The sequence below is a fragment of the Enhydra lutris genome, unplaced genomic scaffold (genome assembly GCF_002288905.1).
Source record: "Enhydra lutris kenyoni isolate GAN:26980312 unplaced genomic scaffold, ASM228890v2 scaffoldscaffold1, whole genome shotgun sequence".
Classification (NCBI taxonomy): Eukaryota; Metazoa; Chordata; class Mammalia; order Carnivora; family Mustelidae; genus Enhydra; species Enhydra lutris.
Genome location: NW_019154085.1, coordinates 46,897,914 through 47,124,380, shown reverse-complemented (window position 1 = coordinate 47,124,380; position 226,467 = coordinate 46,897,914). Strand labels below are relative to the sequence as shown.

Below are 226,467 nucleotides of genomic sequence, written 5' to 3'. Positions count from 1 at the left end.
TTTTGCGCTGTTAAAGGGCTTTTATTTGTCAACTTAAGAGTCTTTAATCTTTCTGATTTTGTATATATGCATGTGTGTTTGTTTCCCCTGACTCGACATGTGCTCATCTCATGTGTGGAGTTTGTAGAACTGATTAGCCAGATGACCAGACTATTTCATTAACTTATTTTTTTGAACATTTCCAAATTAAAGTAATTTTGTAGTGAACCATGACTATGACTGAACTGTTCCACGATGCTGGTGTGGGAGCATTTCATTTATGTTTACCTTTGTGTACCCGCACCTGCCCTCACTGGAGAGGGTTCAGCCTCCATCAGCTTGGGGGTCCCTCCCCTGGGTGGGCCCCGAGCCCTGCAGCTTGTTCAAGAAGGCTGGGTGGGGACCAGCTGTCCTTAGGCACGTCCCTTCTCCTCTGCTCACTGCTCCAGCCCACCCTCCGTCTGGGTCCTGCTGCCCACCCTGATGCCCTCCCCACAACCTGGATATCCAGCCCGTAAGTGCTGGGCGTCCACCCCTTTCTCCTTCCCATCTGGTTTAGGTGCCTGGGGGTCTCTAGCACACTTAGATGTCTCCTCCCTTCCAGGCTCCAACCCACACTGTCTGAAACAGGATCAAGAATCTCAAGGAGCAGGTGCAAAGCAGCCTTTATTTGATCTGTGTTGGAGGGGAGGGAGTGGTTAGAAGTAAAAGGGACACCTTTCATTCTTTTCCTTGCTAAGAACAGAAGAAGAGAAGAAAAAACTTAAGACGCCCCCACCCCCTCTCCACCACATCATCACTCTCCGCAGGGTGAAGGCTCTGGCAGAGTCCTCAGGAAAATGCTCATGGGCCACGCAGCTTTGGTCAAGTTCTGTGCTCGTTTTCTGCTGTTCGTTTGGGGAGCACTCAGCTGTCTCTCAATATCTCAGGACGCTCAGACAGCAGTTAACTCCCGACCTTGAGGCGAGGGGCTACCACCCTGCCCTTCCTTTGGAACGCACTGCGTGAGTCCCTGCCCTCCGCGAGACTGGCTGATATAGCAGGGGGAGAGGCTGCAGAGGCGTGGATTTCAGGAGCACATTTTGTGAAGTGCGTAGTAAGAAGTGACGTTTACTCTTCAGAATTAAAATTAATTTCATGATATCCTAAGAACTCTTCTCCAGAGTGAAAAAACTCAAGGGTTTTCCTTGTAGTATTTACGATGCTTGTAACACCTTTAACAAGTTACAGGTGTGCAACGGCCTACCCAGGCCAAGTACTGGCTCTCCGAGGACGGGCTTACAAGAAACAGTTCTCCAAACCCATCCCACGGGGTGACAGTAGATCCGGCGCCCTGAGGGTGTTCTCCGCGGAAAGCCTCAGGTGGCAGGTCTCTGTACGCGCCCGCTGTGAGCACAGACCGCGGCAGTTTCCGCGCTGGAGGCGCTGGCTTCCCAGCCGTGCCTCACTCCCGGCGCCGGTTTCCGGTTTAGCCTCACGGACGGGCTCCATCCCGGGATCGAATGGCTCACGAGGGGATCCTTAAAGTTTCGAGTGTAAAGCACGAGTTTCTTCCGAGGTGTCGACAGCTGGACATTTGAAGAAAGCTGGAGTGACAATCGGCGAACAAACCAGCCTCCCTGGCGGCCGCGGGGCGGGGACTCTCCAGTTTCCGACTCCGAGTCTCGGGGCGGGGCCGGCGCAGTGCCGGGAGCGCCCGCCAGGGGGAGGCAGCCAGCGAGTGGGGAGGGATCCCCGCGCCCCCGCGCCCCCGCGCCCCCGCGCCCCCGCGCCCCGACAAGCCAGGCCGCGGGCAGTGGTGCGGAGCGGGTGCGAGGGAGGGCGCAGTGCATTTGCCGCGCAGGCGGAGAGCCCTGGAGGGCGGGAAAGCCGGACGGCGGCGGCCGGAGGAGCAGGGGCGGGGCCGCGGCGGAACGCGCCTTCCGCGCGCACGCGCTTGCCAGGGGGAGGGCGGAATGCGGACCGCCGAGGGCGGAAGCGCTGGCCAGGGGAAGAGCGGAAGTGCGGACCTGCGAGTTTCGGCTTGCAAGCCATGGCAGCGCTCGGCCGGCAGGTGAGGTGGCACTCTGTGCTTGGGCTCCGCGCGGTTGCGGAGGAGCCGCCTCCGGGTGTTTCTTCTCGCAAGCGGAGCCTTCCCGGCGGCTGGGTGGAGGGAGCGGCGGGCGAGCCTATAGGACGGGAGCGCGAGAGCGTGGAGCGCTCAGGCGATTGGCGTGGGCGTCCGACGGGTCCTGTGGCGCGGGGTCTGTGGGGCGGGATCCTGTGACGCGGGGTGTGTGGAGCTGGGTCCTGTGACGCGGGGTGTGTGGAGCTGGGTCCTGTGGGGCGGGGTCTGTGGAGCCAGGTCCTGTGACGCGGGGTCTGTGGAGCGCGGTCCTGTGGGGCGGGGTCCTGTGACGCGGGGGGTCTGTGGAGCGCGGTCCTGTGGGGCGGGGTCCTGTGACGCGGGGTCCTGTGGTGCGGGTTACTGTAACGCGGGGTCTGTGGAGCTGGGTCCTGTGGGGCGGGATTCTGTGACGCGGGGTGTGTGGAGTCTGGTCCTCTGGCGCGGGGTCTGTGGCGCCGGGTCCTGTGACGCGGGGTCCTGTGGCGCCGGGTTCTGTGACGCCGGGTCCTGTGGCGCAGGGTCCTGCGGCGAGGAAGTTAGGCTCGGGAGTGTGCGGACGCGCGTGAGGTCCCGGGCTTCAGGGTGGGAACCAGCTCGCACCCTCGCTGTTGGCCTGGGAGTGATTGCCCGCTGTCGTACGTGGGACACAGCGACAGAGAACGAGGGCTTGAGGGCTTCTCGGAGATTCGCAATCTGCAGAAAAGCAGGCTTCCGGGAGTGCGGCTCCAGGGTGGTCTCTCCTGCGTGGTTTTACCGCCACGAACAGACAGAGCACTTGCATCTGTGTGAAGCAACATCATCTCCTACGTTCCTCCCGCAGAAGCCTCTCTGCTCCCTGAGTGTTGAGCAGGGACTTAGGTTTAGGGTGCGACCCCTTTTGTGAGCGGTCACATGCATACCAATACACTTTGGTTTCTGTCTTCCTGCTCCTCTGTTTTTCAATCTGCTGCACCAGGCACTGCCCCTTAGAGGGTAGAGGAAAAGGACCTGCACATACCCAAACGCCCTTTACCGCTGGCCTTGGGATAGTTCTGTCCTGCTCCTCCCTGCTATGTCCCCTCTGTTAGGGCAGCAGGAGCTGGTAGAGACTTGCTTGGCTGTCATGATGCTCTGCTCTCTGTAGGAACGCTGCCTTCTCTGCAGGCTTTTCATGCTCAGATTGGAGTTTGCAGGTTGTTGTAAAGTTTGCTATTGTTCTGTGGGACCAAGGTACTAAATAACGTGGCTCCAGAGTCCCGTGGTCTCCTCTACATTGGAGTGGTGAGGAGCTGATCCCCGTTTGGTGCTGTGTCTCATAGGTCTTCGACTGGCACCGCCTCGTCCCCCTCACCTGGGCCCATGTTGCTAGGCAGACCCATCGAGGAGAACAGAAAAGGATGTGTCCATCTTTATTGTGTAAACTGACCACAGCCTCCAATGGAGGGGGCCTCGAGAAGTTATCCCATGTGGAATCCGGAACTTATGTGCAGGAACCAGCGTGCAGGATGCGTCTCACTCGGTACTCCCTTGAGAAGCAGAGGACTCCCGTGGCTCGAGGGTTTGTGGAGCGAGAGAAGGTCATCAGTTCGCTCCTGGACATGGGTTTCAGTGACATCCACATTAACGGATTGCTCCATCTGTGGCCAAGTACACACACTCAACAGTTGCTGGACATCATTTCAGAATTAATACTCTTGGGTGTGAACCCAGAGCCTGTGTACATGGCCTTGAAGCAAAGTCCTCAGTTGTTGAAACTGCCTGTAGTGCACATGAAGAAGCGCTCCGGCTATCTGCGAAAGCTTGGTCTTGGAGAAGGTAAAAGAAGGCCCTGATTTTATGTCCAGTGCTGAGGAGTTGGGGTTGGGGGGCAAGTAGCCCAGATGGGGTGGGCTAGGGGAGGGTTCTGGGGGAAGTTCTTGAGACTAATGTGTGGTTTGGCTTGGAGGTGTGAAGCAGTGACCTCTGCAGATGGCACTGCCAGAGGGAATGGGGGCACTTGTCTGGTTTGCTCAGTGTGGGGGCTCTAGCTTCTGGAGCACTGAATGGGTGGTAAGCCTGTGGTATGTGCTCGTGCTCAGCAGGTAGAGGTCAGTGTGTGGCAGTAACATACACATACCTATGCAGTCATTGATATTTACCTTAGCTTGAAGTGTTGTCTGTACAACGTAAAGCCAAAGGCTTTCTATAAGGTCCCTTGTAAAGATTTGGGTTCCAGTGGAACCTGAGATTGTCCCAGAATCCTAGGAAACAGAGAAGTGACTATTCCCCCAATAAGATTCACATCTCAAGGATTCTAGGATTTCATTGGATCCCCGGGTAGGCCTTGAGGAGAAGGGGGCTAGGAGCCCATGAGGGTCCCAGGGATCCTTATGCACGTTGACCCCAGGAGGGCCACTGTATTATTTCATTTTTTGATCCCTACTGATAAGATATTGTTTGGGGGGGGGAAGATACTGTTGTTTGGCGATCTATTTCAGAGGCTTTCAGAAGATAGGGGAGAACATAGCCTTATGCGGTTCTCTTGACAGATTGCTTATTGCAGTATAATCTAAAAGGCTAAATTTAATAGTTATATGCTGTGATTATATGTTACGAAGTTTAGCAAAGCCTTCTGCTGCAGAGGGAAAAATCCAAACTCCTGAAAGTCATCTAGAGACATTTTAGCAAGACAATGAGTAGCTCATCTGTTAGAAAGATTGTTAATACCAGTTTAAATAAGTGATTTTAAGTTTCCAGGTGCTGAATTTTGCCCAGCTATCCATGGGAAGACCATAGGCCCCAATTTCCCTTCAGTAGTCTCAGTTACCCTAATGTGTTAAGAGGATCTCTTTTGCTCAGTATTGCCCTAATGTGGATAAAAGATATGGTCACCCCACTAATTAGGGCATCATTGTTTGTGGCTGTGCCTCATGAGTATTCTCGTCATTATTGTATTAATAATTATTATCATGTTAGGGTCCGTAATCAAAGGAGCAAGTCTGATACAAAGCGAAGGTCAAGCGAAGAATCAAACTGACTGGTCGGTTTGATTCTCGATGCTTGGCGTGAAATAAAGCTTTGCTTGACCTTCACTTTGTATCAGTCTCGCTCCTTTGATTACGGACCCTAACAATCGTGGAACACCTTTTCATTGAGTTCGGGCTCCCAGATCTTAGGAACATTGGTTGTCGCTTCAGTGACTGTTTCATTGTGGAACGAAGTGTCAACCTGCAGCCCTCATGTGGGGGAATCTACTGTCTCCTTCTACTGTCTGCTCCTTCCATTAGATCCCCTGGGAAATTCTTTAGATGACGAGGGTAAGGGGAGGAAGCCAAGAATAAGAGGTTTATGCCATTCAGCTGGGAGGCCAGTAAGAGGCCTCCTTTTTATACCAGGGAGGGGGTCAGTGAGGAGATGTGTTCTTCTGGCCCCTCCCACTGCCATGTGCTCCTGGGCAGGCATTGGAAACCGCCACTCACGGGGAGGAGTGCATCCTCCTTCCCTTTTCAAATGCTGGCTTAGATGTGACAAGCCCCTTGTTTTTCTGGAATATCCTAAAATTATATACTTATCCTTTTTTATGTTCTGCAGGGAAACTAAAGACGGTTCTTCTCTGTTGCCCTGAAATCTTCACCATGCATCAGAGGGACATTGACAGCATTGTTGGTGTTCTCAAGGAGAAATGTCTTTTCACGGTACAACAGGTGACCAAGATTTTACACAGATGCCCCTATGTTCTTCGGGAGGACCCCGGTGAACTGGAATACAAATTCCAGGTGAGGATGACCGGTAGGGGATTTGGGAAGTAACAACACGTTTGTTGTAGTGAGGGTCATTTCCATGGAAGAGAAGCCACAGGCACCCCGAGGGCGAGTGGGTGAGCTGAAAAGCTTAGATCCTCTTTGCACATACCAGCCAGAGAGAACCTGGCTCTGGTCTTTCACTTCTTTACAGAAAATCTACCCTGCAACTTTTCTGCTGTTAATAATGAATGACCCAGTCCCATTCCTGGGGTCCAAATGGGGCCTCTGTTTGAAGTAGCTAATTTAAAAAGAGCTAAAAATCTTCCTTTCTTTAGAACATATTCTGCATATTGATTTTGGAAGCATAATTGTGACAGTTGTCCTACTTTTGGGGTAATAATTATGACAACTTACGTCAAATTGCTAGATGTTTGCTGAATTTTTTGCCTGTTCTTTCAATACTGATATTTTTTTTTTCTGAGAAACAACTGAATTTATCCCTCTTGCCCCTTTATTTTCTGCTAAGTTTTTCTCAATATGAATTTGAAAATGCTTTGAAAACTGTTAGCCATCACACAAACGCAGGGCATCATAGAGAGTCCTGGCATCGCTGGTTGGGCAGCTTTTTTGTGAGTACTTTGAATAGCTTGCATTGATTACAGACAGTGGCAGGATAGGTTCTAGGTTACTGTGCCCGGGACTCCTCTAATTGTGTCTGTCTTCCCAGTATGCCTATTTTAGGATGGGGGTTAAACACTCAGACATGGTGCGGACTGACTTCCTGCAATACTCCATAACCAAGATCAAGCAGAGACACGTGTTCCTCGAGCGCCTAGGACGGTACCAAACCCCTGATAAGAAGGGTCAGACACAGATTCCCAATCCTCTCCTTAAGGACATTCTCAGAGTCTCAGAAGCTGAGTTTCTGGCCAGGACAGCCTGTTCTTCCGCTGAGGAGTTTGAAGTTTTTAAGAAGCTCTTTGCTCGGGAGGAGGAAGAGGGGTCTGAGAGCCACATGCCTTACAGCAAAAGCTTAAGTCTGGATGAGGATGAGGATGAGGACAAGGAGGAGGTCGAAGAGTGACGGGAGGATGGAGGTTGGGAATGAAGAGCCCAGCGATACCAAAGAGTATTATGATTTTCTCAAAGTTTTCAAGAGTTTCACTTGGACCTTGTCATGTTATTTTTCCTTCTAAAACTGGTCTTCTGATGAAACATAAATCACGTGAGAAGTGGGTCAGACTAAACAGGAGCTGCCTTGGTTTGATCTGTTGTTAGGTTTCTGGGTGGGGGGCCCTCTTCCTTCCTGTGTGGAAGACAGACTCTGAGCTGTTAAAATCAGGGGACTCAATACCTCAACATTTGGTTTTGTTTTTTTCCTCTGTTGATATGTGATAACTTCATGACAGTGTGGGGAATGGGGTTCTTGCCTCTGGTTCAGGTGTCATTTTACATTTCCTTATAGTGATAAGATAAAATTATGAGTAGGCACTGAGGTTTTAATACATCACAGCACTTTATTTTATGCAAACAAGTAGCAGGTTTTCCCCCAAAACACTTGTGTTTTTAATCCACAAATACTGCTTCATAATTGTGTTCAGTGTACAGCATTGTCAAGGAAGGTGGTTAGTGATGGTTTCATTTTGCATAGCTGCTTAATGCCAGCTGAGTGTTCGGGTACTTTTCTCTCTCTCTGGGAAGAATGGGCCCTGGCTCTGACCTTTCAGGGAAGTTGGCTTTGCTCCTGGCTTGTGGGCTGTCTGCAGGCCCCAGTTTCTGGTTGCTAGTGAGTGCTGCCCTGGAGTGTGCCAGAACAGGAGGGGGTTGGGGGAGGGCGGTGTCATCCGGTCACCTCCCCATCGCCCATCTCACAGAGGCAGCTTCTGAGACCGGAGGAGAAGAGCACTTGCACAGGGTCTTTGAGTGGGGTGGGGCCTGGTGTCCTTCAGGGAGCTCCCAGGACACTGTGGTGGTGGGAGTCCCCTTGGGAAACCTGGGGTGCTGAGGGGTGATTTAAAGAGTTGGGTTGGGGGTAGATTTTGATGTTAGTTGTCTCTGAGGTAGAGGCCCAGCCCTCATGGCATGGGCTCTATGAGGGAGGACTGGTGCACCCCAGAATGTCCTGGGCGTCCCTTCCTTGAGGGGGGCTGGCACATGGTTGTTGATACAGAAAGCATTTTTGGTGATGTGACCAAAATCCAGGACTTGACAGCATTTTAACAACTAGGTAAAACCGCTTGGCCTTATTTTCCCTGCAGAGACTGAGTAAGAGTCTTGTCAGGCAGCAGTTTCCACCTGGAGTGACCTTGACCCCAGGGAGCATCCAGCAACATCTGAGGACGTTTTTGGTTGTTAGGACTGAGGGAGGGTGCCATTGGGGTCCAGCGGCTTGGGGCTGGGTTGCCGTGAACCGTCCTGTGGTGCACAGGGCAGCCGCAGACAGGGCCGTGCAGCCTGAAACATCAGCAGTGCTGAGGCCTAGGAGCTGCCTGATGGCCTGGTGCAGCAGAATACAGTTGTATGGGTTTGTGGGAATGCCCAATTGGAAGCAGGCTGACACTGTTTTTGTTTTGTTTAAAAGAAAGTAAATAACTGAGTTTTTAAGTTCCTTTCTTGTGTTTACCAGAATGCTGCTGGGAGATGTGAGCTGTGTTTACTGTGGGGACTCAGCACTGAGGTGTGGATGCTTTTGTTTTTTTCTGGGCTTATGTTCCAGCATGATGGCAAAAAGAAAGACATTTTCTGCAAAAGAAAAGTAGCTCAGTGAATCCCCGTGTGTGGGAGTGAGGTGTGGTGGCCGGAGGCAGCCACGGGAAGAGCCCCGGCTGAGGGAGGTGCCTGTTGGGCTTGCTGGTGGGAGAGCTGTGGCGTTGGCACAGGTCTCCTCACCCACCTCTGTGACAGCCCACATGCAATGGGAAGGAAGGCTTTGTCTTTACTGGTTTTCTTGGCCATGGGCAAAATTACTAAAAATGAAGACATTTCAATCTGCCACTGTTTTCACTTACTCTTCCATCTTGTGGTGTTCCCAACTGACCGACACTTTCCGTGGAACCTCAGATGGGTTCTTATGTCCAGTTGGGGGACTAAGAATTATAAATTTGCATGATTAGCGTGGCAACTTAGCAACTCATGATTGCTCCTTTCATTTTGATAAAGAAATGAATTTTTATGCACCTGAGAATTTTGATTGCATTAATATTAATTTCCTTGGGTAGAGTTTGACTGTATGTTTGAGGAAGACGCTGGAGTTTTTGAAGGGATTTTGTGAAAAAAGCAGTGTCTCATTTAGAATGTTTCCAGGATGAATTGTAATTCCTTTGCATCACGAAGTCTTTTTACTAGATATCTAATTTGTAAAACATCAAGAGGAGTTAATCATAAGACAACACAGCACCAAGCTCAGGATTCAGTAGACTATTTCTTGTAGAAACAAATGTTTCTATTAAAAACTGGAACACATTAGTGTTCTCATGGCTGATGGGTTGAGGTCATTAACATCATAGTAGAGTTTCATCTATTTTTCCAGTGATAACACTTGATCTTGCCACTTGCTAGCGATGCTGTAGCTTACATAGACACACAGTGACTGGTCCTGGCGACACAGCAAAAGTCAGCAGTACACATGCATGGCCGTGGTGTTCTCTCGACTCGCCCAGTGCCGGTGCCCCGGACTGAGCACGGCCGTCTTCTCCGGGTGAGCCTGGGACGCCGGGGGCGCTATGGGTACAGTAGAGACTTCTTGAAATGACGGTTCCTCCTCTCTGAAAACAAATTGTGTAAAACACAGACATGTGCACACAAAATTTTAATAAAAAGCCTAAAATATACTCTTAACTCTTCCAACAATGTTTTTATAAAAGATGAGAAGGCGCGCCCTCTGTGGCTGTAGGGCTCACTTGGGACAGAGTCCATGGCAGATGTGTGGGGGCTTGAGTCAGCTGCTACGATGCTCTGCGGACTCGAGGTGGGGTTGGCTTGCATGGCTTGTGCCTCCTCTGCAGGGAATAGCCAGAGCGGTCAGAAGCGTGTGGGGAAGCCCCTGCGGCAAGCCAGGGCCACATTCTGCTGAAGAGGGAAATGTGTGAAAGACCACGCTAGCCGGCAGCCTGGACTAGTGCCACTCGAGTCAAGGACTGAAGCAGTCTTGAGCTGGGACAGGTCTGGCCTGCCCTGATCGTCCATTTCCATGGTGTTCAGGCTCTGCATGTGTTGGGGTGTCGTGTTGTGCTTCTGTGAGGCTCAGGGCTCTTGGTGCCGTGCCGTGACTTATCATCGGTGTGGGGGTGGGTATCTTTTCTCTGCATAAGTCTGAGGACTGGGTGACTTGATAGACCAGGGCTTGGCCAAGTGTGGCCAGGAAATTTGCCCCCTCGTTTAGTAAATGTGGTTTCACTGGAACAGCCACACCCTTAGGGTCACTTGTCTGTGACTGTGGTTGTGTCACCAGTGCCGAACTGAGTAGTTGCCACAGAGACGGGTTGGTCCACAAAACCTAAAATAGTCACTGAGAAAAAGTTGAAGACTAAAAGTGTCTAAACTCCATCTTAGTATGAATGAACACTTTGTCTTTTGTAATCTACTGGTCCATGTGATGGGGCTGTAGTCCACCACATATCAGCACAAAGAATTTGCTGGAGGAGAGTTGGGTGGGGCGCCTAGAACTTGGCTTCCCTTTCTGTCTGGCCTCACCACCAACCCTTCCTGGCACCACTGTCTCCACTGTGGAAGCCGGAAGGCAGTTCCTCTCAGTTTGATTGTTAGGTCTCAGGCGGAAAATTGCCCTCTGACTTTGGAATCTGAGAACTGGTTCCTGGATGCTGCAGGAGCCTTGCTGGCTGGCAGCCCTGCTCATCCAGGGCCCAGGTGCACATGGCAGTTGCTCCCTGGCCACGGTGCAGACTGTCCCTGTAGGAGACGGCAGCCAGGGCTACAGCACAGGCTGTTCCATGCATTGCAGGACTGGGAGGTGATTTGGCCCAGAGGGTCTCCCTGGTGTGGCCTTGAAGGGAGGTGGGCTGGACCCAGCCTGGCCTGGCCGTCCATCTTCTAGAGAGAAGCGGCAGAGGGGACAGATGCGAGCCAGGACCTGGTCTTTCATGGTGTCCTTTCAGTCCAATTTTAGACCCCGCCTTCCTGGGCTTTAGGAGCTCATGAGGTTGATGGAGTGTAACAAGAACGTCCCGAATCCCTTGAAGAGAAAAGAGACTGGGGCATGAGGAGAATGACACCCATTCCTCTTTAAAATGCAGCTTCAGTTTCTTTGAGCAGCCCTCGGTCCCTGCCCCCAAAGGACCCAGTGTTCCTGCCTCTAGTGTGGCTGTGGACAGGAGGGAGGTGTGCTGAGAGCATGGACTATGTGGCCCAGGGCCGGGGACATTGGGGGAGCATTGCTGCTGTTAATGCTGAAAGCTTCAGGCTGCTCCCCTTCCAGCTGGCCATGCCCTTGGATCCTTCCCCGGGGCTGCTCCCTGTTGCTCTGGGTTGAAACGAATTCCAGTTTATTTGCATTTGCTCCATTGTTTCAAGAATGGGTATTCTAAAAGCTAGTATTTGATAATTTGGTAGTTGAGGTTTTCTGATTTGTTTTTATAGAAATGGATTTGCTAAGTTGGAAAAATAAAGGTATTGCTGTTTCAGGTGACTTACTGTGATAGAAATATTTGAAGCCCAAATTATGTTTGTGGGTTCTTAATCCTAGTAGTGAATTGTTTATGAGCTGTGGAGCATATTTTGGATTTGTGTGTCTTGGGAGCATAAGGTGGGAGGGGAAGTAATGTCTTTGAGGATGCAGGAGCTGAACACAGACTTTTTTTTTTTTTTTTTTTTTTAAAGTTTTTTTTTTTTTTTTTTTTAGGGAGAGAGAAGGAGAGAGAGCAAGCACAGGCAGACAGAATGGCAGGCAGAGGCAGAGGGAGAAGCAGGCTCCCTGATGAGCAAGGAGCCCGATGTGGGACTCGATCCCAGGACGCTGGGATCATGACCTGAGCCGAAGGCAGCTGCTTAACCAACTGAGCCACCCAGGCGTCCCTGAACACAGACTTTTGGAAAAATCTTTCAGGGGCTATTTGCCAAGGCCACACCCCGCAGATCCCAGCCTCAGTCTTCCCTGCTTGGCTGGTGCAGATGTTCTTCATGTGGGTCAGCCTATATCTGTGAAGCTCTTTTGCTTCAGCTTCTTTGTATAGGTTCTGAGTAACATTTCTTCCTCATCTCCTCAGCCCCATAAGACAGTGTAGTCTGTTCCTGAAGCTGCTTGTTCCCCAGGGTGTCTCACTGCCCTCTCAGCACCAGGAACATGGACTACTTTGAGGCTCATTTATGGAGTGGAAGGTGGAAGCTGCCTTAGGCCAACTCAGTTCCCCCCTTGTTCCCTGTGACATCATGCTAACAAGAAACTGTGCTCAAGCGGGCACCTTGAAATTATGAAACACTTGCTTAAAAAATCCGCAGAGAGGGGCGCCTGGGTGGCTCAGTGGGTTAAGCCTCTGCCTTCAGCTCAGGTCATGGTCTCAGGGTCCTGGGATCGAGCCCCACATGGGGCTCTCTGCTCAGTAGGGAGCCTGCTTCCTCCTCTCTCTCTGCCTGCCTCTCTGCCTACTTGTGATCTCTCTGTCAAATAAATAAATAAAATCTTAAAAAAAAAAAAAAGAAAGGAAACTGCGCTCAATGTGAGACTGAGTACAGGTGGTGGGTGGGTCGCCATGATTCAACCCAGTATATCCCTGACTGTAATGAAGACTTTGACAGAGTTTATTGAGGGGGGGGTTAGGGTTGGAGGGTGTTGAGTTGCCGGAAGACTTTGGGAAATGCCAGATTAAGCAGGAATAGAGTTAGAAAGTTTCTTTCATTTCAGGATTCCAGTGTTTAGGATTCCTGTGTCTGTTGGGAATTCTCTAGTGGGAGAGTATTCAGGATTTCTCCAAAGTTATGTGATCAAGGCCCCACACCCCAATTTTTCTTTTGATAGATTGCCATTCTCAGGGTCTGGGAGGCCCTCCCTTGAACCCCTGCACTCCTATATCTGGGCATCCTGGGCCCCTCCCACCGTCCTCTCCCCACTCCTCCCCTGCTGCCACCCCTTCTAGATGCCCTTCTCAGTCCCACCTCCATGAGTACTCAGCCCCTGTGCCCACCGCCAGCTGTTGCTGCTGATGGGAAAGGGTTTCTCTGTTTGCTTGGAGTCAGTGGGATTCATCCTTACCCCCAGATGGCCTCATTTCCACTTGGAAATGCATCCGTGCCTGGTTTATGTCTATTGGGAGGCCTTAGGTATTTTTTTTTCTCTCCCATTTTAACCCCCTCAGGGAATTCTGAAACTCCTGGTCTGGGAGTTTGTAATAAAGAGGGCACAGCTGAGTTCCCCAAGTAGACAGCAGCCCTCCTGGAGGCCACATGCTGGGACAGCCGCTCTAGCTTTCCCGCAGCTCTGCCAGCTGTGGTGGGGAACGTACCTGTACCCTAAGATTTCTTCAGTGTTGGACTGTTACTGTGTTTCCTGAAATAGAGAAAGGTGGCTTATGAAAAAGAGATATACCTGGAACCCAGGCTGCCTGCTGGTGTCCTGTCTTTGCCTCACATATATTCCATTTTGGGGAGCACCGTCAGTGAGACACTGATGCAGAGATTAGCATTTTAGTCTATGTGTGTCCCCTTGGCTGGCTGTAAGTCATGGGAATGAAAGCAGGGTGTAGAAGAAGGAAAGTGGAAGAGACAGGTACCGCGCTAGGTCAAGCAGGTGTTGAATTGCATCCCTAGGCACTCAGGAATGCGAGCCCTAGGGGGTGTGGCTCCCAGTGGGTCTGTGCAGAGTGACTGGGGTGAGTAGTCTGCTGTTGGGAAGGCCCCCAACACATTCATGCAGCACATTATGTAATAATTCCTGTGACTCCCTTGAGCCCTCTGGGGAAAGAACCTGGCTGTGAGCGAGTAAAAAATAGAGATATACTATATATACAGTTATATACTTGCATCTGTCAATAATGTTCCATGCTTCCCAATTCTAGCACCAGAGTGACCCCGAGCACCCACCATGTGAGCCCCTCCCAGCGCGCACCTTGTGATCCCCTCCTAGCACCCAGCGTGTGACCTCCCCCCAGCATCCACTGTGTGATTACCTTCCAGCGCCCACCGTGTGATCCCCTCCCGGCACCCACCATGTGACCTCCCCCTGGCGCCCACCATGTGATCCCCTCCCGGCACCCACCATGTGACCTCCCTCTGGCACCCACCATGTGATCCCCTCCCAGCACCCATCGTGTGACCTTCCCCCAGCACCCACTGTGCGATCCCCTCCCAGCACCTACCGTGTGACCCACCCATCATGATCCACCGTGTGACTCCCCCAGCACCCACCATGCCCAGCTATACTGATCTGTATGTGTTCAGATGTACAGGTATGTGCTATGCAGGGCTACAAATTTGCACAGACAAGACAGCCTGGCTTGGCCCACAGGACTGTGGCTCCCCCCAGTGTTCAGTCCCGAGCCCCCCTTGCCCTGCTACCCTATGCACTACAGGCTGGACACATTGTGGGCCTCCGCCCCGAGATGGCACCTGTTTGGGGTTTTCTTGACGCTTGTGCTTTCACAGCTCTCTTTGAAGCAGATGTCCTGGTGTACTTTGTAGACTCTTTTGTACCTGTGTCACAAGAAAGTTGTGTAAAGCTGGAAACTAGAGCAGAGTGTTGCCCAGCTGCTTCAGCTAGGCTACTTGCACCCACCAGTCACTGTGCAGGTGTTTGACGGAAAGGCTATTAGTTTCCTACTAAAACTTTACCTCATAGGGATGTGTTAAAATGTCCAACATGAAAGTCATGTAATTAAAAAAAAATTAACTTCACTAAGGTATGATTTACATAAGATATATCCATTTTGAGTTTACATTTTGAGGAGTGTGGACAAAATATGATATTAAGAGATAAAATAAGAGATTTCGAGGACATGTCCCACTTGAGACAGTTCACTCAGCGGTGAAGACTTGAGACAGCTCAAGGTCACTTCTGGGTCCTAAGGGTAGTTCTTGGAGAAGTTGGAGAGCCCTGGAGATGCAGGTGTTTGATGTGTACAGTGCAGACTTCTAGCCCCTCCTCCCATTTATTAATTAGTCCCCTTTGAGTGTGTCTCTGGAACTTAGACCTCAGTTTTGTGTGGAATGGTAATTACTCATACTACTTCTCTCATAAATTTGTAGATGGTAATGAACAGGAAAGTGTTTCTGTTCTTGTTAAAGCCCTCAAATGTCAGAGCTGTTGAAAAGAGAGATCCAGGGAGTTTGATGGGCAAAGCTCCAACTCATGCTCAGTCTGGGACAGCCCATGGGATTTAAGGCCTTTGGTGAGACTTCTGCTTTTGGTCTTCAGGGAGTAACAGGATTTGGAATTAACCCCCCAGTTTGAACAACCAGAGAATTGGGCAAAATATTAAAAGCAGTTCTTTTCAGTTGTTAGAAAGTGTGAGATTATGTTTCTTGAGAGAAGGGAAACAAATGAAATGAGCTCTGTGATCTCCCTAGAGTTTGGTCCAGAAGCACTTTCTGGATTACATTGCAGGGTGGTTGAGGGGGCGAGAGGGTGGGGTGGAAGGCAAGCAAGGGTCACAGTGAGCTGAGGAGGCAGAGGCAGCTAGAGTGTGTGGGGCACTGGGGAGGAGGGAGCTATGCAGAGGAAGAGCTCCTGAGGCCAGTACAGGGATCCCTTTGAAGATGAAACTGTGCACACATAGGGGAGAAACCTGTGAGGCTGGGCAAGGAGAACTACGGAGAAGCTAAACAGCTGAGTTACTGCAGGCCATTCATGAACTAGAAACTCCAGAAAGGCCATGGCTTAGAAGTGGAGCAAAATTAACCCAGAATTAAGGTTAAACCACCCTAAAAGGCCTCCAAAGGACCAGACTAAAATTAACCATCTTGGAGAACAAAATGAAACATTTTGGGAAATAAACATAAAACTTAGCATTCAGGACCAAAAGGTTAAAAAGTCCAGCATCCAACAAAAAAAATGACAAGATATTCAAAGGCTCATACAAAGCCTCAAGAAAGTGTGACCCATAGGCAGCAAACAGTAATTAGACACCCAGAGGTAAGAGCAATGGCAGGAACAGCAGACAAGGCCCTTAAAACATGTGTTAAAGATTTGGTACCACCTGTTCAGTGATCTGAAGGAAAAAAGAAACAATGAGAAGAGAAATGGAGGATCCAAGAAAGGACTAAATGGAATTTCTAGAGATGATAACACCCAGAGTGAGATGAAGGTCTCGCAGAATGGAGTTAGTGGCAGGTTATAAAGGCAGGGCAGAGGACAGACCACAGGATGCGAAGGCCCCGCTGTGGAATCAAGGCACAACTAAGTAGAGAGAAGGGTGGCCTCAGTCTAACACCTGCGTGACTGGAGTTGCAGGAGAGGAGAGAAATGAATGGATGGGAAAAATGCCTGAAGAACTAATGGCCCAAATTTTCCAGAGTTGATGAAAACCAAGGCCGCAGAGACAGAAGCTTAACAAAGTCTTGTGAGCAAAAACACATACACATCCATGGCAGAGCGCATCATGGTTAGTTTCCCAGCAATGGTAGTAAAGAGACATCAGAGCAGCCATGGGCCGGGGCATACACGATCGCAGGTGAGAATGAGCACAGCTATGCCAAGGCAGAAAACGGGCACTCCCGAGTGCCAAGAAAAAACAGTTCTCAGCCAGGAATTCTATACTCGGCAAATAAATCCTTCAAAAATGAAGGTGAAACAGAACCCTTTACAGACAGACCAGAGCAGAGAGGGTTCATCACCGGCAGACCTGCACTATACGAAAAGTCACAGTGAGTTTTGGAGGCAAAGGCCAGTAGTACCCAGGGGCATCTCAGGTCTGTAAAAGAGTGCCAGGTGCTGGGAATGGTAAACACGGACTAACAAAAGACATTCTACTTGGCAGTGTTTACAAAGATAACTGTCTTTGGGGAGCAAACATACCATATCATGTGGGTCATAGACTATGAGTGAGTAGCGCATCTGGCTTCAAGAGCTGGGTGCACGAGGGGGAAGTGGAGCCCGCTACTACAGGATCCCTTCCAGGACACTGAGGTCAGAGAACAACAGCAAATGGATATTGTGGGGGGTTGAAAGTATACTGCAAATCCCACAGCAGCCACTAGAAAGTTAAACCAGACAAGTATAACCAGTGAACCAACAATGCTGGCAAATTAGAAGGCTAAGGAAGAATTAATCCCAAAGTAGGCAGGGAAAGAGAAATAAAGGAAAAATGGTCAGATAGGACACATAGAAAGCACCCAGCAATGTGGTGGATTTAAACCCAATCACATCATCATTATAGTAACAGGTAATGGTACAGACACTCCAGTAAAAATCAGAGATGTCAGATATAAAGCAAGACCCAACTATGTGCCAAATACAAGAGTGATGTTCAGACCCATATGCATTAAAGTGAAAGTATGAAAAGCTGTTGACGGGGCCTGGACTCTTGTCATCAGGCTTGGTGGTCCTAGTGGGTCACTTAGCAAGCACTGGGGTCACTGGCACAGTTGGAATATAGGGGGCACTGTGGATTAGGGCTGCCATTCCACAGAACCCAAATTCAGATGGTCTGTGCACATGGATCCTCAGAGCCCAGTGCAGATCAGGATGTATTTTTCTGTGCTAAGTCTGGCTTCATGTCCAAGTTTAAATCAAGCCTTCTACCTGGCTTTCCTACATCCCATTCAGAGTGACCTTCAGACAAAATTGAACAGCTCACTCCTCTGCTCGGCATCCTTAGTAGCTCCCATTTCAAAAGAACATATGCTAGAATCCTTCCAAGGGCCTCCAAAGCCCTGCTGGGCTCTCCCTGCCCTACCCAACCACTGCTCCCCCTTGGTCTCCTCCAGCCCCACTGGCCTCCTTGCTGCTCCTCAGACAAGCAGACATGCTCCTGATCTTGGGCCTTGGCAGCTGACAATTTGACTTTCTGGAAGGTTCTTCCTTCAGATATCCCCTCCATGTCTGTTCAATGTTTCTATGAGAGTTCCCGACACCCTTTTGAATGCTGCAGCTGGCCTTCCCTGTCCCCAACCCTGGCTCTTCTCTGCCCACCTATTCATCTCTTCCTTTTCCCCAGCCCTGACCACTTTCTAGAACACTGTGTAACGTCCTTCTGCTCCCTGTGTTCTGCCTCCCATGTCCAGGGTGTACAGATTGCAAGGGCAGGGCTTTGGCCAGTTCTGCTCACTGCCATGTGCTGAAGTGTCTAGAGCTGTGCCTGGCACACAGTAGGGGCTGATAAGAATATGCTGACTGAATATATTATAAGTGTGAACCACAGAGTCACAGAGTGTTAATAAGGAAGGTCCTACATGGTGAACTAGGCAAGCTTTCCCTGTACAGCCCATTTTACAGATGGGGAAACTGAGGCATGAATGTCATGACTTAATGGCAGGGTGAAGACTCAAGTTCTCCTGTGCTGTTGTTGATCTTTCCAGGGGGCTCTGAGGCAGAGAGGAGAGGAATGTCATTTGCTGGCATTGATGTACTCGTGGCCCTGCCATCCACTGGAGAGGGACTGATGCCATTTGAGGGTGTGGGAAAGGAAGGTCCCAGGGCTCAGCCAGGAGACTGGCGTTCCCTGCATAGGTTCAGGGCCTCAGTTTCCTGATTCATCAGCTGGAGGGAAGGGGTACGAGCCCTTATATCACCACGACCCCTAGAGCTCCTCAGTTCTTGTGCGTGTGGGTGAATTGGACTTCATGAAGGCACTTCTCTGGAAGTCAAGAATTTCCCACGAATGTGGTGAAATCAGGAAAGAAACTTACATGTGGTGACAGGCGCCTCCTTCCCAGACCGGCATGGCCTTTGTCTCTGAGAAGAGCCGAGTGCAGGGCTGGGGCACCTTTTTACAGGCTGCCGGCACAAAGGAAAAGGGGCTTACAGGAGCGCCATGCTGAGCAAGTGCTCTTCTGCACCCCAGGAGGGTGCCCTTCCTGCAACTGTGGGGTGCTTGAGTCCCGGAAGTCCCCAGGCTGTTTTCCCTTAGGGCTGGGAGGAGTCTGACAGGCCGCAGGATGGTGCAGCTGGTATGGGGGCTTTTGTCCACCCACCTCCCATCCTCAGTCCCACGTTCTTAGGGAGGGAGGCCTGTGGCTCTTTCCGTCTTACCACCATGTCTGGCCCCCAAAGCAAAGAGCCCCCTGCACCCACCTCCGGCTATGGGGCGCTCCATGTCCCTTGCTTTCTGGCTGCCCCCAGACCCCCTGCTTGTCTGGGCAGCTTCGGGGCGGTGAGAGGCTGAGTGGCTCACTGCCTCTGAATATCCCTACCTGGGCATTCGGAAGTCTGGGGCACTGAGGCTGGGCCCCTGTCCTGGCATCTTGAAGTTTGAGGTCCTTGTGGCAAACCCACTCTAGTAGGCCTAGCACAGCCTGTTGTGACAGGTGTCTTGAGGCATAGGCCCCTGTGGTCCCCACAGGAGGGAGTGGTCCCCGACTTACCAAGCTCACAGCGTCTGCCTTTGAACCCTGGGTTGCAGTCACAGCTGTGGGTGTCCATACCTGGCACGCAGGTGCCTCCATTCTGACAGGGATTTTCTGAACAGTTCCCAGGGGTGTCTGTGAACAGGCCATGAGCAGTTAGTTGTCAGGACTCCAGAAGGCAGCCTATTAGCATTCCCATTTCTCTGTGCCCCTCTCTTTCTCTTGTTAAAGAATTTCAAAGCAGTTCACAGAAACCATTTCACCTATAAATACAGCAAGTATCTAATACATACAGACTTGACAAACTTTTATATAAGCACAACTCTGTTATTGTGAAATCAGCAGTAGCTCCTTAGTACCATAAGAAATTGCAATCCTTGTTCAGCTTTCCCTGATCATCTTAAAAATGTCATTTCCAGGGGCACCTGGGTGGCTCAGTGGGTTAAAGCCTCTGCCTTCGGCTCAGGTCATGATCCCAGGGTCCTGGGATCGAGCCCCGCATCGGACTCTCTGCTCAGCGGGGAGACTGCTTCCTCCTCTCTCTCTGCCTACCTCTCTGCCTACTTGTGATTTCTGTCTGTCAAATAAATTTAAGAAAAAAAAATGTCATTTCCAGTGGTCTGATCTCATTAGGATTCTTAAGTACCCACTGCCATAGTTTGATGTGTCTCTCTTTTAATCTGTAACTTTTCATTTTCCTTCCCTCTGCATTTATTCCCCCCCCCCTTAAAGAAACCAGGTCATTTGTCCTATAGAATCCCCCTCCTGGATTTTACCTAATGCTTTCTTGTAGCATTAACTCATCCCCCATCTCCACATTTTCTGTAAATTGATGATCAGAGAGAGGGGCTTGATAGGATTCAGGTTCAAGCAGTCTTTGCAAGACCGCTTCACCCTTTAGCCACTCCAGGAGGCGCGACAGGTCTCCAGTTCCAGTTTTAGCGATGTGAGAACTGATTGTGAGTTTAGCATTGGCAGCCTGATTAATCCAGGAGGAAATTCTGATAGGCTCTGCACCTGATGGCTTGAGCAGCCACAGAGATCTTGAGTCTAGGTCACACATCCATCATCTAACCCAGCCTGTCACTCTTCTGTCTCTCTAGCCAGAAAGTCTTCTATGAAGACCTTTTTTCCCTTGCCCACCACCTGGTCACCCTGAATTATAATCCATCCAGGCAAGGCCAGACAAATGCTTCATTCCTGTCCTTTATTTGTACACTTAGAAAGTAAGCATTGGTCCCCAGCCAGCTCTAGGGACCAGCACATTGTGCTTGCTTTTTTTTTTTTTTTTTTTTTAAAGATTTTATTTATTTATTTGACAGACAGAGATCACAAGTAGACAGAGAGGCAGGCAGAGAGAGAAGGGGGAAAGCAGGCTCCCTGTGAGCAGAGAGGCTGACGCGGGACTCGATCCCAGGACCCTGGGATCATGACCTGAGCCGAAAGCAGAGGCTTAACCCACTGAGCCACCCAGGCGCCCCCACATTGTGCTTTCTTTGAGCGTTATCATGAACTCAGATTCTTACATATTTGATGGGGGTCAGTTGGCTGCTGCCATTAGTCTTTTTGATGCCCCAGGTACCCATCCTAAGCCTGTGGGAGTCTTCCAGGTTGACTCCTGTGCCCTTTAGACAAGATCCCTATTGTTTTTGAAAAGCTTGATTGTTTTACAAGTATGTCCTGGGCACATTTTGTCCATATTCTGCTTCAGGCTTTGAATCAGCCACTTCTCAAAGACCTCTGGTTCCTTTTATTGGGCATCTAGAGCCCATAGTCTGGGTGCCTGAGGTGCTTACTGCTCCTGGGGGGGTCAGTGCCTGGGGACTTTTTAGTAGAACTAGGAACTTAGATTTTAGAATAAATACAATCAAATTGTGAATTTATATCAATGGTTAAGGGAAACACAGGCCTTTGCTTCCTTGATTTAAAAAAAAAAAATTTAAAAATTTTTAAAAAGATTTTATTTGAGAGAGAATGAGCATGCGGGGGACAGAAAAGGAAGCAGACTCCCCGCTCAGCAAGGAGCCCCACGTGGGGCCCGATCCCTGGACCCTAAGATTATTGAGCGTCTGAAGGCAGATGCTCAACCGACTGGGCCACCCAGGCACCCTTTAACTTCCTTGATTTTATATTGTGTCTCTTTACAATGAAAATCTTGGTAACATTGATGCAATTATTTTCATTACCCACAACGTACTTGTAACAGTTCTAAAAAAATTACCAGCATTACTACGAGCATTAAGAGCTTTGAGTGCCACTTTAAATTTCTTGCAATCCTTGTAATAAGTTATTAGAATATATCCCTCTAGGAATGAATGACTAGAAGGCTATTTTTAAAATCACTTGAGATACCTTTTTCCTGTGTGGTTATGCCATCAACAGGAGAACTGAGTTTATTGCAGTTTCTTTTCAATTTTTAGGTGTTGCTTTTTATGTGTGTCATGAAAAAATTTCTCCTTGGTTCTAAAATCTAAAATACAGAGATACATTCAGAGAAGTCTAGCATCCATCTCCATACTTTTACTTCCTTGTTCTTTCCTTCCTCATATAACCATTTTTTATTAGTTTTACTTCTTTTAAATACAAGAAAATAGGTATATTTATATTTCCCTTCACCACTTTCATATACAAAGGGGATACCTTTGACACATGACATTTTAAAAACCATTTTGTTGAGATAGAACTTAAATACCATATAATTCACCCATTTTAAGTTCTTAACATATTCAAAGATATGTGCATCCATCACAGTAGTCAATTTTGGAATGTTTTTATCATTTTGGAAAGAAACTGCCTACCCTTTAGCTGTCACTCTCCGTACCCTCACTCCCACCCTCAGTGCCAAGCAACCACTGATCTACTTCCTGTCACTGTAGATTTCCCTATTCTGGACTTCCATAAGAATGGAATCATATGGAGTCCTTTGCGACTAGCTTCTTTTACTTATGATGTTTTCAAGGTTCATCTTATCTTATAGCCTGTGTCAGTACTTCATATGGTGGGATAATGGTCCATTGTGTGGATAGACTTGTTTTGTTTATCCATTCATTAGTTGGAGGACATTTTGGTTGTTTCCATCTTTTGGCAATGGTGCATGATGCTATTACGAAAATTCATGTACAAGTCCCTGTGTGGGCATCTGTTTTCATGTCTCTTGGGTATATACATACCTAAGAGTATATACCTAGGGATTTTCTGGGTCATATGATAACTCTGTGTTTAATTCTTTGAGGAATGACCAGACTCTCGTTTACCCCAAAGCAGTTGTACCACTCTGCATTCCCACCAGCAGTGTTTGTAGTTCTAGCTTCTACACATCCTCACTGTGCTCGCTGCATCTCTTCATTCGAGCCATCCTAGCTGCTGTGAAGTGGCATCTCACTGTGGTCTTGATTAGCATTTCCCTGATGACTGATGATGTCAGTCATCTTTTTCATGGGCTTCTTGGCCATTTGTGTATCCTCCTTGGAGAAACAAGTGTTCAGATACTTTGCCTATTTCTTAATTGGGTTATTTTCCTTTTATTCAGTCACATGAGTTACTTATATATTTTACATACAAATGTCTTTCAGGTATATGATTTGCAGATATTTTCTCTCATTCTCTGGGTTGCCTTCTCACTCCCTGATGGCATCCTTTGAAGCACAAAAAACTTTAAACAGTGTTTTTTTTTTCTCTTTTGTTGCTCATGCTTTTGGTATCATATCTAAAATCTTTTGCCACACTCAAGGTCATGAAGATTTACACATGTCTTTTCCTAAGAGTTTTATAGTTTCAGTTGTTAGATTTAGGTATTTGATCTGTTTTGAGTTTATTTTGTATATGGTGTGAGGTAGGGGTCTGACTTCATTTCTTTTGCATGTAGATATCCAGTGTTCCCTTCCTCCATTGAATGGTCTTGGACCCTTGTTGAGATCAGTTGACCACAGATGTATGGGTTTATTTCTTGACTCAATTCTATTCATCGTAAGTCCGTCCTTCTGCCAGTTTCTCACTGACCTGATTACCATTGCTTTGTAGTAAGTTTTGACAATAGGGGGTCAAATAGGACATGGAATTTAGACACTATAAACAATTGTCCAGAGATATTTTATGACAACCTTACAGAACATGGCAGTGTGCAGGGGTATTTAGAACCTGTGAGCCTGTGCCAGCAGTCCTCACCCTTTGTAACTGGGACACCAGGCTGCAGAGTCTGACTGATAATTTGTTCCACTCGTGGGCAGCTGAGGCCTGAAGCCTGCAGTTCCTGCAGCAGTGGGGTTTCTCCCAGGGCACTGCCCACTATAGCCTCACCCTGTGAAGTCAGCCCCCCTAAGTCTGAGTTTGTTGTAACATGCATGCCCGTTAAAGTAAAAACAAAAACAAACAAAACAGAGATGGCTGTTTTGAATAGGGTAGGAGACAGGGATATGGCTGCAGTCTGGAGTGGTGGCAGTGGGTGGCTCCTATGTGACAATAAGTTACAGAGTAAAGAGGTTTAAGTTCTGTCCTTGCCTGCTGTTGGCCAAGGATGGAAACTACCTGCCTCTGGTGTCCAGGGGATAAAACCAGGAGAGTTCCAAAGCCCTTTTGGGGTGAGGATTGGGGAAAACAGGAAGAATTTGACTAGTCTTAGTGTCCACTCCAGATCTCCATGGTTGGCAGGTTATATATAATCTTGGGAACCCTCCTCCTCTCCATGAGCTACCATGAGCTGTGGCATACCAAAGGTCCGGCCTTAACCTGGGAGTTGCTTGATGAGAAAACGCCAGTCAAGAGTGTTAATTGTGCTCTTTGGGTGTCTAGGGCTCTCTGGAGATCCTCGTTTCCATGAGAAAGAAAAGTCTAATAGCTCCCAGAGAAAATAGGTAGATACCCTACAAGGAAACAAGAGCAAGACTGACACACATGGAGAGCAACACCGGACAGAAGATGACAAGGGAAGTATTTGAAGAACTGAAGGTAGAGGACCTCTGAACCTCGAATTTTATACCCACTCCAACTGCCCTTCAAACGTGAGAGCTACTAAATATTTTTAGGCATATAGGGCCTCAAACATTTGGCCATGTAAAGTACCAGTAAGTACTTTGATGGGACTTGATAAGATGATTGTAAACTTTTATAGAAGACCAAGAGCAGGTGACACTGCGGGATGGCAAACCTCCCTAAACATAGTGCCATTGAAACCCCTGGTGTTGGCTCTAGGAAGTCCAAACAGTGGATCAGAGCAGTGGACCCAGAGCCTTTGGTCAATACGAATGAAAGATGCTTGATTGTATCAGCATCCAAGAGACACAAATCCAGATCCCAAAGGGCGCCCTTCACACCCATGCTGCTGGCAGGATCTGGAAACCCAGCAAGATCAGGTCTGGAGAGACTGGATTAACCACATCTCTTGATCATGGCTGGACAACTGTCAACTGATGTCCCCACTTAGAAAACAATTTAGTGTCTTCTTGTGACTGGGGCTTTCATACATCCTATGCCCTAGTATCTGTATTGCACACGTGCCCGAAGACATATGTAAGAAGAACAGAGTGGCCCAGGAACCATCTGAGCTGAGCAGACGAGGCCATGGTGAGGTTACTGACAGACCAGATGCTCAGTTGGGAATAAGCGAGCTGTGTCTACACACAGCAGCACTGATCAGCTTCACTGCAGACATGCAGCGAGAACACAGGTCAGGGAGGCTGTAAACAGCCAGGCTCTCACCTTGTAACAAGAAACCTACAGTTGTTCAGGCACACGTGGATATGTAGCGAGAGCCCTCTTCCTCACTGCCCACCCTACAGCAGAGCAAAGGGACCGTAAACACGAAATCCAGGCTCGAGGTAAACAGGGGGACAACAGCAAGATACGAGTTCCTACTCATGTTCTAGTTCATGGGTTCCAGATCTAAAGGCCATTATCTTATCAAAAGCTAACTTACTAAAAAAAAAAAAAATGCTAACTTACTAAACTAAATAAAAGGTGCTGTCATGGACCCATATCAGATGTAACAGGAACAAAAAACCATGATTCACTGGGTGCACCTGGGGGCCGTTAATGATTTTTTTCCCCCTGTGTATCACCTAAAATCACTTTTGCCCATCCCTTGGTCAGCCAGCATACCTTACGTTAGCAAACACTGCAGACTACAGGGACATCTGGGGCCAGTCTGGTACCACCTTGAACCTCTCCTCCAGAAGGCACCCAGGAGAGGTCATTCACATCCCACTAGTTCCTGAGTTTTAGGAAATGAAATGTCTAATATTGGGGAGGGCTAACAACACAAACTGTCCAATGAAACATGTGCTTTTCTCACTTATGAGGCAATGGCAACATTTACTCTGAACCCCACCTTAACTAACAGAATCATTCCCTGGCTGCATCCGACTCTTGCTGCTCGCCAGGTCCAGCCCCCGCTCCAGGCCTTGCACCACGAGGGGAGCCTGCTGGCTGTGGCTTTGCTGGGGCCACTGTCTGCCACCACACTCTCCAGCGCAGGTTCTCCTGATGCCTCTGTCCTTGGGTAGCCTGGGGCAGGTCTGCAGGTGGCATGTATCTTCAGATGGGACATCCTGGGCACTTGCCTCACCCTTAGCAAGTATCCTGCCTTCCCTGTGGTCTGGTTGTTACGCGAGCAGAGTCTGAACCACTGGGTCCTAGAAGAACTGTCCCTGGAGGGCCAGAGCCCGAAGGGTTAGAGCAAGGAGGGAAGGTAGAGCCAGAGTCTGAGTTGGTGTAAGGAACACATGCCCAAAGGGGAAATGCCCTGTAAGAATGTCCTGCAGGGGTGTTGCTGCACCCTGCAGGGGTGGGTCTTTCCAGACAGGCCCGTGCCCCGTGTGCCCAGCAAGGCCCTGCTGGCCCTGTACGCTGAGCATGGGTCTGCCCGGCTACCCTCTGTGTGGAACACACTCAGTGGTTGCCCCTCCATGTCCACCTGCACATCTGCTGCACATCTCCTCTGTGGAGATGTACGGGGTGAGCTCAGCTTTACGTGGAGGGAAGGAGGGGCCATCTCTGCAATGGAGGGCCAGTCCCTCCAAGGCAGACCTGGGTAGTCTGGCGGCTCTGCTTTCCAGGCTTGTTCCTTGTCTGTAAAAGCGTCATCTGGTTCACCCCACCCTTTCCAGAATGACCAGCTTTGTTGCTCCTTGGGCAGCTCTCAGTCTGCCATTTCTTCATTATGGGTGCCCCCCCACCCCCACCTATGGCCCTTAAGGCCCCCCTAGGATGGTCAGCTCTGAAAGTCCACGCCTGCTGACTTACTTTCCCCATCCTTGTCACTGCGGTGTTCAGGAAGCTGGAGGGCCAGGCTGACCTGCTCAGGCACCTGCTTCGGGTCCTCCTCCATGTTTTCAAGCTGCACCGGAGCCGTGGGTTCTAGGAGAAATCAGAATGTTCCAGTGTGCTGACCCCACAGCTTGCTGCCTCATGCCCAGGATTGTTCTTGGGCTGCCTTCTAGAGCTGCTTCTCTCCCTTGGGGTATAGAGATTGCTGTGTTAAGGGCTTGGTGTGGCCCATTCATCTGCTGACCATCCCCACCATTGGGGCAGAGTCCCCTGGGCCCCAGAGCTGCCTTTAGCAGGATAACTTTTCTCCAGGTGGGGGCCAGCCCTAACCCTCCTGCTGAAACTCAGAGCTGCTTTGGTGAAGGTCACCGGTGGCCTGAGCCTGGGCGAAATGTCCTATCTGACCCAATGGCCCCATCCTTCCAGGTGGCTGATGCTGTGCTATCCTTCTTATGGTCAAATTCCACTCTCTGCTCCCTCCACCCCTGCTTCTTGGGGCTGTGGTGCCTCTTCCCTCTACATCTACCCTCAGGCAGACCTTGCACTTGGCCAACCCTAAATGCAAGTCAGCTTCTCTGTGGGGTCCCTGCCTGCACGCTTGGGCTTTTTATGATTGCTTCTGTGGCTTTAGGAGGGTGTCTGGGTCACAGCCCAGCCTGCCCAGCTTCCTAGACACCTCTTCCTGGTCATCATGTCTGGTGAGCCCTTCTGCTCCTTCTCTGCTGGTCACGGGGGCTGTGATGCCCACACCTACTCATCACTGTCCCTTTTCTTCTCTGGCCTGGGAATGTTTGTGCTAGTTGAGAATTCTCACTAAACTGGTAATTAGGTTCTGTGCCAGGGAATTCTGTGAGAACAGGACCTGGTTTACAGGTGAGGATGAGGCCTGGGCTGCCCTGCCTAGGGTCCCAAGGGCCTTGAGGGCAGGGGCAGCCCCTGGGCATGCAGCCCCTGGCCTGCTGTGCTACAGTCTTGGGGAACACCTTCTAGCCCAACCCCTCCTGCTAAACCATGTGGGAAGGGGCCAGGCCATCTCAACCCAGCGCTCATGCCCTGTGGTGCTAGGGCCAGGCAGAGTGGCCTGCTGGTCTGCCACAGGTGGTCCATTAGTTCAGGTTGAGCAGGATCTGAACCTGGGACACAGTCTCTTATGTGACAGAGGTGCAGTCTGTAGACTGTAACATGCGTGCCAATCACTTGGCTTCTTATTAAACACAGATTCCAACTGCACAGCTCTGGGTGGGATCCTGCCCATCTAGAAGCCCCCTGGGCGAGGCTGGTGCTGCTGGTCTGAGGACCTCACTTTGAGTAGCAAGGAGTTAGATGGTACTTCGTTCTCTTGCTTCCTGCTCGCTAAGCTACACTGGGACTCCCAGCTTGGCAAGCCCAGCTTCTGCGCCTCAAACCTCCTCCTGACCCTGAGCCCTGCCAACAGCCTGCACTTCAAACCATTCTGCCATATCGGGATGGCCCCTGTGAGCCTGTGCAGTTGCAAGGGCCTGCGTTTTGCTGCGTTCCTGTTGGAGGTGGTATCCGGTGCTTGGGGTAGTCTTTAAGCCCAGGTGTTAGGGGCCTCATCCCTTATCATGCTGGGGACATGGGCCTGAGGAGGTGGCAGTGAGGCCCCTGAGGCTGGCCGAGGCACTCACGCGATCTCACGGTGACCGATTTGCCAGGCGAGCCCCCAAACTTGGCACTCACTCGCCCTCTGCCGTCCACCAGTTCTGAGAACCTGCCAAGGGAGTCACCATGGGTCACCGCCATAGAGTGCATGCCTGGGGCCACGCGCTCTGGGGGGATGGCCGAGGCTGCACCTGGGGGCCGGGGTCTGGGTTTCAGGCGCGTCGCGGTCACTGAGCAGGCGCAGCTCTGGCAGGCGTGCAGGCGGGGGTCTGTTTCTGAGCACTCGGGGATGCAGTCCCTCCCTGTGCCAGCGTCTGTCAGCGCCGTCCCTCGAGGCTGCAGGTGGGTGGGAGGAGTGGGTGGCTGCATGAGGCTGGTCCCGCCAGGCCTCTTAGAGGGGAGCACTGGAGACAGTGTGTGTGGCCCCGAGGCCTCTTGGTGGCTTTGTGGGACCTCGTGGGTTTGTGGCTTTCTAGCAAGCCCAAGCCCTGCTCCCTGCCCACCCCCTGCATCCCATCCCAGGAGTCAGAGAGCCAGCTCGTCCAGCCCACCCTAGGCCCAGGATCTCCACCTGCAGGGCATGGCCAGCCACTCGGACCTGACAGGACACCCCCACATGCCCAGAGAGTGAGGATTAGGCTTCTCTGTGGGTCCTTGTCTCCTAACTGTGCCCCTAGCCCTCCCTTGGGCAGGTATGGCTGTAGCTGCATAGGGTCTGACCCTCTTGCATGGTGCCCATGTATCTTCTCTCGGGAATTCTGTTCTGCCCCAGCCACTATCTGCCTCCCTGCACACTCGTTTCACCCCATTGCCCTCTCCGCAGCGTCTGTCTAGATGCACCCTCTCCCTACAGCACCTTCTCCGGGCTCCAGCATGGCAACAGGGTCATGCAGGACCTGCTAGGACTCCATGGGCCTCCAGTGCGCTGGGGAGCAGACCACATCCTTAGTGTGGCCTGAGGCTCTGTGCTCCTCAGCTGTTTCCTCCCTCTGTGTGTCCACGTGGGTCTCTCTTCCTACCTCTCCCAGGCCACCCCTCCCCATGCCCATCCTGACCCTCTCTCCCATCTTTCTGTCCAGAGGCTCCTCGTGGGTCAGGCCTGGCTGCGAGGCCACTCCCTGGGGACAGGGTGAGGAGGGATATGCTTATGTTTACAAATTCCTAGTGCATGGACCTTGCACTGACTGTCCATGAATTCTTCCTTCCCCACTGATTTTCATACCCCCAAATTCTCCCGTGTGAACACAGTCCTGCTTTGTGGTTATCTGATGTTCCTAGGATGGTGTCGACCATGCAGGTCCTGGGGCTGAGCTATCTCCTGGGCAAGGATGCCATACCCCAAGGAGGGCAGCCCAGCCTGCTGTTCTGGGGGCCCACAGTGAGCACGAGGGGCTGGGCCACCTTCATGGCCCCATCAGTCCTGAAGAGACCGCAAGGCCTGGCCTGCGTGCCATCCCTGCCCCACCATCGCTGGCAGGGCCATACTTACAGGTGATGATGTAGAGGTGAGCAGGCTCACTGTGCAGTTGGTCACCCTCAGCGCTCTGCACGGCGGTCACTGATAGCTGGTAGCGCCGTCCTGGCAGCAGGTCCCGCACCGTGTAGGACGTCAGCCTCCCGTTGGGGACGTAGCGGCTCTTGGTGCTCTGGCTGGTGGTCACGTTGATGACATACGCCTCCAGCAAGGTACTGGGAGTGGGGATGTCCCAGACCACATGGGCAGAGGTGGCTGTGACTCTGGTGGCCGTCAGGTTGGCTGGCGGCAGGGGCCCTGATAGGCACGGAGCAGGGAAGGGAGGTGAAAGGGGCCACCACCAAGTTTAAAGATCTGACACGACTGCTGAAGTCTCCCGGAAGCCCCGTGTGGTCATGATGGACAACCTTACAGTCCTAAAGGGTGGTGTAGAGGGGTGTTTGCAGCAGCACCTCCTTCTGCCCGAGAGACTCCCCAGCATGCTGCCGGGAAGAAGCCATGGAGGTCCCAGGCCTGCGCAGCCTATCAGCGTGTTCTCCTTTTGATTGCCTAAGCCCGGCCATGTGCACCCTCCTCTGGGGTGTGGGAGGGGGCCAGGCAGGCAGGCAGTGGGCCAGGGTCCCAGCACTCAGGGTCAGTGCCAGGACTTGAACCGGCCCTCACCACACTCCCCCACCCCGCCATGGGCTGTCCATGTGCCTACCCCAGCTGGGCTGTCCTGGAACCTGGAACTTAGACTCTGCCAGATCTTTCCTCCTTACCACACACCCCCCTTGTTCACGGGTCCCTCTGGTGTGGACAACAAGACACACTGGCCCCTTCCATGTTGGGGTGGGAGGGGTGGTGAGGGCCAGGCCTCCTCCCCACCAGATACCCTGAAGACCAGAGAGTGGACACTGTGGACATCACCTGCATGCCCTCTGGCCTTTCGCTCAGGAGCCTTTGGGTGTTGGGCTTCCTGGGATGCCTGCCCTTCCTGGCACCTGTGGAAGGGACCTATGGGGTGCCAGGGCCACTTTGGTAGGACTTGGCTGGAGGGAGGTGAGAGCTTGCAAAGGTCCCACAAGACCAGAGGTTGTGTACTCACGAGTCCACACATGCAGTGGGGTCGAGGCCAGGCTCTCAGTGGGAGGCTCCTGTCCCCCAAGCCCGCTGAGGGCAGTCACCTGGATGGTGTATCTCCTTCCTGGCAGCAGGGACCTGTGGGTGGGAGGGCAGGGAGAGGCTCTGCTGCCAGACTGTAACTGCTTCCACACAGGCGGGCCTAGCTGTGGGTGATCCTGCAGGCGGGCTCCTGAATGACCAGATTTGTGGACTGAGACCTGTGGGTTCCTCACGTGGGAACTACTCCCTGATCTGTCTCTGTCTAGTACAGGGCAAGGGTCAAGAATGGCTCACACCTGCCCGGGATGGCTGTGGTGCAGAGGCCGGTGTTCAGGCAGGAGAGGCCAGAAAAGGGCACTTGGAGATCACTATGCAGAAGAGGGTCAAGGAGCAGGCCTCACTGCCCTCCTGCAGGGCCCTCGGCAGGAGTTCCTGGCAGAGTTCCCAGCACCCTCGTGCATGAGAGGACCTCGCTGCCCCCACAGCTCTGTGCAGTGTGGTTCATGCTAAGCACCCATTTCCTCCTGGGTACCCCGAATTGACAACAGGTGGGGGTGCCCCATGCCCAGCCCCCGATAAAAACCCTGGGTGCTGCGTCTCTCACAGGCTCCCCTGAAAACAGCACCTCACACATCGTCATGCCTGCTGGTGGCCTGTGTGACTCCATTGGGAAGGGCCCTGGAAGCTCACCCCTGGCCCACCGACTTCTCCCTTCCTGTGCGTTGCACTATTTCTCTCTTGTGAATCCCAGCTGGTAGCACAGCCTCTGCTGAGTTTGGGGGGGCCCTAGTGAGTCATGGGTGGTCCTGGGGACCCTGACTCAGTCACCAGGGCCTCATGTGCGTTTTTGTCACACCAGTCCTTGGAAGTGGGCAGTCCCCACAGAGCAGACCTGGGCGTCTGAGGTCAGAGGCACAGCTGACTAGGTGGAGGTTTCCTCAACTGGCAGGCACAGATTCCCCAGCCAGTCTCCCTCCCCCACTCTCCTGTCTTCCAGCACCCCCCTCCAGCAGGAGTCAGAAGCCTCACTGGCTGGCGAACCCGAGTGGGCCGAGGCTGTGAAGTCTGAGCCTTCACCGTGGGGCCATTCCAGCATTTACTTCAATCCTCAGCCAGTCTCAATGACTGATGTTCATGTGAGTTGTATTGACTTTGTAGTTTCGTTGTATTTGTAATAAGTAAACATAAGATGTTTACATGCCTACTTTAAGGTTCTAACATACAATTTGAACAATATAAAAATTTAAGACAAGTGTAGGGGTGCCCTATGTCTCCCTTTCAGAGGGGCCTGCGTGACTCCGGCTAGGATAGCCCTGTACCACTTTCTGGGTGGCTTGGTTTCATTATCTGTGCGGGAGACATGAACCCCAAGTTTTAGAGTGTCCCTGCTTTGTTGGGCACTTTCAAACACCTGTCTGGCAGCACCTGTGACGGGGAGAGGCAGGACTAAGGGCCGGAACAAAGGGGAGCTCTGCTTGTCAGGGCTGAGCAGGTGCTTGTGAAACACAGGAGGCGCACACACACCCCTGCTTCTCAAGGTGGGCGGGGAAGGTGGGGAACGGCAGGGGAGGGGCACAGAGGGAGAAGGAAGGAAGTCCTAGAGCCCCGAGGGAAGGGAAGGCCGGTCCCCTGCTCTTACCCAAATGTGAACCTGTCCACACTCTTGTCCATATCAGTGGATTGGTCCTCCTGGGCCTCAGGATGCTGGATGGACACACGGACGCCACTGACAGTGGCATGACGGATCCTGTGCAGAGCCCACCGCACTGAGATGGTGCTGGCTGTCACATTGGTGACCTCGAGGCCCTCAACTGGGCGGGGTCCTGGGGGGCAACAGGCCCCTTAGCTGGTGATGGCACCTCCTCACTCTGGGGGAGGGCAGGTGCTTGAGACCATGAGACAGGACTCAGGAAGTGTGCTGGGTGGGGGGTCACCGAGAGGGGTCCAAGCGAGGCGCTGACCCATCTGTGCTTGCTGGCTGCGGCCTTCAGCCACAGAGGGACTAGGGTCAACCGGATAGGCTCCAGCCTGGAGTAGGGGTGCAGGCAGCTTCACCAGAGGACTGCGGTCTTGAGGCTGTGGGGTGGGGCCCTTGGGACACATGGACCATGGGACCTCCTTTTTCTTTCCCCTGGCTGTTCTGGTTGCACTGACAGTGAATATTTGGGCGATGCTGCAGCCTACCGAGGATAGAAGCTGGGGAAATCTTGGGCTACTATGGGGAAGGGTCTGAGTAGACCACAGGAGCCAGGACGGGAGCCCTTGTTTCCTGGCGGCGCAGTACTCAGTCCGGTGGGCAGCATCCCTCCTGCCCACCCTGGTCTCCTGGGGAGACCCCACTCTCACTCTGATGGTGGAGGGATAGGGATGCCATTTCTTCCTAAAGCCAAGCTCAGGCTGAGCCCACTCTGCCCCACAAGCTCACTCTGGTCCTCCTGCTGGCCTAGGTGCATTCTCAGTGCCTCTTAGCTGGCCTTCCCATCACACACCTCTCCTGAGTCTCTCATCTCATCCCTTGCTTGGCCCTCAATGTCCTCAGGGTCAGTGTCTGGCTCGGGCTGGCAGGTGATACCCGGGCACCTTCCTCCTTCCATGAGGTTTCTGTCCATGCCTCTGAGCAACCTGGCCTCCCTCCTTTGCTGGCATGAGTCCCCACTGGTGGGTCCTGGCTGTCTGGCTTCACAGTGCTCTTGGGGATGGCCCTGCCTGCCTGCTTTGACCTGTGCTAGTACCTGGTGTGGTGGGAGCAGAGCCTCTGTGTGCTGGCTATGCTCTGAACCCCTACCAGCTGCCCTCATGGACCCTCCATGCTGCCCAGGGGACCACTGCCCCATTCATGGTCTTTCCTCCAGCCTCCAGCACCCCCTTCCACAGTCTCCCACGCCTATCTGGCCTCCACCTACCATGGGTTGCTCCCTGTGGAGGACCAGGCCCTCCCCGTAGATCCCAGAAGCAGATGAGCCAGGTAAGGCCCCCAAGGCCTCCCTAGACTATGCTTCCCCCTCCTGTGCAGCTGTACCCAGAGAGGCATCCGCCCTGGCAGCCCCCTTCTCTAGAACTGCCACCAATATGCTCTGTCCCCACCCCCTCAGAGTTGCTGTCTCCCCCCTCAGCATGTTGGGGTGACCTCCTGGGCGCCTTGCTTGTCCCTTTGGCACCCCCCAGCATGGGCTGGCCCCTGGCAGGTGCCTTCTTGGGGAGCCCCCCAACTTCTCCCATGGCCTCACTCCTAAGCCACGGTGCTCTGGAGCCTTGGCCAGTGTGCCTCTCCTGGTGGCCCCAGGCACATCCATGTGGGCACTCACGTGTGCGGGTCAGCAGCAGCACTGGCCTGCTGATGTCATTCTTGTTGTTGGCATTGCGCTTGACCGAGAACACAGAGATGTTGTAGGCTCTGCCGGCTGCAAGGGCGCGCAGCTGGTGCGAGGAGCGGCTCCGGTCCACAAAGTCTGTGCGGCGGTAGGCACCGTCTGAGGATGTGTAGGTAACTGCGTAGCCATCGAGCATCTGCCTGGCGGCCTGACCTTCAGGTGGACGCCAGGAGATGGAGACCCCACTCTCTTCCACTTGCTCCACCTTGAGGGCCGTTGGTGGGAAGAGCTCTTCAGGGTTTCCGTCAAGAACAAGGGAGGGGTGGTCAGCTGTCAGCCACAGAAACCCTGGCTGCCAGCCAGGCGTCTCACCTGGTGGCTCTCGGGCCTGTCCCCCCCGGGGTGGAGGTGGGCAACTGCTGGTGGGGAGCCCGCTCCTGTTGCCACAATGGGCCATTTCACCTGGTCTCTGGCCAGTGCCTCCTGGAGGGCCTCATGAATGTGTGCGCAGGTGACTGCCTTTGCCCTCCATGGCAGGGTGTGTGTGTGTGTGTGTGTGTGTGTGTCTCAGATGTGTGTGTACCTGTGACTGTATTTATGGCTCCTGGGCAGTTCTATACCCCTTCCTGCTGCTTGGGCAGAGCCCACTAAGCGACTGCCTAGACACTTTGCCCTGGGGGTGCTCAGAACTTTGACCTGTCCCCTGAGGGGTCTGTGCCCTCTGAGGGAGGAGGGAGGTCCACCCACTGCGCTGGCACATTTGCCACCTCACCTTTGGCACAATCCTTGCCCGTGTAGCCCACTTTGCAGGTGCAGCTGTGGGACCCATTGCTGGCCAAGCAGTAGCCGCGGCCCCCACAAGGGCTGGAGAAGCAGGGGTCACTCACTGGGGAAGAGGAAAGGAGCAGTGAACACTGGGGCCTTACCTGCTCCCCCAGCGGGACCCTTGCTGTTAGGGGCAACAGGTCCTTCCTGTGTGGGTGTGTTTGTGGGGTAGATGTGGCTGGAACCATCATAGGAAGCGATCTGAAGAGGTGAGGGAGGGGCTGCTCTCTGAGGGGAAATGCAGGGCTTGCCAGAGGTCTCACCGGGAGGCTGGGCACATCATCCCACCACTACTCCCAAGCCAAGGTAGCCTGGTAGGTGGTGACTCAGGGTGGGATGAGCAGAGGGCTGGCCTCTTCTGGGGAGCAGCTGGCAGCCAGGGCAGTCTCCCTCTGCACTGGGGCTGTGGGCATCGAGGGGACCTGAGCTCCCCAGGCCAGGGCCAGGACCCGCAGGTTCCCAGTGAAGCCGCGGGAGCCCCCTTATCACTGTCATGGCCACTAACCGTGTTCCAGGTGCGCATTTACCCACCCCAAGCTTGTACAGTGAGACTCCTTGGCCACAAATGGCCCCCATTGTGCTTATGCTGGGGCTACCAGCACCACAGTCCCTGGGCCTAAGACCTCACCCCCAGCAGAAACTTCACCAGCCCAGCAGCCTCGCACAGCCCACACAGCCACACAGCGCAGTGCTGCCAGCCAAGCCCAGCGTCAGGGCTAGAACAGGACCTGCCCCTGGGACACTACACACCCGTCCTAGGAGGAGAGCTGAGACCAGCAAATTGAAGAGACAGTTGCAGAGAGTTGCAAGTCCTATAAAGAAGGAAAATGGGCAGAGAATTCCCAGGTGTAAGGAGAGGTGGGCACTGGGACGCTGGGGCTGCAGCGAGTTCCGCCCACCCAGGCTGGCCATGGAGCCAGCCTTGTCTCTTGGGGTGAAGTGGGGCCATTGGAGGGGCAAGTGCAAGAGGTGGGTAGCTAGCATCAGGGGACCCAGCAGAGGCCTGAGTAAGGGGCCTCTGGAGGAGCTGGGGCTTGGCCTCTGCCTCCCTACCTGTCTCACAGTGGTAGCCGAAGAAGCCCTCTGGGCAGACGCACAGGTAGGCCCCGCCACCGTTCTCACACCGGCCTCCATGCTGGCAGGGGCTGGAGTGGCAGCCATCCACCTCTGGAGAACACCCAGAGAGTTGGCCAGAGCCGCCAGGGGGTGTCTGGGGGAGGGAGGAGAGGATAGCGGGAAGAAGGGAAGGGGGATCGAGGAGAGATGCCAAGGAGAGATGCCGGGTGTGGGGGGGGTGGTTTGCTGGGGAAATCCCCCTTAGCCTTGGAGCTCCCTTCCTGGGGTCCCTCCCCCTGGGGGGCCTGTCTAGCTGGGCCAGGGGCCCAGCCATTTCCCTCTGCTCACTGATTGGCCCAGGGTCTACGCTTGTTGAAAACAGGTTTGTCCAGGGCATCCAGGGCATCACGAATGTGGGTGAGGGCCCAGCCACTCAGGGGACCCACCCAAGCACAGTGCCTACCTGTCTCGCAGTGGACTCCAGTGAAGCCTGCAGGGCACTGGCAGACAAAGGCCCCTGGGAGGTCCCTGCAGGAGCCTCCATTTCTGCAGGGCTGTGCTTGGCACTCATCTGTCTCTGCAGAGACAGGGGCACTTGTTTGTCTCTGCAGAGACAGGATAGGAGGCTGCAAAGTCCTACACAGACTCCAGAGAGGTGGGACATAGGCCTCACACGGCTGTACACAGGGCTGCATGGCCCTGCGTGGGCTTTATGTGGACCTCCAGGGGCCTCCACAGCCACCAGGATTTCATGTGTGCTCTGAGGCCTTAGCCTGATGCCCACCCTCTCCACTGTCCACCTGACAAAGGCCCTACCCCCAGGTCACTCCCGCATTTCACTGTCCAGGCTTCTCAGGGGCCTGGGCACATTCTAGGCCTGGCTCTCCCTGGAGCAGGGTCTCTGTCTCAGGGCTTAGAGCCCTACACAGGTGTGCAGGGTACAGGCTCATCCACCAGTGTACCCCACAGGCCTCCTCTCCCTCTGCTGGATTGGAGCACAGGGCCAGGAGTCAGGGTGTGACTCTCTCCAGCCCACCTCCTCTAGCCTTGGGGCAGAGGCTGCAAAAGGCAAGAGGAGGTCAAGGTCAGCTTCCTCAGCTGGGCTGTCAGTCTCCCTGGGGAGGTGGAGGCTGAGATGTTTGTAAAGAGAAGTAGGAGTCAGAGAGCAGGCTGTGCTGGGCCAGGCAGTCCGGGGGAGGGCGGGTGGAGTAGCGCCCTGCCGTCTTACCGGACCACAAAGGGCCTCCTTCCTGTCCTGTGAAGCAGGAGCCCCTATGCAGGCATGGGATCCACACTCATCAGCTTCTGAGAGGGGATCCCCGGTGTACAGGCACCAGGAGAGACACCAAGAATAAAGCGGTGTTTTGACTGGAGGCAGTGGTTTGAAGCCAAATATGATGGATGTAAGTTAGCTTTGTTCTGAGGAGCCGGACACAATTGTCCAGCACCCCTCAGCGCCTGGAGAGGCCCAAAAGACCCTGGAGAGGAAGGGTTGGGCAGTGGGCCCCCAGGGGGATGCTCATCATGACCTCGAGGGCTCTCATAGAGCGTGCAGGACTTTACTCTGTGGCTGGCAGGTGGCCAGGCCCAATCTTGCCAGTTCACATGTCGCTACCACATATGAGCCCAGTACCTCTGGGGACAAGGCCTTCACTTTAGGATATTTGCCACAGGCTTGTTTTGCATTTTAAACTGGGAATTAGGCTCTGGAATTCCAAGTGTTCAATTTAGAAAAGTTGAATTTTAATGCTTAAAATGTAACGAAATAAATGGTAGTAAGTAAAACACCCAGGAGCTAGAGTGCTTACTATCTCATCAGGTCACATGCACTTCCACGTCCCTTGTGATGCGGATTTTGGGGCTTATGATATCTTTGCCTCTTTAGTATTTTAAATTTCATGAATTACCTAAACAATGTATGTTTTGTTTTTGCTATTTATGAATTTTGTTAAAAGGACATAGTGATAAATGTATTCTCCTCTCACTGAAAATGGTATTAATGAGCTATCTCCATGCTGTCGGTGGGGTGGGGGGTTCTCTGTGTGAACACAACAATAATAGCATCCACAGTGGGAGTCTCTTGTACTCTGTCCATTCTCGATTGCTGGCATTTGGGTTTGTTTTAGACTTTCTGTTATTATTTAAAAAAAATGCTTTTATTTCCTTTCATAGCTCCTGGTATAGATGTGCCCATTTTCTTAGATTTAAACCTAGAAGTGGAATCTCTGGGACACAGTTTCTATGCATGGTCAAATTGATAGGCAGATTACCAAGCCCTTTTCAAAGTGTTTCTGACAATTTACGCTTCCTCCAGCAATTTATAAGCAATCCTGTTGATCCACATTACCACCAGTAGATGGCTTTCTAGACTTCTGCAGTTTTGTCAACTGAATGCACCTCCCTGTGCTTTTGATTTGCATTTCACTGATTACTAATACTTCTCTTGGCTATTTTTTGTTGGCTTTATTATCTCCTCTTCCATGAAAGGCCTCCTCAGTGTTTTGCTGATTTTCCTACTGGGTTTTCTTTTCTTATTGATTCATAGAGTTCTTTATATATTTTTCAAACCAGTCTCATATGTATGTATGTGTGGGTGTGTGTGTGTGTGTGTGTGTGTGTGTGTGTATACATATATATGTATATATATATAACTTCTTATATAGTCAAGTTTGTGTATTTTTTTCTTTTATAGTTAGTGCATTTTTTGTGGCTTAAGAAATCTTTCCTTATCCCAAGGCCAAAAAGATACCACGTAAAATTTTGTAGTTTTAGAAAAACATGTAAGTCCTTAATTAATCTGGAATGAATTCTTGTGTGTGGTGAAGAGTAGGGAACAATGTGATATTTTTCTAAATGCATAACCATTTTATTCCAGCTGTTGTGAAGATTTTCTCATATGCTTTTATAGAAGTTTATAGTTTTAGCTTTTATACTATGTCTGTAATTCATGTCACATACATAAACATCATATTTGGTGCTATTATATATAACATTGTTCATTTTATCTTATTTTTCAAGTGTTCACTGCTAGAAAATATTAAGGTTTTGTATATTGCCCCTCTCCTGTGACTCACTTGAATTTGCTTATTTATTCCATAGCTTTTTTGGTAGAATTTCTTTGGATTTCCCATGTGCACGACCATGTCATCTTTCTTCCAGTAGATGTGACTTTTATTTCCTTTTCTTGTCTGTGGCCCTGTCGGGGACCTCCAGGACAATGCTGGAAGGAATCAGTGAAATGGACACACTGCCTTGTTACTTATCACAGCAGTATCCCTCTCACAGTGAAGTACTTTGTTACCTACTGCTGTTTCATTGATACCCTTCATCAGGTTACAGACAGTCCCTTCTATCTACTCTTAGTTTATTAATAGTTTTAAGAAGTAGTTGAATATTTTCAAATGATTTTTCTGCATCTATTGAAACGATTATATGGTTTTCTCCTTCATATCCTAATATAGTGAATTACACTTACTGATTTTCAAGTGTTAAACCAACCTGTACTCTTAAGATAAACCCCACTGGGTCATGATATATTATCCTTTTTATGTAACAATGTGTTTGATTTAGTAATATTTTGTTAGGATTTTTATGTCCATGTTCATGAGGAATATTAGTTTGTAATTTCATTTTTCTTTCTTTTTGTGGAGTGCAGTGCAGAGCTTGAACTCACGACCCTGAGATCAAGACCTGAGCTGAGATCAGGAGTTGGATGCTTAACACACTGAGCCACCCAGGCACTCCTAATTTTATTTTATTTTATAACATCTCTGTCTTGTTTTAGTATCAAGACAATACTGATCTCACACAATGAATCAAGAGCTCTTCTTCCTTTATTCTCTGAAGAAGCTTGTGTGGGGTTAGTATTTTTTTCTTCAGTGTTTGATAGAATTCATCAGTGAGGCAATCCAGTCCTGCCATTTTCTTTGCAGAAAGGTTTTTAATTACATATTAAAATTCTTTAATGATATAGGGCTATTCATATGTTCTATTTATTGTTCTGTCATTTCTGGTAATTTGTGACTTTTAAGGTATTTATTCCTTTTCTTTAAGTTGTCAGATATATTGGCCTCAACTTGTTCACAGTATCTCTTCCTTGTCCTTTAAATGATTGCAGGATCCTTAGTGACATCTTCTCTTTCATTCTGATATTGCTAATTTTTCTTTTTTATTTCTTGATCAGTATAACTGGAGGTTTATCAATTTTATTGAACTTTTCAAGGAACCAGCTTTTGGTTTCATTGATTTTCTCTGAATATGTCTTTTATAATTACATTTTCTAATTGTAGTTGATATATTAAAATGCAATTTTATTATAATAACCTATATCCACTAAACATACTACATTTTCTATCATTTTCAGTAAGTTGCTTATAGATTAAGGCAACCATACTGCTTATAGATTAAGGCTTGCTTATAGATTAAAGACAACAGATACTGACATTCTTACTCCCTACCTTCATATTTTCATGATTTTAATATCTTTTTCTTACTTTATTGCATTGGCTACACTTCCAATATAATACTGATGAGGCTTAGTGACAGTAGGCATCCTTGTCTCCATTTTTTTTTTTTTTTTAAGAGATGGAGAGAGAGAGGTGGGGGTGTAGGGGGAGAGTGAGAGAGAGTGAATCTTGAGCAATCTCCATGCTCCAGTATGGAGCCTGACACAGGGTTTCATCTCACAACCCTGAGATCATGACCTGATCTGAAATCAAGAGCCGGACACTTACCTAACTGAGCCACCCAGGTTCCTCTCGTTGTCCCCAGTATTAAGAGGAATGTCTTTCTATTTAGGATAATGTTCATTTGAGGTTTGAGTAGAGGCACAGTAAAAGTACCTCAGAAGCTAATTTCCATTTTCCTGTTGGTAGCTCAGCATGACTGAGTCAGATCAACAGAAGCACAGGTTTTGAATTCCAGATCCTACCTCTATCAAGGATCAGGAGACTCATTGTTCCACAGCTCTCTTGATGTAACCTGTATTCTATCTCTATACATGTGTAAAGTTAGTGCTTGGCCACACATAGTGTGACGAGTCTGGTTATGCCCAGCCTAAGCACACCGCTCTGTGGGATGATACACACTTCGGGGGTTATGCAGGCTCTGCTACGTCTCTCTTTTAAGTTTTTCCTCCAATAAGTCCTATATATTTTATACGACATGTTATTAGAGGTGTGTATGTGTGATGTGATTTTTATCTGGTAAGTACTTTTTTATTCCTTATTTGGTAAGAGTTTATTTCATGAATGGGTATAAATTTTGTCAAATGCTTGTTATGCATGTATTGAGATATTTATATGCTTTTTCTCCTCCAGTTGGTTAATATAGCAGGTTTTCCTGATATCAAACTAATCTTGCAACAATCCAGCTTGATAATGGAATATATAGTCTTTATAGACTGTTGAATTTCTGCATCAATGTTCATATGTTTAACAGATCCATCATTTTACTTTCTCCAGCTGTCCATATCTGGTATTGGTATCAAGTTTGTACTGGCCTCGCAGAATAGATTGGCACATATTCTTTATTTTCTACTACATTTCTATTATATTCTATCTACATTTCTATTATTTTTATTATTCTTTCTCTGGAAGGTCCTGCATAATGCTGCAATGATCTGTTTCTCTGCAATTTGGTAGAAGTTACCTATAACATTGGTCTTGGAATTTCTTTGTGGGAAAATGCTTCTGCTTCAAATCCTTTAGACATTTATAGGATTATGTAGGCTTTCTAAATATCCTTGAGTCATTTTTGGTAAGTTATATTTTTCTGTGAATATTATGTCCATTTCTCCTAAGGTTTCAAATCTACTTGTATAGACTAGTTGATAGTATTCTCATCTTCTTAATCTCTGCTATATCTGTGGCTATGTCATCTTTTTCATTTATAAGGATTTTTATTTGTGCTATCTGTTTTTGCTGATCAGTTGATATAAGTTTGTCCATTTTCATAAGCTTTTCAAAGAACTAATTTTGGTGATCTCTTCTTTATACTTTGGATTTGACATTTCATTAATTATGCCTCTTACTTGTATTGCCTTTTTCTTCCTACTTTTTTGGTATAATTTGTTGTTCTTTTCTTAACTTCTAAACCCCAACATTTAGCTCACTAATTTCTGAACTTTTCTAACTATGTACTTAAAGTTCCCACAAAGCACAGGTTTTGCTGCATCAGACAAGTTTTTACATAGAAAATGGTCATTAATACTCATTTTAAATTTTCTTACTGTCCGTATTTCTTCTTTGATTTATAAGCCATTTCAAAGTATCTTTAAAAATATCTAAACATAGAGATTTAAAATTTATCTTCTTGTCATTAGTAACTCAATTTTTTCTGTGTGTTCAGAGAATGAATTAGTTCAAATTGTTAGTTGTATTATTTGAATCTTCTTTTTGCTGATTTTTTTTGGGGAGGGGGCTTCTTAACCTGAATTGAGAGAGGTGGTTCAAAATCTCATAGTATTATGGTAAATTGTCAGTTTCTTCCTGCAGTCTATTAATTTTTGTTTTATATATATTGACACTATTGTATGAGATGCTTGAATGTTTGCAATGATCTTCTTGGTGATTTGGAACCAATTATCATTGAAAGAGACCTTCTCATCCTTAATGATGCTTTACATTTTAAGAGAGTATATTTTGGCTGATATTAGTATAGCTAAACCTGCTTTATTTTGATCTGTATTCACCTGATATTTTTTTTCCATATTTTACTTTGTCTTTTTAAGTTTTTAAGTTTATGATTTAAGAGTATGATTTATGATCTAAGAGTGTATAGCTTTTTTTTTTTCTTTTATACTTATTTATTTATTTTAGAGAGAGAGGAGAGGGGGCAGAGGAAGAGCTAAAGAGAAAATCTTATGCAGACTCTATGCTGAACACTGAGCCTGATGTGGGGCTCAGTCTTACGACCCTGAGATCACAAACTGAGCCAAAACCAAGAGTCGGATGCTTAACCAAATGAGCCACCCAGGTGTCCCTAGCTTGTTTTGTTTTGTAATAAATCTGGCAATGGTCTTTTATCTGGAGAATTTAGCTCATTCATGTTTGTCTGCATTTTTTTCTATCATAATCTTAATTCTGCCCTTTTTCTGCTTTTTTCCTCTCTCCTGTTAGAGAGTGAAAAACTTTCCTATAATATTTGATAATCTTCCCTTCTCTTACTCCTTACAGAATGTTCTAGGTTTATCTTACTATTTGAATACTATCTCAAAAAAAAAAAAAAGACCTTTTTTGGGTAAGTCTTGAAGCTGTGTTTGCAAGAGGGTATTATTTTTGAGTAATAGTTTGAATAAAAATTTTTAGGTCTTAAGTTTATTTACTTCCACATTTACCTTGCTTGGTATTTGCTGAGCTTCTTGAATTTGTGGGTTGATTTATTTCCTCATTTTTAGAAAATACTCAGTCACTATCTCTTCAAATATTTCTTTTGCCTATTCTGCCCTCTCTCTGGGACTCCAGTTATGTGCTTGTTTGTTTGATATTTACCACAGATTTTGTGTGCTCCCTTTTTAAAAAAAATTATTTATAAGTAATTCCTAATTCATTTCTTCTTTCCAGTCTTTGGTTTGGATAATTTGTTGACCTGCCCTTGAGTTCTGTGACTTTTTCTTCTGTAGTATCCATTCTATTGGTAAGCCTATCCAATTTACACTTCATTTTAGATGTATTTTTTTATTGTGTTTTTGAAAGTTTTCTTTCCTCTGCTCAAATTTTCTATTCTCTCATTCATTTTGCTTCTCTTTAACATATTGATAATGGTTATTTTAAAGTCCTTGTCTGCTAATTCAAACATGTGGTTCATCTGCAGGTCTGTTTCTATTGACTGTTTCTTCTTGAGGTTATATGTCATAATTTCTTGCTTCTTAGACATACTATACACAAGAACAGAGAGACCAAAGTAGAAAATACCTATCCCTAGGATCTCCATGCTCTGCTCTGAGTCGGAAAATTAGCCTGAGTAGCTGATCTCTGATGTTATCCCAGAGGTGAGCTGGCCTGGACCTGGTGCACAGGGCTCGTTAATGCCAATTCATGATTGATTTTAGATGCCTGAAGGTTGGAACAGACCTCTCCCTCCGGGGTGGACCTGGGAATCTCAGCCTTATGAGGGTATGAAATTTCTCTGCTTTCCAGACCAGCCACTGTCTTCCCATGCACTTAATAAAAATCCTGTGGAGGAGAATTGGTGGGTGCTGAGCACTTGCTCTGTATCTATGTGACTCCTGATTCCAACCCATCATGCTTGCTCACATAATCATTGAAGGATTAGTTGGATTTCCCCAGCTCCTCAAAGTGCTCTGTCCACACTGGATTTGCTCCTAGGCTGATAGCAGTCCCCAGTCTTTCTCACCTAGGAAGGGCTCATCTGTACTTCTTTGCATACTGATATGCATATCTGATAGGTTAAATGATATCATTTTACAGGTTCTCTGGTTCCTTGAAATTACAGTGAGAGTGATGGTGTTTTGTGACTGTCTCTATGCTCACTGAATGGATCTCCTCAGTATTTAAAGTCTACCATTTCATTATCTTATATCTGATGGCACTGTTGAGAAGTCTGGTGCCAATTGGATTATCGTTCTTTTGAAGACTCTTGTTCTTTTTTTCTCTAGATAGTTTAAGAATTTTTTCTGATTGTCTCTGATATTCTTAAATTTTGCTATAATGTGCTAATGTTCCTCTTTTCTCCTGTTTGATGTTCTGGGGCCCTTTCAGCCTGTGGTGGTTCATTTGTTATTCTGGGAACTGAGCTCCATAGTGGCTCCAACATTTCATTGTGTTTTTATTTTTCTTTTTCTTGGACTCCTGTTATCTCAGTGTTGACACTTCTGTCCTCCACAGTGCCTACATCTCATTCTCACAGACCTCCCTGCTTCTCTGTGGGAAGAGTCCTCAAACTGGTCTTTTAGCTCATTAACTTAGCCTTCATCTGTATCCATTTATAAATTGTGTCTGTTATTTCAACTATTATAGTTTCTCAGTCCTCTTTTCCACTCTCTTTTGTTAAAAATGATTTATCGACCCTGCTTCTTACGACTAGTGCCATGTTTCCTTCCGTGTATCTATCATGCTTATATATATGCTTGTCCACCTTCTAAACTTCCACTCCCAGTAGTATATGTTGTTTGGATTTTATTGTTACTGTCTTTGGAGAGGGCTGGGCTTGGATAGATAGGAGGACAGGAAAGACCCTCGGGACTAGGCAGCCCCATTTGTCTTCCAGAATTCCTCACCTGTGTAGGGCTGCACAGCTTGGGCTCTGCAGGGCATTGGGACAGAGCAGTCTTAGGTAGTCCCTGAGCTACTTTGTTTAAAAATCCTTGTTTGGTGAAAGATGTGTTAACATCACACAGGTTTTCTGATGAACAGAGTTAGGGATGCTTAGGCTTAATGCAGCACACCTGCAGTTGTGTTAGTGACCCTGTGTCTGCAGGGGCATGGGGGTGCCCTGCCTCCAGGCCATGTACCCCGGCACACTGTGGGAGCCCGAGGTGAAGCTCTCTAATGCAGCACTCCTCAAATAGCTCTGGGGGTCCTGGGGGGCTTTGTTCAAATGCAACATTTGCTTCCATGGGTCTGGGTGGTGCCGGGGTAAGAGGCCCTGAATCCTAATCTGCCTCTTGAGGACTCTGCCTTTGGGCTACCTCAGCCTCAGCTGCTTCATCTGCAGGGTGGGCATATGGGTTGGATGCCCTGCTCTAAGAACAGGGAAGACCTAAGTGAACAGTCCAGAGTGGAGCTGGCACTAGTCCTCACCACCCTCCCCATAGGGTCATGGCCTCACTTTGCAGGAAGGTGGGGGAGGGCCAGGGTCAGAACTGTGGTTCCTGTGCTCCTGAGTGGCCCCATTAGGAGGGTATGGACCCCACTGGCTCTGCCCGCGTGCCCGCCCACCCTGCCCCAGAAGGCCTGCAGATCACCGTGGCACTGTGGAGGTTCGCTCCAGACTCCCTGTGGCTGGCAGACTCGGACGTAGTTGGGGGAGCTCAGGCTGTAGCCTTGGTCACACTTGTACAGGGCCACGGATCCCAGCCGAGTGCCATTGAAGCGCAGTGTGGCATGTTTCACCTCTGCTGGGGTGCCGCAGTCGACCTCTGCAGGGACACAGAAGCCTTGTCCTGCACTGTGGGGCACCTGCCTGAGGCCCCTCCCTTTGCTTTGCCCTCTGCTCTACCAGGCCACTGGGCCTAGAACCCCTGTTCCCTGCACAGCCCTCCCAGGTGAAAGTGCCTTGACTTCCAGGAGTGGCTGCCCATGGTTTTCTCCTTTCCCCTCCCTCCTCTCAGCTCCGTCTGGCCCTGCTCTGCTCTTCTGGGATTAGGAAGAAATCCCATGCCTTCTGCCCCAACCCCCAGCCCTCTCACCCGCCTGGCATCGGCGTCCCATGTACCCTGCTCGACAGCGGCAGGAGAAATCTGTGCCCAGGTCCTCACAGGTACCCCCATTCATGCAGGGGCTCCGGAAGCAGGGGGAGGGGGCTGCAAGGACAGAGGGTGTCATCATCGCTGTGTCCTCCCCAAAGACCTCTAGGCTTCATGGGAGCTCTGCCTCCCACTCCTCCAAAGCAGGGCCACCCCTGCCCACTGGGAGCAGCTGCAGCCCCCAGGTGCCCTGTCTGTGCTGCCCCCATCTGGTCTAGCCTGCTGGCTTCTGCCCACCTTACCTATCTCACAGTGCCGCCCAGAGAAGCCTGGGGGACAGTCACACTTGTATTTGCCAATGTAGTGGAAGCAGGTGCCGCCATTGTGACAGGGGCCTGAGGCACAGGAGTCCGGCTTCCCTGGAAAAAAAAAGGCCCCCATGGGAGTCAGGTGTCATGCATCCATACCCAGAGCCCCTCCCCCAATCTCCAACATTCCAGGGGGTGCTCCTGACAAGCAGACGCATGGTGGCTGGGGCAGGACTTGGCTTCCCCCATCCAGGCTGACTCCAGCTGGCATGGAGCCGCACCGATCTCGCAGTGCCTCCCGGTGAAGCGGTAGGGGCAGCTGCAGTGGTACTCGCTGCCTGCCTCCCTGCACGTGCCCCCGTTCCGGCAGGGCCCAGAGCTGCACAGGCGTGGTCGGGCTGTGTGGACAAGGATGGGGAGAGACAGAAGAGGGTGAACAGGGCCAGCTCCCGGCCATGCAGCACCCATGACACCCTACTCATGTCTTCTCAACCTGTAGGCCCCATGGGCCCACCCATCTTCTCTTCTCTGTCCCGGGCCCTGGTGACCCGTGGCCCCTTCCTGGTGGAGAACTGGCCTGCATGGCAGGGAACACAGCTGCAGCTCATAGGACTAGGATCCACCGCAGTCTAATTTTTGTTTTCGGCACCTCTAGTGGCACCAGTGTATTTTCTCTGGGTCCTAACACACTCCCACGGCCCTGAGGGGCTCACATGTAGTGCCTGTGCTGTAGACATCTGCGTATTTAAAGGTCTGCCCTCCACCCCGAGGAATGGTGCCTTCAGAGGCCCACAGAGGAATTTAGCCCCTCAGCTTCTTCGACATTCTTGGGAGCGACTTGCAGCAGGAAGGGGGCCTGCCTGCCGTCCTCAGCCCTTCTCTCCCCACCATCCCACACCCTGCAGGGCCTCACAGGCTGCATGCCCAAGTTCCAGCCACTCCCCCAAAAGCTGCCACCACCCCATGTCCTGCTTTGGATGCCTTTGTTGAAGATGAAGGTCCTCGGCCACATGTGCAGAGAACCAAGACAAGGAAGTCTTCTCTTTGGAAACACCCTCCTCCTCCTGCAGGCGTGGCTGAAGCTGAGGGGTGACAGGGACCTGCCCTCAGGGCCACCATGAGAGCAGAAGATACTTCCAGGTAAAGCCACTGAGGCCTCTGTTCTTGGGACAAGCGAGGGCAGCAAGAGGCCCAGAGAGGTGTGTGTGGTCCAGGTGCTGAGCTCCATGAGGCAGGCATGAGCCTGGGCTCTGAGGAAAACCAAGTAGTGACCAGGGGGCCACAGAGCAGAACCACTAACTGAACAAGCAGCACCTGGGGCAGGGGCAGCTGTGCAGGACCAACACACAGAAGCTGGGCAACACATGACCCACTTGAACAGCAACTGAGAGTGGGTGGAGCCCTCTCTGCCCTGCCCTGCCCTCCTAACCCTGCCACCCCAGCCCCCCCCCTGCCCCCCCTTGCCCTCCCCCACCGCCCACCTTTCTCACAGTGCCTGCCGTGGAACCCTCGGGGGCACTCGCAAGTGTAGGAGTCCTCGTGGGCATCACAGGAACCTCCGTTGAAGCAGGGGTCTGAGTCGCAGGGTGATGGCAGTGCTGCAGGGGCAGAGGGTGGTCACCCTGCCATCCCAGCTGGAACCAAGGGCACTTAAAATATACTCTTTTCGGGGAAGGGTCTTAATTCTTTACACCAGGCTCTAAGGCCCTTCCCTGGAAATTCTTTTATTCTCAATTTTTCCAGAATTCTCCCTACCTCTCCTATGAGCTAGGATTGAGCTATGGCACACAGATGTTTTCGTGCCAGCACCTCCATCGTCTTCATTATCCAGTATGCAAACCATTAGTTATTTGTACACTCAAACACAGTGGTATTTAGTTACATACTGAATCAGATAGGCGTGAAGTAGTTTAATAGCTAAGCTAGGGACTTAGGGAGAGCTTGTAGGTGTCCAGAGGTGCTTTTCCAGCTGTGAGCTTCCCACAGCTGAGGGGTTAGACAGCCAGGCCCGTTTTAGAGAGGGCGACACCAGGAAAGGCGCACCCATCCATGGGGCTACTTGTGGGCCAGTAGAGAAGCCCTGGCCTCTGCCTGCTCTGCCCCCACTTTTTCCTGCTACCACCCCCTCCCTGGTTTCTAGGCAGGCCTGTGCCTGTACCTCCCACTCACAGTGGCTGACGTTGTGGTCCGTGTGGCAGACGCAGAGGTAGCTCCCACCATACTCCATGCAGTAGCCCCCGTCGGGACACTGCGTGTTCATGTTGCAGGGAGTGGCTGTGACTTCTGCAGGGAAAGAAGAGGCCCATTCATTTTCCCAGGGACTTCTCTTTGAGAAGGATCAGGTGGCCCCACCAGGATGGCCTAGTTCAGGCACTGGTGGGTGGGCCCCCTCCTGGGTTGGGAGTGGGGGATCATGGGACCACTAGTTAAGGGTCTGGATCGATAGTTTGGGCCCAGACCCAAGACACCAGCTATACTCTGGTTTGGGGGATTTTCAGGGGCAGGGCAGGAAGTGTGCCCCGCTGCAGCCCTGGGCACTTACCAAATTCACAGAGGAGCCCAAAGAAGCCTGGGGGGCACTGGCAGAAGGTGGTGTTGGCCCCTAGGCATCTGCCACCATTACGGCACTCACAGTGGTCAGGGGTTCCTGTTGTAGACCGAGGGGGAGCCTCCAATGTGGGGGTGCTGGAGGCCTGGGGCCCTCTCTTGCTCCTGACCCTGCCCGGCTCCTGTAGCTACTTTCCCATGAACACTGCTGTGCAGACACACATGCACACACACTCTTTCTTTCCCCCACCCACTTGTGGGTGTTTGAACACACCCCTGTCTGCCTTCCTGTGTGTACTACCCACAGGAGGACCCTGTCCTGGACTGTAGCCCTGGCAGCCCCAGCCCACTCACTCTCCCTGCAGTTGGGGCCGGTGTAGCCCTGGGGGCATTCGCACACATGGCCCTCATCTGCATCCACACAGGTGCCCCCATTCTGGCAAGGGGCCGAAAAGCAGGGATCCGGCACTGGGTGGTTTCCTGCAAGAAAGACAGAGGTCACCAGAGGCTGCACAGAGAGCATGGGGGTAATGGGGCCAAGGGCCCCCTCGTCCAGGCCCACAGCACTCAGTTCTCAGTGCAAGTGGGATTTAAGCCCAAGGCCCACTTTCTGGAAACTGGTTTCTAGTTGCCTCTTACCATCTGAGCCCCCTCTGTGGAGCAGAAGGCGAAGCAAGAGTATGGAGAGCCCACGGTGTGCACCAAAGGGCGCAGCTGAGACCAGGGGGCTCCAAATGCTTCTAATCAAGCATAACATGGTTGGAATTTGCCAGATACAGTTTTTGTTGATTTCTAGTTTAACTACTGTAATCAGAGAACACAGTCCTTTTCAACTGATTGAGCTTTATTTTATGTCCTACAGGATGGTCTGTCATGGTGAGCACGCCATGAGCACTGGGAAAGGATGTGAGTGTCGTAAATGTCACTTAGGTCAGGTGGCCTGATGGTGCTGTTTGCATCTTCGAGGTCCCTGCTGATTCCTGTGAATCACTGAGAGCGGCAGGTTGGAGCCACTGCCTGTAGTTACAGATTGGTCAATTTTTCCTTGTTTTCCCTTCCCCTATGATTTTGATGTATGTTCATAGGTGCAAGTACATTAGAATTGCTCTGCCTTTTTGATGACTTGACACCTTTGTCTTAAAAGACCCCTCTTCCTGGCAGTATTCCTTTTCCTAGAGTTTTCCTAGAGTTTAATTTGTTTGCTATGAATATAACCACTCCCAACTTGTCTTGATCAGTGTTTGTCACTGATTGTTTGGGTGCTCGATTTCTTCATGTGGTTCAGAATTTATCTTTTTAAATAGTTTATGGCAAAATTGACTTTTGGTCGATGTACACTTCTATGAATTTTAACACATGTATAGATTTGTGTTGCCCCTACCACAATCGGGACACAGAACATTCCATTACCCCAAATACATCCTTGTTCTATCTTCAGGGTTATAGACTTCCTCCCCTCCTGAAGCCTGAGCAACTACTGATCTGTTCATCACCACAGCTTTGTTGCTTTAAGAATACCAGAAGTGGAAGATTACTCATGAACAGTATGTAATCTTTTGAGGCTGGCTTCTTTCACTCAGCATAAGGCCTCCAAGATCTGTCTCAGTTGCGTGATCAGCAATCATGTATCCCACGAACAGCAAAGGACATTTGGGTTCACAGGTTTTGGTGGTTGTAAATAGACATGCTATAAACATTTGTGTATTTTGTGTGAATGTAAGTTGTCATTTCTTTAGGGTTAATAGCTAGGAATGAGATTGCTGGATCATATTATAAGTGTATGTTTAACTTTATGAAAAGCTGCCAAGTTGTTTTCACGGTGGCTAAACATTTGGCATCACCACCAAAAATACGTGAGAGTTCCCACAGTTCTGTGTCCTCACCAGTCAGCACTTTTTATTTTAGCTATTCTGATAGGTTTGTGGTGGTATCTCATTGTGGCTTTAATTTGCAACTCACCAATGACTAATGATAATGACAAATGACTGCATTTATTCATCTGCTCCTTTGCCTTCCAGATACCCTTTTTGGTTAGATGTCTTGTTTAGATCTTTTGTCCATGTTTTGGTTGGTTTCTCACAGTTGAGCGTGGAGAGTTCTTTCAGAACTCTCTGTTCTGTCTCAGAACTCATCTGTTCCAGATGCCAGCCCTTTGTCAGACTGAGTGCTTTGAGCACCTCTCGAAGCACGCAGCCTGTCTTCTTGTTCTCTTGACTGTGACTTTCATAGAGCAGCCTGTGTCACTCTGATGAGGCCCACTTCTGTTTTTCTTTGCTGGAGTGTACTCTCCATGCCTTATCTAGGCATTGTTCATGTAACTGCAGGTCACACAGATTTTTCTCCAGTGTTTTCTTCTAAGAATGTTATGGTTTTATGTTTTTCATTCAGGTCATGATTCATTCTGACCTAATCTTGTACAAGGTGTGAGGTTGAAGTTGAAGTTCAGTTTCTAGAAGAGTGTCTAATTGTTCCAATACCATTTGTTGAAAAGATCATCCTTTCCCCACTGAATTGCTTCCATGCCTTTAAAAACACCTTGGCTATACTTGTACGGGTCTACTTCTGAATCCTCTCTTCTGTTCCATGGATGTATGTGTTAGTCCCTTTGCCAATACCACAGGATCTTGATCACTGTTGCTTTATAGTAAGTCTTAACACTAAGTAGTATGATGCCTCAAAATGTATTCTTTTTCAAAATTGTGTTGGTTATCCTAATTCCTTTGCCTTTCCATATAAATTTTAGAACCAGCGTATTCAAAGCTACAGAAAACTCTGCTGAGACTTTGATTGGAATTCTGTTAAGTCTATCTATCAGTTTGGGGAGACCTGACATATTTACTATGTTGAGTCTTCCAATCCATGAACATGGATGTCCTTTCATTTATTCAGATCAGCATACAAGTCCCATACATGTTTTATTAGATTTATACCAAAGTCTTTCAGTTTGGGGGAAGCTATTGTAAATGTAAAATGTTTTTAATATTTTGGATCAGATTACAATGCCCAATGTAGGGAATTCAAGAGTTCATAGATGACTGTAGGGTTGCAGCCTGAGATCCCCCCTCTCTGCAACCTCCCCATAGTTTCCAGTGCTCTAGAGCTGCCCTTTTTGTCCTTTGGCAAGAGAGCTAGGGCTTTTATTGCCCCACACTACTACTTTCTTCCTGTGAGTGCACTCATGTCTTAGCCAAGTGGTGGGTGGATAGAGAAAAAGAAAATGATGGAAGTTGCCCAGTCTTGCGGAGCTGTAGGACTTCCAGTTGGAGAGAAAGTTTCCTCCTGTCAGTTTGGGCCCCCGAGGGAATCCCCCCCCTTTGCTGCTATTGTTGGTCCTGCTTCTCATGCCCAATGAGTGGCTGCTCTTGGAGCTCTTTCCATCCATCTGATGCTCACTTTTCTGGTCTGGGAGCTGCTTTGAGTCCAGGCGGGGGTGGACACCAGAGGGAAAAAATCGTGAACTCACCACTGGTTCTGTGGTGCTTCGAAGCTTGGTCCTCTTCCCCAATCCACCTGCTACTATTTATTTTTCAGAGTCCTCAGATAGCTACTCCATGCATTCTGTCCAGGGTTTCTGGCTGCATTCAGTGGGAGACACAAGGTAGAATGTGCTTACTCCATCTTATCCCAAACCAGAAACCCATTCCAATTTTCAAATTATTTTCAAATTATCTGTGTCTTTTTATATTTATAGCCGGTTTCTTGTAGATAGTATATAGTTGCATTTTGCTTTTCAGTTCAATTTTACAATGTCTGCCTTTTCATTGGTGTGTTTAACCAATTAACGTAACTATCAATATGATTAAACCTACCATCTTGCTCTTGGCTCTCATTTGTCCCAATTATTCTTTATTCCTTTTGAGTCTTGAAGTTGAAGTTCAGTTTTTAATGGAATTAAATGGAATTGGATTAAATGGAATTGGATTAAATGGAATGGAATTTAATGGAATTAAATGGAATAATAATAATATTATTATTGGATAAAGTGTTTTTAGGATTCCATTTTATTTCCAATACTGGTTTGTTGGCTGTAACTATTATTATTATTTTTTCTTTTTCCTCTGAGTTTATAATGTATATCTTTAACTTATTGTAGTCTACCTTCAAACAGTATTACACCACTTCATATATAATGCAAGGCTATTACTAAATTATTTCCATCTTTCCCTTTCTATCCTTTATGCCAGACATTGATAAACTATGGCTTGCAGACCAAATCTGGCCTGCCATCCATTAAAAAAAAAAAAAAAAGCTTCATTGGGAAACAGCCATGTCCATTCATTTATGTATGTCTATGGCTGGCTGCTTTTCCATTGCACTGGTAGAGTTGAGTATCTGTGACCACATGGCACATAAAGCCAAAAATACTAATATCTGGTTCTTCACAGAAAAAGCTCATGTACTCTGCTTATTTAAGCTATTGAGGTCATACATTTTATTTCTATAAATGTTATAAACCCATAACATATTGTTATTTTTTGTGTTAAAATTGTCTTTAAAGAGATTAAAAAGTAAGAAGAAAAGTATTTTACAGGCATACCTTGGAGATGTGGTGAGTTCAGTTCCAGACCACTATAATAAAGCGGATATGGCAATAAAGCAAGTCAAATAAATTTTCTGGTTTTCCAGTGCCTATAAAAGTTATGTTAACACTACACTGCAGTCTATTAAGTGTGTAATAGCATCATGTCTAAGAAAATGTACACACCTTAATTAAAAAATACTTTGTTAAAAAATGATAACCAACACCTGAGTCTTAGTGAGTCATAATCACTGACCACAGATCACCATAACAAATATCACCATAATTTAAAATTTTGAAATATTGCAGATAAGACACAGAGACACAGTGAATGAATGCTATTGGAAGAATGAACCTGTTGGGCTCGCTTGGTGCAGGGTTGCCACAAAGCTTTAATTTGTACAGAACACAGTGTCAGTGAAGGGCAATAAAATGAGGTGCGCCTGTGCGTTTACCCAGGCATTTACTGTTTCTAGAGCTCTTCATTTATTTGTGTAGATCTGGATTTTCTTGTGCCATTTTTCTTCAGTCTAAGTAATTTCCTTTAATGTTTCTTATAAATAAGATATGCTGGTGATGAATAATTATCTGTTTCTGCTATCTGAAAAATATCTTAATTTCACCTTAATTTTTGAAAGATGATTTTTCCTGTGTATAGACTACTAGGTTGACAGCACACTGTCTCTGGGCTTGTGTTGTTTCTGATGAGAAATCTGTTAGATTCTTACTTCTCTGTATGTACTGTGTCTTGTCTTTTTCCTCTGGCTGCTTTTCAGGTGTTCTCTTTGTTCTTGGTTTTCAGCAATTTGACTATGAGGTGCTTCATGTGATTTTCTTCATGCTTTTCTTGGATGTGTGGGTTTTAATTTTCATCAAATTTAGAACAAATTTGGCTCTTACTTCTTCATTCATTTTCTGTGCTCCTCTGGTCTCCTCCCTCCTTCTGGGACTCTACCCATACATACACCAGACTGCCAAGCAACCCCACAGGTTGCTGAGAATATGGTCCTGGGTATAGTCTCTCCTTCCTGTGCTGCTTGTTGGGCTGTTTCTTTCTTCACATTCACTGATCTTCCCTTCTGCAATATCTAACCTGTTGTTAATATAGCCAGTATATTTTTTAAGTTGATATTTTATGTTTGTTTGTTTGTTTGATCTCCTAGAAGCTTGTTTTCTTCTATCTTCTACTTCTCACTGTGTCTTTTTTCCTCAATGGTCTTGAGCACATGGAGCATGTTCACAGTGGACGATTAAACACGCATATCTGGGCAGATAATTTCATCATCATCTCTGCCATCTGTTTCTATTGATCTGCTTTTCTCCTGGCTGTGGTTCATATATTCTTGATTCTTAGTATGCTTGATAATTTTTGGTTGGGTATTTGGAGGTCCTGGATTCTGTTATATTCCTTTAAAGAGTATAGGATTTGATTCTGGCATATGGTTCAATTACTTGGGATTGTTTTGAACCTTTCAAATTTTCCTTTAATATTTGCTAGGACAGGTCAGATTAGTCTTTATTCTAGTGTTTATTTTTCCATACCAGCAAGATAATACCCCAGTAAAGACTCTCTCCACCTTGGCCATGGGTGTGAGGAGCTCTGTATGCACTCTGGCTGTAGAGAAGTGAGTCATACCCCCCCACCCCCATGCTGAGTGAAGAGGCAAGGGGTCCCTCTGCAAATTCTTCTTGTACTCTCCCCAGTCCCTCTGAGTAACTCCATCCTTTCTGGAATTCTCCCCACCAATTGCAGCTACCAAACTAGAATCTCTGTCTCCATGACCCAGAGACTCAGAGAAACTGCTAGAGCCTGGATCTGCTTGCTGCACAGTGGCCTGGAAATTCCCACGGGCAGAATATAGGGTGCCCTTCCTTTCAGTCCCTCCTCACAGGGGTAGCAACCCTGTGATGCCTGTGGTCCTATGGCAGAAAACAGTCATTTCATATATATTTTAACTGCTTTTCTAGTTTTGATGGTGAGGGAAATTCTCAGAGCAGTCAATCTTTCTTGGCCAGAAGCAGAAGAATGGGTACTCTTTTTTTTTTTTTTTTCAATTATCTCTAATTTTTGTCCACCTTCCTGTTGAATCTGGGTAGAATGACCAGACTGCCACCTTGTAATGGGACTAATAAGCTTTTACTAAGGGTGAAAGTGTCAGTTCTGTTGTTTCGTATTGGTTGCTTTTCTTTGTATCATTGTTTCTCTGCAACAGGTGGTTTTTTTGCAAATCTTTTGAAATCACTGATCTGTTTTCTAACACGATCTTAGTTAAATACACAGATATTAGATATTTAGATAACAATCTGGGCAAGGTGAACTGTGACCCATCACAGTGATTTTAAGCAACCAAACAGGTAAAGTTGCTGCGCTCCCCTCCTCCCCCTCTGCATGGCAGAGCCTCACCCTCTCCTCAGGACACGGGCTGTCCTGTGTGTGGCCCTCTGACCAAAGGCTGATGGAGGGCATAGCATCCATCTATATCTTACTTATGGGTAAAATTTAATTTCCTTCTTAAGTTTTTAGGCTCAAACTAAATCTGACAAGCTTCTCATGAGCTTCTCCCAGGGGGAGCAGCTGCCCATGCTGTGACCTTTGCTTTGCTGGCACAGTGGCCGAGTAAGGCCTTTGGTGGTCAGGGCGATGTCAGATGCTAACCTGAATTTATTCTGTGGGTTGTAAAATCGAGTTGGCCTCTTAACTGATCTACCAAGTCATAACCAGCATTTAAAACAACATGAAGTAGCAACTAGCAGATTTCATCACATGTAATAAAGGCCAGTTTTCTTGCCAACTACTATGGCTTATTCCCTTGCATGGTGAGGGGTCTGGAGTAGGAAAAAAGGATGTTAATAAGCTAAGACTCTCCTGAGCAGGAAGAAAGGCCATGAGAGGGTGGCCATCTTGCCCTGCATCTCATAGATGGCTACCAGGACTGGAGGGGACTAGAGGGGACAGGAGGCACACCCAGCCCTGCACCACCCATGGTGGCAGAGTTGGGATCAGCATGGAAGCTCAGGGGACAGACTGGTACAGGCAGGGCTGGGGAAAGTACCCCCCAGGACAGAGGTGAGGCTGAGCTGGACAGTGAGGGAAAGGGGCCAGGTGGCTGCAAGGGACTACTGTTCTGGGGGCTGCAGGCACGGGCTGTTACCTGTCTCACAGCGAGGTCCCTCGAAGGGCTCTGTGCACAGGCAGGTGAAGTTCCCCACGAGGTTGACACACGAGCCCCCGTTGAGGCACGGGCTGGAGGCACACTCATCCACATCTGGGGGCAGCGGAGGCGGGATCTTGGCTCAAGCCAGCCTTTGACTCCTGGGCATTAGCCTCTCCCGCCCCCCCAGGGCTGGCCCCTCACCCGTCTCACAGGTCACACCCGTGTAGCCAGGCAGGCATAGGCACACCGCTGAGCCCTCCTCCGCCTGGCACCGGCCACCGTTCTTACATTCTCTGGTGTCACATGGAGACAGTGCTGCAAGGACAGAGCGGTGGAAGGCATCGGACCTCCGGCTGGGCCCCTGAGGATTCCTGCTGAACCCCATTCTGGAGGGCATCAGGCTGTTGGGGGGGCCTGGCTGGATAGTCCCCACTCAGCAGCCCAGCAACTGGCCACACGGGGTCTGTTTCAGCCCATCCCCCGTGGTAGGAGGCTGTGTGCATGCTGGTTGGGGACACAGGGCTGAGTGTTCTCAGCTGCCAGCACAGAGCGGGGTTCCTCTGGGTGGGGCAGAGTGACACAGCCTGTGACAGGGTCTTGAAGGTGGTGCACGTGCAGATGTGCAGGAGGGGCCTAAATGGCTCTGAGGTGATGGGTTATGGGCAGGCAGGTGATGTGTTGCATGGTCTGGTACAAAGGCACTCAGCCCCCATCAGGTGGGAACCCACCGAGGTGGAGCTCGCCTCTGGCCACCTTCACCCAGCATGCCGGCCCCTCAGGCTCCCTGGTGGCTCCTGGCAGCTGAGCCGGGGGGGAGGGGAGTGGGAGGGACACTGCCTTCCCTCAGCTATGTCACATGTCCTGATGACAGTGCATGCCCCAAACAACTCAGTATAGGAGCCAAGGCAATCGTTAGAGCATGAGGCCCTCCTAGACTTGTGGGGGCCAGTGGGAGGGAGGATAGGGGACGTGTGGAGGTGCTTTGGTGGCCACAGCGCTAGGTGACTCCTGTCTCCTGGGTCCTGACCCCACCAAAGAGCAGTGCTGGACGCCTGTGGGGAGGAGGGGCTCCAGGTGAACAGCACACATGTCCCTGCTATTGTGTGCTCTGGGGGCGCAGGTGGGTCCTGAGACCAGTGAGCCTCCATGGGGACCTGGGACCTGTTGCTGTCATCACAGTGGCCGCGAGGAGGCCAAGGCACAGGGCTACTGGCTATAGCCCCGGGCCCTCCTAGGGGCCTTGCTGGGCCCAGACATGTATATATACACTGGGGTCCCAGACTTTAAAACATTTCTTGTGGCTCTAAGTCACTCTTAGAAACAGTTCTTCTAGATTGAGACATTCTTGTACAATTGTTATTTGTACACACTTGATTTAACCATGTGTTATACGTGTTCCTAAATAATGGTTACACATCAGTAAGTATATTTAGGGGAATGGCTGTGGGTCCAGCTCAGTGGGGATTAGAGGACATGGTGCTTTGATTTTAAGGGACTCTCTTTTTTGGGCTCCCCTAGCAGCTTCCCACAGTGAGACTAGGGGCAGCAGTGGGGGTTCCATCTTCCTTTACCAGGTGGGCAAAGAGCCAGGATGTGGGGGCCCCAGAGAGGGCTGGGTGAAGGGCAGGAAGTGGAGGCTGGATCTGCCGGCATTGCTTCAAAAGAGCCCCACTCAGAAGGGGGTGGCAGAGTGGGGTGCAGCTGCAGTCTGGAAGCAAGGGAGGTCTCAAGAAGGACCCCAACCCATGTCAAGGCTGTGAGACCCCAGGGGCTGGAGAGAAACAGCCAGCAAGCCAGTCCAGAGCTGAGGGGCAGTGATGACTCCAATTGTACCTGGGTGGCTGTTGGGCAGGCCCCGTGGCCAAGCTGGAACTGGACACTGGCCTGTTCCAAGGTGCCATCCCTGGTCTGAACACCAGGGCCCAGGAGGCATGAGTGCCATGGTCAGTGTTCCTGCCGTACCCATGAGATGGGGCTTTCCTCTAGAGTCTGGGCTCTGTCCCCAGTGGGCCCACTGCCATGCCCTCTGTTGATGCTGACTCAGGGCTCCCATGAGGCTGACCAACCCCCACCCCAGGTCAGGCAGGACCATTCTGGTCATTCTTCCACCAGTGGGGCCAGAGGACCTGGGCATGCTCCTCTTACGTGTCTCACAGGTGGGTCCCCCGAAGCTGGCCGGGCACTGGCAGCTGAAGCTGTTCACACCATGTGTGCAGGTCCCGCCATTTTGACACGGATGGGAAGCACATTCGTTCACATCTGAAAAACGGGGCAGCTGGGGCCTCAGTGGAGGAAGCCAGGTTGGGGAGGATCTGCCCAGACCCATTCTGGGCCTCACTTCCGGGGGGGGGGGTTGGCTTCAAAGGGGCAGATGCACCCCCAGCCCACATGCTCACCATCAGGGAGCCACAGCGTTTATGTACTCCCACCACCCCCTCGCTACCCCATCCTCCCACCCCACAGCACCCACACCATGGAGACAGAGACCCTGGACCTTTGGCCCTGAGGCCACTGGTGTGCTGGCAGTTTAAACTCACCCAGGTGACACCGCCTCCCCGTGAAGCCTGAGAGGCAAGAGCAGGTATAGGAGGGGTTGCCCGTGACACAGTCGTCGATGCACTTGCCACCGTTAAGGCACGGGCGCAGGGCCAGGCACACGGAGGCTGTGGAAACAGGAAGGAACAAGCCGTCCCTTCCCTCCCCGGACCCAAAGGGCCCATCTCGGAGGAATGGCTGTGTGGTCTGCTGGCAGCCCAGCATCCGCAGTTAACTTCCCAGTTCTTCCCAGGATGCCCAGTGCGCCTGCTGTCTACTGCCTGCCCACATGTCCCGCTGACACCTGGAAGCCCAAGCTGGGACGTTGGCTTCCCCTGCACCCATCATGGCCACAGCACCATCTTCTTCTTCTTTTTTCTTTTCTTTCTTTTTTTTTAAAGTTTTTATTTGTTTATTTGTCAGAGAGAGCGAGAGCAGCACAAGCAGGAGGAGCTGCAGACAGAGGGAGAAACAGGCTCCCCATGGGGCAGGGAGCCTGATGTGGATCTCAGTCCCTGGACCCTGAGATCATGACCTGAGCTGAAGGCAGACGCTGGACCAACTGAGCCCCCCAGTCTCCCCTCCATAGCACCTTCTTATGACTTTAATCCATCAACTTCTAGATTTTTCTGAGGAACTAAGAAGACAAAGACCCAAGGGTGCCCAGCAACACAGGAAGATGGGAGTGTGCCTCATGGGAAGAACATCCATAGACGTGGAAGAGGAGGGACCCCCGTGGGAGCCAGAGGTGGGTCAGGGGCCCTCAGACCCTCCAAGGGGGGGATGCAATCTGATCTCAGCACTGCCGCCAACTGTTGCCTAAACGTAGGCCCAGCTGCCCCTCCAGATCTTCCCATGGAAACAAGAGGGCCGCCCTCAGAGCTCTGGAAGGCAGGGTTTCTCGTTTCACAGCCTCCTGGTCAGGGAGGGCCTCCAGCAGTTCCTGGGGCCCACCTAACCCCGTGCCTGGGCCCTTCAGGACCAGCCACCCTCAGAGCCCAGCTCAGGGGGCCCTCCCCCTCTGGAGAAGTAAGGCTATTGACATTGGCAGGGAGGGAGCACAAATTGGCAGGTAACTAGAGCACCCCAAGGTCTCGGATCTCCTGTTGCTAGGGGGCGCCCGGGAGATCTGGCCTAATCAAGGGGAGCAATAGGGGACACTCCTGAAAGTAGCCTGGGGCCCAGAGCACCATCAGGGCAAAGGGCGTCTTTTGGATTGTTTCTGCTCCTCGTGCATGCACTTCTACTCACGTAGCCACACTGTCACTTAACCAGTTGTGGTTTGGCGACCCTGTAGAGTGTGCTCTCTGCATGGTCCCAGTTTTGGGACCTGCCTTTCTCAAGAGCTAGACTTCCAGATGTGGATGCACTCAGGGCCTCTCAGGTGGGACTCGGCCCTCCCTTGCCAGCAAAGCCAGCGTGTGGGCTCTATCTCCTGGGCTTGCAGTGTGGCCGTGGGGAAGCAAGGGGGCTCCAGCGGGCTTCTGTGTGCACTAGTTGGGAAGGCCCAGCAATGCCTCCTCATCTACTCCCCCTAGAAGTCTTAGATAGCAGAGGAAGCACATCCACGTGGGAAAGGGATCCCGGGGGGACTGGCCAGACCCTCCTCTGAAGATCCCGTTTCTCAGGGTCTCACAGCCTACAACCTTTCTAGAAAGGGGGCATGGGCCTGCCCACACCTAGACCCACACCTGTACCTACACGTGCACCCACATGTATAGCCACAGCTGTTCACACCAGTCCCCACGTGTACCCACACCTGTCACCCACCGCTCAGGCTTGCGTCCACACTACACTGATGCCAGCTCACGGCAGCCCACATCCGCACCCATGCCTTGATCCTCAGCAACCCAAGCCCCTGGCTCTTGGGCTCCTTGGTTGGGAGTTCCCCCATCCCCTAAGCTCAGACTCGGGCTGAGGCGTACTTGGTGCTCCAGTGAGTGGGTGGGCTCAGGTTCCCCAGGCATCTCTTGCTGGAGCATCTTTCCTGGTCCTTGGTGAGCTTTTCTGCCCACCAGCGTGTGCCTGCCCCCCAGGCCCTGGGCCCTCAGAAGTGTGCGTCTGCCCCCCTGGCCAGTCCCGATCGGCTGCACCTGCCCTGGGTTAGCTCTCAGAGACTGGTGTTCTGAGAAGCCCTCCGCCTCCTTGTGGGTGGGAGGTGAGTCTGCTAGGATACCAGCCTCACTGTGGCCTTTGTGGGGCCTGTGGTTAGCTCTCCACGGAGTGGCTAAATCAGTCCCCTCATCTCTGTTTATAAGCATCATGTTTCAGGAGCTTCTGTGCCTCCTCCAGGGCGCCCCCAGGGGAAGGGGCCAGGATGCATCTTTCTGCCCTGCGGGGGGACCCTCCCCCTATCTACTGCACCTTCTGAGCTTTCAACTCCCTCCACTCAGTAGATGGCTGGGGTGTGTAACAAGTGTCAAATCCCAGGAAACAGCAAGCCCACGGCAAATGTGGGGAAATGGGTGAAAAGAGTATCTGACTTCTAGGTGGTCCTGGGGACACAGGAGACCTGGGTGGTGCTCCTCCCCCACCAAGGACACAGGCTGCGAGAGAATGAGGGGAAAGCGTTGACTCCTGGCCCCAAGAAGGGGCGGCCCCGACTCCTCCACTTTGCACCACAAACCTTGGTCTCCAGCAGATTCCCTGGCCCTGGAGCCGGAGCCGAGGTAGGGAAGCCTCCCCAGGAGGAGACAGGGCTCAAGGGGCAAGCTGCTACCTGCCCATGTTCATGGCTGGGGGAGAGGGGTGTGGGAGGCCAAGCCCTCCTGGCCAGCAGCCTGCCCCATCCCCAGCCTCCCTCTCCCTCCTCCCTCCTAGAGTCCCACCCTCTCCTGTCATCCCCGCACTCCCTGAGCCCCCCCCAACCCACAGCCCTGAGCCGCTGGCTCCATCCTCTTACTTGTATGGCTGCAGCCCCCCACGCGCACCTGGGCATCATCGATTCTGAACGCCCAGCGCCCGGGCACGCCCACGTTGGTGGTGGTCTCCACCTCCGCCATGTCCGCTGTGCGGGAGCCGGGGATGCTGAAGTAGCGCTGCCCATCACCTGCATTGAAGCCGGCCTGGGGGTGGGGTGGGGGATGGAGAGTTGGGGGGGCAGGCATGGGTTGGTCTGCAGGTCTCCCTAAAATTCCTGAGACCTACCTCCCTGCGGTGGCCATAGTCAAAGAGATCACGTGGAAGATGGCCTTGTAGTCCTGGAGTTTTTGGGTTTGGGGGTACCCTACCACCCTCCATGTTGTTACTGTTCTGAGCAGCAGCCTCCCAGCTGGGCCAGAGATCCTGGCCACCAACACAGTTGGGCCCTAGCATGCTGCCCTCACACACCTGCAGGGACTCCCTCCCTGGCCTCTTGGCTCCCGTGGAGACCAGGGGCAGGTGTGACTTCAGAAGAAAGTAGATGGCTAGGAAGGAGATGAGGGTATTCCCATCCTGAGGGAGCACTCGATGGCCTTGGGGACTTGCACTTGACCACTCCCTTGACACCTGTGATTTCCTGCTGGCCACAGTTCTATGGGCCACAGGGCAGGGCAGACCCCAGGACAGGTAGCGTGCACAGAACCAGGGTCCCATGTGCCTTGGCTGCTGCTGGCCCTGGGAGGCCAGGGCAACACGGGGCAGGACAGAAGTGCCTTTGACCTGAGGATGTTTCTGAATCTGGCCTGGGGTTAGCATCAGAAGGCCTCACATTGGCGTCTGCACAGTACTGGGTGTGTGTAGGGGGGTCTGTCTGGACAGACAGGACAGTCGTGGCAGTGGGGAGCCGGGCCCCTACCTGGGCTGCGATGCCCCCCAGGCCCGTGGTGTCGCCCCCGCTGCTGGCGTGTGTGCCCGTGGTCCACGTGATGGACTCATAGTTGAAGATGGTGAAGGAGAACTTGCCGTCAGTGATAAGCACAGTCTGGAACGTGTTGACCTGCCAAGGAGGGAGGCCTGAACCAGGTTCTGGGCTCCCCCATCCACGCTGCAAGGCCCTGCCCCCTTCAGCATGCCTTCACACAATGTCCTCATCCACTGACCCTTCCTCTGTCTTCCTAACTAGCTGGTCAGCCATCTGCCGTCGAGCTGATGGCCTCGTCCTCATCCTCCACTGTGTCCCTAGATCCTGAGGCCCTGGCATAGGCCAGGACCCCTAAGAATGGTTAGCTGGTGAGTGAGACACACTGAGGTGTCACCAGGGCCCACAGACGCCAGGTGCAGACACTGCTCCCTGAGGTGGCTGGGGCAAGAGTTAGTATTAACCGGGTAAAATCCCCAAAATTGCTTCTTGTGAAACAAAAAATGTAAAGAGGGAAAGATAAAAAGAGGAAACAAGGAAAAGCAGGGTTTTTTTTTTTGTTTTGTTTTTCATGGATTTCTCTTCCACGAAGATATTGAGTGGTATATACATGAGATGTTATTTCAGACTGGGGAAGGGGTGGGATTAAGAAGTGATCTTGGAAAAAAAAAAAAAAAAGAAGTGGTCTTGGGACAAATAGGAAACTGTCTTAAAAAGAAGAAATTTAGAACTTTATATCATTCATGAAATAAATACCACATCAAGTAAGGCTGTGAACAGAACCATCAATACCCTAGAGGAAAATATAGGCGAGTGCTTGGAGCCACGTTGAGGAAAGACTTTAAGTGTAACATTTGTTAACTGCAAAAACCAAAAAGGAGATTTATATATTTGACTACAAAAACCTCTGCATATAAAAAAGTGCCATAAGATCAAACAGAGTGGCAACACAGCAAAGTGAAAAATGTGTAACAGAGGGGGCAGGTGAAATTATTGATATCCTAAATTGAAGCAGAACTTCCATGGGCCAGGAAGAAAAAGACAACAGAAAATTGGCAAAGTTTATGTGAACAGAGGCATTACCACGGAAGACACCTCGTTGATAATGCAGGACAAATTCAGCAGCACTAGAAGCTGAGAGGTGAAGCGTAATAGAGAAAGAGCTTCCGTGTCTGCTGGAGCGGCTGGCAAGGGCGCAGCATGCTGGGCCCCCTGGCTGGGCATGGGGAGACCCGAGCTTACACATCTGGCTTGTTCGCGCCTGGGAGGGGGGCACAGGCTTGAGGGGCAATCAGGCCTCTGTGGGCAGCAACCTTCCCGCTGGAGACTCGTGCCAGACAACGGCCCCCAATCTAGCAGGGCCTGGCAGTGCCCACCGCGGGACACCTTGCCATCGGTGCCACCCAGCACTGGGATGGTCTGCAGGTGTGCACAGTGGGACAGCACTGGTCTGTCCTTTCCCTTACATAACCATGAACAGCAGGAAGACTGAGTGCTCCCCTTCGGGATCACAGACCTGCTGCTAGCACTCTGAAGACAACCAGGATCAGTGGCCGTGAAAGCAGAGTGGTGGTGAGCTGAGGAAGGGCAAGCCAGCGGCCGGTGTGGCTAGAGGTAGGGTCCAGTGTGTGAGGAGACCCAGACCCCGCATGGAGTTTCACGCTCCCTCCCTGCCGAGCAGCTGGCTCTGGGAGGCTCCCAGGTTACAGACCAGCACCCAAACCCAGAGCTCTGACCCCTTCCAGGGATGCATGTGTTGCCTGATAATCTATAACCCCCATATCCGGGCCTGCCAGCCTGCAAACTGGAGAAGTTAGGGTTTCCTCTGTTGGCGTAGGAGGGGCTCTGCTCCTTCTCCTCCCAGGGGGCTGCAGAAGTGCCACGGATTTCCATGTGGGAGAAGGAGGAAAATGCCCTACTACTGCTGAGTAAAAAAACAAAACACAAAACAGCGCGTTCTAGCCGGCTCTATTTGTTCAAGTGTGTCAGGATGCAATAGGTGTTTGATGGGATTGATCTCTTGCTAGCAGACTTACTGATTCTTTTTTCTCTTTGTTACAAAGATGTTTTTCTTACAAATTGATAAGAAAAACAAGTGAAGCTGACAAAATATTAGTGGACTGTGCATGAATAAATTTCATGAAAAGTGTAAATATTTATTTGTAGTAATGTTTATAGAAAAAGCCCGTCTTCCCCTATTCACTGTCATACTGCTTTTAAGATATTCAACAGTGAACATCTCGGGCCCTCAGTGTCCCTGGTTGATGTGCTTGCTGGCATTCTCTTTGTCATCTTGGCCGCTGGAGAGCTCAGTGTTTGTGCGGGACTCGCGTGTCCCTGCCTGCAGGCCCTGTCTCCCACTCACACTGTTTACCTGAGTCACCATTGCTAGGGACCCCGGCTGCACCTCCAGGTTCCCACCGGGCATCCCTACACCCTGAGTGAAAGCCTCACCTGCCCCCACCCTCTGCCCAGGCATGTGTATGATGGGAAGCTCGGCCCTGGTGTTGACTGCTCTGCCTCTCCCCTGCAGCCCAGGGTCCTGACACAGCTGTCCCTTGGGCTGCTCTGAACCATCCCATTCTCCCCGCTCTGGAGCCCCATATGGCTTGCAGAGCAGTCTCCGTGAGAGTTCCTGCCCCAGGTTGTGCTGTGCTGAGCACTTCTCAGCGCTTGGCATCGAGAGTGTGCCCCACAGGAAAGACGTGCCCCTGCTGCCTTTGTTGTTTGGCGTTATCCCAGAATAAAGGATAAAACAGAATAAACTTCCCACTTAGCCTATTGAGCATTGAACCATTCCAGATGGAAATCCTTCTGACACATGCAATCTGCATCTCTCTGGTGTGTGAACTACTGTGTCAGGGCATTTGGCATTTTCCTATGGAGGCAAGTGTTTTCTGGGAAGGCTGGGAAGGTCAAGGCTCTGTCCTCATCCAGCCTTGCTCTGTGACCCTGGGAGAGTGACTTCCATCCCTGAGCTGGGTGTTCCTGTCTCAGGCATGGACCAGTGATTATGTCTGGCCCACCTCAGCGAGGTGTAGCCCCTAGGGGGAGACCCTAGACCCCAGACGGACGTCCTCCCTACCCCAGGACAGAAAACTCACAGGGGAAGAGGAGCTGCCTCCGAAGAAGGTCACACGGTACCAGGTGGCTATGAAAACCCAGGTGGCGGAGAAGTCCAGGAGCTCAGGGAAGTATCGCCTGACATCCTCTGTGGCTCTGCGCAGCGTGGCTGGGTCAGTGGCCTCCCGGTAGTACACATCACCTGCACGTCGATTGTCCACATCTGCCCAGAAGGCTGCCACTACGCAGCGGTCCTTGGCGATGGGAAAGGCCACTGGGGTGAACTGAGAGACCTCCTTCAGGAAGGAGATGATCCCATTATTGTTCACCTGTCAGAAAGTCAGAGAGGGGACCAATGGGCACCTAGGGGTGGCAGGTGGGCCTGACGGCCTCCCCTGCCTCACCCACCAGGCACCCTCCAAGGGTGACCTGGCCTTGGGCAAGGCATCCCCAGGATGGCTTGATAGTTCCTGGTCCCTGATATGGGACCCCTTGGCCTGCTTCAGCCCCTTGCAGACAGGCTATGTGCTTGGGGACAGGCTCTGGTCTGTTTGCTGGACCTGATGCCCAGCAGAGTGCCCAGACCTGGGTTGCTGCTGTGGGGTTGGGGAGCTCCCACTGTGGGCCTTGACTTTGGACAAATGAGGTGCTCAGGGCCTGGGTTCCACTTGAATCAGGGACTTTGAGAGGGCACAGTAGAGTTTCAGCCTCCGAGTCAGGTCTGGACAGGTGCATAGGAATCATGTAAGGTAGGGGGAGGAAATAGCACCCACAGAGCAGAGCTGGGGATGGGCAGGAGTCAGTGTGGCCAGGGGAGGCTGGAAGGGCCTTGATTGCTGGGTTGGGGGTGGGGTGGTCTGTTCTCAGGACTCCAGATGGTGGGGAGCCCCAGAATGCTCCTAAGAAGAAGAAGGGGAGCAGCATCTCTGCAGTAATACACAATGGGTCACCATGCTGATCCTGCCACTCAGTTAGCTGTGCAACCTTGAGGCAAGTTAGCCTGGCCTCTCTGTGCTCCACATGTTTACCTGTGAGATGGGGATAACACTAGTACTTGCCTCCAGGATGCAGGGCAGCCTTGAATGAATTAATGATCACAAAGCTGGGCTCTAGACTATCATGATTTGCTCCTGGCAAGACTGTGGTCAAAGCTGTGCTTTTAGAAGAGACCTTCTGGACTTCTCCTTTAGGTGAGATCCTGCTCTATAATCCAGACCAAAACAAAAGACTGATAAGCATACCTCTCTTCTGAAAGGCACAAAAGAGCAAACAAGCAAGTGAGGGAGTTTCAGTGTTTGTGCTCCAAATTGAGGACAGGGAAGGACTGGGGCGAGCCTGGCACTCAAAACTCCTTTTGTCCTGAGGGCATCTGCAGACTCACAAGCAACAGCTGCAAAGAAGACCTGCAGTTTCAGCAGCCTCATGGAGGGAAAGGGAGAGAAACTTCAAAGCTCAGAACTCACTTAGGGTTGGGGATAAACCCCCACATTAGGCAGGGTGAGCTTGAAGTACACAGCCCCTGTGCAGTCTCATACTCTGCTGTCCCCTCACCTAAGCAATCCAGGGCCCCTCAAACCTGGACTTGGTTTATGGTGACTCCCAAAGGGTAGCATTCCAAGGTTCCAGGCAGAAGCAAATAAAACCCTCTCTGGCAGAAGATAGCAGCATCTTAGACCTCAAGCTATTCATATAAGTAATTTTTCAAATACAAAACCCAGGACACAGTCAAAGATAATCCAGCACACAAGGAAGCAAGATGCCACTAACAGGAGTAAGTCGAAATGAGAGAAACATTGGATATCAGAATCATCAAAGGCTATAAAATAGCTAAGTTTACCATGTTCCAAGAAAACACAAACTTTAAATTTTGTCAAGAGAATAGCCAAAACAATCTTGGAAAAGAAGAACAAAGTTGGAGGATTTATACTTTCTGCTTTCAAAACTTACCACAAAACTATAGTAGTCAAAACAGTGTGACACTGGCATAAAGATAGAAAGACAGACAGAATAGAATGGGATGCCCAGAAATAAACCATCACATATACAGTCAAAGGATTTTCATCAAGGCTGTCAAGAGCAATAGAGATAGGACTGGCTTTTCAACACATGGTGCTGGGAAAAATGGATATCCACATGCAAAAGAATGAAGTTGGACTCAACATAGAATAAAAGCTTCATGACATTGGTTTTGGCAATGATTTCTTAGACACGACACCAAAGGCACAGATGACAAAAGAAATAACACAAACTGGAGTTCATCAAAATTAAAAATATTTTTTTAAAAAAAGATTTTATTTATTTATTTGACAGAGAGAGAGATCACAAGCAGGCAGGGAGGCAGGCAGAGAGAGGAGGAAGCAGGCTCTCCGTAGAGAAGAGAGCCCGATGCGGGGCTCGATCCCAGGACGCTGGGATCATGACCTGAGCCAAAGGCAGAGGCTTTAACCCACTGAGCCACCCAGGCTCCCCTAAAAATATTTTTTGCATCAAAAGACACTATTAGCAGAGTAAAAAGGCAACCCACAGAATGGGAGCAGATATTTGCAAATCATATATTTAATAAGGGATTCTTATCCTAAATATATAGAGAACTCCTACAACTAAACAACAACAAAAAGCATCCTGATTAAAAAATGGGCAAAAGACATCAATAAATATTTCTCTGAAGAATACATACAAATGGCCAATAAGCCCAGGAAAAGATGCTCAACATAACTAATCATTAGGGAGAAGCAAACACAAGCCACAATGAGCTACCACCTCACACCCATCAGGATGGCTACTATCAAAAAAATAGGAAAGAACAAGTGTTCTTTTCCAAAGATATAGAAAAACTGGAATGCTTGTGCATGGCTAGTGGAAATGTAAAATGACAGAGTCACTGTGGGGAACAGATGGCTATTTCTTAAAAAATTGCAAATAGAATTACCATACGTTCCAGAAATTCTACTCTTGGGTAAATATCTGTATTAGTCTGCTAGGGCTGCCATAACAGAATATCAGACTGACTGGCTTAAACAACAGAATTTGTTTTCTTGTAGTTCTAGAGCTAGACATGCAAGGTAAAGGGGCCATCAGAGTTGTTTTCTAGTGAGGTCTCTCTTCCTGGCTTTAGATGGCTTCGTCCATGCTGTGTCACCACATGGCCTTTCCTCTGTGTGCACATGAGGAGGGAAAGAGCTCTCTGGTGTTTCTACCTCTATATCAGATTAGGGTCCCACCCATACAACCTCATATAACTTTAATTACCCCTGTAAAGCCTCTATCTCCAAATACAATCATATTGTGGGGTTAGGAATTCAACAGCTGAATTTTGGGTGGCACACCATTCATCCACAACAATACCCAAAATAATTGAAGGTAAGGCCTTCAAAAGATATTTGTACACCCATATTCATAGCAGCATTATGCATGACAGCCCAAAGAAATCCAAGTTCCAACACTGCATGAATGAGGAAACAAATGTGGTCTATCTACACAATGGAGTATGATTCAGCCTTAAAAAGAAGGAAATTCTGACATGTGCTACAAGATGAATGAAACTTGAGGGCATTACGCCCAGTGAAATAAGCCAGTCACAAAGAGACAAATGCTATGATTTCACGTATATGAGGGACCTAGAGTAGTCAAATTAATAGAAAGTAGAATGGGGGTGGCCAGGGGCTGGGGGGAGGGGAAAAGTGGGAGTGTCTGATGGGGACAGAATTCACATTCACAAGACAAAAAGAGTCTGAAGGTGAAAGATGGTGATGACTGCACAACATGAATATCCTTAATACCACTGAACTGTACACTTAAAAGTGGTTAAGGGCACCTGGGTGGCTCAGTGGGTTAAGCCTCTGCCTTCGGCTCAGGTCATGATCTCAGGGTCCTGGGATGGAGTCCTGCATTGGGCTCTCTGCTTGGCAAGGAGCCTGCTTCCTCCTCTCTCTCTACCTGCCTCTCTGCCTACTTGTGATCTCTGTCTGTCAGATAAATAAATAAAATCTTAAAAAAAAAAAAGTGGTTAAGATGGTCAGTTTTATATAATGTGTCTTGCCCATAATACAAAAAATATGATTTGAAAAAGGGCTGGGGGGCCACCTGGCTGGCTGGCAGTAGAGCATGTGACTCTTGATCTCAGGGTCATGAATTTGAACCCCACGTTGGATGTGGAGATTACTTTAAATGAAATAAATATTGTTTTAAAAAGGGGTGGGATAAAAAAATCATCAGGGATAGAAGTTATCTTTTATTATTTTTTTAATTTTTAAAGAAGATTTTATCTATTTGGCAGAGTGAGAGAGGGAACACAAGCAGGGGAAGTGGGAGAGGGAGAAGCAGGCTTCCTGCTGAGCAGGAAGCCCAATGTGAGGCTGATCCCAGGACCCTGGGATCATGACCTGAGCTGAAAGCAGACATTTAATTAATGAATGAGCCACCCAGGTGCCCCAGAATTATCTTTTAAAAAGGCCATTTTAAAGAACTAAATAGAAATTCTAGCACTTAAACTAAGTAAAAAACAAATTAAGAACTAAGTAGATGGATTTAAGAACAGATTTGAAGCAATTGAAGAAAGAATAAATGAACTGGAACTAGAAGATAGGTCAGAAGAAACTATCCAGAATTTAGAACAGAGACAGAAAGACGGAGAGTAGAGAAGAAAAAGTAAGACTTATGTGAAGTAATAACATGATCAGATAAATGTATGGTTTGTAGTACCAAAGGGTAAGGAGCTACAAAGGCAATGACTGAGAATTTCTAGAACCAATGAAAGACATCAGGCCACATATTCAACAGTCCCAGTGATTCCCTAGCTGGAAAAATTAAAAATAAAGCAACAACTAATGACTGCTAGAGATGCAGAAAATGAATGACAAGGAGACAATTGTAAAAGGAGAAAACATATAAATTACCATCAAGGATCTTATAGGTAGAGTGACAGTTGATTTCTCACAAGCAATGATGGGAACTAGAAATCAGTGGGATCATATCTTTAATATGGTGAAAGAAAATAACTGCTAACATAAACTTATACCCAGATAAAATATCCTTTATTACTGAAGGCAAAATAAAGATAATTCAGATAAATAGTAAGTAAGTAAATAGTATCTAAACAGCAGACCCACATGAAAAAAAAAATTCAAGTTAAAGGGAAATGTAAAGTCAGAGAAGCAGGAAGGAAAAAGGGCAAAGAAGATGCTATGGACTGAATGTCTGTGTCTCCCCAAAATTATGTTGAAACCTGACCCCCACTGTGATGACATTGGGGGAGACCTGTGGGAGGAGATTAGGCCATGAGGGTGGAACCCTCATGGAGGAGACTATAAAAGAGAGCCCTTATAAAAGAGAGCCCAGAGATCTCCTCTCTCCTTCTGATGTATGAGGACACAGCAGGAAGATGGCTTTTAACCAGGAAGTGGTTGTTCACCAGACACTAAATCTGCCAGCCCCTTGATCTTGGACTTCCCCATCTTCAGAACTGTGAAAAATAAATGTTTGTTATTTAAACCACCCAGTCTATGGCACTTTTGTTATAGTAGCCAGAACAGATTAGAACAGAAAGTATGAGAATAAATCTAAATGAATACTGACCATATAAAGACATAATATAAATAAAACTTTGTGGAATTGTGTAAAAAATCTGTATAATTAAAATTAATGATAATATCCTATAAATTGGAAGAGTATTAAAGTGTTCCAAGCTCACTGTATTTTCCAGGAATAGGATAAAAGCATTAGTTAATTTATTAGTGAATATTGATAAATAAAAATGAATATTGTACTACCTAGGATAATCACCAAAAGAATAAAAACAGTGTATATAGTCCTAACTGATAAAGGGATATGACTGAATGATTAAAATTTTTGGCATATAGGATGGCAAGAAGGAGAGAGAAGGAAAGATAAAGTAAGCAGAACAAGTAGCACAGAAGATAGTAGACCCAAATACACCTCCGTCAGTAACACATTAAATGAAAATGAATTAGATGTTCAGGTTAAAATATATACCCTCCAAATGCTAACCAAAGGAAACCTATGGTTTATAGTTATATTATTATCAGACAAAACAGATCATAAAGCAAAAAGTAAGCTAGAGACAAAGAGGGCCACTTCATAATAATAAAGGAAGATATAACAATTTTGTATTTTTATATATCTAATAACAAGGTCTCAACATACATAAGTGAAAAACTGACAAAAGGAAATAGGTCAATTCATAATCATAGTAGAACATTTTAACATACCTTCTCTAGTAAAGTAGGCTAGGCAGACACAATAATCTGTGAGAATACAGAAAATTTGAGCAATGCAGATGGTAAGTGACCTAATATATAACACAAATAGAATATTATTTTAGGGGCACCTGGGTGGCTCAGTGGGTTAAGCCTCTGCCTTCGGCTCAGGTCATGATCTCAGGGTACTTAGATCAAGCCCCGCATCAGGCTTTCTGCTCAACAGGAAGCCTGCTTCCCCCTCTCTCTTTGCCTGCCTCTTTGCCTACTTGTGATCTCTCTCTCTGTCAAATAAATAAATAAAATCTTAAAAAATTTCTTTTAAAAATATTTACCATATACTTATCATATAACAAGTGTCAACAAATTTCAAGTGATTACAAAAAATATGGAGTTTGTCCTCTGGCTACAGTGCAATTATACTAAAAATATTAACCCCCAAAAGGTAGGAAATTTCTGTGTGCATGGAAATTAAGAAATATAAATAACTTTGGACTGAAAGACCAAAAAAAAGGGCTATTTAGCAAAAACTTGTGAGAGTGTGGTGCAAGCAGAAATTAAAGGGGAATTTGTAGCCTTACATGGTTATCTCAGTATGTATACTTTGTGAATAAACCAAAAAGTTAGTAAATACCCCACATACTGTAAACAAACCAAAACCAAAACAAAACAAAACAAAAATGGGAAGAGAAAAATAAAAAATTAAGAGCACAAGTTAATGAACTAGAAAACAAACACTGAAAAGAAAATCAGCAAAACCAAAACTTGTTTTTTTTTTTAAAACTACTAGTAAAACAGATACATTTCTGGTGGAATTGGTGAAGTAAATAAGAGAAGGTATCAGTTGCCATTATCAGGACTGAAAAAGAATATATGACTTTATACTCTGACATTGTTAAAAAAGATAAGGGGATATTATAAATACTTTATAATAAGAATAAATTCAAGATTTTAGATAAAATGGAAATATTTCTAGACAAATGCAGCTTACCATAACTGGGTTAAGAAGAAATAAAGGAGGAAGGGATGTTAACATAACAGAGTAATGACTTTCTGGAAGAGAAAGGACAAGGGCTTCCATGGACTGGGTCAGGAGAAACTGAGAAGACTCACCAGGATCTGGGGAGATAATGTTCTCCATAAGTGGGGGTGTTGGGTGAGTAAGACGTGGGGAGTGAGGATGCCCACTGTTTTACCTGTTAATAAAGCTGAGCAGTGAGTGGTAGGCTTGAAACAAACCATCTGATCAGAGCTTTGATTGTTGTTATAATGACAATGTGGCAGTGACCCTTCAAGGCCCCACTAAAAAAGCAGAAGGGCCCTGATGACTAAGTCAAAAGATTCTGAAAGCTGAAAGAAATGGTTCCAGCAATGAGGATGTAAAGGGTTTTGTTTGCTTTCTTGTTTGTTTTTTTTTAGGATTTAGAGTTTTGAGGGTACCAGAAACATTGAAAGTCCATTTGGTTGAGCTGTGTAAGTGGCAAATGCAAGGCCTTCCTTATTAGTGCAGTTACTGTTTGTGTCCCTAGATCTTTGCTCTCTCCTCCATCCTGACTTCAGCTGCTTTACAAAAAAAGCCAAGTATGGTAGGGGACTTGAGAGAGGTAAAGGACTCAAACTTTTACAGCTCTGTTGGTTACAGGCACCCAAGTTGCTATCCTACCTGGTTCATTAGGGGAAGGTGGTGCCAGGTGCAGAGGTGGCTGAAGGCTCAGAGGACTGTGGAGGAAAGTTATGGTGACATGTAGGCAACAAAAAGTAAGGGGCTCCCAGGAAAATTAAATAAATGGCATTCACCCTAGAAAGAAAGTGAACCTGCCTCTGTTTGCAGAGGATATGACCTATTATATCGAAAATCTCAAAGAATCCACTAAAACAACAACAACAACAACAACTATTTGAAGCAATCAGTGAGTTCAGCAGGTTGCCAAATATAAGATAAATATATAACTATTAATTGTATGTCTACACGTATACAATGAATGACCCAAAAATGAAGTCAAGAAAACAATTCCATTTATAATGGCATCAAAGAGAATAAAATGTGTATAAATTTAACCAAGGAGGTACAAAACTTGTGCCCTAAAAACTAAAAAATATCGTTGAAAGAAATTAAGATCTAAATAAATGGAAAAACATCTCATACTCATGAATCAGATGCCATAACCCTGTTAATGTTGTTAAGATGGTGATATTCTCAATTGTGTCTTAAAAATCAATTTCTTATACACCAGCAATGAACAAGGGAGGGGCATTTGAAATAAAAAACAATTCCATTTATGTTAACACTACCCCAAATGAAATACTTAGCTATACACTTAATGGAATCTGTACAAAATCTGTGTGAGGAAAACTACAAAACTCTAATGAAAAAGACCTTAGAAAAACTAAATAAATGGAGAGAAAATTTCATGTTTGTGGATAAGAAGACTCAATTTTTCAAGATGTCAGTTCTGTTTGATCTATATATTCAATGCAATCCCACTCAAAATACCAGCAAATTAGCTTGTGGAAATCAATCAAATGATTCTAAAGTTTATATGGAGAGGCAAAAAGACCCAGAATAGCCAAAACAGTACTGAAAGAGGAGAACAAAGATGGAGGACTGACACTACCTGACTCAGCTACAGTAATCAAGAAAGTGCGGCACTGGTGGTAGAATAGACAAAGGACCAATGGAACAGAATAGAGAGCCCAGAATTAGACTCCTGGGTCAATATAGTCACCTGGTTTTTGACAGAGGAACTAAGGCAATACAGTGGACAAATATCATCGTCTCAACAAATGATGCTGGCACAAGTGGGCATCTCCACACACACACATGCACAAAATGAATCTAGATGCAGACCTTACATGGCTCACAAAATTTAACTCAAAATGGATGATAGCCCTAAATACAAAGCACAAAGCCGTAAAACTCTCAGAAGTTTAGGTAGGAGAAATCTAAATGACCCTTTGTTTGGTGATGACTTTTTAGATATAACACCACAGGCATGATCCATGAAAGAAATACCTAATTAGCTTGACTTCACTGAAATTAAAAACTTCTGCTCCATGGAAGATAGTATCAAGACAGTGAGAAGACAAGTCACAAAATGGACTTATGAGAGAAAATATTTGCGAACGATATATCTGATAGAGACTGTTAGCCCAAAATACACAAAGAACTCTTAAAATTCAACAATAAAAAAACCCACAAAACAACCTGATCAAAATATGGGCCAAAGACCTTAATAGACACCTCATCAAAGAAAATAAACTGATGGCAAATAAGCACATGAAAAGATACTCTGCATCATATGTCACCAGGGAAATTCAAATTAAAAAAATAATGAGACACCACTATTCACCTATTAGAATGGCCAAAATCCAGAACACTGACACCATCAAATGTGGCTGAGGATGTGGAGCAACAGGAACTCTCATTCACTGCTGGTGGGAATGCAAAATGGTACAGCCCCTTTGGAAGACAATTTGACAGTTTCTCACAAAATAAAACATACGCTTACTTTAGCATCCAGCAGTTGCACTTCTTGGTTTTTAACCAAGGGAGTGGAAAACTTAGGCCTGTACAACAACATGCAAACAGATGCTTATAGCAACTTCATTCACAATCGCCCAAACTTGGAGACAACCAAGATGTCCTTCAGTAGGTGAATGGGTAAATTGTGGTCCATCCAGACAATGAAATATTACTTGGTGTTAAAAAGAAATGAACTTTCGGGGCGCCTGGGTGGCTCAGTGGGTTAAAGCCTCTGCCTTCTGCTCAGGTCATGATCCCAGGGCCCTGGCATTGAGCCCTGCATCGGGCTCTCTGCTCAGCGGGGAGCCTACTTCCCCCCCCACCACCACCGGTCTGCCTCTCTGCCTACTTGTGATCGCTCTTCTCTGTCAAAGAAATAAAATCTTAAAAAAAAAAAGAAAGAAGCTCTCAAATCATGAAGACATGGAAGAACCTTAAATGCATATTACTAAATGAACGAAGCCAATCAGAAAAGTACAGAATAGGCAAATTAATAGAAACAGAAAGTAGATTAGGGATTGCCTAGGTCAGAGCAGAATTGGGGGGCTGGAAAATAACAACTGAGGGGTACAGGGTTTCTTCCAGAGGTAAGGAGAATGTCCTAAAATTGTGGTGATGAATTACCATTCTAAATACACAAAAAGCCACTGAGTTTTAAGAGAGTAAATTGTATGGCATGTGAATTATATCTCAGTAAAGGGGAAGGAGGGAGAGAGGAGGGAGCAAGTGAGGCTGGGGTGCGGGCATCAGCCTGGAGCTAAAGTCTACATAAGAGGGTGACCTCCCCTGTGCACATCACCCCACTCCCTGGGGTCCCCGAGGCAGAGAGCATGGTCTCCTGACTCACGTGCAGTGCTCTTGTAGGAAAAGACAAGGTTGCAGTGGGGGACAGGAAGTTTAAGAGACCTCATGGGTGGGGTCCAAGTGTGTCATTGTTGCTTGTCGTTCTGCCAAGAAGTATTGGGGTTTCTCCTTTTGGGGGAGTCCAGGAGTTGCCAGGCCCACAAGGCCTCTCTAGGGCAACAGCACCCCCTGCCCGAGACAGGACCCAATGGAGAGCTTGCAGAAGCCAGGGTATGCATGGGGCCCTCATGAATCTGGCCCAATATCTCCATTTGGGGTGGGTCAACTTGAACTTGACCAGTAACCAGAGAAGGTCCCAGCAGGGTGGGTGGCCAAATGGAAATGGCACACAAGCTAAGTTGTCTCAGTTTTACATGAAAAAATGGCAATTACCCATTTGGGGGACCTCATCTTTCACTCCAGGGCCCCAGGTAAAGCCGCTGGCTCAGGGTGTCTTCCAGTCACAGAGCGTCCCCTGAGCATCCCGTGAAAGCCTGTCTGGTTTGCTGACGGCCTAGCCAAGCTGGAGCCTAATGCCGTTCCCAGGAGCCATGGCCTCATCTCCAACGGGGAATCCTGTGGAAAGTTCAGGCGGTGCTTTGGGTGGAATGAGAAGCAATCACCCTGGCCCAGGAGGGATCCTTGACTAGACACGCCAGGGTTTCACTGACCTCCAGGTTGCAGCAAATGGTCTAGTGGAAGGTCAGCAGACTGTTCTGTGAAGGGCCAGATAGTAACTATGTTTGGCTTTGGGGACCACATACGGTCTCCATCACATACTCTTCTTTGCTCTTTTGTTTTTGTTTTTATAGCCCTTTAAAAATACCAACAACATTCTTAGCTCCAGGGCCATACACAAACAGACCTTGGGCCAGCTCCTGGGCTGTCCTGTGCAGACCCCCGGTCAGGTTTTGTAAGGAAAGCTCTGCAGGGACAAGGGGGCACCGCTCACACCCTGCCCGTGGCTGCTCAGAGCTCAGTGTAGAGACAACCCTACCACCAGACAGCCTGCTGGCTCCCCTCTGCCATCGGCCTGCAGCCTAGAAGGCACAGCCAGGCCGACCTGATTGACGATGCTGTGTTTGGGGCCTGTGAGCCTGGGCGCACCCTGCGCGCACCCTGCGGCCAGCAGGGGCAGTCTGGGTTGCTCCCGAGGGGCCCACAGGGAGGGGCATTCTCCGATGGGACTGATGGAGAGCAGGCCACTGATGGAGACCTCTCCCTGGCAGAGGCTGGCCGGGGGAATCCCTCCTTACACCAGAGATGGCACCATGGTCCCTGCTGGTGCCTTGTGGAAGGAAAGGCCTCAGTGCTGCCGGTGCAGAAACTACACCGCCCACCACCCTTGTCTGCGTGGAAGCTGGCCCACTTGCCATCTTGCCCAGAGGGACTACCGACCACTCCCAGGCCCGGCGTGGGGATCTCACTTTTCTCGGTGCCGATGCTGACCACCCGCTCCACTGTATCACTACAGTGACTCTTCCGGGTCATTTGTGCCTGACAGAGATGCTCCCTCTATGTTGTGGGCCGTCATGCCCTGGTACAAGGGTCTGGTGACATTTGTACACTCTGCACCATCCACTGGCATCTGGCATTGCCGAGCCCCGGTTCAGCCTCCCCAGACTCACCCAAGAAACCTCTGCCTTTGCTGCCTGTGGGCCTGGTCTGCCACCTGCCCTGTGCTGGGTCCACACCCCTGTCTGTGCACAAGAAAAATGGAGAAGCCCCTGGCACTTAGCCAGTCACAAATGATTCTGTTGTGCCTGACACAAAAATGTGTTAATGCCCAGAGGGCACGACCTAGTTTCGGTCTTTCCAACACAAGGTCATTCTTGGCCTTGGGTTCCACTTGGGGTGCTGAACAAGCCTGTGAGTGCTCCAGGCCATGGTCCATAGACCTTAGCCAGCCCACACAGCAGTGATCCAAACCAAGTTAGCATCAGGCCGGAGTGGGGATCTGTGCCCCTTAGGTCGGGTGTTTGTGTGTGGGGGCGGGTGAGCCATGGAATGTCTGTCAGTGGAGCTGGGGATCAGGGGGTCAACCATCCCTCTCTGCCTAAGACCAAGGGGGGCTCCTGAGCCTTTCAGGGATGAGACCCCAAAGCTTCCCAGTAAAGCAGGGTGAGAGGGTCGCCCTAACGGGGTCACTGCTTTGGGCCACTTACGGCCTCTGTAGTTATCAGTGGTGGCATCTCTGAACTACTCCTGTGCATCACAGTGGAAAAGAGCCTGGCCTTGGGTAACGTCCTGGCTGAAATAAGACCCAGTGGCCTCTCTGGGACTAATGTCCAGAGGGCTGCACCTGCAGCTGGGGGCAAGGCGGAGGCCCTGCTGTGTCAACTGCCATTGCTGCTCTGAGCCCGGTGGATAGCAGCCTCAGTTACATGCACTATGAGACCAATCACATCAGTGTGGTCCTGGCCGCTGTGCTTCAACCAACTGGAGGGACTGACGGAGTGGCAGACCCATATGAAAATGTGAGTTTGGCCAAGAACAAGTGGGGCCAAGGAGGTGGGTTGTGGGGAGAGGCAGTCTGCCCTGGGTCCTGAGCGCCTTGAGTGTTTTTGCTGGGTGTGCCAAGAATGCAAGGCTCTGCTTTCCCTGGGCCTACCTCAGGGTTGTGTTTGCAGAGATCAGCCCTGAGGGATGAAGTATTGTGTCCTTGTGGACAGAAGCAGGTTTCCCCAAGCTCAGTTTCTTGGCTGTGACACGAACTCACAGTGGGGGCTCCTCTGTTCCCCGTGGGATGTGGGGAGCAAGAGGCCCCGATGCAGACAATGGGGTTTTGCTGCCTGTTGCACCATAAGGAGCAGCATCTATGTGTCCATAGAGACCAGAAGTCTGGGGTCTCCGGCCAGCACCCCCAAGTCCATAACAGGCTGACATGAGCCAGGGAGGAGAGCCAGCAAATCCCAGACCTCCACAGTTTCATGTTATAATAACCTTGAAATTGTATATAAAACGGAAATTTTCCTAGAGAAATACAACTTATCAAATGTGAGGAGAAATAGAAAACCTATTTTTAAAAAATATAATTATTGAAGACATTGAATCAGCACAAACTCCCCCAGGGAAACTCAAGTTCCAGATGGCACTACCAGTGAGTTCCAGCAAACACGTAAGGGGTAACTCCAGAAATACATCAGCCCTTCTAACTAGAAGAATTCATTTCACAAGACTGGCACAATCGTGATACTCAGACCAAAGCCAGGGCATGGATGAACAGCAGGGCAATCTCACTGATGCCAAAAGTTGCCACAATCTTCAATAAACTAGCAAATTAATCCAGCAATATATAAATAGGAGAAACAATTCATCACTACCAAGTTGGATTAAAAAAAATGATTTATTTTAGAGAGACAGAGAGAATGAGAGAGAGAGAATGCAAACAGGGGGAGGGGCAGAGGGAGAGGGAGAGAGAGTCTTAAGCAGACGCCAGGCTGAGCATGGACCCCGCTACAGGACTGGGTCTCCTGATACTGAGATCATGACCTGAACCAAAACCAAGCATCAGGTGTTCAACCAACTGAGCTACCCAAGTGCCCCCTGAAGTTGGATTTAAAAAAAAATATTTTATTTATGTATTTTTCAGAAAAAGAGAGAGAGCATAAGCAGAGGGAGCAGCAGCAGAGGCAGAGGGAGAAACAGATTCCCGGTTGAGCAAGGAGCCGGATCTGGGACTCGATCTGAGCACCCTGGGATCATGACCTGAGCTGAAGACAGACGCTTCACCAACTGAGTCACCCAGGCATCCTGCCAGTTTGTATTTTTTGAGGAATACAAGATAAGCTTTACATTAGAAAACCAATTGATTCGGGGTGCCTGGACGGCTCAGTGGGTTAAGCCTTTGCCTTCGGCTCAGGTCATGATCTCAGGGTCCTGGGATCGAGCCCCACATCAGACTCTCTGCTCAGCAGGGAGCCTGCTTCCCCCTCTCTCTCTGCTTGCCTCTCTGCCTACCTGTGATCTCTCTCTCTCTCTCAAAAAAAAAAAAAAAAAGAAAGAAAAGAAAACCCATTGATTTAATCAATTTAAATGATTAATTTATTTTTTTTTAAAGATTTTATTTATTTATTTGACAGACAGAGATCACAAGCAGGCAGAGAGAAAGGAGGAAGCAGGCTCCTTGCTGAGCAGAGAGCCTGATGCGGGGCTCGATCCCAGGACCCTGAGATCATGACCTGAGCCGAAGGCAGCGGCTTAACCCACTGAGCCACCCAGGCGCCCCTAAATGATTAATTTAACAGATTAAGGGAGAAAACCACATGATCATCTTACTAGGTGTAGAGATGAAGTTTGATAAAAGTCAACATCCACTTGTGATAAAAACTCTCAGAATACTAGGAATATAAGGGAACATCTTTAATCTGATCAAGGGTGTCTTTAAAATAAACAAGAACAAACAAGGTGTTTCAAGGTAAAATACGGAAGTTTCTTTTTGAGATTGGGAGCAAGATAAGGATCGTGTTAACACCATTTCCACTGGATAATTCAATGGAGACCTGAGTCCACACAGCAAGGCAAGAAAAATGAAACAAAAAATAAAAATATGTTACAGAGAGGAACACTGCTGCCTTGAATTCCGTGCAACATGAATGCGGTTGTAGAAAATCCAAAAGAATCCCCACATAATTTAGTAAAACTAATAAGAGGCTTGGTTGCTAAATGTAAAATTAGGAAACGTAAAAAAATCAACCATGAATCTACATACCAGCAGTAAATAGAAATTCAAGACACCATTAACAACAGTATAAAAATAGTAAGTACTTCAGAATCAATCTAACAGAAGATGCTCAAAGCTTCTCTGCAGTCAATTCTAAAGCTTGACTGAGAGCATTAAAGACAACGTAAATCAATCTAGAGGCACGCCATGTTTCCAGATTGCATGACCCAGTGTTGTAAAGATACCCGTTGACCTACACGCCCCTATATATTCAAAGCAGTCTCAAAAATATCCCGACAAGTATGTGTATGCATGTAACCTGATAAGCCAGTTCCAAATTTTATATGAAAACGCAATGCCAAGAATGACCCAGACCCTCTCCAGAAGAACAGGACAGATGGACAAACACTAAGATCGCCCACAGTGCCGCCAGACTTGGAGAGCCCGGAGACAACCTCCCCGCCCTGCAGGACACTCGTTCCCACAGCAGGGGCGCTGTGGAGCAGCACGTGTCTCCTTTCCCTGCCTCTTTGATCTCCCCCAAATACAGAGCCCAGCTCCAGGGCTGTGTGGCACCTCATTGTGAATGACAAAGCAATTCAGCAATGACACTGTTGGAGAAAACATTCCTGACTTTTGGGGTGATTTTTACAATAAGGCACAAAACCCTCTAATCATAAACACAAAGAAGGACACATATTATATTAAAATTAAGAACACCTATTCACCCAAAGATGCCATTAAAGAGGGTGAAATAAGGCATAGAATGGAAAGAGAAATTTAAAGTGTTTGTGACCTGGGTTTGTCAAGAACTCGCACAGATCAACAGGAAAAAGGTAACATAGACAAGAGGGGAAAGACTTCACAAACGAGAAAATCCAATGGTCTGCGAATATATACAAGATATGTTCAGCCTCACTGATAAAAAGGAAATTAAAACCATGTTAACACATCAGTACACAACGACTAGACGGTAAACATGTTGGTGGGGTATCGTGCGGCGGGAACACCCGCGGGCCGACATGTCTAATCAGCTGAAGACAGGTGCACCCCCATGGCCCAGTGGTCTCACTATGTACAAATGTGTGTGAAGGGTGCCCAAATACATGGTCCAGAATTTTCATACGTAGCTTTGTTAAGAAGAGCCTAAAACTAGAAACTCCAGATGTCCACCACAGTCAAACAATTGTGGTCTCTCCAGATAATTAAACGGCAAAGGTGGACTAAGACAATACCCCAAGTGGGTGACCCTAAACATGCCTGGAGCAAAGGCAGCAGGTGCAAAAGAATGGCCTCCCTGCGCTTCTATCAGACGGAGTGTCCAAACAGTCTTCTTGGGGATGCATGCCGGGAGGGCACGGAAGCGGGGCTAGGGCAGCACCACAAGGAGCACGGAGGGGCTGGGGGCTGCTACAACGGGGTGGGCCCACTGAGGCTTGCACCGCATTTGTCCCTTTGCGGTACATGTCATGGGTCCCCTCTTCTGCATGTGTTCAGGAAGAGAGTTAAGAGTGAGAAGACACAGGCTTTCGGAAAAGGTGCCCGTGGATGGGAGGGGCAGAGTCCACGGCAGCAGGCAGTGAGGGCCCATGGGCTTCAGCTGGAGCTGCAGGCGGCCATGGGTCACCTGCCTGGGTGGACACAGCCTATACTGCCCTCCCTGCGTCCCTCAGCTGGCCTGTTCCCCGCTGTGGCTCTTGCAGACCACTGAGTTCTCCTCCCTCTTGGAAGTCAAGCCCGTCACCCAGGTGTGTGTGGTGCGTGCAGAGGCCTCCAGCTTGCCCTCACCCCAGACTGCTGCTGCCCCCCCCCCCCCCCCCCGGGCTGTGGGCCTGGAGCCCAGGGGTCCAGGCAGGAGGCAGAACAAGCCCGCCCTGTTTCCTTGCCAGGGCAGGGCTGGGCCAGGACCACAGCCGAGAAGGCTGAGCAAGCAGGCTGCTGGCAGGCACTCTCACCTGGGCAGGAACCACACTGGACTTTCTTTCTCCAGATGGGAACATCTGCACGGTGGGGGTTGGGGGTGGGCACAAGCTGGACCAGACGGTTGGGTCAGCAGACCCAGAGCAGGGAGCTGGGGGGTGAGGGGCTCCATGCAGCAGCCCCTCTCTACCCCTCAGCAGGGTTCCTCTCCTGCTTCAGGGCAGGACAAATGTCACTTGGCAAAACACTGATTTTATTATTTTTCTATGTGCAGTAGTACTTTATAAAACATGTGATGAAGATACAGAGACTGAGGAGGGAGGATTGGACCTGGAATCCCCCTCAGATACCCCCCTGTTACCGGCGAGTGTCTTAGCTGAACGAGGTAGATTTCATCCCCATGTGGGACTTAGAGAAGTGGGGGTCCACCTGCATGCCATTTAGCCACTGGCTTCCTAGAAACTTGACCATGGGCCTGGCCTGGGTGTTTGCTGGGCCCTCAGGCCTGGTACAGCCACCCTGCCTAGGCTGGCCATGAGGACCTGAGGCCCGTGTGGGGGACTCCCCCAGCCCTTTGGGACTGTCGAAATACAGGGAGACCCCAGGGGCAGAGAGGAAGGAGGACCCTCTGATTTGCCCTCCCAGCCCCTTCCTATAGACTCCACTGGCCGGGGGCTCGCTCTGGTCACCATGTGGTCTCCCCAAGCCAGGCCTCTCCCACATGGGCTGCCTCGTTAATGTGCAGGCACCTGCTGCTGGAACGAGGCCGTCCCTGGGGTGTCCCAGCTCGGGGTGGGACTTGCACACTGGCTGTCTCGTGAGGCCTGTGTGGCAGCAGGAACTTAGTGCAGGAGTGGGCTGCCGGCAGCTGCGGCCCTCCACCCGCTGCCTGTCACCTTCTCTCCCAGAAGCCTGCAGTCAGTCCACAAGGGGGCGTCCCATCCCCTCGGAGCAGGCTGATGGTCCCAGGAAGGGAGCTGCTGCTCAGGTCCCCAGGGTGGCCCAGAAGCCATCACATGCAACAGGAAGTTGCAGTGACTCTGTGACCTGTGGGGTGGCCCTGGGGGGAGGGGCATGTGCCCGCATGCATGTGTGGCCGTGTATGGAACATGTGTATGAGTGGGAGTGTGTGATGAGTGTGTATGAGTGTATGTGGATAAGTGTGTATGTCTATGAGAGTGTGGGTATGTGTGTGATTGTGTGATGAGTGTATATGTGTACAGTATGTGTATATGTATGTATATGATTGTGTTTCTGTGTATGAGTATGTGTATAAGTGTGTATGAGTGTGTGCTTGTATGAGTGTGCATGTGTAGGAATATGTTTGTGTATGTGTATACAAGTGTTTATATATGTGTATGTGCTGAGTGTGTGCGTGCGTGTGGCGGTGTGTGTGAGTATATGAGTGTATTAGTGTGTACGTGCGTATGTATATATAAATGTGTGTGTAAGGGTATGTGTGTATGCATTTCAGGTGTACATGTATGTGTGTAAGTGTATCAGGGTGTTACGTGTATGAGTGTGTGTGGGTGTGCAAGTGTATGAGTGTGTGAGTGTGTATATATGTATATGAGTGTATGTGTGAGCGTGTGAGTGTGTGTGTGTGTGCCTGAACGTGTGCGGTGTGGTGTGGGGCAGGCCAGAGGGAACCCCCCCCTTCCTGCAGGCCCAGGCCGGCCCCCCACTGGTTCAGGAGAGGCACAGAGGGACGGCACTGGCAGTATTTCCGACTTGGATAAAACCAGGAAAGAGCGGAAATGTCCTGGAGAGTCTCTCCGAGGCAACTTCCAGCCCAAAGTATGTGACGTGTGTCTGGCTGGTCCCTGAGCCAGGAGCTCAGGGGCTTGCGGTGCCACCCTTGCTGGATGGAGCAGCTGTTCTGTGCGGGGCTGGGCGGGCCTGGAGGGGGGCCAGGGACCCCGAGGCCACAGCACCCCAGCTCTGCAAACATCACATCCAAAAGGGTGGGGCCTTGGTTCCTGCTTTGACTTCTCTGCCAAGAATAAAACAATAAAGCCCCTGAGGCCTTTTATAAGCTTGTTTTGAAAAATGTAGGCATGTTTTTTATTTCCTGGCAGCTTTCTGTGTAATTAGGATTCCTCCCACGGCACAGCTGGGGGCTGGAGTCCGGCCTGCAGGGCAGCGAGTGGGCAGGGCCCCCGGGGCTCACAGGCCAGGTCGGGTCTGAGCCCTGGAGAGCCCGAGCTTGCTGCGCACCCGGCTGGGGAAGGAGGGGAGGCTGGCCCTTGGCTGAGCTGGGGCAGAGCTAGAGCAGGCCTCAGGAAATAGCACCCAGGGCTACTGGGGGCGGGGTGGGGAAGGAGGGGGACCCAGGCAGGCAGATGGGGAGGGGAGGGAGTTGCCTCAGGGCCCACTTCCTGGGCCCGGGCACCTGGGTGGAGGGCTTCCCAGGGAGGGTGGGAAAGCAGAGCTCAGGGCTAGAGCAGCCGCTCCCTTCCTCCCTCCCAGGCCAAGCCCTCCTGGGCTGAGAGCCCCAGGCTGTACTTCCTGCGGTTCCCCCTGCTTCACCCCCCCCTCTACAGTCGTCCTCCGGAGGCTGCCTGCGGCCACCCTCTCCTCTGCCCTCAGATAGCTGCCTGTGGCCCCCACCCACAGGCGCTGCCTCTCTGGTGTCCCAGCACCTGTGCCCCACGTCCTGTCCCTGCTGCTGTCATCTCTCTTCTTCCTGGTATAGATGACAGCTCCCGCCCCATGCCACCGCCCTGACAAAGCCTCTTCCTTGCCTCTCCTTGGGTACCCCACGACCAGGTGTCCCTTCGGGCCCAGAGCCCAGCTCCCCAATGGGCCCTGGACATGCCTCCCTATGGAATACAGGCCCACGGCATCTGGGCACCAGTTTCCTTCCTCTGCGCCCATCACCTGCCTGAGCTGCGGCCTCCCTGTCTCTTCTGAGACCTTGCTGCCCCTGAGCCTGGTCCACTCCTCAGACAGAGGCCCTTCCTTTCAGCCACCCTGCATCCCTGCAACCACGCGGGGTCCACTGCCCTCCTATAGCCCCCACAGTGGAGATGGACCCCACATGCAAATCCGGCGTGTCCCCTGCTCTCCACATACACCCAGACTCTCACCCTGCTAGTTCCCATTCTGGGGACAGCAGTCACACGTTTGGGCCCCAGCCTCATCCCAAACCCCAACTGAACAAGCGTCTGAAGCTGGCTGTGCCCATGATCCTGCTGACCAGAGGATCCTGCAGGGGTCCGAGGGGCTGTGCCCGCTCTGGTCTACCCCCGGGCCAGCTCAGAGGACGGTGCGGTCCCAGGCTGCCCCGCTGCGTGGAGGGTTTGGGCTGAGGGACCCAAGCCTGGATCCTGTCCTCGCCCCACTCCTCCTGCCAGCACTCAGCCTGTGCAGTCAGACTTCTGTCTCTGCTGAGTCCTGGGGCTGGGGAGCAGGGCAGTGGCTCTGCACACAGTAGGTGTTTAATGAATGACTTGTCCCACTTTGTAAAGGACCAGTTTATGGACAATGAGACTCTAAGGCTGCACCCCCCAGCCCCAGAGACAAAGGATGGGGAGAAACCAGCTGGTGCCTTCCCCCAGTTGCCTGCTCACCGACCCATAGGAGCGGCCTCCCTGGGGGCCAGGAGAGGACGGTGCCCACGAGGATGCCTTTCTGGGTGTCAGGGGGCAGTAGGGAGACGCATTCCTTCAGACCCAGTCAGCCGACTTGGAGCAATGTATTGCAAGGAAAGGACAGGACAGGAGACACGTGTAAAGGAGCGGAGAGGCGGCACCTGTGCCCTTGTCATTAATTCACGGGGGCCACTGAGACCACCCACTCAGTCAACAGTCAATAGAGCAACTGATTCAAAAAATTCTGATCTAGCCACAGGATGGAATATTAGACTGTCACCAGAAAGCATGTTTCTACAAATTTAAGGCATGGGAAGTGCTCATGGCATAAAATAGTGAAAGAAATATGGGAAACAGGAATTGTGTGAAGCAGCAGCCCCAAGATCTGTCTTGTGGACCCTAAGTATGCTCGAAAACGGGTCAAGAATTTCAGCAAAATGTTAAAAGTACTATTTTTGGGTGGTGGGATTGTGGATGTCTCATCGCACTGACCAGAATGCTAACAGACATTGGCTGAGCAGCTTCCCATTGTGGCCGCCTTCTGGAAGCTGGAACAGCACAGTGAACAAAATAGACAGAAATGATTTTGTTTTAGAGAGGAGGAGGGACGGAGGGAGGGGAGAAGCTCAAGCAGACTCCACGATGAGCACGTGGGGGTGCGACCTCACGCCCCTGAGATCGTGACCTGAGCTGAGACCAAGAGTCGGATGCCTAACTTGTGGAGCCCCTCCTCAGACACCACCAGGAATGATTTTAATACGAAAACCAAAACACGGCTGCTAGCTCTTGCCTCAGTGCAGGGGCTTGGCTGAGGGTTTGGAATGAGAGCATGAACAAGTTGATGCGGAAGGAATGCACCAGGTTCTGACCGTGAGCTGTGGAGGGACAGGCTTTGGCGGGCTGGTCCCTTCCAGCTCCCCAGTTCTGGCCTCATGCCATCCCTGAGAGCTAAGCGGTGGGGAGCCCCGAGCCGTTCTCAGCGGGCTGGGCTGGCCTCCTGGGGGCCGGGTGTGTGTCCAGGTGCTCGGGGCAGCACACACAGAAGGCTGTTCTAGCAGAACATTCAGGCGTTCACTCTGGTTTGATAGACGGAAAAACTGTAAAAACACCACAAGGAGCGTCCTCCTACTCTATTCCCACCTACCCGCCGCTCAGATGTGACTGGGTGCGGGCTCTCCCCTTGTCTGTCTGTCTGTCTGCACACAATGTTTCCTGAGCTGCTTGAAAGCGAGGGGCAGACACGATTCCCTCTGCCCACAACCAAAGACTCCCTCTGCTGGAAGCGCACACCCCAGGTCAGGAAAGTGAAGTCTGACACGCTGCCGCTGCTGTCTACACTCCTTCCCCTCATTCCCATATGACATCCCTTGTAGACTTCTACCAGTGCAAGCTCCCTGCTTCCCTCTTTATCTAATGGATGAAAACCTGTTCCTACCAGTCTTTTCAGCTGATTGTCCCCATATGGCCAGAGAGCCCTCTGAAGCCCTTTGTGTCCTCCTGCCACATCCTGACCATTCTTGGAGCACGTCTTACTTCTCAGGAGCTTGATTCCCAGGCCCCTTCTGCACTTTCCCTGCCCGGGGCGTATTGTCTCCATAGAGCCCTAGTTCCTTCCAGGGAGACTGACGTTTGGCAAGCAGGAGCCGAGCACCAGGAGAGTCTGGTGCTCTGGGGTAGTGTAGCTTCCATTTCCCTGAGTGGAGAGAGCCAGGAAATGCGTCCGCTGTACGTGCACGTGCATGTGCACACGCGCACACACACACATGTGCCATGTCCACTGCCTCCTTTCAGAAGACATAAATACATGTTGTGAGTTTGTCCTGACGCAGCTTGCAGGACACAGGTCCACAGGTGGAAGGCAGACACCAAGCAAGGAAACAACCATGGTGGGGTCAGGGGCAAGCACAGGGGACACAGTGGGGGAGGGGAGTGGGGGCCCTCTTCAAGATCTGCAAGTTTGGGGAAGAGCCCGGGCTGCAGGAATGGTGAACGCCACCCCTGAGTGGGGCCTGCTCTGTGTGGCTGGAGCAGAGGGTGCTGGAAGGTGTTCTGGGAGCCAAACCACCCAGCCTCGAGGCTGGGGGCTGAAAGGAGAGGCAGGATCTCATTCATGTTTGGCAGTGCTCCTATGGACAGGCTCCTGGGGCAGGACCAGGAGACAAAGGCCAGCGAGGAGGCACCTACATGCACCGTGCACCCTGGCGAGTGGGGACGGTGGCCAGACCCAGGGCTGTGACCGTTCCAACACTGGGAAGTGGGATGTGTTTCCAAGGCTCTGACAATGAGGGGATGAGGGAAAGGAGGGAGGCATCGGAAGGTGATGGTGGGTCCAGGGAGGAAGCAGGACCTCTGTTTGGGTCCCACTGAGTTTGAGATGGAAGGGTGAGGAGGCAGCTGGGCAGGGTGATCAAAAAGGCCCTGGGATCTGCCTTCCGAGCCTCAGTTTCCCCATTTGCCCTTTGATCGTCCAGGCGCAGGCACAGGAGGCACCAGCCAGGATCACATGCCATGGGGCAAACACCTTCCCCTCTCTCACGTAGCTTTGATCATAACCTGCCTCCCTCCGGCTGCCCTGCCCTCCATGACCACAGTGCCCCTGTGGTCCTGCTGGCAGGTGTCTGGACACTGCTCCCTCAGGAATCCCACTGTCTTTCTCCCTGAAGAAAGAAAGGACACAGCGTGCCCACTGCGTCCGTGCTGACAAGTGTTATTCCAATATTCTCTTTGTTTCAGGAAAAGGCTTTTATGGAGATATATGTTTGGTTAGCCGCTGTAATGTTCGTTTCTGATGAAATGATTTATTTTCCTAGTGATCTTTCCACGTTAAAGCCATTTCTCCTGGCTATTTTGGCAAGGGTAGATGTTTTTGGTAGGCTATTAAGAGGGTCGACCATTTTAATAATATTTTCACCTGCGACTTTGATCGGAAGGCTGAGCTTGGCCCAGATGTTTATGGTACATTTTGATAGTGTTCTGTGAGAATAGTATCCCCAGCTGTCCCACGGCTAAGAGGCAAGGGCCTCATCTGGCCCCTGCAGACGCTGAGCACGGCTCTGCCCTGTCCACCATGTACCGCTGGAAGTTCGTCCTGTCCCAGGGGGACCCTCAGCAGAGTGACTTCTACACAGAGAATGTGTGCCCCTCCCACCACTGCCATCACCAAATGCTGCTGCCCAGGTGCGGAAGCCTTCCTGCACAGGTGCAGGGAGAGGCTGCTGCCAGGCTGTGCTGTGGCTGCTGGTGGAGGGAGAGCATGACATTGGCAGAGGCCACTGGGACAGTGCTGGGTGAGGATGTCCATAGTGCAAAAGATGTGAGTGGGGCTGGGGGTGGCCTTGAAGGTGGTGGGGAGGAGAGAGCTGATGGAACAGGTGGCTGCGCAGAGCGGGGTATGCAGAGGGTGGTGCTCGTGTGGGTGGATGGCAGGGCAGACGGTGGCAGTGGTATCGAAAGTGGCCGAGGCCACGGCTGGTGTGACAGTGTTGAAGGTAATGGGAAATACCATCAGGCTGGCCCAACACTTTTCTAGCCTTGATTCAGGGGACGGTGGGTGCCAGTGCCCAGGGGTCCTCACAGTAAAGGCACCAAGCGGGGATGAGATGTAGCGTTTCGTGCCCTCTGTGGCCCAGGGTCCCTCCCTGGGAGCAGCACACAGAACCAGCCCTCCGGCCTCGTCCTTCAGCCGGAGCAGCTCCTGCTGTCCTGAGTCCCTGGCCCCAGAGCTCCCTCTCCAAGTCCTGTTTGGGACCTATGGGCCTGAGTGACCAGCTCCTAGACTCAGGACCAAGGGAGAAAGGGAGACAACGGCCAGAGGATACACTACCCCCAGCTGCTGCCAGACGCAGGAGGTGGTCTGCAGAGAAGCAGGCCCTGCCCTGACTGCTGGGCATGGGTCCCAGCCTCCTGGCAGTGGGCCTCAGGTGTCAACTCAGGGCGGGGCCTGACCGGGAGGGAGGGTGAGACCGTGGCAGGCCCAGTGAGGAACTGAAAGTGTCAGGTGCCTCACTCGGGAAACTGAGGCCCCAGGAAGCACGTGGCTGCTGCCACACTGATGTTTCTGAAAGAAGCAGGACAGGGCCGGACTCCCACCACCGTGCTGGGGACCAGTCGCTGGGCAGACGCGATCTGCGCGCGGTGCCCAAGCTCCTGGCGGCTGAGGCTGGGCCGGGGCTCGCCACGCTCCCTTCGCCCAGGTGGCCCGACTGCAGTTCGAACCCCACCCCCGCCCGCCTCTCCCGCGGGCCGCTGTCCGGCCTTGGCCGCCGGAGGGAGGAAGCGCTGTCCTCATTCCACCTCTGGCCGCCGCGGTGCCAAGTTGCTGGCGGCGGCGGCGGGAGTCGGGGCGGCGGGCAGCGGCGGGGCGCAGCGCCCTCCCCGGCGCCCTCGCGGCTCGAGGTTACTCACGTAGAGTCCGGAGTGTTCGGCGCCGAAGAACGGGAAGGGCACGGAGAGCGGCCGCAGACCCGAGCCGCCATCGTCCTGCTTGGGGGTGACAGAGTCGCCGCGCTCCGCGCCGAAAGGGTAGAAGTCGGCGAGGGCCACCGCGCCGCGAACCCCGCGCGCCCCTAGCCCCAGGACCGAGGCCAAGAGCAGCGCCCAGGCGGCGCCGCGCTGCATCGCCGAGGATCGGCGGCCGGGACGCAGCGGAGCACAGCGGGGCCGGAGCGGGGGCGCAGCGAGGACAGCGCGGGGACAGCGCGGGGACGCAGCAGGGACGCAGCGGGGCCGGAGCGGGGACGCAGCGGGGACAGCACGGGGGCGCAGCGGGGACCGCGCGGCGACAGAGCGGGGACTCAGCGGGGACAGCGCGGGGGCGCAGCGGGGACGCAGCGGGGACGCAGCGGGGACCGACGGCTTGGCAGCTCGTGCGGGGCCGGAGCCAGCGGGGCCGGGCGGGGTGCGAGGAGCGCGGCGCGCAGTCGGTGGGGTTCCGCGCGCTCGGCGGATCTGCGCTCGGGTCGGGGCTCTGCGAAGGAAGGAGCGGTGCTGGACCGCTCTCAGGGCCGGCCCCGCCCCAGGGGCCGCGATTTAAATATCCAGCCGGGCGGTCACCGGACCTGGGCGGGGACTGGGCGGGGTCATGCAAATAACACCGCTCTTAAAGCGCCAGGCCTCTGGGAGGGCGGGGCGCTCGCGACGCGCCCGGCTGAGCCAGCGCTGGCTTTGAGGCGCAGCTCTCTGGTCCTCGGGCTTTGCCGAGGTGAGAGATTCGCGGACCAGCGTCCTTGGCGGGGATCATCCTCCTCCTCCGTAGGTCCCCAGTCGCCAGGCTAGGGCGGACCCAATGGAAGCACCTTGCCCACACAGCAATTCTGAGACACACCCTAAGTCCTACCTGAGATGTTGGGTCTGGGTCTCTGTCCTGCTAGGGGACCCTGTCACCCCCTGAAGACAGTGGTCAGTTGGGGCCACTCCGGCTTAACAGTGCCTGGATACCCTTGTGGAAGTGGCCAGAGGTCAGCCCCCTGCAGCCCCCAAACTCTGGGCCTGTGGACACTTACTTGCTCCTGGCCCTGGAGGTGAGGTTTCCCTCTGTTTTTGTGAGGGCGCCTGGCCTGGGGGACTTCAGGGCATTAGACAAGGTGTTTGTGCCCTGCACAGCCACATCAGGAGAAATTCCTGGGGAGGTTTCCCAACTGGTTCAGGATCCTAAGGGAACCTCACAGCAAGAGACTCTTCAGCAGACTCCTGGGTTTAGTGGCTGTCAGTGGGGAAGACAGGTCCATGTGGGCCTGGGGGCAAGTGGATAGATGCTCCTGGGCTTGGTGGATGGAGCCCACAACCCAGATTCCGTGTCCCAAGTTCGTGGCCATACCAGCTCTTCTGCCCCTGGAACCACTGACCTCACACCTTGTTCTGAATGTTTGTCCCTCCTCAGGCTCAGTGCAGGGCCCTCTCCCATCCTCCCTGCCCTCAGAATCTGGCGTTGGGGGATGTATGACTGTGATCCAAGCCCGGAGCCCCTGAAGACAACGGGGCGCCCACCAAGGATAAGTGGAAAGAGCCAGCACTACCACTGAGTTTCTGGGAGCTTTTATGTCTGGCTCTGTATTTTTCTGTGTGTCCTAGAATGTCTTCAGTGAGCTACTGTTGTTTTGCAGTTAGCCAGGAACATTAGTGTGACTTTGAAGAAATAGTGGACAGGTCCTCAGAGTGCGATGGTTTGACTCTGCGGGTTACAGATGTAGGATAGAATCAGGGAAGAATTTAAGGAGGCACCACCCAGAGAACAAGGTCCCCCAAAACTTCTCTCTAGTTCCACTGAGCTCGGTTGCGAGAGGGCCAGCCCTGAGGCCAGGCTCCTGCCTTGGGGATGCCCCAGGACAGCAGGACAACTGCATGCTTCCAATGAAGGATAAGAAAGATCAAGCCCTCCCATCTCTGGAGGACAAAATTCAGAAATGACATCTGATGGCCGGGGCTGTGCGGGGAACAGAATCCCAAGTTCACATGGCTCTCTGCAGTAACCCAGGGAGGAAGGGCACGTTCCTACTTGCTCATGTTCGTTTACACACACACATGCATGCACACTCTCACACACACGGACACAACACTCAAACACCCACACACCCACACTGCATCACAACTGCTCACACACACCTGCTCACACACCCAGCAGCTGCCCACCTGCCCACCGGCGCCTCTCCTGCTCCCCCTCCTGAGCACACGCGTCCAGGGAACCTAGTCAAGGCCCATTTCTGGGCTAGATTTGGGGGGAGCAGGACTGTCCCAGAGTCCAGCATACCCATGGGCATATAGTTCCCACTAGATGCGTCCAGAAAAGGACTGTTTCTCCAGACATGGTGGGAGTGGTTGCCCTAGACAGGGGGTCCCAACCAGGCCATACAAGCATGTCCCCTGGGTGGTTTGGTGAGGCCATGCTTAGGCCTGGGCCCCACCCCAGAGAGCAGGTGCCTGTGGGTCCAGGTCGGAGCCAGCCACAGGCAGACCCTTGGCTTGTGGTCCCCAATGAGGTCTTATCTACTGGGGCCCGTGCCTGGCTGTCTGGGCCAATTTGTACCTGGTCTGGGAGATGGGGGGTTAACATGAGGCCCCACCACTGCTGGGCAGTACATTAAAAAAAAAAACAAACCCAAAACAACCAAAACCCAAAACAAAACGAATTCCCCCCCACCGCCCCAACAACTCCACAGGCAAAAAAAAGGGAAAAAAAATTTTTTTTCAGGTGCTAAAAATATTATCAGGAAATACTTTTCAGCAATGTGCTGTTTTAGGTTCCCCTCTGGACTCAAGGGCGCCTTTGTCTCTGCCACAGAAAGTCCACATTTATCAAAACCAAAGTCGTTTTTATCAAGCAGGCTCATGTTCCTGCGGCCAGGAAATCTGAGCCTCCCCAACAGGCCTGTGACAGCTTAGTTCAGGGCCTGGGTATGTGTGCAATTTCGATGGGGGAGCCCCCAAGCCGACCCCGGGATACCCCAGGACTTGGGGCTCCATACAGGGCAAGGTAGGGAGTGTCCTTCCCCACAATGCACCTGGTGGGTTCCCTGCAGGGCTGGGGTCAGGGACCCTGGGCGGGGCTGCATGTGGGGCGGGGCTGCGCGTCCCACAGCTCCCTCTTAGGGGTCCCCAGACCTATGTGAAACAAGAAACACCTAACCCTAACCCCAGGTAACCCCCGTCCCCACCAGCTCCGGGAACAATGCTAGGAAGTTCTAGGGCCATTGGGTCCAGCTCTCGTGGAAGCCCACCCAGCCTGGTTATTACACGGTGAGGCTGGATGGGGTCTTGGCACAGCTGGTCCACTGAGGCAGAGACGGGCACTTCTGGCTCAGGGTGACAGCATTCCTCACACGAAGGGACTGTCCTTGAGTCCTGGGCCCACTCGGCTTCTGCCCTAACGTGCGGCAAGGAAGCACGGCCTCCAGGGAGCCCCCACGCAGCTGGACACCCACAATGGGATGGCTGCTATTGGTCTTAGGGAAATGACCAGAACAGGCTTCCACATTTACTCTCTGGGATGTTCACTGCTGCTTCATTTGGTCAAACAACAGAGAGGAATTAGAAACACTTTGAGCCAGAGAATCAGCAGGGACATGCAAAAAATGGTTACAGGTGGGCTCAGGTTGGGGCTCTGTCTTCCTTTCGGGTGATGAGAGACCGCTGGGTGCGGGTAAGTGCCAGGCAGCCTCACCCTCCTGCCCCTGGCGCAGGGGCGAAGCCTCCACTTCCGGACTGTGCTGTAGCCTCCAGTGACAGCCGCCACAGGAGGGCTCTTGTGGGGCCCAGGGACTGGCTTTTTGGTGGGAGGTTCAGCAGCTGGTGAAATCATGCTTCGGTGGCATTTTTAATGGTGTGGGACAAAGCTCAGAGTAAAACGTTGACTACGAGTTTTTAGAAAGAGTATCCGTTGCAGCGCTACCGTGTCTTTGGCCCCCCCAGCCACCGGCCTGTACATGTGCCAGGAGAAAGAACTGCTCAGATTTTAGGATCTGCACTGATGGCTTATGGGTGGTGGTTTTCTTATTATATGTTTTTTGTAAAATTTTTATTTGCGGGGCGCCCGGGTGGCTCACTTGGTTGGGCCTTCTCCTCAGGTCATGATTTCAGGGTCCTGGGATCAGCCCCATATTGAGCTCCCTGCTCAGTAGGGGGGGGGCCTGCTTCTCCCTCTGCCACGTCCTGTGCGTGTGTTTTCTCACACTCTCTCTGACAAATAAATAAAATCTTCAAAAAAAATTTTTATTTGCAGTTATTTAAAAAATATGAATGTTTTAGAAGCCCGAATATCAGTGACCCTGATTCCAGCTGGCCTCCTTGGTCCTGTGGCCCATTTCCTGCTCCAGCTGTGGCGGGAGGCTCTGTCTCCCTGAAAGGCCAGGGCGCTTCTGGGGGCCGGGGTTTGTCTCCTCAGAGTGCCCCTTCACCCTCTCCTGCCTGGTCTGCACCATGGGAATCACGGCCTTCCTTGGGCCCCCAGAGTGGCGCTTTCTCTGTGGCTCTCCGGCTCCCCCCACTCCTTTTGCCCTCACCATGCTGTGGGCACTGGGCCTGTTCGCTGACTCCTGGGAAGGCTGTTGCCCCAGATGCCTGGCGGTGGCCCCTGTGAGAGCTACGGCGTGCTAGTGCCGCCCCCTACTGCCGAGAGCTCTTGATGGTGCCATCTGGGCCATACTTCACAGAGGATTCCCCATGCCGCTGTGGGGTGGAGTTGCCCCATTTGATGGGACTGAGGCCAGAGAGCCCATCCAGGATCACATAGCTGCAGGGGGTGGAGCTAGGGTTGGTCCAGGGCTGATGACCCCCAGACGGATACTGGGGCTGCCGGGCTCTTCCAGGCTGGAGGCCTCCACACACCTCGGCCAAGGAAGAAGCTGGGAGCCTTTCCCCTCAGCATCCAGGGAGGGCATGGGCAGCCATCCAGCCCTGGCCCCCGTGCGCTCAGCCTGACCCTGCCCCCTGCCCCAGGACCTCACCTCCAGGAGGGTGGGGTGGGTGGTACGTGTGAGGACAGGAGGAGGCCCAGCCAGGCTCCAGCACCCCAGGCACTGGGCCTCACCTTGCTTGGTGTCCCCAGCCCATCTCTGTCCTCCAGCAACAGGACGCTGGGCCTGCAGCCTCACTGGCCACATGGGTGTGGGGCCTCTGGGCATCACCTGACCTCTTGCTGACTGTCCTGTGGCCTTGGTCCAGAAGCAAGGCCTTGTGGAGTCCCCGTCTCCTCATGTGTCAACAGGTGCCCCAGGGAGATGCTGGGGGAACAGAGCCTGGTTCCTGGTTCCATGGGAATTGTCAGTGTCCTACTACTGGGAGGCTTAAGAAAACACCAATTTACTTCCATTAGGAAAATCTTTTTTTCCCCAAGTATATGACTTTATGTTGAATAAATAGAAACAGCATCTCTTACATGGATCGAACTATTCATTAAAATATGCAGGTCTCGGAGGTCTCACAGGTGCTTTAAACATCCCTCCTGTGCATGTGGGGAGAGCATGGACTTCGCCAGAGAATGCCGGTCGGGTTATGGGGAGCTTTCATTTTATTTATTTTTAATTTTTTAAAAAACATTTTATTTATTTATTTGACAGAGACACAGTGAGAGAGGGAATACAAGCAGGGGGAGTGGGAGAGGGAGAAGCAGGCTCCGTGCCGAGCAGGGAGCCCGATGTGGCTCATCCCATGACCCCGGGATCACAACCTAAGCAGAAGGCAGATGCCCAACGACTGAGCCCCCAGGTGCCCCAAGGGAGGCCTCCGTTTTAATACCGGGGAGCCACCCTGACCCGTCTAGTGTCTGCAATGCACCTCCCTCTCACCCAGGAGCATCTTTGTAGCTCTTCTGGGCTGGGAGCTACGGTCCAGAGGGACGACCCATGTGACAGCTGTGGGTGCCACAGGCAGGCTGAGAGGAAAGTGCCTCCACACACCCCCATCTCCAGCCTCTTGTCCCTTCCTCACACCCCCATCCCTTGGGTCCTTCTGCTGGGGGTGGGGGTTTGGGGGTCCATCTGCTACCTGAGGGCCACCTCTTCCCTCTCATGGCCCCACTCTTGCCCATTCTGCAGAACACTCTCCAGCAGTCAGTGTGCGGCCACCTGCTCCCCTCCCCTGCCTGTGATCCACCCTGATGGGCGAGTATCACGCACAGATACCTGCGCTAAAACCTTCTTTGCCCACAGTGGCCATTGTTAATTGTCACCTAGCTCCTCCCCTCTGAGCCTGAGCTGAACTTTAGAATCCTTTTCAACCCAATCCCCAAAAATCGGGCAGAGCAGAGGGCAGACTGAAGCCCGTTGCCGATCTCCCTCCAGCCACTGCTTTTGTACACTTCATGCCCCGTGGTAACTCCATCCCTGTGTTCACGCAGAAAGCAAAGCCTGACCGGCAGCCTGCTTTAAGCCTGGGGTCAACCCGGCAACAGATAGCTGGCGATGGCCCATCTGGGCCACGGCTACAAGGCCCGAACTCCCTTGGCTGTGCCCATGCCCCGGAGGGCAGCCAGCACCTGTGGCTGCAGACCCTGCTGCCCAGCCGTGGCCCCACACCCTCTATGCAAGAGGCCACTGGGACCAGTGTGAATGGGGGCAATGAGTGAAAATGCCAACAGGCCACTCCGCAGAGGCTCAAGATGGCTGCCTCGTTATGTTCTCCCAGCAAGTCGGGCTGGGTTCCTGCAGGAATTTTCCCAGAGTTTATAGGCTGAAAAAGTGGGAGGCTCTGTAACAGCCTGAACTCTCACAGGCTGGGGCTTCTTGTGGCCCGTGAGTCACGGGGACCGGTTTCTGAGTCATTTCCAGCCACCTGCCGCTGGGACGGGCCTGCAGTTCCTGGATACAGAAGGTCCCGTGGCCTCTGGACGTGGGGAAGTGGTGGCTGGGCCTCGCAGGACATTATGTTTTTGGCTCCAGTTGGTGGAAATACTTTCCATGTGTTTCCCCGTGTTTATAGAGCCAAGGGCACGGAATGCAGCCTACGGCCACGGAAGCCGGCCTGCCGGGGCCTGGCTCCCAGGGTTGGCCCAGACCAATGTGTCCGAGTGGAAGCAGGGCCAGTCAGGTGTGGGCTATGGTGGCTCCCTGCGGCGGAGGACTGTCCTGGAGCACAGTGTCCTGCGGGCCGGGAGGAGCGCTATGCTGGGGGAGCGGCAGAGCGCTGGTGACACAGGCCCCCTGGGGCCGGAGTGGTGGGCTCGGGCTGGGGCTGCCCGCACCACACTCTGTGAACAGCGCGAGGCCCCGGTTTTCCTGCCGGGGGCCTCGCGGGCCCTGACTGCTCACGGCTGTGATGGGCAGGCTGCCTGGGGCCATTCTGCAGCCGGGCTCACTTTCTGGCCCTGGTGGCCTGGCTGAGGCGGGCTTGTTGACGACGAGGCACCTCCTGGTCCAGCTGCTTCTTTGGACTGGCCACCTGGGGGCGGGGCAGGAACTCAGGTTGGGGGGCAGGTCCCGCTGGCAGGGCCCCCAAGCACGGGGTTGTGCGGAGCTCTGTGGCTCCTGAGGAGAGGAGCCGTATGTGGGAGAGAAACATTGGATGGTGGACAGGCTCACCAGCTGCTAGACAGGGACAACGCCCACGTGTGTGGGTCCTCAGGACAGAGGCATTTGTGTGCAGTGGACAAAACCCCTTCCCTTCAGGCCATGAAAGCACTCAGGATGATAAGGAAATTCATGCTCCTTGGCTTCTTGGTTTGGGGCATGGGCTTGTGGGTTCGGGACACTAATTTGGGGGCGACACTGGGTATCACTTTACTTTTCTGGGTCTCAGTTCCCTCAGGTGTCAAATGAGGGTTTTGACCCCATGGCTCTGAGGTCTCTGACGGCTCAGAGCCCAAGGGTCAGCTCCAGCAGGTGCGTGTGGGGGGTTGGGGGGACAGAGCAGGTCCATGCCCAAGGCCACATACACCACTGTTCTTGCCTCCTGACTCTGACCTCTGATCCAGGAACTGTCACCACTACTCGCCTTAAGGGCACAGAGAGGGTGGTGACCTGTCCCGGGATCCTCGCTCTGGCCCTCACTTGGTGAGCCGTGGGAGTGACAGGATGGAAGGGTGAGAGTCCCAGGGTTGGTTGGATCCCCCAGCGGTGGTTTGGGATCCTGCTGCTGGAGGGCCTTCGGCCAGGGATGCTGGTCCGTCTGCACCCCTCTCTCCACCTGGACACGGAGGTCTGGGCCCATGTGCTCCTCCAGGCCTGTCACTGGCCGTGGGTGGGTGGGGTCCCGGCACCACAGGGCCTATGTAGGCTGCAGCCAGACCCCGGGACGTGGCTCGGCCTCCGGGGCCAGGTCTTGCTGCTGCTGGGCTGCCAGCTCCCAGAGCCGTGGGGCTCAGACTGGTTCCCTCTCTGCTCTCTGGATCTGCTGCCCTCCTACCTGCGTGTTGCTCGGAGTCTTCCTGGGCAGGTGTCCTGCCTTCCCCTTGGGGCTGCTAGTCCTTCCTCCAGCCCCCAGCTGGCTGCACGACCGTCTGCAGGGCACAGGCCCCAACCTGGCACTGGCAAGCAGGTCTAGAGGTGAGCACATGTTCACACTGCGGTGTTTTAATGGCATCCTAGTTTCTGCCTGGCTGGACCGGGGGTTCCTGCTGGTGTCACAGGCTGACTCTCGCCCCTTGCTCCTCTTGCCAAGTCATTGTGCAGAGGGAGGGGTCTGCCCAGCAGGGGCAGATGCCCCCAGCATGCAGAGGGGCAGCCCTGGGACTTGCCCACAGGCCTGCCTGACCCTGTGTTTCACGTGCTCTTCTGGTCCATGCCTGGCTCACGAGGTCCCCCGACCATGCCACCAATCCCATAGGGCCTTGGAGAGAAGACCAGGAGGGGTCACTTGAGCCCCTGCTGCTGGTTCCACCTCTGCCTGACTCGAGCTGTGACCCTGGTAGACCCCACTGTCATCTGGGGCTATGTCTTCTCATCTGTGTGGTGTAGGAACGGTCCAGCCTGTCCTTCCCATCTGCATAGGCAAGTTTGTGGGGTGGTGGTGGTGGTGGTGTACAGCACCCTTCTGAGACCCAGACACTCCTGGACTCCCCATCCTCTCCCCCATCCCCAGGCTGGAGCGCAGGAAGCTCCTCTGGCCTGCTAACCTGCAGCTGCTGATTTGGCCTCAGGGCCCCGTCCCTGTCCTTCCTTGGTTGTTCCTTCTTGGCTCCTGGCCAGGCCGTGTCCCCTTCCTTCCTCAGCGTCTCCTGCTCCATCTGCAAGAGCCCAGACAGCAGAGCTTGCGGTGGCCTCCTGGCAGGTGGGTGGGGTCAGGCCAGCCTTCACTGTGGGGAGAACATACAGGGCTCTGAAAAGGGCTCTGTGTCCCCTGAGAGCAGGCTGGGGAGGGGGAAGGTCCTGCACCGGGAAGAGGGCTGAAGAAGGAGAACAGGGTGGCCTCCTGAGCCTGGCAAGGTGCAGGGCCCCTCCCAGCATCCCCTGCCCCATGGAGCCTCAGTCCCCTGCACTCAGGTGCCCCCAGCCAGCTCCCAGGCCCTGGACACTCACTGATCCCGTCCCAGCAAGCCTGTGTGCCCACCATCTGTCTTCCCTGGAGGTGCAGTTTGCCCACGCAGAACCCCCTCTTGGTGAACCTCCCCCCACGCCAGGCCCAGGGCCCCGGGGTTAAATAACATGTGATGGAGGAGGCAGACACTTCCAACGGGAAGGCTGGTAGGGGTCCTTTCGTCTGTTGCAGGTGATCCTCATGGAGGAAGGAACTGCCGCCCCAGGTCATGCCTTGTGGGTGCCTGACATGGACGGTCTCGTCCCCAGAAGTCCCTGGGTGGGCAAAAGGCCAGTCCGCAGCTGGGGTAGGATCAGAGCCCAGGGCCTGCTCTCTGAACCAGACCCCCTTCACTACCCTGCTATATCCGCCCTGTGGGTCCCTGTGCCGGGTGGGGGTGGGGTGTCTCCAAGGGCCTCCAGGCTGGCCCTCCCTTCTGTGTCCTCCTGGCCCACGCCTCTGCCCTCGGGGCTGGTCCCGAAGAGCCCGGGAGACCTGGTGGCCTGGCCCACCAGGAAAGTTTGCGGTCAGTGATAGGAGGGTAGCGTCACAAAAATAAGGACTCCTTTCTTCTTCAGCGGTCAGAAAAACAAAGAGTCCACTTCCACTGAAAGAGGAAGTCCTGTTTCTTTAAAAATCCAGCTACGCTCCTGGAATCGTATGTTAAAAAGAGAAAAGTGAAATCCAAAATAAATAAACGGCCACATCCGGGTTTCCCCTCCTGAGACACCAATAAAGGGTTTATGGGTTTGGGGGCCCCTCACAGCTGACCTCCTGGAACTCATTAGCTGTTCCTCCCCTCCCCGACCTGGGCTGCGGGGGCCCCCCAGCTGGCTCTGGTGCCCTGGGCAATACCACTGTGGCCAGGCCACTGCTCCCAGCAAAGGCCACGGAGGCTCCTTCAGCCCAGCGGCTCAGCGGCTGGCCCGCCCTCCAGGACAAGCAGGATTCCTGGGACCGCAGGGGCTGGCCAACCTTCATTCCTGGGAGGGCAGGTGGCTCTGCAGGGACAGGCTGGCCAGCGGCTTCCAGTGACTGTCCTGACCTGTAGGCCTCCGGGCCCGCATCCTGCCCCTGATCCCGTTCCCAGGGCATTTGGCCCCACTGCCACCCCACTGAGCTGAGCACATGTCCCGCTTGTCCCCAAGTCCATGTCAGCTGGACAGCGTGTGTCCGGTGGCCAGGGCCTGCCCCAGGAGAGATGTTCATGCGTGCCTGGGAACACACGGAGGGGCCGACACTCTCCTGGCCGTTCTGGGCCCACAGTGCCCTCGCCTGGTGGGGCGTGCTCTCCTGTGGGGCGTGTTGCTCAGTGCTTGCTGGAGAGCTGCCAGAGACCAGGGCTGGAGACTGCATTGGGCCTGGGCTGGCCTTTGAAGGCAGCTGTCATTCTCACAGGGACTTGGCTGCTCCTCACTCGAGAAGCAGCCCTGTCTCCTGACCCTGCTGTGGCTGATGGCCTGTCTTTCACTCCTCAGTGGTGTCCACGCCTTTTGCTGTATCCTCTGTCCTCCAAAGTCTGCGAGCTTGGGACCCCCAGCACCTGTCATTCATTCCATGGGCTACCACTCGGTGTGGTGAGGCCACGCCATCCCCCGGCCCAGATGAGAGTGCCTCGCATAAAGCTGGTCTATGCAGGCCTTGGTGAGCAGAGGAAGCAGTGGCCAGCTCGGGGACCTCCCGGTTCCCAGGGGGCCTCTGAGAGACGGTGGCCAGACGCTGCTGCCCGGAGCAGCCATGAGCGAGGAACGCCCTCCCTTCTGGGTCTGGTTCTCTCTACGCAGGTGAGCCCACATTGGCACAGCTCCCCCACACCTTTGCCGGGGCCAGCGCCACGGAACACTGCAGACACTGCCTGTGTGCAGCCAGCAGTGCCGCTCCCTGTGCCCCTCCTTTGTGCCCGCTCGTAGGGACAGGCGATGAGGGTCTCTGCCCAGATGCAGCCCAGACATGGTCCCTGAGGCCCCTGGTCATGGTCTGGGTGGTGTCCAGGGCAGCAGGACACGTGTGTATCCTCATCTCAGCGAAGCCTTGGGAAGGCCACCCTACTCTGGGGACCGCTGCCGAGGCCCTCAGCCACTCCTGATACTGGGACTACTGCTTTCCCACCTTGTGGATGGGGTCACTGAGAGCCTCAGGCCCCAGGTCATCAGTCCAGCAAAGGCTGTCCCCAATAGGCAACCCCAATAGGCCCTCCCCTATTTCCTCCATATTCCCCGCTCTAGTCCTCGTCCTGCCTGTCTCTGGAGTGGGCTTTGAGGACGTCAGAATCCCAGGGCCCACAACATGGCTGGCGCCCTCCGTGGCAGGCAGCAGAGCTGGCTGATCTCACACTCACATCCCTGTTACTGTTTCTGGGGGGCTGAGGCAGCCCTTCCAGGACAAGGGAGCTGCCCCTTGGACAACAGGAACGCCATTTCCTTTCTCTCGGCACCAGGAAAGTGCTCTGGCAAACTCCACCTCCAATTTCAACCCGAATGGCTTCGCTTTGGCCTGTTTCGTACATGGAGACCAGATCCATTCACAGCTGGGGACAGTGTGGCTGTCAGAATCCCTGGCCAGTGGGCCCCTGGGATGGGCCCAGCCCCTCAGCCTCGCTGCTGTTCCCTTTCTTGCTGCAGGACTGGGGGCCTCTGGTCGCCCTGCCCTACCTTGCCCCGTGTGGAGACTGCTGGGATGGCAAGACCGGCGTCCCCCCTTCACCACGGGTGCGTACCTCACCAGTTGCCCTGGTGCAGTCGGTGGGGCCCTGACCGGGGGCCATTTCCAACATGGACAGCAGAACCCTGGGCTCCAGGGGTCTGCAGTGAGCCGGGCCACAAGGCTCCCCGCAGGGCTCTGGCTCAGATACTGGCATAAACCCGGGGCCATTTGCTATGACCTGTGGTGCCTCCCCAAAGAGAGCAGAAGTAGCCGGGGTGTCACCAACAGGGAGGGGAGTGTTGTGGGTCACCCTCCAGCGCCAAGGCGGCCCTGAGCTTGGAGAAGGGTGGCCGGGTGTAGAGCGGGCGCTTTTCTCAGCACCAGGTGCCGGTGCAGCGCCTCCCGCAGCCTGCGGCGGCCGGGAACCCCCTACCGGACGCCCCTTTCCCCGCCCCCTGGAGCCGCAGGCCCGCCCACCAGCCCCTTGCCCGCGCGCAGCCCCGCGAGCTCCCCCTGCAGGCGGGCCGGCTCTTGCGCGGCGTCTGCTCCCGCGGGGCGCGCCTCCCTGTGCGCTGCGCCGCGCAACCCGCTCTCTCGCCTCTGGCTGCGGCTGCTGAGAGCCTGGGCCCGGCCTCCAGGCTCCACTGATGTCTCCCCCTGAGCTGCACGTCCACAATCATCCCTCTGTCGTAGGGGCGCTTACTGTGAGCAGGTCTCGGGCCTCTGACCCCTCCCACCTCAGTTTCCGCGTGGTCTGGAGGTTGATGGTTGTCTGGGCGGCTCTGGGTGTGAACACCTGCCTCAGGCATCTCCCAGAGCCTCCCTTCAGGCCCCCTAGGCGGATGATTGCCTAAAGGGAATGCCCTGCCCTCTGGGGTCACTCACCTGTGGCAAGGGCTCCCTCGTGCCCCCTGCCTCCGGGCATCTGCGCTCCAGGCAGGTGACCTGCTCTTCCAGCAGCTTCCCTCTCTGGGCCAGGCCCTGGCCGTGACTTTTGCTCTCATCCAGGGCCCTGTGCAGGACGTCCAGTTGCTCCTAGGGAGAGGAAGGCATAGGGTCTCCTGGAAACATGGCTCCCTAGGAAGGAGAAGCCCAGGGCGTCTGCTTGGGCCGCAGGTCACTGGGAAGAGGCAAGAACAGGTCAAGTACAACGTGCACCCATCAGGTAGTTTAGGACAGAACTGCGGTGGGGAGGGGGCCGGGGTGCAGGACTTGCTGCGAGGCTCCACTTGGCAGGTCCTCTGCTGCCGTCAGAGTGGCCTCAGAGGACACACCTGGCATCCCCCACCCCCTGCTTCCAGCCCTTGGAATGAACGTGATAGTCCCCCTGAGCTCATGGAGACTGTGGTGCTCAGCCCCCCTACCCCACTTTCCCCACCTTCTGCCTCTACCAGCACCTGTTCCCCTCCCTCCGCCCTTCCAACCCTCCTCAGGAGTGCCGGCCCAGGACACCTACCCCTGCCCCACAGACACCAATAGCCAGGCCCCTGGGATGGCCACAGCTCCTTCTCCTCTATCCACAGCACTTGTCCCAAATGCTGGCATGACTGTGGCCCTGCTCCTGGAGGAGGCGGTTTCAGAGGAAGGAGGGGGCGACCCCCTGGCGGACCTCATGGGTGACCCCTCGGGCGACCCCATGGGCAGAGCTGGATGTACTTCCTTTGGTCTCATGCTGTAGTACTTTAGAAAATGGACAGTGGGGAGGCCAGTGCTTACGCCTAAAATGGCAGGGTTTCACCCTTCCCTGCGAGTTTGGAAACTACCATTTTCTGTCTGTGCACATTTCTAGGAGAAAAGCAGAGGTTTCCTTCAAATATGGCTTAAATATTTCATGGTATTTTAAAGAGGTCCAAACCACTTATGTGAAGCATTGTGCTCCTCTTGTAATGACTCAGCTGTTACGGAATCCAAATTAGCCATTATAATTGAACGGGGAAACCCTTCATGCACATTGCCCGCTGCGCCACGAGTTCTCCTTCCTCCCGTGGCTTGGGTTCCGAGTCCTGGTGCTGCTTGAGATGTGGGTTAGGCCAGTGCGCCTGCACACCCAGGTGCAGTCTGAGGGTTCAAGTAGCCACAGGAAAGCGGGAACTGCAGCCCCACACAGGTCCTGCCCTCTGGGGGCCCTCGGGCCAGTCCCAGGAGAGCCTGGTGCCAGGCAGCGCTCAGATGTAAGGGGGACTTGGTTCCTCGGACTCTGGGCTCCTCCCCGTCTGCCTGCTGGTTTGTCCATCCTGGTGTAAACCCCTCCTGCTTTGACAATTCCAGCCTTATCACCAGCTTTACTGTTGTTTTTCAAAATTTCCATTAAAAATATCAAATGCCTATTCTTCTCCGTACACTTTGTAATCATCGTGCCCTGTTTCCCTCCAAACATACCATTAAAAGAAAAAAAAAGACAAAACCAAACCAACAGAGCAAAGAACCAACAAACAACCTACAAATCAGGAACATACATACAGATCCAGCCAGAAGCTGATTGAAAGACCTTAACTGCCTCAGAGCCTCACACTCTCCCCAGTAAGATCTGTTGCAGCAGCAGGAAGAGGCACACACGTCATCATTCTTTTAAATAACCCTTGCACTAAGAAGTAAAAATGAAAACTCCTAGAAAACTGGTAAAAAGAAAAAGCATTCACACCAGAAATCCGTGGCATGCCCACCACGCCACAGGTGGGGAAAATGGGATAACACGGAATGCTCTGCCGAGAGACAAAGCCCACACATAAACCCATCACCTACTCGTTTTAAGAAAGGAGAGAGATCACAACACTATTAATAGAAGCCACAATGAATCACTGTAAGTAAAAATGAGAGGAGAGATAAAGCTGATTCTTTGAAAAGACCAATAAAACAGACAAACGGCTGGTGGGTAGAATTAAGAGAAACAAACCGGAATCTCCAACAGCACGAAACAGATGTGGCCACAGATACAAGTACAGCAGAACCTCGGGTGTCCAACAGTTCCAGCTCCAGGTAGGACTCGATATGAACAAAATGTGGAATAGACAACACACGCGGGGCCTCGGCGGTGCAGTTGAAAATAGGAGCTGGAGGCCCTCAGATGGTAAATTTCGGAGCATGCGGGGGCGGAGTGACTTCGGGCAAGGGGACTGGAGGAGCAGGCCCATCCCACGCACACTTTCAGGGAAGCTGAGTTGGGCTGGGCAGTGACATAGGTGACAGAAAAAGGTGGAAAGCCCACCAGTTCATTGTATGAAGAGAAAATCATCGGAACACCCAAACTTGGAGAAATTGGGCACCCTGCAGGGCTCAGGGCATCACATCTGGCCAGGGGGACCCTGCCCACCTGTGTGGCCCGCCCTGCCCCATCTGTCAGCCCAGGAGCTGCTGGAACTGGATGGATGCTCGGTTGGGCCCCGGGACCAGGATTCTGGAGAAAAGGGGAGACGTGAGCAGATCGCAGGGTGGCTCTGGACAGTTTCAGTGGCACTAGTGCCACGAGGACCCCGAGAGCCCCTCTTTCCTGGGAAGCTGTGACCCGCCTCTGACGGGGGTGGGACCCCACTGGTCGCCTCTCCCAGGGGTGTCCGTGTCCCCCACCACACTTGCTTGGAGGCCGCCAGCTGCCTGCAGGACCCTCGCGTGGGGGTGTGGGGCGTGTGTCCTGATGCTCTGGGCCCGGCTCTGCATGGTTGATCTGTTGAATTCCCAGGGTAGCCCTGGAAACAGGGAGGGATTTGCTCTCAAACAAGAATCTTACTGTTTGCATAGCACAGCCTACCATTTAATTAGAAAAATATGTTTTTAATTAACTTTCTCTTAACAAACACATTGGCTCATGTGAAACAGGGGAGAACCCAGTCCATGAAAGTGAAAGCAGTCATATTTGATGCAGAAAGTGAAAGCAGTCATGTTGGATGCTCTAACCCACGCTGGCAGCCCGGCCACCTGAGTGGCAGAGGGTGGCGGGGGTAGGGAGTATGGCCACGGGCCGGAGCCCTGCTTGGATCTGCTGTTTGTCAAAAGGGCCTGGGGCCTCTGGGCCTCCGGTGGGTCTGAATTCCCCTCCCACGTGCCCACCTCAACTACCCGCAGGTTACAAAAGTTGGAAAAAGCTTCCTTAGGGTTGGAGAGCAGAGACTTTGGAGGCAGATGGAATGAAGTGGCCTAAAAATAGGAGAATTACCAGAATTCTAGGAACAACTTGACACGATGCTGGTAGATTTTAGCACCTACACGTCACTGAAAAATGGAGTAAATCCTTAAGGAGAAAAATCCACACGGATAGAGAAGATCTGAACAACATCCAAGCCATCTGCATCCATGTGAGGAAGCCTCACAGGGAAACCTGCCAGAACCCCAGGGACGCTGACACAGAGAGAGCCCAGGCTGCAGGGGAGACCTCAAGGCCTCCAGTCCCCTTGGCAGGCAAGTGCTGGGGGGAGGAACCCAGGACACCCCCCAGCACAGCCAGCTGTGCCCCTGAGAACGGGGCCTTCACCTCCCAGTCCCTGGAGTGGGAAAGTTCTGTAATCTCTCTGTGCTGCCTCCTCCTCGGTCCTGCCAGCTCCCCATGGACCCCACAGCCCCCGGGGCTCCCCTTTCTGTCTTTTACTGTCAGCCTGAAATATCTGGACAGGGACATGTGAAGTCCCGGGTGGGTCCTCCCCACTCCTGACTTGGAACAAGACCAGATACCCTTCTTTGAAGCCACGCAGAAGAAAAACATCTCGACAGTAGCAACCAACTGTGGCTCAAGAGACAAGTCAATCTGAGGGAGCGAATCTGAGGGTCTTGAATGAAAAGAGAATGGAGTTAATGCAAGAAATGGGAACAGGTGTCTGAAGATGTGTACCGACTGCCTCAAGAAGGGGATGCCACGGTGGGAGCCGGAGTGGGAACAATCGAGATGAAAAACACAACGACCGACCCAGGGCGATGAGGACAGAGATTGGATAAGACACGGCAGTCAGATCGGCTAACCTGGGTGAAGACCGTGAGTTCTCAGGGACATGGGTGGGGGGTCAGGGACAAGAAGGTGACAGCAGCAAAAGGGCAAGGCCCAGAGAGCAGGGTTGGGCTGCAGGGAATTTTGGGACAAAAGAATGGTGAGGGGGAGAAGAGATGTTTTTTAAGTGGAAATCACATGCCTCAGCTGAAGACAGATTTTGATTTTGCAGAGAGCTCCACAGGCCCAGGCTCAAACAACAGAGGGAGCAAGTCAATGTTTTGGCACATTTTTGAATTTCAGAGATAAACGGGCCTTCTGGTTCCCACTCTGGAGGGAACAGTTCAAACAGCCCCCAACACACTTACCTTCCTTGAACCCATCTGAGAATGAGGTCATAGTGCAAACACTGGATGAAATCCAAGTAGACTCAGGCCCTCCCAGAGAGCTGGGCTGCGAGCTCACTCACCCACGTCCCCTGCACAGGCGACAAGCCCACGGACTTGGGGCACTGACTGCCGATGCCTGGTGTCATGGGCAGAGCTCCCGCACCGCCTGGATCTGCGGCCCCCAGATCACCTGTGAGCACGTTACGTCACGTCGCAGATGTGATCATCCAGGTGGGCCTGACTGACCCCAGGAGCCCCGCAGGCTGGTGGCAGGGGGCAGCAGTGGGGTTCGGGTGTGAGGGTCTTGCGGCCATTGCCGTGTTTTGAGAGCCCCTAAGAAGGCCCAGGCCCGGGGCCAGAGATGCCTCCAGAAGCCACTCTGTCCTCAGATTGGGGGAAGGCTGCCAGGAGCCTGTGGGGGCTTCTGCCAAGAGCCTCAGGTGAGGGCGCAGCCTGGCCCATCCCGGGATGTGGAGTCCTGCCGGCAGGGCCTTCTGGCCTGCAGGACTGGGAGCCATAGATGGGTGCGCCCTCCGTCTGTGGTAATGGCTGTGGAGCGGGCAAAAGGCATACATGGTTGGGCTGCTGTGAGTAGAAAGCCTTTGGGGTCTGCGGAGGGCAGGGGGTTCAGGTTCAGGGCAGGCCCTTCATGGACCCCCACTGGGCACCTAGAAGGAAGGTGGAGGCGGGCAGTCTGGAGCAGGACAGGGCCCCTGCAGAGAGATAGTCTCCGTAATCCTCCAGGCACAGGTGCAGAAGCCTAGCAGCTGGGGGGAGGGCTGCCAGAAGGGGTCCCCCTGCCCAGCACAGGGCAGCATCTGTTGTCATGCGTACTGTTGTAACACTCCCCCACCACCACGAAAGGCCAAGGGGAGCAAATAACCCTAAGATAAAGGGATGGAATGGAAGTCATGAGGAAGCATTAAATCAGCAAGCAGTCAGAGAGAACCAGAGTGTGGAAATTACTGCAAAACTTGTAAGTGGGGTAAATTCCCTTGGAAAAGGCAGAGACTCCATCCAGAGGGGCTCAGAGCCAAGGCCAGGCTGAGGAAATGACTGAAAACCTACAGGGGTGGGGAGGGCAGAGCCAGGACTCAGGGCAGGGCAGAGGAGCCCTGTGGGAGGAGGCGGGCGCAGTGGAACTCCAGGCAAACAGCATTTAGTGGCACTCGGTCCTCCAGGTGCTAAGTCCGAGTGGCCAAGAAACTTCAAATTCTGAAGAACATGCCATAGAAATCTATAAACCCAAGACTCTTAGAAATGAAAGATGTCCCCCGCCCCAACTGTAGTGGCAAAATTCAACACATCACTCCTAGCTTTGATGAACTCTGGAGACGGATCCGATGTGGAGTATCATATTTAAGATGTATTTCGAAGTGTGTAACGTGCAAACAGAAAACGTTATTTTCAAGTGTGCACAGAAGACACACATGTGAACGCAGCCTCAGCCCACCTGCTCCAGTTGCTCGGGCCCTGGCATCTCTCGGGTATCTTACCAGTCTGGCCACAAGCCCAGCCAGACCCCCGGGCCTCACCACTGCCCCTCCAAGCCCTCCCCAGCAGAGGGCCTTTGAACCTCGGGACTCCAGGTATCCTCACAGATTCCAGGCTGGGTCTCAGTCCCAGCCTCCCGAGCTCCCTGGTGCTTTCTCTGCAGGTCCACCTCTGCCCCCGTCCCTCGCCCCACAGGAGGCCCCTCCTCATGGGCTCTGGGTCCCACAGTGGACCCAGGACTCTGAGGACCACCAGGCTCTGCACCTGCTCTCTGAGCCCTCTGAGGGGCGGGCTGCCTTCAGGGCCCCAAGGGCCTTGGCCAGCCCACCACTCCCGCATACCAGCCGAGCCACCTCGCCTTCTAAGATCTGGCAGTGCCAGGTCTCTGGGTCTGTGGGGCTAAGACTGCCCGTCCTGCCCCCCAGGTCCTGTTCGGCCCCTCTCCTCTGCTGCTCCCATCAGCGTAATCTTTCCAGGGCAGGGCCAGGGACCCTGATTCCCTGAGATACATCTGGGGAGCCTGTGTTCCCTCCCCTCATGTGCTGGTCCCTGTGCCCCCGAGGGCCTCAAAGAGCTTTCTGGAAATGGCAGGCTGGAGCTTCAACCGCCCAGACCCCCTGCTCCCCAGCCTAGTCCTGTAGGGTGGGCGGGGGTCTGGTGCTCTGGCCCACTCCCAGCATTGTTTTGACTTGTGACCTTGTGTGGGGTGCAGGACTCCCCTGTCCAGCCAGACCTTCCCCACCTCCAGCCCAGCATCCTTCCTTGAAAGCAGGGGACCCAAGGCCACCTTCACAGCACAAAGCCTGTATGGGGGGACATTTACCCCAATTCATCTTATGTGACATCTTACATCTGAGTGACACAGTAAGCCTGTCCTGCAGTGTGGCATAAGTGTGACCCCACAGAAGGCTCCAAGGCTGGGCCGGTGTCACCGTAGGTCTGCCGGTGTGGCCACAGAGAGAAGGATGGGCTGGGGAAGCTGAGGGTCCGCCACGGGGGCCAAGTCTCTCCCTACCCAGGTCTACTTCCTCAGTCTGTAAAATAAGGGTAGGGACCACCTCCACAACTCTACCAGGGTAGGGACCACCTCCACAAGCTCTACCAGGGACCCTAATGAGCTCTGTGGGGCCCCCATGTCCCTCGAGGCCACCTGCTCTGTCCCAGTTGTGCCTCTGCCCATAGGGACCCCCGTCCCCCAGAAGCCCTCCCAGTCTCCTCTCGCTCTCTGATCTCCCTGGCCAAGGGCCCCACCTGCAGCCTCCGCTTCTCCCAGCTGGCCGCCCGCATGCTCGCCAGGTGCTCCAGCTCCAGCCTTCCGAGCGCCTCCTCTCGCAGGGCCCGCGCCACCTGCGCACTGCTCCTCTCACGGTCCGCCTGGCGCCGAGCTGTGTGGCAGAGGCTTGCCTGGCTCCCAGGCTCTGTGGGGTGGCCACATGCGGGACTGCCCCTGCCCGTTTCACAGGCCAGGAGACTGAGGCTGGGTGAGTTTGAGTGTCTGGCACCTGGAAGGGGTTGCTGGAGAGGCCCCCCTCTGACGACTCCCGGCTCCTCCCATCTGAAGCTCAAGGATCCCTGGGGGCGGGTCTGGGGTCCTGGCTCCCTCTGCCTACTTCTCTTTCTCTCCCCCTTCTTTCCTTCCACAGACGTTCCTCCTTTGAGACTGTACTAGGCCCTGGGCCCACCTTCCAGGCAGACCTGCTAATGGGGGGGGGGGCAGAGGACAGTAATGCAGTTGGGGTGCTAGCAGGGCAGGGCACTCTCTGAGGGGACAGGGACAGGGGTCAGAGACCTGATGCGGAGATGGGCCTCATGACTGTCAGTGAAAGAGGGTCCCTCCACAGTCTGTGCAAAGGCCCTGAGGTAGGGTCTGTAAGAGGCCAGTGTGGCAGGAGGACATAGAGGCCCCGTGGGGTCTCTGGACTTTATTCCCCTGTGATGGGGAGGCTGCTGTTGAGAAAACAGCCAGCCAGCTGGCCCGTGCCAGCCACATCCCAGGGAGGCACACAGGTCTGGTGTGGCCCCCATGGCCCAAGCCTGAGCAGCTCCCAGGACTGCACACACCCAGCAGCAGGGGTGAGGCGCCCAGGAACCCCTGAGGTGGTGGTGGGCCCTGCACAGCGCTCCCTGAGGGCAGGTTGAGGGAAGGGAGCTCACCTCCCTCAGCCTCTGCCAGCGCCGTCTTCAGCTGCCCCACACGGCTCTGGGCTCGGGCGCTCTCACTCTCTGCCTTGCTCAGCTGGCCAGTCAGGCTTACCGCTTGGAAGTGCCAGTCATCCTAGGTGGAAGGACCCAGATCGGGGGGTGGCCTGGGAGGGAAGGGAGGGCTGAGGGGTCGGGTGGGAGGCTTGGGGGGTTCGGCGCGCTGATCTGGACCCCTGTGGGCATCAGAGTGACTCCCATTTGGAGGAAGAGAGGAGCTGGGCCATTTGGGGCAGTTGGTCTGTGGGACACCATGGTATTTACTGCTATTTCTCAGGCCAAAGAAAGGACAGTGTGAACACTGAGGGGCCCAGGGACCCACAAGGCTCCTCCAGGGTCTCAGCATGCCTGGGATGGATGGACAGATGGACAGCAGAGCGATGAGCAGCTTCCTCCCATTTCAGGGGCCCCGGGGCATGTGCTCTCCACCCCCTTACTCGTTCCTTCTGGGTGTCCCGCAGCTGCTGTGCCAGGTCCCACAGGGCGTCCCGCACGGAGGCTATGTCCACCTCTGGGCTGGGGTCCCCGGGTGCAGGGGAGGACCATCGCGGCGGTGAGCAGGACCGGCCGGGGAGGCTGGCCCTCTGCTGTGCGGAGCGAGCCTGGATGCCATCTGAGCCTGCAGGACGGGGTCAGCTGAGGGAACGGGGTGGGGATGCAGTGACAGCCCCCATCCCCAGGGAGTTGGGGGGAACATGGGGGTCTAGGCCCCTCACGGTGTGGGTCGTGAGGCCTGTGGGGGGCTGTGTCCTAAGTGGGTGCCAAGCCAGGACAGGAGCCCACCCGAAGCCACTGAGGACACTGACCTTTACTGGGGGAGCCCGAGGGCCTCTGTCCCTGGAGCCCAAGGCCACGGCAAAGCGTGGACCACAGCCGGCCCAGCTGGCTCTCCGCATCCCGCCTGGCACCCTCAGCCTGAGCGAGCTCCTGCTCCAGCCTGTGAATCTGGCCACAGGCCTTGTCCAGGTGAGCCCGCAGCCCCTCCACTGCCCCATGGGCCTGCTGCAGCCTCCTGGTTGTGGTGCGAAGCTCGGCCCGGAGAGTGTGCTCGGCGCCCTGGCTCTGGCAGAGACGTGCCTCCAGCCGCTGCTTCTGGGCCTCCGCTCCAGCCTCTACCTCCGCCAGCCTCTGCTGCAGCCTCAGGACCTGCGGGAAGGATGTGAGGCCGTCCCAGAGTCCCCTGCCCTCGAAGCCCTGCCCCCAGGCCTCTTGTCCTGACCTCTCCTGAGGGAGTCCCTCAGACCCTCCCCATCAGCATATCACAGCGAGGGGCCCTTGGACCCACCTCCCGGTCCATGTTTGGCAGTGGGGACCCTGAGCCCAGGTGGGGAAGGACACCCATGACCATGGAGAACATCCTGGCAGAAACGGGAAAACCCCAGGCCTGCCCCAGTTCCACTTGTAGCCAGCTCCGTGCTTGTGGCCTTTGGGGGCACAGGCTGGGTCAGCGTCCTCCTGAGCCCAGGGCAGGGGAGCCTCAGGGTGCCTGACACAATGACACGGGTTTCTAAGTGCCAACACAGTGGGTCCGTCGAGGGCTTCCCAGCCCCTACAGCCTTGCCTAGCCCGTGGAGCACGGGGGTCAAGAGGGGGAGGCTCTGGGCTTGGGTGGCCTGCTCCCTGCCTCTCTTGGCCTGGGCCACTCTTCCTCCCTTCTCGAGTTACTCCAGCCCCCTGGGCATGCCCTCCCCATGGGTACTCTGCTGGGCCTGCTCCCCTCTCTTCTCTGGTGGCCTGGGCTAGGCGCAGAGGGACCCTCCTTGACCCACTGCCCATCTGTAGCAGCCCATCCCATCATTCCCGGTTAGACTGCCTGTCTGCTACTGCAGACCGTGCTCACGGCCTGACCTGTGCTCCATGCCCCTGGGATGTGTACCTTCAGCCACACGACATGCCCTGTAAACACTTTTGAGTGATGGCAGGACCGATAGCAGCACTGTCACCCCAGGGAAGTGACAGACTTGGAGGCCACAGAGCCTGCACCAGACTGTAAGTCCTAGGGTGGAGGCCTGGGCCGGGGGCAGGGCTGGGCCTTGTCTAGTTTCCTATCTGGGTGGCCACAGTGCCAATGACTCTATTCCCAGGTGGAGGTGAGGGGCTGCAGGTCACACAGTGGCCACACAGGTCGTGGGAGGGGAGTCCGTGTTTTCTGGTCAATGAAGCCACTGTCTGCATGACTTTGGGTCTGAACTGGGGGATCCTGGGCAGGCCAGGCTGTGAGCAGGGGTAGGTACGAGGCCACCTGGCCACCGGCAGCACACAGAGCCAGGCCTGGACAGAGGGCCTTTCCAGCTGCTGTAGGGGCAGGAGGACACGGGCCTGCAGGGAGAGAGCTGGTGGTAGAGTGTGTGCATGTGAGCACATGGTCAGGGCCGGGGGGACACACGTGGGCAGGTGTGGGTGTGGGTGTATGCTCTGAATCCTGAGGCTCTTTAAGAAATGGGCATTTTAGGGGTCCCTGACTGTCTTCCAGCTCAGAACGCTCCTGTCACCTGGGTGAGGCTGTCCCTTTCTAAAACACAAGAACGCTAGGAGATGCAGGGGTCACCACTTCCATGGTGTTGGGTCAGTCAGAGCCCCTGTCCCTCCACCCTGGCTGCATCCAGCCTCGCTGGGAAGTGGGACAGATGAGCACGTGGACCCACGAAGTGCACGTGGGCAAGAGCCGGGCCGGGTGGCCCTGGACCCCAGCCCCTCAGGCAGCACTGGTGCCTCCTCTGCCGGCTGCTCAGCTCTCCTACCTCCCTCCGGGCACCATCGTGGGCTGCCTCGGCCTCCGCGGCCAGCCTCTGCATCTGCAGCACCTCCTGCTGACTCTGTTGCTGCTGCTGCTGCTGGTGCTGGGTGCCCTGTGCGCCCTGGACCTGCAGTTGGATCACCTCTTGGCTCTTTCTCCAGTTCTCAGCCTCCAGCATGCTCACCTGTGAGTGAGCATGGGGTTGCCAGGGTCCTTCTGGACCCCTGCCTCTGCTCACATGTTCTGGGGCGTCACCCTCCTTTGATGCAGCACCCACACTCTAGGTGTTGGAGGTGGGGGTGCCCTTGGAGCCAGGACACCATGTGGGCAGGAGTGGGCTGGGGTCGGTGTCAGGGGTGCTGCTCTGGTCTCCTCACCGGCTCTCACTCACAGAGTGCCTCGTTCCACTACCTCTCCGAGCCTCCGTGGGCTCACATGAAAAGGAAGGTACTAGAACCTTCCTTACAGGAGGACTGTGGGGGTGGAAGGAGGGAGGTGAAGGAGATGCCTGGTCTGGAGGGAGCACAGGGCATCTCACGACCCGCTCCAAGTCTGAGGAAGTCTGACAGGGCCACAGAGGCTTGAAAAGGGTTCCAGCCTCAAGGGGCATCTTGGGCTCTTGTCTGAGCCATTGTGGGCCACCCCCCTGCCCCACCCCGCCGTGAACTCAGCACAAGTGGCTCTTGACTTTGGAAGCCGAGGTGCTTTCTGAGCCCGAGGTGGCCATGCAGGGAGGAAGCCATGAGGGAGCCTGGGGGACGCCCTAGCTGACAGCCAGCCTGGCCGTGGGGCCCATGAGCCTGTCGCTGCAGGCCGGCTGGGCCCTGCCCACAAGGCCCCACTGTGGAGTGTTCTTGGCACATGCCCTCTGCGCCCTGGCTGAATTCCTGATCCACAGGGTCCATGAGCGTCCAAGTGCTTGTTCTCAGCCATTAGGTCCGTACCCCCCTGGGGCACATGGAACCAGGAGCCCCATGGGTCTGGGTAGGGCCCTCTGGCAGGCAGCTTCCAGCATGGGGGCAGAATATTCCAGAGCCACAGGAAGCAAAGCCCTGTCCTGGAGCTCCTGCTCCAGCCAGTGTGTGCCCTGGGGCCTGGGGGTGGGGGTGGGGACACCTCTGTGGGCGCAGGGCTGCAGGATGGCGGCCCTCACCTGTCTGCCCAGCTCCTGGAGTTCCCGGCGTGCATCTGCCTGGGCCTGCTCCACCTCCCTCAGACTGGCCCGCAGCTCACAGGCCTCCTTCTGGGCCACGGCCCGGGCCTCCTCCAGGACCAGCACCTTCTGCTCCCCTTCCTCCTTGGACCTCTGGAAACTGAGCCATGGGTCACAGGCAGGGGATCCCGCATCGCATCCCACACAGAGACTTCTTGCCACCCACCCCACTCTGGCCTGATGCCTCTCCTGTGGCTTGTTTCTCCAGGGTCCCAGGGCCCAGCCTTCTTGGGGCTGCCTCCCTATCACCTTTGGGGTAGATGAGGGCTGAACGCCCAACTGGCTCTGTCCCTTTCCGTGTCCCCCTGCCATGCTCCTCTCTCCAGCCACACTCCCAGAGACCCAATGTCCAGCAGCAGCCCCACTGCCACCCTACTGCGAGGGCTGCGGTGCCAGCCTCGCTGTCCCCAGAGCCCCGGACCAGGCCCCTCAGCCTCAGTCTGCTCTCCAGCCCTTGGCCGTCTCCTGCTGGCCATGTGGGACCAGTCTGGCATCGAGGGCGGGACCGCTGTGTTGGTATCTCGGCCTTCCCCTCCCGAGGGGTCAGCCCTTCAGACAGGCAGCCGGCACCCTGTTCGGCTCCCTGAGTTCACCCCACCACCATCTGGCCCACGGGAGATCGGGAGATGGTCCCACATCCCACATCCTTTGTCCCCGGGATGAGTCTCGGGGCCGTGCAGGCTCCAAGGGGAGGTACCTGGCCTTCTCCTTCTCAGCCCTGCATATGGCGGCCCGCAGCTCAGCATTGGAGCGCTGCAGCACGTCCTTCTCGCGGGCCTCATCTTCCAGGGCCCGCTGGGCCTCCAGGACCTCCCAGCGAAGTCCCTCCCGGCTCTCCTCGCTGTCCCGAAGCTCCTGGTGCAGCACAGCCAGCCCCTCCTGGGCCTCGTCCAGCTGGGCCCGCAGCCTCTCAGCCTAGGGGAGGAGCATGGGCTATACGGCCCCGCTGGGGGCAGGCAGCAGGGGCTAGGGGCCAGGCTCTGGCCTTGTGTTTCCAAGGGCTTAAAGGAGAAGCAGATGACCTGGATTTGCCCACCCGGGGAGTCACCTCACCTAATGCTGTGAGGCCACGGGGTGGTTCACGGGGTCTGATCCCTGAGCCCCAGGAGGTGACTCTCTGACCCTCCTGGCCTTGGTGTTGCCCCACCCCATCCTTGGGCTCCAGGGATGCTGGTCACTGGTCAGCCCACACATCCTCCCACACCCAGGTCCGGTGGCCTCTGCTTGATGGCCTGCCCCACCTGCTGTCCCCTTCAGTGATGGTGTGGCATAGGGCCACTGTGCACCCCGATGTGGGCAGCAGGGCCAGGGGCCTGAGCTCCCGATCCCTGCATGGCTGTGGGCACACCCTCCCCCTTGGCCGTCATTTCCCTATCTTACGGGAGGCCGGGGGAGGCTGGGTCTCTGGGTAGTGTCCCTTAGAAGGTCCTCTGGGGCCAGGCTGTCCAACGACTTGGGCAGCAGGCACTGTCCGTTGCATGAGTGCTCTATGCATAGTGCCCCACAGAAACACGGACACCCTAAATGCAAGGGGTGGGGGGCGGCAGGGCTCCAGGTGGGCGGGCTCTGGGGCCAGCGGGAGCCATGTGCCACACAGCCACCTCAGTCTCAGGGCTCAGCAGCCTAGACTCTAGCTTCTACAAGCAGACCCAAGGATTGGGAGACGCTGTGGGTGTGAGTCCTTGTCCCCTGTCCCTGTCAGACCCGTTCCAGGCCCAGAAGGGAACCCCCATCGCACTGTCCTCCCCACACCAGGACCCTCCACGCCCTCCTGGGGCTTCTAGGCAGGGCCTGCCGATTCTGGGGTTCTATGTGAGGCCAGAGCTTGGTAGGGCTGGGAGCTGCTTTCATGCTGCCCTGGGACACGGGGTGCCTCATGTCAGCACCACGCCCTCCCCTAAGCCCTGGAGGGGGCCCTGGAGGAGAGTGCAGACCCGGGGAAGGGCCAGCCCATCCTTCAGCACGTGGGCCATGGGGTCAGAGATTGCCAGGTTGGGCCAGGACCTCTTGTCTCCTGCCTCTCTGGCCTGCGCTCCGGCCCTGGGCAGGACCCTCTAGAGAGTGCTCCGTGCAGGCCGGGCTGGCCCTGAGGAGGAGGTGGACGAGGCCGGCAGCGGGCCGAGAGAAGGGAAGCCACAAGAATTCTGAGCAATGTCAAGGCGCTGGTTTGCCAAATGCAAACCCCGCTTTGCTGGCTGTTCCAGCGGGACATTGCCCAGGCCTCTGTCCAGCCTGGCTCCTGTGTCCACCCGCGGTTATTGTTGTTCTGTTTTGGGGAAGGGCCTGAGCCCCTCCTCTGCTCCCCCTCCACCCCCACATATGGGAGCCACAACCGTGTGGAGCAGTTTCCGCAGAGCTCAGCAAAAATCCACCAGGAAGGTCAAGGACCAGCGAAAGGCCCTATCCATCTTACAAGAAACTGTTTTCATTTCCCAGGGCAAGGAGATGAAAACAAGCACAACAAAGCAGGAGAAGGGCCCCTCCCCCTGTGCGACCGCCTGCCCCCCTCATGAGAACAGCGGCCTCGGACGGGAGTTTTACAGTCAAATCACTTAATGTGATTATAATAATTATTTCTTTACTAGAAATCGTATAAACAGCGTCTTTTGAAACCTCCTGCAGGGAAGGGGCTCCAGGACTCTGCACGGCCAGAGGGAAAGCAGGGGAGGGGCTGTGACAGGATCTGACCTGTGTATGTGTGTGAGCACACGCATGTGCGCTCTGTGCACACGCGTGTATGGATGTAGCACGGGTGAGGATGAGGCCTGTGCCTCTGCACACGTGCGTGCCCACGTCCACGTGCGTAACGGGTGCGTGTAGGCGTGCGTGGTAGCGTGTGTGGCTCGTTGCACATTTGTGTGAGCTCTGCGGTGTCCATATGTGTTTCCCTGGGAGGGTTGTGTCCGCACATGAGTGCACGTGTATATGCACGTGCGTACTGTCATGTGTGTGCCCGTGTGTGCATGGGGGTGTGCGTGAGTACGAACCATGCTGTGTATTCACGTGTGTGTGTGTGCACACGCGTGTGGCGCTCTAGGCAGGGCCGTGAGAAGCCTGGACCGTCCTTCAGTTTAAAGGCTGTGGAAAGTTATGGTTTCCATGGCAACTGGGCCAGCCTGGCGCCTGGGAGGCTCTTCGGGGCTGCTGCTCCCTGGCTTGTTGCTCCTGTCCTCTCGCCTCAGCCTCCTGCTCCTCCACTCCCTTCCAGGGGGCTCTTTTCCTTTCTGGCGTTCCCTTTCCTTTCTGGGGGCTCTTTCTCTTTCTGGGGCTTCTCTCTTTTTTCTGGGGGACCCTCCCCTTTCTGAGGTTTCCTCTCCTTTCTGGGGTTCCCTCTCCTTTCTGGGGGCCCCCCTCTCTGGGAACCCAAACTTCTCAGGAGGCCTGTGCTTTCTTCTTTCACTTCTCCAGAACAAATGTGCCCCCAGTCTCCCGGCCCCTCCCCTGCAGCCCCTAGTTTTAAAATCTCATTTTGCTTCTCCGTGTGGTCGCTGACCGGGCCTGACTTTGAAATCTGTTGAAAGGAGACCTTTCTCTTTGGGGGCCAAAGTAAACAGCCTGTCATGTTAAATCATGCTCTCTCCCTCCCCCTCCCTCTACTGCTGGGGCCTGCCCCTGGGGGGCTGGGGGAGGGCTGAGGAGCCCCTTTCCTTTCTGCTGCTTGGTCCGAGCTTGTGCTCCCCTGAGCTCCCGGTCAGCATGCTTGCTGCCTGCGGCCTTGGCTCCTTGCCCAGGGAGAGCACAAATCCTACCCTCCCACGGCCCCACCTGGGCTATAACTTACCCTCCCCCTGCCCAAATCCCTGTGCCCTCCTGCCCTCCCCTCTTCCAGGCTCCCCAGGTCCTGTCACAGCTCCCTCAGAAACACCTCCCCGATTTGCTTGCCTGCTGTGTTGAAGCTTGGCCTGCCTTGCGCAGGACTCTCCCCACCACAGGACACTGTCACGTGGCTCCTGGGGGCCTTGTGTTGACCTCGACTCCTTGGCCAGGTCCATGCATGGCCGCCCCTGGAAACCCCACAAAACCCCCACACTTCTGCCCCTCTACCCCAGTCACCCCCAGGCAGCATCGCCTCACCTGATACCCGGTCCCCTGGGGTCTATACCCCATGCTGCCTGTAGGCGGGGCCTGGCCAGCACCACCTCACCAAGGCTCTTCCCAGGGCTGGTAGGATGGAGGGGTCTCTGGGCCAAGGGTCCAGCTTTCCCCTCCCAGCTCCCTGAGTCACACCTGCCTGTCGGGAAGGCCTTCTCTCCCCACTCCCGGCATCCCGGCTCTCCTGGAACTGCCTCTGCCCCTCCCCCCTGACACCCCCTCACTTCTCTCCTGGCGTTGCTTCGCTCTGCTGCCATCTCCCGAAGACTCTCGCCCAAAGCCGTGGCCTCTCTCTGATGGGCAGAGATGGCATCCTCAAACTGGGCCTGCAGGGCCTTCAGCTCCGCTGTCGTGGCGCTGACGGTGGCCTGGAGGGAGCAGCAAGCCGGCCACGGCATCCACGGGCAGCCCGAGGCTTGGGCAGCTGGTGGTCAGCTGAAGCCCATGCGGGCAGCCAGACGCTGTCCTCACATGGGCCGTCTCAGGTGGCCGGGGACAGAGCCCGCTCTGGGACTCCAGGTCAATGTCCTCACGCCAACAGTTGCCATTGCTCCCGATGCCAGGTACCCAGGAGACAGGGTGAGGAAGCCCCAGAGGGGTCTCCCCACAGGGAGGGGCTGACCCTGCCACCCACGCCTTTCCTCTGGGGTCTCCAGCCCAAGGCCAGGGCAGGGTCGGCTGCAGTGGCCCAGTCAGGGACTCAAGCACTGACCTCTCTCATCCCTAAAATGTTGTTGTTGGGCCCACCTGGCTGAGGGGTCAAGAATAGCCATTTGGCAGCAAGAGGGCCCTGCCCTCAAATATCACCGACTTCGGGACTCCTGGGGCTGGCAGTAGGCTCAGCGTTCATGCCCAGGAGCTCAGGACCTCCACCCTCGCTGGCTGGCTGGAAATGGGAGAAGCCCCCCCGGGTCCCACGGCCCCGTGGTTGGGGCATCCTCTGCGGTCAGTGCAAGGGGCTCACCCTTCCCAGACAAAGGGCCTCTAGTCCTACTCTGTGGGACCCTGCCCCTCAGCGTAGGGCCAGAAAGGCAGACCCCAGTTCAGAAGACATGGCAGTGGTGGGGAAGGGGGAGGCCCTGTCCCTGAGTCCGGGTGAACACAGGGGCCCTTCAGCCTTGGTTCCCCGAACTTTCACATAGGTGGGGGCCTTAGGGGACACCCACGTCACTGTCAGCCTAAACATGTAGTCACCACAGATGCATCTGGAAAGTGGCTGCTGGACCACCCCCGTAGAGACCATGCAGGCCACTCAGGCAGCCCAAACATTCCTCTGGGACATTGCTCACCCCGAATCTGCCCTCCTGGGGCCTCAGGTCTCAGGAGGTTCCTGTCCAGCGCTCACTGGTGGGCACGTGGAGGCAGTGAGGGGCCTCTGGGCCCCAGGCTCGGCAGCCGTGCTCGAAGCTTTCCTTGTCCTTGAGTAAGGACAGCACCGGCTTGCCTACTTACCATGAGGCCTACCTGCTTCCCTGCCAGGATGACTTCCTCCCTCCTGCCTGTTCCCAGGGTGGTCTGGGCCTCCAGGGTAGGGGATGGAGCTGACTTCCTGTTCCAGGAGGTGCAGGTGCCCACGCTACTGGCCCTATGCTGCGTCTCTAAGAGGCCTCCCCACTACCCCTGCCAGGACTCGGTGGCTGCCGCAGAGCAAGGGTGCTGGTGGGCTGGGGCTCCATCAGGCTTCACTGGGGCCCCCTCCACCCTGGGCCCCTGCTGTCCCTCCCCCGTGACAGGTATCACCTTGGGTGGCCGGGTCTGGCTGTGCCTCCAGGACAGGTCTCCCCTGGAAGCCCTGGGAGGGTTGTGAGCGACCGCATACCTCCAGCCAGCCCCTCCACCCACCAGTGGTGCTTTCTGATCCCACAGCCGGCTTCCTTTAGCTGGCATCCCTCCTCTCTCAGTCCTCAGTGGGTTTTAATTTTCCAGGCCAAGGTGCCAAAAGGACCCCTAACGAGGTCCCTGCTGGCTGGCGGGCCATCCCCAGTCCAGCCAGAGACTTGGAGCCAGCATGAGGGAATCCTCCTGAGCCAGCCCTCTCTGAGTTGGGGTGTCAGCTCCCGGGGTCTGGGGCGGGGGCATTCCTGGTTCCCTGACCATGGATGGGACTGGGGGCAGCTCAGTGGGGATGGGAGGAAGGAGGGCCTCCACTCCTCCCAGCTGTGCCCATGGAAGGGCCACCCAGGCTAAGGGTGGGACGGAGTGTGGCAGGGGCTCCAGGGAGGGAGGCTCCTGGATGAGACTTTCCTGGGTGCCAGGAGCCCCTCCAGGCAGCTCTTCTCCTAGTGACCGTGTCAGGCAACCATGGGGTGGGGGGAGGAGAGTGAAGAGACACTCTGGCGGAGGCCCCCCCATGGCACACAGCTGTGGGTGTCCCACCCATCGGTGGAGGCACAGGGCCCCCAGGGTCATGGCCCCCACTCCAAGTCCTAGTTGCTGCTGCCTGCCCTGACCCCTGACATGGGCTCCTGGTGGAGTCCAGGGTCCCAGGTGACCCAGTCGGTTGCCCAAGGAAGCCTCAATGCAGTGGTGGGCCAGTCCCTACAGGGTCTCTCCCACTCCTCATCCCTCAGGGATGCCTCTCTTCCGGCTCAGCTTGGGACTCTCTGTGGGCATCCTTCCCAGTGAAGGTCTGCCTCGGGCACAGTGCTGGACTTCCCAGGTTGGGTTTCTCCTTCAGAGGCATCTAACAAGCTGGCCCTAGAGGCCTCACACTTGTTTACTGCAGTTCCATTCCAAGGGCAGCTCAGGTGCACAGATGGGCAGAGCTGGATGTCTGTGGGGCTGGCTGGGGCCCAGGTCTGGGTTCCGCCCTTCTCTGTTACTGGCTTGCCTGTGGCCCCAGGCCCTCCTCTCTCTGGATTTTTCCTGGCCAAGCCCACTGCTGGGGAGCAGGGACCGATTCTCACAGCCCCCACCCACCCCCAGCTTTGGTTCTTTGGGTCTTTCATTCCCATTAAGACAGTGTTTCCTTCCAGAAGGAGACCTGGATATTTCCCGAGGGACATTCAGGCTCAGGGGGCCAGGATGGAAGGGGCTGTGTCCCTGGGACCAGGCAGGAAGGGGGTGCATCTGGGGATCCGCCTGCGCCTGCCAGGCTGGGTGCTCAGGGTCTTGCTTGGGCCCCCAGGGCTCACCTCGGCTTGTTCATGCCGGCTCTGGGCCTCCTGCCGCACCTGCTCCAGCTCCTGCGTGGACCTGAAGAGCTCTTCCCTCAGTAGCTTCCCCTCTTCTTCTTTCAGGGTCAGGGCCTGGAGGGATTTGGGGGACATGGTGCTTGTGAGGCTCAGAGGCCTCTTTAAGGAGAGGCTGCAGCAGAAGAGTGGGTAGTAAAGCCTCTGCGAGGATGTGGTGTGCTCCTGATTGCACACCCCTGCTTGGGGAGGAACATCACCCCAGAGGCAGCCCTTGTCCTGAGTGGGGTCGATGGGGCCTTTTCGCTCTGTGTAACATGGCCCAACCTCTGTGCCTCTGCTCAGTCAGCTCTCTATACACTGGTTGACTGATCAGGTGGATGGATGATCAGACACAGAGATGGATGGTGGATATGGATGGACAGATGAGTATGTGGATAGAAGGAAGGATGTGATAGATAGATAGATGGTCAAGTGAGTGGTTAGATAGATGGATAGTCACATGAATGTATGGGTGGATAGTTGGGTGCATGGATAGTTGGATGGATATTTAAGCAAATTGATGGATAGATGTGTGGTTAGGTGTGTGAATGGAAAATTAGGCATGTGGATAGATGGCCATGTACATGGGACATCAGCTGGGTGTATAGATAGAAGGATGGCAAGTCAGGTGAATGGATGGATGATGGACAGATAAATGGAGGGACAGTAAAGTACATGGATGGATAGATGGGTGGATGGATTGGTAGATGGATGGGTGGATGGATATGGATGCATGGATTGGTGGGTGGATGGATGGATTGATGGGTGGATGGATAGATGAATTGGTGGATGAATGGATGGGTGGGTGGGTGGATGGATGCATGGATGCATGGATGGATTGATGGGTAGAGAGGTGGATGGGTGGATGGGTGGATGGATGGATTGATGGGTGGATAGATTGGTGGGTGGATGGGTGGATGGATTAGTGGATGGATGGATGGATGGATGGATGGATGGATGGATAGGTGAATGGATGGATGATGGGTGGGTGGATGGGTGGATGGATTGATGGGTGGATGGATGGGTGGATGGATTGATGGGTGGATGAGTGAACAGATTAGTGGGTGGATGAATTAGTGGATGGATGGATGGATTAGATGATGGATGTGTGGAAGGATTGATGCGCAGAAGGGTGGATGAGTGAATGGATGGGTGTACTGATGACGGATGGGTGGATGGGTGGATGGATTGATGGGCTGGATGGATTGATGGGTGGATGGATGGATGGATGACGGGTGGGTGGATGGAAGGATGGATTGATGGGTGGATGGGTGGATGGATGGATGGATTGATGGGTGGATGAATGGATGGGTTGCTGGATGGATGAGCAGGGGGTTGGATGTCTGTCCACCAGAACTTCTGTGGAAGACCATAGTTGCAATAGCAGTGACCTAGAAAGGTTGCCCTCATAGCCCTCTTGCTGGGTGAGAGAAGGCATGGTGATGTTGATGTGCATGTTTCCTGCTGCCTCATAGTCCCCTGTCACCTGTTGCATCTCATGTTCCAGCTGGAGGAGACTCTCATCCCTCTCATGCTTCAGGCTCTGAATCTCATCCTTCAGAGCCTCACTCTTGGCTGCATTCTTTGCCACCAGCTTCTTCTCCTGTTCCAACCGGCGAGCTGCCACTTCCTTCTCCTCTGTCAGAGACAGACTCAGGTTCTCCTGGGCCAACACAAAGGGACAGGCTGTGATGGCTGCATAGGTCAGGACATGTGAGACCAGCAGGTCCTAAGTGAGACCTGGTTCATGGGACAGACGGCAGGTCAGGACAGGTCCCCAGAGGTTGGCCACTCCAGCTATATCACACTTGTCTCACATGATGACACCAAAGCAGGACCCGAGTCTCTCCATCTGCCCTCCCACGTTTATGTAGTGGCTCATAACCCCCTCCAGAGCCTCCACATTCATGAGATGTATAATATGTCAAGCACGACCTGCAGGGAAACCTCCCTCCAGCTACTGGCCCTCAGACTGCAGCCAGGTCAGCTTGCACGAGGTCTGGGCTCTTTGGCACACAGGCCCCAGGCTCTGGGTGGCTCAGGCTCACTCGAACTTGGAAGAGTCCTCTTCTGGCCCTAGCCACGGCATGGCTGGGGCACCTCTGTCTCCTGGCTGGTCTCCTAGGCTCCCGCCCCCAGCTGTCTGCTGCATTTTAGGACATGGTAGACCCCAGGGAAGTGACCAGGCAGCTGGGTGGCCCAACAGAAGCAGACCTTCTCCCTCTGGAGCCGAGCCAGGTCCTCATGGTGGGCCAGCACCTGACTCTCCAGGGCCAGCTGCCCCTCCCGCTCCTGCTGCGCCACTTGCCGCTGAAGCTTCTCCATGTCCCACTGTAGCTTTGTCTCCTGGACCTCCCAGGAACTTTTCAGCTGCTGCATTTCCACTGTGAAGTGACAGGTGCATCAGGGGCTGGCTACGAGGCCCCCACAGCATGGAACCCCTGTGGCCCTTACGAACCCCCTGTGGAGTGCCAGCCCCATGGAGGGACAGCCACCTGCTCTGAGGAGGCTGCCAGAGCCCGGAGACAAAGCACTCCCTGCCTCACTGTGTGCGTCCTAAGTTCTCACCTTATACTTGCTATGACCAGGCCACCCCAGGCCGGGCGGGCTGACCAGGGAGCATAGGGGAGGGGCAGGGAGCCAGCTTGCTGATCTTGTGGCCACAGCCCAGTTTGGTGTCTGGGCCCATCCCTGGAAGCAGGTGGGGTGGGTGCCCATCCCTCCCAGACAAAGTGGCAGGAGTTGTCCAGCCCTGTGAGCTCCAGGCCTGTGTCTGCCTCCCTTCAAGGCACTGGGGAGTGGAAGCAGCACATCTGGGGACTGAGATCCTCTGACGGGGGAGAAGATCAGAGAGAGCCCCCACGAGGAGCACCTTGCAGGGCCTGCTGAGCGAGCCGCATGCTCTGGGCCTCTCCTTCCAGCTGTTCCCTCTGTGCCTGTAGCTGCCTGGACAGCTGCTGGGTCTCAAAGAGGCTGTTCTCCAGAGAGTCCCTCTCAGCCCTGCAGAAAGTCGTCAGACAACGGAGCCTGTCACCCAGGCAGTCCTGCCGATGAGTGATGGTGGAGAGCTCATTTCCGAGACAGTGGGACAGTGCCCGCCAGGCCAGTTTCACAAATCACAAGAAAAACAGAATAAACATCTCATTCATTTTAAATCTCTAGAACCAAAGTAGGCCCTGCACAAAATAATCTTTCGGATGGATTAAAAAGCTAAGTGAAACAAAACAAAACAAGCAGCAAATAAACAACTCAGAACAATAAAAATAGTAGAGGGGCACTGGTGGCTCAGTCGGTTAACCATCCAACTCCTGATTTCAGCTCAGGCCCTGAGCTCAGGATGGTGAGATCAAGCCCCAAGGGTCTCAGCCTCCTGGAGTAGAGGCCCGGCAAGACCAGCCAGGCTGCAGGCAAGGGCCAGGCAGAGACCCCACCAATCTCTCTGGCCAGCGAGTGGCCCAGCACCCTGTGAACTGAGAATGTGTCTGTGGGGCTGCCGCCTCATCAGGGCCCTGCTGTGGGGGCTGTAGGACCTGGAACCCTGGGGTCTTCCGTCACTGTCACGCAGCCCACTGCAGGAGAATCGAGCTACAGCAGGACTCCGCACCCCTGCTGGTTGTCGGCATCACCTGGAGCTGGTTAAGGCTGCCATGGTCACACCCTCCAGCCCACAGAGCCTGCCCGATAAACACACCCTGTGCCTGCTGGGGGTCATGTGTGCCAGGCACAGGTGGCTTGATGAGTCCTCAGCAGCCTTGTCAGCAGAAGCTCAGACTACTCACTGTGAAGTGCTGTTTAATGAGCGGCGAGCTCTGTCTGGGGGCCACTGGGTTGGCAGGTGCAGGGACCTTGGGCCCAGTGGTCAGGGCTGGGCTTGGAGAGGGGATCCTGGGCTCCTGAGGCCTCTGCCCAGCCTCTGCCAGCGATCCGGGCAGTAGATGTTGGCAGGTGATGGGCCTCTAATCCCTGTTCTTCTGAGTACCCGTGGGGCCTGGGAGGGGGCAGCAGGGAGGGATCTCCACTCCTGCTGACCCAGAGTAGCCTTTGTTAAGTTTTCTGTTCTAATTTCTCTATCGCTTTCATTTGCAAAAGAGGTTTGTCTGTGAAGATGTTTAAGGACCTGGGACTCGAAGGGTTCTTGTGATTCCCCAGATTCTGGAATTCCAAGAATTCCACAAAAAAAAGAATTTCTACAAAAATACTTAGATGTTCTCAAGAGAGCCTGCAAGTTTGGGGCCAGAAAGCCACCAGCTTTTGGATTTCCAGAGACCTTGGAACTAGCTCCGCCCATGGGGCAATAGCCAACAGGCACCCTGTTCTCACCTCCAAGTGCCTATTTCAATCCTTCTGCAAGTGACTCCTGATGGTCTTTGAAGCTCATCTTGGCCTCAACTTCATGGTTCCCTGGGGCTGACACTGCCCCTGGCTTCAGGGGTGGGCACGTGACTCCATCCTGCCAACCTGAGCCTTGCAACTCCCGGGATTGGTTCAAAACATCTAATGGTTCATGATGGTCAATGGCACAGATTTTGGACTTGTGGGGAGAAGGGCACTATGTCTGCTGGAGGAGGGAGTCTGGAGTGGCCATTGACAATTTACCACCTTTTACCCTGAGCCTGCCTGAGAGCAAAATTCCCTGAGTTAAGTAGCACCAATCAGGGAGAGACAGGATCCTGATAGCACTGTGGAAGCACTTGGATCCAGCCTTGCCTGAAGCCATGTGTACCCTGAACTTCTTAGACCCATGAGCAAGACATCCCATGCTTCCCTTCTGCTGGTCTGAACTGGGTTTCTGGTTACTTGGAATCTGGCCAGTAGAGCCACTTTGCTCAGGAGGGCTATCCCAGGGTTCTCACTAGATTCACTTCTAGATGCTCCTCCTATCCAGGCACTGTGCTTGCCTCTCGCTCACAACCTCTCTCCCACATAGACAGACTTGCTCTGATCTACAGTCTTGGAGTAGGTGCCTGTCCGCTGCCACACTGGAGGCCCTTCAAGGATGAGGCTGTGTGGACACCAGTTGTTGGAAGCACCCCGGGTACCTGAGGTCAGCTGCCTCCTCAGCTGTGAGCTGGACCTGCCTCTCCAAGGCCTCCTGTTTGGCCAGCAGCTGGGTCCGCTCATCAGACAAAGCCTCCTTTTCTTGCAGAGCCCTCTGCAGAGAGTCCATCTGGGCCTCCTGGTCCTGCAGGCTCTGGGCCAGCTGCTCTTCCAGGGCCTGTTTCTTGCACGTGACCTAGGGGAGAGGGCAGGGACAGTCTGGCAGAAAGTGGGAGGGTGAGGGAAAGGTGAGAAAAGAAGCAATTTTGTGCAGAATGGTGCAGAGGAAGAGAGGGGGAGGAGAAGGGGAGGAGAGTGGACAGGAGAGTGGACAGAAGACAGGCTGGACCTCAGAAGGGAACGTGTGTGTTTTCACAGCAGAGGGGCCTCCTCTCCTGAAGCAAAGGCAGAGAAGTCCCTGACCTGAGCATTCCCAGGGAAGAGCCTGCTCCTGATCTAAATGGTAGCCTTGGTTGGCCCACAAGTGTCCAGGAAGCAGAAAAAATGACACAACAATGACTGGAGAAGGTGGCAGAGGACCAGGTTGCTGTAGACAAACACTTCCATCAAGAACATCACAAGACTCTAGACAGGATTGGACACAAGGATCTGCGCAAGGCTTCAGAGAGCTACCAGGGCAGTGGGGACTGAAGGAACTGAGACCTAGAGGGAGGGACACAGAGGACTGAAGCCACTACTTGGCATCTCTTCTCTCCTCAGAATTTGTTCATCTAGAAGTTTTGGCCTCCATTTCTCAGTTTCTAAAACAGAGTTTCTGATGGGACTATGGCCTCAGGGGAACAAAAACTCAAGTTCAGAACCATCATAGCAGAGGGGCCGTAACAAACAGCCCAACTTTCAGTTGCACTCACAGAGGGCCTCACCCTGGTAGTGGAATGGAATCAGAACTAGATCATCCCTCATACAAGCTGAAGCCCAGGTCTGAGTCACTAACACCAGGCACTGTGGTGATCATTTACCTTACTGCCCACCAGAACCAGAAGTAAGTCTTCCTGGAAGAATAGAGTCATCAAGATCGTCAAGTTGTTTCTACAATTTTTGACCCATGATATTTGGCATTTAATCAACATTACCAGGCATATCAGGAGATAGAATCATATAGCAAAAAACAAAGCAAAACAAAACAAAAAAACACATGTAAGAACATAAAATAAATACCAATGTCTTCCTGGCCTCTTGGGTACTCAGATATTGGAGTTGTCAGATACAGAGTTTAAAGTAGCTGTGATTCAAAGTTTGAGAAGATGGATGGCAAGATGTGGAATTTCACAACAGAACTAGAAACTCTAAACAATCTAATTTTAAAATACAGTGACTGAAATTAATAAATATATGGATTCAATGCCAGCTTAGACAGAAAAGAGGACTACTCTTCTGGAAGATAGACAAAAGAATGTATTCAGACTGAATCATGAAGAGAGAAATGGATGAAAAACACAGGAAAGAGTGACAGACACATGGGACAAGGTAAGAAGGTCCAACATGTGTACAATTGAAGTTGCAGTAGGAGAGGAGAGGGAGAATTTGAACAGGTACTACTCAAGAATATCCCAAATCCAGTAAAATCCATCAAGCCACAGATTTAAAATGAACCATAATCCTCCAATAGGATAAATACAAAGAAATTATCACAGACACAGAGCATAGTAAAGTTTCTGAATACCAGAGATAAGAAAGACACCTTTTAAAACCAGAGGGGAAGGGGTGCCTGGGTGGCTTAGTGGGTTAAAGCCTCTGCCTTTGGCTCGGGTCATGATCCCAGAGTCCTGGGATCAAGCCCTGCATTGGGCTCTCTGCTCAGGAGGGAACCTGCCACCCACCCCTCCGCCTGCCTCTCTGCCTACTTGTGATCTCTGTCTGTCAAATAAATAAATAAAATCTTAAAAAAACAAAAAACAAAAACAAAACCAGAGGGGAAAACACACATTACCTTAAAATGAGCAACAAGAAGACTGACATCTGATTTCCAAGCAGCAACAAGAAAAGTCAGAAGACAGTGGGATGAATTCATCAAAATGCTAATGGCAATAATGGCTATCCTGGTATTATTCTATAACCTATTAAAAAATCCTTCAAACATTGAGACCAGAACTTTCTGCTTCTGATAATGGTGAAGGAGGTGGTTGAAGACCAGCCCTCCCATCTGGGGCAGCTGGAAAATTTTGCAGTGCACCTGCAACATAAGAAACTGTATGAGGGCCCGAGAGCTGCCAAAGCAGTCAAGATCCAAGCAGGTGTGCGTCCAGCTGAGCCCAACACTGTACCACAGATCTCCCTCGTGGTACTGGCCAGCTCCTAAGTAGCTCAAGGCTCCTTTGCAGCCTTGAATAAGGCCTTACCTAAAGGCTGGGGACTTGACTTATGGTTTCAGCAGGCTTACGAGACTAGGGAGACATAACCTTGAGTTCAAAGCTACCGAAACAGTTGGGGAGGTAAAGATATCAGAGAGGAGGGGAGACTCAGATTCTCTATTGTTTTTAAAAATGGTATTCTTTTTCTCTAAAAATAAAATAACTCCAAACAAGTATGGGGCCAACGGACTACGAATTTGAATGAGAAGTGGGAGCCAAGGATCTGAGAAGTCACACAGAACTTCGGGCAGTCTTAACAGAATTGGGAAAACAAAACCTGGAGGTAGGGCTCACCAGAAGGTAGAAGCTTTGGTCAGTACCCAGCATGTCCACTGAGGGGCCTGTGAGAATTGTGTTGTACCCACGTGCACACCAGAAACAGGAAACTGTTGCTCTTCACAGAGGCCATGATTATGAACACGGAAACCTTAGAGCTCACCAGTGAACTTGGTAAGGTCACGTGACTCAAATTTCATAGGTGAGACTGTACTTCTCTACACTAGTAATGAATAGTAGGAAAATAAAATTAAAACAGCAAAGCAATTCACAATATCAACTTTAAGAATCAATTTAATCAAATGTGGGCAAGACATTTACACCAAGCACAAAACACAGCTGAGAGAATTAAGAGAGATACCACACCTTTACGGAGGGACACCATGATGTCGTGAAGGTGTCCAGGCTTCTGAAACTAACCTGTAAAGTCAGCACAATATTAATCGAGGTTCTAGCAAGCTTTACGGGGGTGGGGAGAGCAGGGAATGACAGAAATTTGCAAGCTGATTCTGAAATGTACATGGATATGTAAAAAATTTAGAACAGTCAAAAACCATTTTGAAAAAGAAGAGTAAAGGTGCGCCTGGGGGGCTCAGTTGGTTAAGCATCTGCTTTTAGCTCAGGTCATGATCCCAGGTTCCTGGGATCAGGTCCTGCTTCAGGCTCCCTGCTCAGCAGGGGGTCTGCTTCTTCCTCTCCCTCTCCCTCTGCCTGTCGCCCCAACTGTGCTTTCTCTTGCTATCTTTCTCTCTCTCTCAAGTAAGTAAGTAAAATCTTAAAAAGAAAAAGAAGAATAAGATTGGAGGACCCATGCTACTCAATTTCAAGCTTTATTGAGAAGTACAGTAACCAAGACCGTGTGGTCTGGGGGAAGGAATGAGGAGATTGCACATGTCAACAATCTGATCTGTGCCCCTACGTGCAGACATATGTTCAATTTACTTTCAACAAGTCACTAAGGTAATTCAGGGGAGAAAGGACAGTCTTTAAAAATTGGTGCCGGGACAGCTGGATATTTGTATGAAAAATAACGGACTGTAGGTCTTACTTTACATGACACTCCAGGGATTCACACATTTTGGGGGCATCAGAATCACCTGGAAGTCTCCTTACAACCCAGATTTCTGCCGCCCACCCTGCAGTTTCTGGCTCAGTCAGTTTTGAGCAGGGCATTTTGAGAATCTGCATTTCTACCTCGTTCCCAGGTGCTGCTGCTGCTGCCCTAGGGAGAACACTTTGAGAACCACTGCCATACTCACAGACCCCTATGTTAGAGTTGGGTGAAGACACAGGCGAGCATTTGGTTGTCCTTGGGCTACATAAAAGTGTCTGAGACAGTACCTAGGAAATCCTAACCACACATTTTTTAAAAACTTGGCAAATTGGATTTTACCAAAGTTAAAAACAACAGTAAGAAAATGTCTAAGCAAGTCACAAAGGTGAGTGAACTATTCCAGGTACATCTGTCTGACAAGGCACTCGCGTTCAAGATACATCAAAAGTTCTTATATGTCCATAACCAAACACCCAGTAAGAACGGGCACAAAAGTTGAACAGACACTTGACAAAATACGGTATGCAACTTTCCAGCGAGCATAAGAACAAGTGCTCAGATCATCTGTTATCTAGGACATATCAGTTCAAACCACCATGGTATATAACTTCACACACACACACACACACACACACACACACACACACACACACAGAAGAGCTGAAAAGCAGAAATGGGTGATGCCAAGTGTGGACGAGGCCTCGAAGCCACTGAAAGCCCGCCCCGCCCCCCACCAGTCCGTTGCTGGCATTAGAGAAAGCAATGCAAACAGTTCAGAAAATCACTGGCCCGTTTCTTATTCGGTTTGACACCCACCTGCCCAACGGCCACATTCCCCTCCCTATACATGTTTGCAACTCATACACCTATGTCCGTGGCCACCTTGTGCATCAAAACCCAGACTGCGAAGAACCCAAATGCCCAGCAGCAAGGAAATGGGAAAGCGAATGTGGTTTATTTCTATGTGAAGTGTTACTAGGCAGTCAAAACCCCGAGCTCTCACTATGACTAAGTGCGATGGTGCCCCCTGACATCGTGCTGAGACAGGGCCCCAGCTCTGCGGCTCCCTTTACCAGAAGCTCTCGGACAGGCAAAACCGTGCATGGGTGGGGTGCGTGGCACAGAGACTGCCTGGGGCGGGGTGGACCTGAGGCCCTAGGGAGCCTTGTCGTCCTTGTCTCCTTTGTGCTGGCCATGCCGTGCACGCAGTGGTCACAACTCGTGGACCTGCGCGGTGGCTCTTGAGTGCAAATCACACTCCAGTGACAGGAGGAGGGAAGAGACGGGCTGGAAAGGATGGGACAGAGCCTGAGGGACAGAAGGACTCAGAGCTGAGTCCCAGAGCACCCAAGACAGCTGGTGGTCCCGGGCCCGAGACTATGGGTGCAGCGTTCCACATGGGGCAACAGGCTGGGATTGGAGGAAAGCAAAGTGCTCCAGGGTCACTCCCCACAGAGCCTGCCTTCCTCCAAAGGCCGAGGTCCGGGAGAGTGGGGGAATGAATGCATGAGCAAAGACGCAGACAGAACAGTGAGCACAGAGAGGTCCAGGGAGGAGAGAAACAGGATAGAGGAGGAAGCAGTGACATTCCTGACCCCCAAGTGTGTGGAAGTCATGAGACAGAGCCTTTCGGTCCTCTGAGGGGGTCCTAGGACAGGCCCTGGACATGGGGGACAGGCTCCACGTACTGATTCTCTGCATATCCCACCCCCATCTCCTCCCCACCAACCCTCGACACCCACACCGGGAAGCCGGTGTCAGAGTGGGCTTTGAATCTGGCCACAGCGGTTAGCGGTTAGTTTTGGTGGCAGAAGGCACTGCAGCAGCCATCCTGAGCCAGCGTGACTTCAAAAGGTGACCTGTGGCCTTCCATGCCCCAGAGAGCCGGGTGGGGCAGCACTGCTAGGTGGGAGCAGGGCCCAGGAGCCCGGAGGACGCCTCACCTGGTCCACCTGCTCCTGCAGCTGGGCCTTCTGCAGCTGGAAGCGGGCAGCCTGCCCCAACTGCTGCTCTAGCTGCTGCTCCAGCTGCTGCTCCAGGCGCCCGCAGGCCCGCTGCAGGCCCCCACGCTCTGTCTGCACCAGCTCCAGCTGCTGCTCTGCCCGTACCAGCCGCTCCCGCACTCCGGCCTGCTCCCGCTCCAGTGCCTTCTGCTGCTCCCGCAGCTGGTCCCGTTCCTGCTCCAGCTGCCATGGTGGCGGGGGGCGGGGGTGGTGGGGGTTGCAGGCAGGGAGGCAGATGTGTTCCATATGCCGGCACCCTCAGTCCCGTGGGCTGAGCACCCCGCCTGGCCTATGCGGGACCTGGCAGTCTCCTGTACCCCAGTATGCCTCCTCTCTGGACCCCTGCTCTCTTGGCAGGAATGGAGAAGGGGAGGAGGATGGTGGCGGGGGGTGGGGGGCTTGCTTCTCACCTGCAGGACCAGGTGGTTCAGGTTGCCTTTGTCGTGAGCCAGCGCCTCCGTCAGGGCCGCCATCCTGGCCAGAGAGTCCCTTTGCTCTGCTCCCTCTGACTTCAGCCGGGTCACAAGCAGTTCCAGGTCAGTGCTGCTGGACTCGGCCTATAGGGGGACAGCGCTGTCACTCTGATGAGACTTCAGATCTGCAAGCAGACCTACCCAGGTGGAGCTGTGGTGCCAGGAAGGGAGGGAGCTCTGTGCAGGACAGGGTGGCGAGGCCTCTGAGGGGGCACTGGCCCCCTGGGTCCTCAGGCTGCAGCCAGATGTGGTGGGGTAGCCCCACGAGATGCACGGAGAAGCAGGTGTGGCCAGTGGCCAGGCAGGACAGGCCTGCGCCCACCAGCTGGGGACCCAGAAGGCTGTTGGTGGCTTTGGGAATTTTGGTGATGGACTGAGGGCCCTGGAGGGTGAGGAGACAAGTGTGTGGGAGGGGGCAGGCCAGCGTAGACAGTGGGGGAGAGCAGGCAGGGTGGGTACCCGGGCCAGGGCTTTGCGCAGGCCCTCCCTCTCGCTCTCCAGAACATCCCTCTGTAGTCGGGCTGAGTTCAGTGCCTCCTGGGCTGACACCAGCTCCTTCCTGAGCCCCGAGACCTTCTCCTCCAGCTGCTCCAGGCGCCCTTGACTGCAGTCCAGAAACCAGAGGACAGAGACTGTGAGGTCACCTCAGAAGGTGGGGGCCACAATGGGCAGGATGATGGCCTGCAGATCCCTCCGAGCCCAGGGAGCCCCAGAGGAGTATGCACAGCCTTGTAGGGCCCAGAAACTCATTAGTCCTGTTTCAGGCCTGGGTGGGTGGTCTTGGTCCATACCTTGACAGCCCTGGGTGAGGAGAGTGTGTGTGTGTGTTTGTGTGTGTGCGCTCACAGCGCACTCTGGCCCTGGGGGTGGGGAGTAGACCTTGCTGGGAGGTTGGAGCAGGGGTGAGGGGGTGTGGGTGATGCCCAGCCTGGGGGAATCTGGAGAACCCTTTGCCGCTGCTGTCCAATCAGGTGCCCCCACTCCCATCCTGGTGAGGACATGGCCCTCTTTGTGGCTGGGGACACAGAGGCTGAGAGGCGTGGCAGCCACTCTGCCTGGCACACCTGGTCTCTAGCTCCCTGCGGCCCCGCTCGGCCTGCTGCGTCAGCTCTTCCTTCCGCTCTGCCCACAGCAGGAGGCCCCTCTGCAGCTCCTCGGTCTGGGCCTCCAGCCTCTGCTTCTCTGCATCTGAAATGGCCGCCTTCCCCCTCATCTCGTCCACCGCAGTCTCCAGAGCCCTTTTCTCTCTGGTGGCAGGGGAGGCGGAGGGTTGGGGCAGCCCCAGGACTGGATCTGGGGAAGGGGAGCTGAGGGACATCCCCTAGGTAGAGTCAAACATAAGGGGAGTCCCAGGAGCATGGCAGGGCCAGGTGGACGCCAGGCCAGGGGGTCACAGAGGGCAGCACGCTGGGGAAGCATGGTGGGGGACAGAAGAGACCCAACCAGCTCGGGCTCTGGCAGGCCGGTCCCCTCCTGGAGGTCTTCTCTGAGCCCTGAAAGCACTCAAGGGTCCTGCTCCCTGGTGTGTGCCGTGCTCAGCTCTCTGCCACACAAAGGCCAATTTCAGCTAGTCCTTGCAGAGCTCAGCGGGAAGGAAGGGACCCCTCGTCTGCTGGCACCCTGTTCACCTTGTCCCATAGGAGCCCTGGGCTCCTGGAGGTGTAGCAGCCTTGTGCAAAGCTGTGCTCACAGGCTGACCCACCCCGGGTCCTCTCAGCATGCCACCCCTCAGCCAGGAATCTGGACTTCAGCTGCTCCCCCTCGGGCTCTGGCCCCTGAAGCACCCAGTCCCGAAGCCTCCCTTTCCCCAGTGCCCGTGGGATCTGGCCCCTCTGCCCCACACGCTCAGATGCCCACCCACGCAGGACCCCTGTCCGGCTGCTGCAGCTTGCCCCCCAGCAGCCAGACCAGCGCTTCCAAGCCATGGGTGTAGGAGGCAGTGCCCCCTGCTAATAGCCGCCCGGCCCCTACTGCCCTCTGCTCCATGGGGAGAGGGTCCCCCAGCCTCACCCTGCTCATCATCGCAAGGCTCTGTGCTCCCCCACCTCGGCTCCTGTCTGCCCCCGGGAAGGCCTCCCCCCGTCAGAGGAAGGCTTCGGCCCTCCAGGTACCCTCCTCCTCCACCACTCCGTGCCACACCCCATGTCAGGCTCAGCTCCTCTGCCCTTGTCTTTCCCTGGGCAAGCGCCCTGATCCTCCAGCCCAAGCCTGCTGGCCTCCCACGTCCCAGCTCAGGCAGCCTGTGGCTTTGGGAAGTCCCACCTATCCCCTCACTCAGGACTAGGTGTCCGAGGAGATTCTTGTCCTGTGCTTCCCAAATCCCACCAACCCCAGGGCAGTAAGATGCCCACAGAAGCCTCCAGAAAGCCTCATGGCGAACTGTACCACAGGTCGCTAGATCCACAGGGCAACCCAGGAGGGTTCTCAAGCGACCCCAATGCATGTGGAGGGAAGGGAGTTTGGGGGGATTTATGGACCATTTCTGAAGGATGGACAGACCCTTGGGAGGAGTCCTGGGAGTCAGACAGGAGGCGGGAGGCTAGAGAGAGAAGTGGGGCACAGAGGCAGTCTGAGGGAGGCAGGGCATCCGCTGAGCCCCGGCTCTGGGAAGGTGTGTCCTGGGCAGAGGCAGCCCAGGTGGGCCCAGCTGAGGGCAAGGAGACTCAGAGCAGGTGGGTGGCCGTGGGCCTGAGGGGACAAGGGAGGGGGCCTCGCCAGGAGCAGTTTTGGTCCTGGAGGTGGGGCCCCCTCTCTCCCTGCTGGCAGCACCCCTGGGCTGGCACTGCCTGGCCTGACCCACTCAGCCCTCCCGTCACCTTCGCAGGAGCTCGATGGTTGCCCGGCAGTGCTGTGCCTCCCGGCTCTGCATCTCCAGCTGGCGCAGGAGGTCCTCGCGCTCCCGCCCCTGCTCCTGCGCCCGCTCCTGGAGGAGCCTCCTGGAGGCCTGCAGCTCCTGCTGGCTCTCAGACAGCTGCTCCCGGAGTCTGGCGGCCACCGCCTGCGACAACTCCAGTTGCAGGCGCAGCTCCTGCCCGGGATGGGGGTGCAGCATGAGCCCCCGCTGACCCTTGACCAGACTCTCCCCAGAAGGATGCCCTCAGGACCAGAGCCAAAACTCCCTGGCCTCGAAGATGCACCGGCTGTGTCTAGACCCTTCCCCGGAGCACACACACTTCCTTCTCAAAGGCCCCCGGCTCCCTGTGCTGGCACCCAGGCCGCCCTCCCTGTGGCCCCCAGGGATCCAGCTCTGGGAGAGCCACAGCAGGCCTAGAATGGCACTTTGGCCCTGGTGGGGATCCGGGCACAGCTTTGCCCCTGTGGGCCGTGGGTGCCCACCTGTTCCAGACGCTGCCGCCTCTCGATGGCTGTCTGCACAGCCTGCAGTGCAGGCTCCGGGGTGTCCAGGGGGTGGGCCCGCAGTGGGGACATGCCCCGGTAGGGGGACACAGAGCGTGCGGGCCACCCCTGCTGGCCCCGTGCCTCCTTGGCGCCCGTCCCACCGCTCTGTGCCGGCTCCGGGCCCCCGGCATCCGCCTGGGCCACCTTCAGGGTACGGAGAGGAGGAGACAGAGGGAAGGAGCTCAGGGCTATGGCCATGTGGGGACCCTCCAGATCCCGTGAGTGGTCAGCCCTCAGGACCCCAGCGCCTCAGCTGCTCTCCCGTGGGAAGGACCGAGGGCCTGCACCTCTGTGATGCTCTTCAGAATGCGCTGCAGGGACTGAACTTCCTCCTCCAAGGCGTCCAGCTGGGCTCCAGGGCTCCGGGCCTGCCATGGCCGGAGCAGCTGCCTCAGCAGGGCTGGCCCCGCACCCCCACCCTGGGCTGGCCCCCCACGGAGAGCCGCTTTCCCAGCCCTGCGCACCAGCTTCTGAATCTGTGTTCTGAGGGAAGAGAGGGTGGTCTCCTTCTTTGAGTTTTCCTCTGTGAGCTTCTCCACCAGCAGGGTCTGCTCGGAGAGTCTGGAGAAAAGGTGGGGCTGGGGAAAGGGTTGTCGGAGCAGAGAACAAAGCCCAGCACGTGGACACGGGGGCGCCCACAGAAGTGCAGGCTGTGTCCAGACTCCCCTGTGGTGCAGCCTACACCCCGGCTTTGGGCGAGTTGGCCTTGGTTCCTTGTCTGGGCAGGAACTTCTCATCTGCTCCAGAACCATCAGTGGCCCCTGCCGTCTCTGCAGAATCAGAGTTCAGCATTCCAGGCCCCCACCACTACCATGACTGGCTCTCCAGCATCATAGCCAGTGGCCCCCTGAGGCCATGCCCCTGTCCTTCCACCGAAAGTCTAACAAGTTATGTCACTATCCCTTCCTTCCCAGGAGCCACCTCCTTCTCAGAGTCCTCTGGGTCCCCCTTCCCGTGGCCCTGCATCTTTGGTGCAGTTCCTGGGGTGCAGTCGCTGCAGGCTACCATGCTCCTTTGGGGCTGGTCTGGGGTTCTTGGACTCAGCTGGCTCCCTGAGGGCAGGCCTGCAGGTATCTGTGGCCAGGCGGTCCTCGGTTCTGAGGAATTGTGCTTGGATTCAGCAGGTTAGGCCTCCCCTGGGGCATTGCCTCCCCACTGTCTGCTGGAGCTGCTCTCCTGAAATTTCTGAGCTGCCAATGTAGCTCTGTCCAAAACCTCGTGGGCTTGTTCTGAGCCTCGCAGACCCCAGGAGAGGCCCTGGTCTCTTCTGCACCAGGAGTATACCTGGGCCCCTCCATCTCCCTCAGCTTCTTAAATGCTCTACCTCCAAGCGGGTGCCCACCTCTGCAGGGATGTGTTCTCTGCCGGAGAAGTCCCTTCTGGGAGCCAGCCAGGAGGACACCGTCCAGATGTGCCCCTGCCACATTCCCCGAAACCCTCAAAGTTCGGGCGTTCTAGCTTGGCCTCTGGGGCATGGTTCGGGATGCAGGAGCTCACCTTGGGGACCATCCCTTTGGTGCCAGCAGCGTGTGAGGTGCCCTGATGTGGGAGTACTGGATGCGGGTCAGGAGGCAAAGCAGCACGGGCGTGTGCGTGAGCCTTGGACCCGCTGCTGCTCAAGGTGGGGAGGGGTAGGTGTCCCACCTCCAAGCTTGCTGTCCCTAGCACCCACCTGGCCTGGAGCGCCACCTTCTCTGCGTCCCAGTGGCCCTGCAGCTGGAGCATCTCCCGCACCTTGTCCCGTAGCTGCCGCTCCAGCCATGCAGCCCGCTGGGCCCCCGGCTCCAGGCTGCCTGGCCCGCTGCCAGCAGACAGCCGCAGGTGGGAGTCAAGGTTCAGGCAGGCTGTTTGCAGGCGCCAGGCCATCCTGGCTGCCTCCGCTCGCATGTCCGTGAGACCCCTGCGAGGCAAGGGCGGCACCCCCAGCTGAGCCTCAGGACCCAAGGTCATGAGCCGCCCAGATGGGCAGGATCCGGTCATGTGGGCCCTTCTTTCTGCCCACAAGACCTCTCCCCTGCCATCCTCAGAAGCCCCCAGCACAAGGCCTGGATTGTGGCCACATCCCAGCCAGGGAAGGGGAGCGGGGGCTGGGCCAGGCCAGATAGGACCGCCTCTCTGACCTGCTGAGCCTGTCTCCTGCTGACATGCACTTCAAGGATCCCAGAGCAGAGGGATCCGAGGGGCCCCAACACTCTGCCTAGGGATACCCTCTCTGCAGCATCTCCCAGCTGGCCTGCCCCCTTGCCTTCTCTCCCCTTGCACCCCTGCCTACCTCACTCTGTCTGTGCTTCTCCCCCATCGCCCACCTCTCCTGTCCATTCCTCTGCACCCACAAGGTCAACCTGATGCCCCATGTCCCCCACCCTGGTAGGCCCAGTGCCCGCACCTCTCTGTGGTCGCACGCAGGTCAGCCAGCTGTATGCGGAGTGCGGTGACCTGTCTCCACAGGGGAAGGAGTTCCTGGGGCCCCCCTGAGCGTGGGCGTATGCTCTGAAAACAAGAGGCTGGGGTCTGCTTCAGGCGTGGGTGGTGTGAGGAGCCCTGCAGCCCCTCCCCACAAGTCCCTCTTCCAGATGCCAAGCTGGGTTGGCAGCCACGGCAGGGAGCAGACCCACAGGGAGCAGCCCGTGGTCCTGCAGCTCCCTTTCCCATGGGCTTACCTTCTCAAATAATGCAAATCCCCTGCTTTCTGGGGTGTGGTGCTCACTCCCCCACCCTGAGGACCTGGACCTGGGCAGGTGACCATAGCTGGGTCCTGCCTGGGACCAGGACTCACCCAGCCTGGTCTCCCTGCAGCCCTCCGCAATTGGGTCACCTCCCTCCCCCAGTGCAGGGAGGGGAGCTCCCCTTCCTCCCCCAGCACCAAGAGAGCAGCTCTGGGGGAGCCCATAACATGTCCAGCTGTGGGGCTTGGTCCTCGAAGGTGCCAGGGACCCAGAAGCCTCTACCACTTGGAGCTCACAGAGGGGAGGTTGCAGAAGCTGCCCGCTGAGACAGGGCTAAGTGAATTCGGGTAGTAATGGGGAAGCAGGAAGCCACTGCAGGACTGTAGGGGTGGGAGAGGGGACAGAGCTGGGGGCAGTAACAGGATGGAGCCATGTACGTCCAGCGGTGTCTGCCTTCCAGGGAAAGGAGCTGAAGCCCAGGGGTCCTGAGTCTCCACACCACCTTCCCTGGCCCCGAACTTGGCTGTGCCCTGAGTGCTGACCTCCTGCACTTCCAGAGGGCGCAGCACGTGCCCAGCGCTGCCCCGCACTCCCTCTGCCCTCCCTGCTTGTTATAGGTGCCCCTGGAATGCTGCTTTCCGACAAAGCGCCCTCACTTCCTCCGGCTTTCAGGACACATACACCCTCTCTCCTTCATGAAGCCTTTGCCATCCCCTGTCCTGATCCCACATCCGAGGCCCCCCCACTGAGCCCAGGAACACTTGGCTGTGTGCCCCCAAGTCCTCCGTGTGCTTGCCCAGCCCACCGACCCCCCATCGTGATCATCAAAGAGCAGGGATTAGACCTGCCCCCTGGAGGAGCGGATGCCTGGCCTGGCTGCCCAGGAACTTCAATTAACTATGTTAGATTCCAGACTTCACAGCTTCCGGAATGCAAGGCCGGGCTGGCTGATGTGGGGAGGAACAGTCACGCCAGGAACCGGCGAGGTCAGGAACACGAGAGCAACACAGGCAACCTCCTGCCAAACTCAGTAACTCGAACACATTTCCTTGACCACAGTGGCTCCAGGGACCGAGAGAGAAGCCTGGGGCCCATCCAAAGGGGGAGTCTGCCCACACTCAGGAGTGAGAACTCAAAGCTGCTTTCCAAGTTGGGGTGCCAGCGAGGACTGACCAGAACCCTTGTGCCCACATACACACGCGAGCACACGCACAGCCCTGCCTGCAGGGTGCCGTAAGGAGGTACCGTGGATGGAATGTCTGCGTGCCCTAAAATCTGAACGTTGAAACCTAATCCCCAGTGGGATGGGGTTGGGGGTGAGGCCTTCAGCTTCCACCCTCATGATGGAGTTAGTGCCCTTGTGAAAGGGGCCCTGGGGAGCTCCCTTGCCCCCTCCACTGTGCGTGGGTTTGTGTGTGTTCATAGTGAGAAGGAGCTGTCCCCTAGCTGCACGCTGAATGGCCTCACACCTTGACCTCGGACTTCCTGTCTCTAGAACTGTAGAATTAATGTTAGCATGACATAAGTTTCAGTCTGTGGTTCTGTGACAGCAGCCTGATGGTAAGATGCGAAGGAAAAATATCTTCCCTATGGATATGGGGTCCCAAGTCAGCCTATATGCAGTTTTCAGTCTGAATTCATACAACCTGGGGTTTAAAAAGGACTCAGGCTGAAAATTTACTTCACTGGGCCCCAAAGACTGTCAGATCCCCTATGCACCTGTCAGAAGCAAACAAAAATCCCTTCTGGAAGATGCCACCTCCTTTCCAGGTTGCAAAGAACTTTCACAAAGTTCTAAGAAAAATAAACAGCTCTTGGTTTAAAATTAAAAAAAAAAAAATCTCTAAAGACACAAGGAAACAGAGCACTATGGTTAAGAGCCAGAAGGAACAATAGAATCAGACCTTAAGGAACTTGAGATGTCGGAACATCAAACACAATGGAGAACATACCTATTTTCAGGATGCCTCAGCAAGTAAACAAGAAGCTTGAACATGTGAGTTAAGAGTAAGATATTTGGGAAAGAATCAACCAGAATTCTTAAAGATGAAAACCAGGATATTTGGAATTTAAGCAAAGCAGACAGGGATTAACAGTGCTTGGACACCAGAGACAGACATGCTGACCAGGTAGGTGTATTTGAAGACATTGACTCGACTACAAACCAGGGTGACACAAAGAAGACATGCCAGGTTCAGAAGGCTGAGGGAGTCAGGGGTCCTGAGAGCAGTGGGCCTGCTCGGAGTCGGGAGGAGCGAGGATGAGCACAGGCAACACTCAGAGATGTGAGGGCTACTTTCCGAAAGTAACAAAGACACAGCAGATGAGTCCGAAGCAGAATAAATAGAAAGAAATCTGCACAGAGACACACCCTAGTAAAACCTCAGGACCTCAAAGTCAAAGCCAGGATCTTAAAGCTGTCAGGTGGGAGGACAGATACCATCAAAGGCCCTGGGGGCCAACCTCCTGCCGGAGGACAAAGAAAGGGTCTTTAAAGTACTGAGAGAGAACACCTGCTGACCAGCGAGACTTCCTCTCACGGCCCAGGGGGAGATGAAGACCCTTGACCAGCCAGTCCAAGCTGAACTAGAGACCTGTCTTCCAGGACATTCATCTCCGCTCGGTGGGCCCAAGTCCAGCCACAGGAAGAGGTGGAAGCAGGGACGTGGGGCTGCCTCTCACAGGCCCTCTGCCGCATGCAGGGGCCGGCCCTGCTGTCAGCCACCACCCTGTGGTGACCGACACGGCCCTCTCAGTGACATGTGTAAAGGCGCACTCTTCCTCTGTTGCTCCTCCCCGTCCACTCAGCAGGAGGTCCACCCAGCCTTCCATGGAACAACAGCCACAGATGGCTGGGCACGGGGGATAAGCCCTCCTGTGTGGCAGCTGTGGCCCGGGCCTGCGGGGGCCCAGCCAGCTGTCCTTTCCGCCTGATGCTGGTCGGACAGTGCAGGATGGCCCCATGAGGTGGGTTCTTTTGAGGGACATCTGTGTGGGGTCAGCCTGGGGCCCAGGGACACTGGACCCCCTTGGCTTTGGCTTTCACCTGGAAGCATTTTCCAGGTGGTGTCTGAGAGGAATCCTGCCAGTGGTGTCTAGGAAGGCCATGGGGACACCTGACCCTCCCTTTGGGATGACCACAGCTACAGAGGCCCACCTTGCCCCAGGCTGGGCCCCTTTCAGGGGACTGTGTCCAAGGACAGACCAGAGCAGAGGTGTGAATGCCTCTTTTCACTCAGGGGCCACAGCCTAGCCATGGGAAGACCTGGATCAGACAGGGGAGTGGGGCGTCATCTTTCCCAAGCATCTCTCCCAGCTCACATCAGGGGTCTTGCCGTTAGAGAACAGCCCTGAGGCTGTGGCCTGGGGCACTGTGCCCTGAACCCCTGCAGGGCTTAGGGTTTCAGAAGACTGTGATCAGGCAAGGCCTGGGAGGGCCCTGCTGGCACTGGCCGTGGGCTGGGAGCAATGGCGTGGCTCCTGGCTCCTCCGAGTGTCCCCGACCCTGCAGTCCGAGCAGGAGTCAGGCCTACGAGCTCGCCTTCTCTTTCAAGAATGGGGCAGGCTGTGCAAGAGCAGGACCCTGTGCCCTCATTCTACTTTCTGAGTCTGATCTTGAGGTCCCGCCTATTCTCAAGTCCCTCCCTCCTCCGGTGCCCCCACTCTGTAGACTGCTGTGGCCAAGCTGGGTGGGGAACGTGGGATAGCAGGAGGTCAGTGGCCTTGCCTTCCAGGAGCAACCACAGCGAGAACCAATTCACCCTCTCCCAGCCCCCCTCTGCATCCTCCCTGCCACCAGCCACAAACACTGGAGCCCGTGTCCCCCGCCCACGGGCGCAGTGGGAGAGCACCTGTCTACCAGTCCAGCGCTGGGCCTCCCTCAGCTCCAGCTCGCCCCGAAGATGGAGCATGCCATCCGCCGTCCTGGCCAGCTCCTCGGCCAGCCTGTCGTTGGCCTTCTTCACCTGTTCCAGCTGTTCCCGCAGAAGGGCGTTCACCTGGGAGAGCCCCGTGCTCCTGGATGGGCCGAAACCACAGCAGCGTGACAGTGGGCAAGTGGCTTCTCCTTTGAAAGGCTCTCTGAGAGCCCAGCCCTATGCTTCCTGGGCCTGGCTGACCCAGCTCGGTGTGAAGGTCCCCAGGCCACACCTAAGAGACACGGACCACCTGCCACGGGTCCCCCACAGCTCCCCAAAGGGTGCCAGTATCTGAGTGCCCCCAGCACCCTCCTCCGTCTCTGAGATGCCTGCTCTCCCTCTCCTCCCATGCTGAGCGCTCCTGGCTGTGCTCCATGAGTGTGGCTGGCTCCGTCGCAGGGGCCGTGAGCCCTGAGACACACGAGAAGGTTGGCACTGGGAGCTGAGGGCACCAGGCCTGGGAGGAGGGCACGGGGCAGTGGAGAAAGGGAGTCTACACGCCCTGGGAAGGGGGCAGACCCCCTGTGACCATGGGGTCCTTTCTCCACTGAAGCCGGCTGTGTGGGGTGGAGTGTCTCTCTGAGATCCAGCCCTTCCAGGCAGGCTGCAAGGCCACAAAAGGGACCTTCTGAGCTCCTCTTTGCAACCTGGGCGTCCTCTCCTCCTGGGCTGTGACCCCTCCCCCCTCCCCCGCTGTTTTTGAAAACTGGTTTTCAAAATGCTTCTCAGCACTTTCCTTCCATTTCCAGAGTCCCTGAGGATGAAGCAAGTAATGGGAAGTATTCCATAAATGTTCTAACCTCCCCCAGGTCTGGATTTGCCGCTGGGCTCAGGGGTGTAACCCCTCCTGTCTGTCTTCCCTGCGGTGTGGAGATATGCCCTTCCCTTCTGGGGACGGGGTCCTGGAGCTTGGGGATCAGGGCCACTTCTGGAGAGCTGGGGTTACCACCGGGAGGCTAGGGCACGACACGCACTGGCTGCTGGTGAGCAGAGGAGTCCCTGACCATGCAGCCGAGGGGACCTGGGAGGCAGGGCCAGAACATGAAGAAGGGGTTCTTGAGGGCAGCCCCCATGGGCACCCCGGGACTGGCTGCACTAACAGGGGCCACAGTCAGCTCAGGGGCCTGCCTGCAGAGCTGGCCAGGGCACCAGCCTTGGCGTCATCGGGGGCCTGGAGGGGGCACACTCAGCAGCACAGGGCCTGTGAGACCCTCAGACCTGTGGGACCTGCACCCCACACCTGAGGCCACAGCCGGTGGGACCCCTCCCCACCCTGCTCTGCCCGCTCCTTCCACTGCCTCTGAGGCCTGCAGCCAACGTGTCCAGGCAAATTTGACTTGGAGTCACTTTAGGAAGAGACTGGCCAAAGGCCCCAAGGCACAGTGGGGTCTGCCACCTCTGGGGTGACGGCCCAGCTCCCAATAGCCTTGACTGCCTCATACATCCCGACTCACCTCTGCTCAGCAGCCTCCAGACGGCCCAAGGCCTCCTTCAGGTCCACGCTGTGCTCCAGCTCGGACCTCCGCAGCCGAGCCTCCGTGCTCTCCAGGCGGGCCTGTAGCTGGAGAGGAACAGAAGCCCCCACCTGGCCAGTGGCTCCCCAGCCCCCAGGCGGGGCGGCTGTGGATAAAGCCCTCCCCAAGGTGGGAGAAGGGGTGTCCCTCCGGCTGCCAGCAGGGGCCTGCTGAGGCTCAGGCCCCTCCCCACAAGGGGGCCGTGGCACAGGCATTCGCCCCTGACCCTATGCCCAGTGCCTGTGGCTGGCTGAGGAGGGGTCTCCAGGGCCTGCTTCGTAAGGGGCAGGATGGCTGAACTGGGGTCACTCTCCATTGAGAGAGCTGAAGATAGGGGTCCCGCCACTCCAGCTGCACCCCTCCCCCACCCCAGTGCTGGAATCTGCGTTCCGAGTGTCTCCTCTCACAGGTGGGCAGGAGCATGGCCACCACCACGAGTGGGCTTCGTACCCCCACAGGCCTGGTGGAGAGAGGGGTCGTCTGAGCTGGACCAGGCCTGCCTCAGAGCCTGTGTCCTTCCTGGCTCCCTGCTGGGACCTGAGCAGATGGGGAGCCTGGAGCTCCAAGGGGAACAGGAGGTGCCAGGGGTTGCCCTCAGCTTGCTGACCCAGAGCACACTTTGGGGTGTCTGGGGAGGAGAACTCAGGTCCAGTGGGCAGGCTGGAGGCCTGGGCAGGGGCTGGGGGTGTCCACAGAGCAGGTACACTGGCCACCCTGACCCCCGCCCCACCCTGTCCATCTGCTCGGGGGTGATGCTGGGGAGGCCTGGCCCCTTCAGGCGCCTGCACAAGGGGGAGGCTGGACGCCCGCGGGAGCCGGCCATGTGCGCTGAGCTGCGGGGTCTGGGAGTTCAGTTCTGACTCATGAGGCTTACTAATCTGTCCGCAGGATTTCTGGCTTCTCTTCCCACCCCTGGTTCCCAACATCTCCCCACCCTGTGCTAGGAAGGTCCCCCACCCCCACAACTGGGCCCAGGCCACAGACAGCCCTGGAGGGCTGGAGCTTGCTGATGTCCTCCTGGCCCTGACGGGGATGAGGACACCGACCCTCGTGGTCCTGCCCTGAGGGGTGCAGTAGGGGTGGGGCAGCGGGGAGAGCGGGTGTTTAGTGTGGGGGCTGGTGATGCCCTTGGGTAGCTGGCATGGGTCACTGGTCATGCTCAGAAGGGCCAGCCCTGGTTCAGTCTCGGCTCCAACACGGGCAGCACAGCCCTCGGCAAGTCTGGCTGCTCTGAGGAAAGTGGGGTCATCTATCCTGCCACGTAGTGCAAGGAGGACTCTGAAGACAGCAAGGGTAGGGTGGGCCAGATGCATCGGAGGCCCTGAGCACCCCACACTGGGACCGGGCATCCTGGCTCAATCCCACTCAGGAGCCATGGGGCTCGGAGGGGCAGACCCTGGAAAAAGGCTCAGGCCTGGCAGACTTCCTCAGCTTTCTGGCATGGGTTCCCACCTGAACAACAGGAGCTCTCCCAACTCCACACTTTATAACCACATGGCCTCTTGCTGCGGCGGAAGGCACTGTAAGTGCTCTGGGGACCGAGGACTGAGGACCCACTGGTCACAGCTGTCCTCTGAGGTCTGTGGTGGCCTTGATTGTCAGGAAAAGGTCAGGGGGGGCAAAGCCAATTCTCTACAGGCTCTGTCTGAGGGTTGGGGCCCATTCCTAGCAGACCCCAAAAGTGAGGTGCTGGGGCCAAAGGCTCAGGATGACCAGGTTCTCCCCACAAAGCCCCCAGGCAGCCAGGACACAAGTCCACACTTCAGAGACCAGGGGAGAGGAGCACTAGGAGGAAGAGGGGCCTGGACACCCATCCTGTTCTCACCCTCCCCTCTCCAGCCCGTTTTCCGGTCTGTGGCTTGGGGTTTGGTTTAGTGCTGTGGCTGAGGTCTCCTGTCACTCTGTGTCCTAAGACTCAACAATGGTCCAGGCCCTCTGACCACCAGTCCCAGCAGGTGACCGCCCTGCCGCAGGCCAGGCTGCCGCCTTCTGCTTGTGCCCACATACCCGGGGCACATGCTTACCCGCTCACTGAGTGCATGGTACCTGCCGGCCAGCTCATCCTGCTCAGAGCCTGCCTGGGTCAGCAGGTTCTCCAGCCTGGACAGCTCCTCCTGCAGGAGCTCGTTCTCCTCCTGCACACGGGCCGCGACGGCCAGCGGCTCCTGTGTTCCTGGACAGGTAGCACCAGTGTCAGCCCGGGTGGCTGAACCAGGGTCCCCCTATCTCCTCAGCCACCGCACCCTGTCCGGTGGGCCTCTGGGCCCCACACTGGGCTCCCATGGCTGGTCTGCCCTGCTCTTCCAGGAGGGTCCCAGGTCTGACCTGGGGACCCTGGTTGGGAGATGTGGGCTTCATGCTCCAGGCCTTCTTCCCTCTCCTGCTGGAGGACTGGCCACTGACGGCTGCCCTACCTCTTACCCACATCTCTAACCCCAACACAGTCCCAAACCAATTAGAGTGGAGGGTGTGGGAGTGGCCTGGACTCTGGGGACCCCCGCCCCCTGTGAAGCAGTGAGAACTACTGATTTGGGGTAACCGGATCACATCTGAATAGTGAGCAGCTTTTCTAAGCACACAGTGGGCTTTCTTCTTCCTTGGCACACACCTTTTGTGAGTGACTGGTTCCCTCAGGAGGCTGGACAGACCCTGACTACAGAAAGGGGTCTCAGGACACATACATGAGGGAGTCACCTGCACTAGCAAGGGCCAAGTGGCCTGATCAGCTGGGTGGCCTGCTGTGGGGACCCAGCTGGGGGCCAGTCCCTCAGCTGCAAAGCCTCTACTTGTGGCAGGGGATGGGGGGAGGTCTGGGTGAGCAGAGGTCTGGAGGGGACCTGCGGGCTGGGTGAGCAGAGGGCTGGGCAGGCTGGGGGGACTAGCTCAGTGTCTGTGCTTCCTGGGTTTTGACCTTCAGGATTTTCACTCATCTAATGAAACAAATACGATGAAATCCAGATGGCTGGTCACAAATGTGTCACAAACAGAAATGCAGCGCTGGAGAGTCCTTGTGGCCTTGTGGTCAATATGCTGTGGGTCTTGACATAGGACCCCTGTGGTGACCCCTGTGGGAGGGTGTGGTTCTGTGCCCCATCACACCGCAAGATGACTGGCCTGGAGGGGCCCCTCGGACACTATGGGGCCGGTGAGGAAGCTGATAGCCCTGTGGCTCCCCTGGTGCTCACCCCCACCTCCATCATCACCCCCACCACCGTCCATCACCTTGGTGTGGTTCGTCCCCCAGGCTGCCAGCCACGATCTCACGGATTCGGGCGGGCACAGGCGTGGGCAAAGCCCGCCGGCCTGCCCCACGAACGGTCAGTGTCCGGGCTTCTCTAGTGGCCATGGGACTCAAGACAGTGTCCTCCAGCCTCTGAAAAACAGCCATGAAGACACACTGGAGGCTGGCAGCCTCCTGGACAGCTGCCAAATACCTCCCCACAAGCCCACTGGGGTTAGTGGGGCCACCGCAGGGCTCCCCCGTCCCCAGCAGCAGTGCCCTGGAAAGGACTGCCTGAGGCTATCTCCCAAAGTACATGCCTTGGTTTCTCTACCTGCAGGGTGGAACAGCACCCTGCCTGCCTGGGATGTGTCCTGAGCCTTGGGGGCCAGGAGGACACATAGCCTAGCTGCTCACGAGTGCCCTGCCCTCTGGCCCTGCTCCATCTCTGTGGGGGCCGGGCTGAGTGTTCATACTGGGCCCCTCCAGAGAAACTTGGAGGCAGTTGCCCTTGCTTCGGTTATGGGACCCGATCTGGCACCCCCCTGCAGCACACAGTCTCACCACTTTGGCTATGGGGGTTTCTGAGAGGGACTGGCAACTTGTAAGAACCTAGACCCACCCACCTACCTCCCTGCCCACCAGGAAGGGCATGAGGAGGCCCTGGGAGAGGGCAGGACAGGAACCAATGGAGGGGCTGTGGGAGGAGAGTGATGACAGCCTTCCTTCCTAGCCTGTCCGGAGTAGCTGACCTGCTGTGGGAGATGTCTCAGGAGGCCTGGAAGCAGGCAGGAAATCCCAGGGTCCTGGATACCCAGAGGCTGGGGCTGAGGGGTCCTGGGCTCTGCTGGCACATTGCTTTGGCCCTGGGGATTCTCTGCATCATTAGGTGAGCAGAGCTGGGGGAGGGCCGGGCATCACCCTCCAAACCCCGGGCTGGACAGGGCCCTTCTTGCCGGGTCTAACTGCGGCACTGGCCCTGGGAAGGACATTCAGGGGCCTGCGCCCTTTCTGGACATGTGAGGCTTCCCAGGGGATCCTGGAGACAGATGTCTGCTCCCAGTGACTCTCCAGGGCTGCAAACCGGGCTCCTCCTGTCACCCCCTACCCAGTCCCAGATGTGCTCAAACTCACCCCTCCTCTAGCTTTCAGGATCCCTTTCCTTGTGGTCCCTCAGAGCCTGCTCGCCCACCCTGTGACTCTCCAGATCTCCCTCCCAGCCTGGGGTCCCAAGGAGTGACCTCCTACTGCCGGTCCCCTCCCTCCTCTGATTTCCTCCTAGCTCTCTCTGAAGACCTTCTCCAGGTTCAGACCGCTTCACCTGGCTCTGTCCCTCAGCCCCTGGCTGGTTGGGGTGGAGGGCTTCCTGGGCCTACCCTGCCCACTCCACTGCCCTGGTATTTCTGCCCACATGCCTCCAATTCTCCCTGGACACAAGGCATGTTCCACTTGGACCAGACTGCAAGAGTCACCCCCAGACCTGGGCTCCTGCACGACACTTGGTAGGGCCCCGTTCTGATCCCCAACAGCAGCCCAGTTCCTGGACCATCATTGAGCAAATACCACTGACTGACTTCCACTGCCCTCCCCCTGGAGCGAGAACCCTAGTTTTGGCCCACCTGGGACCCAGCCCTTCTTCAGGCTGGAGCCTTGCTTTGCAGGATGTTTGAGTTTGACTCAGCAGGGGGCCTTGGGAAAGCGCCATCCCCCCACATCTCCCCCAGATGACCCCCTTCAATATTACCCCGGGTGGGAGGTGAGCAGCCTGCCTTGGGGGCTGGGAGGACGTGCTTGCTACCCTTTCTGGGCCAAGCAAGGCACGGGTGCCAAGACCATCAACCGCCTCTAATGTCTTCCTGGGAGGCAAGGCGGCTGAAGGGGCTCAGCCTTTGTCTGCCCTGAACCCTGTATTTGCACTCGGGGGAAACTGAGGCTCAGCGGGGTAGCGAGACCCACCCCGGGCCCCGCTGTAAGAACAATGAACTCCAGGAAGTTCTCCCTCCGAGGCCCGGAACGGCTCTGCCCCTTCGCCCTCCCCCACCCTCCCCGCTCCCTTGGGCATCCGAGGCGCCACCCGCTAACGGGAAGGCAGCAGCGCCGCATAAACTTGACTCATTCCTAACATTTACAGAGGGTCACTTATTAGCCGAGACGTCCCAAGAGGCGCTGGGGGCGTAATGGGTTCCAGCTGTGGCCGGGTGCCTGCGATGGACCGTGGCCCAGCTGGAGCCGAGGGGGCGCGGCTGGGGGCGCGCGGAGGGGAGGGACCGTGGGGTGTTGAGGGCGGGGAAGGGGCAGGCCCGGAAGGGGGAGGGGAGGGGCAGGAGGGGAGGGCGGGCCGGCAGGGGGAGGACCGGGAGGGGGCGGGTCCGGGAGGGGAAAGGGAAGAGCCAGGAGGGGGCGGGGCCAGGAGAGAGGCCTGGTCTCCATCCGGGGCGGATCGCCGGGCCTCGCGGACCTGGGGGCAGGACCTCGCTGCTCTCTGCCTGTTCCGGGCAGCCTTGAGTCTGGCCCAGAGAGGCTGCTCACTCCGCCCCGGGACCCTCCTCCCCAGCTGGCTATTTGTGGCTTGACTCCGGTGACTGGGCGTCAGCGTGTCCCGGCAGTGCACAGGGAGACTTCGGGCTATCCCACTCCCCGCCCGGTCCCGTACTCTCAGACCGTCGGAAGGCTGGACATCGGTTTCCCCAAAGACCTCAGACTCATAGTTGAACCCAGCCATTACCCTTCCTCCTGCCCCCAGCGCCCTCCTCAGCTCAACTTGCACTAAAGGCGAGCTCCCAGCCCCTGTGTGGCCCTGTCCATGGAAGCAGATACCCGCCTACGGGGCCAGGCACCCCTTGGTCACGGTCACTGCTCCGCTCCCCACCGCAGCTATGTGGAGGGGATAGCCTGCACGCGTAGGAACCTGGGCTCCCCTATCTATCCCCCACCCCGGATCAGAGTAGGATTCCCCATGAGAATCGGGCTGGGGTCCCTGTCCTGCCACGGCCAGCGCAAGCTGTGACCCTGGGTGTGTCTTCTGCCTCAGCTCCTCCTTTGTGAAGTGGGAGGGGGCATCCTAGAGCCCTGGGGGTGCTGCAGCTCTGTGGAGGGTGCGGTGTGGAGTCTGCGGGACAGGAGGCCTCTCCGGAGGGCAGGTGACCTTGTAGGTCAGGAATGGAAATCACGAAGAGCAATGTCACTACTTCCTCTTGCTGGGGCAGCATCAGTAAGTCCCTGAGTGGCCCCTCTGGACGTCCAGGCTGCTAGGGACACGGGGACACAGACAGCCTATGACCCAGGCGGAGAGAAGGATGGGTTCACAAGAGGAGCCTGGCATCTTCAAGATGGAGAAGGTGAGGCACCCTGCACCCGACTGAGGGGGATCTTTGGGTGCCCCAGAGTGAGCCCAGGGGCGGTTAGGGAGGGGCACCAGAACCTCTGATTAAAATCACCCTGGGAGAGAGCGTCCTGAGGACGATCCCAGCTCAGCCAGGTCACAGGCTGCAGCGTCCTGAGGCAGCAGCAGACCTAGGGAGGGAGTGAGAGTCCAGGGGCTGTCCTGGGTCGCTCTGCGCGTGGACCGCCCGCCGCTGCCAGGGCCTGGCGGCCGAGCTCCCACAGTGCCGCCGTGTGGCCGCTAGCGGCACTGCAAGAGGTTGCGCCTGTCCCAGCCCTTGAGCTAGGAGGCTGCGGCAGGGGGTGGGAGACGTGCAAGGGTGCAGGGCTCACTGGCCCCTCCGAGAAGCCGAGAAGTGAAGGTCAGGTCGGGAGCCCGTATGAGTGGAGTGAGGCAGGGCACTCACCACTGAGGATTTCTTAGCGAACATTGTCACACCCACTCTTGTCTACTTTATGGGTGAGGGGGCTCCCCCAAGGTCATGCACTCACAAAAGGCAGTGTTAGGACTGAGCCACCTGTTGGTCCTGGCACCTTCCTGGTGGCTGGAGACTGGGTCTCAGCAGGCATGCTGGCCTCAGGTGTCCTCCCCAGTGTGGCACGTCCCTGAGCCCAGGCAGATGGGCTCTCGAGGCCCCCGCCCCTGTTCTCCTCCCTGTGTGCCCACTCCAGCCCTCCCACACCTGTGGGCACCACAGGCCTTCCCACATCCCTTGGCAGCAGGCTTTGGCCTCGCCAGGAGCGGACACAGCTGGGAGAACATATCCGAGGACAGGGCCTGCAGCCAAGGCCAGCGACCGGACGTCTGCTTGCCATCTTTCCGTGGCTTGGCCTGCGGCAGAGAGGGCCCTAGCCAGGGTGAATGCCTGCCAGGTTCCGTTTCCTGAGGAAAAAGAGCTTCTCTGTGTCTGGGGTAGCACCTGGCCACTGACTGCTGTGTCTCAGCACTGGCCAGTGTAGATTTCTACGCATTTGTGGAGCCCTCTGGGGCACTGGGTATCACCCCAGGAGCAGGCCGTGCTTCTTATGGGGGGCTGTTTGGTCCTCAACTCATAATAAATGGGAGATGCGGGCCAGGCACTGAACAGGCATCTGGGGGAGAGGGGGACAACTTGTCATTTATCTCTGTGTCCCCAGCATGATCAACGCTTGGCACAGGTCACCATGTGAATGGCGGAAAACCCAGCCTAAGGAGCAAATCACCAATTACGAAACAATTTATATTAAGGAACTCTTGGAAGGGCAAGGCCCCTGTTGGTCTTGTTTGCTCCTGTGTTTGCAGTGCCCACACAGACCTCCTAGAGGAAGTGGCAAGTGAGCTGTCCAACAGCTAGTGGGGACACAGATCAGGTGTCCAGGTAGAGGGAAGAGTGGAAGCAAAGGCAGTGGGGAGGGTTCTCAAAGTCTGCGTGGGGCCTGGGGGAGGAGGGCGCAGAGGACACTATGGAAGGCTTGAATGCCTGGCTCCTTGGTGGCTCTGCCACCACAGTCCCCTTGGACCCCAGGGTGGCGGCAGGAAGAGCAGTGTGTCTGAACAAGGAGGGGGATGTGGCCCATCTGATCAGCATAGCTGGTTGATCTAACCAGGTCTGCTGTGACCTTGGCTGCATTAGGGCAAATGGACAGAAGATTCAAGATGGGCCAGCGCCTCTGTCCCTGGCTGGCTTGGAAGGAAGACAGGCCATGGCCCTTGGCAAATGACTAATGGGGGCTTGCCACACTGTGATGCTCTCAAGCCATCCCAGCTCCTGTCCCATGGGTGGGCCCCCTCAGCTTCCATCCCACCCCATTCTGTCCCATCCCACCTCATCTTCTGTCATGCTCCTAACACATGGCTCCAGCAAACCTGCCTTCTCCTTACGCATCAGTGATTTTTCTCTCTCTTTCAGACCTTTCTTATAGACACAAACTGTTTTAATTTATACCACTCTTAAAAAAAAAAAGTGTTGCTCCTACATACCCCATGAGGGGACCTTGCAGTCAAGGTCACCCGTGATCTACATGCTGCTAATCCCAGTGGTCCGTGGTCTCCACTTCCTTGATCTGTTAGCAGCAGGTGGGTCCCACCTCCTCCCTGAAACACTGTCTTCCTGACACCACCCCTCCCAGCTGTTCACACATCATTGGTCTTGGTCTCCTTGGCTGGTTCCTTCTTGCCTCCCCCATCTTTGAGTGGGGAGTGCTCCAGCTCCTCTTTCTATGTACATACACACTTGGCTACTCACTTGCCAACAACCCCAATTGTCTATTTCCAGCATGGAGCTCCTCCCTGAGATCAGCTCCGTGCATCCACTCACCTCCCCCCCTCTCCCCACCTGGATGCCAGTAGGCTTGTCCTCACCAAGATGTTCCAAACAAAACCTCTGAACACAGTGTAGTCAAACGAAGTTTTAAAAAAACAATATGAAAATCCCCACATGTTTGGAAATCAGGGTGTTTATACCTCTAGAGAACCCATGGATAAAATCAAATGGAAATTAGGAAATAGTTTGAACTGGATAATGACAAAAATTATTATGACAAAATGTATGGAAGGTAGCAAATGCATTGTTTAGAAAGAAAAGTAGACCTTAAAAAAAGAACCAAAAGCTAGTGGGAAATGATACAGTTCCTGTGGTAAACAGTGCGGGGGGGGGGGGGCTCCTCACATTAAACCAGGAGTTACTGGGGGACCCAGCAACCCCATTTCTGGGTGTATCCCCAAAAGGAGTGAAGGCGGGACTGGAAGGGAGATTTGCACATCAGCGATCCAGCAGCGTATTCACACAACCCAGCCATCTGTAAACAAGTGAGCGGAGACATACAACATGGTCCAGCCGCACAATGGAGCACAATCCAGGCTTGCAAAGGAAGGACACTGTGACCACGGCGAGCACATGGATTCCCCCCCGGGGGACACTGCATGGAGTGAAATGGATCAGGCACAGAAGGAGAGTTAGTGTCCGACCCCACCTCCGAGGTCCTGAGAGGAGCCAAATTCATGGAGGCAGGGAGCAGAAGGCGGGTGCCAGAGGCTGGGGTGGGGGTGGGGAGTCTGTGTTTCATGGGGACAGAGTTTCTGTTTAAGAAGGGGAGAAAGTTCTGGAGATGCTGGCGGTGATGGCTGCACATGTGTGAATGGGCTCAATGCCGCTGAACCGCACACTTAAAAAACGGTGAAAACGGTAAATTTTATGCCTAGATACATCTATATTTACCATAATTTTTTAAGAAGTTAAAAAAACCTTTTTTTAAGATTTTATTTATTTACCTGAGAGAGAGAGAAAGAGAGAGAGCATGTGCGAGCACGTGTGCGGAGGGAGAGATGGAGGGAGTGAGACTGGAAGAGGGAGAGAGATTCTTAAGCAGAGTCTACACTGAGCACAGAGCCCAATGCCAGCCCCGATCCCACGACTGCAGGATCATGACCCAAGCTGAAACCAACAGTCAGACATTTAACCGACTGAGCCACCCAGGTGCACCGGTAAACAAATCTTTTTTTTAAAAAGACACCTGCAAATTAATGAGATAAGCACGCATCTCAAAAAGTCAGATGAACAACAATCCCAAAGAACTGAAAAGCAAAGGATAATAAGTCTATACATTAATGGACGAGAAGGCAAAAATACTGGAAAGAGGATCAACCAATGACTGAAATCAGAAAAGGAAATGTGGTATCACTCAGGGTGACCAACCCCTCTTGGCCTGTCCCGGGTCCCCAGAATGTCACGCGGGAAGCCCCGGCTCTCCAGCCCCTCAGTTCCAGGGGCCGGTGGCCATCTGCTTCAGGTCCTCAGACATCAGAACAACAACAAGAACATACTGGAAATAACTTCTGTCAGTAAGTCTGGAAATTCAGATATTGTGGACAAATTCCCAGGAAATATCATTAATCAGAACCTATACCCAAAAGAAAGAGCATCTGTTTCGGTAGCTCTTAACCCAGAATCCAGGGCCCTCTGGTGTTGGCCCCCTGCCCGGGCTCTCCCGTCTCTCTGCTCTGGGCCCGGACACCCCGAGAACCCAGCTCTGAGGAGGAGGCGCGGGGCCAGGCGCTCTGGGGTGCCATGCCCAGGCTGCAATGGGCGCTTCTCTAGGCACCGGGGTACTTTCAGGCCCATTCCCCCGCGAGGCCCCCATCCACAAACCGCCCCTTCCCAGGCCCCGCAGTTTCCCCACTTGCAGCTGGCGGGGCTGGGGGAGCCCTGTGGGCCCGCCTCCCCGTCTGGACAGGCCTATCTGAGCATCTCTTGGCGCCAGCCTGCCTGCTCACCCCCGGGTGCCGGCACCCGGATCTCCATCACCACGATGCAAATAACAGGTTTGGCTGGGTGGGCGGCGCGGACCTCGGGTGCGACTCCTTGTGACTTCCAGGTGACAGTTTCCCACAGGTAGTGGGGACTTGCGGGACAGTCTTGTCCGCCAGGCACCTGCGCGCACTGCCAGACAATGGCTCCAGCCCGAGTTTCTCCCTCAGACGCCGGTAACCATAGCAACGTGCTTCAACCCTCAAGCCTACGTTTTCCTGGAATCCAGAGGGGATGAGAGATTCCTCCCCAGCTGACGGCTGATGGGAGGGTGCGATGCCTGGCTGAAAGAGTCTGGAAACTGTGATGTGCAAGCCTGACCTCCCTCTGCCTGTCCTTCTCTCCGGCCAGAGAGCTGAGACTCTTGGGAGCCGGACAAGGTCACCAGGCCCGGCCCTTGTTTTGTGTTGCTGCGTCGCCCAACTCAAGGATCCTATCCCATCACGTCGTACCCTATGTGGGCACCATGTGTGTGTGCACGGGGGTGCGCATGTGCGTGTGCATGTGGAGGGTGGTTCCACCATGTTATGTAATCACTTGGCACCAACCATGGGCTATCACTCTTCTCTGACCACGTCAACCCCATGTCAACCCCCTACAGCACACGCTGAGATTCTAAGAACCGGGTTAATTAACAACTGAGTCAGCCAGGGCACCGAGGGTTCACCGGCATCCCCAAGGGGTCAGTCAGGGTGGGGACGGCCTGGTCCAGGTGGCCAGAGCCAGGTGATGGCAGTGGGGGGCAGCTGAGGAGTGGGGATGGCGGTTCTGGGCACGGGATTGACTCTGGGAAGTAGGGGAACAAAGGAGAAAGGGGCAGGGGGAGAGTTCGCGGTCCCCACTGTTGTTGCTGTTATTTACACGGGAAAGTTCTGGAAGTCACAGAATAGATCCTGGGATGAACCCTATCTGCCCAGCAATGGCGGCTCCCACACTCTGCCAGGAAGAAAGCAGGGAATGAGATTCCAGCATATGGGACCCCGGTGTGGAAGGGTAGTCCATCACTCCCTACCCACAGTGCGCAGGCTGTGACCCTGAGGCTCGAGAAGGGGGCTGGTGGCCTGAGCTCACCCAGGCATGAACAGGGAGGCCGGGTACTCGGCTCAGGTCTCCCCACGCCCAGGCCACTCTCTCCCCAGGCCCCTCTCCTGAGCTGAGGCTGCCCCGGTGTATGTGTGCGTGCACACGCGCGTGTGCGTGCTCGTGCTGACCACGCGAGTGCTCGAGGGCCCCTTGGAGCTGGGGAGGTGTGGCTTCTCTGTGCACCCTCCCAAGGTGCCCTCGGAGCCTACTCCCAGGAGGGTGCTAGAGGGCGGGCACCCCACTGACCTGGATCACGGTGTCCAGTCCCAGTGGAGACCGCTCTGCAGTGGCATCCCCGTGGCCAGGCTCGCTGGAGGCAGAGCTCATCTCCGATGGGAGCACAGGACTCGGGAGAGAGCCAGGGCTTGGCTGCCCGGTGAGTGTCCTCCTGGTGCCCTGGCCGGGCTGGGACCTGCCCCAGTGCACCCAGCCCCACACCTGTGTAGCACCTGGCTCCTCCGGTTGGTCGGTCGGTTGGGGCGTCCAGCTGCCCCCTCTAGGCTGGCGACCAAGCAGCCAACTAAGCCAGAGGCGTTGCTGGGGCAACCGCAACGCTGAGGATTGAGTTTCCCTGGAAACAGGAGTGCAGGCCCTGTTGCCATGGGGACTAAGGAACGCTGTTGTCTGCAAGCGGTCTCCTGGACACTGGAGACGCCCTGGGTGAAGTTGTTCACCTGAAAGACCATAGCCAGAAGGGGCTGGCTCTTCCCCAGGCCTCCCCCTCCCCTGCCCTTGTGGGGAAGGGCTCCCGGTCTTCCAGGGGCATTCTTCCTGGGAGAAATTGTGTGCTTGGGGCCACGCATCAGCTTCCTCCTAAGGGAAAATCAGAAGCTATGTCTTCCTTCTCTCTTTCTTTTCTCTTCTTTCTTTCTTTCTTTCTCCCTTCCTCCCTTCCTTTCTTTCTAAGATTTTATTTATTTATTTATTTGACACACATACAGAGAGAGAGAGTGAACATAAACAGGGGGAGCCAGAGAGGGAGAAGCAGCTTCCCACTAGGCAGGGAGCCCAATGTGGGGCTTGATCCCAGGACCCTCAGATCATGACCTGAGCCAAAGGCAAACGCTTAATGACTGAGCCACCCAGGAGCCCCTATGGCTTTCTTTTCTAACATCTAGAAAAGAACTTTCAGGTCAGTAGTGGGAATGTGTCCAGCAGATGGGTAGACTGAGGCCTGGAGAGGAGAAACCACCTGCCCGAGGACCAAAGGAGACCCCCATCATCCTAACCTTGCACTTGGACGCTTCCCTCTGGAGCTCAGTCTCAGGGTAATCTACTCCACGGGTGATTTGTGCCACACTCGTTGTACCCCTGTCACTGAAAAATTTTCCAGAGCCACATAAAGGACCAGCAGGGACACCCAGAGCTCACCCACTGGGGTGATGGGACCCAGGCCCAGGAGCAAGTGAGGGACAGGCACAGACCTGTATCCCTCCCAGCCTGGGCCTCCTGGGGCCTCTGGACTGAGTCTGGCACTGGGCATCGAGGCAGACCACTGTCCCCTCCCCACGCCTCATTCCACGCTGGGTCTCTCCCAGCAGAGTCCTTCTTGAATAGGGACAGCAGCTGGAGATGGGCCCAGCAGCCGGGAATGACTGCCCCTCGAATGAGAGGAGACCTATGTGGGACTCTGGGGATGTGCCGGGGACCCCCAGAGCCTGGGCTCCTCTGAGGCCACTCGAGAAGATAGGAGTCAGCCTGCCTGGGCAAGGCCAGAAGGGACCTGGTGGTGAGGGGGGGTGCTCGGTGGGAGGGCTGCTGAGGGACTGCGAGGGACCAGGCTGTCTCCTCAAGATGGAAATTCAAGACCAGGTCACCTGTGCTTAAAGGAAGCTGTCTTTGAGAAGCACGGGATCTTTGTTCCGGAATCCTCAGGGCCTCTGCTGGCCGCCCCCCGGGAGGACAGCCACCGGAGTGCCTCACGCAGGCACAGGCCAGGCTCCCCGGCTGGACGTAGTCCCACTGGGCCTGCAGGGCTGGCATGGGGCTCATTGGACAGGCAAGTGGACGGGCCCTAGCCAGTCCTTTCACCCCAGGCCCCTCTGGACAAGCATAACTTCCAGCTTCTGAAGGTAAAAACTGAGATCCAGATTCAGAGCCCAGGGGACCCATGCTGTAGCTTGGGTACCTTCCAGCACCCTAGGCTGCCTATAGCACCCTCCCCCCAGAATCTGAGCCCAGGGGGTTTGGAGAGGTGTGAGGCAGGTGTCCTCAGGGAGGCAAAGGGAGTGGCAACATTGCTCAGGGGCTGGGCCTCCTCTGACCCCGACGAGGTGGGCTCTGGGGGCATAGAGGGTAAGGCCTGCCTCCAGTAAGTCTTCCCACCCGGGGAGCTCAGTGTGGGACATCTGTGTGGTGGTGGCACGAGGGGGCTGTGGAGGCCAGCGTGATTATCCGCCATCTCTCTCAGGAAACCAGGAGAGTCATGGCTCCGTGGTGGGAGGGACAGCCTGTTGTGCCTTTTGCCCCTACTCCCCAACCCAGCATTCACCTTGGCTTATTCTCCCCCTTAAGCCCTCGGGCCACACAGAGAAGCCCGGCACAGGTCCGCCTTCGCCCACACCCCTGTACCCTTTTCTCTAGGGAGATGCCCAGCCCCTCGGGGCTTCCACAGGCCCCATGGCCTGACTGCTTGGTGTCCATGCTTGTGGCTCCTGGTCCTGGGCTGTCAATGGATGAGAAGGAGAACCTTCAGGACCAGGCAGCCCTGGGCCCGGGCATGGCTCCTGGGGAATGTTCTGGAGTGGATGGAGGGTGTGATAGAGGTCCTTAGCATGCAGGTAGCACCTCTGTGGGATGGGCAGGGGCAGGGCTCAGGAAAGACCACAGCTGGTCCTGACCCAGAGCAAGAGAATGGCCTCAAGTTTTTCTGTCTGCTGCCGGCCCTGGGGGCACCAGAATTTGCCACATCTGATTCAGACCCTCCCTGAGAGGGGAAGGGACCTCAAAACTCGCACCAAAGTGCTGGCCTCCTGGTGTGAAGGCCAACCCTTGGTCACATCTCTTATATTCGCTCTGACAGGCGTGACAGGGATGGGTGTGGCCGGGCCTGCCGTGGATGGGACACGTTGCCCTGATGTGTCCTCTGAAGATGGGTCACACGCAGGGCAACCCCGGAAGAGAGGAATGGCCTGCCTCTGTCCTAGCCCCGCAGGGCCTCCTAGCAGCCAGGCCACCCTAACTGGCTCTAGGATCTGTCCAGGTGTTAGTCTGCTCTCCAGTGACTCTGTCCCCTGAGGACCTGCCCGCCCCCACCCCCGGGGGCAGCTGTCCTCGGTGACAGTCCATCGGGAGGGTGGGTGATCACTCAGGAGAGGAATGGCTCCTGCCAGCAGCTGTGGTTCAACTGACCCAGGGTCACGGCCTCCATCAGGTGTGTCCCTTGCAGGTGCTGGACAGGAAGCAGGCTGCACACTCTGCACTTACATTAAATATAGCCTCCCTCTGGACACTCGGGCTCGGGCACCGCCCAGAGCTGCGGACTTCTGCCCGTGGGGGGAGCACCCCAGGCTACTGGTCACTGTCAGTGTGTCTGTACCCCTGAACTAGGGGACAGAGGTAGCGGCTATGTAACTGAGTGGCTGGATCTGAGACCCTTGGAACCCCTCTCCCCACGGCCTCTGCCAGCCCCCTTCTTGGGCTGTGGCCGCCCCAGCCTCCTTCCTGCCTTGCAAAGCTTCATGGCTTAGCTGTCTGCTCACTGTTGCCTCAACTGGCTGAGGATGGCCACCTCCTGGGTGACAGTGCTGGCCCACACCTGCTTCTCCTTGGGGGACCCCGAGGGTCCACAAAGAGCCGGACAGCAGCCTACAGCAGACAGATGAACCCTCACACCCCAGCCACCAGCACACATGCACCTTCCACAGGAAGGTCTGCCTACTTTCTCCCCAGTGCCTCTTCAGTGCCCTCTGTCCCCCCAGGCCAGCACCCCTGTCAGCTGCCCTGTGGACTGTCACCTCCTGTGTGCAGTCCCACGTGTCCCTTGCTTGATGGTGTGGTGCAGGTAGAAGGGTGTGATGGGCTTTATGCCAGAGCTGGGCACCCCTGTGCTGGTCTCTGCGAGAGGAGGCAGTTGGCCGGGTAGCCAGCCCCCGGCCCCAGGCTCTGGGGCAGGTGGTACAGCCCCCGTGTCCTCCCCAGACTAGGGGAGGGAAGGCCGCTCTGGGGCTGCCGGGAGAGGCCACCTGCGAAGAAGCAGACCCGCAGGGCTCCTGGGAAGTGATGGGCGGGGGGTCAGGAGGGATGATGGCCCATGGGACCTAGGGGACGAGGGGAGGTGATGGGCAGTGATGGGCAGGGGGTCAGAGGACGGCCCCTGGGACCGGGGGGATGAGGAGCGCTGATTTAAGTCCTGTGCTCTGTGCCTTCCATGTCTGGTGACTCTGCAGAAGATCCCTTCAAGAAATCACCAGAAACTGAAGGTCAGCATAAGCCCACAGGCTGTTGGTGCTCAGACGGCTGAGCTGTGGCACCCAGTGACAGGGATGTAGCCACGTGGGAGCCCTGCGGAAGCCAAGGGCCAGAGCCGTCTCCTTGCTCTGACCCCACCACGTGAGAAATCTCTGAAGGAAGCCCGGGCGGGGGTGCGGGCTGTGATCCAATTGGGGGCTGGGGACCCCTTCTCCTAGGGCCTGGCTCCCTTCCCAGCAAGCCCCCCCACCACTTTGGGATCGTCCCTCCTGCCTGGACTGTTCCCCTGCCAAGTGAGGGTCCCGTGCGGAAGCGTGGGGCCCGGCCTTTTCTGAGCCCTCCTTCCTACTCTGTGGGTTTGCTCCTTGCCCCTCAGGCCAGACACTCCAGCACACAAAAGCTCCAGCAGCTCGGGCTGGCCGGCTGGCCGGTTGGTCAGACCGTGGCCCGGGGATGGCTGTGAGGAGCTTGTTTCTCTCTCCTGCTGTGGTTTCTAGTTTGCCGGCTCCTGCCTTGTCTCCCTGGGCCCAGCTTCCTGAGTGACCGTGGACCCTGGTGCCCGACGGCTCTGGGGTCCGTGCCCTGAGGCCCCTTCACCGCAGCCCCGCCCCGGGAGTGCAGGCCCCCCTCCTGGGGCCAGGCCTTGACCCCGTTGGCGCTATGGCTCTTCCCATCCCTAGCCACTGGGGTCCACACGGGCTACACCCTGTCCCTCTAACCCACCCCAGCTGCTTCCGGGTCTCTGTGCTTCCCATAGGGCTTTGTCCTCAACCCCCAGCCCGTGCCACAAGCCCGCAGCCTGGACTGGAGGCTGGAGGCAGCTGGGAAAGGAAGCAGGGCCTTCTCAGCAGAGCTCCAGGGAAAACTGGGGGGTTGGGGCCGTGGGTGACACGGCCTCACTCTCCCTGAGGAGGGGGGTCCTGGGACCGGGGGTGGGGTACACAACATTGGGGCCGCCCCTGAGCCGGGGAGGTCCCTGCAGCGCCGTGCCGAGGGGGGCCACCTGCTCTCCTGGGGGAATTCAGGATTGCCCTGAGGTCCAAGGAAGCTGGAGAAACGTGATATCACGGGTTGCAGATGGTGGAGCCAAGGCACAGGCAGGGCCAGAGTCAGGAGCGCGGGACCCAGGTCCTCCACAGCAATGCCCCTCCCTATAGATCAGAGTCCCGTGAAAATGGAAGGGCCATGCAGAGTGTGTGGTGGGGAGCAGAATATGGTATGGATGGGGTAGGAGGCTGGCCAAGGGCATCAGCATCCTTGACACTGAGCGGCTGCCCTGGGAGAGGGACTGACGTGCTCTGGACAACCCCAGAGGACAGGACCAGGTCAGGTCTGAGGAAGGAAACTCATCTTTTGTTTGATGGTACTATGGGCTGCACTGTGAGGTGGTGAGATCTTTGTCCTGGGAGGTATGAAAGAGAGAGCCAGGCCCTGGGGGTTCCAAGGACCAGGAAGTGAGCACCTTGGATCTGGGTTCTTTTTTTTCTTTTTTAAATATTTTATTTATTTATTTGACAGAGATCACAAGTAGGCAGAGAGGCAGGCAGAGAGAGAGGAGGAAGCAGGCTCCCTGCGGAGCAGAGACCCTGATGTGGGGCTTGATCCCAGGACCCTGGGATCATGACCTGAGCCGAAGGCAGAGGCTTTAACCCACTGAGCCACCCAGGTGCCCCTTGGATCTGGGTTCTGCTTGCAGCTCTGGGTATCTGAGGCCCAAGTGTGGGTGGAGGAGAGGGCTCACCCTGAGGGCTGCAGGGCTGCGGTCTCCGGGAAACCTCATTAGGGGCTATCTCCAAGTTTACTGTTTGCAGACACTGGGCGTGGGGGGTGGGGGTGGGGTGGGGTGTGTGTGCATATAGGGCTGGCCCAGCAGGGCCAAGGGTCAGTGGGGGTGGCTCCCTGGTGACTGGTTGGGACTTGCCCACCTGAGCAGGGAGACAGGCTGGGCCAGGCAGGGCTCCCAGTGCTGTGCTGAAGCGGCCCGCAGGGCGAGACTTTCCACCCGGTAAGGAGCCCAGGAGATGTCCCCTAGAGCTGCAGACCCAGGTGGGTACAGGCTCTCTTAAGTTTGAGCTAGGGCCCGGGTTGGGGTTTGGAAGTGTGGCGCTGCAGGGAGAGGAGGCAGGATTCTCACCCGGGTGGTGGGTGGGCAGGTGACCCCCCCATTAGAGGCTCCCCACTTCTGGCCGGGCTTAGGTGCCTCAGTGGAATGTGGAGGTTGTTGAGGGGGTGCAGACCCCCTAGCCTGCCATCCAGGCTCCTCAGAGGCAGCTGCAGCGGGCTCTTCCTCCGGGGGCCTGGGGAGGCTACCTCCCACTCTCACCTTTGTCATCTGAGCAAGGAGGCTGCCCTGTGTCCCTCCCCCAGGCTGGTGGGAGACCTGCGTGTCACAGAGTTTCTGTGGCCGCTGCACAGGGATGGGGGGCACCAGGAATGGCCTGCAGGAGGTGGCCAGGCCCTGGAAGGGGCACGGCCTGACTGTGGTATTTCTCTAGGGCTCTCTGGAACAGCTAAGAGGCAGTCAGTGTGACAGGAGGGAGGAGCCAGAGCTGAGTTGTGACCCAGCCCCTCCCCCTGCCCTAGGCTCCCAGTGACATTCCTAATGGTTGGGGACTGACTCACCCCCTCTTCAAAGGCCCGGCCTGGCTCAGCTATTTAACCCGGTGGCAGCTCCAGAATTCTGCTCTGCGGGGAGCTGGGGCCCCGCCCGCAGACCTGCTCCTCTCCGGGGCCTGCGCACGTCCTTGGGTCCTCAGTCCCTGGCTGCCCCTGTGCCCTGGCCCCAGCCATGGCCGTGCAGGTGTCCCTGTGGCATCACTACCTGCAGGCCATCCGCTCGAGGGGGGCGCCCCGGGCACAGGACTACCAGCGAGCGGAGAACGTGCTGCTAGTGGTGATGGAGCGGGTGCACGAGCTGGACCCCCGCTTCCTCGTGGACTACTCCCGGGACCTGGAGGCCTTCCAGTTTGCCCTGCGCTCCTCCGAGGACCCAGTGCGCATGGAGGTGCCCCTGTGGGTGGACGCCGAGGTCCTCCTGGTTGAAGAGGCGGGGGCCGCCGAGGAAGGGGATGGACCCACGTCCTGCCGCCTGGGTATCCCCAGGGAAGGGGCCAACCTGGAGCGGTGGACAGCCGAAGACGTCTCCAGCATCTCCTCGGAGGGGAGTGGCACCTGCTGCAGCCACATTGTGCCCAGCAAGGTCCTGCGTGTCCTCAAGGACCTTCTGGTGGCGGCCATCGTGCACTGCAAACACCAGAGCCTCATCGCACCAGGTAGCCACCAAGCGACTGTGGGAACACGCATGATGGCAGTGTGTGTGTGTGTGTGTGTGTGTGTGTGTGTACATGCGTGTGTGCCCGTGCATGCACAGATGGGGTCTCTCAGCGTGTGTGTTGGGGCACATGTGTGATGACAGTGTGTGCATGCATGCGTGTGCGTGCACAGACGGGGTCTCTTGGTGTGTGTCGGGGCACACGTGTGATGGCAGTGTGTATGTGTGCACGTGTGCGCATGCGTGCACAGACAGGGTCTCTCAGTGTGTGTGTCAGGGCACACGAGTCGGGGGACATTGCTCTGAGGTCCTTTCTAGCTCCAGACACGTCTGAGAAGACAGATCATGTTGTTTCCATGTCACCTGATGACTTTGGTGGCCACAGGGGACAGGTTGTTACTAGTGAAACAGCTGGAAACGACGCCTGCCAGGGCACCATCTTCCCACCGACCTGCTAGATGAGGGTCTAGCCACAGGTCTGGGCAAGTGGTCCTGTTACCAGCTCTGGTTCAGCCTGCTGTCCTTACAGATGTCCCTGAGTGCAGTCCCTGGTCACATTGCACTGGGAAGACTATGTGTGTGCATGTGTGTGTGTCTGGGTTATGGATGCATGTCTGAGTGTGTGCACATGTGTAGGTGGAAGTGTGTGCACATGAGTGAGTGAGTGTGTGTGCAGGATTGTGGACACATGTGTGAGTGTGTGCACATGTGCATGCAGAAGTGGGCGCACATGAGAGAGTGTGTGGACGTGTGTGTATACCTGCACAGTTTTGTTTCAGTGCATGGTCCTGTTGCTACTTGGTGTCCTGGGCCCTGAGCAGGCTCCGTGCTGGAGTCTGGCCTTAGTGTCTTGTCTGGGTGCCCACATGGTGTGACTCGGGGTGGGGAGCCCCCGGGGGGTGCAGGGCTCCTGGCTGGACCACAAATGGCAGGCTTCCCTCCAGCGGGGGCCGCCTGGACTGTGAGAGTCCCGGGAAGAGGCAGGTGCAGAGATCCGGACAGCAGGGCCTCCTCCTGGGGACCAGAGCAAATATACTGGGTTGTCCTGGCAGGGACTGGGGACCAAAACAGAATGTCCAGCCTCCCTTGGGAAGGACAGGCCACGGTGGCGGCTGGTCCTCATGTCTGCCGTGATGGCAGAGTGAGATGGTCAGCCCATCTTGGGGAGAGTGACCCGCCCTGGGCTGCTCAGAGTGGCTCCTGGATGGACTTCCAGCCCCAAGAGGGGACAACTTCCAGATCTGGCCCCTCCCAGGCCTGCCTGGTGACCTGGGGCCGGTGGCCACCTTCTTGGGGCAGCCGGAGCCTGTCATTAGGTGTGGCCAGCTTCCAGCCCCTTCCACATCTTCTCTGCTCATCTTCTGAACCTCTCAATTACCTCAAGGCCTTGTCTGTCTGCCTCTGTGACCTAACATAGCCACTCCCACCTGGCCTTAGCCCCTGCCAGCCCTGTGCCCGTCTGGGAGCAGACCCACCTGCTGGGGTGTGCCCAGTCTGGGCCATTTGGGCGCACTCTGAGCTGCCTCTCTTCACTATCCCTGGGTCTCCACCATCCTCAGTTCCTGGCTGAGAGAGCAGAGGAGCCTGGGACCACACCCACCTGAGTTGAGCACACAGGGAAATTCCAGGCATTGCTTCCTGACACTTACCTTAAAAGGGAAACACAGCAGCTCCCTCTAGGTGACAAGGTCCAGGATGCTCCCACCCAGGGCAGAAACCGGTGAGACCAGCCTAGGGGCTAAGGCAGGGTGTGGCGTGACCGGGCTGGGGCTGCAGGTGTGGCTGCCTTCCAAGCCGCCTGCCTCCACCGCCAGAAGGTGTGACCAGCAGTAGATAAGGAAATAAAGCCACCACCCGCAGCTCAAACCCTGAATTGGGAGGGGCCAGGGATCACCTAACTCCTTCTTCCTTTAACTGACAGGGAAACTGAGGCTCATGGGGGGGATAGAGTGGCCCAGGTGGCAGGACCAGGACCTGCTCTGGGCTAGGTCCCCAGAAGTGGCCCAAGAACTACTGTATAGGAGACTTGGGGGAAGGGTCTGCCTAATGGGGGACCAGGCTCCTTCATACAGGACCCCCAGTGCTGCGAAGGGCTGTGGTGGGCTGTGTGCGGTGGGACAGTGTGGGAATGCAGCTCCCACGCTCAGTCCCATAGAGACCTTTCTCCTAGGCACATACTGGGGACTTCCTTTGGCACATGTCTCCCAGAAGGTTGGTCCCTGACCTCTAACCAGCGCCCTCGCTGGGCAGCGCCAGGGGAGGGAAGGGGTGACCGCTCTGAATCCAGTGTTGGCTGGTGTTGGTCAGGGCTGGTGATGCGAGGGTTCCCCACACTGTTCAGATCCCCTTTCCTTCTCTGTGGTATCAGTATGTTTCGGCGGGGTGGGGGGAGGGACAACTGACATGGAAGTCCAGAGGGCCCTGGGTTACACCAGAGTGCCCCCACTGTCCTTGGAATGTCCCCTCCTGGCTGGTCTGGGGGATTTGGGTCAGGGGAGTGGGCGCTGGGCTGCGTCAGCCATGAGGGATGTGGGAGCATCTTTACTCCGATGTGCTGTCTGGGATGCTGTTCTGGGGACCCAGGGTGTGGAGTAGAACGAGGGAGGGCAGGCTCATTCATTGTCAGCCCTCGGATCCAGACCCTCCTGGGAGCTGGGCACCAAGCATGTCCTACATCAGGCCTTCGGGGACACGTGTGCTACTCCTGGGCCATCCCAGGCCATCCTGCACCTCTTCAGCCCCTTCCAAGAGGTGTGAGGGGCAGCCTGAGATGGGGACTCCGGGGCATGGGGGTTGTTGCAGGGTCTCTGAACGCAGACAGCCTGAGGGAGGAGGAGCTCCATCTGTCCCTGCTGGTGTCCAGTGGCTGGAGAACAGTGTGCTTCCACGTCGTGCCTGTGGTACGAAGAAGGCAGAGGGTGCCCTCCCTGGAGGGGGCCCAGCTGACGCATGGGTTCCCTGAAGGCAGCTTGAAGAGGATCGTCAGCCAAGAGGTGGCGCTGGTACCAGCTGGTGCCCAACACTGGAGGTAGGACACGCCTCCTGGGGTCTGGGGGTCCTGGGGAGCTGGCAGGAAGGGGGCTGCCCCACCACTGTTCCCCTCACTCTGAGCTGGAAGGTCTGCGGTGATGTCCTCCCTGCCCTAGTCATCCATACCAATGTCACTGGGATCTCTGAGGGGTGGGGGATGTGGGATCTGGCCGGGATGCTCACTCCTTACTGCCAGCTTCAGCTCCTTACAGCTGCAGGGAGTGGTGAGGGGGGAGCTGTGCCCCCACCCCACATGAGGAGTGGGCAGGGCAGGCTGTGAGGAGAGGCAGGGAGAAACTGGGAAACACAGGAGGCCGCCTGGAAGGGGACCCTCATGACCAAGACTGACACCTTTGTTTCAGGTGGGAAAGTGGGAAAGAGGACAGAGACTTATCTGGGTCACACAGGGTCCTGGGGTGGCCGGGAGGGGTCCCCGCACAGTGAGGGTGACCAGAGGAATTTGCTAGCATCCTCCCAGATGGGATATGGTATGTCCCCCACCCGTGGGGCTAGCTGCTTGTCCCCTCCCCCACCAGCCTCCTGTGGACCTCCAGTCTCCATCCCTCGGTGAGGTGCTTAGGGCCATTCCTCAGATGCACCTGAAGGAAAGAGAGGCCCTGAGTTGGTGTCTGTGAGATGGAAAGAGAGAGTCGGGGGTGGGGGGCACGTGGCAGAGGCTGAGCTGCCCTTGAGACCCCCAAGCCAAGGGCAGGGACTGAGCCCCCTCCAGCTCCAAAATGGCTTCCACAGCACCTTGCAGGCAGGGGTGCTGTGATTTGAGGGGGGTGACCCACCCACCAGCTCCTACGGCAGGTGCTGCTTCTGGGAACCGGGCACCGGGTTGAAGTAAGGCGGGGGGGTGGGTGTTGCTCTTACAGGTAATTCTTGGAAGTCGATGATGTTCATGGCACTGGCTATGCCCTCCTGTGGCCTTCTGCCCCCAAAGAAAGGCTCCTCTGAGCGCCTCTGAGCCCCTCACCCTGAGCAGGGCTTTGTCCGGGCTTGCGGGAAGGAAGGGAGGGTGGGCTGGGCAGTCATGTGTGCAGGCCAGCAGGGAACGGTCCTTCCCCTGTCCCTCCATCCAGACTCTGGGTGTGCAGGCAGTCGGCCGTCCAGTACTGAGACTCCACAGAAGGGGGCCCTTGGGGGGACCTCAGATTCCACCCCTTTGGCGGCTCAGCAAGTCCACAGTGAGTGCCACGGGGGTGCAGTGCCCCAAGCTCTTGCGTGGCCGCCCGGGGAAGGCTGGACTTCCCAATGGGGCATGGAGTGGACGTGCGAGCCCAAGGACCAGAACTGCCCATCCACCCTGGGCAGGTCAGAGTGGCACCTTCCTGTCCACACAAAACGGCCAAGATGGCCTGGAGGCTCCCTCCACCTCTCCATGTTGTGGGGCCTACACGTCTCTCCAAGAACACTGGCCTTTCCCATTTGACTGCCCAACACGTGCAGGCCTGGGAACCATGGGGAGGGTGTGCTAGGTGCAGCCACTGGCCTTGTCGTGGCCTGGACTGTGCGCGGGTCCTCTCTCGGGGAGGCCACAGAAGCTGGGGGCTTTTCTTCCTGGGGTGAAGTGGTGGAGGCAGGCTGCCCCAGATTCCTGGCTGGGGCCACAATGCTAACCGTCTGTGGTGTGCCTGTCCCGGCTCCCAGGGTCTCCACTGACTACTTGCTCACCAGACTGCTGGGTGCACTGGGCTCCTTCCCGGGCCACCGCCTGGACAGCCTCTCCATCCTGGACCGGGTCAACCACGAGAGCTGGCGTGATGGTGGCCAGAGCCCTGGCCTGACCTTCGGCCATCTGAAGGTGCATGGGCCAGGGGTGGGGGGCTCTCGGCCACAAGGGCCCCTGGCGGCTGTGAAGGTCACCGGCCGGGTATTCCCCCTCTGAGAGGAAGCAGCCCTGTTTGCAGCTCTCGGCTGCTCACTGGGCTGTTGGGACTTGGCTGGAGCCATGTCCTCCTTGGCCTGTGTGGGGTCTGCCCATAGTGAGCTGTGTTGGGGTTGGGGGGGTGGTGTAAGGCTGGTCTTCAGAGGGGCTGGGAGTGTGGGCTGGCCTGTCAGGGAGCTCCCTCTGACCCATTCTCCATCCCTTGAAGGCCTCCATCCCACCTCTGAGGGGTTGCCATCTTCTGGGGGGGGGGGGCTTGGGGTCTGGGACACAGTGGCTCCTGAGCCCCACAGTGAGCGAAGGATGATGGGGGTTGGTGGGAGGAGGGGTAGTGAGGGCACAGAGAGGTAGCTGCAGTGGTGTGGCAGGGGAGGGGCCTCTGGCTGAGGGCCTCAGGGAGAGGGAGAGTAGAGGGTGCCTGGTGCAGTCAGGAAGCTCCATTCTTAGGGCTTTTTCACACACACACACACACACACACACACGCACACATACACACACACACGCACACACACACACACGCGCGCGCACGCAAAGACAATGCCCAAGGGTAGGGTTCTTCCGCTCAGGCTGCCTTGCACAGTAGGAGGTCATGATCATCCAAGGGGAGTGGGGCAGGAGCAAAGGGCCAGAGGAGCTGAGGGGTCCTGGGATGGGAGCTGGGTGGGGGCGGGGTATCTCGCCCTCGGGGAGTTGGGGAGGGGCCAGAATGGAGACTGTAGGTGGGAAGGAGCTGAGCCCACCCTGGGACCTCCAGGGGAGGCAGGGAGTGTGGGGGAGAGGTGCTGGTGGGACAGAGGGCTGCAGAGGCATGGAGTGTGGGGGAGGGGTGCTGATGGGACAGGGGGCTGCTGGGGGGGGTAGGCTTAGACGAGGGGGGTGGGTTGCAGGGGCCAGGTGTGAGGCTGGTGGGGAAGCCGGGAGGGGTGGGCTGCCCTGGGCTGGAGCAGGCCACATGCTCTGGTGGGCTCTGACCCCCAGTCCTGCCTCAGATTGTGTTGCTGTGGGCCGCAGTGCTCTTCCCGGAGCCGGAAGACTGGGCGGAGCTGCAGGGCGCCGTGTACCGGCTGCTGGTGGTGCTGCTCTGCTGTCTGGCCACCAGGAACCTGCCGGACTTCCTCCACCCCGAGCGGAACCTGCTTGCGGATGCCGGGCTGGACCTCAACGCCCTGTACCAACGCGTGGAGCACTTCGCCAGCCAGCCAGAGCCGTCCCTGCGCATCCACGTGACCCACCTGGGCCGCAGCCCCCCGCCGCGCCTCGGCAGTGGGGTCAAGGCGCTCCTGCAGCTGCCTGCCAGCAACCCGGCCTACTGGGCCACCGCCTACTTTGACGTCCTGCTGGACAAGGTGGGCGTGGCGTGCTGAGGGGGTCTCGGGCAGGCCCAGGGGGACATGCAGGTGGGCACAGAGCTGGAAGGCAGGGCAGGTCGGTCCTCTGGACAGCAAGAGTGGGACATCTGAAGGCCAGACAGGCCATGAGGGCCCCTGCCCACTAGTGCCCCTGGAGGCCAGGTCTGAGCCAGCCTCCGTTACCCACCAGAACTGCCCCTAAAGCCACACATGGCAAGAGCTCGAGCCCCACCTGCCTACCCTGGGACTCTGTTCCTCGTGAATGGGAATGGCTGTCCCTAGGCCTCACAGGGACAGTTTCCTGCTGCCTCCCTGCACTCAGGAGTCCCACGCTGTGTCCCTAGGAGTTTACCCCCTATGGCCTGTTCAGGGCTTACTTGGCCGCTCTCCCAGCCACCCCCCAAGGTGCCGTCAGCTCTGCTAAGCCCTCCCTTCCCCTGCTCCCACCGAGCTCATTCCTGTTCCTTTCCCCCAGGGCCGACCCCCACCCTCACCTAAAGAGCCAACACAATCTCCTTCCAGGACCCATGGGGGCTGGAGGGATGAAAGCAAGAGGGGAGTTGCCTCCTCGGCCCTCAACCAAGCACCTGGTGGGGCCTCCACCAGGTATCCTCCCCAGGTGTCAGGCCCACCTGGGGAGGATACCTGTGTGTGAAGAAGGGCACCTGGAGGAGAGGGCCCTGGGTGGGGGAGGACCGTGCAGGTTGGGGAGGACCATACAGGTAGAGACCCAGAGGCAGGAAGTGCTGGTGGTCAAGGAGCATGTGTTGTCCCACACTTTGTCCAGGCCCCTGTGATGGGGCCCCCAGACAGCTCCATGACCCCACTATGCCCCGTCCCATCTGCAGTTCCAGGTCTTCAATATACAGGATAAGGACCGGATCTTGGCCATGCAGAGCATCTTCTGGAAGACCAGGACTCTGGACAACGAGGAGTGCTGAGCAATCCCCTGATCGGTCTTTACTGCCCACGGCCTGGCCCCACGGCCCCACGGAGGATCCCAGGCCATTTGCAGAGGAGAATGGGCTTCACCTGGAGGCAGGTGGTGGGTAATAGAGATGTCCATAGGGACCACCTGTCCAGGGATGGCCTGGAAGGAGTCTGAGCATGCTGGGCAGCAGGCCCCCGGGAGCAGCAGCCTGACCCCCCAGAGCCCAGGATGAAGGTGCCTTGTGCTTCACCAGATGGATATTGATCCATTCTGTGTGATGTTATTAGACTCTCAGAACCTGGCGTCTGCATGAGACCTGGAGCTCAATGGCTTGTGCCCACCTATGTTGCATGCTGCTTTGTGGCTACAAAATACTATATATCTGACCTTGAATAAAGGAACGCACTGGATACAGTGGGGATGGCACCTACCACTTTCTGTACATCTGCATGGAGAATATTTCCCCGGGAGACATAGAAGTAAAAGAAGCTAGTGGGTAGACAGTTTCCAACTTTGTCCATTTCCTATAAATGATCACCCTCTTCCCCAAATGTCCCCACCTTCTAATTCATCGAGGGAACTGAAGCCGACAGGGGATACCTGCAGGTCCCGCTGCCCACCTGTGCTAGTCCCATCATGGGGGTGGTCCCCCTCTCCTGTGTAAGGTGGCATCTCCGGGCATCTGACACCACCCCCTCCATCTGTCCTCAGTGCTCCATTTCCCCATGCCACATTCTCTCATCAGCCCATAACAGCCAGGCTGCAGCTCCTTCCCCACTGAGCTCTCACGTGAGAGCCTATGTTTTCTACTTTCCACCCTCTTTGCCTCTCAGTGACATTCATTCCTCAGCTGCTGAGTTGTCTCCCGGAGACAGGCTGCTGAGCTTGCTCCCATGGCAAGTGCATGGAGCAGCATCTTCCCCAGCTTCCTCCAAAGCTTCCAATGGCCATGGGCCAGAAGAGCCACACATGGAGGACAGGAAATGCCAGGTCCTTTGAAGGCCATGGGACTCAGGGCCTGAGCTGACATTCATACAGGGGGACACAAAATGCCATTAGAGAGGAGGCTTGCAGAGCACAGAACCTCGGTCCAATCTGATTCACAGTGGTACAAAGGCCCACCCTATGATCATTTCTTCAGTATCCGAGTGTGTATCAGGATGTCTCTTAGTGGTAGGAAAGGCCAAAGGAAAGACTTCAAAAAGCACTTCTATTCTCATGGCTAAAATAGTCTAGCAAAACGTCCTGTATCCCAGGGGCAAGAATGACTTAGCATCATCCTGAAAGACCCTATTTCACCAGTACAACCTTAGCAAAAATCAGATGAATAAAAAATGAGATACTTAGATATAATCCAGCAAAATATGTAAAATATCTATGTGAGGAAAACTACAAAACTCTGATGAACAAAATCAAAGAAGAGGTAAACAAATGGATATTCCATGTTCATGGATAGGAAGACTCAACATTGTCAAGATGTCAGTTCTCCCCAACTTGCCCTATACATTCCATGCAATCCCAATCCCGGCTAGCTATTTAGTGGCTGTTGACAAACTGATTCTAAAGGTATAGAGAGAGACCAAAGACTCTCTCAGAATAGCCAACACGATACTGAAGGAGGAAAACAGAGTTGGAGGACTGATGGTGCCATTTTCAAGACTTCCTGAAAGACTTCAAGGCTACAGGCATCACAACAGTGTCATATTGGCAGAAACAACAGACAGATGGGTCAGTGGAATGGAATATAGAGCCCATACATAGACCCTACAAATATAACGAACCGATCTTTGACCCTTAAGGGAGTGATGGCAATATAGTGCAGCAAAAATACTCCCTGTGACCACCGGACATGCACATGCAAAATGATGAACCTAGACACAGATCTTATGCCCTTTTCAAAGATTAACTGAAATTGTATCAGAGACACAAATGTAAAGCAAAAACCTATAAAACTCCTGGAAGATAACATAGGAGAACCTTTAGACGACCTTGGGTGTGGTGATGATGTTTTAGCTACAACACCAAAGGCACAATCCATGAGAGAAATAATTGGTTAGCTGAACTTCATTGAAATGAAAATCTCCTGCTCTGCAAAAGATGATGTCAAGAGAGTAAGACAAACCACAGAGTGGGAGAAAATGTTTGCAAAAGACATGTCTGACAAATGATTACTATCCAGAATATGTATTTTTTTTTAAATCTTGAAACACAGCAAGAAAGCAAACAACCTGATTGAAAAATGGGCCAAAGACCTGACCACACACCTTGCCCAGGAAGACACACAGATGGTGATGAAGTACATGAAACGAGTGCCCACGTCACATGTCATCAGGGACGTGCAAACAAAAACGACAACGGGAAACCTCTCCATGCCGATGAGAATGGTTGAAGTCTGGAACACTGCTGACGCCAAATGCCGGCAAGGATGCAGAACAGTAGGAACTCGTGTCTGTTGCTCAGAGGAACGCAAAATGTCAGCCACTTGGAAGAGAGTTTAATGGTTCCTCACAAAACTAAACACACTATTACCACGCGATCCAGCAATTGCATTCCTTGGTATTTACCCAAAAGAGCTGAAAACTCATGTTTGCTCAAAACCTGCAATGAATGTTTACAGCAGCTACATTAACAAGTAATCACCCAAACTTGGAAGCAGCTAAGATGTCCTTCAGTGGGTGAATGGATAAACGGACTGGCCCACCAGACACCGGGATATCACTCAGTGCTAAAGAAAAATGTGCAGTTGACCCACGGAAAGACGTAGAGGAACTTAAACGCTTATGACCAAGTAAAGAAGCCAATCTGAGAAGGCGACATTCTGTATTCTGGGAAAGACAACATTACAGAGACAGTAAGAAGATCAGTGGTTCCAGGGGTGAGGAGAGAGGAAGGGAGGGACGAACAGGTGAAGAATGGAGGATTTTTAGGGCAGGGAAAATACTCAGTATGAAACCATGCAGATGGATACGTGTCGTTACACATGTGTCCAAACCTGCAGAGAGCACGACACGGAGAGTGAGCCGTAAAGTGAATGATGGATTTGGGTGATGGTGACGTGTCCACGCGGTTTCCTCAGTTACAACACACCTACTGTCTGCTGAGGGACGTTGGTGATGGGAGGGGGGCATTTATGGGATATCTCGATGCCTTCCTCTCAATATTGCTATATATCCAAAACTCCTCTAAAAATAGTCTTTAAAAAATAAAATACATTCGAAATGTGGTGAACGACACGTGGCCTGTAGCCAAGGTGCTCTGGTGGGTGGTCTGGACTGCGCGGAAGGGGTCGGCACAGGCTCCTGGTGGCCGAGCTGTGGAACATGTGCCCTCCAAGTCCTGTGCAGGAGGGACTGGAAGAGGCAACAGTGTGAAATCCTGGTCTTGCCCCAGGCTGAGGTAGGCCCACCTGCTCTGTGTCACGATGCAGGCCTCGTGGGCCTTCATCACCCAGACAGGTCCTGTACAGTATCCTGCTGGCTTTCAACATTGATGACATCATACTGATAAGGCCTGGGGAGCACTGACTGGCAAGAGCTTCTGATGCCTTGTAGGACACTTTTACTCCAAAGGCTGGGAGACAAATGTGACCGTCTCAGGGTTGTGTCAGAGCTGAAGGCTGGAGAGGCTCAGTGGTCTGGGCATGCCAAGACATTGCTTCGGAGGAATAGCAGGGATTTTTAGACCAAGCTCCCCTCCTGTGATGAGCGAGGGCAGGGCCAGGCCGCCCCCACTGGCCTTTATAGGTCACACGCCCCTCACTGGGAATGTCTGCGCAGCGGGTGACTTGAGGCTGTCAGTTCTGAGTAGGGCTGGAGTGGGGATGGGCTCATGCTGCAGCACAAGCGTGGCTCTGAGGGTGTCCCTGGGGGAAGGGGACAGCACGTAGTGTCTCTGAAACCCCGACGTGCAAACCTGCAGCAGGGAACAGCTCATCAGAATGCAGTGGCTGTAGTGGGCCATGGTGGGGAAGGAGCCTCCGGCCACGGGAACTTTGGAGGCTACGGGACCTGAGCTGCCCCTCATGAGCCAAGGGTTACAGAGAGGCTTGCCTGTGCAGTGAGATAGGATTATAATAATAATAAAAGGCATGAAGATTGGAAAAGGAATGAGACTCATATTCACAGACAAATTGCTTGTCTACATAGAAAGCCCCAAGGAATCCACAAAGAAACTGCTAGACTTTGTGAATTTGGCCGGGTTAGAAGACAGGTGAACAGAGAGAAAAATTAATTGTCCTTGTATACATTAAGAATAAACAACTGGAAAGAAAATTTTTAAAATACCATTTACGATAGGGGCAGAACTGTCCAACACCCAGAAATACATGTAACGCGGGGTATGTAAGTCCTGTGCACGAAAACATCGCTGAGTATAATTTAAAAGACCCAAATTAACGTTCATGAATAGGAATTTATATTTTGATGATGTCCGTTGTCCTTAACTTGATTCATAGATTTATTTCAATTCTTATCAAAATTCCGACAAGCTGTTCTGAAGAGAGAGACAAGATGATTCTTAAATTTATGTGGAAATTCAAGGCATCTAGGATAAGAAAAGCAATCTTTGAAAGGGAGAGCAGAATCGGAAGGCTGGCACGACTTGCTTTCAAGACTCTGTGAAGCTGCGGTGTGGGCGGCCGTCTGGGCCTGGATGGAGGCAGCGCCCCGGGGAAGAGAGGCCAGAGCGCGTCTGCAAGGATGATCAAAGGACGAGGGGCCGCGTCCATCAGGTGGGCTCAGGAAAGCCTGTTTAAGAAACGTTGCCAGAACACAGGCTGTCGGGGTGGATAAAAGCGAACCTGCCCCCTTTCCACCCCATGCACAAAATTAATATAAAGTGTGTCCTGAACCTCAACACTAAAGCTGACACCATAAAGTTTCCAGAAGAAAACAAGAGAGATCTTTGGAAACTCTACATCATCAAAAGCGTCCTGACAGTTTATCAACGGCACAGACCATGAGAGAAGACACATAACTGGGAACTCACGGAGGGAAAAGACCTGCTCTTTGGACGACATGATTAAGAAAATGACTAGGTAAGCCGGGGAGTGGGGGAAAATACGCATCACCCGCAGTGCCAGGACTTATAAAATCATGGCCATACATTTACAATGAAAAGATGAAAATCAAATAAAAGGAGGAAAATACTTAGGCCGACAAGTCAGAAAAGACCCACAGATGGCCAGTCCCCACCCGGAAAGACGGTCCATCATGAGGCATCAGAGGAATGCAAGTTAAAATCAGATCAGACACGATCTCACCCCCGCTAGAAAAGAAGACACCCCAGGTGTTGGCGGGGATGGAGCAGCTGGGGCTCGAGGGCACGGCCGGTGGGGATGGCAAGGGTCACAAGCCCCAGGGAGCGTCGTGGCATCTTCTAGCGCTAGAGCCGGACCTCCTGTGTGACCCCAGGACGCTCCAGAGTGGCGCAAAAACAGATGCCAGGACCATGGAACAGCCCCGGAAGGGAGACAAAGCGCGTCCCTGCATCCCGCAGCAGCATGTGTGATTGTCAGTGCCACACAGAAGTAGCAGACACACGACAGAATGTGCTGTGTGACTCCGTGGATATGACATGCAAACACCTGCAGGACTGGCCTAATCAGATGGGGGTAGGGGACGCTGCCTGGTGGGGGCACGGGGGACCTGCGCTGGGTTCTCCTCCCCGTGTCTGCTCAGAAAGAGCCAACCCAGACAGGGCTGCTGTCAGCACGAAGGTGGCCCACAGGGCCCCGTCCGATTCTCTCTGGAAGAGCCGCCCTCCACCCAGTCTTCGACTTGGGGGTTTCAGACCCTCGGGCCCTCTCTGCTCCTGCACATGTCTCTCTTGGTGGCTGTGAGCACCTGGGGTGGGCCGCGTCCGTCGGCTCAAGGCTCTCCCCAGTGCCCGGTGGGCACCTGTGTGAGTGATGGGGGCCGAGGGAGGCCATCCCAGGCCCTGCACAAAGACACGGGGCCCACTAGGCTCTGGGTGTCTGCCTCAACCTGGGAGAGGCCCTGCCCGGCCCCCCACCTGGGGATCTTAGGATGGGTGAGGACTTGGAGTATGGCTGTGGCTGTGACTGAGCCAAGGTGTATTCTGAGACTCCTATAAAGGGGGAGGAAGGGAGCCAGGCACAGGCAGAAACCCCAAGTGAGGGGGCAGTTAAGGGACAGAGGACCAGAGAGGGCCAAGCTGAGGGGGTGAGGGCCTGGGCCGGGGGCCACCTTGGCTGTCCAGCTGAGGCCCCTAGACTTCTGGCACCTGCCAACCTACACGCATGTGTGGTGACCTTTAGCCCTCCCGGCTTCTGTCCTGGCCCTGCACCTGGGGTGTGTTGGTGCCATAACATGTGTGACTCAAGTCACGAGTCAGCTCGGGAGGCGTGTGTGCAGTTGTCCTTTGCAGGTGTGAGATCTGGGGCCACAGTGTACAGTGACAGGTCCCCCATCTGTCTCCCAGCCCCGGGGGGGGGGGCCCAGGCAAGGCTCTGTCCCCCAGCAGTCCCTGAGCCAAGGAGCCTTTGGTGGCCATGGTGACTCCCTGCCAGATATCTCTGCCACCCACCCTCCATGCAGTGAGGACGGTGCCCAGTGATTCTTTATTGAGTATTCTGGGTGGGCTAGGGACCTGGGGGCTGTGTCTCTCATGGGAGGTTCTGTGGGACCTGAGCCCACATAGCCCCCTTCTGGGAGGTGCCCCTTAGAGAAGAGAAGGACGTCTGGGACTCCCGTGTGCCTCGCCTCTGCGGCCCGGCCATGTGGCGATGTCTGTGTGCTCCAGGTCCCTCATCCCCACCCCTCTGAGAGGATGGGCCACAGGCCTCCAGGTCACATCTTGCTCCGGGGGCAGTGCTTCAGGGCCTCCTGCAGGGCGTGGATTACACGGTCCACGTTCTCCCGGGTGGCGTTGCAGCCCAGCAGGCCGATGCGAAGCACCTGTCGGAGGGGCGGAACATGCAGATGTCAGGCAGGCCCTGAACCAGGTCCTCCAGCGGGGACGCCCCTGTCCCGGTCACACAAGGAGCCCCTGGCCCTCTGGCCATGCAGAGCTCAGGAGGAGAGGCCAGGATGGTGGTCGGTTAATGAGCACTCAGGATCGCCTGCTTGGAGGGCACAGCCGGACCCAGGCCTGGGGCCTCCAGCCTGGTCGGTCCACCCGCAGCAGAGGAAAGCCATTTCTGGGTGGGATTGGGGGTGCTGCACCCCACGACATCACTGAGCTGGGGTGAAAGGGGGCAGGAGCTGTCCCTCTGCCCGGATCCCCCCCAGGGACCCCATGACTGCCAGCCTCAGCTGGGGCCTGGTGTGCACTGTGCTCCATGTGGGGGGTGGGGAAGGCCGCTTCTGTGGCAGGTGGCAAGTAGCCACTGTCCCCTTACCTTCCCCAGGGAGGGCCCAAGGCCGCCGGTGATCTCGATGTGAAAATGGTCCATGACGTAGTTGACGATGTCTCTCCAGTTGTAGCCAGCGGGTGCAGCCACCGTGGTGACAGTGGGCAGCCGGATGGCCTGCAGGATATGCCTGACTCAGCCACCTTCCCCACGGCGTGTGGCCAGCACCAGTGGATCTGGCCCAGCCAGCCCTGGTCTCAGGGTCCAGGGGGGCCGGGCAGAGATGGGGATGTGCAGGGAGTGGGGGAGCAGGGGCCCGAGGACAGTGAGGTCACCACCTCCCCAGCAGCCCGAGCACGCTGGGTGTGTCCGTGTGTCTGTTCCCTCCGACAGGTCACGACCTCCCTGGGGCTAAGGAGCTTCAGTTTCCTAAGAAGCCTGGGCTGACTGGCTGGTGACCCTACCCCCCCCACCCCCCGCCTGGGGGACTGCCAGGGCTCTGGAGGCCGATGGGCATGTTCTGGCTCAGAGATCACCCATAACTACTTCAAGTGGGGAGGCTCTCAGGGAGAGTGGGGGCGTCAAAGTGTCCTAAGATCCAGAGGTCGGGGAGCTGTGGCTGTGACAATGACCGCCCAGGTGACCACAGGACATTGTGTCCATTCATCAGGGACTGGGCAGAAGCTCTCCCTACCCCCCCACGCCCCCCTGCCCTCCTCCCTCTGCCGTCCGCCCTCCTTACTGGATCCTTCACGAAGAGCTGCAGACCCAGTCCCTGCAGGCGCTCGTGTAGGTATGCAGTGACCTCCCGGTGCTGCCGCCAGCTGCTCTCCAGGCCCTGGGAGGGCAGAGGGTACCCAGTAGGCAGGGCCGGGGAGGGTGGGGGGGACACCTTCCTCGGTGGTGAGAGTGGAAGAAACTGGCTCTCATCCATGACTGGGGGGTGTGGGGGCAGCTTCAGACCATAGGGGGCTCCATAGGGGGCTTGGCCTGGACTCCCATCCCCATTGAGACCCCCTGAGTCCCCAGTCTGGTGGCCTGGTTCTGCCCCAGTGACCAGAGCTGGAGCCACCTCAGGATAGTGGACATAGTCTGGGTCTGGGGGACTTGGGAGGGGCCTGGCCAGTGGACGGACCTTGCAGCTCCTGGACAATGTGAGGTGGGAGCCCCTTGCTCTGGGTGCGGAAGTGGCCATGGGGCAGGAAGGGGCTTCCGAGCTCCCCACTGTATCCTGTCTTCCCAGCACATGGACCCCCACAATCCCTAGTCCATGGGCCTCGCCCCCTCTCAGCCATACCCCCCGAACCCTTGGCTAGCCTGGGTGTAGGGACGACCCAGCTTCCAGCTTCCAGAACACCTCAGCTTCTCCTCGCCCAGCCCCGGGGTGCAGCTCTGTGAGCAGACCCAGAAGGGCAGTGCTCATTCCTGCCCCTGGGCTGGTGGCAGGCCGTGGCCCATGGGAGATATTGGATGAGAAAGCCCTTTGTGATGGGGGCAGTGTCTTCTGTCCTGTGTCCTGCAGAGCCAATACGCCCGGGGCCATGAGAGTGTGGTCGTGGCACTGGACAAAGTCACCACCCACCCCCAACCCCCACCCCCAGTCACACACGCCTGTCCCTGCTCGGCCCCTGCCCCACCCTGGGAGCTGGCAGTGGCTCTAGGACAGTGCTGAGCCTGCTGGAGTCAGTCCCTCTGACATTCAGGACCACCAGCCAACTCCAGTCCCTCAAAGCCCCTCACGCTCAGCTGGGCCTTCATGGAGCACCTCACTAAGCAGCCCAGGGGGCAAACAATGGTCCACACCTGCCCTGTCACTGTGTCTGACCACAGGGCTCTGTCCTCCTCAGCCCCCTCTGCTCGCAGCCAGCCCTCCCGCCCCTCTCCCAGTGCTCCTTCGTGGAGCCCGACCTGTCCAGCTCAGAGCCACTGTCCTGCAATGCTCTTCTCCATACACTCAAGCCTTGCTTCTCTGCAGGAAGCCCTCCCATCTGTTGCCTCAGAAGGGCTTGGGGGTCCAGAGAAGGGGCCTTCCTGGGGCAGCCGGCCTCATCACAGGGGCTCCTGGAAGCTGCTGCCCCAAGATCCGCCCCTGCCCCTGCTCCACACTGCTCTCTGCCCCGTGCCCCCCTCACCTGTTCCGCGATGAGGGCCAGGCTCTCTCTCAGGCTGAACAGGCTGATGACTGGGGTGGTGTGATGGTATCTGGAAGACAGGACGGGGCTTGGTCCAGCGTCACTGGGCGGGGGGCAAGTCAGGCTCTCTGACAATGGGTCCAGCCTGCTTCCCAGGGGGCTGCTGCCCAGTTTTGGGCATGACAGACTCTGAGCTAGAGAAACAGCTGGGTCTGGAAAGAGCAAAGCTCAGAGCAAGGACACTGGCCAGATCGCCTAGGGCGCGCTCCCCCTCCACCTGGCCTTTCTTAGCCCCAGTGGCCCCAGAGTAGGGCACAGTTCCTGGAGCCCCTCAGCCCCACGTGTGTCATAAGGGATCTTAGGTTGTAGCCAAAGCTGCTTCACAAGGAACCCCCAGCTCAGCTCCTCTTTTAGAGAGGTGGGTAAACTGAGACCCAGGAATGGGAAGATGTGGCTGGGCCAGGTCCAAAGGGCCCAGAGGTGCATGGGGACTCTGAGAGGAGAGGGCCCAATGGAAGGGTGATGGCGGTCGTGCTGCTAGACATGAGCCCCCAGGCCCGGGGGCATCGCTGGCCTGACCCTGGTGAATTCTGGGGCTCCAGCTGGGGTCTGGGCTTAGAGGCAGGTGTGAACAACTGGTGAGAGGCTGGGTGGTGAGAGGCCAACAGACGTGCGCCCCGCCGCGGTCCTCACATCCTGGGTTGGTCGTCACAGCCCCAGATGTTGGCAAGCCACTTCATGTCCAGGTAGAAGGAGACGGGCTTCGTCTTCCGACTGTAGATCTTATTTCTGGGAAGGAAGGACCAGCCTGAGTGCGTGCCTGTCCGGATGGAGCGCCGGGAGCAGTCCCGTCAGGCTCTCCTATTTTGCAGAAGTGAGCCAGAGGTGCAGGGTCCCCCAGGACCCCTGTGGTTGTGCTCTGGCCCAGGGGGGCTCTGTGCCTCCCCAGACCCCGTGCCTTCCTGGGCTAGGCACAGCTGGGGACTTCGGCTCTCAGGCCCCCTGGTAATGCAGCGGGCCTCAAAGCCTTAAATACATCAATTGTCCAGATCGATGTGAACAGATGGGCCTCTAGCTGAGCTCTGAGCCCTGCACTCGGACCCAGCCACCTCCATGGCCCTCCCACAGGCAGCTCAGTGTTCCCACACCCATGTGCAAACCCTGACCACATCCAAGATAGTCTCTGAGCTGGTAAATGGCCGAGGGCTGCCTACGGTAATCATCTTCTGGGGCCAATCCCCCGTCCCTGCCCGCCCTGGCTCAGGGTCTGGACACTGGGGACGTGGGAGACACTGGGGCTGTTGGACAAAGCGGGTCCATGCCCACCCCATGAAGCATCAGCTCCTGGATGCTGAGCTGGGGGTAAGGGCACAGGGCATGGCCACGGAGCCCCCAGTCCTTGGCTTGAAACTGGGGAGCTTCTAGAAAGCCAGCCCTGCATCCTCACACATCATGATGAGAATCTTCTGAGGCTACTAGGCTCATACCCGTGACCCTCTCTGTGCCCCAGCTACCCCCTGCCCTGTGAGCTCAGAGCTTCAGTGCACCTGTCCAGGGTGTGCACTTGTCCCAGCTGGGTGGTGAGCAGCGGTGTGTCTGAGCATGGCCCAAGGAACCCCTCCCTCCCTTGTTCTGACCTTCCCTCCTCAGGGGCCAATGGCCTCACTGCCCATCCAGCCCCAGGTGGGAGGTCCCGGGTCACTCACTTGGCCTTGTCACTGAAGGAGAGGAGCGAAGTCCCTGGAGGCGAGTTCAGGACTTTCTGGGAGCCTGAGTACAGGACGTCAATGCCTGTGGAGAGGAGGGGCGCGTGCTCCTGGGGGGCCGAGCTCCACCCAGGGCGGGCTCATTGCAGGTGCCGTCTGAAGCAAGGTGGACAGTCTTGTCGGACTCAGCCCTTGACCTCTGCGACCCGACGCTGTGTCCAGGGAGATGGAGTTAAATTTTAGGCCACCTGTTTGCGGTGGACTGGGTAGAGGAGAAGCCCACGCAGGTGGCATCAGGGGTGGTGGGCATGTGGGGGTGGCCGAGGGGATGGGGAAACAGGTTTTCTTGCTCCATCTCAAAGTAAGAGCCTTCTGACTTCTGCGAAAACCGAATTTTATGTGAGAGGCTGTGAGTCTGAGCATCGTGCAGCCTGGCAGGGACAACTGTGGGCTGAGGTGGGCTACTGGCTCACGTGGACAGCAGCACTGTCCACGGTTTACTCCTGAAAGTGCACAGCTGGAAAGAACCCAAAGGTCTGCCACCTGGAGAGGGGGAGCTGTGGTACGTTCAGGGAGTCAGAGGACACTGACGGACAAACATGCCAAACGACATGACTAAAGCTCGCCGGCCCAAAACTGAGGTCCGCAGCCTCTGCTGAGGACGGGCTGGAGGGTTAGGGCAGAAGTGCGGAGTGTGTCCTGGGTTCACCCCAGCTTCTCCGGGGACCTGGGCTGGAGCCTCCTCTCTACCACGGTGGGCTGGCCGGCCTGGGGGGCACAGTGTGGGCATCCCGGACAGCCCTGCCACCTGCACTGCGTCCCCAGGGCCCCCTCCCTGAGCCCCTCCTTGTGCCCCTCCTTGCAGAGCAGCGATCTGAGGGTCAGCCCAGAAATCTCTCCCTCACCTGCCCGGAGCTCCCTGATGGAGATGGTTTTGGGGGAAGTGTGGCCAACCAAGCTGGGTGGGTGGCCGAAGACAGGCACCACCCATGTGGATCAGGACTTTCCTCTGGGGGGAAATGCTGGGCCTGGAAGGTTTCTCTGCAAACAGTGCTGGCTACACATGACAGGCTGGTGGGTTGCTGGCCAATGGGGAAACTAAGGCCCAGCCTGGCTGACAGGGGCCCTGGCACTTCTCCCACGCACACCTGAGGGGCTCTGAGCACCTCTCCAGATGCTGGAGGGGCTTCTCCCTCCCACTTGCTCCCCACATCGGGACCTGACAGCCCAGCGGAAACACTGGGGTGTTGATTAGCTGGTGGAGGGGGAGGAGATGAAGTTTCCCTGGGGCCCTAACCCACGGTGTGGGCTGACGGCAAGCTTGCGGGCACAGAGGGGCCTGCAGGCTCCGGGCCCCCCAGCAGCAGCAGTACAGGTGCGTGGCTTACCTTGCTGGTCCATGTAGATGGGGGCCCCGCCCAGGGATGCCACTGAATCGACCAGGAGCAGGCAGTTGTACCTGGGCGTGCAAGGCAGCAGAGTGAAGCCCGGGACATTTCGGACTCTCTGGGGTTTTGGGAGGGGCCTCGAGAACCCCCAGAAGGCCAGCAGGAAAGCTCAGGAGCCTTTGGCCTCCTCCAGGGTGCACCCTCCTGGATGGCCAGACCCCCAGGACCAGCTCTGTGTGGGAACCAGGGTGAGCAGAGGGGCGGAGCAGGTGTCCGTGAGGGGACCCCGGGGAGTGTGGCAGGCCTGGTTGGCCTGCACATAGGGCCCCCCACACAGGTGTGTTTGAGGGCCGCCGCACTGAACTGTGGTCCTGCCGGACCGCTGGGGCTCTGAGCGGGGCCCGGGGACCAGAGCACACGAGGCTGGGCTTTCCTTCTGCCAGGGAAGGACACCCAGGGAGGACAGGGTTCAGAAACAGCTGAAAGCTTTGACTCTCCTCCATTTCCATGTTTTCTCAGGAATTTAAAAAAAAAAAAAAAATGGCATGAGGCCGCCTGGCCAGCTCAGTCGGTGGAGCGTGCAACTCTTGACCTTGGGGTCATGAGTTTGAGTCCCACGTTGGGCATAGGGATTACTTAAATAAAAGTTTTAAAGGCATAGAACATAGCCCACGCTGGGCGCAGAAGGGACAGGTGGATGTCCTGGGGGGGGTCATAGCCCAAGCTTGATTTACTAGACAAGACCCCAGGGTACAGGCTGTCCTGGCTTGGGGTGGTGCCAGGTATCCTCCTCTCCCCCAGGGTGCATAGCCGCCCTGCCAGGGCAATCCTGTCTGGCTGGGTAGAGCTTCTCTTCTTGCACCCTGTGGTCAACTCTCTAGGACGGGCCTGCCGGTCCCACTTGACGACACCCTAGGTCCTGCCCATCCCGAGCAGGGGTGGGGAGGCTGCAGGAGGGTAGTGGACATAGGAGGCCGCTCTGGGGCCCTCGGATCTCAGGACAAGGTCGGGGCAGGCCCAGCAGCTCCTGGGACCCGGGGAGCAGAGGCCGCCTCAAGCCCTTCCCACTGGGACTGGCTGGCAGAGGGCACACCTGGCCTGGAGCACCTGGGTCCTCCTCTCTGGTGGGCAGAGGACCCCTGAGGGGCCTTATGCCCTGTGACAGAGGCTGGAGAGGGCATAGAAGATCAGAATGGGATCTGGGTCTTGCCTGCTGCCTCCCAGACTGGAGGGACCTGCCAGCGGTCCCAGCCCCCAGCAGACTCCCATGCGCTTGGCTCTGCCCCCAGCGCCTTGGACGGGCTCACCTGTGGCAGAGCTCCCCATAACCGTCGAGGGGCTGTAGCACGCCGCTGGATGACTCCCCCTGGGTCAGAAACAGCAGCACTGGCTTGTGCCGGGCCAGGCCCTGCGAGGGACAGAGGTGACTGTTGTGGGCAGAGCCAGCAGGCTCAGACTCCCTCTGGGCCCAGAAAGATTTTTGCTGGGGACGGCAGGTCAGAATCCACCCCCCACACTCTCCTTTCCTCCCCATGGACGGTAGAGATCTGGGCATCAGCAGCAAGCCTCGTCTCCTATCTGCGTCCCTCCCTGCGCTGAGCCAGAGTCTGGGCTCTGGGAGGTGGGCTTGTCCAGGAAGACAAGGACTTTCTTCCAGAGACCAAGAAAGAATGGCGCCAGCTTCCCACCTCGTCCTGTTGGGGCTGCTGGGAGGTCCGCTGAGTCCCCAGGGTCTTGGCTGGTTGGGATGGACCTTTCCTGAAGGGGCGTCCTGAGCATCAGGGCATGTCCTGCCCCCCATATCCTGCCTTCAGCCCACAGGACCAGGATCCTGACTCAGCTTCCCTGCCAGGCAGAACCATCCCTATCCCTTTCCACCAGCTCCCAGGTACTAGAGTGCTCCTCCTATCCTGGTCCCCCGGTGCTGGGAAGAGCTGAGGTTCTGCCACCAGCCCTGGTGTCCTAGCCCTGAGCCCCCTCTGTGGGCTGGCCCCTCTCCGCCCTGGGGCCCTACCTCTTCCAGCTCCTGCAGCGTGTAGTGGCCTCCAGGGTCCTTGATCATTGGGTGCACTCGGGCTCCTGGGGGAGGGCAAGGGCAGAGTGAGTGGCGAGTGCCTGGCCCCCCAGTATTGGAGACAGGGTCTGTGCTGAGCCAGCAGGACCTGTGAGTGCAGGAACCCACCCATCCCAGCCCAAAGAAGAAGCCAGAGGGAAGTGGAAGGTGGGTATGAGCGTGTGGGGTCAGCTGCACTGCCCCTTCCTGGGGTGAGCCTCCCCGAGCCCAGCCAGGCTTCTCACCCAGGAAGCAAGCAGGCATTTGCACAGGCCCGGGGCCCCCATGCCTTCCCAGCAACATTTGGGGACCGAATGGAGGAGGAATGGGTGAGTGGGGGCTCTGGGAAGGCAGGCCCCTGCTCCCTCTCTCGGACCGCTGCAACCCCCACAGTGTCCCCCCCCCACATAGCCAACCCCCAGAGAGCCATAGGTGGGCAGGAGGAGGTCCCAGGACCCCATGGGGGATCCCAAGGCCAAGGTGCGGGCTGTGAGCAGAGCCTCTGGAGCGCGGGGCTGAGCCCACCAGGGCCCGGCCTCTGCCCCTTGAAGCCTCCCTCTGAAAGCCAGTGTGTGCACTTAGGGGACCAGGTGAGAGGTGGGAAACCCTTGGGCCACTGGGGGTTGTCCATTAATGAGGACCGAGTGCGGCCATGTGTGGAGCTGACCATGCAGGAGCTGCGAGATGGTTCCAAACACCGAGGTCAATCATTAAACCCACGGCACACTCCTGCTTTTGACTCTTGTCTCTCCAGAACATTGTACTCGGGAAATGAAAGCCTTGTCCGTGCTGCTCCAGAAAGAGGGTTGTTTCTGAGATATCGGTACTGGGAGGGGGTTTCAGCCTCTGGCACCTTGTCCTGTCATAGGGTGGAGGTGATGCCTGGGAGCCCGGGAGAGCTGCAGGGGCTCTCAGATTTGTGCTGAAATCCGTAGCTTCCCCCAGCGCCGTCTCCCCACGGGCTCCGGAAACTGCTGTCCTCAAGATCTGGGATCCTGGGAGGTGGGAGTCTCTTAAGCACTCTGATGCCCACTAGGAGAAGGCAGCTGCTGGCCCAGCAGGGAGGTGGAGGCACAAGGGGGATGGGCATGCCTGGGGAAGGGCCATGATGGCTCAGTGGGGTGGGTGGGCTGGGTCTGCCAGCTTCACCTGGGAGGCAGGCTGGAGGTCGTGGGGAAGGGGGAGGCAAGGGCCCACACCGCACCCTGTGCCCCACATATTACCGATGCGCTCCCCGATGTCCGCAGCCCGCTGCCCCCAGATGCCATTGGCCCCGACCAGGAAGGAGTCCCCCGGCTCCAGGAGGTTGAAGAGGGCGGCCTCCAGGGCACAGTGCCCTGAGCCGCTGACGGCCAGCGTGAGGGGGTTCTTGGTCTGGAACACGTACTGGATGCCCTGCTTGATCTCATCCATTATCTGGGGACAGAGGGCACATGGGTCAGGCCCTGCTCCCCTCCCTTGCCCAGCTGAGGAGGAGGCTTGGGGACTGGCCGCCGCCCCCTGCTCGGCCTACCTGGAACATCTCCTTGTGCATGTGTCCGATCATCTGCAGCCCCCCAGCCGCCAGCACGCGCGGGGCCAAGTTCGAAGGGCCAGGCCCCAGTAGAAGCCTGTTGGGGATGGACAAGGGCTTGAGCAGGGCCTTCGGGGGGTGCACCAGCAGCTGGTGGGAGGCCATGGTGCGCACCCGGCCCGCTGCTTGGGGCCCCAGTGCCGCAGTGGCCCTGGCCAGTGCTCGGAACATGTCCCAGGGCACCTCGAGCTGGTGTCTGGAGGTGAGGCCAGTCGATGGGCTCCCACTAGAGCCTTGGACTTTTGTTGTTTGCCGTGGTGACCTGACCCCCTATCGACGTGTTTCCCGCATGTCAGGGCCTGACAGCCGGGGTGTTGAACCCTTGCTAGGGAGGAGGAGCCTCCGGAGTCCAGTCAATGAGAAACAGAGCTTGGCGCATTGCCCTCTGCCCTCCCCGCACCCTCCCCCAGCTCCTCTCAGCTGTCAGGTGCCCAGCCCCAGCCAAATGCATCCTGCCGGGCTCAGGGGACCCCAAAGGTTTTCTTAAAGGACCAGTGAGCAGCTATTTCTGGCTTGGCAGAGCTCCTCGGTCCTGCTGTGATAGTGCAAAAGTGACAACAATGTGGTTGCTGAGTGCCAATAAAACTTTACTTATAAGACCAAATGGTGGGCCCAATTTGGCCCAAGGGCCATAGTTTGCTAAGCTAAGGGAAAGGCTCAGTTTAGAAAATACGTATGCCCTGTGTGTATAGACGCGTGCGTGCGTGCGCGTGTGCGCACGCGCACACACACACACACACACACACACACACACTGAGGACATGTTCCTTCCTCATCCTTCTAGAAATAAGTATTCCCTGTGCCTCTTCTTTCCCAAGGGCCCTGAGGTTTGGTGTTCAGTCCCGTAACCAAGGGCACGCTTGCTTACGGAGCCATCTCCGATTTGCTAAGCTGACAGGTGGGTAGAATAAATGCAGGTCACGAAGCAGGAAAAGGGGCCAGACCCAGACAAGCCAGGGACATGGGCACAGAGAAGCTGCTCATGTCCCGGAAAGGAGGAGAAGCCCGTGTCGCCAGCAGCCAGGAGAAGGAGGTGCCCAACCGGCTGTTCCCTGCGCAGCACCTGCTTACATTCTTGGGGGGCCTGGCTGGAGCAGGGACGGGACTTCCTGCGTTTAGGGCCCCGACCCCGTGGCCTTAGTAACCAGGGGAGCATCAGGGCTTGCTGTAGCATTCTTCACGGTCACCAAGGAGGCAGCACCCTCCCCCTGGGCCTGGCATGGTATCTTCCCACATGACAGCTCGGTCCCCAGCTCAGCAAAATCCCTTCATTCAGCTCTTGTTGCTGGGTCTGGGTTTGTCTGGCAGCTTAGGGGTGCAGGGACCCGAAGAGCCTTAGCCGGGCTGGACAGGCATGGTCTGGGCCCCTGGGGACCTCCACAGCCGTGCGGAAGTGGTGGTGCTCTGTCCATCTGATAGCTGAAGAAACAGGCAGAGGGAATAAGCCCCACAGGCTACGCAGAGGGCAGCCCAGCTTAGCCCCAGGGCCCAGCCCCGGCCGCAGGGAAGATGCGGTTCTAGCTGGCCAAGGGCATGCACACCATGACCGTTAGCCTCAACTGCCCCAGCATAACAAGGCCTAGTGGGAGCTTCCTCCTTCCTCCTCCCCTCCTCTTCCTCTTCTCCCCCTTCCTTCCTTCTTTTCTTCCTTCCTTCCTTCCTTCCTTCCCTCCTCCCTCTTCCTTCCCTCCTTCCTCCTTCCCTCCCTCCCTCCTCCTTCCCTTTCTCTTTCCCTCCCTTCCTTCCTTCTCTCCATCCTCCCTTCCTTGCTTCCCTCCTTTTTTCCCTTCCTTTTCTTTCCCTTCCCCTCCCTCCCTTCCTTCCTTCCTTCCTTCCTCCTGTCCTTCCTTCCTTCCTCCAACCTCCCTCTTTTTCTCCCTCCCTCCCTCCCTTCCCTCCCGCCCTCCCCTCCTTCCCTCCTTCCAGAGCCCTTGCTTTGGACCAGGAACAGGACCCTGCCGGCTGCTCCCACTGATGCAGTGTCATCAAGAAGAAAACCAGAAGCCTAACAGGTGAGGGAGGAGGGTGGGCCAGAGGAGTCCCAGGTTTGCATGGCCTCCAGGGAGCTGAGAGCCTGGAAGGGAGGAGAAGCTCAGGGGGCTGCCAGGGGGAGGTCAAGGGGGAGTGGGAGGCACGGGAGCTGGACCTGGAGAATGGAGAAGTGGGCCCATGCCAGGGCCCGGAATGCAGGAAGCACCCAGAGGAATCTGCAGGGGCCAGGGAACAAAGGGGGGCAATCTCCCCAGCTAGAGACCCATGTGCGGGGTGCCTGGGCAGAGCCCCCCTAAAAGAGCTGACAGTCTTGGGTCCTGCCCTACCATGGCCTATGGGTCCTGGTGCTGATCTGGGGACATCTGTGGGACCCCAGGCCTCTGGAGTCACAGTGTGGAGTCAGCCAGGCCCAGCCCTGGCGAACCCTTCCTCCAACCCGAGCTGATCACCATGGGCACTTCCTGCCTGCAAGAAACCAGGGCCCCACTCTCCCCCAGGACCAGCCCCCTCACTCAGCTGCCGACCTGGTTCCTTGTTTAGAGCCCCATGGGTCCTGGGCTCCTTCCTTCAGTGACAACCCTCCCAGCTGGGGGGCTGCACCCCCCACTCCCGGCACACAGACCCTTCATTCCAGGCTAACAAGTGCATCTGTGCCTTTGCATGTGTTGTTCCCTTTGCCTGGAATGCTTGTCCCTTTCTTCAGCTTGGCTTGCTCTCCTCTCAGGGCTATGGCCAAGCCTCCTGTCTAGGAAGTCCTCTCAACTGTGCGGAGCTCCTTGGATGCCCTTCCATCATGTCACATGCCACATGGGTCATGCTGTTTATGGTCTGCCCTCCACCCCTCAGGGCAGGACCCACTCCAGGCAGCACCACATGTGTGGCACGGCACGTGGGAGGGCGGGAGAAGCCGGGGCCCAGGGTTGGATGTCCAGTCCTGGTAGGTGGGTGGGCGTGTGCCGCCCAGGGAAGCCAGGGAGGGGTGTGGGCCTTGTTCCCAAACAGGAAGATGCCCTGTGTTCGCATACCCGGGAGGACGCTGTTGCAATCCCGAGAGGCGTTTCCTCAGGCCAAGAGCCGATTGGGAGCCGAGGAAGCCTGCGAGGACAGCCAGCGGAGGGGCAGGTACCCGACCTCTGTCTCTGGAGTCCCAGAGATAAAGGCCACCTGGGCAGGTGGGCCAGGCAGGTTTAAGCCTGGATGCCAAGACCAGTGGCAGTCCCTGCTCCCCGGGGGTGGGTGTCCCATGCTTCCTGTGCATCCGCCAGGGCTCTGGGTGGGGCATGAAGTCCTCCGCCTTTCTCCTGGGCCAGCTCCCCGCAGACTCAAGGGGGTCTTCCTTCTCCATTCAGTTGTGGGCCCCTCGACCACCACCTGCCATGATACAGTTGGTTTTTTAAATTTAACTCCTGGTTTTCCATAACTGATGTGAAAAGGACAAATGACTGCTTTGCCCATGGGCCTGACACCTGCCGAGCCCCAGTGCAGTGTCAGGAAGGCAGGGTACGGGCTGTCTGTCCCCTTGGTGCTCCAGCAAACGATGAGCTCGTCTATGGGTGGCACAGGCCCGTTGCCCCTCTGCCAGTGGCCCGCTCCTGCTGGGTATCCAGGGGTGCTCTGTTTTAAATCTACAACTAGAGCCAGGCTGTTGTGGAAAGGCCAAGAGAGGGCCTCATACTCCCCTTTCCACCGACAGCCTGCCGGGTCCCAGATCAGTGGGGGAGGGAGGGATTGGCCAGGAACCTGCCATCTCAGTCTGCTTGGCCTGCCTGGTGTGCCATGCAGCTCCGGCTCAGGGTGTCCACAAGCAAGTAGCAGGGTGGGGTCTCTGCCCCGTGGGTGTTGTGCAGAACCTATCCCACTGACGGGTCCCTGAAGAGCATGGTGTCCCTGGATAAGTGCTTAGTGGCCATGGGCAAACGTTCCTGACATCATCTGTCATCGTCAGTGCCCCTGCTGTCTGCTGAGCTGCCCCTGGGGGCTCAGGGAGTCCTGGGGTGCAGGATACAAGGGTCTGCATGTGAAATGCCTGGCCCCAGGCAAGCAGCAGCTCAGAGCGCATCCCAGGGCAGCTGTCACACCGCTCGGGTGCTGACCGTGGCCTTTGGTTGCAGCTGCTTCTGTCCTGCGCAGCCCCGTGGGCCGGGCACCGAGCAGGCAGCAGGGCGGCTGGCCCCTGGCCACACCGTAGGACCCATGGCTGCTCGGTCACGATGGCATGTGTGCTGGATGAGACTGAGCAGCTCCACCGACAGTGACTCTGTGTCCCTGGGCCACCCAAGGTGCCTGCTCGGTGCATCTCGGGCCTCGTGGGGGCTCTGCCCCTTCCCATCTGGGACTCTCCGGGAAGCTATTTTTTCATCATGTGACAGTTGTGGCAAAGCAGGGAGGATGCGGGCTGACATCTGTCCCAGTCCGGAACCTGGGTCTGCCTGTGATGTGGGGGCTGTGGCCAGACTGCGTCCAAGGGCCCCCTCACACCCCCACAAACTCCCGCGGCCCAGGCCCTCCCTGTGGGGCAGCTGCAAGACCAGCTTGGCTGGATTTACCAACAACAGAAACATTTAAGGAGTTTCATATTTCACGCCTGAGAGATGTTTTTCGCTGACATTTGGATTTAAATACTGCTTTTAACAGAGGAGCAACCTGGGCCAGGTTGCCCCAAGTGCCCCACCCTCTCACACCCCAAAACCTGGGAGAGCGGCGTTTTGCATCCCCACAGAGAAATGGTGAGAGCTGGCTCAGGCCGGCTTTCACGTACGTGGAGCAAGAGGCCAGGCGTCCTGGAGCCCGAACTGGATGGGGCCCTCACAAGTCTTAATTCCAAAATTCAACTGGAGCATTGTAGATACCCTGGACACGAGATTTTCTGGAAAAGTCTGATGGAACTCTGGCACCTAGATGCGCATGTCTGCCCCGCCCCCCAGCTCCACAGTGCGGACACCAGCCCCCTCTGGCCATTCTCCTGCAAGCAGCAGGTGGCATCCTAAATGTGTGGTGAAGTGAGGGTGCCACCCTCGGGCATCCCCAGGTCTCAAGACTCCTCCTGAGGGATGGGGGCCTGGCTCCTTATCCCCTCCGCCGAGGGGTCGTCCAGCTGGTCCTCACGGAGGTGGTGAACTCAGGCCCCAGGGAGGGGACGCTGGCCCAGGCCCCATAGTGGGACCGGCCGGACCAGCTGAACACACACACACACGCATTACATAAGGGAGTTCCTAAGGCCTGGGAGTTCCTCGGGGGTCTTATGGGCACCTGCTGAACCGCAGGCCGGTCTGCTGAGCACACATACAGCCCTCGCCCGCCTCCTCTTCCTTCAGGACCTGCTGCCTGGCCCCTGGCCCCGAGGCAGGCATCTCTTCCACAGCTTCTCCCGGTTCCTGCCCTTCCCACACCCTAAGGGTTTGACACTTCAGGTCAGCAAACACACAGAAGGGGAAGCGATCCTTGGCTATGTCTCTTGTGTCCGGGCCCGGCTGGCGGAGGCTGGGGCACCCCCGACCCAGGCTGCCTCGTAGAAACACAGCCAGGCGCTTATGGGAAGAGGCTCCGACGGAACCCTCACAGCTGTGAGGACTGGCTCCCCTGGCCCTGAACTTTCGTCCTGTTCCCACAGCCCTTCCACATCTGACACTCAATGAGAGCTTCATGAATGTCCATTCCCCTGAACTCGGTCATTTTCTAGAGGGAGACTGCGTGTGGACGATGTTGGAGGAGCTGAATGGACAGATTCTTCTTGGGTCTGGGCCCTGGTCCTGATCCAGGCTCGGACGCCCTCAGAGCTCTGTCTCCCTCAGAGCCTCAGGGCTCTGTCTGTGGTGGTGTGGGCCCTCGCCCTCCCCTGCAGCTCTGCAGATGATCGCCCTGAGCCCCTTATCCGGATGCTCTCCAAACCCAGTGGGCCCTGCTATTCTGGGGAAATGAATCCCATGCGTTCCTGAGATATGCTTTTACAGATGAGTTTAAGATAAAGGTCTTTATGCACTCACTGTAAATAATTTTGAAAAGGAACAAAATAAACTTAAAACAAATTAAATGCCTAGAAACCCTCTATTTACATGAGGCCACTTTCATAACAGGAGGAGGTCACTTTCTTGTGCCCATTTTGCCAGATGTTTGCCCAGGTCACGGCAATCACTCGGTGTAGACTGGTGTTTGAGCAGAGTCAGTGCCATTCTTGGGTCCCTGACAGAAGGACACAACAGGCCAGAGCCACAGGCTATCACGTGCTCTTCTAAGTGCTCCCGGACACTCGGAGTTTGGCCCCCATTCCAATTTCTTTTTTAAAAGATTTAATTTTTTTAAAGTCCCTCTACATCCAACATGGGTTCAAACTCATAACATCGAGATCAAGAGTCGAATGCTCTACCGACGGAGCCAGCCAGGCGCCCCTCAAAGCATTTGAGCTTTGACATACAGCAAGCTATGGCCTCCTTCATCAGCTTGGCCTGGGAGCAGGTGTGTTTGGTTTAGCTGCAGCTTCAATTGAGTATTTTCCACAGTGTTTCTACAGCAGATTTCTTTTCATCGGCTTTGCCTGACATTGGGAGCTGTTTGTCACCTGCTGTGCAGAAAAGGGTCAACAAGCAGGCCCCACTGCCCTCCTGGGGGGCCTCGGCAGGAGTTCCCAGCAGAGTTCCCTGCACCCTTGTTCATGAGAGGACCTTGCTGCCCCCACACCTCTGTGCAACCTGGTTCATGCTAAGCACCCATTTCCTCCTGGGTACCCCAAATCGTCAGCAGGTGGGGTTGCCCCGTGCCTAGTCCCCAATAAAAACCCTGGGTGCTGCGTCTCTCACAGGCTCCCCTGAAGACAGCACCTCACACATCGTCATGCCTGCTGGTGGCCTGTGTGACCCCAGGGGGAAGGGCCCTGGAAGCTCACCCCTGGTCCCCCCCACTTCTCCCTTCCTGTGCAGCGCACTGTTTCTCTGTTGTGAATCCCAGCAGGGAGCACAGCTGAGTTTGGAGGGCGGGGCTCTAGTGAGTCACTGAGCCGGGTGGCCCTGGGGACCCTGGCCAGCGTGCACAGTTGGCTTTATAAAACTGAGGAAATTGAATGTTTTCCCCTAGCACAACAAGTCCGTGAGCAGACCCACATTCCTGTGCCTCATTTGTGTCCCATTCTGGGAGAGGTGCGGACATTTGGCTCGTTAATTCATGCTTTCGTTTAGGTGTCTTCTCTGTGTCAACCGTATGAGGCCAGACTTCTCAGTGGACCCACAGGAGGGGAAGGTTCAGAGCGGGTATGTCTGGGGTCGGAGGTCACCCAACTCTAAAAGCCTGTGCTTGAACCCCACCTCCCAGGGAGTGGCCGGCCTGGGGACCTGACTGAGAAGGTGGGACCGCCAGGCACCACCCCGCGGGGAAACAGTGACCCCCAGTGGCCAGATGGAGGCCCCGCAGGAGCTGCTCCTTCTCCCTCAGAGCAAAGCTTTCTAGTTCTTCTGCAGGTGAAAGCCTCCCAGGCCGCTTGCTGTGGGTAGGGCAGAGATGGGGATAGGGGTCTTTTCGCAAGGCTGCCAGCAGGCAGGAAGTCCCAGGAGGTAGCTGGATACTCACTGTGCTGCACGAGGAATTTTGAGCTTGGCTGTGCTCTGGGCATGAGCAAGGACACATCAACCTCCTGTGCCCCGTGTCTGTGGGGCCCCTTGGGGGCAGTGAGGGGGACACAGGGAAGGGCAGGGTGATTATCTTTACATTACCTTCAGTGGGAGTCCCGATGGAAATCCCCAGGCGCCGGGACAGAGCACCGTCACCCGCCTTTGTCTCTTTGACCTGGGCCCTGGGCCCCCACTCCCACTTGTCTAATTTCGCTGGACAGTTTTTTTTAAAGAGTTTATTGATTTATTTATTTGAGAGATAGACAGCACAAGCAGGGGGAGGGGCAGAGGGAGAGGGAGAAGCAGGCTCCCCGCTGAGCAGGGAGCCCGATGTGGGGCTCGATCCTGGGACCCTGAAACCATGACCTGAGGTGAAGACAGACCCTTGACTGACTGAGCCCCCCAGGTGCCCCTTGTGGAGATTTTTTTTTTTAACATTTTATTTATTTATTTGACAGACAGAGATCACAAGTAGACAGAGAGTTAGGCAGAGAGAGAGAGAGGAGGAAGCAGGCTCCCCGATAAGCAGAGAGCCCGATGTGGGGCTCGATCCCAGGACCCTGGGATCATGACCTGAGCCGAAGGCAGAGGCTTTAACCCACTGAGCCACCCAGGTGCCCCCCTTGTGGAGAGTTTTAAAGCAAATCCTACACTGCATCACTTCACCACCACCTTGCGGAGTGAGTGCATCTAAACAGACATTTTCTGAAACACATCCCTTGGTCGCATCTGGCTCGCCCAAGGTGTCTAGACAATGTCTCTCCAAAGGTAATTTGTTCGAGCTGGATGCAGATGAGGTCCCGGTGCTGTGATGAGAGCAAGCCCGCCCTCTCATATGCACATACATGTGCACGTGTACGTATGTGTGTACCTATGTGTACACATGTGCATGTCTGTACGTACCTGTGTAGGGATCCCACCCCACCCCCTTTTATTTTTCCGCACCACTGACGTCTTAAAGAACCCAGATCTTGGGGTGCCTGGGGGGCTCAGTCAGTCAAGTGTCTGCCTTTAGCTCAGGTCATGATCCCAGGGTCTTGGGATCGAGCCCCACATTGGGCTCCCCACTCAGCAGGGAGTCTGCTTCTCCCTCTCATCCTCCCCCTGCTTGTGTTCTCTCTCTCGCTCAAATAAATAAATAAATTCTTTAGAAAGAAAAAAGAACCCAAGTCTTGGCTCAGGAGTATTCTTCCTTCAGAGCTCAGCACTGCCCTCTGTCCCCTGGGCCTGGAGGTATCTGTGGACCTCTGCCAGCTTCATTCCATCCTGGTTCTGTTTTTGTCTTTTATAGATTTCACCCCAGGATCGGGACCCGGTGGGTCTGGAGGCTTTCTGACGCACGGCTCTGGACATGCGGGTCAGGAGGTGTCCCCTCGGTGATGCTGAGGTGAGGGGGCTGTGGGGAAAACCTGTCACCCCTTATTTTCCAACTGTGTCATAGAACGGACAGTTTTGAGGGCAAGGGGGACAGCTGGGACAGGTGAATGAAGGGGCTGCTGATTCTATTTGAATCGGGGCATGAGATCCTTAAAGGGTCCCATAGTCTTCTGGCCCAAGGGAGGGAACTGAACCCACCAGGGGGAGGCGATTACCCAGAGGCCCTGGAGTGAGGGGCAGCTCAGCTCAAGGACAGAGGCCAGCTCTTTGCCCCAGCCACCTGGCCAGCCTCTGCTCTGAGTCTCTCTCCTGCGCCCCGGGCACAGACCTCCTGTCCCTGGAGCCTCTGGGCAGAGGGGAGGGGGGCCGAGGGTACAGGGCAGCAGGGACACTTTCCCCAGGGTGTGAGGCTTGGGGCCCAAGGCCAGGTGTGGTTTCCTGGTGGGAAAGGTCAAAGCACTACAAGAAGTGTCACCCCAGAGCAGGAGACATCCCCTTCCTCAGAACAGAGCCCTCCCTCCAGGCTCAGACTTTCACTCCATCACCCTGGAAGACCTGAGGGTCAGCTCCTGGCCCTCCTTGTCCCCCTGCCTCTGCTCTGCTTTGGTAGGGAGGGCCTGGGAGCTTCTGCACACCCCTCTGGGCTGCCCCTGCCCCTCAGACCCGGTGTGGGCGGAGGGGTGCTCTGCAGTTAAGAGCATCTTGCTGACCTCTCCGTGGGCACCCACTCCCAGGGAGCCATTGCCAGTGGGGCTACTGAGCTCCTGAGACTCCAGACATGGCCCAGGAGGTGGCAGCCAAGGCCCAGGGAGACATCGGGGAGATGTCGGGACCCCTGACAGGAAGCTTGCTCTCCCCACCTGGCCGGGAGCACAGGTCACAGGGAGTGCTGGGGGTCCTGGGACACCCTCTTCTGCCAGATCCAGCTGAGGCGGGGGCTGAATCCTAGAGCCCAGGTGGGAAGTAGGCTCCCGTGTATTCTAGAAGCCCAGTGGGTAGCAAGTGGGCCCTCGGTGCACCCTGTCCTTGTACTTTACAGAACTTAACTCAGCCAATCTTTGACTCCCCTGGAGGCAAGTCTGGTGTTATCTCATTTACGGATGAGGCGAATGAGGCATGAGGCGGGTCATCAAACTGGACCTATCTCTACCGGACCAGCGGGCTACCATGGGATTCCATCAGTGGTGACCAGCTTTGGGCTGTTCTGAGGTAGGTGCTGGCCGACAGTGTCTCCCTAGGAGGGGGGCAGTTCTGCTCTGCTGGGCCAGGGTGTGGGGCCCCCCAGAGAGAGACTGGGCCAGGCAGAGGCTGCTCCTGGAAGCAGATGGGGGCCTTGTGCTGCTTGTGGCTGATGCAGAGCCCTTACCTGTCACTTCTCATTGTGTTCTGGGCTCTCCCTCTTTTTCTCCTTGCTCCCAGACAGTGGCTTAGACCGCGAGGTCACTGGGATCCCATTCCCAGCTGCTCTATCCGAGGCAGCATGCTCGTTAGGGCTGGCACAAGCCATGCCCCAGTCCCTGAACACCCCGCTGGACCCCTGCCTCTGCTTCACCATTGCCTGGGGTGCCCCTCCACACGGCCCCTCCAGAGCTCACACCTGGGGTGGGGGGCGTGTGGACCCCTCTTGAGGAGGCCCAAAGCCCTGGGGAGAGCAACCAGCTCACTCTAGCTCCCGGTGAAGTTTCGCAAACAGCACTGTCACCGTCCCTGGGACTTGCACTGGGCTCCTGGCTCCTGCACACGTCCTCTCGAATAACCAATGAGAGAGGAATTGATCCCCAAACTCCTTCCTTCAAGGTCAGACTCTCTCCTGCCAAGATCTAAGAAAAGATTTAATTTCAGTCACTTTTGCTGCCAGTTTCAATTTTGCGATGTCATCCTCTGCCCTCTGAGGCTGAATTCTGGCCTCCGCATGCCGTGTTTCCTGGGCTGAGGCAGAACTGAAGACCCTCCCAGGGGCCTCTTTCCACTGAGCCTCCCCGGGGAGGCTGTGGAGCATGCACGTGCGGTTCTGGTGTGCAGAAGGGGTCCCGAATGATTGCCTGAGTCCTTGGGAAGATGACAGGCACATTATCCTGTGGGAAGAAACACAGATTTGGGTAGGGGGGACACAGACGGGAAGATCCCAACACAAGCGTATGAAGGAGAATGGATGACCCCTGAGAAGGAGAACTGTGTGCGTCGGGGATGTGGCCTCAGGCTGTCACAGGGTTGCCTCCAGGGGAGGGGGCTTCTGGTGGCCCGCGTGTAGCTGGCCGTGCCCATGCTCACGACCCTCACAACCAGCGACACAATGTTGGTTGGATGAACGTGGGACATGCACGCAGGGGCGGCCACTGGACCTGAGACACTCACATGATACCAGAGGAGAAGGAAGTCTGTTCACACTTCAGTGGAACAGAAGCCAAACAACTTTGCCAATGCAGCCGCCCCCTGCAGAAATCAGTGCGGGGAAGCCAGATGCCTCCACCACTGTCCGGTGAGGCTCAGGCCCGGGTATTCCTCGGAGCCCCTCACGGTGGTCTCAGTGCAGCCATGAAAGTGACCCCTGATTTTACAGTGTGTGTCAGCGTCACCAGCACTGCTTCTGGTGGGTGACACCCGTCTGGTGGTCCCTCATGCCATCACAAGGTCCTCAGAGGAGGGAGATGGAAGGAGAGCAGACACACAGAGAAGGCAGGGACATCGTGGTGACCGTGTGTCAGGCCACACGACAGAGGCAGGAGCTGCGAGAGGACCATGTGGCCCTGAAGCTGAGAAGGAAGTTTCTCCCGGAGCCTCTGGAGGGACTCCGTCAACCCCCAAACTCTGTGGGGAGTCCTTACACCAGCCCCGTGGCTCAGGAGCAGTCAGCAGAAATGAAGGATGCCAGCGCGCGCTCAGACACGGGTCCTGGCGCGGGGGACTGGCCCCGGAGCCCCCGCCTGACTCGGGGTGCGGCCCCCCAGCCGAGGCCGCCCTCGCCGTCCTGAGTCCTCACGAACCGTTTCTCAGCGTCATCCTTCTTCAGAGTTTTTCAACATTTGGTTCCTCATTTTCCAAAACATCAAAGTTAATACCTTCTTTTATAAACAGCCAAACACACTGAAGCCTGGACCGAAGCTCTAGAGAGAATTCGATATTGGGGGTACAGGTCCGTGATCTTTCACCGACGTCATAAACCTTTCTTCCTTGTTGATTTTTTTTTTTTTTTTTTTTTTTTTTTGTCCTTTAACTCTGTCACTGTCATTTTTGTCACGGTCTTATTCCAGAGTTTGGCCTGGCAACATGGGCTGTGCTCATCCAGTGTGGCTTCTGGAATCCCTGTGCCCCCAGACAGGTCTTCTGCCCTCATGACCGGCTCACTTATCAGAATTCCTGCTTCCGAACCCCGGCCCACGGGGGGCTGGGATTTCACCAGTACATAACCATGCAGCTATCAGCACCCTGTGAGAAAATCTTGGCGATTCACATTTTCTTGGAAAGTTGTCCACTTTTTTAGATTCCTCACGTTTTGTATAAATATTTAACGTGTTTATTTCCATAGCTCTATCTCCTCCTTTTCAAGTCGCGCATCTTTTTGCTCTCCGTCAGAGGCGTGTTTCTTTTCTGTTCCATCACTTCAGGGCTTAGCTCCTTCCTTCGACTCCCCACAGCTGCGGTTTATTGTTGTTATTGCTTATTATCTGAGCTCAGAAGCTGAATAGAGAGGTCCATTGTTTTCAGTCTTTCTCAAAGCTTCTTGCCTCTGCCTCTTGGAATGTGGCTGTGCCCCCCACTGGCAATAGGGACGGACCATCTCCCTCATCTCCAAGTACAGCGCGGCTTCCCCTTTTCTTCCTCCTTAAACCAAACACATGTTTAGTTTCCAAGGTGCTTGGTGTTTTGGTGTTTTGTCCTTGGACTATCCTTCTCTGGTTCATTTTCCTTTTTATTACCTTGGACTCAGGAAAAGACGGTGTGTACGATTTCTTCTTTGATTGACTGGTATTTGCAGGAGGGGCCTGAGGCCTAATTAAAATGACATCAGTGTCCACGGGCCGTTGTGAAGGGCCGGCATGCATCGGTGGCGGTCCCCTCAGGAAACTCGCTAGCACACTGAAGTGGGGTATCGCAGAGTCCACGGGGTCATCTCCTCAAGGTGGCTCCAGGCTTGAGCAGGGCTGAAGCCTAGAAGTCAGCTGAAGCCTAGAAGTCAGCAGCACTCGGGATCCTCGCCGGTGCTGGAGGGCACAGGGAGGGGACCATACTGGAACCGGAGTAGGCCGTGGAGGGGCCAAAGCCTACCACAAGCATGGCAATCCACCAGGGGTGCTCTGAAAAGGGAGGAACTGGGGAAACCTGCTCCTACCTGCACCCCGGCCTCTCCTCCTGCCTCTCATCTCCTGCTGGAGCCTCCCACTGCCTGAAACCAGCCCAGACCAGGGGAGGCCAGCCTCCAGGGACAGAGTAGACAGAGGCTGACTGGGGAGGGGAAGCCAGGTCTGGAGGGGGTCCCACCCTGCAGACTCCCAGGCATTGCCACGGCATAATGTTCCCCCTGCCTTCACTGTAAGTCCTTGTGGAAGGTGATTCCGGCCATCAGTCCCGGGCAGCAGCTGGCTGTGTGCTGGACGGCCTCTGCACACAGAACCCCAAGGAGCCTCTAGTCCCCAGTGCTTTCCCCCAGCTTTATGTGCAGGCTGACCCAGAGTCCCTCCAGGAGTCACTGGGGAATGTTATATCTTCTTCCTTTCCACCCTCACTCTAGCTCAGGGGGGCAGTGGGAGGGTCCTGACTTAGCTCCCACCTAACAAAGAGCATGTTAAGGACATAGAGACAGTCCCTCCTGTTCTCTCACCCTACATGTCCCAGACCCAGCCCAGAACTTGTAGGGTCTTTGTGGATGCGCGGAGGAGGGCAAACCATGGCAGGGTCTTCAGGGGTGAAGGAGAGCTCCATGGGGGGACTCTGATTGACTTTTAAGGAGCCAGTGACTTCCTTCTGGCTGGGTCACCGCAGGAGCCCCCAGAAGCTGCTGCTCTGTGGTCCCAGCCCCCCACAATGGGCTCTGGCCTCAGCCCAGCTGCTGAGCTGCCAGCTGCTGTTATTCAGACACTGAGTCAGCAACTGGCCGGTGAGCAGAGCCCCACAGAGCTGTCCACACGCAGTGCAGATCCCCTCTGGGCCTCCTAGGCCAGAAGCTCGGGGCCTGCCAGTCTCTACCCTGCTCTGCTCTGTCCCACCCACGGCTCCAGGTTCCCGAGTTTGAGGCCCAGCAATGCAGCTCTCCTGCAGGTCTGTTCACTCCTTCATAAAGGAGTACAGAACATCGGTCGTACCTCCTAGGTGATTCGGCAGTGACGTGACATTAGGTACTGATGAGAGGCAGGTGTGTTCTTACAAAGAGATTCCCCGGCCTCATCCCAGCCCCGCCGGCTCTCCCAGGAGGGGCTGGGAGGCTGCTGCCAACCAGGGCTTCTGTTAATTAAAGCCTGGCCTGGGAACCCGGAACCTGCTTTCCCCCTCCCAGGGTCTGCCTCACCCTCCATGGCTCTGACCCTTGAGAAGCTCCTAGAGTCTAGATGTGAGTTTTTAGCCAAGATTCTGACTGAGACTGACTTCATGTACCCTGATCCTCTGGGGCTTTTCAAGTCTCTTAGCCTCAGTTTCCTCATGCACAAAATGGGGTTGAAAACTGCCTCCCTGTGCAAGAGAGCATGTGTAAACCAAGCTCAGTTATTCAAAGGTAAGCACTTTGGAAGTTCTGCTTTCTGATGCAGGTGCTGGGAGGGCCCGGGTTCCTGGTGAGAATCCGGAGCAGGGCTCTGGAGGCTGGGCCTGAGGCTCTCTGCTGGCTGTCCCTCTGTGGTCCCACATGCCCAATGTCAGGCAGCCCTCAGGTCACCCCGGTCGACAGTCCCAGACCCTAGGATCTGAGTCTGTGGTCAGCTCTAGGGCCCCAGCTCTACCGAGTCTCCTGAGCCAGTGCGTGGGGCTCTGTGGGGCCTCCCTCCACTGCACCCAGACCCACAGCACCCCATCTCTGCAGCCCCATGAGCTGCAGGAAACCTGTCCACAGCATTACCGAGGTCCCTGAATGCTCTGCACATGGGCTGGCCTCCCAGCCTGGGGAGTCTGGGCCCTGACAGCCTGGTTCTCAGCTTACACAATGCCTGTTGACTCCTTTGTTTTACTTTTCCCCAAACCCAAACAAGGGCATTGTCCCCACTCTAAACACAAGGACCTGAGTCTCTTAAGAGTTGGAACAGATGAGAACTCAGGATGGGAATGTTCCATCCAGTGGTGGAGACAGAAAGGCTGCATGGAGGAGGTATCCTAGGAGGGCTTTGGAGGGTAGGATTCTCAGTGCTGAGGGAAGGCTGCAGAAGCTAAAAGAGAAAGTGTGACCTACAGAGTGGGCAAGGCCTGCAGTGGTACAGCTGGGCAGGAGTCTGGAGGGAGAAAGTGAGGGCCGGTGGGCAAGGGAGCTTCAGCCAGTTAGAGGAGCTCTATGGCCACAGGGAACTGGGAAACTGTCCTACCGAGGCTGCCCATAGGGCCTGGACCTGCAAGAGTGAGCTGAGCAAATTTGGGGAGAAAAGGGTCCCTGCTGGGCTGGGTGGATCCTGCCCAGACACCAACTGCATGGCCTTGGAGCAAGTCCTCCCCTGGCTTTCCCATCATGGCCTCAGCTTCCCTATCTGGAAGAGGCAGCTGAGGGCCTTCCAGCGCAGGTCTGGAAGCCGGTGGCAATGCAGGTCTAGCCCAGAGTCCCTGCGGCTCTGGACCCCAGCAGCAGGAGAGCCCCAGGAAGGCCAGCGGCCCGCAGGTGCGCAGGGGTCCACAGGGACCGCTGATCCCGGCTCTGCAGCGCAGGCTGGACACGCCCCGCTCAGCCGGGTTGCTGTGGCAGCCTGGTCCCCCCAGCGGCAGCGCAGAGCCCGAACCGGCTGCCCGGGTTGCTGAGGCAACCAGGGGCTCCTCCTCTGGGCGAGGCCTGCACGGGGCTGGGCCTCCAGGGCCGGGCTCCTGTCCCCCAGGCGCTGGCGGCAGATCACCGGTGGTCCCTGCACAGCCCGGCGCGGGCCGGGGTTCGAGGCCTTGCAGCATCTTCTGAATTGCACCTGTCCCCTCAGACACCCCTGCGTCCCCCGCTCCTGGGACTCCCACCCAAGGGGAAGGGTAGCCAAGGTCTCCCTATTTGGGGCAAGGACAGCTGTCTCAGCACTTCCCCAGCTGTCCAATGTCGCTTCTTTTCGGGTCACCTGTCTTGTCACTCTGCTTTCTATTTATTATTATTATTATTATTATTATATATTTCTGGTGTTCTGCAGCTTTGGTTTTATTTTTCTTATTCTGGATCATGTTGATTTTCCACTGAGCGTTTTCTTTCTGCATTTCTGGAAAATTCTAAGCCAATATCTATTCACATATTTTTTCAATGTCTTTCTATTCCTCCTTCTGGAATTTCAAGAATCTTTCCCAAGCTCAGGTCACAGGCTAGCACCTGGTTTCCCGCTGTCCCCATGAACCCCACGCCTCTCCTCTGCTTTTCTGCTGTGTGCTGGCCTGACCCAGACTCCCTGGACCCTCAGGGCAGGAGGATTGTGGCTCAGTTTTCTTTCCAGTTTGCTCGGACAAGGGTGACCCCAGTGGGACAGTCACTTTCCTGACCTGGTCCTTCCATCCTGGTGCCTACAGAGCTCTCCCAGCCGACGGGAAACCTCCTTCCCCACTTTATTCTCCATGTCCCCTCTGCACCTGCCAAGTTGCTGTCCAGACATTACAATCCCTGCTCATCCTGAGTGGCTCGACTTGGCTGTGGCCATCACCATAGTTTTGAATTTCCTCTTGGCACGTGGCACTTAGGGGGATGATCTTTTCCGTTTGCAAGCCTGGCTTGTGTATTTTGAATTTAGTGACAGATTTTTCCACAGGTTATTTTTATTAAGTTAAACCATTTGAAATTACCATTTTTCATGTAGATCAAAAATAGCTGAACATTAGCGATTTCATGATTAAACCTAATATTTGGAGTGCCTGGGGGGTCTTTCCAGATTGTTTGTCTATACAGAAGTCTACAGCTCAGATAGGATTCTAAAAACTTTTTATTTCTAATATTTATTAATATTGTCAATTCAGAATGGTAAAAAAAAGAAAGTAAAACTGAAAATGGGTCTTAATCTCCACTTTTAGAGACATTGAAATAAAAGAATACACCCAACTAAGATTAGGAAATTCAACCTGGGCATACAGAAAAACAATATATAAATTTTTAATAGTGAAGGCCTCCCCAGCCCCTTTCCCCCAATGGCAGCCCCAGCCTTGGCAAATACTGTCTCCAGTTTTTTGTGCTTCCTTTCAGGAAAACAAAGGCGGGGGCAGATTTGATGCATACGCTTCTGTGCCCCTTTTAAATAATTTAACATCCTGGTGATCTTTGCATAGCCACACATAACTTTTGAGACTCACTGATTTTTAGTAGCTTCAGAACAATCTGTCCTGTATTTATCCCAGTTCATTCAACCAGTACCCATGAGGGAACACCTGGATTATCTCCAGCTTTGGGGGACAATCTTTGTGTGTAGAAACTGCAAGGCCAGGCTTACTGAACCCAGGACAGGAGCAGTTTTGGGGCACCTGGCTTGCTCAGTTTATAGAGCAAGCAATTCTTGATCTGGGGGTGGTGAATTTGAGCCCCACATTAAAAAGGACAGGAGGACTTTAAATGGGGAACCATTTTGACAAACTGCCCTGCCGAAAAATAGTGCCTCTGGCCCTGGCCATTGCCACATTGTGGAGGTGCGCTTTTCCCCACAGCCTGGTCTCACTGGATCTCTCCTGGCATTTTGCACGGTCTGATAGGTCAACAAAAAACCTCACTATTTCAATCTGCATTCCTTTAAAGGTGATGACCTTTGCTTGGTGAGCCACTGTTTCTCTGTAAAGTGTCCCTTCATAGTATGTGGCCATTTCTCTGGTGGTTACTTACATTTTTTGCTATTAGTTCACATAGGCTTTTTATAGTTCTAGAAATTTCCCTCCACCTTCCCATGTTCTGAAATATTTTTTCTGTGTGAGGTTGGTGTTTCAATCTTGCTTAGGATGTTTGGGCTATACAGATGCCCAGTTTTTCTGCGGTCCATCGGGTTTCTCTAGTGTTTTCAGGTTATGGGTCCTGATTTCTCCATACCGAGATACTGAATATGTCCAATCACACTTCATTCTACTTTCCTAAAGTTTCATTTTTTTTTTCACAGATAAATGTTTACTCCAACAGAAATTTTTCTTGATGCCATGTCAGGTGGTAGCTTTGTGTGTCTCTCACAGTGGCCTATACCTGTTACTATTTTCCCCACATTATTTGACATGATACCATAAACTTTTGATCTATTTCTTTCAGAATTTTTAGAATTTTTAGCATTTCATTTCATTTCATTTCATTCATTAGCATTTTTAGCATTTCATCACATGTTTTAAGGTCTAACAGGGCAAATCTTCCTCATTTGTCTCCTTTTAAACACATTTCCTGGCTGGTCTTGCATGTTTGCTTTTTCCATGTAAACTTTTGGTGCTATTTTAATTAAGACGGCATCAAATGTGTACTTTTAATTTAGGGAAAACTGGGCTTTTAACAATATTGCTTCTTCCTTTCCAAAAGTATGCTGTGCTTTTCCATTCCTTTACCTCTTTTCGGTGGATTTTAGTTTTTCTATTGACTTCTTTACAAATAAGAAACATGCACATTTCTTGTTGTTTCTGGATGTTTTACGTTTCTTAGTGTTATTGTGCTCAGACTCCTCCGTAAGAGGCTCCAGCCGGTTACTGTCTGCTTTACGGAAGCTGTTGTCCTCTCCATGATGATGCTTCCTAAGGCCCCTAACTTCCTGCTTCCTAACTGCCCCTTCCTACTGCCCCTAACTCACGGCTTTTCCCTCATCCCTAAAGTTTTCTAGGTAGACAATCACGTTATCTGCAAATAATGATAATGTTGTTTCTTCCTTTCCAATATTTTTACCTTTTTTTCTCTCATTTGTCATTGCAGTGGCTGACACCTCTCAGAGGAATGGAGGTGACCGACAGTGCAAATCGCTCATTGTCACAGGAGTCCTCTTGGCGTCCCTCCCTTGTGGCACGTGGTTCATTCGGGGCTCACCGCGTGCCCAGCCCTGCTGTTGGCATTTCACGTGTGAGGTCGGTCCTGCTCTTATCCCTTCTGAGGAGCCCGTGATGGACATAGCGGGTAAATGAACTTGCCCCGGGGTCGCACAGCTGATGGAGACAGAGCCCAAAAAAGGGCAAAAGAAAGGGAATCCTCGTGTGGGTTGCAAGAACATAGGGGAGTGCGTGGGTGCAGAGCTAAGATGTGAAGGATCTGGTTGTTAGCCCCGTCTTGTTGCTGGAGGGAGGGGCCCTGATTTCCACCATCATCCAGTGGAGAGTTAGAGAATAGAGAAAGAGAAAGACTTGCAGAGGATAAGAAGGGTTAGCATGCAAATGCTAGGTGTCCTAAGGTCAGAAAAATATTAAAACTGAGAGGAGAAAATATTTGAAAAACAAGGGAGGTTAATTTTCCAGAATGAAAAAAAAAAATCAACCTCAGATTATAAGCTTACAGGAAAATCCACACCTTTAGAAAGTTCTAGAAGCATCCTGGGAGAAAGAACATGGAACAAGAAGCCAGTGGACATGGGAGTTCTCAACAGCATACAAGGAGACCACGAAGTCATTTTTTTTTAATGGAAGGAAATAAACTTTGTACCTAGAATTCTATTTCCAGCCAAGTGGAAAGTATAATAAAGGAATTCTCAGGAATCTAAGGCCTCAGAATGTTTTTCACCCCCAAACCCACATTAAAATATTTTCTATTTCCTAAACAACAGAAATGCAAGAGAATCTTTCAGCGGGATGGAAAATAAGACCAAGTTCCCCCGAATGAGTATTAATTATTTTAAATGAAAGCAAGGACCAAAGAAAAGGAAAAGTATATTCACAATAACTCAGACTGTAGTCCTAGACAGGATCAGTGCCTGGGAGTAAAGGATATGTGACCAGGCTAAAGAACTTAAATGTTAGGGAGAATATATGACTACAAAGGGCACATAGGTTACATTAAAATGGTGTTAAATTCAGGACAGTTGCCATAGAATAAAAATAAGAACAAGGATAAACCAGCAGAAGGATATTCACTGTACTCAATGAGAAATGGAAGTAGGATAGCAAAACTAAGTCTCAATGTAACAGTAATTACTATAAAGATATGTGCATTAAATTCCAATCAAAAGGCAGAAACCAAAAAAGAGGTATAAACTGATTAGATTTTAAAATTCTAACAATGGTAACTTAAAAGAAAAACGTTCGGGGTGCCTGGGTGCCTCAGTCGGTTAGGCGTAAGCCTTGGGCTCAGGTCATGATCCCAGGGTCCTTGGATTGAGCCCCATGTCCAGCTCCCTGCTCAGGAGACTGCTTATTCCTTTCCCTCTGCCCCTCCTCTTTCTGCTCTCTGTCAAATGAATAAATAAAATCTTTTTTTTTAAAAGATTTTATTCATCCACTTGACAGACAGAGATCACAAGTAGGCAGAGAGGCAGAGAGAGAGAGGAGGAAGCAGGCTCCCCACTGAGCAGAGAGCCCGATGCGGGGCTCGATCCCAGGACCCCGGGATCATGACCTGAGCCGAAGGCAGAGGCTTTAACCCACTGAGCCACCCAGGTACCCCTGAATAAATAAAATCTTAAAAGAAAAAAAAAAAAGAGAGAGAAACACTTAAAAAAAAAAGATACAGAAAGTTTAGAATAAAACGTTGGCAAAAGACATACCAGGCGAATATGAACCAAAGGAAACTGGATAGACATCTTAATACATGACATTCAAATTTAAAACAAAAAAACAAAAACAAACACAAAGGACACCATGTGCATGTTAATGAAATGGGCCACAGAACGAACATGTACACCCATCAAAATCATTTCAATACCTACAGAGATGTCTCAATGCATATCACGCAGCATCTGCCAGAATGGAAAGGAGAGAGAGAGATTTCAACAAACGTAACTGGAGATTTTATTTCTAAAAATAATAATTTAAAAGCTCAGGCAGACAAAAACCTAGCAGAAATCTCCAAATCCTGATCAACATAATAATCTTAAACTCTTAAATGTATACAGAGCTCTATACCCATCAAACAGAATATAAGCTTTTGAGCACATGTAGAATATTCACAGAAAGAGACCAGGTGTTAGGACCTAAAGGTGTTAGGACTTAAGGAAGCCTTGATAAGTTTCTGAGGCGAAATTCCAGCAGACTGGGCTGCTAGGTTCGATTTGTGCTGCACCCCATGCTCTAAGAAACCACTCTAAATGGACCTCATTACTGTCACTGGGTGCCCCTGCCTTCCAGCTGCCCTTTGGGCTCAGCCAAAGGGAGCACTCCCAGATCCAGGAAGGAGGGAGCGTGAGGCCCAGAGGTTGGTTGCTCTGATCCCTCCGGATGAGGGCTCAGCTGAGGCCTTGGCTCCTTCCAGGGTCTGCTCCGTCTCTCTCCCTCCCTTGCCCCCTCCCCCTTAGTCAGGCCACAGTGTCATCCTAGTGTTACTCAGTCCTGTGGTTTCCCTACTCCTACCTACTTGTTTGTAAATAGTCTTTTTATCAAACACTCCTCAAATTACCCAATTGGAGTGTGCCATCTGCTTCCTGCCAGGATCCTGACTGAACACAGACTGTTCTTAGACAATAACATGATTAAATTAGAAATTGGTAACAACAAGTTATAATAAAAATACCAAAGCAAGCAAGCAAGCAAGCAAGAAACGCTGTTAGGAAGTAAGTAACATTATTAAAGAAGGCATGGGTTTGTAACCCATGAGTTTAAAAGAGATCATTAGGGACATTAAGGAATATTTAGCTCTGAATGATAATGAAACACTGTATGTCCCAATTTGTGAGACCCAGTAAGTCAGTGCTGGAGGAGGAATTCTGCAGTTTTAAATATACCTATCAGAAAATTAAATAGTTCAAAAATAAATGAGCCTAAGCACTTAGCTCAAGATGGAGCAACGTATTAGATCCGAAGAACCAGGAAGGAAGGAAATAATAGATAAGGGCAGGAGTAACTGAAATAAAGGGAAAGATGAGAAGATGAACAAAACTAAAAGTTGGTCCTTAGGAAATTTTAAAAAGGAAAAATAAAGCAAATAAATAAAGTATAGAATAAAAAGTAGAAATAATTACAGAAGCAATTAATAGAAAAATGAATATATGCTAGTAATTTTAAAAGTTCGATGAAATTGATTAGTTCCTAGAAACGCGTAAAATTTGGCTCCAGAAATAGAGAACTCGACCAGATCAATAAATATGATGAAAATGGAAATGATAAAGTTACCCCCCATAGTTTTATTGTTTCTACCAAAAAGCTTGTAAAAACAATAAATTATCTTTCACGTAGGTAGTTCAAGGAAATAGAAAGGGAGAAATTGTTTGGGGGCCTTTGGGGGGCGGGGTGAGAGGGTGGTCTCCTTTGCAGAGTGGGTATGTGCCTATGCCCTTGTTACTTTGGGGGCATACGCCACACAGATGCTGCAGATCGTGGTGAAACCCCCCTCCCTCACTGGGTCGCATGAGGATTAGGGCAGCTCCTGGCAGGTGTCAGGCGCTGGGGGAGGCGGAGCCATGGGGATGCAGAGAACACTGAGGAGGAGAGCTGGGGTGGAAAGGGACCCCAGCGTCCCGCTTTCACGATGGCATGACGTCACTGCACCCACCGCAGTTCCGGTGGGTGAGCTGGCCAGGGGCTTTGTCAAAGTTTCTACCCCTGGGGGGCGAATGGAGGTTGCAGGCAGCAGAGATGTCTGTCAGTCATTCACAGTGGCCCAAAAAGCCCCTGGGGAGGCTGACGAAGGCCGGGTTTGCCCGTGTGGCCCTGGAGCAGCGTGTGACTCGGTTCTGGGAAGTGAAGCTGGGGAGAAAGGCTGTGGGGACACTGGGGGCTGATGACCTGCAGAAGTGGGGCGGGCGGAGGGTGGGGGCTACACCCAAGGCATGATGGGAGGACAGGTGGCAGAAGAGATGTCATCCCCGCTGGAAGAGCGGTCTGAGATGCTCTGGTCCCCTCTAGTGCTCTGACCGAGACTCCAGATGCTACTGAAAATTCACCTGTTACACCCAGAGTCAGGGTCCCTCCCTGCCCCCACCCAGCGCCCCTCCCTGGTGCAAGGAGCCCACCGAGGCTTTGTCCCTCTGCGATTAAGCTTTTGTGCTGCCAGCCTCTCGGGTGGGCGGGCAGGTGGAGATTTCACTGGAAAGGGGTCAGGGTGGGGGAAGGCCCAGCGCGGGATCCGTGGTAGGTTCTGGTGGGCGGGGGACTCGGGGCTGAGCGCCGCCCGGTCACTCTCCCCTGCGAGGGCGCTCTGGGACTGCGCCCGGCGGAGGGGGCGCCGCGTCTGAGCCCCGTGTGGGTTCGCCCCTCTGCACCTAGCAAACCGCTGTGTCGGCGGTGGTGATGTCACAGCTCGGCTCCGGCCCCCTCCGGCCCCAGCCCCCTCCCCGAGGCGGCCGCGACGCCCGTCCTTCTACCCGCGGGACAAACCAGCTGGCGGCTGGGGCTCTGGGCGCAGCGCGCAGCCAACCAGCGCGGCGGGAGGGGCGCGGGGCGGGCCGGGCCGGGGGCGCGCAGCCCGTCACGCGGTGCCGCCGTCACAGCGACAGGCTCAGACCCGGAGCAGCAGCAGCTCCGCGCTCGGGGACCCGCGCCCATACCCGTGTCCATGCCGGGCCGCCAGTGACGCCGGGGAGGTAAGGCGGCCGCCCGCCTGGCCTCTGGCACCTGCGCTCGGCTTCCCGCACCTGCATCGACTGCGCGCGGCGCGTGGGGAGCTCAAGCCCGGAGCCGCGTCCTTGTCGCCATCGAGGCGCTGGCGCCGCGCGCGCGGCGCCTTCCCTTCCCCCGACCCTCCCCCGCCCCCGAGAACAATGGGGCAAATTCAGGGGTGTCCCCTTTTCATTCGCGTCCCGGTAGGGCCTTCGGGAAAGGTTCCCATCGCTGCGGCCTCTGCTGAGGCGGGATTGTCGCTGGGAGGGGCAGGGTCGCAGCGGGGAGAGTGCGCGCCGCCGGTGGCCTCTCGAGATGCCCCCTCCCTCGCTTCCGCGCTCTAGTCCTTTCCTGGAGAGGGGCCACCGAGCTAGACCGGCGGGCAGTGGAGAAGGGGAGAGCGCGCGGATGACGGCGCCGGGGAGAGCGCGGGGCATCTGCCCGAGTCCCCGGGGTGGGGGAGGGCGGATGCTGGAGCCCCGAGCATAACAGGCGGGCGGGGCGGGCGGGGGCTGCGGCGGGAGGCCAGCCTCGTGCGCACCTCCTGGACTGCCCTTCACCATCCCCCAGCCGTGTCCTCCTCCCGAGAGACCCTAGCTCCCTTCTAGAAAGGCCTGGGAGGGGCCGTCAGCGGAGGAGGCCTGTGTCTACGCAGCCAGCGCCCAAGTAACAGGTGTGGCCCGGCGGCGGGCGGGGAGGGGGCTGCGGGACCGCCCGACTCGGATGACAGGGACGAGTATGCCGCGACGACCCCTGGACTCCCCTTTTAGGCTGCGGCTCACCCTCTCTCCTTCCACCCCAAACCAGCGGCGCTGGCTGTGCGTTGGGGAAAGGGTGGCGGCGGCATCCAGGCGCGGAGGGAGGGTCTGCAGTCGGCTGGGCGCTAGGTGGGCGGCGGGGGCGGGGGGAGGACAGCGGGCCTCAGGGGCGAGGGGGAGGGGAGGGAGGGAATGCCAAGTCATGGGGCCTGCTGGGCGCGGGCGCGACGTCGCCCCGGCGCGGACCCGATGCGCGTCCTCGTTCCCAGGAATAGCGACTTCCCCTGAGAGACTGGTGACCCCTCCCCAAAAGGCAGCCCCCTCCAAGGGGTACCCGCATTGCTGGGATTAAAGGCCTATTAGGGCATCGCACCGGATCTTGCGGCTGCGGGAGTAGGTGTGGAGAGGTCCCTGATGCGCAGGGCTGCCCAGGTCCTAACCCTGGGGAGGACTCTGCAAGACCCAGAGCGCAGGCTCCCGCAGAGCGGTGCCACCGACCCGCCCTCCCTGCCCTGCTCTCGGTCTGGCTGAAGGGGCTCTACCAGGGCAGCGGTGCCCATCTGCCTCGCCTCGGCCTGAGAAGGCAGCTGCAGGTTTGCCGGGGAGCTCTGGGGTCCAGAGTGGGGGGTTGGGGCTCTACCTGCGGCGGCCATTTTGCAGGTGTGGTTGGCCACCCGCCTTACTGGGGCTGTAGGGTGAGGGTGGTCAGGTGTAGAGCAGCTGTGGCCCCTGCAGTGGGGTGCGGTGTCTGCGGTGTCTGCGGTGGAGGGTGAGGGATGCTGCTAGGGCCCGCCCATCTGCTTTCTGTTGGAGTGAAGATCCAAGAAGGGTTGATGGTGGCAAGGAAGCGACTGGCTATGGAGGGGGACAGTCAGCCTCTATCTGGGTGGGAAGTCTGGGGAGGGTATTGGGTTCCAGATAGGAAGCAGATAAGCAACTCTGTCCCACATTAAGGGAGGATCTGAAGACAGGTGGTGTTGTCTGTGGGGTGTGGTCCAGGGGATAGAGATGGGGATCAGCTTTGGAGTCAGGGCTCCCCAACCCAAGATTCTCAGTGGGGAGGGGTTGTGAGGAGGGCCTGCTGAATGTCTGCTGTGTGCCCCCTTCCCCCACACTGGGATGCCCCCACAGACTGACCCCACCAGGGGCCTCACCAGCCAGATGGAGACTGAGCAGAGCTAGAATTGATCCAGACTCCTAGGACAGAGGGCCCTGCCACCCTGCCTGGTCTCCCTTCAGGCCCCCCTGGTGTCACCACTGCTGACCCAGGCTAACGATGGCCTTTGAAAGTAGAGGAAGAAGGTCCTCCTGTGGGTTCTGTGGAGGGAAAGATGGGATTGAGGGAGGCACAGGGGTGGGGGAACAGAGATAGGTAGGAGGTGCTGATGGGAGCAACATAGCTTCAGGAGAAGACTCTGGGGAGGCTGGGGGGTCTGCGTAGTCTCACTCAATTTGCATAAGCCAGCCAAGGCAGGGGAGTTGGGTGTGGCAGGGGGAGGGGATGTTCTGATGGGGGCCTGCTACCACCTGACTGGGGACCGAGGAGGGGCTACCAGCTTTGGGAACCACGCCCTGGCCTTTAAGGATCAAGACACAGCCCTCCATGCCTGAGACCCCTACTTCTAAGAGTGGGGAGGGGTCTGAGCAGCCACCCCTGGGGTGGAGACTGGTGGGATAGGGGTCATGCAGCAGCTAGTGACCCCCAGGATGAGCCCATGCTCACCCTCCTGCCCAATCCTGAATGCTTCCTGGAGCACTGTCCCATTTAGGGTTCTTAGATCAAAGGAGTGGACCCCCACCACCTCCCACCTCTACTGCCCTCCTCTCCCCATCCACACCCAGGAGCATCACACAGCTCGGTTGGGGCTGGACCACACCCTGCCCCCAAACCTCTTGGCTTGGCTGGGGTGCCCAGGGCAGAGCCAGGCAGGTGGGTCTGTTCAATACCCTGTTCTGTCCCGTTAGCTGTGGGCCTCACCCCATAGGCAGGGCTGGGGAAGCAGGCAGAGGGTAAGGGTCGGGGTTGTGGGCACATGATTCACTGCCCCACCTGACCGAGCAGGTTTGCAGTTTAACTCCTGAACACTATGAGGGTTCTGGCTTGGGACGCTACCCCCAGCTCAGGGACTCAGCAAAGGGGTCATTGCACTGGGAGTGGAGGGGATACTGGAAGAGTGGAGGGCACAGCAGAGGCTGAGCCCCCTGACCCCTCTGGGTTCCTCTCCAGCCCTTCCTGTGTGCCTCTGTGGTCATGTCCCCGGCCCTCAGCCAGCTTCCTCTGTGGTTTTGTAATCTGAGCCCCTCGTGAGCCCCTTGCCAGCCCCGGAGGCCTCACTAGATGCCATCCCTGGGATGGATCAGGATTTATGGGCCGCCTGGGTGGCTGGGCATCTGAGAGGAGGGGCTGTTGCTCTGGAGAGCCTCTGCCCCCTGCGTTTAATCTCCTAATAATCCTGACCTGCTGTGTGGCTGCCCCCCCCATTTGGAAGGGGTGGGGATGTGCCGGGGTGCCAGGAGGGCCAGCCAGTCCCCCCGCCCCCGACCTCCTGCTCTTCCTTCTCAGCCGGCCTCACATCGGTCACCCGGGGCACACCCACACACATGCAGTCCCTTACACTCAGTCTCACACACTCCCCCACGCACACTCACAGACTCTTACCCCTCCAGTCTTACACACACTCATACGCGTTGTTACACACGCACGCGTGCTCATATCCACTCACCCAGCCTCACCCTCTCTCGCACTTACAACTAGCTTACACATACAGCCACACACCCACACACGTGCTCTCACACACACACACACACACACACACAACCCCCCACATACTCTTACAGTTTTACACACTGACATGCTCTCACGCACCTCCACATGCACCCCCTTCACACACGTGCCCTCATTGTTTTTGTTCCCACCTCATCCTCTTCCCTCTCTGGAGCCTTCCACCCAACCTCCACAGGAAGTCCCCACACCCCCCAGATTCTGCCACCTTGAAGCTGCCTGCAGCCCCCAAGGTGTTCCTCCAGCCCTGGTGGGCAGTGGTCTGGGGGAAGAAAGTCAACATTTATTGGCTGCAGAATTGGGAGACCTCCTGGGGTGCTCCTATGACCCCAGCCAGGCAGGTGGTGCCCCCCCACGGCTTCTCAGATCTGTAGGCGAAGGCTCCCTAGACCCCAGACTTTCTGCGGCCTCAGCAACCCCCACTCCAACCCTCAACCTGCCCTCCACCCTGCTCTACCCCCCACTCCTCCACCCCACCCCTCTATCCCATTCTCAACCTGCCCCCAACCTGCCCCTTACCCTACTCCTCTACCTCACCCTACTCCTGTACCCCCTCCCACCCTACCCTACTCCTGTACCCCACCTCACTCCTCTGCCTCATTCCTCTACCCCAACTCACTCCTCTACCTTACTCCTGTACCTCCACTTCCAGTCTGCCCCCCACCCCACCCCTTCACTTCATCGCACCCCTCCAGCCCACCCTCTACCCCTAGCCCCGACCTGCCCCCTACCCTACCTTCCAGCCTGCTCTCTCCCTTACTCCTCTACTCCACACATCTCCACCCCACAGCGGCACCTACCCCTGCTCCTTCACCTCCCCCCCCCCCCCCCCCCCCCCCCCCCTCCTCCCCCTCCACCCACCCCCACTCCCTCCCACTCTTCCACCCCTTGACCAAATCCTCTGCCCCATCTGCCCCTTCAAATCCCCGTTCTACCCCTCCATCCCCCCTGTCCCCGCCCACCCCAGCCAGTGCAGGGCCTCACACACAGTGGGTGCCCAGCCAAACCAGTTGCTTTAGCCCAAGCGGTTCATTTCCCATGGGCCCGGAGAGAGCGGCTGCCACCCTGGGCATGTGCAGGTTGTCTTTGTGTCTTCACATCTCCCATTCAGGGCCCAGCAGGTCCTGGGGCAGGTGCCAGTCCTGAAATGCAGTGCTAGGGATGGGGTGGGAAGGGCCCTCGGGCCCCTGAAGGCCCCTGTCCCTAGAGTCTGGCCTTCGGCCTCTAGGAGAGAGGCTGATGGTGCCCAGGAGGAACTTGGAGGGGTGTCAGGAGCCCTGTTCCCGCTCTTGGGTCTCAGTCCTGCCAGGAGAGTTCAGGTGGGCCTCAGTTTCCTTCCCCATCTGTCATCAGATCGGCCGGGATGGTAAGGGGCAGGGCGGGGCCATCACTGTCCAAGGCCTATGGGTCTATGGGGACAAAGCTTCTGAGGGGCCGTCGTGGGTGGGACTGGGGCCTGGGGTGACTCAGCTGCTCCGTGTCACCTGGTCCTCACTCTCTGCCACATGGCCACAGGTCCCTGGTGCCCGGAGGGTGACAGGATGAGCAGGGACGTGGTCACCGGACCCAGACCCAAGGAGAGAACTTAGGGCCTGCTCTTCTTTGCGTGAGCTCTGACCTTAGGTAGGACAGACCTCTGGAACATTTGATTTCCCCAGCTCTCTGTCATGTGCTCTCTTCTGCCAAGTCCCCTCTTTCCTGGCACCCACACCCGGGAGCCTCTTCCAACCTGTGTCCCCCCCAGCTGCCCCCTGCTGTCCACAACCCCGGGCCGGATGGCTCTGTTTCTTGGACACAGAGCTTCTCCTTTCTTGGCTTCCTGGGCGACTTCCTGGAAATGGGGCTGAGTCCTTGGCTGTGGGATGGGGTCTCGGCTCGGTCCTTGCCCTGGGTCTGTGGTATGTCTGGTGGCACGTCTCGGTGTCAACGTCCTGGCCTGTGGGCCCACGTGTTATGAGCAGCCATCCACCCCTTACACTTTCTGTTTTCTTCCTTGGTGTTAGGCGCTGGTTGTCTTGTCTTGGTCTTGTTTTTTTTCCTCTCGTATGTCGTGTCTCCTTGTTTATGTCCTATTTTCTGGGCAAGTTCTGGGCTTCCTTTTTGAGTTCTTTTTGGGATCATGTGTTTCAGCACTTACGTGTCCATCTCTAAGAGCTCCCTCTTCCTTGTCCCTAACTGTTCCCATTTCACAGCATCCTCTTCCTGTTTTGGAAGCACACTACATTCTGAGTGTTCCTAGAGGTGTTTCCTGTTCATTTGCTTGTTTCTTCTTCTGCTCTGTGGTTTATTTCGAGCTCCCTGCTGGTTCCCTACAGTCTTCACCTTCGAGGCTTTTCACTCTCCTGGTGTATGTGGCAGGCCCTGAGGGCCCCTTCCTGCTGGGGATGCCTGTGGCGGGGGGTTGGGGGGTTGAGCACGCCACCCCTGGTTTCCCAGGGTCAGAGTGGGCTTCCAGGTGGAGCCCAGCACGGGGCGGGGGAGGTCTGGAGGGCTGGGTGCGGGGTCCATGTAGTCCCGTCCTGCTCCTCCAGGACGTGGGGTGCTAACGTCCACACTGGCGCTCTCACTCTCACCACACGTCTTCTCCCGTGTCTGGGGAGCCCGGCCCTGGGGGTGTGGCGGCCATGCCCTCTGTGGGGGTGGGCGGCTAGGAGCGGATGGAGGTCCCATGGGTCCGTGTGGTGGTTCTGCAGACTCACACCTGGGTCATCTTCTGTAGCCTTGCATCCTGGAATGTCTTCCCTCCACGGGCCCCACTGAGCCCACAAGCCCAGAAACCCCGGAGGGCCCTGCTATCATGCCGACCTCCTCCGGGCTGTTTCTGGGCCAACCCCCACCCCAGCCTCTAGAAGGATTGTTAGGGGCCTGAGGTCATTGGTGAGGCCTCTCCCCTGCCCTTCACCATGGGGGTGACCCACCAGCAGGCTATGTCCTCTGTTTCATGGGCCTCAAGAGCGAGCCTGCAGGGGCCCCGGGGCGGGCTCGGCATGGGCTCTAATGTACATCTCTTGTAAGACTAAGAAAGATGAGTTCTGTTTTTCCCCAACACTCGAGGGAAAATCAGTGTTTCAGGGAGAGGTGCCGTGTGGGTGCTCCGTTCCAGGCGGTGCTGCTGGCCTGGGGGGTAGATGGGCGCCAGGTGAGGGACGCTGGGGAAGCCGCAGTGCTTGGTGTGGGTTTGCGCGGGGGGCCAGTCCTGGGTCTCAGAACGCCTTTGCCCATCCATGTGTCCGTAGAGGTTTGGCTTTTCCTTGAGCTTCCTGCCCACACTCAGTGTTTACGCAGAAATGTGAAGTCGTCAGTATTCACTGAGGGGCCAGCCCCATCCCCTGTGTCCCCTGTGTCCCCTGTAACCTGCCCACGGCAGGTCCTCAGCACATCTTCACCGAGTGAATGGGTTCAACCCCCTCCTTCCCCGGAGACCCTGACTCGTGGCTCCAGGTCTCCCTCTCCCGTGGTCCTTATCGACGGTTACTTCCTCATCCACGTGCATGACCACTGTCGCCTGGCTCCCTTGTCCTCTCTGTCCTTGCTGCATGTCTCACGGTTGCAGGCTGGGCCTTTTCACCCTCAGACATAACTTTTGGCTATTTTTTTGGTGTTCTTTTTTGTTGTTGTTTGATTTTTATGTGTTCTTTGTGTGTTCTGCATATGAACCCTTGTCAGTTAGATGTGCTGCAGACATCTCCAGGGGGGTGAACTCTTCTTCACCTATTAATGGTATCTTGATGTCTGGACTTTTCCTTTTGGTACCTTCTGTGGGTTGAATCCTCGAAGGAGAATATGGAGATACCACTTTTCTTCATTATTTTATCTTCCAAAACTGTTGTTCACATTTAGGTCTTGAGTATGCATGGAATTTGATTTGGTTTGGAGGAGGAATCTAATTTTGTGTTTTTCCATATGGCTAGCCAGTTGTCTTCGTCTGTCTGGGTTGCTGTAACAGAATACCATAGACCGGGTGGCTTGTAAACAGACAGTGATTTCTCATAGTTCTGAGACTGGAAGTCCAAGATCAGGGCACCGGCAGGGCCAGGTTCTGGCAAGAGCTTACTTCTAGGTTGCAGACGGCCAACTCTGCATTGGAGAGAGGAAGCATGCTCTCTTGGGACCTTTATAAGGGCACTAATCCCATTCATGAGGCCCACCCTCTGAGCTCATTTATGCCTGACCATATACCAGTGTTCCCCACTTCCTAATCCCTTCCCACTGGGGGTAGGGTTTGGGTTAGGAATATGGGGTCCCAAAATTCAGGCCATCACAGGTTTTCTCAGTAACAGAGCTTCAGTACTCCTTCCCCTTCCCACAGACCTGCAAAGCCCCCTTTGCCCACTCTCAGAAGGGCTGTGTCTGTGTAAGTCTCTTTTGGGATCCCTTCTATTACACGGGTGGTGACTTACCTTGTCCTGGCCACCCCATATTAGTTACTGTACCTTTATGTTAAGTCTTGATTCCAGGAGGACATGTTGTCTTCTACCCTCTTGTGTTTCTTCAGATGGGTCATTGGTATTAATAGCATCTCACTCTTCCAAAGGAATTTTCAACAACACTTTCATAAAAAATCTGGTTGAGATTTCATTTGACTATACATTGAATTTTTTATTCATTTGAGTGAAAATAAACATCTTAAAGATATCGAAATTTTTCCATGTGTAGGTTATAGTTCATTTATTTAGGTTTTCTATATATTTGTGAAGGCTAAAAATTTCCTCATAAAAGTTATATGCATCTGTTGTGACATTTATTATGATAAAGGTACTATACGCTTTGGATTATCTTTTAAATGCACCTTAAAATTTTTTTTTAACTATTTATCTCTCGTGTATTCCAACATGGTTTGTATCTAGCAACTTTGTGTCACCTTCCTACTAAGTTGAATAATTTATCTGTGGATCCTCTTGATTTCTGTGTAGATAAGCAAATAGACTGCAAGTGATGACAAATTGGGTTTCTTCATTTCCAATCCATATTTTGTCATTGTTGTTTTTTTTCCTGCCTTATCACTCTGGCTAGCACCACTGTTCCAATGTGAAATAGAAGTGATGACAGGCATCCTAAACTTGTTTCTGAATTTAAAGAAAGTGTTCCTAATATTTTACGATTAAGTCTGATATTTGGGTAGGCTTTTAGTAGGTGCCTGTTATGAGAGTAAAGATTTCTTTTATTTCTCATTATTGCCAAGAGTTTTATCATAAACAGATTTTGAGAATTATTGAATGCCTTTTCAGCAACTATTGAGAACCTCATTTGGCTATTTCTCCTTTAATCTGATATGTGGTGAATTATATTAATAGAGGTCCTATGTTAAATTGCATATATATCCATATTGGTATTTTTAGAATAAGCCTACTGCATTAACCTTTTTATTTGCTGCTGGGCCTTCTTGCTAATGTTTTGGACTTTTATATCTATGTTCATTAGTGAGATCAATGTCTGATCTTCATTTCTCCAATTTTTTTGTCTGATTTGATGCCAAGGTCATAATCTCTCTACCCCTGTCTCCCTCTTTCCTGTTCTCTTAAAGAGTTTGTATAAGATTGGAATTAACTGGTTTTTTTGAGTATATGTTAGGGCTCACTTGTGAAAAGTCTCCTGCTTTTTTTGGTAAGTAGATTCTTAAACTATTAAATCAGCTTCTTTAACTATTGTAAGAAAACTCAAGTTCCGACTGACTAATTTTTCTCCTGGTTATAGATCATCTTTTCCTGCTTCTTGGCATGTGTAGTAATTTTTAAAAAAAGACTATTTATTTGAGAGAGAGAGTGCACACGAGGCAGGGGAGGGGTAGGGGGAGAGGGAAAAGCAGACTCCTCTGCTGAGCAGGGAGCCTGACACGGGGCTCCATCCCAGGATCCTAAGATCATGACCTGAGCTGAAGGCAGATGCTTAATGGACCGAGCCACCCAGGTGCCCCAATTTTTCTTTTAATTGGGTTCTAGACACTTCTACATTGTGGAGTGTCTAAATTATGCTTTCTTCCCTGAAAGCATGTTGGGCTTTGTTTTGGCAGGTAGTAAATTACTTGAGCTCTTTTGATCCTTGAAGTCCTGATTTTAAGAGTTTCTCTGGAGCAGATGTCAGAGGGATGGTTAAGCCCACTACTCAAGTGTGATTTCTTTGGGATATCCACTGAATGTCTGGAATGGAGGATCAAGAGAACTATTATGGTACAGATAACCTTCTTATTTGATGTGAGCTTTGGGAATCCCTGTGTCTTCCTTGCCTGCACTACATGGGGATGGACGCATCCTCTACAAAGACTCAAGGCACTCCTATGCAATATCTTGACCTTTGCTACTTAGCCGCTCTTTCCCTTCCAGAACTCTGACCCACAATTTCCAGCTGCCTCAAACTACTCAAACTCTAGCCTCCATCTCCTCAACTCATCAGAGCTGCTGAGCTATTGGCGTCCTACCATCCAAACCCTGAGGTCTGGAAATTGCCTCTGGGCGGATTTGGAGTGATTGTAGGGTTTCTCTTGTATGTTTCCCTTCTCTCAGGGATCACAGTTCTGCATGGCCTGCTGTCCAGTGTCTAAAGACAGTTATTTTCATACATTTTGTCCAGGTTTGCTAGTTTATTGTTTATAGGAGGAGTTTAAGTGTGGTCCTATAACTCCCATCATGGCTGAACATGGAAATGCTCCAAGTGTTGCTAGTAGTCTTTTCATTATCATTCACTACTAAGTTTATTTATATCTCCATCATGATTTCTTCTTTGTGTATTAATTATTTAGAAGCTTATTTTTAATTTTTCTAAACACAGGTTTTTTTTAATGGTCTTTTATTGATTTTTAATTATCTTCAAATTACAAGATGCATTTGGTACAGAGTCTTTGACATTTATTAGGAGTTGTTTTGTGACCTACAAAATGGTAGAATATTGTAGATTTTCCATATGTGTTAGAAAAGAATGTGTTTCTCTAATTTACAAGAAGAAGAGAGCACATGTGTTCATTAGTTCATGATTATCGTGTTTAGACCATCTACATCCTTGTTAATTATGTCAGTTTGGGCTTTCAATTAGTGAGCAATGTGTTAAAATTTCTGCCATGATGAATTAGTGAATTCTTTCATGGTGCATGACTCTTAATCTTGGTTTTATGTTTTTATCATGTTGTCTCTGTGGGACCATTCTGAGTAATTTTTTCCAATACGTTTTCCAGTTCATTAATTCTCTACTCAGCTTCATTTAATTTGCTGATTAACATGTCTGCTAAGTTTTAAAGTTTGAATGGTCACATTTTTATTTCTGAACGTTCTACATGGTTCCCCCCTCCATATTTTACAGCATTATTTCTCATTCCTGTTTATTTCTCTAAGCATTTTAGGCATGCATATTTTATGATCTGTATCTGGTGATTTCAGTATCTGAAATCCTTGATTGTCCAGGATTAGGATCTAATTCTAGTTCTCTTTTCTTTTCCTTTTCCCAACTCTTGCTCACAGTGAATTGCTTCTGTGGTGTTTGGGTAATATGTAATTGTGAGCTCACCTTTGACTGATCTTCATCTGTGGGGATCTGAGAAGAGGAAGCTGTTTCTAAGGAGGATTTGTATTTGTGTTTGTGATGATGTCCTATAGTTGCAAACAGCCGAGACACACTCTGAGCTGACTTCTCAAACTCAGGTTTCACTGATCATGCAGGTATTGCAAATTTGAAACACAAAGCTGCATGAAGACAGGTCTGTGGCCTCGAGTTCTCAGAAACACTGGCTTTTTCACCACATGAGGCTGAGATCCTTCAGAGTAAGTCCCCTGTGTCCCTCTGATGACAGATGGCTTTCTCCCAGCCTTCCATGCTCCGGGGTTCTAGCGTTAAAGGATTGAACTCTTTGTGGTGGTTTGGTTCAAGTTCCAACCTTGTGCTTGAGGCCATGCCTTGGCCCTCCATTTAGCGGGTGAGATCCGCTTCACCATGTTTCTGGTGTCAACATATGCCTGCAGCTTTCTCCCTGGTGGGCTTGCCTCTTGGATTCAGCTCTTCCTGATGCTTTTTCTCCCCTTCCTCAGACATTCTCTTATTTTATTCTGAAGTTTGTTATTTATCCTAAGTTTCTCAGTGATTTCTAATGGGAGGGAGTTCCGTCCACCATGTTGCCAAAAGTGGAGATCTCTCATTCACCTGTTTTTCTGTTGGTTTGACAAATGTTAATTTTAATGAGCAAACTGAAGGTCTTTTTATTTATTTACTTATTTACCCGAACCATTTGGTAATTTTTTATTTTTATTTTTTTAAGATTTTATTTATTTGAGACACAGCGAGAGAGGAAACACAAGCAGGGTGAGTGGGAAAGGGAGAAGCAGGCTTCCCGCTGAGCAGGGAGCCTGATGCGGGGCTTGATCCCAAGACTCTAGGATCATGACCCCAGCCAAAGGTAGCCGCTTAATGACTGAGCCACCCAGGTGCCTCCATTTGGTAATTTTTTAAAAAAATCTTTAAATATGAGCACAGTTTCAAAGAGTCAGATCTATTTACAAAACTTATTTAGGAAATCAGCAGGTTTTCCTCTCCATTCCCAACCTCTTCCAGCTCTCTTAGCTGTTTTGTGCTATTTGATACTTTTGGCTCTATCTTGCTAAGTAATGTGCTTATTCTGCCAGTTTTGGGGCGCCTGTTTAAGAAGTTGCATAAGTAGGATTATAAAAAGTGTACCCACTTTTATCTTTGGACCATCTTTTCTCAGCGTTCTGTCTGTGAGGTTCATGCATTTATCTTTTCTTCCTCCTGAAATGGCACTAACATAACGGTAAAGGTAAATGAAAGAGACCTAAGCCCTTCTGGAAGGGTGGAAGACAGAGAAATCATGGCAACGCATTTGGGAAAATGAAAAGCAGAACCCTCATTCTAACTGATGGCAGATTCAGGAAGGTGAATGCCGAGGAGGCTGGTGGGGAATTGGGAAGTGCCCTGTGGTGTCCCCACAAGGCTCAGGACCTGGGTCTCCCACTGCCTCTGGCAGTGAGGGCAGGATTCTAGAAGGCCTGTCCAGAGTTCCAGACTTCTCTCCCACTCCTCCATCTCCTTCTCCCCCTTTCTATCCAGCCTGTTGATCTCCTCCATTGCCATGACTTTGTGTTCACAAGTGATGCATTCATTTTTCTTGCCTGACCCCTCTTCAGATGCACACATCCAACCACCTCCCTGAGTTTTCCATGTCTCTCCAACCCCCTGGTGCTGCTGGATTGAACCAGGGTTCAGGGGTCAACAGGAGACAGCCCTGCTCTGGCAGAGCCTCAGATGCTGGCTCACATCCACTGGGCTGGTCTCCAGGCAAACGTGAGTCCTGAGGGTCAGCCTGGCGAACCTGCAGCTTGCTGAGGGACTCTGGGCCTGAATCTACCCAAGAAACATGTGAAGGCCCCCTGACCCCTGCAGGCTTGTGAGTCCTGCTTTAGCTGCCTCCCACAGTTTTGATATGTTATATCTGCATTAGCGTTCAGTTCAAAATATTTTCTAATGTCTGATGAGATGTTTTTCTTTGTCCCATGGGTTATTTAGAATCCTATTGCTTAATGTCCAAGCAGTTGGGGGATTTTGTAGGGTTTTGTTGTTGTTGTTTTGTTTTTTGGTATTGATGTCTAGCTCAATTCTACTGTGGTCAGAGAACATACACATTAGGATTTTAATTTTAAATTGAAATTTGTTAGAGTTTGATTTATGACTAGTGTATGACCAATTTTAGTACATCTTTATGTGCAATTTATCTATCTATCTATCTATCTATCTATCTATCTATCTATCTATCTATCTAT

General features: G+C 54.6%; 5 protein-coding genes across 13 annotated transcripts; 2 read left to right on the top strand and 3 right to left on the bottom strand.

Moving 5' to 3' along the window:
- Positions 1-1,906: 1,906 nt before the first annotated feature.
- On the top strand, positions 1,907-6,923 carry LOC111145216 (mitochondrial transcription termination factor 4). The gene is made up of 4 exons (XM_022499961.1): positions 1,907-2,032; positions 3,385-3,880; positions 5,636-5,820; positions 6,515-6,923. The coding sequence occupies exons 1-4, from the start codon at positions 2,012-2,014 to the stop codon at positions 6,869-6,871; spliced, it is 1,059 nt and encodes a 352-aa protein (XP_022355669.1). The 5' UTR covers positions 1,907-2,011; the 3' UTR covers positions 6,872-6,923.
- Positions 6,924-9,490: 2,567 nt separating this feature from the next.
- LOC111145172 (sushi, nidogen and EGF like domains 1) lies at positions 9,491-91,584 on the bottom strand. Of its 9 annotated transcripts, none has more exons than XM_022499903.1 (31): positions 91,325-91,584; positions 66,205-66,492; positions 63,098-63,238; positions 62,222-62,384; positions 59,322-59,447; positions 58,930-59,043; positions 56,986-57,099; positions 56,782-56,895; positions 49,465-49,590; positions 49,106-49,210; positions 48,733-48,846; positions 48,045-48,161; positions 46,845-46,961; positions 46,558-46,674; positions 46,259-46,372; positions 45,815-45,988; positions 36,353-36,466; positions 35,887-36,000; positions 34,781-34,894; positions 34,003-34,299; positions 32,337-32,520; positions 30,681-30,793; positions 29,609-29,890; positions 28,311-28,455; positions 28,146-28,228; positions 26,473-26,586; positions 19,255-19,371; positions 18,580-18,667; positions 14,344-14,427; positions 13,242-13,285; positions 9,491-9,551 (listed from the first exon to the last, which is right to left on the bottom strand). In XM_022499903.1, exons 1-30 carry the CDS (start codon positions 91,535-91,537, stop codon positions 13,249-13,251), a joined length of 4,143 nt encoding a protein of 1,380 aa, XP_022355611.1. In that variant the 5' UTR covers positions 91,538-91,584; the 3' UTR covers positions 9,491-9,551; positions 13,242-13,248. The 9 variants fall into 9 exon arrangements, 8 of the variants coding, with proteins under 8 accessions (XP_022355611.1, XP_022355636.1, XP_022355603.1 ...); XM_022499895.1 differs by lacking the exon at positions 9,491-9,551 and adding an exon at positions 10,917-10,978; XM_022499928.1 differs by lacking the exon at positions 18,580-18,667.
- Positions 91,585-99,392: 7,808 nt separating this feature from the next.
- On the bottom strand, positions 99,393-158,721 carry LOC111145833 (ciliary rootlet coiled-coil, rootletin family member 2). The gene is made up of 32 exons (XM_022501093.1): positions 158,641-158,721; positions 149,647-149,797; positions 148,449-148,597; positions 146,365-146,471; positions 144,845-145,010; positions 140,714-140,817; positions 140,000-140,227; positions 138,792-138,888; positions 138,615-138,695; positions 138,265-138,471; positions 137,745-137,956; positions 135,993-136,175; positions 135,388-135,532; positions 134,866-135,012; positions 134,396-134,638; positions 128,753-128,946; positions 126,586-126,713; positions 125,928-126,097; positions 125,200-125,376; positions 123,675-123,788; positions 120,765-120,908; positions 117,146-117,363; positions 116,389-116,548; positions 115,240-115,419; positions 113,305-113,644; positions 112,936-113,117; positions 112,454-112,574; positions 111,551-111,684; positions 104,390-104,539; positions 104,208-104,286; positions 100,461-100,571; positions 99,393-99,532 (listed from the first exon to the last, which is right to left on the bottom strand). The coding sequence occupies exons 1-32, from the start codon at positions 158,719-158,721 to the stop codon at positions 99,393-99,395; spliced, it is 5,043 nt and encodes a 1,680-aa protein (XP_022356801.1).
- Positions 158,722-165,299: 6,578 nt separating this feature from the next.
- Positions 165,300-173,286, top strand: LOC111145871 (chromosome unknown C2orf54 homolog). Its single transcript, XM_022501153.1, has 5 exons — positions 165,300-166,076; positions 168,878-169,103; positions 170,759-170,912; positions 171,986-172,342; positions 173,194-173,286. The coding sequence occupies exons 1-5, from the start codon at positions 165,593-165,595 to the stop codon at positions 173,284-173,286; spliced, it is 1,314 nt and encodes a 437-aa protein (XP_022356861.1). The 5' UTR covers positions 165,300-165,592.
- Positions 173,287-179,842: 6,556 nt separating this feature from the next.
- Positions 179,843-189,786, bottom strand: LOC111144827 (alanine-glyoxylate aminotransferase). The gene is made up of 11 exons (XM_022499338.1): positions 189,381-189,786; positions 189,091-189,283; positions 187,829-187,893; positions 187,122-187,222; positions 185,815-185,885; positions 184,427-184,511; positions 183,414-183,509; positions 182,721-182,790; positions 181,331-181,426; positions 180,637-180,765; positions 179,843-180,193 (listed from the first exon to the last, which is right to left on the bottom strand). Exons 1-11 carry the CDS (start codon positions 189,609-189,611, stop codon positions 180,086-180,088), a joined length of 1,245 nt encoding a protein of 414 aa, XP_022355046.1. The 5' UTR covers positions 189,612-189,786; the 3' UTR covers positions 179,843-180,085.
- Between the last annotated feature and the right edge of the window lie 36,681 nt (positions 189,787-226,467).

What these genes read in the sequence shown, in the direction of transcription:
- LOC111145216 (XM_022499961.1), top strand. Translation starts at nt 2,012, where the DNA reads ATGGCAGCGCTCGGCCGGCAG. An exon ending in TGGCAGCGCTCGGCCGGCAG is followed by an intron (nt 2,033 to 3,384) that starts GTGAGGTGGCAC and finishes TGTGTCTCATAG; the next exon opens with GTCTTCGACTGGCACCGCCT. An exon ending in AAAGCTTGGTCTTGGAGAAG is followed by an intron (nt 3,881 to 5,635) that starts GTAAAAGAAGGC and finishes TATGTTCTGCAG; the next exon opens with GGAAACTAAAGACGGTTCTT.
- LOC111145172 (XM_022499885.1), bottom strand. Translation starts at nt 91,537, where the DNA reads ATGCAGCGCGGCGCCGCCTGGGCGCTGCTCTTGGCCTCGGTCCTGGGG. An exon ending in GGGACCTCGCTGTGAGACAG is followed by an intron (nt 49,591 to 56,781) that starts GTAACAGCCCGT and finishes TCTTTCTTGCAG; the next exon opens with GAAACCACCCAGTGCCGGAT. An exon ending in CGGGAGGCACTGCGAGATCG is followed by an intron (nt 46,675 to 46,844) that starts GTGCGGCTCCAT and finishes TTTTTTTTCCAG; the next exon opens with GGAAGCCGGACTCCTGTGCC.
- LOC111145833 (XM_022501093.1), bottom strand. Translation starts at nt 158,721, where the DNA reads ATGAGCTCTGCCTCCAGCGAGCCTGGCCACGGGGATGCCACTGCAGAG. An exon ending in GCTGAGAAGGAGAAGGCCAG is followed by an intron (nt 116,549 to 117,145) that starts GTACCTCCCCTT and finishes CCCATGGCTCAG; the next exon opens with TTTCCAGAGGTCCAAGGAGG. An exon ending in CGAGGGAGCCCTTGCCACAG is followed by an intron (nt 104,287 to 104,389) that starts GTGAGTGACCCC and finishes GTTCACACCCAG; the next exon opens with AGCCGCCCAGACAACCATCA.
- LOC111145871 (XM_022501153.1), top strand. Translation starts at nt 165,593, where the DNA reads ATGGCCGTGCAGGTGTCCCTGTGGCATCACTACCTGCAGGCCATCCGC. An exon ending in CCAGAGCCTCATCGCACCAG is followed by an intron (nt 166,077 to 168,877) that starts GTAGCCACCAAG and finishes GGGTTGTTGCAG; the next exon opens with GGTCTCTGAACGCAGACAGC. An exon ending in TGACCTTCGGCCATCTGAAG is followed by an intron (nt 170,913 to 171,985) that starts GTGCATGGGCCA and finishes GTCCTGCCTCAG; the next exon opens with ATTGTGTTGCTGTGGGCCGC.
- LOC111144827 (XM_022499338.1), bottom strand. Translation starts at nt 189,611, where the DNA reads ATGTTCCGAGCACTGGCCAGGGCCACTGCGGCACTGGGGCCCCAAGCA. An exon ending in CGCTGCAGGAGCTGGAAGAG is followed by an intron (nt 187,223 to 187,828) that starts GTAGGGCCCCAG and finishes TGTCCCTCGCAG; the next exon opens with GGCCTGGCCCGGCACAAGCC. An exon ending in AGCTCTTCGTGAAGGATCCA is followed by an intron (nt 180,766 to 181,330) that starts GTAAGGAGGGCG and finishes CATATCCTGCAG; the next exon opens with GCCATCCGGCTGCCCACTGT.